Source organism: Cervus elaphus, chromosome 20 (genome assembly GCF_910594005.1).
Source record: "Cervus elaphus chromosome 20, mCerEla1.1, whole genome shotgun sequence".
Lineage (NCBI taxonomy): Eukaryota > Metazoa > Chordata > Mammalia > Artiodactyla > Cervidae > Cervus > Cervus elaphus.
Window position 1 is genome coordinate 136,939,721 of NC_057834.1, and position 277,547 is coordinate 137,217,267.

Genomic DNA, 277,547 nt, shown 5'->3' on the forward strand with positions numbered 1-277,547 from the left:
AAGCCACAGCTCCCTGGTGAGCCACCGCTCAGCCTGATGGATGGAGTCTTGTGGGTTTCTGTATCCCTCAAGGGGCACCCCAAGGACAGGGGACACCCACAAACCTGTCTAATGCCCTTGCCCACCCCCTCACGCCCCAGCAGGAGCTGCTGCTCCATTCATCCCAGATGAATGGGGACAGGAGCTCAAGGACCACTTATTGACTGCCTATGGGTCAAGCCCTGAAATAGCTCGTTTCATGGACTGCCTGCACCCAGACAAGGCAGGTATCACTCACGGGCCAGCTGCTGCTGCTGCTAAGTCGCCTCAGTCGTGTCCGACTCTGCGCGACCCCATAGACGGCAGCCCACCAGGCTCCCCTGTCCCTGGGATTCTCCAGGCAAGAACACTGGAGTGGATTGCCATTTTCTTCTCCAGTGCATGAAAGTGAAAAGTGAAAGTGAAGTTGTTCAGTCGTGTCTGACTTGTAGCGACCCCATGGACTGCAGCCCACCAGGCTCCTCTGTCCATGGGGTTTTCCAGGCAAGAGTACCAGGCCAGAACTGATCCCCAGGGGAGAAGCAGTCAGTTTCAGAGCACATCAGCAAAGAAGGAGGAAGCACACGGATGGTGGTCCAGGAGGTCATGACCTCATGGGACCACGTAAGGACTAGCAACCTTGGTTCCGATGATTCCCAAGAAGCATCCCTTTCCCAGATGGGGGTGGCTGATGGAGGAGAGGTGGGAGACAGGATTCACCGCAGCGTCCTCAGACACTGCGTAAGGACTGAATTATTCAGAAATACCTCCAGCCAGTCCCTGAGGCAGTAAGTCCTGTCTCTGGACAAAGCCCAATTGGGACAGTCAGGAGGGGGGTCGGAACCTGTCCTCAGCCCCCAAGTTCAGCCAGATGCTCTCATTATGATTGAAGCAGTGAAACATCCAGTCCCCAGTGAGGGCAGACAGCTGAGCAAGATAAGGTCAGCGCAGAAGAATTTCAGTGCTGGCATAGAGAGCGGCTTGATGTCCTGATGAAGACGGGTGAGGAAAGCAGGAGCGGCCTTGAGGAGCTGGAAAGACTTCTTCCAGAAGGGAGCTGCTGGGGACTTCCCTGGTGTCCAGGAGTTAAGACCCTCTGCTTTCCCTGCAGAGGGCCCAGGTCTGATCCCTGGTCGGGGAACTAAAATCCCAGTATGCCATGCAGCATGGCAAAAAGAAAAACATTTTTAACTTTTTAAAAATTAAAAGAAAAAGTTTAAAACTTTAATTAAAAAATTAAAATAAAATGAAGGAGATGTTGGAGTGTTGATGTGTCTTTGGATGAGCAGTTCCCGGTATCTTGGGTAAGTCCCAAGAGAACAGCGGCTCTGTCTGAGTCCTTGGTGGGTCTGCCCCAGCCTCTGGCACAGCACCTGCGGGGCAGCAGGTGTGGGTGAGTGAGTGAGGGAAGCCATGGGCACCAGCCTGAGCAAAGACAGAGCCTTCACAAGGCATCAGGTGCTGGGGGAGCAGTGAGCCTCCAGCAGGACTGAAGACAGACCTAGGGATGCTCTTCCATCCAGGACTGCGTCATCTAAGGGCTCTGCGGTCCTAAGCGGTGTAAAATGTGATGTGGGAAACTCAGTCCCTCCACTGTGACAGGCAAACGCAAGCTCCAGGAGTACAACAAGGAACCAGGTCACCGCCCCTCTGCCCTGCTGGCCCACCCCACGGCAGTCCACTAAGATGTCCTAGCAACAGCACCTCCTGGGTCACTCCCCCACCGTCGTCTCCCCGCAGTAAGCCTCCAGCATCTTTCTCGGCCACTGCGGGTCCCCTTTCTGTCCCCTCTCCCAGCCAACTCCCAGGGGACTTCCTAAGAGCACAGACTTACCTGGGCACATCACTTGGTTAGAAACATACCAAACAAACTGTTAACCACACTTACCTCTGAGGGGGCGGGGGGCCGGGTCAGGAGTCACAGGTGACTTCAGGGTGGGCCTGCCCTCCCTTCTTCCCTGGAGCATTAACGTTCTCTCCACACCCCAAATAGAGCACTAACTTCTGGGCCCTGCGTTTCCACCAGCACATTTCTTCTTCCCTAATCCAATACTGACAGGTAGTCAGGTCTTTACCCTAAGTGAGAAGGCAATGGCTTTGTAAATCTTATCTGATCCTCCAGTTTTATTTTGTTTTTAAAGTTGAAGTATAGTTGATACATGATGTATAGAATGGTTGATATGCATGCTCAGTCCATCAGTTGTGCCCGACACTTTGCGACCCCATGGACTACAGCCCACCAGGCTCCTCTGTTCATGGGATTTCCCAGGCAAGAATACCAGAGCAGGTTGATATTTCCTCCTCCAGGGGATTTTCCCAACCCAGAGATTGAACCCAAGTTGCTTGTGTCTCCTGCGTTGGCAGGACAGATTCTTTTTTTTTTTTTTTTTTTTATGGGCAGGACAGATTCTTTACCACTGTGCCACCTGCTAAGTACCAAATAAACTATAGTTGTGTTAGTTGCTCAGTGGTGTGTGACTCTGCAATGCCATGGACTATAGCCTGTCAGGTTCCTCTGTCCACGGAATTCTCCAGGCAAGAATACTGGAGTGGGTTACCATTCCCTTCTCTAGGGGATCTTCCTGACCCAGGAATCGAACCCGGGTCTCCTGCATTGCAGGTAGATTCTTTACCATCTGAGCCACTAGGGACGCCAATAAATAAACATGCCTCTGACTTCATTTTAAACCATCTTTAGAGTGTGGAAGGTAAAGCTCAGGTAGAGTCACTCCTTTTTGAACATCTGCTTCCTGAGAATAACTGATCTGTCAGGCCTTTTCCTAGAAGCTGGGGACACAGGAATGAAGTCACAGGTCCCGGAAAACATGCGCCTGAAGAAGGAAGCACCATCAACACGGGCTTTCTGAATGTGCTCTAAGGCTCGGGGTGGTGGGATGGGGAGTTGGTAGTAGCCAGATCCTGCAGCCTGGTAGACTAAAGTCAGAGCTGAATGCCCTGCTTATTTAACTTCTATGCAGAGCACATCATAAGAAATGCTGAGCTGGAGGAAGCACAGGCTGGGATCAAGAGAGTTGGGAGAAATATCAATAACCTCAGATATGCAGATGACACCACCCTTAGGGCAGAAAGCAAAAAAGAACTAAAGGGCCTCTTAATGAAAGTGAAAAAAAAAAAGTTGGCTTAAAACTCAACATTCAGAAAATGAAGATCAAGGCATCTGGTCCCATCACTTCATGGCAAATAGATGGGAAACAGTGAAAACAGTGACAGACTTTATTTTTTGGGCTCCAAAATGAGTGCAGATGGTGACTGCAGCCATGAAATTAAAAGATGCTTGCTCCTTGGAAGAAAAGTTATGACCAACCTAGACAGTGTATTAAAAAGCAAAGACATTACTTTGCCAACAAAGGTCCGTCTAGTCAAAGCTATGGTTTTTCCAGTAGTCATGTATGGATGTGAGAATTGGACTATAAAGAAAGCTGAGAGCCGAAGAATTGATGCTTTTGAACTGTGGTGTTGGAGAAGACTCTTGAGAGTCCCTTGGACTGCAAGGAGATCCAGCCAGTCCATCCTAAAGGAGATCGGTCCTGGGTGTTCATTGGAAGGACTGATGTTGAAGCTGAAACTCCAATACTTTGGCTACCTGATGAGAAGAGCTGACTCATTGGAAAAGACTCTGATGCTGGGAAAGATTGAGGGCAGGAGGAGAAGGGGACGACAGAGGATGAGATGGTTTGATGGCATCATTGACTCAATGGACATGGGTTTGGGTGGACTCCGGGAGTTGGTGATGGACAGGGAGGCCTGGTGTGCTGCGGTTCATGGGGTCCAAAGAGTCAGATACAACTGAGCGACTGAACTGAACTGATGCTGGGAAAGATTGAAGGCAGGAGGAGAAGGGGATGACAGAGGATGAGATAGTTGGATGGCATCACCAACTCAATGGACATGAATCTGAGTAAACTCTGGGAGTTGGTGATGGACAGGGAAGCCTGGCGTGCTGCAGTCCATGGGGTCGCAGAGTCAGACACGACTGAGTGACTGAACTGAACTGGGGCCTGACCCTATCTGTGAGGTCAGACCCCATTTCACCTGGGGCTCAGGTTTGAACCAGGTCCCTGCACCCACCCGTGAGTACAAACCCCTCTCTGAAACCCAACCACCGAGAGTTCTTCAGCATCCTCTCTGAGGTCAGGGCTTGAGGGGTAGCCCCTGCCCTGGGGAGGTCAGCCCAGGATTGCTAGGGAAGTCCACCCTCCAGGGTTCCCCACCTGCCAGCCAAGGCAAAACCTGGGCGCTCCAGGCATCTCTGGCTCTGCCTCCTTTGTCTGAATCCTCTGCCATGGCTTGCTCCGGTTCCCCACCAACGTCCGGAGCCCCCATCACCCCCTCCCCGGCGCCCACAAGCTCCCGACCCCGAGCCATCCCGGGCCTCCTGCTATTTCCCTGTTCACTGTCCCCCGTCGTCACCGCACCCCCATCCCTGTCCCCCACTGGAACCCCCAGCCCCTGAGGTCTCCGTGAACTGGTTCCCGTGTCCCTGCGCCTCCGCCTAGCTCTCACGCCCCAGCCCCTGTTCTCATCGGCGCCCCCAGTCCCCTTGCCGCACGAATCCTCACGCCCTTCCCCTGACTCCCAGCCGTCCAAAACCTCCTGCATCTCCACGTTCACGGTCCCCAGGCTTCCCTGCGCCCCCAGCCCCCAGCACCGGGACCCTTGGCCCCTGGAGTCCTAGCGCACCCGGCTCCCGGGTCCCCCTCCAGAGCATCCCCGCAGCCCGGGTCCCCGCGTCCCCCTCCCTGGGCGTCCCCAGCTCCTGTCCCCCGCGTCCCTGCAGTCCCCGCAGCCCAGGTCTCCGTGCCCCCCTCCCCCGGGCGTCCCCAGACCCAGGCCCCCAGCGCCCGGGTCCCCATGTGGCGCGCCCCGGCGTCCCTGCAGTCCCCGCAGCCCCGGTCCCCGCATCCCCCTCCCCGGGCGTCCCTAGCCCCTGTCCCCGCGTCCCCGGCCCGCGCCCGCTGACGCCATGACGCCGGCGGAGGGCGGGGCGGAGCGGGGCCGGGCGGCCAGAGGGGCGCGGGCGGCGGAGCCAGGGTCCCGCGGCGCAGCGGGCAACGCGGCCGATGGACATGGGCACGCAGGGGTCGGGGCGCAAGCGGCTCCCCAACCGGGAGCGGCTGACGGCGGAGGACGACGCGCTGAACCAGATTGCGCGCGAGGTGAGCGCGGGGCCCGGCCGGAGCGGGGCGCGGGCGCCAGGGCTTCACCGCAGCTGTCCGGCGTCCGTCCGCCGGCGCGGCGGGCGGGGCGCCTGCCGGGCCGGCACCTCGGTGGGCCGGGCGCGGGTCCTAAGCCGAGAGGACCGGCCGGCGACACCGAGCCTTCCCCCAGGCCCCCCAGTCACGTCTGGCCGCCGCCCCCTCGCCGAGCGGGACTGGGGTGCCGCCCCCACTGCGCACGCAAGGGCTGGCCTGTTGGGGGGCGAGCGCCCGACTGGGTTGTGCGCCTCATCGTGGGGGTGATGTAGGCCCGATCCCCGGAGGCCTGCGGACAGTCTCCGGAGGCCACATTGCCCTGGCGAAATGACCCCGCTCCTGTGTGTGACCCACTGTCGTCTCGATTGTCACACAGGGCGCAACTGGGGCGCGAACCGGGATCTCCCTGGATTTCCTTTCTGGACCCAGGCTGAGAGCGGGCCCAGGCACGCTGAGAGGTTCTCATCAAAGTTTCCAGGGCAGAGTTTATTATACCGGTTGATGATGAACTTGAAGTGTGCAAATTAAAGGAGTCCCGCTAGGGCGACTTGTACAAGCGCCTTTTTCCTCCCACAAGAATTCAACCTTCGGGCTAAACAAACCGCAGGGGAAAGATGCCAGGGAGACCGGTGGCAGCAGGTTCCCTGGGAAGGGGCGAGATTCCTCCGGCCCACAGGGGACAGAGCTTGGCTTGTCATGTCACAGGACACCTTTGTGCGCCTTCTGGATTGCCTAGCCAGCGTGCTCACTCTAGACAGGCCCCCCTCCCCATCCACCCTCTTCCAAGTGTTGGAGTGTGATGGAGAGGCTGTCTACATGTCATTATCATCACATGGAAAAACCTCCAGGCGGTGTAGACTGTGGTGTCTGGTTGCCTCACTCAGCTATTTATGGAGGTCCACTCTAGTACCAGTTCTTAGATGATTGGCTTTTATGGACTCGTGGCTGTTGCTCAGTATTTGTTGAATATTGAATGAATAAAGGCGTTTGTTTTTCTCTATGTGGGAAGAAACTGGGCTTTCCAGGAAAGCTCCTATTTATCCCTTAAAACCCGTGGTGGATTTGTGTCCTGTGTGAGACCTCCCCCATCAGCCCAGGCAGATGTCTCCCTGCCTGCACGCGGGTTCCTCTAGCTTTTGCTTCCTGCACCTGCCGTGGTGGTCACGTGGCCTCAGCCACATCTGCTCACCTGTCCATCCCCCGTAGAAGGCGACCACCAGGCAGGCACTGTCTTACTCATTTTGTATCCCCAGCGCCCAACACAGAGCCGGGCGCATAGTAAGTGCTGCTAAGTCTCTTTTATGTTGCCTAAAAAACAGAAGGGGTATGAGGCACTTACAGTACATGTGGCTAAATATAGGTGCTTGCTAAATGTAGCAGCTTGAACATAATCCCCACCCCTGTGAAGACGGTCATGTAAGTAAGTGTTTAAACATAAAACCAAACAGGTGTTCTCTGGGAGGCCTGAGGTGACATGATCCGTGCGCCTTCTTTCCAGCAGTGGTTGCGGACAGAGGAAGGAGACTGAGGGTCCTGAAGTCCACCTCACATCTGCTGGATTTGATTAAAACAGACTGGAAGGAAAGGCCAAGGGATGCTCCTGGGGGGGAGCCTTGAGGTGCAGAGTAACCAGGAACCCACAGGCCTCCTCCCAGCCTGGGGACGCAGTTGGAGGTGACAAATTCAGACACGGGTGTCAGACCCAGGCCTGGAGCTACACACAGCTCCTCTGTGCTATCTGTGATAGCAGGCTGTGCTATCCTAGTCAGCCTCTTCCCGGCCTCTGTTTTTTCATCTTTAAAATGGGAAAAAAGACCTCCCCTGAGGCTGTCAGGATTAAAGAAAGTGAGCAGCAGATGTAAAGTGAGTCACTGGCCAGATGTAAGGACTACTGGAGTGCACATGGTCCCAATAACCCCAGCCATGTAGCTGTTCCGAGTGCTGAGTGGCAGGTATCTGTCGTGTTGGAAGGAGCCGGTGCAAATACATTTTACTGCAAACTGAATTCTGTCTCCCAACTGTGAAAATTAGAATCACTATTCAAATGGCAAATATCTATTCACCTTGGAGTTCTAGGGAGTTCTTATAAAAATCAACAACATTATCTTAAAGTTTCATATGAATACTTTCTCATTTGCTCATTGACTCAGCAGATACACAGTACTCTTTCCAAAGCCATGTCCTAGGGAGACTGGGATTCAGGGATGGACTTAAAGAGCATCTGCCCTTGAGGAATTGGGGACTGACTTAGAATATGACAGTAATAGAAGACAGGAAGAGATCTGAGATTAAAAGGATATTGGGCCCTGAAGGTTTGGAAATTTATCGATGGGACTAAGAATAGCAATCAGAGGCAGCTCCCTGGAGGAAGCGGCATTTTGAGTTATTCTTGAAATGACAGAATCCCTGATCTGGACTGGCCTCCACGCGGGGAAATGTACTGGCTGGAGGGCAGATTCTCCGGGCAGCGTCCCCAGGGCAGTGGCCCCTGGCCTCCACAGCATCTCTGCAGCCGGCTCTGCTGGGCGACCTCTGCAGTTGGTTCTGTCCTGAGAGCTGGAAGCATATTCCCCAACAAATTTCGCGAGTCTCCCCCACTGTTCCTGAGCCAAGCACTCTGACCAGGACAGTGGACTCCCCAGCACGGGGGCGGGGCAGGGGAGGTTACCCGATGATCAATCAGGCCCATCCTGGAAGTGGGAAATGCGGGGACTTGGCCTCCCCCAAAGCTCTTGGGGACATGCGGGGGGCCCAAAGGAAAAAATCAAGAGGCCTTCCAAGAGTGGCAGGGGGTGGGTTAGGCTTGGGTCAGGCAGGCCCCCAGGAATGTGCACTCAGGATAAGTGGAGAATTCCAGGCAGCAGTGTTGGAGTCGGGCGGGGACTGGGGGCAATGGAGGGGGGAGCCGGGGCAGGGCCATGGTGGAGAGCCAGCTGCACCCCCCCTTGATGGCTTTAGACTCTCTTTGTGCAGGAACGGGAAGCAGGGACCCAGTGGAAGCTCTGCTTTCGTATTTCCGCAGTTCCTTTATGGCCTCACTCCGGGCAAGTTGATAGTAAATGGAGCTGTAACTTGAAAACGCTGCAGATGCGTTTGCAGGAATGGCTTGTTTCTCGCTGTCCAAGGTGGGATTCAGGCAAGCTGTTGTCAGGAAGAAGGTCCAGCAAGCTACCTTGAGATGCTGGAGCAGCGTGTCTCTCATCCCTGGGAGGGGAGTCTGAAAGCAAATGTAGTTTTCTCTCCCACTGCCTTGAGCGTTCTGCTCAGGATTCTGGTAGCATCCAAAGGTAGCAACCTCTCATCCTGAGCTCTGCCGGGAGTGCAAGGGTCTTGTCTCAAAACACCCAGCTGTTTGCATTTCCAGCACAAGGAAGTTGGCTCTACAGGCTGCAGGAGACCGGCCCTTGGGTGAGCTCACCATCCGGTGAACGCTGGTGGGATTCCCTTCCTCTCTCATAGCACAGCGACCCCCACGACTGTGGCCTCCCCTCCAAAGTGGTCTTGCTGGGATGCTGCCCTTGGGCCACCCCCCCCAAGGGTGCCTCCCAGATCCCCCCGCTATTGGCAGAAGTTGACCCCTGACCTGTGAGTGCAGCTGTGCTGGGTTCATGACCCCTCCCCTTCACTAGAGAAGTGCCCATGGCCCCATGAGGGTCACCCTTCAGGGGAGGGAGGTTAAGACCTCGCACCCCAGGGGCAGCGACTGACCCAGGGGAGTGAGGACGCAGGAAGCCCCACCCCACCCGCTTGCCTCCTGAAGGAACCAACGAGGGGGGTGCAGGTCACACTCCAGGGCCCCCAAGGGAGGGCCCGAGGGCAGGCTCCACTGAGCCACTTCCCTCCCCCACGCCCTCACCACCCCCCACCGACTGTGCTCCCTGGATGGAGCTGCTGCTGCTGCTGCTGCTAAGTCACTTCCGTCGTGTCCGACTCTGTGCGGCCCCATAGATGGCAGCCCACCAGGCTCCCCCGTCCCTGGGATTCTCCAGGCAAGAATACTGGAGTGTGTTGCCATTTCCTTCTGCAATCCTGGACGGAGCAGTCACCTCCAAACCTCGTCCCTGGGCTCTGCTTCTGGGCACCCAGCTTAGGACAACCTCCATGCCTCGCTCTGGGTGGTCCCAGAGATACAAGATGTTCTGTCCTAAAGCCCCTGGTCACTTGCTGTCCTCCCACCCCTCATCCTTCCCAAGAGTGCAAGGGTCTTGCTCTCACAACTCCCGATAAATCTCTGGGGCTATTAAGAGAGCACCCTGTCCTGTCCTGACTGCTTTTCCGCTCCAGCCTTGAGGCCATTCGAGGGCCCAGCCTGGGCGTGGGGTGCCCCAGCCTCTGCGCAGCGCGGCCCGGAAGTCTGGTTCCGTCGGACCCCCGCTTCCCCGTCTTCCGGCTCTCGGCAGGCAGGTCTGGCCCCTCTGGAGTCAGAGGTGAGCCCCGACGGCTTGACGCAGGCTGCTGGTGTCCGGCCACTGCTTGTGCCCTTGGGTGAGATCACACGGGGGCAGCATCTACAACACGGGCTTCTTGCAGCTGGTTTCCCTCCGTTTGAACCATCACCTTCACTCGTTTCTTCCCAACGAGTTTGCTTTTCTGAGGCTGGCCGGTGGATGCAGACCTTCTGGACCGGAGGGTGAAATCTATCCAGTGTGGCCAGCGGTTTGGGACTGGGGTGGTGTCAGAGCCCCTCCTTCCAGGGTGGGAAGAGGTGAGGGGCCTTCAGACACCCCCCCACCCCCAGTTCTAACAGAACCACCGTGGGGTGACCCCGGGCCCCTCCCTGGCTCGTCGTCCTGAGACACACGCACACATCTTGGTGCATCAGTAGCAGCCGTTAGAAATATGACAAGACGAGCCTTCCGCGTGGATGTGCGTCATGGTCTGAGCTGTCAGGGGAATGGCCTGCACCCTGCCCGTGACCTGGGGCTGATTCCCGACAAGACGGTTCTGGCTGAGGGGTGGGCAGTCCTGCTGGGCCCCCATGACCCGTGGGCCCCGCCCCACAGCTATTTCTGTCAGAGGGCCGGCTGTCTCACTGCCCCTTTTCCGGGCGGCTCTGTGATGACTCACAGGTTCAGCAGTCGGGGCTGAGAATGTGTGTGGAGGACCTGAAGCGTCTGCTCCATAGAGTGACCGTCAGGGGCCTGGGTTCTAACTGAGCCTGCCACCTGCGGGCCTTGTCAGGGTTCAGGAGGGACAAGGTCTGAGGTGTGTCAGGGACCCCCAGCAGCTTCTCCCCTGTAAGTGTATGCCATCCCATCGGAAGAGTGTAGAGCATCTCTGTTGGACATGGAGAAACCTCTCCGAGATGCTCGGCGACTTGTCTGAGGTCATCTAGTAACTCAGAGGTGCCAGGTCATCATCCAGGCTGTTTCCTGAATCCGTGTCTTGGCTCCACGCAAGGCCCTATTCCAGGCGGTGCCCTGGAGTTAAGCTGACTTGCTTCCCATCTCAGGGACTGTCGTCCTCAACTGACCTCTGAACCATCAGGCTTAACATTTCATGAGAGAACCTCATATTCTTCTCTCCCTGACTGTTTCGCTTCCTTCTCTCTCTCTTTTTTTTTTAAATTCTTTCATCTTTAAAAATTAATTTTATGTCATTAAAGTAATTGTTTTCACCCTGGTCCCATATTCTCAGGCCATTCTCCCCACAACGCTGGGTGGTCCTTTTAAAACATGTCAGATTGTGTCATAATGGCTTTTCATATCCCTCAGTAAAAGTCAAGCTCTTAATAGCCTTTGTTGTTCATTCAACAACCCCATGGACGGTAGCACCCAGGCTCTTCTGTCCTCCACCATCTCCCAGAGTTTGCTCAAATTCATGTCTATTGAGTCACTGATGCCATCTAACCATCTCATCCTCTGCCGCCCCCTTCTCCTCCTGCCCTCAGTCTTTCCCAGCATCAGGGTCTTTTCCAGTGAGTCAGCTCTTCTCGTCTGGTGGCCAAAGCATTGGAGCTTCAGCTTCAGCAACAGTCCTTCCAATGAGTATTCAGTTCCTTTAGGACTGACTGGTTAATGGCCTTATAAGACCCTAAATGACCTGGTAATGGGCTCCCCATCTGTAAATAATATGCATATGCACGATTCACTGGTTTTTCTACGTAGGCACCACGTGCTGGCCTCCTGATGGGAGGAGGAGGACTTGGATCTGTGGGTCTAGCTCAGGTTCACTCCCCCGCTTTCTCTCCCCTCTTCTCCACATCATAGTGACATTGTGCTTATAGATCCATAAATGATCTCTAGCAGAATAGACTGGTTAAGAGTGTGGGGGCCTGAGTCAGCTTTCCTTTCTCCTGGGTTCAGTTCCCGATCCTTCCACTTACTCCATGACCTCAGGCAAGTTCCTTAACCACTGTGTGACTTTGTGTCTCTGTTCCCTCATCTGTAAGATGGGAACATTTTAAGAGTATGCTTCTTCCCGGGTTTTATGGGGGTAAATGAAGTATTTCCTGAAAAGACCTCAGAAGGATGACCAACACATGCTCAGTAAACACTACTGGTGATGATGTAGTGTGATAGTGTTAACTACGGAGCCAACAAGTATGCTGCTGCTACTGCTAAGTCGATTCAGTCGTGTCCGACTCTGTGCGACCCCATAGACAGCGGCCCACTAGGCTCCTCCGTCCCTGGGATTCTCCAGGCAAGAGTACTGGAGTGGGGTGCCATTGCCTTCATTGCCAACAAGTATATGATAATGTTTTTCTTCGCACAACTTTCTGCTTTTTTGGAGTTAATTATTTCCTTTTTTCCCAATCGCTCATCTCTTTATGTATCTCTCATGGCTAATTTATCACAAAGTTTTGAACAGAAACTTTGCAATATTATTTTCTATGAGATTAAATGAATCTATCAATTCCGTTTGGTTCCCTCCTGGAAATCTCCCCCCGAGACCTCTGTCCAGCCTGCTCTGAGCGCTCTCAGGGTTTGTTCCAGCTGGCCCTCCCTTTGCCACCATTCTGAGAATTCCGTCTGCCGCTTCTTTGTTACTGTCGTTGGATCCATGTACACTGCATTCTGTACTGTCTTCTTTCTTGAGTTACTAACTCATTTTGTTGGAACACACCCTTCAGTAGCTTTCTGAGAGAGAACGCCTTTTCTAAGGCTTGCATGTCTGAAAATGTCTGTATTGTACCCTCAACACTTGATAGTTCGGCTGAGTATAGAGTTTTAGGTTAGAATAATTTTTTTCTGAAGAATGACAGAGATCTCTATGTATACGCTGAAATTATTTCCAGCGTGTATTGTTAACTGAGAAAAAGCAATGTGCAGAAGATGAAGACAGCATGCCGTCACTCAGGTGAGGAAGTCTGTGATCTGCCTGCATTTGCATAAAGAAGCGCTGGCAGAAAGTACAGTAAGAGCAATGTGGAGATGTAAGTGGAAATGTAGATTGGTTAAGTGTAACTTTTTATACTCTTGATATTTGAACCCTGTGACTGTAATATTTTTCATATTATTTTCTTTCTTTCTTTTTGGCTGTGCTGGGTCTTCCTTGCTGCACGGCCTTTTCTGTAGTTCTGGCAATCGGGGCTACTTGCTAGTTGCAGCGTGCAGACTTCTGATTGTAGCGGCTTCTCTTGGTGCGGAGCTGGGCCTCTAGGCATGCGGCTTCAGTAGTCGTGGCTCACGGGCTTAGTTGCTCCCCGGCGTGTGGAATCTTCCCGGATCAGGGATCGAACTCATGTCTCCTGTATTAGCAGGCGAACTCTTTACCACTGAGCCACCAGGGAAGCCCTGTATTACCTATTTAATAAAATAAAATAATAAATATCAAAAAAGTATAATTAACTATTTTCTACCACAATTTCAAAGACATCTTTTTCCCATTTTATTCTAGCTTTCAGGATTGCTTTGATCATTTTGATGCCTTATATATTCTCAGTATCTTGTGTAACATCTATTTTTACACTCTACAAGTTTTCAGGATCCTCTCTTGATTCTCAGTATTCTGGATTTTATTTTTACATTCATTCAATCTGGAAATGTGTATCCTAAAATTCTGGGATATTTTCTGAAAAATTTCCCCTTCCCACCGTTTGCTCTGTTCTTTTAAAGAAACTCCTGTTGTTAGAAGTAACTTCCTTTTTCCTCTCATTTTCTGGCTTTTTGTATTTTGGTGATACTTTATGTCTGATTACTCAGCTTTATCTTCCACTCCTCCTGCTAAACTTATTTGTTCTATATTTTATTTCTAAGAGTTTTTTGTTTGTTTTGGTTCTGTGGTCCCTTTTTATAGCATCCTCTTTGAGTCACTAATGCAGGACCTTTTTCTGTCATTCTGAGGAGTATTTGTTTTGGTTTTCTGGTTTTTCCTGAAAATCGCTTTTGTCCCCTGTGTGGTGGTCTGTTCCTTTCTGTCCTTTGTGAGCTTCCGCCTGTGTCTTTAGCCTTGGAGCCCTCCCCGAGGTGTGGTGATCCTGGATCCATTCATGTGTGAGGATGAGGCACTAGAAAGCTGGGAGACAGTTTGAGGGAACGCTCAGAGGGCTTCCCAGGTGGCACCAGCTGCCAAAGCAGAAGCCATGGGAGAAGGAAGTGGCAGCCCGCTCCAGTCTTCTTGCCTGGAGAATCCAGAGGAGGGGAGCTGCAGAGGAGGCTGGGGGGCAACAGTCTGTGAGATCGCAGAGTCCCACACAGCTGAGCACATAGGAGGGTAAACACTGAGATCCGGTCAGGACCCCTCCTGGGGTGCGGCGGGGTGGCGGAGGTGTTGGCACCAGACGGTAAGTAGCTCCTCAGAGCACCGCACACAGTCAAGGCCAGCACCTTGACCACAGGGTCAGTGTTCAGAGCAAATGCTGCTTAACGCGAACAAACCAAGCCTCGCTAATCTGGTACCTAGAGGTGGAGTTTTGTTTTTGATGAAGGGGGTAGAAGAGATTGAGAAGAAAGTTGAAAAATAATCTGAGACTTATACCAAGGAAGGAGTAATGTCCATACAGCCCAAACTAGAGAACTAGTCATGACAATGTGCTTTCCTCAGAGTGGAATGAATGTCAAATTAGGTGAGTAAACAGAGAACGTTTTTTTAACAAAGAAGACTTTCATAGCTGCAGGCATCAAGAAGAATTCATTTGTTGGTTCGGAAAGTTCTCTAAGATCTGAGAGATACTTTCCATAAAACAAATAGAAAATACCTTGAGGGGTTAGGTAGGCAGAATGTGATACGGTCTTGGCAGTGGGTGAACCCCTGGATCAGCAATGGTGCAAGAGCCAGAGCCGTCCAGTGCCTCCACTGGAGGATTAAGTTGCTGTGTTTCCACCCACTCCTTGGCTCGGGGGAGTGAGTGAAGAATCCCACAGTGGTCACAATAGTATTTCAACAAACAGAAACTAGGAGATCTAAAGTTGTTTATTAGGCTTTTAACCTCCCTCACATAAGTTTATCCATTTTTCCACCCTTACCCTTGGTGGCTTTTTACTTCTTATCTTCTTTTGTGATGTCTCTTGTTGTTGTGCTTTTTAATATGCTGTCTAGGCTGGTCATAGATTTTCTTCCAAGGAACAAGTGTCTCTTAATTTCATGGCTGCAGTCACCACCTGCTGTGATTTTGGAATCCCAAAATTAAAGTCTCTAACTGTTTCCATTGTTTCCCCATCTATTTGCCATGAAGTCATGGGACCAGATGCCATGATCTTAGTTTTCTGAAAGTTGAGTTTTAAGCCAGCTTGTTCACTCTCCTCTTTCACTTTTATCAAGAGGCTCTTTAGTTCTTCGCTCTCTGCCCTAAGGGTGGTGTCATCTGCGCATCTGAGTTTATTGGTATTTCTCCTCGCAATGTTGATTCCAGCTTGTGTTTCATCCAGCACTGTGGTGTTGGAGAAGACTCTTGAGAGTCCCTTGGACTGCAAGGAGACCAAACCAGTCAATCCTAAAGAAAATCAGTTCTGAATATTCATTGGAAGGACTGATGCTGAAGCTGAAACTCCAATACTTTGACCACCCTTATACAAAGAGCCAACTCTTTGGAAAAGACCCTGATGCTGGGAAAGATTGAAGGCAGGAGGAGAAGGGGACAACAGAGGATGAGATGACCGGATGGCATCACCGACTCGATGGATATGAGTTTGAGCAAGCTCTGGGAGTTGGTGATGGACAGGGAGGCCTGGCGTGCTGCTGTCCATGGGGTCACAAAGAGTTGGACACGACTGAGCGACTGAACTGACTGAACTTGTTGTGCAGTCACTAAGTCATGTCCGACTCTTTGTGTCCCCATGGGTGGCAGCATGCCAGGTTCCCCTGACCTTCACTATCTCCTGGAGTTTGCTGAAATTCATATCCATTGAGTCAGTGATGCTCTCCAACCATTTCAGGCACATGAGAATATGTGGAGTTTTCCAAGTTGACACTGGGAGAGATGGAATTTCCGTGTTGATTGAACAACTAACATGACCCCACCCTGGATGCCCTAAAATACAGCTTGAAGTCACCCCTGATGTAGTTTTAAAGCCGTCAGAGCAGAGCTGGCCAGCAGGACTTTCTGTGATGATGGAGATGCTCCGTGTCTGTGCTGCGTTGCTGTCGAGCACTTGATATGCAGCTAGTACAGCTGAGGAACTGCATTTTAATTCATACTTCATTTTGATTCCTTTAAATATAAAGAGCCACCCCTGGTTCCTGGCTGCCGTATTGGACAGCACAGCCCTTGAGCAATGATTTGTTCTTTGTTGAGATTTGCTGTCCTGGAGGAGTGCTCTCTATTGCAGAAGCTGTTGATTCTCATCAGGAGAGGAGTGACAGGTGGACAGGCCTGGCGTCCCGCAGGCCGGAAGTGAGTCCAGCCCAGGGAGAACGCGCTGGGCAGTGGAAGAAGCACAGTCAGCCTTTTGAAGTCGTGTGTCCATAGGCAAGTTAGTGTGTCCGAGTCTCCTTCCCGTTGTCTGTGACAGAGGAATAGCGTTTTCCGTGTGGTCGTAGTGATGAGTGGAGCTTCCCTGGTGTCCCAGTGGTGAGGGACCCACTACCAGTGCAGGAGGCAGGAGACTCGGGTTTGATCCCTGGGTCAGGAAGATCCCCTGGAGGAGGACATGGCAACCCACTCCAGTATTCTTGTCTGGAGAATCCCCATGGACAGAAGAGCCTGGCGGGCTACAGTCCATGGGGTCAAAAAGAGTTGGACATGATTGGGTGACTGAGCACGCACGTGGTAATGAGCCATGCCAGGAAATGGAGAGCATCTGCTGGAGACAGGAAATACACGCTGGTTCTGATGGGTACCTGGGGGCCTGGTGGGCGCTAACTGGATAGTGGTCATTTTCTCCCTCCTGCTGGCTGTGTTCCTCTACCGAGGGACAGCAGTATCGCTGGACTGGCCAGGATGTGCCCCAGGCTTCACTGACGCAGAGACAGGGGTGATTGGCAGGTGGATTCTTTACCACTGAGCCATCTCCCTCATAAGATGAGGGCTGGAAAGAGAGACCAGGATCAAGATAAGGAAAGAGAGTGGTCTGTAGGAAAAGTGTGAGAAAAATACAGGAGACATGATCTCCTATGTGTTGGGGGGAAACAGACAGCCCTTGGCTCTGGTTCAGTGAACTCAGAGGAAAAGCCCTCGCCGCTGCCCCTTTAAATACACTAACTGTGTAAACTTTGTTTAGTATCAGAACCCCGTGTGCTTTCTTATAGGTCAGAGCTTGTGTTCAATTCTTTGGCCATAAGATGGAAAGGACCCTCTGCTTTCGATCGTTTTTTGCTTCTTGGCTTTGAACTGAAGAACCAGTAATAAGATGCCGTCAGATTTTTCGAGCCTCTTTACTGTCAGGCAGCCAAGCCCTGGTGTCGGGCCTCTGGTTAACGTCCTGGAGATGACGGCTCACTTCACCCAGGCCATGTCCCGCGCCATTTATCTTTGGGTTTGTCTGACCTCTCAGAAGCTACTAAGTTACCTGCCTATTTTTAACCTGTGTCTGGAGCCAGCTCCAGAATGAAGTGGCCACATGAGCCGCGATGAGGTGGTGACCACATAGCCTTCCAGATCTTCACTCCACTTTCTCAGGCTTTTCCTCTTACTTTTGTGTCAGGGTTTCTCAGCCTCGGGATTACTGACATTGGGCCGGATGCAGGGGTCGGGGGAGGGTTTCTGGATGTGGTGGAACGTTTAGCAGCATCTCTGGCTTCCACCCGGGAGTGACAACCGCAAGGGCCCCAGGGGGCAGAACGGCCCCATGGAGAACCATTGTGCGTTTCCTGTTTCCGCTGGGTCTGTACCTTAGCTCTGGACCACACGCCTCATCTCCAGAAACCTGGTTCCTTGGCTCTTACCTCTGATCGGTGGCTGTGGCCACTCCCCAGGAGGGCAGAAAGCACCGGCTGACCAAACCACGTGGTCCTGGGAGTTTTCCCAGTGGAACCTCCTGAAGTTAGTTGGAGGGGTTCGCATACTCTGGAAAGCTGTGGTGGAGCTGTTCTAGGAGTAGCCGTGCAGACTCAGGAAGTTGGGACATTCGCAGCAAATTCGATGAGCCTTTGCTGAGTGCCAGGGGGGCCCTTGAGTCGATGGTGGGGTGGGAGGGGCGTGGGGAGAGGCTACAGGGGGCTGGAATGGACCCTGAGAGGCAGGTACAGCAGTAACTCTGGCTGCGTCCACGGAAGGTGGGCTGGCACGAAAGTGGGGGCTGGTGAGAGATGGTCTTTTGTGTTACATCCTACTGGACAGAGTGGCTCCTTTCTGCCCACTGGAGACGCCCTTTGCCCCCTGGATATGGAGGGCAGCCAGGCCAACATCAGGCCCAGTTCAGCCGGGACTGCAGACTGCAGGCCACCCAGCCGTGCCTGCCTGTCTTTCTGAGAAAAGCCCCAGGCCCACGGCTCAGGTGCGCTCTGGGGATAGCAGAGCCGAGGGGGCGTCATCCACGCGGTCACCATGATGCGCGCTGCGGAGAGTTGGCTCTGCCCCGGGGCGGGGCACTGCAGGGTTGACCTTCCCAGCCAGCTGGGGTCCCAGCCCCGCAGCCCACGGGCTTTGCCTGGTGCTCGCCGGCTCCATGCTGGGGATTCAGCAAGACATGAAGACGGAGAGGTGCTGCTGGGCGCTGCCTGGACACAGCTAAGCATAGCCACCTGCAACCCCCCCATCCTGTAACCCTGAGGGGGGCATCTCCTTACAGCACCCACCCCCCGGGACAGGGGAAGCAGCCTGGGCCAGGAAGTGGCCGGGCCTGGGATGATGCTTCTGGTTGACTTGATGTTCCCAAAAGGGCGGGGACGGGGCAGCGCATCTGGCCAAGGGAGGGAGCCCAAGCTGCCACCTTGCCCTAGAGCCAGGAGGCCTCCGTGGCTGGGTATGACCCTAGCACAGCTGCCTGCATCACCTGCTCTTTCGAAATCCCAGGTGTGCTGTGGGCAGGGAGGACCCCCCCCCGACTTCAGCCTCATCAGTGGGGGCAGTGCTGGCTGCCCATTAATACTCCAGACCCCAGGGAGGCCCCCCCAAGATCAGAAGGAGGCTGGGTGTCAGACGACATGAAGACAGGTGACCAGCATACTTCCATAGGGCTAAAATTGTCCCCGTGTCTCCTAAGAGGCACAGTTGCTTTTGCCATTTGTAGCTGAACTTCTTAAAACAGATGACCAGTCCTGGGCCCTGTGAGGACCCCTCTGTGTGCCGGGGTCTCTCCTCGTCTTGTTCTTTAGGAAGTTCGGTGCAGCCTCTGTCTCCCCATTCTTCCAGGGTGAGAACCAGGAGAATCAGCCATCCCAAGGGCTCACCTCCCCCGCCCAGGGCTCACCTCCCCCGCCCATCCAGGGCCTCACTTCCCTCTGGATTCCCCGGGGCCCGAAGGCCTGTGAGTCACCCTGGAGGCTGCAGAGACCAGGCAGGAAGTGACCGTTAGCCATGGGGATGCTCTCTATTCTGTCGTATTGCCCTCCGAGGTTTAGAGCTCTGGCTTCTGTTTTAATGTACAGTTTTCAAAGAAAACCACAGACATACAGCATCCCTCTCATGCTTGGAAAATTCAACTTTAAGATTCCTTTCACTTAGATTTTTGCTTGGTGAACAGTGCCACAACATTCATCTATTTTTTTTATCTTTCCTAAACATCTTTTCCAACTTTCCCTAAACAGGATGAGGCAGATAATAAATTACCCTGAATATCGGATACCGTGGGCGGGTTGCCTTGCAGTTTGGTGTTGTGCTCAACACTAGCCAATCGCTTGCTTTTTAAATATGATTAAATATAGAAAAATATAGCAGGTAAGAAGCACAACGTATATAAGATACATCGTATACTGTACGGTCACAGTTCATTCTGTCTGTACTGCTCTGTATCCAGCTTCTCACACGTTGAATTCTGTTGGGTGAGGATGCACCTGGCCTGTTGGTGGGTTTCACGGGCATCCTTTAGAGGGTCGTCGTGCCCCCTGTCTTGGGCCCTGGCCGCGATCCATGGTAGATGATCCATTTCTTCCAGAGAAGTATAAGCTGGTGCAGCCCTGCTGCCCCCTGGATCTGGGATGCGGTCCTTCACTGTTATTGCAGCTCCAGGTCCTGGACAGTAGGGTGAGGATGTGGTGTTGGGAGAACTCAGGAGAAGACGCCTGTCAGTGGCCGGGGACTGGCTTCCCTCTGACCTCACCCTCCCGAGGTCACTTCCTCTGGGAGGCCCCGGGCCCATGCGTCTCCCACCCCCAGGCCCGAGATGAGCATCCTCCCCAGTGTCCGCAGCTCCCCCCGTCCCCGCTGCTGTGGGCCGGCTGCTGCCTCCCTGTCTCCGCCCTCTGCCCCCCGGAAGTCTGTGTGCTGTCTTCTTTGGGGGCTGTACCACGTCCAGTCCCCAGGGGACCCCTGCACCAGGCACACGGGAGGCCCTCACAGACCACCTGGTGATTGAATGCAACTCAAAGCATAAACCAGCGTTCCTCTTCAGTTTGCTGGTGACTAGTATCCTCTGATTAAAAGGAGAGCCTTTGAATGTGGCCTTTTTCTTCCAACTAGTTTCAACTGCCTTTACTACACGCAGTGGGTTTATTGGCCATCCATTCTACGTCCTGACAACCTCCTCAGGCCCCAGAATAGGTCAGGAGCCGGAGCCGCTCTGTCCGCATGCTGGCAGCATTGCCAGCATTCATCAGTGAGGGGCCACACGCCCAGAACCACACTCAGCCTGCTGCCGAGGCCAGGTCCGCGTCAGCTCCTTTAGGGCTCTTCTTGTCCACCGTTAGTGTGGTGGACAGCATTGCAGGAAATGCGCTGTCCTCCTCATTCTGGTGGTTAGACACATAAGATCATCTTTAGGAGCCCTGCGGAGAAGGTGTGCACGGGAGGTCAGGGTCAGGAGACCCGGGTCTGAGTCCCCAGGGCACCATTTCCCAGCTTCGCCACTTTGGACACGCCACCCAGCCTGTCTGAGCCCCGCTGTCCTCACCTGTAAGATGAGTGATAACCGTGGGGTGAGGACCACGTGAGGGGCTCCGGACCGAGCACTCCTGCCCTCCATCGGGGCATCCAGGTCTCCTTGTGTACAGACGCTCTGAAAACAGGTCGGGGGTCATGGGGCCCCAGACCGGGTGTACGCAGGGGTCGCCTGCCTGCCACCCACGTTAGATGAGATGTGGACTGAGACAAGCCTGCTGCTGTCCCCAGCTCCAGGCACTGCTCCTGACTGCCTGCTGGGGAAGTGGTGGGTGGGGGGGCATGCATGATGGGGTGTGCCTGGGACGAGTCCCCCCCCCCCCCCCCCGGCTTTGGCCTCTCTAATTACTATAAGGAGGGATGGCCCCCACCCACCAGCCTCACAGAGTTCACATGAGGCCCAGGTGAGAAGGCACGCAAGATCATGCTCACAAGCCCTAAAGCACTCTGCACACGTCAGATGGTGGTATTACTGTCAGAAAAGTTGGAAATAAATGCTTAACACCGGGGCGTCTCAGGCTGTCTTGGAGCTGCTCCTGGGGCTGGGAACGGAGTGCTCACTGGCAAGAGCCGTGCGTTTTCCTTCATGTGGGGTCCTCTCTCTTTTTTATTTCTTAAATGTTACTGGGGTGTAGTTGATTTACAGTGTTGTGTGACTGTCTCTTGTGGTGGTGACGTTGCTTTCTTCTAAGATTGGAGGAGGAAGCCCTGCGCGCCTGGTGTGTCCATCAGGAAAGAAGCAGGGTGGAGGTATGGCAGGAAGTACAGGAGCCATGGCCCGGAAGTGGTCCACATGCAGCCCTGGTCTGGGCTTGGAGGCCTCTGGTCCTTTCAGGTCCTTGGGGAGGGGAGGAGGAAATGGACCAGAGTCGCCATCACCGTGACAACCACAGATCCCCACCAGCCCTGGCTCAGGGAGGGGTGTCGGAGGGGCCAGCAAGGGCGCCCTCTTAACCTTTGCTAGTCTCTCTTGAAATCTCCTTCTGCCTTAATTCCCTGCAGTCTGGCCCTGCGTGCCGTCTGCATAGAACAGGAGGGAAGTAAGTGACAGAAGATATGATCTCATATAAGGAAGCAGCCCCTGTTCTCTGCACACGTGTGTCCTGTCACTTACACAGTTACTGAATCAAGCCTTTTCTCAAGGACAAAGGAGCGCGCTGGACTCGCAGACTTTTATTTGGACTTTGCAGTAAATGACATCCTTTTGGCTTTGTGGCCTCTTGCAGTTTGCAGAATCACCTGTACAGCAAACCAGCAAAAATCACCAGTCCTCATGAGGTGGAGTCAAGTCAGCCTGTCACCCCGATGGGTTCTGGTCCCTCAGAGAGGGATGTTCACAGAGCTTCTCTGAAACAGTAGCTGTTAAGTTACTCACACCGACTCTGAGTATACAAAGCGCACTGGGCTGGAACTGAAGGTGGTGGGTAGCATCTTAGATCAGTGGTTCTCAAAATGTGGCCTCCAAACACAGTATCCACACCCCTTGAACTCTTTAGCAATGCTGGTTTTCAGCCCACCCACCCAACTGAATCGGAGCCTTGGGGTGGGGCCCAGCCACCTGTCCTGAAAGCCATCCAGGTGGTTCTGATACCCTCTGAAGTTTGAGAAGCTCTGCCTTAGATGAAACGATGCTATTAATGATTCTGATTATAAAGATGTGAGGGAGTGAGTGAAAGTGACTTAGTCATGTGCAACTCTTTGCAACACCATGGTCTATCCTTGGAATTCTCCAAGCAAGAATACTGCTGGGGGTTGCCATTTCCTTCTCCAAGGAATCTTCCTGACCCAGGGATTGAATGCGAGTCTTCTGCACTGCGAGCAGGTTCTTTACCATCTGAGCTACCAGAGAGTCCCATAAAGATGAGGAATAACCTTTATACTAATACTCCTGATTAAAATAGTAGGACCTTTTCCTGCTCAAATGCCTGAGGAGTCAATCAGCCTGGGTAAACCTGCTTGTTGAGGAGCTGACCCTTCTCACAGGTTTTCCCCACCCCATCTCCCCTCTCCATGAGATCCTGGTGTGGCTGCCAGCCCTGAGGGTCAGCCTCCTGGCACATAGCAGGTGCTCAGTTAGTAGGGTTAATGGTGAGTGAATGAACAAGTGAATGGCTGAATGAATGACTGGATGGATGATGGATGGATGGATGCCTCAATGGATGGATGATTGGATGGATGGATAGAATTAGCCCAACCTCAAAGTAACATTCGAAAATACAGATTCTTTTGAAACTAGAACAAGATTTTTAAAGGTTTTTGATGGTTACTTGAGTGTAAATGAAGATTTTCATTTACTGAATGAAGCTGTTGCTCACAGGATCTAATTTGGCAAGCTACTGACTCCTGAAATGTCCGTTCTGTTTGCCCCCCACAGCCCCACCTTGGGCAGTTTGGTCAGTGACTTTGTCCCCCTTTCGCGAAATAGGAGACGGAAGGAGAAATAAAGCAGGAAACTTTCCATTCTTTCCCGGTGATGTGTACAATTGTTCCCTCTCCCAACTCCTCCTTTTCAGACTTTGCCCCCTCGTGTTTCTCCATTGTGTTGTTTTGTGATGTTGGCACTTGGAAAAAATCTTTGAATGATCCTAGTGATGGCCATTTGGACAGGGCACGGGCGATCAGGTTCCACTGCAAGTCGCCAGTGCCCCGAGCTCACAGTCCCTAAAAAGGCATTCATTGTGTCCAGGGAAACCGTTAAGGCTGGTGGCACCCTACCAGGGGCTGAAGTAACTTGGACCAGGTTTGTAGAACATTCTCCGCTGCGGTTTCCCTACTGGGGAGCAGGGTTTGGGCTGGAGGAACTTAGGTGTATTCATGTATCCTGCCAGGTGCAATAAATAGCTGTCTTTGCCTGACCTTACCCCCATGTAAGTTCTAAAAAGCCCTGTGCGCACCAGGAGGAACTGAACACTTTAGCAGGAGCAGACTGATGCTGGGGTAACACGTCAGAAGCATGTTGGGACACAGAAGCAATTGAAATGATTAAATATTGGGGATATGCCTTGTAAAACCAAAAACTTAGCTAGACTGATCATTAGAAGAAGGCCTAACCTGTTCTAAGTGATTTTTGTTTGCTAAACTGCAGACTTCAGACAGATTTCCCAGCTTTTTTGTTTGCTTGTTTGTTGGGGTTTTTTTGTTTGTTTGTTTGTAATAAAGTCCTCTTTCTGTTTCAGGGTCCCACATTGCATTTTGTCATTGTGTTGCCCTTGTCTCTTCAGCCTGTGATGGTTTCCAGGGACTTTTGGAGAGTGTCAGCTATGTATGCAGTAGAGTGTTCCTCAGTTTGGATCTGCCTGATTAGACTGAGCTGTGGACTTAAGGGAGAATTCAGGGGCGCCTCATGTCAGCATGACATCCTTGACAACGTCCCCCCTGACCCCAGGGCTAAGAGGGAGTCTGCCAGGTTCCTCCATGGCAACGTTACTGGTTTTCCATTTCCCTGCTTTGTCCTCAAGAAGTGTGTCCCTAAACCCAGTCCATCTCAGCAGAGGGGGCATCTATTCCACATCTTAAAGGGAGGACTATCAAAGAATATGTAGTCCTAGGTTGAAACCATCAGTGTAATTAGCAAATTTGAGGAGCAATACTTTCAGGATATGCAGATATCCTGTGGTGTCCTAAAGTTTATCAGTGGATAAGGCATTCTTCCTTAAATGTGAGTATCAAAATCGAGTTAGTAATTACTCTACAATAGAAATGAGTTCCACCCTGAAAAACATGTTCGTAAGCCCTGGATGGCATCGCCGACTTGATGGACATGAGTTAGAGTGAACTCCGGGAGATGGTGAAGGACAGGGAAGCCTGGCGTGCTGCAGTCCATGGGGTCTCAAGGAGTTGGACATGACTTAGCGACTTCCCTGATGGCTCAGAGGGTAAAGTGTCTGCCTGCAATGCAGGAGACCTGGGTTTGGAAGGACCTGGGTCAGGAAGATCCCCTGGAGAAGGAAATGTCAACCCACTCCAGTATTCTTGCCTGGAGAATCCCATGGATGGAGGAGCCTGGTGGGCTACAGTCCATGGGGTCGCAAAGAGTCGGACACGACTGAGCAACTTCACTTTCTTTCTTTCACTTTCTAGCGACTAAACAACAGCAAAAGTCCAACACATTTAGCCTACCCAACAAACACAATCAGCTATATAGTACTGTTCTATAATAGGTTTATAGTACTTTTAACACAAATAATACATAACATTAAAAATCAAACACAAGAAAATAAAGAAAACGGTTTTAATCTTATACTGCATTACCTTGAAAAGTACAGCAGTTCCAGCGGCATCATCGCTGCTTTCACACTTGCTCCCTGACATCCTGGGCTTGAAATAAAGATGCTGTACTACTGTGTCCTCCATCCGTACAGTGCTCCACAGTAAAGTACGCAAAAGCGCAGCCACTTGTGGAGGATCCACACACGTGACCATGGACACCAGACACTCGAGTAACTTACATGATTGACATGCGAGTTCAGTCCAGTCCAGGCGCTCAGTTGTATCCGACTCTTTGTGACCCCATGGACTGCAGCATGCTAGGCCTCCCTGTCCATCACCAGCTCCTGGAGTTTACTCAAACTCAGCCCATTGAGTCGGTGATGCCATCCAATTGTCTCATCCTCTGTCATCCTCTTCTCCTCCCGCCTTCAATCTTTCCCAGCATCAGGGTCTTTTCCAATGAGTCAGTTCTTCACATCAAGTGGCCAAAGTATTGGAGTTTCAGCTTCAGGATCAGTCCTTCCAATGAATATTCAGGACTGATTTCCTTTAGAATGGACTGGTTGGATCTCCTTGCAGTCCAAAGGACTCTCAAGAGTCTTCAACACCACAGTTCAAAAGCATCAATTCTTCAGCACTCACCTTTCTTTATAGTCCAACTCTCACATCCATACATGACTACTGGAAAAACCATAGCCTTGACTATATGGACTTTTGTTGGCAAAGTAATGTCTTTGCTTTTTAATATGCTGTCTAGGTTGGTCATAACTTTTCTTCCAAGGAGCAAGGGTCTTTTAATTTCACAGCTGCAGTCACCATCTGCAGTGATTTTGGAGCCCCAAAACATAAAGTCTGTCACTGTTTCCACTATTTCCCCATCTATTTGCCATGAAGTGATGGGACCAGATGCCATGATCTTTGTTTTTTAAGCCAACTTTTTCACTCTCCTCTTTCACTTTCATCAAGAGGCTCTTTAGTTCTTCTTTGCTTTCTGCCATAAGGGTGGTATCATCTGCATATCTGAGGTTATTGATATTTCTCCTGGAAATCTTGATTACAGCTTGTGCTTCTTCCAGCCCAGCATTTCTCATGATGTACTCTGCATATAAGTTAAATAAGCAGGGTGACAACATACAGTCTTGACGTACTCCTTTTCCTATTTGGAACCACTCTGTTGTTCCATGTCCAGTTCTAACTGCTGCTTCCTGATCTGAAAAGGCAGAGGAACCAGAGATCAAATTGCCAACATCCTCTGGATCATCAAAAAAGCAGGAGAGTTCCAGAAAAACCTCTGTGTCTGCTTTATTGACTATACCCAAGCCTTTGACTGTGTGGATCACTATGAACTGTGGAAAATTCTGAAAGACCACCTGACCTGCCTCTTGAGAAATCTGTATGCAGGTCAGGAAGCAACAGTTAGAACTGGACATGGACATGCAAACACACAGAATTTGAAAGGTCACAGTTTGAAGGTTCACATGTAGGGGACTTACTGTATTTGGTGTAACCACTGAATCCAAGAACAGAGCTTGGTCAGGGGTTGTGGCCCCTGACCCTGCCTCTTCCTGGCCCGGCCCTGTGGCCTTTTCTGTTTCTCCTCGCTGTGCAGACACTGGCCGGGGGGTGGGGGGGATTCTCTGGGTCCCACCAACCCCTTTGAGCGTTCCGCTCACCCACTGCTGTGTACTGGATGCTCCAGCACCTCCCTGCCCTGCACCTGGCCCCTTTCTCCCACCTTCCATCAGCAGGTACGTGCTCTGAGCAGCAGCTCCATTCCCCAGTTTTCTCATGGTGCAGCCAAGAGAGGCCACACTCCCTTCCCGGGGGGCCAAGACTTGCTTGGGAAGATAATTCTCTCTTTTTTTTTTTGGAGGGCATTTCAAGGAGACTGAACAGTGGATCATCACTGAATGAAGGTTATATAACGAATCCCTGGAGTAGGGAATGGCAACCCACTCCAGTATTCTTGCCCGGGAAATCCCATGGACAGAGGAGCCTGGTGGGCTACAGTCCAGGAGGTGACAAAGAGTCGGACACGACTGAGCATACACGCATAAGATGGATAGAAGAATGACTTTTTTCATTTTCACTCATTGTCGCTTTTCACAGTCAAGACATTTATTGCCTCAGTTTGAGATGAGATCTCAGTTTTTAAAAGCACGGGTCTGGCGTAGACATACTCTTGAACATGTCACCTTGTAAAGAAATCCGTTGGCAGAAAGCAATCACCTTTAGTCAGCTGAAGCTTGTTTTGCAGTTAAACCTAAATATTAACAGTTGCTGTTCAGTGCACATATTTTTTGCTAATTTTGTTCCCTGCTGTTTTACCAATAAAGTGAGCAAAGACTTAAGGGGAAAAGTCTAGTGGAAAGAAGGGCAAATACAGCACCTGCCTTTTAGAAATTATCCTAAATAACAGTGAGCCATAGAATGTGAGAAAAATCAGGGGGGGGAATGCAGACCAGACTATTAAAAGACGAAATGTCTAAATTGCAGAGAATTATAAACCTTTCCATAGAAATGTCAACCTGAAATCCACACAAAGCAGCACTCATCAGATTCTAGGGAGCTCTCAGAATTGCAGTTCTCCCTAAGCTCTGGCCTAGCTCTTCATCCTGTGATACAGTTCTTTTCATCTTTTCCTGAGATTGATTATCCACTGTGGGCGCCCTTGGTAATAAGATCAGGGTAACAACAACGGAGGGAGTGGTAGCAGCTTTTACTGAGTGGTTAAGACCCTTTGATTATTAACTCACTAAATCTTCCCGGTGACACTATAAGCCAGTGTATGGTCTGAATGACTGTCCTCCCCACCCCACTCATATGCTGAAGCCCTACCCCCCAGTGTGGCTGTGTTTGAAGATGGGAGCTCAAAGGAAGTGGTTAAGGATAAATGAGCTCTTCAAGATGAGACCCTGACCCGATAGGACTGGTGTCCTTACATGAAGAGCTTTCACGCCACGTGAGCACACTGGAGAGGGTGGCGTCCACAAGCAGGAGGAGCACCCTCACCATTACCCACACCTGCTGGCATCTTGATCTTGGACTTCCAGCCTCCATGACTGTTGTTTAAACGACCGTTTAAGTCATTTATGTGGCTTCTGCTCTCAGCAACATTACCCTCGTTACCCTCATTCTGTTCCCCTGTGAAAAGTTACATTTGAACGACCTAATGTGGGTGGAGGAAAGCGCTGAGCCCAGCCTTTTCCTGAATGTCCGTGTAGCACTTGTGTTTTTAAATGGCAGGAGCCTGACCGTGGCCAGGGCTGCCCAGCGCCTCTTCCCAGCACCTGCCGGCACGTCCCTGACGCCATCTTGGACTCTTCATTTCTGAAAGCCTGCAGCAGCACCCCGACGGTGTCCACAGTGCCCCCTGCAGGCTGGTGTAAAATCCGCCTTCAGTTGTGAAGACCTGATGTTTAGTCTCGCCTCTCAGTGTGGTGACTGCAGCCATGAAATTAGAAGACATTTGCTCCTGGGAAGAGAAGCTGTGGCAAACCTAGACAGCATATTAAAAAGCAGAGATATTACTTTGCCAACAAAGGTCCATCTAGTCAAAGCTATGGTTTTTCCATTATTCATGTACAGATGTGAGAGTTGGATCGTAAAGAAGGCTGAGAGTCAAATAATTGATGCTTTTGAACTGTAGCGCTGAAGAAGACTCTTGAGAGTCCCTTGGACAGCCAGGAGATCAAACCAGTCAATCCTGAAGGAAATCACTCCTGAATAATTCATTGGAAGAACTGATGCTGAAGCTGAAGCTCCAGTACTTTGGCGACCTGATGCAAAGAGCCAACTCACTGGAAAAGACCCTGAAGCTGGGGAAGATTGAAGGCAGGAGGAGAAGGGGGTGACAGAGGATGAGATGATTGAATGGCATCACCAACTCAATGGATATGAGTGTGAGCAAACTCCGGGAGATGGTGACGGACAGGGAAGCCTGGTGTGCTATAGTCCATGGGGTCACAAAGAGTCGGACACGACTTAGCAACTGAACAACAACAACAGGATATTTGCTTTGTGAACCTGGACAAGTCACATGACTCAACTTTTCTTGGCCTCTCTTGCCTTCTGGTGACGAACAACCAAAGCCATTATTTCCTGGAAACTACCTGCATCCCCATTGCAGTGTGGACTCAGGGAGGAATTACCTGGAGAGGGTCCCCTCCTAGCAAGAAGGCCTGGCAGGCTTCCTCAGGAAGGAAAGAAAATGCACTGAGATCACATAGTTTGTTACTTTTGCCTCATTTTCTCAGATTCCTAAAAGACACATCTTTCCAGGATTTTTCCCTTTCTCCTTTCTGGGTACCACAGCACCATGAAATGCATCCATTCCACTGTTCTGGCTGCCCCAAAGGGATTCTCAAAGCAGCAAGAACTGAAAACCCAGAGGAGGCTTTCATCTGTCGCCTCGCTTCCACAGTCAGTATCGTGGCTGCCGGGCCCCTGGCTTCTGCAGGAGCCAGAGGGAGAGCGGGGGCCACAGTCTGAGAACATCCATGGTCCCCGCTGTAGACCCCCGCTCGGCCCAGAGCTAACCCGGCCCCGGATCAGGCCCCTCTCTCCCCACCCATGGAGTGAGCACTACTTAATTAGCTGTGCCCAGCTGAAAGCATGGTGATGTAGCTGCAATTACCAGGTCAACCTGAGGGCATTCTCTACATATTTTTAGATTTTATTTTCAAAAAGAAGATGATGCTTTTCAGGCCACTGTTGATAGCAGACTGCAAAGAAGCATGACATTTTTACTTTCCATTTTATTTATTCCTCTGTTCACTGCCTCCTCTCTCCGCATGTGGTTCCGAACAGCCACAGGGGCTGGTGGGAGCCCTGGGTTGTCTTTGTGTTCATTTACCTGTTGGCTTATGTATTCACTCTTTCTCTGACCTGGCCATCAAGTCTTGACTAGCCCCAACAGGTACAGTGTGCTGGGGCCAGAGAAGGAGATGTGGTCCTCATCACAATAACCTCACTCTCAAATATCGCTTGACAACTGGGCAGATTTTACTGATCACAAATACACAGAGGCTAAACAATATGCTACTGAATAGCCAACTGGTCACTAAAGAAATAAAAGAAGAAATAAAAAATTAACCTGGAGACAAATGAAAATGAAAACACAGGAAACTGAAATCTATAGAACACAGTGAAAGCAGTTCTAAGAGGAAAGTTTGCAATACAAGCCTACCTCTGGACACAAGAAAAATCTCGAGTGAAAACCTAACCTAACTATCCCTTTTTACAGTCCACATCTAAGGGATGTCATATGACATTTCTCCTTCTCTGTCTGACTTACTTCACTCAGTATAACACTCTAGGTCCATCTATGTTGCTGCACATGGCACTGTTTCATCCTTTTTAATGGCTGAGTAATATTCCATTGTGTATATGTACCACATCTTTATCCAGTCCTCTGTTGATGGATATTTAGGTTGCTTCCATGTCTTGGCTATTGTAAACAGTGCCATTAGGGAGTTTGGGATGGGCATGTATACACTGCTGTATTTAAAATGGATAACCAACAAAGACCTATTGTATAGCACATGGAACTCTGCTCAGTGTTATGTGGCAGCCTGGATGGGAGGGGAGTTTGGGGAAGAATGGATACATGTATAGGTATGGCTGAGTCCCTTCCCTGTTCACCTGAAACTCTTATAACATTGCTGATCAGCTATACCCCAATACAAAATAAAGTTATAAAAAACAAAACAACTTAACTTTACTCTTGACCCATGCTCCCATATTTCTAACTATACTACAAAGCCACAGTAAAAAAAATATATATATATATATATATATATATATATATAAACAGTATGGTATTGGCACAAAAGCAGACAAGTAGATCAATGGAACAGAATGGAAAGTCTAGAAATTAACCCATACTTAGAGGGCCAATTAATTTACAACAAAGCAGACAAGAATATACAGTGAGTAAGACAGTCTTTTTAATAAGTCATGTCAGGAACACTGGACAGCTATATGCAAAAAAAATCAAATTGGACTACTTTCTCATCATATGCAAAAATAAACTCAAAGTGAGCTAAAGACTTTAATATAAGACCTGAAACCATAAAACTCCTAGAATATGTAGGCAGTACTCTCTTTGACATCAGTCTTAGCAATATTTTTATTGCTGCCTCCTCAGGTAAGAGAAACAAAAAACAAAAGCAAAAATAAACAAATGGGACCATATCAAACTAAAATGCTTTTGCACAGCAAAGGAAACTATCTACAAAACAAAAAGTCATCTACTAAATGGAAGAAGATATTTGCAAATGATATGTCCAGACATCTTGGAGTGTGAAGTCAAGTAGGTATCACTACGAACAAAGCTAGTAGAGGTGATGGAATTCCAGTTGAGCTATTTCAAATCCTAAAAAATGATGCTGTGAAAGTGCTTCACTCAATATTCCAGCAAATATGGAAAACTCAGCAGTGGCCACAGGTCTGGGAAAGGTCAGTTCTCATTCCAGTCCCAAAGAAGGGCAATGCCAAAGAATGCTCAAACTACCACACAATTGTACTCATCTCACATGCTAGCAAAGTAATGCTCAAAATTCTCCAAGCCAGGCTTCAACAGTGCATGAACCGAGAACTTCCAGGTGTTCAAGCTGGATTTAGAAAAGGCAGAGCAACCAGACATCAAATTGCCAACATATGTTGGATCATAGAAAAAGCAAGAGAATTCCAGAAAAACATCTACTTCTGCTTCATTGATGCTAAAGCCTTTGATGGTGTGGATCACAACAAACTGTGATACATTCTTAAAGAGATGGGAATACCAGACCACCTGACCTGCTTCCTGAGAAATCTGTATGCATGCCAAGAAGCAACAGTTAGAACCGGACATGGAACAACAGACTGGTTCCAAATTGGGAAAGGAGTACATCAAGGCTGTATATTGTCACTCTGCTTATTTAACTTTTATGCAGGGTACATCATGAGAAATGCTGGGTTGGATGAAGCACAAACTGGAATCAAGATTGCTGGGAGAAATATCAATAACCTCAGATATGCAGATGACACCACCCTTATGGCAGAAAGCAAAGAGGAACTAAAGAGCCTCTTGATGAAGGTGAAAGAGGAGAGTGAAAAAGCTGGCTTAAAACTCAACATTCAAAAAATGAAGATCATGGCATCTGGTCCCATCACTTCATGGCAAATAAATGGGGAAACAATGGAAACGGTGACAAACTTTATTTTCTTGAGCTCCAAAATCACTGCAGTGGGTGACTGCAGCCACAAAATTAAAAGATGCTTGCCCCTTGGAAAAAAAGCTATGACAAACCTAGACAGTGTATTAAAAAGCAGAGACATCACTTTGCCAACAAAGGTCCATCTAGTCAAAGCTATGGTTTTTCCCGTAGTCATGTATGAATGTGACAGTTGAACCATAAAGAAAGCTGAGTGCCAAAGAATTGATGTTTTTGAACTGTGAGGAGACTCTTGAGAGTCCCTTGGACTGCAAGAAGATCAAACCAGTCAATCCTAAAGGAAATCAATCCTGAATATTCATTGGAGGATTGGTGCTGAAGCTGAAGCTCCAATACTTTGGCTGCATATTGTGAACAGCTTACTCATTGGAAAAGACCCTGATGCTGGGAAAGATTGAAGGCAGGAGGAGAAGGAGATGACAGAGAATGAGATGGTTAGATGGCATCACCGACAAAATGGATACCAGTTTGAGCAAGCTCCAGGAGATGGTAAAGGAAAGGGAAGCCTGGCGTGCTACAGTCCATGGGGATGCAAAGGGTTTTCTACATGACTGAGCAATTGAACAACAGCAAGTGTCCAAGGAAGGGTTAATATCCAAAATATATAAAGGACTCATACAACTCAATATACAAAGGCAAACAACCTAATTCAACAATGGGCAGATGGCCTGAATAGATATTTTTCCCAAAGAATTTATAAGATGGTCCCAGACACGTGAAAAATTGCTCAACATTGCTAATCATCAGGGAAATGCAAATGAAAACCACAACGATATATCACCTCACACCTCTCAGAATGGCTACTACCAAAAAGACCACAAATAACAAGACCTGGTAAAGATGTGGAGAAAAACGAACCATTGTACAAACTAGCGCAACTACTATGGAAAACCATATGGAGTTTCTTTTAAAAAATTAAAAATAGAACTACCATACAATCCAGCAATTCCACTTCTGTGTATTTTTCCAAAGAAAAACACTAATTGAAGAAGACATGTGCACACCAATGCTCTTTGCAGCATTATTTACAATAGCCAAGATACAGAAATATCCTGTGTCTGTGGGTAGATAACATGGATGATGGATGGACATAGAGGGTATTATGCTAAGTCAGTTAGAGGAAAACAAGTCCTGTGTGATTTCATTTGAATGTGGAATCTAAAAAGCAAATGAGCAAACATAGCAAAATAGAAACAGAGTCATAGATACAGAGAACAGACGGGTGCTCTCCAGAGGGGAGGAGCATGGAGGGGCAAGTGAAACATGGAAGGGAGATTAAGAGGTAGAAACTTCCAGTTACACCATAAATGAGTCGTGGGGACGAAATGTACAGTGTGGGGAATATAGTCTTCAGTTCAGTTCAGTCACTCAGTCGTGTCTGACTCTTTGTGACCCCATGGACTGCAGGACGCCAGGCCTCCCTGTCCATCACCAACTCCTGGATTTTACCCAAACTCATGTCCATTGAGTCGGTGATGCCATCCAACCATCTCATCCTCTGTCGTCCCCTTCTCCTCCCACCCTCAACCTTTCCCAGCATCAGGATCTTTTCAAATGATGAATATAGTCTTAAGTTTGAAAAAAAGGAAGAGATTTCTGTCCCAGGCTAGGACACAGATCAACCTTGATGACATGATGCTAAGGAACTAAGCCAATCAAAAAAGGACGAAAACCACGTGATTCCACTTACATGGGGGGAGATTGACAGACAGGAAGCAGGTGGTGGGGGCCCGGGGCTGGAAGAGAGGGGTGGGGAATTTTTAATAGAGTTTGGGAAGATGAAAAAAGTTCTGGAATGAGATGGTGGTGATGGTTGTACAACAATGTGTTGTACTTAATGTCCCTTAAGTATACACTTAAAAATGGTTAAAATAGTAAACTTTATGTTTTGTATATTTTACTATGAAAGAAAAGGGGGTGGGGAGAGGGGGAAGTTGAGGTGTACACTGTAGGGGTAAGGTGTGGAGCAGGAGAGTCAGATGGCAGGTGGAGGTAGAATGGAATTAAGAAAAACTGGGCGGTCTTCCACATAGGAGTTTAGCTGTATAGATGTTCAAGGGCGATACATAGAGAATGTGTCAAAGTTAAGGAGAGGAAGTAGCCACTTTGGGCCACTTCTCTATGGTGACCTTGAAGGCAGCAAAAAAAAAAAAAAAAGCAAAAAACAAAATCCATTAACTCTTGATATAATTTTTCAGGCCAGGCTAAATGCTTCCAGGGAGTGTCCTCAAAAACAGATCATACCAAACAGATTATATAAAACAGATATCTTTGGGGTGATGGAAAAGTTCTAAAATTAGATTGCAGTAATGTTTGCATTGCCCTGTAAGTGTGCTGAAAATCCTTGAGTTGTATGCTTGAAGGAGATGACCAGTGTGGAAACTGTACCCCAGTAAAGCTGTTAAAACACGCACACAGGCAGAAATGATCATGGCTTCCTGTAACCCACCTGATCCCTTAGCCAGAGGCGCTCTGTCCTTTATCCATTTCACTAGGAAAGGAGGGTGGTGGCAGGCAGTGGGCTGTCCCAGCTGTCGGGACCCTTCGTGCTTTTACGCCTGGAAAGCATTCTAATCTGGATGTGTGACCTCATCGCAGGCAGCTCCTTGGTGGCTGGGCCACTCAGCAGTCCGCTCCCGGGCACCCGTGGGGAAGACTTCCTCGTCATGGGGGGGATCACCAAGACGAGGCCAGCTCTCGGGTGCCATCCATGCTTGTCGGTCGTGGGGTGGTGAGCCCTTGGGAGGTGTGAGGGTGCGCCCACTTCTCTGCACACACCCTCCCCCCCCCCACCCCGCTCACTTGGCCTGGCTCTCTGCTGTCCCTGCCGCTGTGCCAAGCACCTCCCCAGGCGGCAGCAGCTTGGTCAGCAGAGCCGGCAGGAGGCCCCAGGCTTTCCTGAGACTGCAGTAGCCCTGAGCACAGCTTTTTGTCTGCAAGCTGTTCACCACCTCATTCCTATCCATGTTGCCACCGGCCCCCGTGCTCCCCCCAGGCTCCACAGAGCCCTTGGTGTTTGCTCTCGAGGAGGCATTTGGGCCGGGTGACTGGAGGGGCAGCTGTTCCCACCGGGGTCTGAGTCTATAAAAGGGGCATAAAGCGTCCCTGAGCTCTCTGCTTAGACTCAGCGGGGACCGTTGCTAAGGGCTCTGGGAGCTTCACGGAACTAAATGCAGCAACCACAGTGACTGAGAGCTGGAAGGGGCCTTAGAGACTCTTCATTTCTCTCCCATTGCCCTTATCTGAGGAACGAGACTCAGAGGGCCCAGTACTCTCCTGGGGATACACGACCACCCAGGGTCAGGACTCAGACTTTCTGCCCTGTTCCTGGCTGGGCTGCCTTCACTCCCTCAGGCCAGATGACCCCCAGCCCCCCTTACTATATTTAAATGCTTCAGTAAGAAGGTGCTTACAGCTCTGTAGCTCCAACAAGGCCCATTTGCTCAGGGACAAGGTGATTTACACATCCGTAATTAGACCTACTTGACAGTCTTAGGAAATGGACAAATGGCTGTGACCCGTGATGGCAGTAAAGCCTTAATCTGGAGTGAAATCACTTCAGATCCAACTGTGTCAGCCCCAGTAGTGGACTAGGTTGTCACCCACATGATTGTAATGTTTTATCAGTTTATTTATGCATTTAGTTGGTGTCAGTTTACAAGTGATTTTTTTCAATGTCAAGGCTGTCTGGCACATAAAAGGCATTTTAAACTGTTTGCTGTTCTTTTATGATGTGAGTCACCAGCTTGGAAACCAGGACATGGAGGCTTTGAGGGGTGGCCTCTCTGGGAGGGCCACTCAGCCAAGGGGACTCAGAGCTGGGGGCGAGCCCTGGTTGGACATCTCGATGACTGAAAAGACTCTTCTTGTGCCCAGACTGACTTAGGAACTACTCTTCTAGGGCACAGCAATCAAAAATAATTTTTTGAAATCACAATTGCATAGCAAGGTTGCAGTGATTTTAGAAGACTCTCCAGGCCAACTCAGCACCACTCACATTCTAAGGGAGAAGGGTTTTGTGTTTAAAAGGAAGACAGATGCCTACTGTTTTTCTTGGAAGCTGAATTCACAGTGGCAACACAGATGTCTCTAAAATCCCCCACTGCTGGGTGCTAAATGGGATTCCTGGTGATCTCTGAGTCCCATACAAATCTGTTGGCAGAGTGAGAAAGCACGCAGGGCAGGTTGTCTAAACCTCCTACATTCACAGAAGCTGATCTGCTTCCTTGCATTGTGATTGGGTGTATACACTACAGCATTTTAAACTCGTAATATGATTTAACTCAAAACAGTCTGTGTACTCACTGTAGAAAACATACCAGCTTGGTGTTGACTGACATCCAATCATGTAGACAAAAGGGAAAGTATCTGAAGATATTTTTATGTCTTTTTATATCCAAAAATATCCATTGAATCTGTAGATTGCTTTGGGTAATATAATCATTTTCACAATATTGATTCTTCCTATCCAAGAACATGGTATATCTCTCCATCTGTTTGTTTCATCTTTGATTTCTTTCATGACTATCTTAGAGTTTTCTGAGTACAGGTCTTTTGCTTCCTTATGCAGGCTTATTTCTTGGTATTTTATTCTTTTTGTTGTGATGGTTAATGGGATTGTTTTCTTAATTTTTCTTTCTACTCTTTCTATAGAATATAGCAATGCAAGGGATTTCTGAGTATTAATTTTGTATCCAGCAACTTTACCAAATTCATTGCATGAGGGCTAAGTCATGTCTGACTCTTTGTGACCCCATGAACTATAGCCCACAATACTCCTTTGTCCATGGAATTTTCTAGGCAAGAATACTGGAGCAGATTGCCATTTCCTCCTCCAGGAGATCTGCACCACCCAGGAGTCAAACCAGCATCTCCTGTGTCTCCTGCATTGGCAGGGAGATTCTTTGCTACTGAGCCACCTGGGAAGCCACCAACTTCATTAATTAGCTTTAATAATTTTCTGGCAGCATCTTTAGGATTTTCTGTTTATAGTATCAGGTAATCTGCAAAAGTGACTTAAAGTTTTACTTCTTGTTTTCCAATTTGGATTCCTTTTATTTATTTTTTCTTCTCATTGCTGTGGCTAGGACTTCCAAAACTATGTTGAATAATAGTGGCAAAAGTGGACATCCTTATCTAGTGCCTGATCTTAGAAGAAATGCTTTGAGGTTTTCACCATTGAATCCAAAAATATCCAAACCCTCAGTTGAAATAATCAAAGAAAAAATAAGAGAAAAACTACTTTTTTCTCCTCCAGTTGTTATTGAAAAAGATGCATAATTCCACCAACAGGACAGGTATCCCTTTCTGGTCTCATCTTGTTTTCTGAAATGTAAGCTTTTGGTTCCCAGTCTCAAATTTATTCATGTAGTAAACTGTCAGTTTTGTTATTGAAGTTGTTTCTCTTTTATTTCATTTGGTTTTGACCTTGACTCCCTGGGCCTGTAATCTGGGTGAAGGGGTTGAGAGGATGGGAAGGACGGGGACCTACCTGGCAGGAATTACCTGAAAGTGAAAGGGTTAGTTACTCAGTCGTGTCTGACCCAACCCTTTGCAACCCCAGGGACTGTAGCCTGTCAGGCTCCTCCATCCACGGGATTCTCCAGACAAGAATACTGGCTGCTGCTGCTGCTAAGTCGATTCAGTCGTGTCCGACTCTGTGTGGCCCCATAGACAGCAGCCCACCAGGCTCTCCCATCCTTGGGATTCTCCAGGCAAGAACACTGGAGGGGGTTGCCATTTCCTTCTCCAATGCATGAAAGTGAAAAGTGAAAGTGAAGTCGCTCAGTCATGTCTGACTCTTAGCGACCCCATGGACTTCTGCCTACCAGGCTCCTCTGTCCATGGGATTTTCCAGACAAGAGTACTGGAGTGGGTTGCCATTGCCTTCTCCAGGGGATCTTCCTGACCCAGGGATCAAACCTGGGTCTCCTTCATTGCAGGCGGATTCTTCACAGCTGAACCCGGGAATTACATATGTAGCCTTTAAAAAAAAAGAAGACAAAATTTTTGGTGGCAATTGTACTTCGCTGGTGGCTCAGGGGTAAAGAATTTGCCTTCAGTGAAGGAGACTCAGGTTTGATCCCTGGGTCGGGAAGATCCCCTGGAGAAGGGAATGGCAACCCACTCGAATATTTTTACCTGGGAAATCCCATAGATAGAAGAGCCTGGCAGGCTACAGTCCATGGGGTCGCAAAACAGTCTGACATGACTTAGTGACTAAATAGCAACAGCACTATTATATATTAAAAAACTAAATAAATTGAAGCAAAAATTGCTTAAGCAAATCAGTGCTACCTATATAGTTCCCTTTTGGTTGTTTGAGATTGAAGGCTTCTTTTTTATGCAATTAAGGGTTAAAGTAAGAGTAGTTAAAGAAAAGGCACTTCCTAGGCAGGAATGAGACATGGATTTTTAAATCTTTGAATAGATTTACTCAAATTACATTTATGCCCCTTTTTTGGCCAAGTTGAGGTACATGGTTTATTATGTTATTTAAATACATTTCAAGGTCAGTAAATCAACTAATATTTATTGAGCAACTATATGTACAAGACTTTGGCTAGATTTTGAAAGCAGTGGTTCTTGGCTGTGGGTCACAGACCCCTCAGAGTCACAGTGCTCAGTACTCTTGTATTCACATGAATCACTGTTGAGGACTGTAGCACATTTCAAATGGAATATTTATCCAACACACGTGTGGTTACTTACTCATAAATTATACGTTCACAACCTCCAATACTCTGGCAACCTGATGCGAAGAGCTGACTCATTTTAAAAGACCCTGATTCTGGGAAAGATTGAGGGCAGGAGGAGAAGGGGACGACAGAGGATGAGATGGTTGGATGGCATCACCAACTCGATGGACGTGAGTAAACTCCAGGAGATTGTGAAGGACAGGGAAGCCTGGTATTCCAAAGAGTCAGATAAACAACTTAGCAACTGAACAACAACAACCACAATAAAAGTGGATTCCTTGTATAGTACAAATAAAAAATAGAAACTAAAAGAAGATGAGAAAAAATATAATTTGAAGAGCATACATTTCACTTTGGTGAAGTAGGCCTACCGGACAAAGATAAATCTGCCTTATACCTGAACACACTTTTACTTTTCAAGCATTTGTAGATGCTGTTGTCTGTAGTAAGGCAGGCAATGGCCATTCAACATATGCAAAATTGGAATCCTCAAAGAAGAAGCCAAAATAAATGGAATGCAATAGATATTTCAAAATACAGGTTAATAAAACACCTTAAAAAGAAGATTTGAATTTTCACTGCTGATCCAGAAAATAGTCATAGTGCAGTCAATACCAAGGCACAGTCTAATAAAGTTACTAGATGCCACAATAAAGATTTCCATGGGAAGCTAAGCAAAAAGATCAAGTCACACATGAAAGGAAAAACATTCATGCTGACCTGACTTCTCCATGGTAACATTCAAAGAAAAAGACAGTTGGAGCAATGGCCACAAAGCCAAGGACAGGAAGGATGACCCAGGATGGTATACCCCAAACTGCCATTCAAATTTAGAAAGGAAAAAAGTTGTATGCATTTATATATGCATAGAGTTTCTCTGAAAAGATGTGTATGGAAACAAAATTCCGTTTTTGAAAATGCAAGAATTCAGGCATATCACTCCCATAACCCCTTCTTGGATAAATTATTGGAGATGGTGTTTTTGATGTAATGTTGCTCGGTGGAACCACCTGGAGATACTTTACAAATCCCCGTTCCCAGGCCACACCCCACCCTCATTAAGTCAGGAGCTCTGCTGTCTGCACCGACTGACCGATAGTTTTTAAAATCCTGAATTTGAGAATCAGTGCAACCAAGAGAATAAAACACCACACAAAAGGCCTGAACGTGAGCGTTGTGCCTATTGAGCTGTAGGACTAAGATTAAACCAGTGTGGAAGTGCTGTAACCCAGAGGACCACCCAAAAAAGGGATTAAAAACAGGGAATGAATCCAGTAGGGCAGCTGGCTGTGAAGAACTGCACTGAAATCAGTAACCTCCATATACACATGCAGTGACCAGTTAGAAGCTATAATGGAAAAAAAAGAGTCCCGTCTAATAACTGAAAAAAAAAGAAAAGAAAAACAAGAAATAAGGTTAACACCAGCGCAATTTATGTCAAGTAACCTTTAAAACACCACTTAGAGATGCCAGAGACTTCAATAGCAGGACAGGCATACTATATTCTCAAATAGGATGACTTAATATTAGAAAAATATCAAGCCTCCCACATCAATCTGCAGAATGCCAGTTCCAATCAAAATAGCAATAGGATTTCTTTTGATATGTGATTGACAGCCTGATTCTAAGATACATATGGAAAAATTAACAAGCAATAATAACCAGGAAATTCCAAAAAAGTAACATTCATAGGCAGATTATCCTTAAAATATTAACTACATTATAAATCTGTAATAAATAAGGCTGTATAGTACTAGCACATCTCAGAATAGGCAGGTCAGGTACAAGGTAGGAAATGCAGAAATAAAGAGCTGTTATTTACAGCCAAGGGAGCATTTCAAACCAGTGGGGAAAAATAAATTATTAAATGATTATTTGGGGACAGATAGCAAATTGTATGGAATAAAGTTAGGTCAGTAAATGCTTTGCAACTTATATCAAAAATAACAAGAATATCAATGACTTAAGTAGAAAAAAATGAAGCCATAGAATTATAAGAAGAAATGGGAGAATCTTGAAATAATATTGGAAAGCCTTTCAAAGTAAGATATGAAACAGAAGTTACGAGAGATGCTTACATTTGTCTTAAAGTAAACATGAATATATTCATTACGGCAAAAGTGAAAGTGAAGTTGCTCAGTCGTGTCTGACTGTTCACCACCCCATGGACTGTAGCCTACCAGGCTCCTCCGTCCATGGGATTTTCCAGGCAAGAGTACTGGAGTGGGTTGCTATTTCCTTCTCCAGGGGATCTTGCCGACCCAGGGATCAGGTCCTGCCTTGTAGGCAGATGCTTTACTGTCTGAGCCACCAAGGAAGTCATTATGGCAAAAGCCGATGTTAAAAATAAGTCAAGAGACAGTCAACCAACAGAAAAAGGCTGTTTCCCGTTCTCAGGCCCCCAGGAGTTTCCCATCGGATGGAGAGTCCACTTTCCCAGCCGCTGCTAATTGTGGGGGAAGCAGTGGACCACGCGTCCAGCCGGCCCGGACGGCACCACGCCTGGAGCCCTCTCCTCCTCTGACTGCAGGTTCCCCCATGCTCGCAGGAGGGTGGGCAGCAGGAGTGTTGGTTCTTCGAAGCCCTCCAGCTGGCGGGCTGCCCTCCCCAGCATCCCTCCCGCCTCTGGATCCCAGTTGAGGCTGGGACTTGGCTGGCTCTCGCTCTCGCTTACCCCACCCCCCACCTTGCTCTGGGCCCTGGTCCACCTGCCATCCCCGCCCAGGGCCCGTGGCCCCTGTTCTCAGCGTGGGGCCAGCTTCATCCTCAGTGCTGATCCTCTTGGGCAGAAGCAAAGGAGCAAAGAAGATACCGATGGCCTCGTTGCTGTCAGTGGGATTTTAAAATGAAGCCGAGGTCTGTGACGGGCATGTGCCAGTCATGCCAAGTTCACCCGCTTGCCCCGCACGGGGACAGCTCCAGAAAGACGATGGCAGCACTTCTCTGTCTCCCGCATCCCCGCCTGCAGTTAGGTGGCCAGACTGCCCAGCAGAGGCTGTGCCAGCTGGGTACCTGTGAACCCCCAGAGGAGGAGCCACCAGGATTCCTGTGGGCAAGATATACAATCTGGCAGCCTACGACAGCGAGCTTGTATTATGTCCCGGGGCTGCTGCACGCTGGGTGGCTGAGAGCAGTGTAAATTCATTCTCTCGCAGTTCTGGAGGCCGGAAGGTGTCCTTTGGGTCAGTTCCTTCTGGAGGGTCTCAGGGAGAGTCTGTTTGTTGCCTCTCTCCAGCTTCTGGGAGTTGCTGAGACTTTCTCGTGTACACACACCCCTCCAAGCCCTGCCTTTGTCTCCACCGCGTTCTCCCTGACTGTCTGTGTCTCTGTGTCCAGGCTTCTCTCTGCTTACAAGGATGAGGGTCCGTCCTCATCTAGGATGACCTCAGCTCAGCTTGACTGCATCTGCAGAGAGCCTGTTTCCAAGGAAGGTCACGGTCACAGGTTCTGGGTGGACGTGATCGTTGGGAGGATAGTACACAACCTGGGACAGTGCTCCTAAGCTCACGAGTATGATCGTGTCCCTCGGGGCTGAAGGGTGTGCTGTGTGTCCTGTGCTCCGAAGCCCTTCAACAAGATCAGGAAAACCATTTTTTTTTTTTTCAGGCCCAACCACTGAATGTATTTTTTCCCTTTATCTTGGGACTTGAAGACGTATAACTGATAAACTGACCTGAAATACCCGTCTGTTCTGCAGTAAAATCCATTAATAATACCTGGTAACTAGGACAGTTTTATGCTCCCTTTCTCAATCTGGCTATTTATAGTGAAACCTATTTTCTCTGAGTTAAAGTGCACTGGTTACCATTAACAGCTGGTTTAACTAAAAGGACTCGATTTTTCGGTTTGATCCTATCACCCCAGACCACTTGACCATCCTGATACAACGGTTTTAAAACATAATGGATAAAGACTGTGACTGCTCTGTAAGACAAGGAGGGGAAGAGGTGAACAGCTAGACTTCCAGGCGTGGGGAAGGAGGGTACGCTGTCATGGTACCGTTTATCCAGACAGGGGAGGCAGGAGGTTGGTGGGCAGGGTGGCGCCAGGGATGAGTTAAAATTCCGTCTGAAAGCGTTGTGTTTGAGGTAGCTGAGGGCTGCCCAGATGGAAAGGTCTAGCAGATGTTCAGATGTGGTGACCTGGAATTGGGAATTGTCTCATTCGGGGATGGTCCATGAAATCTCCTAAGGAGATGGGGAAGAGTAGGGCAGAGGGTGGACAGACAGGGCCAGAGAAGGGTCACCCAGACTCAGGAGGGAGACCGGCAGCATCTCATGCCTCGGGAAGACCCAAGGGGCGTAGTTGGAGGATGTCAGGGGGCCTGGAGGGAGGGAGGTCCTGGTGGCCTAGCCTAGGGGTCCAGGAAGGACCGCCGTAGACTGAACCTTGGGTGGCAGGAGTGCAGATGGAGGTAGGGTTTGTGGCATGGGTGTTGCGGCAGTCCGAACACGGGTTGCAAAAGAATTTCCAGGCAAAGAGTATCTCAGAAAGGAGTGAGTTTATTAAGAACAGAGAGCAGAGAGCTTGTGGGCATTGCGAGCACGGCAGACCGACCTGCTTAACAGGCCCAGGAGAGCGGACAGTTTTCATGCGTTAGTACCCAACTGTTATAGCCTCAAGACAAAACCCCTGCTAGAAGAGTAGCATCAGGGAATTGGTTACGGTGCTATTCCCAGGTGGCACTAGTGGTGAAGAACCTGCTTGCCAGTGCAGGAGATGCAGGAGATGTGAGTTTGATCCCTGGGTCAGGAAGATCTCCTGGAGGATGGCATGGCAACCCAGTCCAGTATCCTTGCCTGGAGAATCCCACAGACAGAGGAGCCTGATGGGCTATGGTCCATGGGCTCGCAAAGAGTCGGACACAACTAAAGCGACTTAGCACTGGGCACTGTAGGATGAGTACCAGGGTGGGTAGTTTTGCCTAGTTTGGGGTCAGGAAGCCTGCTGGTGATGATCGGGGGGCTTTTGGCAAGGCTCCATTCTATACAAAGTGGAAAGTGATACTGCTCAGAAACTGAATGGACTTCCTTGAAGATGTGAGGTCTGGTGTCTGGAAGTGTGTTTTAGCTGCCTTCTTTGACCTTTTTTGTTTGAATACTAGAATTTTGAGCAAGTATCACTTTATGAAATAATCACTGTAAATGTACATTTTTCTACCCACTGGCTGCACCGTGCTCTTCCGATATTTACCACAGTCCATTCTGTAAGCCCTTCATTCCCTCTGCTCTAAATAACACGGAGATGAACAGCCATGTTTAGCCATCTCTGCCTGCATCTGTGGCATGGCTGGAGGTGAAATCGCTCAGTTCAGAGGATGCGAGCTTTCGTGAAGACTTCTTGAGCATACTGCATCTCATGCCCCCTTGAGTTAGTTTTCCACTACGTTGCAGAATTTCATGACAGCCAAGAATTTCCATTCACAAAACTGCATGTAGGGATTTTTCTGGAAGCTAATAAACGACTTCAGGCTTGTCATCAGCCCACTGCACTGTGCTGACTCTGAAGGATTTTTGAGTTTCTCACGTATCTTAAAAAACGTGTACAATTTTAATAATTCATGAAACATTTAAGTAAACTTCTTACTGTTAAATAATGCAGGAAGTCTTATGGTGAAATAAACTATTTACTGATGCTTTTTGAAGTTAACAAAACTAAAGCCTAAGGGTTTCGAATAAAGGTTAATATAAAACACAATGGGAATTTTGTTTAAAAAGAAAGAAATGTTGATTTTGTTATTTACTGGAGTGAATTGTTCTCCTGACGTATTTATATTTTGAAATGATTCTAACTTAATAGCCTGCAATTTTGAATAAAACATATAAATGACCTGAGAACTCTGAAACACAGGAATCCTGGTGTTTCTGACAGATTTGAGAGTCGGCATGGGAATCCAGTCTTCCTGTGAAACTGAGCTGGTTCGCAGAGGTAGCTACAACGCAGAATAGCATAGTCTGATGCTTTATTGATTATCAGCACCATATTTCAGTGAATTTTTACCCTAACTCATTTCCTGCCATAAACTACCAAAGGCACTACAAAGATAAAGCAATAATACGCTCTTTTAAAAAAAAATTTATTTTATATTGAACTATGGTTGATTTACAATGTTGTGTTAGTTTCGGGTATATAGCAATAAATATATGCTCTTTATAAGCTTCATTAGGATGAAAACTGGATGTTCTGTAGAAGCGATCTTGTGTGTTTGTGGAGGGGGGTGTGTGGCAATTTCAGCACAGCTGAGTTGGCTGGTATAGCAGAGAGAACCCCCTCAACCTGGGTGGGTGACACCCCCTGCTTGTGGCAGTCTTTGCCGGGCGGAAGGGCTGGGACTGAGGTCCACACTAGGGGCGTTGGGGCCAGCTATTCCTCACTGGCTGGATTTGCAGGACAGAGGGTTTCCATGGCAACTCCCTGCTGCTTTCCTGGCCCCTGACCCCAAGGGTCATTGACTCAAAACACCCAGGCTCCCTGACCTTCCCCTTGGAGGAAACCCTGGATCCTGGCCACACCACCCACCAGCCACATGACTTGGGGCGATTTATTCAATATTTCACCTTTTTTTTCCCCCTCATATTGTTCCTTGGAAAATGGCTGGGGTGGAAATTAAGTGAGAGACTCAGCACTCAGCAGGCCCTGGAGTCAGACGACTGTCCCCCACGGAGCACATGGCTGTCTGGAGGGACATGGACGCAGCCATGAAGCGCAGCGGGCGCCGCTCAGCCGTATTCCTGCTGTCCCGGTGCCAGGCGGCCCCTGCGGACTGGCGTTTCACTCTTCTTGCCCCTCCTCTCAGAGACTGGCTTTTTTCTCTTCCCTGGAGATGGAGCAGGAGGCAGGGAGGGTGCAGGGGAGGAAGGCTAGCCCTGCCACTGCAGAGGCCAGAAGCTGTCTTCCTGTCTTTGTGGACGGGAGCACGGCTCACTCATCCACCCGTTACACCCGCAGTGTGGTACCCGCGGCGTCCATCCAGGATGGACACAGACCAGAAACCAGCTACCCAGGGCTGGGGGGCCGTGCTCTGACGCAGGCGGCTCCCCGGCCTCCCTCCCTGCCATGTGGCCCTCAGACCGTGTGCTTCCCACCTCCCCCCTTTCTTCTCTGTCACATCCCGGCTCTTCTCTGTGCAGCCGCTCCCATGGCTTTAACCCCCTCAAACCTCTCCACGTCCTGCCTTGAACCCCCTCTCCTTTGAATTCGGTTTGATGATGATCCCCAACACTGAGCATCTTCACCCCTAACCAGCCCCTGCCCCCCTGTATCTCCTGTCCCCACCCCGCCACGGCCGCCTGAGCCAGGATCCCTCACCCTAACCCCGACCTCCTCCACGTCCCTCCATCTGCGGAGCTGTGAACAGGGCTCATGTGGTTGTGTCAGTAGCTTCCTGGCCTGTGGGCTTCCAAGACTGGCTCCCCTCAGACCTGTCTTCACCTTGGTGTCCCAGCAAACACAGACCTCATGCCACAGGTTCCCTCTTTTACCATCCTTGTGAAAGTGAAAGTTGCTCAGTCGTGTCCTACTCTTTGCAACCCCCTGGACTGTAGCCCACCAGGCTCCTCTGTCCGTGGAATTCTCCAGACCAGAATACTGGAGTGGGTAGCTGTTCCCTTCTCCAGGGGTTCTTTCCGACCCAGGGATCGAACCCAGGTCTCCCGCATTACAGGAAGATTCTTTACCGTCTAACCTACCGGGGAAGCACCTTCACCATCCTTAATGACTCCCTATAGCTTCCAGGGTCACAGTCCATGGGGTCTCCCTATAGCTTCCAGCTGCAGTCCATGGGGTTGCAAAGAGTCAGACATGACTGAGCAACTGAACTGACCTGATAGTGTCCAGGACCAATTTAAAGCTCTTGGGATAACACCAGGGGCCTCTTAGCTCCCCTTCCCATCTCCCCTCTCTTCCACAGCATCTTGCACTGCAGACGTACTGAGCTACCCAACAGTCTCTCCCATCACTGTCCATCCTTCTCTACTCAGTTTGCCCTTCCTCCAGGAAGCCCTCCCTGACTTCCACAGGCTGGGGTAAGAGCATTCACACTCACTGCATATTCTCCTGAGAGCGTTTATCCTAAAATTTGGTTTACAACAAGTTTTTGGCTGAATAAATGAAGAAATTACCAACAAAGGTAATAATTGCTGATGAAAGGAAATGTTTATTACATTAACTGTAGTACATATTTATTGTAGAAAATAATTAGGAAAATTCAAACATAGAAGATAAAAACGATGCCCTGTACTGTGACCAAGCGTAAGACCTGTTACCATTTTCCTCTATTCCCCTCTATTTTATCAATGGTATTTTTGAAGATGGCTTCAATTATATGTTTAGGAATACTGCATCTTTTGTTCTCTTCTTTAAGGAAAGAAATCAGCACGACCTCAGTACCGAATGTTCTGTAAAACGTTTAAGTGGCCACAGAAAACGGCACTGAGGTTGTTCCATTGTGTTTTGTTTTCCTCTTGTTGGATGTGAAAAGGTGTTTTACAGGTGTCTCTTTTCTCAATTGTGAATTAACACGGCAGATGAATGTCTTTAAGAATAAATCATGTTTTGTAGGAAAGTGTTAGTGGTTCAGCCGCGTCCGACTCTGAGACCCCATGGGCTGTAGCCCAGCAGGCTCCTCTGTCCATGGGATTCTCCAGGCAAGAATACTGGAGTGGGTTGCCATTTCCTTCTCCAGGGGATCTTCCCAACCCAGGGATCAAACCCAGGTCTCTGGCATTGCAGGCGGATTCTTTACCATCTGCGCCAGCAGGGAAGCTGATTTCCTTAAATGAGATATTGGAAGTACAGATAAAGATTTTCAGCACGTAAACACATGTGAGGGTCCCAGTACTTGTTTTCGAACTGCCTGCCTGAGAGGCTGTGTCAGTTTACGCTGGCGTCTGTGTCGTCTGGAAGGATCTCCCCACAAGAGGAGGTGCCGTGATGTTTCTCAGCCTTTGTAAATCTGGGAGCTAAAAACTGGTGACTCTGATTTGTCAGTTTTGAAAGCTCTTTTTCAAACTGTCAAAGCCTGCCTTGCAGTGTTAGTATTTACTTATTTCTTGGTGACTTGCTGCTGCTGCTAAGTCACATCAGTCGAGTCCGACTCTGTGCAACCCCATAGACGGCAGCCCACCAGGCTTCCGTCCCTTGGATTCTCCAGGCAAGAACACTGGAGTGGGTTGCCATTTCCTTTTCCAGTGCATGAAAGTGAAGAGTGAAAGTGAAGTCGCTCAGTTCTGTCTGACTCTTAGCGACCCCATGGACTGTAGCTTACCAGGCTCCTCCGTCCATGGGAGTTCCCAGGCAAGAGTACTGAAGTGGGGTGCCATTGCCTTCTCCGTCTTGGTGACTTAGAGATTACTTATTAACCCGTTTGCATTGCCTGTTGCAAATCTGTTTTCTTGGTTGAGATTAGGAGAGTGTCTTTGGCCGTGCTGGGTCTTTGTTGCTGCCCACGGGCTTTCTCTGCTTGCGGCCAGCAGGGGCTGCTCCCTAGTTGCAGTGTGTGGGCTTCTCATTGCGGTGGCTTCTCTTGCTGCCAGGCACAGGCTCTAGGGTGCGTGGGCTTCAGTAGTTGTGGTGCACAGGCTTAGCTGCCCTGAGCCTATGAAATCTTCCCGCACCAGGGATCAAACCCAGGTCCCCTGCATCGGGACTTCCAACCACTGGACCACAGGGAAGTCCAAGATCAGGAGTTGAACATCTTCCTCCTTGCCTGCAAGAAACACACCTGCCCAGGTGCTTGATAAGCCTAAAATAGGTTCTCCACCGGGCTTATCTTATAAGACGTTGAAGCCGACACAGTGTGTTAGGCAGGTGAGTGAGGGCAGAAAGTTGGACTTAAGTGGGACCATAAAAAGGACTCCAATTCGGGTAAAGGCGTACATGCACTCCTCTCTTTAAAAAGAACATGATCTCCTTAAACGCCGCCTGGTTGTTCCATCACACTGTTCCCTAGGCAACAGTTGCTGACGAGCAGAAGCCTGCAAGGTCTCCTTAGCTTCCACCCGGCTGAGATGTGTCCATTGGGCACAAAGTCTCCCACATCGCCTAGAGAGTGGGCTTGAGTCAGCTTCTGGCAGGAGATCAGGACAGTCTGGACAACTCTGAATGTTAGACACCAAGCCATTTAACAAAAACCAGCTGGGAGGAGTAGGTTTCCTGTGTTCTTGGACACTCGACAAATGGTGGTAGATGGTTGTAATTCCGAAAGGGAAAAAATAACACATTCTCTAAGGACGATTTGTCAACTGGGTTTTTTTCACAGAGAGGAAAAAACCTGAAATGTCCCCAGTAAAGCTGTTTGCCATCGTTACAACACAGTTGGCGGGGCGGAACGCGGAGGCTGAAGCGGAGGTGGCTCTGTCCTTGGTGTGGTGCTCGGCCATGTGGTCTTGGACAGGTCACTTGTCAAGACTGGAAAAGTGACGTCCGCTGGGAGCAGCGGCCAGGCCAGATCACATCCGGAGGCCCTTCCAGCTGTGGTTTTAAGAGGGAGAGAGAGAACATTTGTCCGGTGGAGGCAGGGGTTGGGTAGGAAAGAGCCGGGGCTAGGGAGAGAGCTGTTGAGCTCCTGGTGTGGCTGCACCATCTCAAACCTGCGTCAGCTGGAATCCATCACTCAACCCCGAGCCACGATTTCCAAAAAGATGCCCGGGAATGATAATACCCACCTTTCAGGGCTGTCAAGGCTTAAATGAGATAAACCCGGAAACTGCCAACGCAGTGTCTGATACAGCTTTCAGTGGCCGTCTTGTGATGGTTTGGGGACCCCTTCACACCGGTCCTGGGCTCACGTGGCCCCACTGCCTGCTGTTTCCAGGACCTCAACGAGACTCTCTCCTGTCTCTACCTCCATCCTAAGTTGGAGAGTGGGATCCTTTCTCTTGATGGGGCTTCTGTGAGAAATAACAAAGCATGTGAGGCACTTCGATAGCCTCTGGTACACAGGGTTAGTGGTTGTTTTTGTCATCAGCCTCATGGGGAAATGTTTCCCTTGAGAGTTGAGCGGAGATGCTGAGCATAGCACACAGGGCCAGGGGTGGGGGTGGGGTTCTCACAGCGGACCCTCCCCTCCCAAGGTTCTCATCCACCCCTTGTTTTATCTGAACAGACACACAACATCTTCAAGGTCCTATATGGAGAACCAGTCTATTCTATTGCATTTAAAAAGGGTCCTGGGATCCTGGATTAAGGGAACCCCTTCCAGTTCACGAGGCAATTACTGCTGTAACATTGCTCTCCCCCTTTGTAAGGGACGAGCGGTGGCCTTGCATCGGCTCATGACATCGGTCATGGATCGTGTGACAACGTGCACCACGCACAGACTCGACAAGCAGTAGCGGGTGGTTCTCAGCTGCTCCAGAGGCTCAGATCCGAGAACCAGAGGCTTTTCACAGCAAGTCAGGTCCCCAAACACTTAATCCCAACCGGTGAAAACAAATGGTCCCACGAAAGCTAATTCATCTGTCACACATCAGACACCCTGGACGGCACAGAATAGATTCCCTCTGCTGTTGGACATCCAAGTCAGACACTTTCCAGTTAAGGGTAAACCATTGCTTTCCCGGTGGCTCAGACAATAAAGAATCCTCCTGCAATGCCGGAGACCCAGATTCCATCCCTGGGTTGGGAAGATCCCCTGGAGAAAAGAAATGGCAGCCCACTCCAGTATTCTTGCCAGGAGAAGTCCATGGACAGAGGAGCCTGGCCGGCTACAGTCCATGGGGTTGCAAAGAGTCAGACATGACTGAGCGACTTACACACACGATAGTGATGACATTTGTGTTGGGTCTTTTATGTTCTTAGGACAACTACAGAGAATAGCTGGGAACCAGGGGGCTCTGCGAAGGCTGAGGGGCTGCGGCGGGCAGCACACCAGCTCCTCACTCCCTCCCCCCGCTTCCCTGGTCCCCCCCGAGAAAGCAGCCCAGGCCCAGGGCCCAGGGCCCACGGCCAGCCCTGGCGTGGTGTGTGTCTGCACGTGTGCGCCTATCTCCCTTGTGAGATGTCTCGGACCACCTCTAAGGAAATTAGGAGACGTGCATAACCAGGCTGGTAACATACCTCTTACGGCTTTTTCGTTGTTCACCAGGTTGAGAGTTTCTTTTCCTCATTGTAATCTCTGCATCTTTTACTAAATGAGATGAACGGTACTGTAGTAGGTCCTCAAGTTTCTAGAAGTCTATGGAAGCACACAACTAGCACGTCAGTCTCAGGACATGGACTCACTGATAGAGCCTTAGAGATGAAGAGTCAGTGCCCCCCATTTCTTGTCCTGTTAATGACTAAACGTGCAGACAACATAGAGCTTCCTAAAGTAGAACCGGAAAACGTGGTTCTTAGGCAAGAGAGTTATACTTTTGTGTTCAGTGAGAGTTTAATATCTGAAAAATTAAAAATTGAATACAAATAAGATATTCAAAAATTCTTAGATAGCCATTATGATCATATTGTTCAAACTGGAAAGCAGAAATTTTTCTATACCCTATGAGACAAATTTTATCTTGCCTTAAAAAAATATTGACCTAAATTTAAGTTTGTTCTATACTTGGTTTATTATTCTGGTTATTCTAAAAGAATATATACTTTATCTTACATTAAAATAAGACCTTACAAATATCTTAGAATGTATGATACATATTTTAAAATATTTCTCTTAGCTTGAAGTACTAAACAAAAGCTTGCAATGTGATTCATCTTGTATTTTTCAAATATTGCTATAAATGCTGACTTTCAGTGTCTTTAATAAATTGTTACAGTTTTTCAGTTCTTCACAGAGCATAATGAAATGTGTTTACAGTCGGTAGCACTGTTCAAACTTTATAGATTAAGAGTAGACTTATCAATGCATGTATATTCCATCTGTGAGACAGAAAAGTGATCTTGTTTCTATGTTAAATAAAACTCTGACATAGATGAGCTTGTTACCAAAGTTCCTCAGCTGAGAGTTGGGTCCTCTTTTATTACAAATACTGTTATTAACACTGTTATAAACTGTCTCGTAGACAGAGGAGCCTGGTGGGCTACAGTCCATGGGGTCACAAAGAGTTGGACACGACTAAGTGACTAAGCCCACACATAAACTGAGTGTGGAAAAAAAGAAACATGGGGATTCAGCCTCCAAGGTTTGAAGTCACCACCAGGAGGCAGTCCTCTGTCGCCAGTCGGCCGTGGCAGGGCGCCAGGAGGCTGCCAGGAAGCTTGGCGACACACGGAGTTTCGCCCTTTGTCCGGCTCTCGGGGGAAGCCCCGCCGGCCTCACGGGAGGGCTCTCCGTCTCCCCCACCCTGAATCACTTCTTGTTTTCTCAGAAACCCAAAGCTGTGTGTTCTGCCCGCATCCCCCACCCCGGGCACGGTGTGGGGGCATTTTCATTGAACGGCATGGCACCTGTCACGGTTATAAGTGGTTACTTATCTGTGCAGTTATTTGACATCAGCCTCCCCCAGAGGCATGACTGCCCTTGCCCCCTGTTACATCCCCGGTCTCTGACCTGTGCCAGCCCCCACCCATGTGGTGACAGGATGAGCGAGTGGATGACGTGACAATAATGGGCAGGGCAGTAATGGGCAGGGGGAGGGGGCGGCATTGGGGACAGTTGTGATAGTCCTGAGGAGACTCTCGCTGAGGCCGGGTTAAGGCGGTGGCCCTGGGGGCACCTTGACGTGACTCAGAAAGGAAGCCCGCTTGCTGGTGGACTGCTTGGGGGGAAGGCACGCCAGCCTCACTCGGGTGGCATTTGCTGATGTCCAGACCTGGGGGGTCATTCAGTCCTTCCTCCAGCCCAGAAGGTTGTCTCTGTCACCGCCTCTCCTTCGTTGATGAGGGAGCTGAGACCCAGAGACCATACACGAAGCCTTCCCGAGAGGCGCTGGTCGGTAGCGCCCCCGCGGAACAGAAAGTGCAGGGGACAGACCATTGGAGGCGACAGGAATTCCATTTTGAATACGTCTCGAGCTTGAGGTGACTGGGCCCTCCAGGCAGAGATGTCCACCTGGCAGGTGGGCTGAACCTGGGACAAATCAAGAGAAAAGAAATACAGATCTGGACTGGGGGACATCTGGGTCACGGTCAATGAGGCGGGGCTGGCCAGGGGCTTTATGAGAAAGAACTCTGAAGGCTTCCCGGGAATCCTAAAATCCGTGCCCCACAGGAGCATGGGGCGAGGATGTAAGTGCAGCTGTGTGTTCACTTTCTTTACTTTCTGTGGCATTCAGAAGTAGGTACAATATGATGGATAAAAATACAACAATTGCTGCTTACTGCTTGCAAGATGGGTTGACCGTATCAGTAAAAAGAGAGACATGCGCCAAAGACATGACCTTGCATCACTTATTTTCTCTTGCAAAGCCTAAAGAGAAACCTGGCATCAGTGATTCACCCTGTGATCATGCGATCAAGCCTGTGACTTTTTAAATCAAAAATTAAGGAAGAAGAAAAAGCACTTTAACACCCAGAAGGATTCTTAACTTTGGGTCCCCTCACCCTCTAAGGGCCTTTGGTTAGATTTCAAAGGATCCCTGAAACTGGGTCAGAAAAAAAAAGAGCAACATCACCTCCTGTTAGGAGTGTCAGCCCCAAACCTGAGCAGAGTTGGAAGTGCGCGTGGCTTCATCACCGAGTACTGACTGTTTTTGTGGAACTTTTCGGTGGTTGCAGACAGCTGCGGAAATTCACATGGTCTTGTGGATATTAAGGTAGACATGGCTCTGGTCACTCAGGGCACCAGGAAATAAGCTGGTATGGGGCCAGTTATTCCCAGCCTTGGGATGCTGGGGCCGGGGCTCTGCACACCTCATCTCCCCGGGGTTCTGCCCAGAGGCGCTAGGGGGAGACAGTGAGGCGGAGGAAGGAGACACGTCTGCTCCGCCCTGTCTGCTTCCTGTTTCTGTGAGCCGTCGCCCCAGCAACCGCCTTCGCCCGGCAGCCCTGACTGGTTCTGTTTCTAGCTTTCTTCATGCTCTCAGAAACCACTGCTGTGGAGCCCATGGAGGTTCTGGAGCACAATGCCTTCTGAGTCTTTGGGGTACACTAACTCACCCCGCTGTTCCTCCAGCCCTAGCTGCTCCCCAAATTATTACCTCTGTGTTACCTGAGTTTCTTCTGCCTTCTAAGTCATTCAACACTTGCTTAGTGGGTCCCATGTATTAAATTACTCCTATTAACATAAATAGTATAATTTCTTTTTTTTTTCTCTGTCTGTATTGTGATTGATTGGTTGTTGTTGTTGTTGTCAGTAAGTCACGTCCAACTCTTTTGCGACCGCATGGACGATAGCCTTCCAGACTCCTCTGTCCATACAGTTCTCCAGGCAAGAATACTGGAGGGAGTATCCATCTCCTTCAGGGGATCTTCCCAACCCAGGGACTGAACCCACATCTCCTGCTTTGGCAGGTGGTTTCTTTATCACTGAGCCAGCAGGGAAGCCCGTGCTTGATACTGTATCACAATTTTAAAATATGTCTTGACAGTATATTTCATAATAATCACTTTCCTTTGTAACTGTGTATACTTTGTTTTACTGATCTTCCCTGTAGCTCAGATGGTAAAGAGTCTGCCTGCAATGAAGGAGACCCAGGTTGATCCCTGGGTGGGAAAGATCCTCTGGAGAAAGGAATGGCAATCCACTCCAGTCCTCTTGCCTGGACAATCCCATGAACAGAGGAGCCTGGCAGGCCACAGTCCATGGGGTCGCAAAGAGTCAGATATGACTGAGTGACTAACAGTATACATTGTTTTAAGCACTTACAAATACCATTCTGAGAATGGCCACAGGCTTCACCAGCCTGCTTCACCAGGGACACCCATGGTGGTATGATAGAAAAGTAGGAAAGAAGTGAACATGGTCAAAGCAGCCTAATTAGTTGCAGTTTCCTTTTAGGTTTAAAAGCCTCTAGGAAATAAAAACATAAAGATTTTTCTTTACATTCTTCTTTTCTTTTCAAATAAAGTTATGGAGGAAAATGAAACTTTGTGTTATTTTTCCCCTTTAAAAGTAGTACATGTGTATTGAAAAAAAAAGTGGAAAATAGAAGGAAACAAAAAGCTATCCATACTCTCATTATAACATAAAAACAACCATGGCACTATTTTAATTTATTTCCTTGGGTCTAGTAGTGAAAGTTGATCAATTGTGTCTGACTCTTTGCAACCCCATGGACTATACAGTCCATGGAATTCTCCAGACCAGAATACTAGGGTGGGTTGCCATTTCCTTCTCCAGGGGATCTTCCCAACCCAGGGATTGAACCCAGGTCTCCTGCATTGTAGGCAGATTCTTTACCATCTGAGCCACAAGGGAAGCCCAAGAATACTGGAATAGATAGCCTATTCCTACTCCAGTGGATCTTCCTGACCCAGGAATCAAACCAGGGTCTCCTGCATTACAGGCAGATTCTTTACCAACTGAGCTATCAGGGAAGCCCAATTTCGTTAGGGTCTTTGTTATTTATTTTTTCATAGATGTTATTGGAGTGTGTATGTTGAGTGTATGTGCACTCAGCATTGTCATAAGCACTTTGCATTCTATTACATGCTCATCAAATATACTATTTTTATAGCCAGACAGAATGCCATAAAGTAGATATCCCAAGATCAATTTGGCCATTTCTCATGGTCTAAAACTTTCAACATAAATTATTTTTTAATGTGGTAGAACACACATAACATAAAATTCCCCATCTTACCCATTTTAAGTATACAACTCAGTAGTATTAAGTACGTTCACACTGTTATGCAACCATCACCACCACCATCTCCAGAGCCCTTCTCATCTTCCCAGACTGAAACTTTGTGTCTATTAAACACTAACCCTCATTCCTGTGGGCTTCCCAGGTGGCGCTAGTGGTAAAGAACCCTCCTGCCAATGCAGGAGACATAAGAGACCCAGGTTTGATCCCTGGGTCAGGAAGATCCCCTGGAGAAGGGCATGGTAACCCACTCCAGTATTCTTGCCTGGAGAATCCCATGGACAGAGGAGCCTGGTAGGTAACAGTCCATGGGGTCAAGGGTTGGACACGACTGAAGAGACTTGGCAGCATGCACTCATTCCTGTGTCCCCTCCATTTGGCAGCCACCTTCTCCTTTCTCCACAAATTTGACATTTCTAGGTATCTCATGTAAGTGAAATCATATAATATTTGTCCTTTGGCAGTGCACTTATTTCACTTTGCACAGTGTTTTCAAGGTTTTATTCACGTGGCAGCATGTATCTGAATTTCCTTTTCTTAAAGGCCCAATGATATTCCATTGTATGGATATACCACATGTATTTATCCATTCACGTGTCAGTGAACACTTGAGGTGTCTGACATTACTAGCCAATAAGAAATCTTTAGTGCAGGCCCCTTGGGAACACTCACCTGTGGCCACCAGGAGGCAGCCACTGGAATTTCACCGCCCCTCCCAACTGTAAATCTGTTTCTCCTTAATTTCTCCTGTTCTTCCCTACTTACGAGCTTCCCAGGCAGTGCTGGTGGTAAAGAACCCACCTGCCAATGCAGGAGATGTAAGAGACGTGGGTTTGATCCCTGGGTTGGGAAGATCCCCTGGAGGAGGGCATGGCAACCCACTACAGTATTGTTGCCTGGAGAATCCCATGGACAGAGGAGCCTAGCGGGCTACAGTCCACAGGGTCACAAAGAGTCGGACACGACTGAAACGACTTAGCATGTGTGCACTCCCTACCTACACATCCTTTTGCCTCCTTCCACAGATAAAGATGCTAGAAGATACAGTTTTATTATAAGTAAGTAAGCCAGTAAGTGAAAGTCATTCAGTCGTGTCTGACTCTTTGTGACCCCATGGACTATAGTCAATGGAATACTCCAGGCCAGAGTACTGGAGTGGGTAGCCTTTCCCTTCTCCAGGGGATCTTCCCAACCCAGGAATCGAACCCAGGTCTCCCACGTTGCAGGTGGATTCTTTACCAGCTAAGCCACAAGGGAAGCCCCAGTTTTATTACATTTTATGCTAAATGTAGGACATATGTTCTGAATAATCATAGAATATCCAAACTGAAAACTTCGAATATCTTTATTCAAAACTCTTAGTTGCTTCACTGTAGGACAAGTTCTTCTTTTTCAAAAATTGTACCAAAGGAGAGACTCTTTACCCAAAAAAAGAGAAGTTTGTGGGCTTCTGTTGCCTAATCCCCTTCTTGGGAGACACAGTCATATCTCCTTATCTGGGCTGTGAAGTTCAAGTCCAGTCAGCTGAGCAGAACTTCCTTCAGAGTGAAGGAAAATAACTTTCCCAAAGTTCAGGCCACTTGTTCTAGAAAAGTAATTACGATTCCTCCTACTCCAGCTCACGACTTAGAGTTCCAGTTCGTCTTCTGGTTGCAGGGGCTTAGCAAGCCTGTGTGTTTCCCCTGCACCAGAGCTCCCCAGCAGGCTGTGGCTTCTGAGCCTCGGAGATACAGGCAGAAATAGAAGACAGAGTTGGGTGAGGCCGGAAGGCAAGAGGGAGGGGCAGCTGGTCTGGGACAAAAGTTAACTCACATCGCTTGGTGAACAGTGACTGGTTCTATTAGATTGAGGTTACATGTGCCTTGAAGTACTTTGTAACATTGTGCACTTTGTAAACCGGACACCCGCACTGCACCTACAGCCAGCATGTTCTTTATTTAAATACTGACTCCGCGTAATCACGGATTGAATCCTTATAAACCGCATGCACTAGGTTACTGCCGCTGTTACTCCTGTCTGACAGATGAGGAAACCGAGGGGTAGACAGAGGTTATGGAGCTGGCCAAGGCTGGCACCAAGCTCCTGGCAGAGCGCAGCTCCCCGCACGGGCAGTGTCGGCCCCGGAATTGAAGGCCATTCCTCCTCGGTGCGTCTCCCTGCAGAAAAGAATCATACGGCGTTGCTGACAATAGTAATTAGCTTTCCCCTGACTTCAGTGCTAATCCTCCTTCAAGTCGCTTTGCCTGTTTATCTTTTATTGTTTAAAATTAGATTCTGGCCTTTAGGCAAGAGTGTCTTTTTCTGAGCCTTATAATTTCTTTCCTTTCAGGGGCTTTATCAGGTGGCTGACAACAGAGTCTCTGTTTACTTCCTAGGCAACGTTAATGCTGTTTAAGGTCTAATAAGCCTGCTGTCCTGTCCTGTGTTATTAGGGTGCAAGCACAAACTCACAAAGCTGCTGAGTCCTTACGCTCCCCTAATTGCAGAGCATCCGATGGAAGAAGAAGCGGCAGGCCGGGGCTAGCTTACCGTTATGATGATGGGAGTGCTGGTGTTCAGACAGGATAAAGAAACCAACAGTGTAACTACTGAAAAGAAATAGAGTTTGTAACTACTTGCATGCTAATCCGAAAATTCAGCCTAAAACCGAGTCCAGTGTCTGTGATTATATAAACAAGCATCCATAGTAGGGGGAAGGGTGAGGGGGAAGGGATAGTTAGGCAGTTGGGGTGGACATGTATATTCTGCTATATTTTAAATGGATAATCAACAAGGACCTACTGTATAGCACAAGGAACTCTGCTCAATATTCTGTAACAACCTAGTAGGAAAAAGAATTTGAAAAAGAATAGATACATGTATGTAAATAACTGAATCACTTTGCTCTACACCTGAAACTAACACAACATTGTTAATCAGCTATACTCCAATATAAAGTTAATTAATTAATTAAATGTGCTCAGAGAACAAGTTTCCCTACTTCTCCCCTCCCCCAAAAAAACCATATCATTCTCATACACCACCGTAGTTTTTTTGGTTTTTTTGAATAATGGCAAGAAGATAAGATTTCATTCAAAATAGCATTTAGGAATAAAGAAATATGCAAGGCCTATACGGAGACACCTATAACAACATACCAAAGGACATAGATTTTAAAAATGGAGAGAGAGGTACCTTGTTTCTGAATTAGAAGACTCTGTATTGAAAAGATGTTAATACATCCATGAAGTAATTCAAATAATATCCCAGTTTAGGGGACAAGGTTGGCTTAAAATTAAAAAGTAGACTCTGAAGCTGATCTGGAGAATAAATAGTGAAATCAGCCAAGAAACTTTTGGAAAAGAATAACAAAGGTGATTTTTAACCTTTTTTTGTTGCCTACAAGTTCTTTGTTCAAACAAAATTCTACTTCCCTATTCAAACACTTTGAGTGGGCCCTTTACTGCCTCCTGAATAAAGTTCAAGTTCCTTAAGCTATTATATAAAAAGAGCGTTCTAACAATTTCGGAGGGTATTCTGAACAGCAGTACAATTCTATCACTTAAATAGGGCAGCTCTTTCGTTTACTGTGCTTCCTTCCCGCCTTTGTCTACGTTTTCACAGAGTCCTATTCATGGTACATCAAGAACGCGGAAAGCTTGGCTTTGGGGACAAGAGTGAAGCCAAAATTCTGGACTTGGAAGGGGGAGGCTCCAGAAAGAGGGCGAAGCACCAGGTGCTCAAAAATGCTGACCAAAGCTTTCAACCTGATGCCAGCCAATTAAGTGACGTGGGACTCCACCTGCAGCTTCTCTCAACCTATGTGTGAACTGTGAATTCCAGAGTCCCTTATCTGCAAAAAAAAATAACCCGAGTACTTCAGAATAACAGCCAGAGTGTGCAGCAGGTGCCAGCCTGGGGTCTCACCACTCACCCGCTGCCTGCGTCTATTCTGTGTCACACGGGGAGCCGCGGAGGTCACAGGAGCGGCCCGAACTTGCAGCCTCGCGAGCAACAGAGCAAGAAATCTGTCCAGCTTTTCTCCCAAACCTCTGCTTTGGAGGTTTTTCCACTTGGTTTTCTTTGTTATTGAACTATTTAGTTGATTTACAATATCTTGTTAGTTTCAGGCATAGAGCACAGTGACTAAGTTATACATAAGTGTGTATATATATATATGTATATATATATATATATATAATATTCTGTTCAGATTCTTTTCCATTATAGGTTATTACAAAATATTGAGTATAGTTTCCTGTGCTGTACGGTAGATCCTTGTTGGTTATCTTCTTTATATATAATAATGTGTATCTCTTAATCCCAATCTCCTCATTTATCCCTCCTCCCCACCTTTCCCCTTTGGTTACCATAAGTTTCTTTTCTGTGTCTGTGAGTCTATTTCTGTTCTGTAAATAAGTTCATTTCTGTAGTTCATTGCTCAGTCATGTTTCACTCTTTGCAACGCCATGGTCTATAGCCCGCCAGGCTCCTCTGTCCATGGGATTCTGCAGCAAGAACACTGGGGTGGGTTACCATTCCCTTCTCCAGGGGATCTTCCTGACCCAGGGATTAAACCCAGGTCTCCTGCCTTGCGGGCAGATTCCTAACCATGTAAGCTGCCAGGGAATCCTGGATGGTTTATTTTAGACCCCATATACACGGTTCATCGTGTGATATTTGTCTTTTTCTGCCTGGCTTGCTTCACTCAGGAGGCTTTGGAGGTGCGAGGGCCCCTGCTCTGTGTGGACTCCGCCGCCCGCCCCAGCTGTGTTCCCCATCACGCCCCCCTTTCGGATCAGCCCTTCCCAGAGGGTCCAGGAAACCAAACTCAGTTCTTTGACCTCCTCAGTTCCTGTGTTCTTCCTTCCAGCCCACCTGCACCGTCACACCCTTGCCCTTGGCCTGACTGCACCACCTCTAAAAGTTCCATCTCTCTCTTCCCACGCTGTGGCCCCTGCTTCCTACCTTTCAGGGCCAGTGATGACTTTCTCACTGCTCCTAACCATAACATCCAGCCCCACTTTCGAGTCTTTACTTGAAAAACAGAGGGCCACGGACATCAGAGGAGATGGTGAAATATTTCTGTCGTGACCTTTACTTCTGTGCACGTTGAGCTGTGGGTCTGTTGGGGTGTGACTTCTCTGTGTAAGTCAGTAAATCCTTCTATAGCATGGGTATCTTGGATGAAGGCACAAGCTCCCTGGATCAAGGGTTCTCAACAAGTTCACTTCGCCTCCCAGGGGATATTTGTCAGTGTCTGGAGACACCTCTGGTTATCACAGGCAGGGAGGGGACCGATCCTGGCGCCTGAGTTATTCTTGTTGCTGCTCGGCCGCTCAGTCACATCCAACTCTGCAACCCCACGGACGGCAGCACTCCAGGCTTCCCTTCCTCTGCCATCTCCCAGAGTTTGCTCAAACTCATGTCCATTGAGTCGGTGATGCCATCCAACCATCTCATCCTCTGTCATCCCCTTCGCCTCCTGCCTTCAATCTTTCCCAGCATCAGGATCTTCTCTATAACGAGTCAGCTTTTCGAATCAGGTGACCAGAATATTGGAGTTTCAGCTTCAACATCAGTCCTACCAAAGAATATTCGGGACTGATTTCCTTTAGGATGGACTGGTTTGATCTCCTTACAGCCAAGAGACTCTCAAGAGTCTTCTCCAACACCACAGTTCAAAAGCATCAATTCTTTGGTGCTCAACCTTCTTTATGGTCCAACTCTCACATCCATACATGACTACTGGAAAAACCACAGCTTTGACTGGACAGACCTTTGTCAGCAAAGTGATCTCTCTGCTTTTTAATATGCTGTCTGCGTTAGTCATAGATTTTCTTCCAAGGAGCAAGTGTCTTTTAACTTCATGGCTGCAGTCACCTTCTGCAGTGATTCTGGAGCCCAAGAAAACAAAGTCTGTCACTGTTTCCATTGTTTCTCCATCTATTTGACATGAAGTGATGGGGCTAGATGCCATGAACTTCCTTTTTTGAATGTTGAGGTTTAAGCCAACTTTTTCACTCTCCTCTTTCACTTTCATCAAGAGGCTCTTCAGTTCCTCTTTGCTTTCTGCCGTAAGGGTTGTGTCACCTACATACCTGAGGTTGTTGAAATTTCTCCCGGCAATCTTCATTCCAGCTTGTGCTTCACCCAGCCTGGCGTTTCGCATGATGCACTCTGCATGGCCGTCACATCAGCAGGGTGACGCACACAGGCTGTGGCGTCGAGTGTGTGCCGGCCAGGAATGCTGCTGGCCATCCTCGGATGCACAGGACGGCGCCCGGCGAACTACTTCACCCCAGAAGTCAGTAGAGCCGTGGTTATGAAACCCTGCCTTGTATTTGTGTTAAAGCTCCCTCTGGGGAGGGAGATGGGAGGGAGGGTCACAAGGGAGGGGACATACGTATACCTATGGCTGATTCATGTTGACGTTTGACAGAAAACAACAAAATTCTGTAAAGCAATTATCCTTCAATTAAAAATAAAGTAAATAGATAAAGAAAAGTTCCCTTGTAGTCTAATCCCATATTTCATACACATGCCTCAGTGGAAGTGGGGATAAGAGGAAGGGACTGCAATGTAATCTGAGTAACTAAAACTCAAACCCACAAGTCAGAAGAGGCATTTGGAAATCCTACAATGGGCTTAGGGAGCCACGCCCTTCCATTACCGAAGGCAGGTCGAAGCTGCCCGGTGAGGTGTCGGGTGTAAAGGTGCCTCTAATTGACCTGTCGGCTGGTACTCAGAGCTGACGTGGTCAGGAGTGCTATTTGATCTCTAGTTATTCCAGAATTTCCACTCTCGTGCCAAACATGTCTCTCCAGACGGCTGTTCTTTGCTCTTCCTTAAACTTCGCTTGACGTTCATCTGAAGTCTTCATTTTTCAGAGGTGAGGTTTTTATGTTCTATGTTAAGTCTTCTGGAAAGATATCTGGTTCATCCAAATTGGTGATAAAGGAGGTACCCATAATCTGGTACCGTTCTGGAGGCTAATAGTTGATGGTTTTCTTTGCACTGTATTTCAGGGGCTAAAACGCAGAAGGGGAAACCCTTATTTTAGGCTGTGGACATGTGTTTTTAGTGTTTCCCAGGTGGTGCAGTGTAAAGAATCCACCTGCTAACGCAGGAGACACAAGAGATGTGGGTTCGATCCCTAGGAGGGAAGACCCCCTGGAGGAGGAAATGACAGCCCGCTTCAGTATTCTTGCCTGGAGAATCCCACGGACAAAGGAGCTTAGAGGGCTACAGTCCATGGGGTCGCAGAAGAGCTGGACACAACGGAGCAACTGAGCACACACACTGTGTGTTACAGTCTCTGTTTTCCTTTAGAAATATGTATTTTCTTAGGGAGATTATTCTGGGGATGCTGTTGTAGAGGTTTCTGTACCTTAGGTTAGAAGGTTGCTTACTTCTGATGTTTCCATTTGTCCTGAAGTCGGGTCGTCTTCAAGTCAAGTTGTTCAGCAGGAATGCCTGATTTTAAACCTTTGAATTCGTCCTAAGTGCCCTCAAATTTTTTGCTGTGGGTACTGTTTAAATTTAGGTTATAACTCCTGTGTTCCCCATACTTCCTTTCTATGCATGACATTTGCCAATAATATTTGTAGCCTGACTGATTTCTGGATTTTTCAGTGAGCAGGGTAAATGTTTGTTTCATGGTTCTGATTGTTAGGCACTTTTTTCTCTCCTAGATGTTAAACTGATAGGCAAGATTACTGAGGCCAGAGCCAAATAAATCAGTGAGCATCTAGAAGAAATATTGCTTTTATTTTTAATCATTTTATATTTCTAGATATATAATGAAATATGTCCTTTATTTCTTACCAGAAAGTGTTCTGTTAGCTAGTAAATACAGTTGTTGAAAGTAAAGCATTTTTTTCTGTCTATTCTGATCAAAAATATTTTAAATGTACTCTTCCAAGTGCATGTAGAGATATTTTTTTCTTTGAATTAGGGTTGACTTAGAGGGACTTTTCAGCCTTTTCCTTTATGATGGAGAAGTATGTAATGGATTTCAGTTGTTTTGTCCTCAATATTTTTAGAAAATAATTGGCTGATATTTGCAGTGTGTTGTGTTCATGAAAAACAGAATTGGTTTTGCTAAGAGATGCTTTACTGAAGGTGTTTGTGGCCATTTCCTTGGCCACAATACATGAGGAGTGTTCCTGTGATCACTCTCATCTTGGTCTTAAGGATCAACCGTTCTGAGGAATGGATTGAAAAAACTGATACATTTCCCCCCAAGACTGCTAAGGACTTATTCCCGGGCACTCTTGGAAATGAACTTAATCCCAGAGTAAAATAAGGTAGAAATTACTTTAAATGTGGGTAGAGTTTACCCTGTGCCAGCATTACTGGGCTGTCTGGAGCCTCGTGGGAGGCTCTGGGTGCGGGTCCTGAGACCAGCATCGCCCAGGCCGGGCCAGGTGCGGCTCCCCCACACGTCCTGCCATTTCCGCTCCACTTGCCCTTCTCCTTCCTCAGCTGTGTCCACGGTCTCTGCACCAGGCCTGTGGTTCTTGCTGTCTGTCCTCTGCTGGACGCTGTGGTTTTCTCCTCCCCATCTTAGCTCGGAATCAGGCCAGATGCTGAAAGTCTGGAGGAACCCCCAGCCCACCCCCACCACCCCTTAGTCAGCGGTCTCGCCCACGCCCCCTCTGTTCATCCACCCTCTCCTTTTCACTCTCCACTTTGCAGTCTCCAAACTGGCGCAAGTCTCTTCCATCCTTAAAAACAGATGGACAGGTGAACACATCTCTCCCCACCCAAAACCCTCTTCTGGTTTCTGTCTTCCTCCGGGGCTGCAATGTGTCAGGTACTATATGAGCAGAAACCACTGAAAATGCTGAAATGCAGAATTTCAGCAAGAGAATACAATAGCCAGTGTTTATCTAGTTGCAAATTAAAGGCTTTCTGGACCCTGTTGTCATCACTACATCTGCCTTGCTTAACACCGGTATTCACACCAGCCTTCTGAATAGTGGCTTCCAGAAGGCACTTCTGTTATCTGTTTCTCTACCTACCCATCGCCTGTGTTGACTTCTTCTGTTATTATTATGATGATGATTTGGCTGCCCTGGGTCTAAATTGCAGCACACGAGATTGTCAGTCTTCGTCGCAGCTTCCAGGATCCGACCAGGGCTCAAACCTGGGCCCCCTACATCGGCAGTGTGGGGTCCTACCCACTGGACCACAAGGGAAGTAGTCCCTGTGTTGGCTTGTTCTTGTCACTCCTCTTATTTATGAAATGTAGGGATCCCCAGATTCCTTCCTTCAGCCTAATTCCTGTTATACGCGTGCTACCCTTTTCCTCATCACCTTAAACCAGTTCATACTTGTGGTGCCAAAGCACCCGTTGGACACTTCTAATAAGGCTTTCTGCCCCCACTTCCTGTTCAGCCCAACCAAAACTCGAACTCATCACCTTGCTTAGAAAATCCAAAGGAATTTTAAACATATATATTAAATGAAAAAGAAGTGTGGTGAATTGCTGGGTACTAGGTAGTTATGCAGAAAAAAAAAATTCCTAAAGTCATGCTACTTTTAGAAGAGAGTTTCCATTCTCAGTTGCTGCAAAAATATAAAATACACAAGATTAGTGAGAGTTGATGAGAAGTTATCGAAGTCCCTCGTTTTCCCGGGAGAATCATCCATCCATCCGTCATTTATGAACTGCCCTCCATTCCCCGAGGTGAGCACGTGCGCCCATCCCTGAAGAGCCCACTCGGTCCTGGGGGACAGTGAGGACCACACAGGCAGGAGTGAGGCTGAAGGATGTGGTCGTAGGACCCCCGGCCCAGGGTGGGTGCTCAGTAAGCAGGAGCTGTCTGTGTGCCAGAAACGAGCTCTCTCTCTGTCCAGTCACCTGCCCCCAATATTTGTGTCCACCGGAGGCTGTCAGGATCTTGGCTCGAGGGTCAAGTCCACTGTGGCCTGAGCTGGGCCAGCTGACTGGGAGGTGAATGGCATGCAGGGCCTGACTCCCTCATCTGACGCTCCTCCCAGTGCTCTGGTCTTACCAGAAGACCTTGATCTGGGTACATGACTTTGTCAGTACCCATGGAGTGGGAGATGGGGCTACTGGTCCAGACTGAGCCCAGGGAGGCAGCCTGTCTGCTGACTGTCTGTTCCAGTGAGCATCCCTGGCTGGCTCGGACACGGAGCTCCTCTGTGTCAGACAGTGTACTGGACACTAAGGGCTTGGACTTGGGTTAAAAACTGGGCTCCACTCTTCCAATGTTCCTCTGTGGACACATGATACCACCTTTGTGGGCCTCAGTGTGTACAGGCAGACCTCTTTTCATTGTGCTTCACTTTATTGCACTTCAAAGATACTGTGGTTTGCTTTTTTTTCTCTTACAAATAGAAGGTTTGTGGCAACCCTGTATTTAAGAAATATGTTTCATTAGGTTATCGCTGCCGTAGATAGTGATTCCTCTGATGGATTTGGGCAAAGTAAATTAAATGCCTTCTAAAAAGGATTCACCATGCTACATGCCATTAAGAACATTTGTGATTCATTGGAAGAGCTCAGAATATCAACATTGACAGAAGTCTGGAAGAAGTTAATTCCAACCGTCATGGATGACTTTGAGCGCTCAAGACTTCAGTGGAGGAAGTAACTTCAGATGTGGTGAAAACAGCAGGAGAACTAGAATTAGAATTAGCCTGAAGGTGTGCCTGAATTCCTGCAACCGCATGACTAAATGACATTCACTGACTCACTGGACATGAGTTTGAGCAAACTTTGGGAGATGGTGAAGGACAGGGAAGCCCGGCATGCTGCCGTCCACGGGGTTGCAAAGAGTCAGACATGACTTAGCAACTGAACAGCAACAACATGACAAAACTTATGACTGAGAGTTTGCTTCTTGTGGACAAGCAATGTTAATGGTTTCTTGAGATGCAATCTACTCCTGTGAAGATTTGTTGAAATGTCAACACAGGATTTGGAATACTCCATAAACTTAGTTGATAAAGAGAGTTTGAGAGGAAGGACTCCAATTTTGAAAGAAGTGCTACTGTGGACAAAAAATACTATCAAACATCATTGCATGCTAGAGAGAAATCGTTTGTGAAAGGAAGGATCAATCACTGTGGCAAACTTCATTGTCATTTTATTTTAAGAAATTGCCCAAAAAAATTTTAAAAAGAAAAAGAAATTGCCACAGCAGTTCTTAGCCTTCAGCAACCTCAACACAGAGGCAAGACCCTCCTCCAGTGAAAAGATTATAACTTGCCAAAGGTTCAGATGATGGTTAGGGCTTCTCTAGTGGCTCAGCGGTAAAGAATCTGCCTGCGATGCAGAAGACTAGGGTTCAACCCCTCTAGGTCAGGAAGATCCCCTGGAGGAGGGCATGGCAGGTCACTATAGTATTATTGCTTGGAGAATCCCATGGACAGAGGGACCTGACAGTCTACAGTCCATGGGGTCGCAAAGAGTCAGACATGCCTGAGGGACTGAGCACACACACAGATGATGATTAGCATTTCTTTAGCAATAAAGTATTTTTAAATTAAGAGCCTCTTGAAGATAAGAGAGGGGAGTGGAAAAGCTGGCTTAAAACTCAACATTCAACAAATTAAGATCATGGCATCCGGTCCCATCACTTCATGGCAAATAGATGGGGAAACAATGGAAACAGTGACAGATTTTATTTTCTTGGGCTCCAAAATCACTGCAGATGGTGACTGCAGCCATGAAATTAAAAGACACTTGCTCCTTGCAAGAAAAGTTATGACAAACCTAGACAGCTTATTAAAAAACAGAGACATCACTTTGCTGACCATATAGTCAAAATTATGGTTTTTCCAGTAGTCATGTATGGATGTGAGAGCTGAACCACAGAGAAAGCTGAGCACTGAATAATTGATGCTTTTGAACTGTGGTGTTGGAGAAGACTCTTGAGAGTCCCTTGGACTGCAAGGAGATCCAACCAGTCCATCCTAAAGGAAATCAGTCCTGAATATTCATTGGAAGGACTGATGCTGAAGCTGAAGCTCCAATACTTTGGCCACCTGATGTGAAGAGCCAACTTACTGGAAAAGTCCCTGATGTGGGGAACGATTGAAGGCAGGAGGAAAAGGGGATGACAGAGGATGAGGTGGTTGGATTGGGTATCACCGATTCAATGGACATGACTTTGAGCAAGCTCCAGGAGATAGTGAAGGACAGGGAAACCTGGCATGCTGCAGTCCATGGGGTCACAAAGAGTTAGACATCACTGAGTGACTGAACAACAATGACAATTTTTAAATTAAGGCATATACATTGTTTATTAGACATAATGCTTTTGCATGCTTAATAGACTACAGTGTAGTGCAAACATCTTTTTTTATTTGCTAGGATGCAAAAACCTCTTGTGACTCTTTATTATGACACTCACTTTATTGCAATGGTCTGGAACCAAACCCACAGTATTTCCAAGGCATGCCTGTGTAAAATGCTTTGTAAACTGAAAGGTGTGGTGCAAGTCTCGGTAATCGCTTTATGAACCAGCTTTACTATATGGAGTGTTTTTTTTTTATTTTAGTCAAAGGGATCCATGGGAAGTTGTGCATGTAAGCTCACTGTTTGTAGAAGTAATATAGAAATGTTTATTCTGCTGAAACCAATATGACTGGCGATTCATGTTCATGAAAAACAGCTGTGATGGCTATGATTTGGAAAAATGGTTTTGTGCAAGTTATCTAAACAGCGAGGTGGCCAAGAACCACCCTGCTCTCCCTGCCGGCCCTTTGCCTTGTCCTGCAAACCTGGAAGGGTTTGTCTTGGTTGCTGTAGCTTTCAGAACCAAACCACAGAAGCAGGCAATGCTGGTGAACCTAGCAACAGCCCAACACCATGGAGACCAGTAAACGAGTTAGGGTGTGGCCCCAAAGTGGTTAAATGTTGTGGCGTTTGCTGGTGAGCTATGAGTCTGATGTTCCCAGAACAAAGTTAGATCATTCTACTTACCTTTTTGTCCTTTATTAGGCGTCCCTTAAGAAGTTAAATTCCTACACGTAATCTTCTTGCGCATTGGAGAACTGCTTTTGAGATCTGGGACATTACACTTTTGGGGGGACGGCTCCAAGCAGCATAAGCATGGTGGCTTTTAGGAATGCCTGGGACAATTGGAGCTTTCACAAAACCTGAGGCCCTACTCAGGACAGAGTCCCTGGGTTTAGACAGTACCTGGGTGCTTGTAGGTGAGTGGCTGCCAGCAGCTTGGAAGGAGTGAAAGTAGGGATCTTGACCAAAAGAAGGGAAAATAGAACCTGTGTCATTGACCTCACAGCTCTTTATATAAAGACCCTGGGCCCACGCTGGAGCAGTCAGGATGGATGGCCACCCTCTTCCTGACCCCTCCCCTGTCCCCCTCCCCCATTTTGTAGCTCAGATCTTTCAAAGGTGCCCTGGGTTTCTTCTGCCAACCTCCCTGAAAATAGAACCTGGGGGCTTCTTGTCTGATTTCTTCTTACCTGACACTCTTAGGTGATTCTGGTTTTGTCTTTCCCAATATAAAGGATTTAGATTACTCTGCCTAGTGGAGGAGGAAATGGTGACCCACTGCAGTATTCTCACCGGGAAAATCCCATGGACAGAAGAGCCTGGTGGGCTGCAGTACACAGGGTCTCGGTGTCGGACACGACTGAGCACACACACACGGCTCGTGACCTAAAGCTGTGAGCACCAGGGTGAAAATGTAGTGCACGTCCATGGTTTCCATTCAACAAAATGTCACTTTCTTTGACTTCTGCGTGGACTTTCCCAGCACCAAGTGTGTAGGCGCCACTCAGTAGTCATCCTCACAAGTGTCCTTGGTGAGTTTAAAAAACAAGAGCGGGGGGGGGGTGGTGGTGGTGGGCACTGTCAGGAGGGGGCCCCAAGAGGGCCCCTTTTCATTGGAGAGCTGCTTATATCAAAATGAAGGCAACTACACCCTCTACACTGTGTTCTGGGGCCCTGGGGTCTAAATAACACAGAGAAGTGTAAATTCTGCAGCATTTGAAATACAGACTGACATTTGCCCTACAGCTGGGACCGGTCTGAGCTGTCCCCCCAGGGTGGCTGGCTGGAACACATGTCAGAATGTCGTGGCCTCTCATCTAGAAGGATGTTGGTACAGCTGCTGCTGCTACTGGGTGGAGTCAGAAATCTCTTGTGCCTTTACTATTATTATCTTACTGTTGGTGTTGTTAGTTTGTTCCTGGGACTAAAATTAATCAGCCAGTTGCTTCTTCTGCGACAGTGTCCTGCCACCTGGGGCTTCTGCAGCTGGACCTTCCCATAGCTTCTGTGGGGGCTGTGGGTTTGTTGTCTTCTCTGGGGCTACTCACGATCTCTCCCAATTTTCAGCCATGTCAACCTGTTGTTGCCCAACTTCCCTCCAGATGCAGAGCAAGGCAGGCAGGCCCGGGTGCCCTGCGGGGGGTTTCTGGAGGCAGGGGGAAGACAGGGGGCCAAGAGGCAGCCAGGTGGCTCCGCCGACTGTGCTCCAGGGGCCCTCCCCTTCACCCTGGCCACTTTCATTATCACTAGCATGTTTCAGATGAAACTTGAGACACAGGGGCTAAGTAACTTGGTCACAGTCCTACAGTCAGTGACAGGGCCAAGAACTGAGCCAGAGGGTTTAATTCCAGGGCCCACTTCCCTATGCAGTTTTCATAAAGCTGGTAACTAGCAACTGGAACGGAGAAGGCAATGGCACCCCACTCCAGTACTCTTGCCTAGAAAAATCCCATGGATGGAGGAGCCTGGTAGGCTGCAGTCCATGGGGTCACTAAGAGTCGGACACAACTAAGCAGCTTCACTTTCACTTTTCACTTTCATGCATTGGAGAAGGAAATGGCAACCCACTCTAGTGTTCTTGCCTTGAGAATCCCAGGGACAGGGGAGCCTGGTGGGCTGATGTCTATGGGGTCACACAGAGTCGGACACGACTGAAGCGACTTAGCAGCAGCAGCAGCAGCAACTGGAAGGCCACCTGGGAGTTGGGGGGGGTGGGGCGGGAGGTGCAGGTATCTACAAGCATTGCCCTGAGACCAGCAGGACAAATGAAGCCTGTTCCCTGTGCCCGGCTCAGGGAGATGTGGTCATAGGGTTCCAGGTGGCAAGTAGCTATAGAATCTGCTGATCTACATCAGAATATTCCAACTGAAAGTTCCCAGAAGGCGATTTTATTAACGGGTTCTCCTTCTCATCCGTGGAACTGTCACTCAAATTATCTTTGCTTTCCACCAGAGATTCCCCAAATCCCATAAGTATTTACACAAAATAACTTACAATTATTTTCTCCAACGTGTTTAATCAAGAATTGTTAACACACTAACAGATTTTAAAAGTGTTATAGCAAGAAGACAAGGTATTAAAGGTATGCATTTCAGTCTTTCTGAAAATTATTCTTGCGAACCTGACACTGCTGTGCATTAAAGCTTGGCGGCTGTGTTCAGGACCTCATCAAAATTGTTGACACCTGCTGTTTCTGCCACAGCGGCCACTCTGGGTCTTCACTGGCCTTGCATTTCTGCTGCCCCTACTCCCTCCAACGTTGGAACCTCCCATCCCCCCAGAACCTCCTCTGTCCACACCTCCCCCCGTCCCCCCCACACGTGTACACCCTTCCTTCCAGAGCCCCCTCCCCTGAAGCCAGAGCGGGAAGGTGAGCGCACACAGGCCGCCGCGCGCTGACTCTTTACTGGGAGCTAGGTTAGGGTGGTGGAGATCGAGACCGGGAAACCGGGCGACGGTAACATTTCAGTGTGCATTGGTGGTCTCTCAAGACGCTTGCTGGAGCCGCCTTTCCAGAGACCTCGGCCCAGCCCTCCTGTTGAAAGTTTTCATTTTGAGGCGGGGAGGTGGTCTTTTCTGAGAAGGGCTTCTGAACACGTGCCCCCTGGGCAAGGTCAGCAGGGGCCGGGGCCGCCTGGACGCGGGGTAGGAGCAGGGGGCGCCGCGGGCGCGGGGCTTGGCCAGGACAGGCTGGCATTCTGATGAAAAGCTGCGTCCTTCCTTCCCGTAGCTCCCGCCCCGGCCTGGCGAGGTCGGGACACGTTTCCATGATTTGCTTGTAGGACTTCTAAAGAACGAGTCACGCGTGTTCTGGGGCTGGAGGAGGCGCGTGCGGAGCCGCGGGGGCCCCGTCCCGCCGCGGACACTCCCCCTCCGCGCGGCCCCGGCCTCGCACGACCTCCCGCAGGACCCTGGACGGTGCGGCCAACCTCCCCCCCCACCCCCGCCCCCACCAACCCCGGCCCTGAGACCCCGGATCCGCGCCGAACCTCATTCTTCCGCCGCGGCTTCCTAAGCGGGAGCCGGGCAGGGGGCGCACCCGGCCCTCAGATGCTTGTTCTCACCCCCGCGGGCCGCGCATTCTGGTCGCCCTAGAAGGCGGCCCTTTCTCCGGGGGACGCGTAACGGGGTACCCCGGCCAGCAGATGCTGCAGAGCTCGGGCGAGGCTGCCGTGTCCGTAGAAGCTCAATTTGGCCTGAATTTGGGGCCGCAGCCCAGCACCGACGGCGCAGGGGCGGGGTGGGGGGGGGTTGGGCGAAGGGAGAGGGAGGCGGAGGCGGGCGGGGGCGCGGCCGGGGCCTGGGGAGACTGTCCGCTCCGCCCCCGGAGTACCCCGCCCCCAGAGGATCCCGCCCCCAGGACTCCGCCCCCCAGGACCCCGCCCCCGCGCAGAATCCTCCCCCGCACCGACCCCTCCCCAAGGGGAGCCGGGCCCCGCGCGCACCTCCCCACTCCCGCATTTTCCAAAGGCCCTCAGTTCGCCCTCCCTCCGCGGGTGGTGGGCGACCGGGGCCGGCAGGGGGTCTCCTCCTCTGGTGGGGGCCGGAGACGGCTGCGTGGTGATTAATGACCGCGCCGGGGGGCGCGGCGTGAGGGCGGAGCGCGCCGGATGGACCCGGAGGGCGGCGAGGGCGGAGCGCAGGGGCGGAGCTCGCGGGAGGGGGCGGCCCTGTCTCCTCGGCTCCCCGCGCCGCCCCCCGCCCCGGCCCGCCGGCCCCGGCCACCTGCGCCCCGCCCCTGCGGCCGCGCCCGAGCCCGGGAACCGCGGAGGCGCGCTCCGCCCGGGCGAGGGCAAGGTTGCTGTCCCGACACGCGGGTCGTCTCCGGCACCGCGATCCCACCGTTCTCGGCATGCGGCTGCGCTGAGAGCACGCCCGCGGATCCCGGGAGCCCGGCGTCCACTGAAGATCTTTGCTGGCTGTGTGAGAGGGTGGCCTTTAGCCGGCAGGATGACCAACCCTGCGGCCGCGCAGAACCAGGAGATAGACTGCCTGAGCCCAGAAGCTCAGAGACTGGTAAGAGGAAAACACGTCTTCGAAACGTTTGGTTCTGACTGCGAATGTTTGGACCTTGTGGATGTACTGGGGCCGGCCGAGGGCGGGCACCACCTTCCACCGCAACCATCTGTGCCTGGTGAGGTGTGGGTGGGCCCCGCCTGGCCGGGGACCCCCTCAAGCGAAAGTCCGTCCCCTCGCGAGGATGTGCGGCAGGGCGGGGGTGGGATGTGCTCGGTTCAGTTAGCGGTTTCGTTTGTGCCGCCCGCCTTGCGCCCCGGAAAGCACGTTTTCTCAGACGGCGTTCCTCGCCAAGGTGAAAAGGAGCTCCGTCTAGTCCGCTCTGGCCGCATTGACGGGCTCGGCCCAGTTGAGTGTTTCGACCGCGGATCCAGCCGAGATCTGAGACCTGCGCGTGGTTTAGAGTTTCACTCGGAACTGCTAGTTTGGTGTTTCACAAAACACAGCACCCGGGCCCTGGTGGCCAGGGGCGGTGCCTTCGCCCTGAGGCTGGCACCCCCAGTGGCTGGGTGGTTTGGAGTGCTTATCCTTCTCTGGGCCTTAGAGCCTTCTCTAGTTCCCCAAGACTTCAGTTCCCAAATGCTCTTTGGCTGGTCTCCTGGGGCCTCTGCGTCTGGAGGGGACCTTTCATCTGTGGGCTTTTGCAGTTATCCAGTTCAACACCCAGTATTGGGACCTTGGATGTGAGGCATTAGATAGAGTCCGGCAGGGGATGAAGTGGGGAGGGTTTGTAATTACCCATTTTCCTGTGGCTTGTGGCTGATCATGAATGGGAATATTTAAAAGTGAAAGGGTGCAATTTGGAAAAGACATACATTATTAAGTTAATACTGTAGAGAGAGAGACCCTAGATTTCCACTTTATTGGGCCTTTGTGGAACCTTAATCGAAGTGTGAGCCCCGAATAATCACTCCTTCACCAGGCGGGAATTAACTACCTGCTGAGTATTTCTGGAAGGTTCAAGATGAATGAGACTGCCCTGCTCTGAGCTTCCTGGTCAACCCCAGAAAGGTGTAGCAATAGATTCTGGTGAACACACACTTGAAAATTGCATTCCTTACTGAGGACTGTCAGGTGGGTATTATTTTTAATGTCCACATTCTGTGTGCTCCCCTGGCCTCACTTAAGGTTCCAGCCTCGAACCAGACCCTTGGAGCTGGTTCCTACCCCTTCTCCTAATTGGGAACCTGCAGAGAGAGCCTTGCGTCAGCATCAGGGACGGGCCCTTGGAAGAAAGAAGGACGGGAATGCTCTGAGAAAGGCCGGTGCTCCCAGGAGCCGCCTAGGCAAGCCATAGATGGCAAGAACAGACTGATGTTAGTCCTGGGCAAGATTTGAGCTCAGAGGAATGAACTGCTGGGCACGGAGAGGAACAGAGTGGCCGTGGGGAGCGGGGTCTGAGTAGAAACAGCACCTCTTGCTCGACGGCAGGCCATGCAGCGTCTCCTTAAGCCTTAACTTACCCCGGGATCGGGCCTGGTGGAGATGTGTGCCTCACAGAGATGCTGCCGGGAGCCGGTGCCGGGAGAGACTGGAGCAGCTGCTCACTGAGAAGGCGCCCACCTCCTCCTGCCCGCGATTCCAGGATCCAGTACAGTCAGAAAACTAAGGCTGTTTCTCTATTTTGTAAGTTGTGAGCAGAATTCGTTTGGCAGTGATGGGAGGCTATTTGTGTCCCCTCCCAAGTCTCATCATATTGTGGGGTCCTGTGCCAAGGTCCCCAGGTCCCATTTATTTGGCTGATGGGAGGCTATTTTCAGTCTTTATTCTTCTTAGGGTGAACGCACGTACATTTCTCTGCAGCCCTGTTAAGGTACTTGATTAAGGATTACTCTGAGTTGTTACAGAACATATGATGTATGCCTCTTATTACCCTTCTAAAACCCAAAAATGATGAATTGTGAAACATCCTTGGTCTCAGGGATTTTCAGTAATCAGTTGTGAACTTGTAAGAGTTTTTGTTTGTTTGGGAAAGGGGTTGTTGGGGAGGGGTTTGTTGTTAATTAAAAAACAGCCAAAAAAAATTTTTTTTAAAGTAGAACGTGGGGAACAGAAGTAAAACACAGTCCTTGTCTTATGACGTTAGTGGTTGAAAGGAAACAAGTGGGGTGGGGTGGGGTGCGGTGGGGTGGTGTGGGGGTAGGGTGTTGGGTGGGCCATGTCCGAAGGACTTACCCAGCAGCCACCCTGGGCATTAGTATTCCAGCCAGAGAAGGGTGGGCATTTCAGACTGGTTTGTGCCAGCTTGTGTTCAGTGCTAAGTGACCCTGTGTCCCGGGATCAGGGGTCCCCACTGAAGGAGGAGGAGGGCCGGGCCCCATGGGGGTGAGGCCAGAGCTGGGATTGGCAGGAGGAAGTGGATTTGTCGAGCTCCTCCTCAAAGCAAAAAGCAGGATCTGAGCAGGAAGTCCAGGCTCCTTGCAGGAGTGGACGGTGTGGAAACCATGTTTCTTTAACTTGGGTAACTTCCCCGTGTCCACGCCAGGTTGTGTCAGCTGGCTGCTTTCCACATACTGAGCAGCACTGAGTCCTCACAAACAACCAGCCCCATCCTGAGAGAGGCTGTCAGGGGGAACGTGGACCCCCCAAGTCTCATCTCACTGTAGGTACCTGTGCCCAGGTCCCCTGGCCATGGCGAGTGGAAACACACAGTGCTAGGGTGCCTGGCCCGGCTTAGCCCAAGACTCTGGTTGTTGGAATCCAGGTTTGTTTTAGATGGATCATTTCCCCAAGCACTTAAGATATAAAAGCAGTAAGTTAGGTCTTTTCTCTTAGTAGTAAGAGTGTCCCACTGGGGCAAAGATGGAGACTCAATTTCCCCTTTTCTTTAAGAATTAGTTTCTGTTCAGCCTGAACTAATGTTAGCGGAGCGGAAGCCTTATTTGCACACTTTTTTTTTTTTTTTTTTAGATCCTGCAGTCTAAACTGCTACTTACACTGAGCACAGGAAATCGCGTTATTTATAGCGGCTCAAGTGTTTTCAGACAAAGTTGATTGGAGTATTACCTGATTAAGAGTGAGGTTCTTATCTAGTCTCCACAGAATTACGAGGTCGCATGTTGGTGTGATGTGTTTGCTCCTCAAAAGGCAATGTTCAAGAGGAAATTCTTATCCTTGAAAAATCAGGCTGTGTGACTCAGCAAAGGAAATGTTTATGACCGATTGGTTACTCATATGCCAGTGTTTCCAGAATATCTGATCATACTTAAAAGTTTTAACCTCGGTGCACCATTGGCCATAGGGTTTGGGTTACTAACCTGTTACAGCAGGAAGGCTGTTATATCTCACTGTATGTTAGACATGGGTCAGAGAGAGAGGAATTTTTGTTACTTCACTGCTTTTACTCTGGGACACCCCAATTTTAGCGTGTGTGTATGTTTTAAAGCAGGTTATTTCCATATTTTCATGGAGTGGATTTACCAGAATTTTACTGTTCAGACTATCTAGAAAAAATAAAGTAAATAGACTTCTAATTTAAACAAAGCACTGTTTTGACTACATCCAAGATTCAGTGATTCAGAATTCCTATGCGTTTGCTAGTGGACTACTACTTAAATCCCCTTTCTGAGACTGATGTTTTTGTTTAGGGGAGGGCCAGAGTTTCAAGTGGTTTTCTCCTTCTTGCTCTAAGTTGAGAACTTTAAAACCTCTGTGAATACTTTGGTCTGGACTCTGAAGGAGAGCTACTTTGTAGTTTAAATTACTGTAGAGACTTACTTTTCGTTTTAACAAAATGTTTCATTTATGTGTTTGTGTCGCAGAGCTTGGGACTTCCCTCCTGGCTCTTATCAGAGCAGCATCGCTTCTGATCCTCAGGTCTGTGTTCTTATCTCTGGCCAGCGGGTGTGGAATTCTCGCTGGGGGTGAGAAACAGGAGTGGGCTTTGGGTGTGGGTGGGGTGTCTCCCCAGCAGACTCACTCCTGGTGGGTGCTTCGGCATGCCCGTCTCCTCCCTCGTCTCCTAAGCCTCCTCTGAGCTGAGTTCCCTCTGCTGTGACAGACACTGTACAGGTGGACACAGCGGGCAGCGTTTTCCAAACCCCCAATGTGTCAGCACTCTTCAGCATTTCCTGTAGCAGTCTTCTGTGCCCTGGCGGATCTCAGAGGCGGTTGGGTTATCTCCACTTACACATAAAGAGAAGATGGGCTCAGAAAGTTCAGGGGACTTTCCCAAGACTGCACAGCCACAGGCCGCGGGGCCCGTTGGGCCCAGGCAGGCTGGTTCAGAGCTGGTGCTGGTCACTGCCACCCCCATCCTGCCTGCTCGCGGGTGAGGTCTGGCGAGGCGGCAGGAGAGCACCCTTGCTGTTGTCAACCTGCCTCATGAGCCCTGGGCCTGCACAGCCCCAGGGTCAGGCCGAAGGACTTCTTTCTGCTAAGGCAGCCTCTTCGGACACATGTCCTTGCAACCGAAGTCTTGATTTGATTAACATTTCCTTTCTATTTCTGGTAGTTTTTCAGACAAAAGAACACTCAATGGGTTATTTTTTCTAAATAAGGACATGAATAGAAACCACATAGCTGCCAGCATTTTTATTTTTCTATAGTTCATACCGTACCCACGTTTTAGCCATCACTTGGGTCAACCCACAGTGGGAACTGCTGGGTACCAGCCTCATTCCCACATGTTGTAAAGCTCCTCCCCACCATTCAAGCAGATGAGCCTGTTGAGGATGGAGATGAGAGCTTCTGGCTCTTTCCTAGCTGGTTCCAGGAGTATCACTTGGGCAGAGGAAAGGGCGTTAGTAATTGTGTGCCACCAGCGTGGGAAAGCATGGGGCTGCTGGAGTGTCCAGTCTTTTTTTGAGAAGGAACAATGTCAGTGTTTTGTGTCACCTTAAAGGTGTGTGTGTCTGTGTGTGGTTGGGGCTGGGGAGGGGCTTCCCAGATGGCTCATTGGTAAAGAATCTACCTGCAATGCAGGGGAGACAGGTTCAATCCCTGGGTCGGGAAGACCCCCTGGAGAAGGACATGGCAACCCACTCCAGTATTCTTGCCTAGAGAATCCCATGGACAGAGGAGCCTGGTGGGCTACAGTCCTTGGGGTTGCAAAGAGTCGAATACAATTTAGTGACTGAACAGCAAGAGAAGTATGCGGTTTACAAGGAAGAACCTAAACGGGGCAGGTGAAGCGAAGGGCGTGGAGCCCAGATGCATGGCCCGGGGGGAGCCTGTCACGTGGAGCGCTGCTTAGGTGAGGCCAGGCTGCTGTTACCCGTCACTTGTCAGTCACACACGAGGTTATTTGCAGCCATTGTGTCCTTGCTTGTAGCTCCAATATGTTGAGACCATTGAAGGAAGTATGAGCATCCCTCATCTCAGAAAAACATTTAAAATGTATTAACAGCATCTGGTCCCATCACTTCATGGGAAATAGGTGGGGAAACAGTGGAAATAGTGTCAGACTTTATTTTTGGGGGGCTCCAAAATCACTGCAGATGGTGACTGCAGCCATGAAATTAAAAGACGGTTATTCCTTGGAAGGAAAGTGATGACCAACCTGGATAGCATATTAAAAAGCAGAGACATTACTTTGCCAACAAAGGTCTGTCTAGTCAAGACTGTGGTTTTTCCAGTGGTCAGGTATGGATGTGAAAGTTGGACTGTGAAGAAAGCTGAGCGCCGAAGAATTGATACTTTTGAAGTGTGGTGTTGGAGAAGACTCTTGAGAGTCCCTTGGACTGCAAGAAGATCCAACCAGTCCATCCTGAAGGAGATCAGTCCTGGGTGTTCATTGGAAGGACTGATGCTGAAGCTGAAACTCCAATACTTTGGCCACCTCATGTGAAGAGTTGACTCATTGGAAAAGACCCTGATGCTGGGAGGGATTGGGGGCAGGAGGAGAAGGGGATGACAGAGGATGAGATGGCTGGATGGCATCACCGACTCGATGGACGTGAGTTTGAGTAAACTCCAGGAGTTGGTGATGGACAGGGAGGCCTGGCGTGCTGCGATTCATGGGGTCGCAAAGAGTCGGACACGACTGAGCGACTGAACTGAACTGAACTGAACAGCAAGAGAACTTCTTGCACGGAAGATACTGTACGCTGTTTTTTTTTAGTTTTTATTTATTTAGTTTTACTTTTGGCTGTGCTGGGTCTTGCTGCACAAGGCTTTCTCTAGTTGCAGCGCGGGGGCTGCTCTTTGTTGGGGCGCACAGGCTCCTCGTGGCGGTGGCTCTCTCGCTGCAGAGCGCGGGCTGTGGGTGCACGTGCCCCCGCCGTGTGGCCTGTGGGCTCGGTGGGTGCGGTTTTCAGACTCCGGGGCACAGGCCCCGTGGCTGTGGCACTGGGCTTAGTTGCTCCGCGGCATTTGGGACCTTCCTAGACCAGGGATTGAACCCGTGTCTCCTGCATTGGCAGGCGGATTCTCTACCGCTGAGCCACCAGGGAAGCCCTAAGTGTGCACTGTTTTTATTCATCAGCTTGAGTGCAGGTCGTGCTAACCTGAAGATTGTTTTGTGAAGTTTGAATAGGTAATTGCTATTAGCCTGCTGTCTGTTAAGTAACATGAATACTTTTGTTCCTGATTAAAATGTTTGTTCTTTGGTGTGTTTCTCTGAGAAGCAAAGTCAGGAGATTTCCAGTAGCAAAATGGGGAAAGAGAACTCTGTGGACTGTCTCAGTGTAACAGATAATTCACCTCTATGTAGAGCAAACATTTCAGAGGCAAAGCAAGCTCCCAGAGATCATGTCACCCGGTTTCCAAAGTGATGTAATTTGTCCAAGTTCACATAATGGGCCAGCGGCAGAGCCAGAACTCCCAGCTTGGTCTTGAGACCCCTCTCAGGACAGTCTCAGTCTTTGGAAACCCCGGACCCTGCTGAGAACACCACCACCTGGAGAGGTGGTTTCTATGCCTGGTCCCCTGAGACCAGAGGATGCGATGCTAGGACTCCATCTCTGGGCCCAGACACGGGTGGCCTTGTGAGGTCAAAGCTTCTTTGAAGGTTGCTGTTCTATCGTAAAATTCCATGATCGTTTTATGGTCCATAACTCATCTGATTTGATTTTGATGGCAACATGGTGTTTTAAATAACTGATTAAACTTTAACCTGATTAATCCTTAGCTGTATGTCCTCCACATCATCAAGTAAAATTGGTAACTTGTTTATTTTGTGGCTTCAGCACTGGCCCCCAGGCCTGTGCCCTGAACCTGTGGTCAGGCTGTTTCCACAAGTGTGGACATGCAACAGACAGGTCCAGCATCCCTGTCGCACCCCAGAGTTTTAAAAAAGGGGTTCCCAGTCATGTCAGGCCCAATGTCCCTTTTTATAAAAAGTTTTTAATATCCTTGTTACTAAACCTGAAATGAAATTCCTAGGTGGTAGAAACTACCTTCACACATAATTTCAAGTCAATATAATGTTTGAACTGTAACATTAAAAAGAAATCAAATGAAATTAAAATGCAGGAACAGAATGTGAACATTGTGACTAACTCTTGGGAAGGTTCGGAACAAAGTCATGTATAATCTTTCCTGATTTCCATGCAGATTGCATTCCTGGAATATTCAAAATATGTTGAAACTACTCATGACGTATTTTGAATTTACGTGTGAGTCGAAATCAGTTTGTAGGTCTGAGAGTTATAAATGTGGTTTTTGGCTCTGCTTGAGTAGCCCGTGGGAAAGTTCCTCGTTGTGCAGGCCTGCCCGAGGACAGGATGGTTGGCATGCCATGCCCTGCCCCCAAATGCCTTCAGTCTCTGCTCCAATCACTGTGACTTCCCAACACCTGCCCCCTCCCCCCGGCATTTCCTAAATGCCCTCTGAGAGCTGGCACATGCTCCCTGACAGCATCATCCCAAAGTGCCTTCTCCTCCCTGGCGATCATAATTACAGTCGTGGCTGGAAAAAGCAGGCCCCCTCGTGGAGAGACTTACCACGATTGCCTGAGCGAGGTGGTTGGAAAGATGAAATTCGAGACTGGAGTGCAATGCCCGTGGAAACCGAGAGGCACGGGGAGGGCCGTGGACACACATACAGAGACCCGGATCGCCACTGAGTCTGAACTGCCAGCCGGAATGTTCCTCTCCTGCTCCTGCCTGTGCGGGAGAACACATGGCCCCATCTACTTGGTCGCTTTGAATAGCATGCTATTTTTAGAATCTACTGCATATGAGGAGTTGGGGGTTTATGCAGAAAACAAAAGTTGGTCCTGTTGTCAGTTCCTGTAGCCAAGTCAACTCAGCAAAATAATAAAGATCAGAGCATGCATAAGTAAAATAGAGATTAAAAAATTAGAAAAGTTCAATGAAACCAAGAACTGGTGTTTTGAAAGGATGAACAAAGTCAGCAAACCTCTAGGCAGGCTCACCAAGGAAGAAAAGAGAAAGGACCCAAATCAAAGAAGAAATGAAAGAGGAGAAATAAGAACGGAGACCCCAGAAATACAAAGAATCATAGAGAATACTATGGACAGCTGTATGCCAATAAATTGGACAACCTAGGAGAAATGGGCAAGTTTCTAGAAACACAGCCTGACAAAACTTGGGAAGAAACAATTAATTTGAACAGACTGACCACTAGAAGTTAAATAGAATCTGAAATTTAGGGGGGAAAACCTCCCTGCAAACAGAAGTCTGGGACTAGACAACTTCACTTGGGAATTCTACCAAACACTCAAGGAATAACTTATATGTATCCTTCTTAAACTATTCCAAAAACTGAAGAAGAGGGTACACTCCCAGATTCATTCTGTGAAGCCAACACCCTGATGCCAAAACCAGACAAAGACAGTACAAAAAAGTGAAAGCTACAGGCCAATATCGCTCATGAATGTAGATGCAAAAATCATCAACAGAATATTAGCAAACCAAATACAACTATACATAGAAAGGATCATACACACAATCAAGTTGGATTCATTTCAGGGTCACAAGGATGGTTCAACATCAGCAAATTGATCAGTGTGATATATCACATCAACAAAAGGATAGAAACCACATGATCACTTCAGTAGATGTAGAAAAAGCATTGGACAAAATTCAACCTCTCACCGGAATGGTTATAGAGGGAACATATCTCAATGTGATAAAAAGCCATTTATGATAAACCCACATTCAACGTAATAGAAAGAAAAGAAAAGTGAAGTCGCTCAGTCGTGTCCTGCTCTTTGCAACCCCGTGGACTGTAGCCTACCAGGCTCCTCCGTCCATGGGATTCTCCAGGCAGGAATACTGGAGTGGGTTACCATTTCCTTCTCCAGGGGATCTTCCCAACCCAGGGATCGAACCCGGGTCTCCCGCATTGGAAGCAGACGCTTTAACCTCTGAGCCACCAGGGAAGCCCATCAACGTAATACTCAATGGTAAAAAGCTGAAAGCCTTCCTGCCAAATTCAGGAATAAGACACAGTTGCCTGCTCCCATTACTTCTATTCAACATAATATTGGAAGTCCTAGCCATAGCAATCAGACAAGAAAAAGAAATATAGAACTTACCTGATGGTCCAGTGGTTAAGAATCTACCTTCCAATGCACAGGACATAGATTTGATCCCTGATCTGGGAACGAAGATCCCACATATCAACAGCTAAGCCCATGAACCATAACTAGAGAGCAGGTGCACTCTGGAGCCTGTGTGCCAAAACTAGAAAGCAACAAGGAATACACAGGCCCCAGTGAAGACCCAGCACAGCCAGAATAAAAATAGGTAAATAAGAAATACAAGGTATCTAAACTGGAAGAGAAGAGGAAAAACTGCTACTATCTGTACATAGGATGATACCCCATATAGAGAGCCCTGAAGTCTCCACATAAAATCTATTAGAGCTAATAAATGAATTCAGCAAGATAGCAGGATACAAGATTAATATTTAGAAACCTGAACCTGTTGCATTTCTTTAATAAGAAAATATCAGGAAAATAACGTTTAAAAAAAATCCTGTTTAAAATCACATAAAAAAAAAAAAAAAAAGCCCAAAAAACGTAGGACTAAACTTAACCATGGTGGTAAAAGAGCTGTATGCTGAAAATTATTAAGTGTTGATTAAGGAAATTGAGGAAATCCATGGGGTCACAAAGTGTCAAGACACAGCTGAGCAGCTGAACTGACTGAACTGAACTGAAGGAAATTGAAGATAATTCAAAGAAATGGAAAGATATCCCATGCTCTTGCCGACAAAGGCCCATATGGTCAAAGCTATGGTTTTTCCAGTAGTCGTGTACGGATGTGAGAGTTGGACCATAAAGAAGGCTGAGTGCCGAAAAATTGATGCTTTCCCATTGTGGTGTTGGAGAAGACTCTTGAGAGTCCCTTGGACTGGAAGGAGATCAATGCAGTCCATCCTAAAGGAGATCAGTCCTGGGTGTTCATTGGAAGGACTGGTGCTGAAGCTGAAGCTCCAATACTTCGGCCACTTGATGCGAAGAGCTGACCCACTGGAAAAGACCCTGATGCTGGGAAAGATTGAAAGCAAAAGGAGAAGGGGCAGCAGAAGATGAGATGGTTAGATAGCATCACCGACTCGATGGACATGAGTTTGAGCAGGCTCTGGGAGACAGTGAAGACAGGGAGGCCTGGGGTGCTGTAGTCCATGGAGTTGCACAGAGTCGGGCATGTCTTAGCAACTGAACAACAACATAGATCAACAGAACAGAGAGCCCAGAAATAAATCCACATACCTATGGTCAAACTTCAGCAAAGGAGGCGAGAATGGAAAATGGCAAAACAGTCTCTTCAACAAGTGGTGTTGTGAATACTGGACAGCTGCATGTAAATCAATGAAACTAGAACACTCCCTCACACCATATAAAAAATAAACTCAAAATAGTTTAAAGACCTAAATATAAGACATGACACCATAAAACTCCTAGAAGAGGACATAGGCAAAACATTCTCTGACATAAATTATAGCTATATTTTCTTAGCTCAGTCTCCCAAAGCAAAAGAAATAAAAGCAAAAATAAAATGGGACCTAATTAAATTCAAAAACTTTTCTATAGCAAACAAAACCATAAACGAAAAGACTGGAAGAAAATATTTGCAAAGGGTATGACCAACAAATAGTTAATATCCAAAATGTACAAACCATTCCTACGTACAGCTCAATCTCAATAAAACAAACAACCCAATCAAAACATAGGCACAAGACTTAAATAGACGTTCTCCAAAGGAGACATACAGATGGCAACAGGCAGATGGAAAGATGCTCAACATGACTAATTATTAGAGAAATGCAAATTAAAAGCCCAGTGGGGTATCACCTCCTGCCGGTCAGAATGGCCATCATTAAAAAGTCTGCAAATAATAAATGCTGAATAGGGTGTGAAGAAAAGGAAACCCTCCTACACTGTGGGTAGGAATGTAAATTGGTGCAGCCACTATGGAAAGCAATGTGGAGGTGCCTTTAAAAACTAAAAATAGAGTTACCATGTGATCCAGCAATCCCACTCCTAGACATATCCACTTATGTGTGGAATCTAAAAAAATACAAGAGAATTTGTACACAAAACAGAAACAGACTCTCAGACCTCAAGACAAACTTCTGGTTACCAAGAGGGAAAGGCAGGGAGGCAGGGCAGATTAGGAGTCGGGGATTAACAGATCCAAAGTACTGTATATAAGACAGACACACGACAAGGCTATACTGTACCGCACAGGGAATTGTATTCAATATCTTGTAGTAACCTATTAATATAATAGCATAAAGTATGAAAAACAGCTGAATCACTTCGCTGTACCCCGGAAACTAACACAACACTGTAAATCAATTCTACTTCGAGAAAAAAAAGGATTTTTTTTTTAAAGGCAAGTCAGGGAAGGGCTTCTGTGTCAGAGCCTCACGGTGGTTCTGCAGAGCTCAGCGTTGTAAGTCCCTTCAGCCCGGGGCCCTGTGTGTGCTCCCGTGAGTCTGAGAACCTGCCAGACAGGAGCTCCATTCCTTTCTCACGTAGATGGAGAGAGGGCCCCTGCTTGTTCCTAAACAAAACCGGTTCTTTGTCCCGCTTCAGGCTTCAACCGCTTGGTATCCCTCTTACATTGACGTGCGTGCACTTTAGTCCTTTAACTTTTCCCAAGAGGTGATAAATACAGTGGTAACATGTCCCATGGCTGGAGGAAAACTCTCCCATCATAGAGCTTTGGGGTCACTGATCCGCACATCAGCCCGGAGCAGTAAGTCTCCTGGGCTCTGCGGGGCGGGGTAGGAGCTGCTTCCAGCAGCGGCACCCCTTTCCAGGCCCCCGGGCTTCTCCGCGGAGGGGGAGGAGATGACCAAAGCCGCCAAGCTCATTTCCCAAGAGTCACCCCAGAGTTACAGCTCATAAATCCCTGCCCCTTTCCATGTAGAATTCTGGAGCCCCAGGAGAGTCTAAGAACAGAGGAAGAGCTTTTCTGTGATATGGGATAAGGGATGTGGGGATATAGAATTCCACACTTTGCTTGAATCCCAACAAAGCTTTGGAGCTCAGAAGAAAGTGTGCAGAATCAGGACTCTAGACTTCTTGTGAGGCTTTTCCGAAAACTATTGAGTCTGCCTCCAACACCTCTGTCCTCTCCAAGCAGGCAGGACTTGGGTTCCACCGGCATTTATCACACTTCTGGTTTTTGAAGGTTAAATTGGTAGGAGCCACAAAAGGCTACAAAGAGTATTAGAGCTCTTAGAGCCCCCCAGACGCCCGTGGAATTCGGGTGCAGGGTACTGGGGTGGTGTGTGGTCGCTCCACCCTCGAGCAGGGTCTCCCCTTCCTGCTTACGAAACCCCCACCGCAGACTGGAGGGCGGGGAGGAAGGAAGCTGTGCCGGGGCGGGCTACGAGGGCAGGGCACACCTCGCCCAGGGCTCTCTCCTCCTGCCCTGGTGAATCACTTCTGCTTTAGTTCTGCTCAGTCCCCGGGCCGGGCTGGGCTGTCCCTGAGCTCCCTGAAGAGAGGAGCAGCTGATGTCCCTGGAGCACTTTGATTGCAGCTGGGATTCCTGGTGCTCCAAGCAGGAGGCCTGTCGGGGTCCCTGATAGAAGAGGGGTACATCTGACTGTTGATCACTGACTTCTATGTCTCATCTTGGTAGAACCCACTTCTGCTCTGTGGTCCAATCTAGAACCAGAGCCCATCGCGCCTTTGGCACAGAGACCCATCACCAATGTAACTCCTGCTTTTGCTGGTGACATCTTCACATAGCCCGCCAGCCTGTCTCCAGCCCGATCTGGGTCTGCGCCTCCCTCGAGACAGAGAAGCATTGAAACCACTGGGTGTCATTTCAGGGGCTCCGAAGAGCTCGGGTACTGTAGCCCTTTCTGTTTCAGTGCAGAAAGAATTCAGTGAGAGAAAAAGTTATAGATAAGAAATGAATTATTATTTGGTAGAAACCAATGCAATACTGTAAAGTTATTAACCTTCAATTAAAGAAAAAAGAAATGATTTATTAGAATAGGATGCTTGTGAGGCTTAGAAGTGGGCAGGCAAGGCCATACCGCACAACTTAATGAAAATCGACTGGGCTACAGTTTTATAATCAAATGAAAACTGGGAAGAGGGAGACCATCTTTGTCTTTTTTGAGTGGATGTCATGCCTCATCAGCTCCTCCTCCAGGTTGAGCAGCAGAGTTTTCTTGTCCCTACATGGTCAAACTAGGTTCACAAATTATTGTTTTTTTATGTGTGCAGAGAGCATGTCCTGCGTGCCTATATGCTAAGTCACTTCAGTCGTGTCTGACTGTGGGACCCTATGGACTGTAGCCCTCCAGGCTCCTCAGTCCATGGGATTCTCCAGGCAAAAATACTGGAGTGGGTTGCCATGCCCTCCTTCAGGGGAATCTTCCCAACCAGGGATCAAAACCAGGTCTCCCGCCTTGCAGGCGGAGTCTTTACCATCTGAGCCACCGGGGAAGCCCAAGAATGCTGGAGTGGGTAGCCTGTCCCTTCTCCAGGGGATCTTCCCGACCCAGGGGTTGAACCCACATCTCTTACATCTCCTGCATTGGCAGGCGTGCTCTTTACCACCTGTGAAGCCTGAGCATATCCTAGGGATCATCAGCTTACTGAGCTCACCGGGCAGGATGTGGGTCTCCTGCCACCATTGTTTTATTGTTTGGGCACATGTCTCAGGCTTCTGCTGTGTGATTTTGTTGCTAAGCAAGCCTGCTTGGTTTTGTGGTTAAGCAAACCTGCCTTCCTGAGTTATCATTAACTTACAAGGGTCTCCCATAGTTTTTCTGCTTGCAGTCCCTTAGTGAAATTAACGGTTTAATCACCTGCTTTGTCCCTTTACTCTGTCCTCATCAGCAACACTTTGGCTGTCTGTCTCTCCAGCCAGCCCATGTGCCCTTGTGGCCGGGGCGGCTGGTCGGAGGTCTCCGTGCCTCCATTCCGGACCGTGGGTGGCACTGTAGGGCTGGCATCCCAGACTCTGGCTGGTTGGGCCCGGCTGTTTTTAATTAACCCTTTGTTCAGAAGTCCCCCCGAACTCAAGACTTGTGCCGCTTTGTGTGTTTTTAGCATCTCTCAGACCATACTGGTTGCCTCAGTGGCAGAGTGTTATCTTGTTTGTCTCCAATAAAATAAAATGTTGCAAATGGAACTTTGGAATCAGGGGTTCAGCTTTTGAGGATTATTATAAGGCCACTTGGGTGATAAAAGAAACTTTCTCTTCCCAACCATCTCCATTGTCAAAGGCTGGCTTGCTTTAAAGCCCAGCATCCATAAGGCTCCGTTTGTGGGGTTCCAGGTCAGGTGGGACCCGGGAATGGGGGAGCCGTGTCTCCTGGGAGGGGCTGGGCCTCTGGCTCTCGTTCCCCACCAGCCCTGGACTGTCCTGAGAAAGCCAGGGAGCCTGGATCTCATCAGAGGAAGCCTGGCTGGGTCAGCTCCTCCTTCCCCTCCTCCCTGGTCCTGGAGGCGCAGCGGGACAGGGAGGGGGGCCCAGGTCGGGGGTGGGGGGCAACACTGCGGGGGTGTTTAGTGGCAGAACCGAGGCCGCCTTCTCGCTGCAGGGAGCTTGGTTTTGGTTTCAAGGCTCCTTCACTTCCTTCCTTCCTTCCTTCCTTCCCTCTCTCCCTCTCAGCCTCTGCTCCCTTCCCCCACCCTTTCCTTCCTTCCTTCAAAAATGTTTGCTCTTTGTTATGAAAAACGTCAAACATACCCAAGCAGAGATGGCATAACAGAAAGCAGAGGTCATCACCCTGGAGGAGCAGCCAGCACCCCCGGGGCATGTTGCAGCCCAGACGGCCACGCCCGAGGCTCTGACTCAGCTGTCTTGGGTGGGGCTGGGCATTCTGCATCTTTAACAAGCCCCAGGGGGTGGGGGGCCGCCCCTGCTGCTGCTGGGGAGCGAGACCCTACCCTCCATCCCACCACCAGCCCCCGCAGCTGTCAGCCTGCCTGAGGCCCTGAATGTACCTGGACAGAGATGCTGTTGGTCAAAGAAGGAGGGTCTGGGGTCCGGAGCCCCTTCCAGGGCCAGTGGACTGAGGGACAAGCCGCAGGACTGGTGGGGCCCGATGGCCAAACTCTGGGTGGGGGCGGGGGGCACCGCAGCCCTGCGTGTGCCCCAGGATCACAGCCAGCAGGCCTGGGGCTCAGTGACCAGTGGGAGACTTTAACCTCCAGTGGGAACGAAAGGACGACCACTGACAGCCGGGGACGGTGGTGGGAGAGGAAGCCTGTGCAGACTCGTTTTTTAGGGTTTTTGTTTGATTGCTTTTCTATGTGTGTTTAAATTTTTATTTTGTATTGGAATATAGCCGATGGCTTCCCTAGTGGCTCAGACGGTAAAGCGTTTGCCCGAAATGTGGGAGACCTGCCTTCGATCCCTGAGTCAGGAAGATCCCCTGGAGAAGGAAACGGCAACCCATGCCGGTAACTCTTGCCTGGAAAATCCCGTGGATGGAGGAGCCTGGTAGGCTACGGTCCATGGGGTCTCAAAGAGTTGGACACGACTGAGCGACTTCACTTCACATAGCTGATGAACAGTGTTGTGATAGTCCCAGGGGGATAGTACACGTATCCATCCCCCCCCAAACTCCCCTCCCATCCAGGCTGCCTCATGACTGAGCAGCGCTCCTTGTACGGCAGGCACAGTGGGTCCTCGTTGCTGTCCATTTGCATCATCGCGGTGTGTACGAGTGCTTTGTTCCAGAGCCCTGCGAAGGTCGTAGCCTGTACTCTGAATTCCGTGGGTCTCTCAGCCCCTCTCCATCCTTCCCCTTCGGCCTTGGTCATCATCTCCTGTGAGGTTGGGAGCTGGGTGGGCAGGGGGTCAAGGTGGAGAAATAAGCCGTCTTCAAGGCCAGGGGCATCCGCAGACCGTGTGAGTTTGGGTGGGCGTGCTGCGTGGGTCTGGGGTCTGGGCTCTCGTCCCCAGCTCTCTGGTTCCCGGGGCCTCCTTGGGGCCTCAGGCTCCTGACCTCCTTCCGGAATCCTCTCCCCTCTCTGCTCAGCGTCATCCTTGGCACGTGGCTCATGCTCGCAGGCTCCCTGACCGGAAGCGTCCCCTCCTCGCCTCCAGGGTCTCAAGCCCCTCCTCCCACCCCCCCCCCACCCCTGCTCCCCACCCTCGTCCAGAGCGCTGTTTCTAAAGCAGAAGTCGGACCCCACTGTGTTCCTCCTCCTTCAAACCTGTCAGTGCTTCTGCATTCCTTCCTGGAGATAAGGTTCCAGACATCAGGGCTGCAGCTGCGGGGGACGCCCGATCCCTGGGGACCCCCCCCCCGCCGGCCCCATCCTGGCGCCTCGCCACCCGCCCCCGCGCCCCAGCTTTCTCCTCTTTGCTCCCCAGGCTGGGCTCAGGGCTGCTGATCCCCGGGTGGGTTGTGTTCTCCTCCAGAGCAGCCCAACACGTTTTTTTTCTCACGCACTGTAGCGCTCGTCACTTGTCCACAGCCCCCCGATTGCTTTGTGTCCACCCCTGAGACGGCCCCCAGCCTGCACTGTGAAAGCCGTCCCCTGGCTGGCTCAGCAGTGCTGTGTGGCCTGGGCTGGTGGTGGCGACCATCCTGCAGTCAGTCCCCTACAGGCGCGGGGCAGAAAGTAAAAGTGCATTAGGAAACTTGAACAGCCCGCGGTGGCTGGGACCCCAGGTGTGTGAACTAATATTTTACAAAGTGTCAGTCTGCAGTGGATTTGTCCTGCACCGTGGAGGCTCTGGCTGGGGGCACACCGACCTCTGGAACTGCTACCCGATGGTTGCCAGCTAGAGGGCAGGGCTGGGCCCCCCTGGAAACGCTGGGTGAGTGACCTCATGCCTGCAGGTCACCAGGGTGGACCATCGCTAGTTGGTACTTTTTGGTCCACTGGACAACTTGATCTTAGCGAGGATTTCCTCTGCTGCTGTCCCGAATGGTGGGTGTTTGGGATGCTCTGTCTGTTTTGTGTTCTTGGCAACATCAGTGTTTTAGGATGCACTGGGTTATCAGGGATCTGTGTGGTTTTCTTTCAGGCAACTCGGGCTGTGTTCGGGTTGTTCTGCTGGTACTAGTTTTGTGCTGGTGAAGTTGGCTGTGCGTAGGTTCTGCGCCACTTGAAACGTTGGCTTGTGTATCCGTCAGCTTCTAGCCAGAGTCCGAAAGGCAGGCATGGTTGTTACCACTTCCTGTGCCATGAGAGCCTGTTCTCCACATGAGTCATGTCAGAATCCATGAGATGAAGGGACTTCGTACGGTGGTAACCGCAAGCATTTGAAACTGTGCTGAATCCTCTCCCTCCTTCCCGCCTTCTGATCTAAGGTGAAGCGTGGCCGTGTTGATCTGTCTGCAAGGTTGACTAGCTCGTGTCCTCGCGGAGAGTTTGTCCTGGGACTTGGTTCATCCACGTGGTCCCTTTAGCAACACAGGCCCAGGTCCCTCAGATCATGGACGGGACAGACAGGCTGGATGGAAGTAAGGACCAGAGAGGGGGCGGGCCCTTTCCTGGGGGAAGGGTGACCCACCAGAGTACCTGGGGTCTGATGATGGGCCTTGATTTGGGAGACCTGCCAGTCTGGTGGGGAGGTCACCCCAGGAGGCAGGCTACCTGCTCAGACAGGTCCCTTTGAGGATCAATTGCTTCTGTCCCGAGCGGGGCAGGACAGACAGGCTGGGGAGGAGGTGGGTGACCAAGCTCGGCTCCCTCGGATCACAGAGGCTCCCATGCTGTGTGAGCAGGCAGTCATCCAGGCCTCACCCCCTCGGGTCAGTTCTCCGCTGCTGCGTAACAAATGCCCACAGACATGGCAGCCTGGAACAGCACATGGTTATCAGCTCACAGATCCCGAGGGTCAGGAGTCTGGCTGCAGCCTCCCGGGTCCTCTGCTTGGGGTCTCAAACAGGCTGCAGTCAGGGTGATGGCCGATCTGTGTCCTTTCTGGAGCGCAGGGTCCTGAGCCCCAGCTCCCATGGGCGTTGGTGGTATTCTCGTCCTGCTGGTCTGGGACCGGGGTGCAGTGTTTCCGTCCGCTGGGGCTGCTCTCAGCTCTCAGAGGCCCCCACACTCCTTGCCGTGTGGCCCCTCACGGGCAGGAGACTGACCTCTAGACCCACTTTTCCAGGCCTCCCCTGGTGAGGGTGAGGTCAGGCCCACCCAGAACTCAAGTCAGCAGATGAGGGGACCTTGCTCACCAGGGCATTTGTCTCTGCAGTGTGATGGAACCCAGTCCCAGAGTGACACCCGTCGGACGTGCTCTGCCTACACTCGGGGGTGAGAAGTGTGTGGAGCGTGTACACCAGTGACGGGCATCTTGGGGACCACCTGGGGTCCTGCCCGCCACTCACCTCTCTCGCTGCCCCCCGCCGGCAGCCCGTCCTTCTCCAGCCCCTGGCCTCTTTCTTACATCCTCACTCCTCATCCCCCTTCTCTTCCTCCTTGCCCTCCCTTCTCTTTTCCCAACCGCCCTCCTCCCAAGCTGATGGGCTCTGACTGCCTGGTTCTCCACTGGCATAGATCTTGAGCCAACAGATCTGGAGCCCACGGCTCCCCAGGCAGGGCTGCGGAGGCTGCTGCACTCAGCGTGGGTGCAGATCTCTTGCTGGCGCATCTGTGGGGTGTCAGGACTCTGTGTGGCCAGGTGTCAGTCTGTTGGACCTCCCCCCATCCTTCCCCCCACCACAGGACACCCCGGCCCTCCAAGTTTTCTCATCATGCAGTGTAACATGGTTTAGAAAACTGAAAATGGCAATGAGGTATCAAAGTTCTGATGCAGCTGTGATTTTTGACACCATTGATTTGAAGGACTCAGGCTTGGGTTGGTTGATCAAGAAACCACATGAACAAAGCAGGTTATAGAATAAATTCCTTGTAGACATTAGCCAGCCAATCTGTGGCAGGGCAACGAAAGTCAGTTTTCAACTTAGATTAGAATTTAGAAAGAAGATGAATTTGTAGTGCTATGCAATATAATGTGGAGAAGGAAATGGCAGTCCACTCCAGTATTCTTGCCTGGAGAATCCCATGGACAGAGGAGCCTGGCGGGCTGCAGTCCATGGGGTCGCAGAGAGTCGGACATGACTGAGCGCCTAACACACACACACATGCAGTATAATTACAGGGCGGAAGTGAGGGGCATCCTTGACGTCAGGATCCACCATCCTGATGGGAGCCTGGGGTGCAGGGTGCCCCGCCCTCAGGGAGAAATTGGACAATAGGACTCAGGCCACCTCACAGCTAGCCAGCCGCAGTGACCACACCAGAAGCATGCCGGCCGTCTCAGTGGCCTCATTTTAGGATGAGCTAAGGAGCAGTGAAAGCTGGGTCAGAACTGTTGGAAGTATTACAAGTGAATTCCCATAAAAATTTAAGTGGAAAGGAAAATGGATTTGTTTTAACAGCAGGAAACCTGGATCCTGGCACCTTTGCACCATTTCGCTCACTGGGCGGGTTTTATCACCTGCAGCAATGAATAAGCTCAAGATTTGTAGAACAGGAAACGGGGTTCAAGTGCCAGGTCCCACGGCACTGGTTAGTCTTGGTCAAGCATTTTGGAAAGCTTTTAAATAGAATATGGCAAATCAGCTGCAAGTTGACAAGTAGTTAAATGGAGGTGCGTTTTGTTTTATTGTAACCTTTCTAAACAGCTGGAACCACTCAGCTCTGGCCTGAGATGCTTTGAGAGAAGGTGAGGCTTGCCCAGGCTCTGGTGCTGAGCCTGGGGGTACTGAGCCTGGGGGCAGCAGGGAACAGTGAGGGGTGACCGGACTGGAGTTCTGGGAAACCGGGGCAGAGTCCTGGCGCCGTGACCTTGGATGGGTCTGGCAGCCTCTCCAGATATCTGCTCCCTGCTCTGTGAAGGGAGCGCTTGAACCAGTGACCCCGGGGTCTTGTCCAGCTCTGATGCTTCTGTTCCTGCATTAATCTGTCGTCCCTCCAGAGGAATGCAGACCGCCCAGTCCTTCCACTTAATGGGCTGTGTGACCTTGGGTGCGTTGATCTCTTTGTGCCCTGGGTCTCTTGCTTGTTAACTGGGTGTGGTAACGTGACCACCGCAATAAGCCTGCTGTGATGAGCCCGCGTGAAGCCCACTTGGCCTTTAGCAGAGGGAGCAATCCTGACTGCTCAAAATACTGTGATTCCTGGGCCCTTTCTAACACGTACGAGTCTGTGTTACTATGTGTTTGGTAACCTCCAAACCAGAGCATCATGGTTGACCATAGCCTGGAAAGGAGCCACTGGTCCATGTCCTAACACAATCTCCGGGTCTGTTGCAGGCGGAGGCCAGGTTGGCGGCGAAGCGCGCAGCTCGCGCGGAGGCCCGAGAGATCAGGATGAAGGAGCTAGAGCGGCAGCAGAAGGAGGTAAGGCCGGGCTGCCCGGCAGGCCCCCAGGAGGGTCCCTTCCAGGCACCTATCCCTCCTGTGACTCTGGTTAGGGTCAGGCCAGGCACGGCATCCTGGACACTCGACCTGTCGGATCCGCACAGTGCACTTGCCCGTGTGGATCGCCCCAGACCAGCCTCCCGGCCGAAAGGAGCCAAGAGATGCTGCTTCCAACTGTGGAGCCACAGTTCCCATCCTCTGAATTAAAACGTGAAAGAACGGATTATTATTTTTTGAGGCTATCCCAACAGTCCCGTTTAAACATACTTCCCTTGTGGTTTTTACACTCTGTAATAGGTTTCATGAGACCTGAAGCCCCGTTAAGTATACAGTGAATAGAATAAACACCGGATGAAAAAGCCAGGGGGATAAATGGCCCTTCTGGGAAGTGGATAGCATTGTGTTTACACACCCATTAATGCTGTTTGCCTCTCTTTAACCACCTTGAGCCAGAGCCAGAAGCCACGTGGGCGGCATGGGGACTCGCTCATTCCCAGTTTGAGGGGTGGGCTTTCCCCTGACCTTGAGGCTCGCGCGGTGGGTGAAGGAGTCCCTCTCCAAGGGCTCCACTGTCTCCTGTGGGCCTTGGCCTCTGGGGGTCTGGGGAGCAGCCACGCCAGGGCCCCTGGAGGGCTCTCTCTGTTGGGAAGATTTGAACTTTGTGTTGGAGAGGGGGCCAGATGCCTTCTCACGGCTGATTTTCATACAGAGTCTGGTCTCTGGTTCACATAGCCAAATTTTCTAAGTTGAACCAGTGTTTTAAAACTCGTCAGGCTTCAGATAAAACCCTGCACTTCCAGCTTCTTGTGAAACCACAGTTTCTGCCAGGCTCCCAAGGTCACATTCCCCGTGGGGGTGAGTCGCTCACTCTTCAGCCCCTTCCGTGTGAACTCAGGGGAGGGGCGTGGCCAGGTCTGAACTTGAGGAGGAAACCTCTTCCAAGTGGCTGAGAACGGGTTGGAGGCTCCTAGAAACTCCAGCCCCGGGGGTTAGTTAGGAGAGTCAAACCTGGGTCCCAGTGGTGGAAAGCTGAAAGCCATCAAGGAAGGCGTGATGTCCCTGAGAGAAAGGTCACCCCCCAGGCCAGCAGGGGTGTTGGGAAGTGACCTCACAGTAGGGCAGCAGCCACCTTTCTTGGGCATAACTTGTCCTGCGTTTACATGCAAACAAAGACTAAACAAATATTTGAACGTAGATCACCATGTCCTCCCTCCTTGCTGGAAATACAAATGCGACTGTAAGTAAGTTCTAGCTTTTATGATACTTTGCCTCTAGAAATTAATTTAGTATTTTAATTTGGGGGGCTTTTTTAAAAATTTACTCAGAGAAGCTTGGGTTTAATGTTTTCTCAGTGCCTCTCCCACCTAGAATCACATTTACCATTTTAAATTTGGAAATAGAGCCTCCCGAATTCTCAAGTTAGTTATTTGAACTCTGCACTTTAGCTGAAACTGCCTAAGACTGGGTCACCTGCAGCCCCTCCCCTGCCCTGAGGTCGGTTAAGGGTGAGGGTGGGAGCCTGACTCATACTCCTCTGTAAACAAACTCTGGGGACTGGACCTGACCCAGAGTAACTGTTAAAGGACATTCAAAGAGGCATTTTCTGGAGAGGCTTCAGGGAGAAGTGTTTGGACTGGGAGGTGGAGAAAAGGCAGAGACCTCACGGTTTCGTGGGCCTTTGTCACCTTCTGTCTGAGACATGTCACCTGGGCTTTAGGAATCACCCTGACACCAAGAGCCGGCACTAGACTCTGACGTAAAGCATACTCGTTGGAGGCCACCCCGGTTTCTAGGTTAGGCATTTTATTTATTTATTTTAGATTTAATTTTGTTTATTATTACTTATCGGCCGCCCCGCACAGTTTATGGGGCCTCAGTTCCCCCACCAGGGGTGAACCCAGGCTCCACCAGTGAGAGTGCTGAGTCCAACCGCTGGACCCCCAGGCAGTTCCGAGTCAGAGCTTTTAAGTGACAGACTGATTGTTCAGACTGCCTGGTGATGTCTGTGTAGAATATTGCTGTTCACACAGTAACTACTTGCAAACCCCGAGTGTGGGACACCAGCAGCCCCTCCCCTGTGCTTCGGAAGCCCACGGGCAGGGACGTTCAGGGGTTAGTGCGGCGGCCTCATCAGTTTCTGGGGTGGGGGCTGCGTTCCCCAGCCTCCAGCGGGAGCGGCAGCTTGTTCGTTTGTCTGCTTGCCCTGCTTCTCCTCCAGCCCCAGTCTTTTTATATCAAGGCCTTAGAAGGGCTGTAAGAAGAGTTTTCCACAGTGTGTTGTTTTCTCCACCTTTGACTGAGTGTCCACACCGCACCCTCCTCCGCTGGTGGTCAGTATTTTCGGTGGCCTGTGGCTGTCCCCTCCACCCTGAGCCACTGGGCTTGGGACAGATGACCTTGAACCTGTCAGGGGGACTCACTTTGGTTTCCATGGTGGTGTTAGTAATCATTTTACCATTTGTCTCACAAAATAAGAGAAAGTTACTCTCACCAAGAGCACAAAGGGAAAATTTATACAAAATCAAGGTGAAAGTGAATTACATAGTATGTGTGTATGTATCTATCCTCCAAATTACAATATATTCTATCCTTAATTATGGGCAGAATTGAATTAAATATAGATTAGGCTGGCCAGAAAGTTCATCCCAGTTTTCCCAGGCGCTCCCAAATGAACTTTTGGGCCAGCCCCTACTGGATCATATGAGCAGCGTGTTATTCACAAAGTTCTTGTTTTAGAAAATAAAGGTTAAGAGGAATTAAGCTAAGTAAGAAGCTATTTGAAGTGCCTCCTTTAAAAGCGAAGCACCGCTTTCTCTTTTGAGTCAAGGGAAGTCCCCCTCTGTTCCACGTTAATTCTGCAGAGTGATCTCTTGCTGAACTCCTGCCCTGCAGTTCCAGTACCTCAAGCTGCATAACTGCAGCTGCTACCCAAAGATGGGAAACCAAGTCTGAGCCGTTTGATCTCGGTGTCGTCAAATGGGCTTTGCATGTCAGCAGGGGAGTGACCTTGTGGCGTCTCCCCCCACCGCACCCCCGCCAGGCACAGCCCTGCCCCCAGCCCACCGCGCTCCCGGGACCCAGGAGCCCCGAGGACCTGAACAACCTGGCCCAGCCCCTGTGCAGCGTGGCCTGCCCTAGGGCCTCTGGTGACTGCTACGGACCTCAGGCTTTGCAGAGAGAATTTGATTAAAACCTGGGAAATCTGATTAAAAAACGCCACAGTTTGCCTCCCTTGGTCAGACACACAAGTGCCGTTGGTTAATAGATGCCGTTAGAATTTCAAAAAAGTTTTTTTTTAATTTTATTGAGGTATAGTTGATTTATAACATTGTATTAATTTCTGCTGTATGGCAAAGTGATTCGGTTTTACCTTTATATTCTTTTTTGTCTTTTTTTCCCATAGTGATTTATCACAGGATCTGATTATAGTTCCCTATGGTATATAGTAGGACCTAGTTTATCCATTCTTTATGTAGCAGTTTGTACTGAAACTCTGTATTCTTACAGTAGAGACATGTACGTGGTCACAGGGTGAAACTGTTTTGTTGTGATTCAGGTTCCAGAGAACATCTTTCACGAAAGCAGTGTGCTGGCTGGGGAATTCTTAGCATTCAGCCCCTCAGGGACACTTTCAGATGTGGGAACAGGTTTCCAGGGCGTGTGGGTCTGAGTGTGAGGACCCGGAGGAAAGCGTCCTTCACTGCCTGGAAGGTACCTTTGGTAAAGGTCACCTTTTTCAACGAGCCCTGTGTGGGGCTCCTCTGGGGACCCTTCTCCCTGCCCTGAGCTCGGGGACAGGCAGGGGGACTGCGAGGGTGCCTTCTCTACTGAACGCGGGGTCAGACCACGTGCCTGGCGACCCCGCCCCACACTGCGAATTATCTGGGTGCAGAAAGACACCCTGAGTGGGGGGCCCTGTATGTGTCAGGGAGGAAGCAGAGAAACTAACTCCGGTCAGCACAGCGAATGTAGACACCGAGCAGAGAAGCTGCCGGTGGAGAAAGACAGGACGGGCAAGAAGGCTTTGTGGGCAGAGAGACGGATGGCGGAGGCTGGAGGGTGGACAGGGGGCCTTGGCTCGGCCCGAGCTTTGTATCGACCTATGAGCCCACGAGCACTCACTCACACCAAGGACAGCTTCGCTCACATAAATCCAGCGTCCTTGGGGCAGCAGAGCATTGCCATGGACCGTTTCTGTCTGCTTCCTCAACTAAGGGATTTGGAAGGTTTAAGATAAAACACATGGATGTGTATTAATAGTCAAAGCGGACTGGAGTGGCGCAGGGGGTCGGCAGGGACCTCCCGGAGCTCCCCGGCATGTGGTAGTGCTGGGCCTGGGTGCCCTCACCATCTGGAACAGGGTCTCTCCGGGTTTTATTGACAGGTGAGGAAAGCAGGCCTTAATTAGACAGTTAATTAGACAGAAGCTGAGAAGGTGGCCGAGCCAAGATTCAAAGCTAGAACCGAAAAAGCTGCAGAGCCTGTAATCTTCACCCTCTGCCTCCAAAGCAGGCGTGTCATCACCGGTGAAAACAAAGGGCCTCGCCAGTGTGTTGACCTCGGGATTAACACTGGCAGGGCGCACGCTGGCGCTCACGTGGCGTGGGAGTGCAAACACCCACATAATCCTCAGCAGTTCACAAGCGGAAGCGCACCTTGAGAAACCAGTTTTTTTTCCTTGGTGCTGATTTGGGGCAAGTCTTAGGAACACAGAACAGGCCGTGGTGTCCGCCCGAGTGTTAGAGAGACACGGACAGCAGCTGTTGGTCTGGCTGATTCTTAACGTGACCCAAGTCCAGGGCTGGGGGGTTGTGCACAGGTGTGCCCATGCATGTGCCCACAAGTGTGCGCATCTGGAGAGAGGAGGCAGACGGCTTTCAGGTTTGGGGCCGTGCTTTCAGGAGGGAGGATGGCATGCAGGCATACTCCTGGGTCTCCCCTTCGCATATCACGTCTCTGGACCTGGCTATAATTAGATCCAGCCCCACAATCTGTGTTACACAATCTGATAGCCCGGTGCACTGGCATTTTAAGTTGTTGATGAAGTGGAAATGAATATGCTTTGGAAGACCCATGTTTAACCTGCCGCATTGGTATTGCGGTATAAAAGTTGAGAAACATGACCCCTCTTTCCTTCTGGTGGACAGCCACCCTACCGCTGCTTCTGAGCAGGGCCAAGGCCTTCCGTGACACGGGGGTGGGCTTGGCAGCAGGCAGACAGAGCCTGTGAACGCCTGGAGAGCAGTGAGGTCCCTGGAGGCTCCTGAGAGCAGGAAGCTGACGACACCACTGGAGGGTGTCGGAGGTGGGTGGTAGCTGAAGCCACACTGGTGCCTGGGCGCCTCCAAGGCTGGCATGGAGAATGCACACAGGGGAGAGCTGAGCCGTGGCCCCGCCCCGCCGCCGGTGCCGGAGGAGTGCGGATCTGTCTTCAAGACCCAGCAGACCCGGAGGACACGGGGGCTGGGAGCAGGCTGCCGATCCATCCAGGTGGTGCAGGCAGCCCCAGCCTTGCAACTGAATGGTTCGGAGGGTCTCTTCACCCCTGCGGATGCTGAGAACCGACTGCATGACTGTGCTTTGGGGCTGTCTCAGAGGACTATGAGCTCCTTCTTAATGGATTTATTAGGGAGAATATGCAGATGTTGTTTAGGAAATTTTTAACTCTGTCTGAGAGCCTTTAACGAATGGGGAAAAAAATCGTGGTATGATGACCAGGGTGTGTCTCTTGTTACTGACCTGATCAACATTTCTGTTGGAGACATCACGTTTAATGTAGTAGGGGTGTTGGATATGTTGATCTCTGCTCACCTGTGTAGGACTAGAAGCATGGAGTCTGAAGTCTTATAGGTGTAGCAGTGCCTTGGACCATGCCTCAGCAGAAGTTTTGTTGGATGAATGAATAAATGAATGAATGAGTGATGGAATAGGCATCTCAGTCTTACCTAGGGATTACTGCAAAATTAGGAGAAGCCTCTAGAGCAAACTAGTATGTCCCGGTATGATAATAAGCGTTTCAAAATTTGTTTAAAAAAAAAATTATGTTTCAGTTATATCCTTGTGATCCAATCTGTTTGGCTGAAGTTTTCCTGATTTGTATCTGCATGAATCAGAACATGAAAGAAATTTTCTTAACTCTTTGTGAATTTGACCAGCTGACTTTCCAGTTAAATTTCTGTACTTTTTTTTGCTAAATTTTGATCATGGGAAAAGAAATTTTATATTGGGGATGAAGTTCTTTTTCCCATTGATGGTATTAGTTAACACAAAATTTTGCATTAGACTAATAACAGGATTATCATAGACTTGTGTGGACGTGCCTATATTTCATCAACATATCTAAAATAGAATGTAAGATCTGTTATGAAACTACTGATTATTTCAGTGAGACTACAAGAGCATTTTTTCATTCCCATATTACCAGTTTTTGCTTTGTTTCAATATGGCTTTGATTCATATTTCTAGGTCCTTATAGAACCTTTCTTTCTGATTTTTCTACTTCTGTAATTGGATTTTGTATTTCTTTCCCGATTTCTTTTGCCCTTCTCTGAAGATCTATCAGGTTCAAAAGGTAGGCTCTTCCTTATTTATTTTCTGATTTGCATGTACTCTTTTTCCCTTGCCAAGGACCTGGTCACCTTTCAGAAATAATGCCTTTGATTGAGAACTCCTTAAAGTGCTTACTGCTTCTTTTACTGTCATATTAGTGAATTGGTTTGAGCACGAATGCTTAGGTGTTCATGTTAGCCCCCACAAAAAGCAGCCATCAGCACACATTTCTGTGTACTGAATGCTTTTTCTATCTCCATTTTTCTCAAGAAATTGGAAAATTGTTTCTTTAAGAAAAAAATTAACTCTAAGACAAAATAAAATCACACTTCAGAGTTTGGAAAACCGTTTAGAATCAGACGTTTGAAAACAAAGAGTATCCTTGCATGTAATTTTATTATTAATAGTAAGTGTTGAAAATTTCAGTACATATTATCATACATTGAGATTATTACATACTGATTTAAAACTGAGTAAAAAAAGAAAATGATGATATAACAATAAAACCCAGTAGTTTAAAACAACCTGCCTTCCATCCCTAATATTCAGAGTGCTAACATGCTTCTCTGTTTCCTAAGGGTATTTTGTAAAGGCAGCTGAGGTTTAGAAATAAATGCACTGAGCTGTCCCGATACAGAAAATAAAAACAACTAAGTCACTGACTCCTGATCCAACAATAATGAAGGAAGGCGTGAACGGTTCCCTGAGGATTTATAGAAAAGTGTTGACAGGAAGTCTTTCCCATAAATGAATTGGAATAGTTTCTTGTTTACAAACATATTTAGCTTATAGATAAAGAAGAGTTATATTTGTCCTTGAGAGCAACTAAGAAAATCAAAACAAGGTGACCTAATCTCATGGGTTAGAAAACGCAAGCCCTTTAAACACCGTACTTCAGTGCATTTAAAGTTCCAGAGGCTCCGGCCCTGGGTGCTGCTCTCTGGTTAGACGCCAACCCGGAGCCACTTCTGACTTCTTTAGAATCATGACCTTCTCTGGAGAGTCTGAATTGCCTCAAATAGCAATTCCCCAAATTTCCATTTGGTATTCTTCAATGAAAATGCCCATTCACCAAGATTTAGAGTTCAAAGAAGTGTACACCAGACAAACAAAATGAGTAACATCTCCCATTTCCTTCTGCACATGTCTCCTCAGCCTTCACTAGCCCTCTGGGAGCCACCCAGCACTTTATAAGAACATTGAGTTCAGTGTTAATTTTGAAAACAATAAAATAAAATTGTTTCTGGATTCCTTTACCAGCTGTAGTTCCAAATTGCCTCCCCCCCCCACCCCCGGATCCCCTCAGTCTGCATAAATATTATCCCCCAAAGTGTCAAGAGACCAGTTAAGAAGGTGCCAGGATCTATTTGAACTTTGTTAGTTTTTGCAGAGTCCACTTGGAAGTGTATACTGAGGTTAGAGTTCCAAACCACACATAGAGAATCCAGGTCAGAATTTCACAGGTGAAAGGCAAGGCTGGGAACTGTCACCGTAACCGACGGAATAGGACAGAGTCAGCTAAGACCTAGACAGGGACTCCTCTCTGGTCGTGTCCCCTTGACTCATTCCTATCTGATGCTGGATCAAGAATATCTCCTCCTCACTTCCAGGGATACGCCGTTAGAATCTTGTCAGAGTGGTCATGTGTACACACAGTACAGTCTTCCCAGGTGGCCCTTAGTGGTAAAGAACCCACCCGCCAATGCAGGAGATGTAAGAGACCTGGGTTGGATCCCTGGGTCGGGAAGATCCCCTGGAGGAGGGCACGGCAACCCACTCCAGTATTCTTGCCTGGAGAATCCCATGGGCGGAGGAGCCTGGTGGGCTACAGTCCATGGGGTCACACAGCGTGGGATACCACTGAGCGACTTAGCGCAGCGCGCACGCCCAGTACAACTAAAGGGATCTCAGGGAGCCCTCCACGGGAAAGCAGATGTCCATTGTTGTAAGAAAGATGTGTCCGCGGGAAGGGAAGTCTCCTCGGCGCTGAGACCCGGGACGCAGGAGAAGGAGGCAGGAAGGTTCGGTGCCCGCCCGGCGGCTGTCTGTATCACAGTTTCTCTTGTGTTGAATCAAAGCTGTTTCTGAAAGTCAAGCTCTTGTGCACCCGTCTGGCTTTCGCTCCCCTCTGCATGGCTCACCATCTCCGCACACAGCCTGCGTGTGCAGTGTTGTGCACTTTCTAGAGTTTGCTGTCCTGCCCCTGCTACTAACACCAGGATGACTCCTTAACCGCGCTTTTCCAGGGCTGTCCTCTCCCCACGGATGGCTTGGAAACGTAGCTAGAGTTACCGCAGCTATTTATAAGGCCACCTGTGAACTCACTGAAAGGTTTCAAATACTGGTTCTTATTTTTGTCCTAAAAAGAGCAACAGGTAGAATGCAGTATTTGATATAGGTATAGAATTGGCCAAAAAGGAAAAGACAGAAAAACAGATAACACAGACTTCTTTTGGAATTTACTTTTTGTCTGTTTCTATAGGCCATTCCTTTTTTTTTTTTTTTTTTTAGGCCATTCCTTTTTAAAAGCCACATTTTCTATCTTTGTAATCAAGGCATGAGATAAAGGAAGGTTGATGGCGTCGAACTTTTTATACCTGGAGTTTGACAGTGAAAGTGGGGCTAGCGTGAATTGAATGCAAAATAGCTTTAAGCTGTTGTGTTTAACTTACACTGATGTTCAGACATGACTGTGGGAAATATTTACTTTTATTTCCTTTCTCAATTTATAGTCTAAGGTAAGGAACTTACAGAAAAGTGTTTGGCTCATGTGCTTTAGCTGCTCAGGTTCTATATTGGTTGAATTTTTAAAGCACTGGTAAGTTCTCTCCTAATTTTCTTCTTCAGATTTTCTACTTACCACCATTTCTAAGAGAAAGGGGCGAGACCGTTGAAAAGCCGTATGTTTTAAATCTGGCCGACTTTCAAAATAAACAGAAACTAAACCAAATATAACAGCGGCAGCCTGTTTGGGTCATTGTAAAACAATTTCAAGTGTTGTCGTGCACTTCTCACATGCAGTTTTCTCCCTCTGATTTTAAGTTTTTCGTATGCAAAAGGAAAATCATATCTGTGTTATATGATACGGAGGTTTAGATGGTGGTTTCTTGGTTTTCTTATTGGAAATGGAGGGAAAAGTGAGGAGAGGAGCAAAGCCCCTTTATTTAAGACTCCACCGGGGTTCCCACCTAAATTAGGAATTGCTGTATTTTGGTGATGACAGTAGCCATCCTGCGTCTGCTTTTGTAATTCTGACTTGGCAGTTGCAGTTTAGACAGGCAAGGTGAAAGCATGGAGATGTTGGCTAAAGAAAAAGCCAGACTTTTTTCTTTCTCCCCCTGTACCAAGACCTCTTCTTCAGCAGGCTGCATGGCCATCTTGCCATCAGTGGCACATTATAAAGACGTCCACAGCCCAGAAATTCTCAAGGGCCTAAATTTAGCATAGATATCAGATGGCTGGAGCAAGTGTATCAGAAATCTAGGGGTCAGGACATCGTTTCTGCCCCTTTCCTTTGGTTTTCTCATCCCTGTTGTAGCAACACAGAAATGGCTCTCCAGTTTGGCTTCTCTCTCTTTTTTTTTTTTTTTGGCTTCTCTTAAACAGGGGTTGAAAGGAGTCAGACACGACTGAGCCACTGAGCGCACGTGCGCACACGCACACGCACATGAATGCGCACATGCACACACGCACATGCACACACGTGCACGCACACGCATATGCACACACACACACACACACACGCACACGCACACACACAGTGTTTTATTGCTGCAGTACATTTTCTCTGAAGGCACAACCAGCTTGACAGCGGGGCTTGACATACTGCCGGGCTGTTTAAATTCCTGGTCTCTGCAGAGGCCTCCCCCTCGCCCCAGCAATGCTTTGTCCTGGCCTGTCTTGCCTGGGTGGGGAGGGTCATCTTCCCGGGCTCACAGGTGGCATGGGGGGGTCTGCAGCCTCCCGCAGAGCCCCCCCTGTTCTTCCCCGCTTTGCCTCAGCATGTTCCCTTGACCCTGGGGCTTGGGCAGCAGCTTGGGAAATGCATGTTGGAACAGTGTCCTACGCAGACCGTGTGTCACTTCTTGCCTCATCTTCTTTCCCTTCTGTCTACAGAAATACTATGGGCTGGATACAAAATGGGGCGACATCGAGCAGTGGATGGTAGGCCTCAAATATGATTTTTCAAAGCTTGGAACGGTTTGTGATTTCATTCTCCCACAGTGTAATTGCATAGCTAGATCCCGGCTGCCCCCTAATTTAATACTGAGAGGCTGCCTTCCGGGGATGTTTGCATCTGGTCTGCTTGTTTACAGCCCCCGTGCAGGCTGCTTAGAAATGGTCCCGGCGAGGCGGCTGGCTCCTGGGGCCTCCAGGCTAGCGTGGGGGGATCTCCAGCCCCGCCACCTCCCCCATTTCCTCTCAGCAGGATCCCCACTGGGGACACTCAGGCTGGGCCAGAGCACCCCCCCCCCCCGCCCCAGCGTGAGAACCTTCCCGTGACCGTCCCGTCTAGCCAGCTTTAGCCGGAACCCAGAGGACGCGCTGTGTGGCCTCCACTCCCGATTGCAGTCAGCTGCCCCGCCACTCTCCTTCCGACCTTTATCCTTCACTGCTGGGCCCTGCTCACCTTGTGCACTGTCCCTGAGAAACCACGGTTCATGGGGGAGAAAATGCCTTTACCTTCTCACCCTGTTTCCTGGCACAACTTGTCCTTCCTTGGTCAATTAAGAGCTGGCCCGCCCCTCACGATATGTCGTTACAAGCCTCTCAGGCAGAGATGTTGCTCCACAGTGGGAGACTCTGGAAGCGGGGTGGGTTCTGAGAGCCGTCCGCTGGTCATCAGTTCACCCCCGAGTGCCCCCACCTCTCCTGTCCTTGTCACCATGCTTGCTGGCCTCACAGACATCATCACATCCTTCCACCATTTGAGAACCAGGCCAGTATGCAGCTGTCCTATTAAATGTCCCTTATACAGAAGATGATCTAAGGAAACAGAAAATTACCTACATCTTAGAGATCTGTGTATAGTATAAAACAGTTGTTGAAATATAAAGAGCACACAATTCCTCTATTTAAACAATTAACTTCAATCTCTGTTATGTGTAAACCATCATTTTAAGCTTATATGGCTTAGGTATAAATTTACCAAATCTTAAGACACAGTTAAAAGATGTGTCATGTTTTATATACCGCTGAGAAGGAAAATGCTAATTATAATTGTGAGCAGCTTTGATTATAAGATATGCCCCGACTTCAGAGAAGTCCAAATGCAAAATGAAGCATCTTAGGATACACAAAATGTAGTAGATAGGGTGGCATCCATGTTGGATCTCTTACAGAAATGGTTTCTTCTCTGATTCCTGAACAGAAGTGAGTAGGTTTTGAATGTCAGAAGTAGGTTGATTTAAATGCACCAGATTCGATTAGAAAAAAAAAGAAAGTAAGAGCCTGCTTTTCACCGAACACATGCTTGTTTTTAAAGCCAGAATGAAACATCCCAATGATTTGTGTGCTTAAGTTCCTCCCTCCACCCCCACCCGCTTTAGAAGAAAACATCTTCCCCCAGTGGTTTAATTGAAGCCTTTAAGCAAAGTAAATATTTGTGTGACATTTATATCAGAAACACTGTATTGAGACGCAGTTGGACTGTCTTAAGGCTTCTCCTGTCCGCCTCTAACCTTTTTGTGCTGTCTCCTCATTGCTTTGGTAGGAAGACAGTGAGCGCTACTCGCACAGATCCAGAAGAAACGCGTCGGTTAGTACTGTCTTCCTTCGTTCCCTCGGCGTTTCGACTGAAGTCTGCTTGGCCGTCCTAGTGGCTGGAATAACATTCATTATCTCTCTATCCGCCCACCTGTCTATAAGTATATATATCTGTCTACAGATCTGTGTCTATATCTGTATCTAAGAAATTAACACTGATACGATTACCTATACAAAGACTGTAAACTCAGCTTTTAGCATTTTGACTTGACTTTGGTGAGAGGAGACTTTGAAAATTTCCTCAGTATTTATGAGTGTTTTAATGAGTATTAATATGTTCATTACAGTTTTAGTGCTTTCTTTCCCGTTGAATACCCGTAAATAATTTGCAGTCATGTGCATTAAGCTATATAATTGTACATAACCAGCAAAGTGAACACCACCACTTTAATGAAGTTAATGTAAAGCCGTGTTATCCAGAAACAGTCCTGTGATAATGTGTACAAACAGAGCCCTTTTGGTGAACACCCAGGTTCTCGGAGGGGTCTGATCTGCCCCCGGCCGTGTGTCAGGTCGGCCGCTTTCCTCTGAGAGCTGGGCATGTCATGTTTGTTACTGTATCTCCTCATGGTTGTTTTCACTTTTCTTTCACTAGGCGTCTGATGAAGATGAGCGCATGTCAGTGGGTAGCCGCGGAAGTCTGAGGGTCAGTAACCGGGATGGCTGGGTTTGCATGGTACAGTCTGCGTCCGTGGTCCTTGCCCTCCCACCCGTGTGTTCAAAGTCCTCCTTCATTGTCAAGATGCTTATTTAAAATCTATCCAACAACGGGATGTTTCTTTGTGATGCAGAGAGTTGATTGACGTGCATAAGCATTTTCGTTGTGTCTTTCTCCCAAAAGTGGAAGTCATCGTTTTTTCATGCTGGGTCCGCATTGCCAAACTGCCCCATTTAGATTAGGTCGTCTCATTGCTAGTATGATGAGAGGAGCAGAAGACACATTCTGTCCTTATGAAAGTGCAGGCTCCCATCCAGTTGGAATCTCAGTGAAGTAACTACAAGTTAAAGTAACTGTTATGCAGTGAGGCTTTGCATGGCTCCTTGAAAGCTGCTGTGTGCTGCCTGGTGGAAAGTCGGAGCACATTGAATTTATCCAGCATGGGGCCTTCAGCAGCCTTGCCTTTCATCAACTGTAATGAAATCTCATCATGGACAGCCTGATGGTTGATAAACACAAACACACATCCTTCCTTAAACATTCCAAAAATCTTAATTATACTTGAAAACATGGTGTGCTTTGGGAAGTTAAGTAGAGAAAATGTGTTTGACTTATTGGTTCTTTAACTCAACCAGTTAAACTCAGCATGTCAGTATCATTTGCTGTTCAGTCACTCATTCGTGCCTGACTCTGCAAACCCATGGTCTGCAGCACACCAGGCTTCCCTGTCCTTCACCATCTCCTGGAATTTGCTCCAACAAGGAGTCAGTGCCATTTGCCACCGGGTTAAAGCTGCATCTCCCTGGTAATAATTCAGTCTCAACACAGCCTCTCATTTTACTGAAGGACTGTAAGGAGCAGAAGGCTGCCTTTTAATCACTGTGATGACTAAGTTGTGATATCACGCCTAACCTTCTTATATTTGCACTAAATGTGTGTTTAATTTGGCTGTTTGTAACAGAAAACTACAAAGGTGATAACAGTTAGCTTTTCTTATCCCCAAGTTCTGCATGACCCAGCCAACCACAGATTAAAAATAGCCACGGAGAAAAATTTCCAGAAAGTTACAAAAACGCAAAGCTTGAATTTGCTGCACTGGTAACTATTTACATAGCATTTGACATTGTAATTACAACTATTCACATAGCAGAGTCAGACATGACTTTGTGACTTTGTGTCTGAACGACAACATAGCATTTACATTGTATTCGGTGTTGTAGGGACTCTAGAGATGACTGAATGTATACAGGAGGGTGTCCATGGGTTATATGCAAAAACTAGGCAATTTTGAATTAGGAACTGGAGCATGTGCAGATTCTGGCGTCTGGGGGGGCGGGTCCTGGAACCGACCCCCCAACAGATACTGAAGGACGGCTGTACATTGTTGCTCTGGTATAAGCAGTGGTCATTGTCCTTAAAGTGCCAAAAGCAGATACATGGTGATCTTGCCAGAAAGTTACAGTTTAAAGGTGAAGTCAAAGAGCTTCCTTTCTATTTGAAACCTTCTCCTTAGCCACCTACTTATAAATTCCTCCTCTGTGCTGTGACATGATTCATGCAAGAGGAAGTACGATTCATGTAACCCAAACAGTATCAGCGCAAAACTCAGTTTATAGAATCTGTAGACAAGGGACAGAAATTAGAGCTGTTGAGCAGACCCAGGAGAAGATCAGGTCCTTAAAACCAAGTGAAGAGGATACTTTTTCAAGGAGGAGGGGGGTGATCATGTGAGCGCAGGACTCACATGACCGTTAGCCTCCACACCATGAGGAGGTCCACAAGGGAGCTTTTGATGGAAATAGAGCAAAACCTGATTATTTGGGGGCCCAAATCTATCAAAACAGCATTTTCCATCTGTGATACTCCTTGAACTTGTATTCAAGATTTTTTATGTACTTGCATTTTTCTGGGAAAATAATCAGTCCACTAAGATTCTCAGAGGGTTTCCTGACCCCCTTAAAACTGTTGTATTATTAGTTACTGTTTGACTGTTTACAGCATTTATTTCATTTTTAAGGATTTTAACCAGAAATGAGCTAAGTTTTTATGCTGGACACCTTTCTCTGCCAAGATATCAAGTGTGTTTGTTTTAGGATATAAAATTTTAGAGGACCTCCACAGTGAGGACGCTGAGTAAGAGAGGGGAGAAAGTGGAAAGTTGGTGGTGGGTGGTGTTTGTCGTTAGCCGGGGGGTGTGTTCCTTGACGCTTTCCCATGATGCTCTTGATCTAAAGGAATAGCTTAAAGATTTTAAAGATAAAAACCGCAGACCTTGAGAACCTGGATCCTGGGAATAAGAGTCAAACCTTCTAATTTTTATCAGTATAGAAAAAGCCCAGAGCAATTGAGGAGGCCACTCAGGGCCAAGGCTTGTGACAACATCACCTCTCAAGCCCCTCAGGGGCCCAGAAGCTCTGGTCTCTCCAGGTTGGTGGGTGAGCAAGGCTCCCCACTGCCCCCTGAGGGCAGTTCATCTCAGTCCATCTCTGGGTAGGACCAATTTCTGCTATTTTACATATTTTAATATTTGAAAATCTTTATAGTTTGCAAAGTTCAAAAACCATATCTTTTATCTCCTGATTTTCTCAAAACACAGGCCATCTTCATTCCATTCCCAGTGATGATAAGCCCTTAAAAATGGAAGAAATTTTTTTCTAGTGTTTGTATGGACAGCCTCAGAAAATCTAGATTTAGATATCATAAATCTAAGTTTTCTTTATTTAAAAATTGATAGTGATGCATCTATGGACCTTCTGTCTAATGTAAATGGAATGCACTAGGTAGGGGAGGAAAGAGGATTGTTCAGCATGCTTCAGATTTCACGAATTATAGCAACATCTGCCATGGAAGTTTTATTTAACGTTAATGGCTTTTATGGTAGCTGCCATGCTATCATAATTGCGTTTGTAACTCAGATGAGCTCCTACAAGTCATGAAGAAAATTAATTTTAAGATTTTCAAGATTGCTTGCTTTGTTTTATGTTTCTGTTATATTGTACGTAGCTTTTTACCTGATTTTGGGCAACTCTCTTCTGTTGTTTTTCTCTTCCATCCTTCCTCCGACAGTCGCAGCCTGACTTGGAGTACGGGGGTCCCTACGCCTGGGTGAGATGTGCTCTGATCCTAATAGTGTTGCCTGGCAGACAATAACCTGTGGTGTGTCCACTAATATTGCGGGTGTTTGTCTAAAAAGCCGAGTTCATCTTTGTGCGAAGAGACACACATGCCCCCCTCCAGCCCTTTCCTGGAGACTGAGGCCAGTGGGCAGACACCGCCACAGGTGTGCCCACAGCTGTCCTTCCCGGAGCCTCCCTGCAGCTCTGACCCTCTGCCTGTCCGCAGTCCCGGTGTGGGTATTTGACCGTCTCCCTCACCGGGCAGCCTGCAAGCACCACTGTTTGCCAGGCTCTGGGGTAGCAGCCTTGGGCACCAGATGGAAGAGACGGGGTCTCCTAGGAAACTCAAATAAGATCAAGAATTCCCAAGCCTCTACATTTCCTGTAACAGATTAAATTTAAAGTCATTTTATCTAATGAAAAAATCTATTATTTCCTAATCTGTATCCTTTCAAATTAAATGTCCCAGATGGCTCTTTGGCCAGAAAGTGCTCTTTGAGAAAGACCCCAAATTCAGTAACAAAAACGAAGCCTTTAAATTCAGCATTTCCCTTCTGACATCTGTCTAGAAGAGTTTCTGCAGCTTATGCGTTCTTTAAACTTATAAATTTAAATTACACTCCAAGGTAGAAAAATGTAATCTCACCAGCATTAATCACACTCAGCATTAAAATGACTCAGCACTGAAATTATATCGGATCATACACTTCTCTGCTTGAAGGATTTTTTCCAGGAAGATTTTGTGCTTCATTCATTCCATTGTGCTGAAAAATTATTCAGCAAACTCCCGTTTTTAAAATACATGTTTACCCTTAAGATGATAATTAACAGGGCACAGCACAGCTCATCTGCACAGATGTTTGTCCCCAGAGCCGCCCCGTGGGGCTGCTGTTCTACGCTTCAAAACTCAGTTGAGTGCGTTGAGTGCCCTTCAGAGCTTTTATTTTGCCTTTCTTTTTTTTTTTTTTTTTATTTTGCCTTTCTTTTTTTGTTTCCCATCTCTGGTGCCCTTGAAGGTGCCCTGTCTTCTGAGTTAGTAGAAACAGATGGTCAAGAACCCGCCTGGAATGCAGGCGACCCTGGTTCAATCCTTGGGTTGGAAAGATCCCCAGGAGAAGGGACTGGCTACCCACTCCAATATTCTTTGCCTGGGAAATCCCATGGACACAGGAGCCTGGCGGGCTACAGTCCATGTGATCACAAAGAGTCAAGCATGAATGAGCACATAAACACACATACGTTAATTTTTTTAAAAAAACCTATCTAATAACTGTTGCCTTTTGCATGGTCATGTGTGGAATAGCACTGCATGTTATTAGATGACTAATTAGGAGTTACCACTAGATTCATTGGTTTTGATGGGGCATCTCTTTTTGTGTCTTGCTCATCCTTTTCCAGAAAATGCTGGTTGGTAAATGTCTCTTTCCTCTGTTGTCTCTTAAGAGCAGTGCTTCTCAGTGTTACTGTATGAAAGATTCACCTGGAGAGCTTGTTAAGATGCATATTCCCAGGCCTCTGGGGATTCCGATGTCTTAGGGGTGACCAGGATGCAGGGGGTCTGTGCAGTGAAGAGTGCTGAAAAAAAATTCTATAAAGCAAAGCTAGGTGAACATCAGAGACCTGATGAAGGTGATATGCCTCCTTTGGGCTTTTTGTTCTAATGTCGTGATAGTTAATTTTCAACTCTCCTTATTATCCTCTTATGCCACTAAAAATGGTTCCACTGACCTGAATTCAACACAGAAAAACTACCCAAGAAGAGAAAGTTGGTGTGTTCGCTAAGAACGTCAGAGAGATTCTCACCCTAGAGATGCTGTCAGTGAGATCTCTGGGTTAAGGATATGTTGTAGGAATACATTCTCTGTGACAGAATTTCATTACAACAGAGAAGTGTGGATATTCCACAAAGCCTTCAAAAGAAGGGTTTTTCCCGCATTTTCATGGAAGGCCAGAATAGACAGGGGCAACTGAAGGAGTGCCTTTGCCCTCCCAGGCCCCACCCGCCCTCTGCTTCATGCTGCAGGCTAAATTGGAGAGAGAGAAGAGGAAAGGAAAAATTCATCTAAAGCAGTATGTATGTTGTAAGCAATAATGGACAGCCAGAGGATTTATGTATGCAATACTTTTTCTTCCTTATTTATTACTAAAGTAAAAGTCACCTAAAATTTATTGATGTTAGCCTTCAATATTATATTAATTTTTTCCCAGAATCTAGTTTCTAAACAGATATCAAAGGAATAAGATTGAGATCTGCAATGTAAAGTCCTTGACATTTAAGATTATTTCAAATAATCTCATCAGTCAAGAGAAAAAAAGGAAGGTAGACTGAATAAAATGTCTGCCAACCTCTAAAGATTTTTTATTATCAGATTTATTTCAGAAATGTTTTAATGTACTCATGGTTTTAAATTTTACTTTTGAAGGATTTCTACATACTCCTTTTCATTTGGAAACCTCGTATTGACTTGCTTTTGAGTTGTAACACAAGTAAATACATAGTTTTATAGTTAAGGTTTCCTGAACCTGGATTTATAATATCTGGAAATCCATGTATTGATGTTCATCAACAGCACAGCTGCGTAGAATGTCTGCCTACCCGCACCCTTCCAACAGGGAGGCATGCCCTGGTCCTCCCATCACAGCTGCGTAGAATGTCTGCCTACCTGCACCCTTCCAACAGGGAGACATGCCCTGGTCCTCCCTGTGTGCTGGGACTCACCCATCAGCCATGATCTAGGCACTCACTTTAATCAGACTTAATCCTCACAAGGGCCTTGTAGAGTATTTATTACACCACACATTTTCACAGCCAAAGCGGTGGAAGTTCCAGTGGATGAAGTAACTTGCTTAAGGTCACGTGACAGAGCTGCTTCTTGGAGTCTGGACTCACGTGTGCCCCCCGGCATCTCCTTCCGGTTTTCGCCGTTGCGCCTCCTTTTTCCGACTCGAGAGCTGGCTGTGCCCCTGACACCTGACGGCTCTCATCTTGAAGAAGCAGGCATCCTTATAGGTGGATGAGAGCAGCTATAGAATCCCGAGCAAACCTTGACTAGGCCTTGGGAGGACAGGGAGACAGACACACTCTTAATCATTCTCTCTTTTTTTTCTGGAGAACAAATTATGAAACACGTCCTCAGATTTCACTTTGAAAAAGTAGGAAGACTGGATGAATGAAAGCCTAATATAGATTAGTTTTTCCATGATGAACGTTTGCATTTAATTACGAATTGAGTAGACCACTCTCTTGGAGGTTTCTGAGCACAGCTTCATAATGAGCCACAGTTTTAAGGGTGTCATGCCAAAGCGAGAGCTGAAAACTAGTTGACTCAGACGGAGGCGTCAGCCGGCTTGGCTGGCATTCCGGCTTCTCGAAGGCTGGGATCCCCGCAGTAGCCCCACAAAACTGGAACGCGAGTGCGTCCCTCCGGTGCGCCTCGGTCCACAAAGATGTGGCATTGCTTCCCATCCCTGAGTGAGTGCCTTGTCATCTCCACTGACCCTAAGAGGACAGCTCTGACTCCCGAACAGGGCTGGCTTCTCCTGAGTTGCAGAGGAGCTGCTCAGAAGCGTGGAGCTGGTGGGGAGCCTGCTGGGACACGGGCTCTGCTGGGCGTGCCCATCCGCTCCACTCCAAAAACTCAGTCTGCACCTGGCTAATTCTTCCTTGCCAATCTGTCCCTGTCTCTTCCTTTGTGTACTGATGTCAGCGTCTCTCCTTTTCTTCCTTGACACAGACAAATGGGTATGATGGAGACTTATATGGATCACAGTCCCTGAGTAGAAGATCGGGCAGGGTTCGTATAGTAAACGTGCATGACACAAGACTCAAACAGGTTGCTGCAAAGCTTTTTTTAAAAGACTGCTAATAGCTTCTTTGGTTCTTTGCTGTGTTATACTAGTTCCCTTTTTGTGTGTGTGCGCATGACAGAATGAAAGCTAATGTTTTGCAACTGATTACCGGTCTTAGACTGTTTGTCTTCTAACATCTCTTAAATGTTAGTTTAAGAGATCAATGTTGAAAGGAATCTCTTAGGTTCTAAAAGGTCGATTAAATGTTAGCTCTCTCTTTATTTTATTGCCCTGGGTATATGTGTATAATGTGCATATGAATATATTCAGCTCTCGAATACACTTAAATTCGACATTTTCACAATTCTCCACATTGATCCTTTGTAACTTCAAAGACACATGTACTAGAGCCTGTGTTTTGCTAAACACTGAAGCTTGCAGTGCTCACAGCTCTGGGGTGGGAAGCAGGAGAGAAGCAGAGAAAGGCTGTACGTGGAGAGAGAGAAGAAGGGAACCAAGAGCAGAGCAGGTAGAAAGAAGTGGGGGAGGTCTTAGGATTTGTCAAGGAGGTCATTGGGGATTTCAGGTGGTTAAACTGGGCACATTTGAATTTAGTTTTCCTCACCTGCTGCACATCTCTTATACATTAGATTATTTAAAATCTTCCTGTTTTTATTGACTTCATTTATTTTCTTGTTCAGTTCAGTTCAGTCACTCAGTCGTGTCCGACTCTTTGAGACCCCATGGACTGCAGCACGCCAGGCCTCCCTGTCCATCACCAACTCCCGGAGTTTACTCAAACCCATGTCCATTGAGTCGTTGATGCCATCCAACCATCTCATCCTCTGTCATCCCCTTCGCCTCCTGCCTTCAATCTTTCCCAGCATCAGGGTCTTTTCAAATGAGTCAGCTCTTCACATCAGGTGACCAAAGTATTGGAGTTTTAGCTTCAACATCAGTCCTTCTGATGAACACTCAGGATTGGTCTCCTTTAGGATGGACTGGTTGGATCTCCTTGCAGTCCAAGGGACTTTTTGGGCTTCCCAGGTGACACTAGTGGTAAAGAACCCACCTGCCAATACAGGAGACCCAAGAAACTCTGGTTCAATCCCTGGGTCAGGAAGACCCCCTGGAGGAGGGCATGGCAACCCACGTCAGTATTCTTGCCTGGAGAATCCTATGTACAGAGGAGCCTGGTGGGCTGTGGTCTGTAGGGTCACAAAGAGTCAGACACGACTAAAGTGAATTAACAACAATAAATTTTACTAGTTGTGTAAAATAGTATTTCTTTTCATTTATCTTAGTTATATTTTATTAAGAAATATTATATGTACTTTTTAAAATCATATTTTCAGGTTCCAAAGGGTAACTCAGCACTCTCTTAGCTTTCTGAAACTAGCTGATCAGGTTTTACTGCCTCGTCCCTATTAAGGATTGCATACACTTCTGTCTGATCTGAGTCTTTCTCATTCCAAGCTAAAGGATCCTCCCACTTTAAAGGCTCTGTCTTCCTGTTTATGTTGCTTTGTGCACTGACAGCCTTGGACTGTCTTGAGCTCTGTTTTCCTTTTAGGTGATACAGCACTCAAGGGACAGAAGCAGGTTGCAGCCATTCTGTTTTCGTGGGATGTTGACAGTTTTGCTTCCTGTGCTCAGCGTCCCTGCAGGCTGTCTGGTGCGGACATCACAGGACAGGAACTCTGAAGGCCCTGACTGCTTGTTGGGGTTAAAATGACTAGTTAGCAACTTACCACCCTAGAGGCGTTATTCCACTATGTTGATCACAAAGCTTCATAGTTTAGAGCTGGAAGTTACTTTAGAAGTTTCTTAGTCCAACTTCTGCCCAGTATCACAGTCTTCTCTGGAGCGTCCTAAATGTGTAGTTGGCAGCATGTTTGTGACGCACAGGTGGCATCAAGCTCTATACTATATATATATCCACACATTTTAATCTTTGATTTTTATATTGAAACAATAAAGGTGCGCCTTGTGCTTTCATGATTAAGTAATGCCTCTAGAAATTAAATAGAAAAGAACTTGACCATCAAACTGTTCACTGCAGAGCAAAATTGGATATAAAATCGATTTAATAAATAATCAGGAAATAGAATGACCCAAGTACCAAATAGCCTACATCTAAAGCAGCATCTTGGGCTTCCCAGGTGGCACTAGTGGTAAAGAACCCACCTGCCACGCAGGAGATGTAAGAGACCTGCGTTCGATCCCTGGGTCGGGAAGGTCCCCTGGAGGAAGGCACGGCACCCCACTCCAGCATTCTTGCCTGGAGAATCCCATGGACAGAGGAGCTGCAGTCTGTGGGGTCGCCAAGAGTCTGACATGACTGAAGTAGTCAAGCCTGCGTGCGTGCATTGTAACCTTCACACACACCACCTCCCCAGCCACAGTCTTGGTGGGATCTTCTCTTTATAAAGTGTGTGTTGAGACCCCACAGGGGAACGGCAGGGCCCAGCCTTCTGTGGCTGGTTCTCAGCTGCAAGAGGGTGCCGCTTCCCTCAGGCTCCACTCGCCTCCCTGGAATTTTAGAGCTGAGCTGTAGCCCTCAGATGTGCTGAGCTGAGCAGAGAGTGAAAACTGCAATAAGTGGAGTGTCAGTTACTGACGAAGAAGTGCATTGGGTTGGCCAAAAAGTTCGTAGCATCTGACAGAAAAACCCAAATGAACTTTTTGGCCAACCCAATAGTATGGGAAGTTTAGACTAAGAGGTTATAGACGGTCCACCATGAGATTTAGTTAGTAGTTACAAATAATAATAAACAGGTACATTTAAATATAAATAGTGAAACCATAATGGTAATAGTTAAATCATCACACGACATCACTGAGACATAAACACTGGAATGTAGAACAAAGCTTAGGCCCCTAATGGTTAAGGGTTTCTGCTGTCGTGGAGCACGTCCGTTCTCTAGCTGCCTGCCAGTCCTGGAGTACTAACACCAGTCTAGCTGTGTGATCGCATAGTCGCCTTTTAACCGGGACCGGTGGTGCTTTGCGGGGAGTGAGAAAGTGCTCATCACTTACACTGTCTTCTTTGCTGCTCAGAATTCCAGCTACAGCGGTGATAGCCGATTCTCCACTTTGTCATCATCCAGAGAGGACACCTTGGTTGGTTTCCCCTTAAATCTTTCCCATCCTCACTTCAGAAGTTGCAGGTTTTGTAGCGTGTGCTCTTGTATGTGTAAACTCAGCTCTCTTTCTCTTTTAATGTCTGTTCTATGAAGTTTCATTTGCATAACTGTTAAGGTCCATTTAGGAGCAGTAACTAACATGATATCTTTAATTCAGATTTACCCCACCACGTTGCGTTTGATTTCAGATTTGAATGTTGGAATACACATTGTTGTGTCAGGCGAGGTACAGCGAAAGGAAATAGGTGCACATTTAGTAGTTAGAATTAATCAAAGGGGAAAAAAAGAAGAAAGCCTTGAAATTCTTTCCTTGAGAGTTCCTGAAAGCAGACTGACCTTGCAGGGTAAATGCACACATGGGGTAATTTTACAGGAGCAGACTAGACTTGAAATGAAAATCCAATCCAAATGTCTACACAGGAGCATTCCTTCCCATACTTTAAGAACACAATCAACCTTGATAAGCACATATTTCTCAATTATTGAAGAGCCCTAATGAATAAGGCTCGTTTAGCCTGGGTAAGGCTTGTATTCACTCAGCAAACATTAGGGGACTAGTTTAAGTGGGACAATCACAGAGACAGGCAGGCGCGTTAGGTCCTCTGGAAACATTTACTTCTAGAACAGAGGACAGATCCCTGTATGGGATACACTGGAGCAGAAACTAATTTTGCCAGGAAGTGTCATAACACAAGGATATCAACTGACTCTTGAAGAATACATGGGGAGGGGAAAAATAAATAGAAACTAACCTGGCAGAGCCACAGTATTCTAACTGTGGTCCTCACCCCTGTCCTCAGCCCCTTCCCACTTTCTGCTCCTGCTGTGAGGGAGGCAGGGGTTCCAGCTCCTCCATCACCCCGTCAGCTTGCCCACTTCCCAGTCCCCCACTGCTGCCCCCCAGCCCCCTGTAATGATGAATATCCATCCCCTCCTTCCCCGAGGAGGTGAATTCCGACTGAGTACAGGATCAACTGTCAATACCCAAGGACTGGTGGGGTTTGACACCATTAATTTTTTGTGTATAGGGGGCATTTTCTTAATTCAGGGGAAGATTTTGCTGCGGAAAAGAGCACTTTGTCATTCAGAAAACTTAACTTCCTCCACATTTTCCAAGCTTAAATACTTTCTCTAACATAGAAGACAATGAAAGAAATCTAATACTCGGATGTGATTTAGTCACCAAAGTTCAGCATATATCTGACTCCTTTAAATTCAGCTGAAATAGCCCACATCCAAAGTATCAAGGTTGAAAGTAGAGCTGTCCAAAAATAAATAAAAGGTTTACTCATATAAGGGGCTTCCCTGGTGGCTCAAATGGTAAAGAATGTGCCTGCAATGAGGGAGACCTGGGTTCAGACCCTGGGTCAGGAAGATCTTCTAGAGGAGGAAATGGCAACCCACTCAGTATACTTGCCTAGAGAATTTCATGGACAAAGGAGCCTGGTGGGCTAAAGTGCATAGGATCACAAAGAGTCAGACACGACTGACCAACACTTACTCATATAAAAAGTAGAGCTGGCCCGTTCAAAACCCAAAACATCAGAACTCCCCGAAGGCCCTGTGTCGCCACCGTGAAGCTGCCTGAGACCACATGTTACTCAGCACCCTCGGAGGCTTCCTGGTAATTGCTGGGCTCTGCAGCCCCATAGCTATTCCTGCACACACGCTGGCCGCTCTGATTGATTCTGCTCTAATGATGGGCAGGAATCGTGCCGCGTGCAGTACTGTCTTCCCTTCTGAAGACCCTGTCTCGTCTTAGACTTGCCAGAAGCAAGCCCTGGACGTGACCGTGCAGTGTCAGGTGGAGGCCTTGGGCTCTTTCTGTGACCCTGAGGGGTTGACAGGGTGGCTTCTACGCAGGGCATTCTCTCAACCTCTGAAACAGTTTTCGGATTCATGTTAAATGTTAGAAACTTTCTACCTGCCCACCCCAGAATCCCACTCACCTGTCCTTCAGGTCATTTTAGGTAGTTTCTTCAAGGCACATGGATGACAGGCTCCAGTTATGGGATCCCCAAGGCCCAGTGGAATATCTTAGGGACCATCAGGCTGTTTCAGCAGCATCACTTCATCCCCTTCAAGCACTGCCCAGGGTTTGTACCATCAGGAGATGCTGCTGAGGTGGGGATCAGAAACAGCTGGCACCCTTGTCAAGGATCCTTCCATTTGGATAGAACACTTTGGATAGAAACTATTCATCTATCTAGTAATATTCCCCAGAAATGTTGTGTAGACTGCTGGTCTCAGAATTGTACCACTGAGTCAGTCATATCTTCTGTGAGCCCTGAGCACATGAAGCATGTACATACCTAACCAAGGACTCCCAAGCTGCAGATCGTCTCCAACTGGCTGCATAGAAGGGAGATTACCATCTCTGTAAACTCCTGATTTTGAGTTTTTCCCACCAAATGTTAAATATTAGAATTTGCATTAAAAAGACCTTCAGAGCCCCTACGGCCTTGCTGTCAGTTCAAAGTGATGAGCTCTGCCTCTGCCTGTGTGTAGACTCCGAAGCCCTGATTTGGTCCCTGGTCACAGTTTTGTCACTTCGCTGAACTGTCTCAGTGTCCTTCCCGCCTCTCTCTCTTGCCCCCCAAGTGCATGTCCCTTCCCGATGTTGTTGCGGAAGCCGATTTGATGTGCCTTGATGATGCCTTTGAGATTAAATGAAGCTGTAAGCTTTCTCCCCACCTCCAGCCCGTTTTCTCTGATTCCAGGGACTTTCCTGCTCAGACCTCGGGCTTCGCAGTCGTGGCCTGGCTCCCAAACCCCTGTCTGCCCAGAATGGAAACCGGGTCTGTTTTGCTTTTTACCTCACTCTTCCTCTTCTCCCTCTGTTGTGACTTTAATTCTGAGTGAATGGACACGGACGCTTCAACCTCTTGCATGTGACGTCCAAGGAGCCAAGCTTAGTAGTGTGTTTCCACTGGCCTAACTGCTGAAGACTTTTCTCAAACCATTTAAAGCATTATCAAAAATAATTTAAGACCTTACATTTCTTTTTTTTAAAGAAGCTTAGGAAAAAGGAGGATCTACTGAATGTATATTTTCAAGAGCTCTAGTCCAAAATATTGGTCTCTTGGGTCTCTCCTCCTTTTCCAGCAATTGTGCCCCATTTGGGGTTTCCTTTGTTTTTTTAAAAAAAAACATTTTGCTCTTGTAAATGTGTGCAGGAAGCAATTTGGAAGGTTTCTGTGCATAACCGGACTCCTCCGTCCCGGACAGTGGGGAGAGCGGCCGAATTTCTCTGGCTGGCTCCCCTCCCTGTTTCCTGTTTGTACAAGGCCTGCGAGGTGCTTGGCATTTTCAGCCCCAGGTACCGGAGGCCGGTGCTCTGGGAGGAAGTCGGAGTCAGGGCCCCAGGAACGGATCACGTCATGGAGGTTGAGCTGCCCTGTCCTCGCATCCCCATGTCCCCTGAGTGATTCCTCCCCAGTCTTGCACCTCCCCTGACCCACCGGTGGCCCCGAGCCTGGGGCTCTCCCGGGCAGCGTCTGCCTGCGAGCGGGTCAGCGTGCCCTTCTGGGCCGAGGCCCAGGCCACACCAGCATGCCGCCTGTGTGTCCCAGCGAGCCCGTGGACTTTGCTGCGGGTGTGGGCTCCCCTGTGACGAGGACGTGCCCCCCCCAACCCCTGAGCAGCTGAGAGCCTCACAGCTCCTCCTCTATCTTGGAGACGGTCACAGGGATCCTCGGACACAAAGAAGCAGGTTCTTTCCGCCACACCGCTCCTCCTCCGCGGACGTCTGTGCATCAAACGCTCCCACGCGCTTTGAGTTGTGGGGTTGGGGCTCTTGTGGGTGCTGTTGACCTTGTCACCATCTGTCTCCTTCCCTGACCCTTTCTTCCAGGAATGCCTGAAAAGAAATGACGAGAAAATAGCCATAGTTTCCAAGGTTCTGGGGGAAGTTTACTATTTTTAAAGCCAGAAATCCTCTCTCCTATTTCTTTTCCTTGTAAATGTGGATTTCCCTCTGTCAGATTTACTGAAAGCAGGGTACCTCCCTGGACCCTCTTCCTTCTGACGGTTGTACAGTTGCTTGGCTGTGATGGTCACTGGAAACATCGTGACGACCTTGTCACTGTTACCTGTTGCTGTTTTTTCACGGGTTTAAAAACCTGCCATTTGCTTTCATCCTGCAGCCCTCCTACCTGTACAGCGCTGCCCGGCCGGCGGGGAGTAACCGGGTGCGTGTTCCCCCCACCCCGTCCCTTCTGCACCCCCTCCCTGTCCGGCCTCACCGCAAAGCCCCCACCCCGTCCCGCCTAACCCGCCCCAACTCCGCGCCCTCACCGCGCATGCGCGCCCCTCACCCACCGAGCACCTGCTCTGAGTGCCTCGGACTGACCTCTTTGCCTCCCTTCTGAGCGTGAATCACCCCTTTACTCGGAGCTTACACGTGCAGCCCTCGCTGTCCAGATCTGGGGTTTACATCTCTGACAGATGGCAATAGCTGGGGACGACACGTGTCTGCATAAGATGGTTAGGCAGGAAAAAATTACTGGCAACGTTTAATCTGTGGGCAAAACCAAAGCTCTTTATTGCTTTGCTATCCTTAACAGATATGAATCCATTATTCTACATTACTTTGGGGAATTTGCAGTTTTAAATACAAGGTATTAATACCCTGCAGGAAATTTAAGTATTTAAAGTAGCTGTATTCTTCTTGTTAATAACTTTCTGAATTGCCATCCAATTGCACATTTATGAATTAGATGTCTGACTGGCCCAGCAAACCCACTGTGTCCTCCAGGGAAAATGGGGGAAATTAAGTTCCATTTATCGTATTGTGAACTCCTGTTTGCCCTCAGTGATCAATTACGTAGGATTTTCAAGTTGATGAAATGTTCTGTTCTTTAGTTAGCACTTCTCAAAGAATGATAAAATATTGAGCGCTAATCACCATGCTGTTTTTATTCCAAAGTCACTTCATATTGGAGTAACTTTCTAAGAGTCAAGTATGAGGATGCCATGATAAAATTCAGAATATTTGAACTATCTGCTCATTTTAAGTCTGTATTAACAACTTTTTACTTAACATGGAATATTTTTCAGAATCTGATTTAAAGGATCTATTGGAAATTCTATTACATGCCCATTGACAGCAACTAAAACTTCTCTCTCCCAGATTTTTGCACGACGCTGTTTTTTGCTGCACCGTCTTTGCCTGTGGAGGTGGTTTTAAGCCTTTGATGCATGTCTGCCATCATGATATTTGAGGCCTTGTTCCCAGCACATGTCACTCTTATCTAGCTTATGTTTCAGTGTTTCCCGGGCGCCGATGGAGAGGAAGGCACCCTGTCCTGACAGTGTGTTTCTCTCACAGGCGTCTGTGTCCGACGAGAGCAGTCTCGGTGGGGCTCGTCGGGGCAGTGCGTGCGGTTCTCAGGCTGTAAGGCACTTTCTGTGTTTCCCGAGCTTTCTGCTGCATGACCCAGGGGTGACTCACTCTGCACAGCTCCATCCCTGGGAGATAACTAACCAGAATTATAGGGAGGAAGCACTATCTCGTCCCAGTTTTCCATGCTAGTAAGGGTCATGGATAACATGAGTCACATAGCCTTTAGTGGCCAGTTTTATGTCCTCAGTCAGTCAGTTCAGTTGCTCATTCATGTCCTACTCTTGGTGACCCCACCCCATGGACTGCAGCACGCCAGGCTTCCCTGTCCATCACCAAGTCCCGGAGTCCTCACTCATCAGTGTATGTTGACGTCAAGGGGAAACAGACTGACCTTCAGTGAGTTGCATCCGTTCTTTCCCTGCAGCAAAGCTGGAGTGATCTTACAATAATAAAAGACGACAAAAGGGAATTCAACAGGCCACAAAATAGTCTCACCTCTTGATAGTCGAGGAAGATGAACACATTTAAGGACTCGGAATATTACACATACGGAATCTCCTTATTTTATTGTCTTTTCACCTCTTCGAAGGATTTGAAGTGATGGGCTTTCTTGATAAAGGTGTATTAGTTGTATAAGAAATACTTGTTGCATGGAAAAGGTGAGGGAATGAGTGAAGGCTAAAGGTAGACAAAATGGAAAAGTGAGATCAGCCCATGGAAGTGAGGAAGCTGGTGGCCTGTCCTGAGGATTAGCTGAAACAGCATGAGCCCCAGCTCAGCCCTCCCCAGGGCAGAAGCTTCTGCCTCCCGGGGCTCCTCCTCAAATCCTGGAAAGATGCATTCAAGCCTCACATGGGATATGATGGTGTAGGAAATACTTGCTTTGGGAAATAATTGCCTACTTAATTAGGGGCTTCCCTGGTGGCTCAGATGGTAAAGAATCTGCCTGCAAAGTAGGAGACTCGGGTTCGATCCCTGGATTGGAACGATCCCCAGGAGAAGGAAATAGCAACCCACTCCAGTTTTCTTGCCTGGAGAATTCCATGGACAGAGGAGCCTGACAGGCTACAGTCCATGGGATCGCAAAGAGTTTGACACAACTGAGCAACTAACACTTTTACTAGTTAATTGATGGGCTAAACCATCCAACTTTATGATTTACTATATTTCTCCAGTCATCATGAATATTTAGGAATTCCTGTGAAGAAAGCCAGCATAACTTACAGTTTTCTTCAGAATGTAATTTTTATAGATATTAAATCTAATAGAGATAGCATGGGTTTTTAAAATTTTTTTATCAGGGTGTAGAAATCCCACGGACAGAGGAGCCTGGTGCGCTACAGTCCGTGGGGGGGGGGGGGGTCACAAAAGAGTCGGACATGACTTAGCAACTAAACACCACCCACATAGTTGATTTACAATGTTGTGATAGTTTCAGGGGTATAGCAAAAGAATCTAATACACACACACACACACACACACACGCACACACACACACTCTTCTTTAGATTCTTTTCCCATATAGGTTGTTACAGAGTGTTGAGTAGAGTCCCCTGCTATGCAGTAAATCCTTATCAGCCGTCTGTTTTGTATGTAGTACTGTGTATCTGTTAGTCCCATGTAGCATGAGTTTCTGCTGACATCTAACTAAACACTTGCATTGAACACTTTTATACTGTATAAAATTTTGATGCAGTGGAGCACACTATACTAAGTCTTTTTCCCAGTTCTTAAATATTTTTGTAGGCCCTTAAAAAGCTCACAAACCATACATGCTGGATAAAGTAGCTCTGGCCTATCTGATAGATACAATGCAACTAAATGCTTTTCTTTCATCAGTAAGAGCATCCTAACTCTTTAAGAGAAGGAAATTTCTGAAACACCAAAGCAGAACTCCTGCTGTCTGGCGGGATGTTCGTCTCATAGATTCTCTTTGATGTTACTTCTGTAGCTGGACTTTCCCTGTAGCTGATTCCTGGCCTTCAGAGTGCAGCGATCAGCATTGTGGATTGCTCTTGTGTGTGGCAGTTCTTTCATGCTTTCAGCCTCCTGGAGGAACCACCGGGGGGGATGGCTTTAGGGACTTAAGGAGGTGAAAGATCTTCTTGTCCTTGCAGCAGAAAGCCTCAAATAGGGCTCCTGTGGCTGGTGTCACTCCAGGCAGGAGAAATAAAAGAGAATAGAAGGACGTCTTTCTGCACCTAACACTGTGTTCCTCCACAGAAGGGGCACAGCACGTGTTTGCTAGATTAAATGGGACACATTGAGCCCTGGGACACCATTCTGCAAGAGCGAGCTCTGTGCCGGTCGCAGGCTGAGCGGGAGGGAAGTTTCACTGACCTCTCGTTCTCCCCCAGCTCCGCTCACACCCTCACAGTAGCCCTCCCGGGGGGACAGAGTTCCCCACGGCCAGGAATGCAGCTTCCCCGGTTCTCCCTCCAGATAGGAGCTGTGGCCGCTGATAAATACCCGTACAAAGATGTGAGGACACTGCGCCTCCGGGGCCTCTTCTATCCTGACTGGTGGTGCTCTGACCTCAGAGTCCAGGCTGGCCCCAAGCCCACATAAACCAGCCCTGAGCTCCCTTTGAAAGACGAGTCCCCATCTTCTCCCAGAAAGTTTGCCTCAGACACAGGGTGTGTTTACAGCCAAACAACTTACTACGTGCATAAGTCACTTCAGTCATGTCCGACTCTTTGCAACCCTGTTCACCGTAGTCTGCCCAGCTCCTCTGTCCATGGGATTCTCCAGGCAAGAATTCTGGAATGGGTTGCCATCCCCTGCCTCCTCCAGGGGATCTTCCCGAACCAGGGATCGAACTCACGTCTCTTATGTCTCCTGCATTGGCCAGAGGGTTCTTTACCACTGGCGCCAATTGGGAAACCCCACTTATTTATAAATGACTTATCATGGTTGCAGTTAAATGATTCTTTTTTTAATGACTAGTTCTTAAAAGTAGAACAGTTTTTTTTAAATTTATTTATTTTAATTGGAGGCTAATTACTTCATAATATTGTAGTGGCTTTTGCCATATATTGACATGAATCAGCCATGGGTGTACATCTGTTCCCCATGCTGAACCACCCCCCATCTCCCTCCCCATCCCATCCCTTGAAACCTTTCTATTTTGTACCTTCCTTACCATTGGTAAGCTGTTTGTAGGTTGTAGGGAGGACTCCTGGCCCTGTGTGACATGACCTTCTAAGTTGTTCTGACCCTCGGTCATCACCACCAATGCCACCAGGTCCGGGAGCCGTGCACATTGTTTTATCTGGAAGAGACAGCAGGGGGAAAGCCCAGCTTGCATTCTCTTGCATAATCCTCCCCACCTGTGTGGTCAGTAGCCCTGCTTGATGCCACCGGTGACAGGCTACGTAACTTTCCCAGGGTCTCCCGGCTGATTAGAAATGGACCCTGAACTCAGACCTTTCTACCTTACGTCAGCACACAGTTAGCCACACTGACTCCAAAGCACAGGCGGCCCCAAAGGTGCTGCATGGACCACGTGACGCAGACTTTACACTTGACTTTTCCACACCGAGTCATTTTGGATGATTTGAGAGCAGGTTTTGACTCAGGAGTTGGGGAAACTTGGGTCAGAAAGAAGCCTTATTAACGATAATCCATCACATCTCTGCACCATAAACCAGGATGTGAATGGTATAGAATATAATAGGATTTGTCTGCATGAGGAAGTTTTCCTCACTTTTACATGAGGAAAACCCCAAAGGCAAAATACTGCTTTACAGCGCTGATGTCAAGTGTTTTTCTTTATTTTGAACAGGAAAGCTGAAAGGTGAGGCTAGTGATACTGGTGAATTTCTTGTATGTGCTGTATGTGGCAGTGATTCTTACACGTGTTGTACGTGCAGCCGTGTCTGTGCATCTGAGAAAGCATCTTTCACCTACATGTAAATATACATGAAGTGTTTATGCAGCAGAGGGGTGAGTCCAGGCAGAACCAGCCTGGGGAACTCACTCGTCTTGATCAAGGCTATTTACAGTCTAAAGTTGAAGGGGTTCGTTCAGCAAGTATTTCTCAAGTGCCTCCTGTGTGCCAGGCGCCTCTGGTGGCCAGAGATTCAACAGGGAACAAAATACACACAGACTCTGCCCTCAAGAATTCCACGCTGATGGAAAACAGGCAGACAGAGCAATGGTATTTACGATAAGGATCAGGAGAACCTCCGAAGCTATGGCTCCTTGTAACCTGCAGTTGGGATAATGCCTGTGGGTCTCAGGGTGGGGGTGGGGTGGGGGGCAAGGAGGGGACAGTCAGCGGAGGCCTCTTGGGCCCGCTGTTCAGTCTGCTGACGCCCGTGGTCCTAAATGGTGTTCAAATCCTGCCTCACTGACCCCAGCCCCCTACCCTGCCTTGTTTAAGAGGCAGGTAAGATCTTGTTGTAGGGCTGGAACAAATGTGAATACAGATCAAAGTTAAGAGAGCAGAGCCTCCGGATAAACGAGTTGCTGGTGTTTGCCTGTACCAGAAGAGAGAAAGTTTAGGGAAGATGGATGCGCGTTAATCCATACAGGCTTCCCTGATGTCTCAGTGGTCAAGAATTCGCCTGCAGTGCGGGAGACTCGAGTTCGACCCCTGGGCCAGGAAGATCCGCTGGAGAAGGAAATAGCAACCCGCTCCAGTCTTCTTGCCTGGAAAATCCCATGGACAGAGGAGCTTGGCGGGCTACAGTCCACGAGGTCACAAAGAATCGGACACGACTGAGCGACTAAACAGCAGCAACAGATACACACACAGGCAACCAGAGAGAAGGTCCTGTAGCACTTGAACAAGCAGTGGCTGATTTTGTATTGGCCCTGGATCTTATTTTGTATCCACTTGCAGAGATAGTAGAGAAGCAGACTTCTCAGTTGCCCCAAAGCCAGGCCTGTGCCCCCCTCCTTTTCTGGTCCCATGCCAGGAGGTAGCTCACTGTCCTGGTCCCCCACCAGCCTCTTCCACGTCATCCAAGCTTCTCTGTGCAGAAACTGGGTGTCCCCCCACCCCCGGCCGAGCAGGTGCTGTGTGTGACCCGCACCCTACCGAGCGGGAACCCCACATTCTTTGACAGGATGATTAAGTTGTGTGTTCTGAGTGGCCATGGGTCGGGAACTGGGACAACACTGCCTTCTTTTGGGGGGGCCGCCGCTGGCCGCACTAACCTCTCCTTCCTCCCTGAGCTGCACCCAGCTGACCTCGCCGCTAACCGGGCATCCATCCTCCTCGCTGACCTGTTCCTCTGTTTCTGTCTCTGCATCCTCGCTGACCTCGCCGACCTGTTCCTCTGTTTCTGCCTCTGTGTCCTGTGGCCAGCTGGGTGGGCAGGCTTCGGAGCTCAGCGGCCACTTCAAGTCCAGCTCCCGCGCCTCCTCCAGAGCCAGTTCTGCGCGGGCCAGCCCAGTGGTGAGTGGGTCTCTCTCTCTCTCTGGCCCTTGTCCCCTCCCTTCCTTCCCTGCCTCCTGCCCTCAGACCCTCATCCTCTGACCCCCAAGAAGACACCCCCCCCAACCTCCAGATGCCTGAACCCGCGAGCAAGCCGGAAGGCATTCCATGCTTTAGTCCAGTCTCAGTTTAAAACATGGGATTGGGGAAGATGCTTCCAAATTTAGAAAAGGACGGTTCAGTGAGATCAGAATTGCGCTTCTCAAGTTCTGAAGGACCATCTTGGAAGTCTCTGACGGGCCTTCCTGGAAGGAGGGAACTTTGCATGGTGGCGAAGAAAGGCAGCCGTGTGCGTAGATGTGTTTTTTTTTACGATTTAAAAATGGGAAGGATTCACTTTTTTATTTTTTTGTATTTGTCCCAGTTAACTTTATTTTTCTTTAACTTTTATTAGGGTATAGTTGATTTACAATGTGCTGTCAGTTTCTGCTCTACAACAAAGTGAATCAGTTATACACACACATACATCTATTCTTTGTTAGATTCCCCCCCCCCCCAACAGGTCATTACAGAGTGCTGAGTGGAGTTCCCTGTGCTATACAGGAGGTCCTTATTAGTCATCTGTTTTACAGACGGTAGTGTGTGTATGTCCATCCCAAACTCGCAGTTTATCTCTCTGCCCAGCTTTCCCCGCCAGTCACCAAAGGTTTGTATTCCGCTTCTGTGCGTCTGTTTCTGCTTTGTACATAAGTTCGTTTGTACCACTCTTTTACATTGGAGGATTCACCTTTAACCTCTGTTTGGAACGTTGTCTGTTCTTGGACCTGACGGTTTTTAGGGTAGAGTGGGTGCCACACACCCCAGCCCTGCTCCATCCCCGCGACGCCCTGGATCCTCTGTTCAGAGCCTGGAAACTGACCTCAGAGCTGCTCTGCTGTCTGTCACTCCACGCAAGCTGGCCCCAGGGCCCCATCAGAGAACAGGGGCCCTGCCGTCTAGTCCCCCATCACTTAAGTCTGGCTGTCGTGCAGGTTTCCCCTCGTCTTGGGAATTTTAGACGGTGTCTCCGCATCTGATGGTTTGTAGGAGGCAACTGTGTTGTTCTTTTGACCACAAGCGGTTGGCAGGCCAGTTCTGTCCGAGGGACATGTGGGGTGGGGGCTTACCCAGTGGCCAGGGCAGGGGCGTTCAGTGGGCAGGGGCTGGGGCTGCGTGCTGAGCCTCACCTCGGGTGCCCCTCCCGATAGACCCTGGGCGGAGGAGGCGCAGGTGGGCAGAGCTGACCTCTGTCCTCACTCCTGCATCCTAGAAGAGCTTGACTGAGGCTCTACACACTCACACAAGCCTGCTGTTAGCTGGCTAAAGTTTAGGGAGACTTCCTGGTCATCAAGAAGAGACATGGAGTGACTCACCTCCTTGGCCAGGCGCACCTGTGGGTGTTGCTGCTTTGTTTTTAAACGAGATGCCGCCTCTGAAAGCCAGGAGGTTCTTCACCCCGTGTAGGTTATCTGCGGCTCCTGGGGGAGGAGGCCAAAGGATCACTTTTGCAGACCGAGCCCGTGTTGCTGAGTCGAGGACCTCCGTACCCCCACGCCTGCCCGGCTCCGCCTGTTGCCAAGGCCAAGGCCAGAGGCGTCCCTCACTGGGCTGTACGGGTGCTTTCCTGATAGGAATGTTCACTCTACCGTTTGCATATCAAGGGTGCAGAAGCAGAAGGCAGATAAGGAAGCGGAGTGTTAGAACAGGAGAGCCTGTTTCTCTGTGGAAATGAAGGCTGCCCCATCTATGAGCCCCCCATCCCCCCAGCAGTGAGGCTGCCCCCTCTGTGAGATGCCCCCACCGTCTTCACAGTCCTGTGAACCCCCCCGTCCCCCCAGCCATGAGGGGAATAGAAGCCATGTCCCGACTGTGCTGAGGTGGGGCAGAGGGAACATGGGGTGACGGACACCACACAAAGCCCCCTGCTTATTGCTGCACCCAGGACACATCAGGCCGGGACAGGCAGACTTTGAGCTGCTCAGTGACACGTGAGTGCAGTGGTCAGACCTGGAGGGTCACTTCCCCTGATGCGACAGACATGAGCGAAGCGCGGCGTTTGTGAGCTCGGGACTCCACGGTCAGCAGCCCATGCCTGGGAGGGCCGGCCCACCTCCACCTTCGGGCCCACCGTAGCATGTTTCAGACACACACAGTCTGGAAACCTTCAACCTGGCGGGAGTCACATTTTGCACGATGACTAATGTGGAGTCACTCATCGTCAGCTGTAATACTCTCTTGTGCTCACCTTTCGGGAAAAATGAAACTTCACGGTTGTCAGAAGAGGCTGAGGCCTGGCTCCGTACCAGTGCCCTGCCCGGCACGTCTCGGTGGGGCAGGCGGCTGTGAACAGCACTGGTCTGACCACTTCGGGTTTATTCGGGCTTCAGGAGGAAGCCACAGAAGAGAAGCTCAGTCAGGCTCCCCAGACCCGAGACCGAAAGTGAAAGTTGCTCAGTCGTGTCCGACTCTTTGTGACCCCGTGGACTACACAGTCCACGGAATTCTCCAGGCCAGAACTGGAGTGGGTAGCCTTTCCCTTCTCTGGAGGATCTTCCCAACCCAGAGATCGAACCCAGGTCTCCCGCGCTGCAGGCAGATTCTTTTTCAGCTGAGCCACCAGGAAATCCCAAGAATACTGGAGCGGGTAACCTATCCCTTCCCCAGGGGATCTTCCTGACCCAGGGATCAAACCGGGGTCTCCCACATTGCAGGCGGATTCTTTACCAGCTGAGCACCAGGGAATCCCCAAGAGATGGAAACCAGATACAGGTTCCTCTGTCATCTGCGGCCTAAACCTGAGAACAGTTTGCTCAGAATTTGGGTTTAGTGGATGCAAGAGAGGTGAGCGTTCATCGGGCCGGTGCCCCTGGGGCCTGATAATGAGAGGTGGGCATCTCTTTGTAACTGTGGGGCCCGACCACACCTGCCCTTCCGCCTCTTGGTCCCTTGAGAGCCCTGGGTTTGCAAGACTCCCAGGGACTTGACTGAGCTGAACCAACCTTCAGTTCACTGCACACAGGTCATTGTTCTGGTCTCCGCTCTCCCCTGAGTCATCTGCTAGTTTATAAAGGTCACTGACTCAGGTTGGCACAGTGAGCGAGCAAAGGCCAGCATCTGGGCCCCTCACGATGTGGGGGTTGGGGGGACCTCAGAGCTGAGGACGCCTCTGTGTGAAGCCCTCAGGCGGCAGAGACACTCTGGCTGAGCAGGGTGGTTCCCCAGGGCATGTGGTTATAGTCGCTCTTGGCCACTGGAAGGCCAGAACATGGGCAGCACCCTTGGCCTCTGCAGAGAATCCGGAGGATGCAGCTGAGCTAGCCCTTGGCTCTGTGCTTCCAGAGCTCAGTCTTTTCCTTGGAATCGGCTGTTTCTATTTTCTGAGTTCTGGGCGGTCCCAGCACTGGAAAGGGGTGGGTGTTTGTATTTTGGGCTTGCAAGACTGGCAGAGTGTAAGTGGGTGTACTTGGCCATGTTGATTGGAAAGAGGCCAGGAAACTTGTGCTCAGACTCCCCTGGCCCTCCTGCCTGGCAGGGAGGAGCCTCGGGGTCAGGCGGGGCCCCAGGGAGAGGACCCTGGGGGTGACCGATCGTCCCCACCTGGCCTCTCAGAGGGACGCGCAGAGCAGGAAGGGAGGAGGGATTCCAAGAACCCAGGCTAAAGTTCACAGCTCTCATTCCTGGCTGGGGACACCTGGCCAGGCATGTAGACTTCCTGAGCTCCACCTGGTAATTGATATGCTTGAAACATAAAAACAAGAAGAGATTCGAGTTGATAACGTGCTTCTCCTGGGGCAAGTTTTCCAGGGGTGGGAGTGCTGTCCACCATGGCTCGTGGAGAGTGTCCCCAGCTGCGATCCAGCAGGAATATGGTCCCAGGAGGGTGGCGTGAGCCAGGGCAGGGGACAGGAAGGAAGCATGGGGCATGCAGGGGCAGCTCTGGGTGGCTCTGAGTGTGGACGGCAGGCTGGTGCCCTGAGGGGTGGGCGAAGGGAGTGCTATCCAAGAGCAAGAGAAACCAGGATGAGGGGAGGTGACAGCTTGTCCCACTTTGAGAAAACAGAGGTGCCTCCGCCTCCCAAGGGTGCCCCACCCGCCGGTCCTCCAGCCTCGGGGGGTGGGGGGGCAGAGAGGACCCCACCCCATCTCAGGAGGGCACACGCTTCTGGACCTCATGCTCACTGTCACATTCTGTAGGCGAGCTGTGTTTCCTTCTCCGACGAGCCCAGAGTCTTCCTCTTGAGCAGGTTGGGGCCTATTCATTCAGCCAGAGTTTATCGAATGTTCCAGGCACAGGACTGCAGGGGAAATACATACACCTGTCCCCGGCAGGGATGCACAGGCCGGGAAAGCAGACCTCAGCGGGTGGGCGAGATGCAGTATGGAGCTCAGAGCACAGGCTCTGGGGTGGGCAGAGACGGGTGGGGAGGGTGCTTCTGGAGAGCTGGACTCAGGAGGCCGGGTGACCCAGGCCTGGAGGGGCCAGTGCAGCCCTGTCCCCCTCGCCTCAGGGTCCCACACGGACCCAGTGGAGCTGCCAGGGCTCTGAAGCATCCTCGGGGTGTCCTGCGTGGAGCCCAGCTTCACCTGCCATTGTGCTCACAAAGAACCGAGAGTGTTGAGCAGGAACCTCAGCCCCCTGTGAGCCAGGAAAACAAAAGGCTGTAGTGACTCATGTTCAAGTCTTGTAAAGAGGTGAGGGCAGGAACCGGGTGGAAAAAACAGGTCTTGAATTATGAATACAATAGTTGAAGGACGAGTCATCCAGATGAGGTCAATATTATTGGATTGAAAACCAGAAGTTTCCAGTCTAATGATAGGCCCCACTGCTGTTTACGTTTGCGGGGTGTCTTCTGAGCACTGTTCACTGCTGTCCATTGGTTTCTCGAGAGGGAAGCTGTGGGGACCTGCTTCTGTCTGTGGTCCCGTTTCCTGCCTAGGGGCTGGACACCACAAGGAGAAGTTCCTTTGTCCCCAAACCCTTGGCTCGGGTCGCCCTGCACCCACGTACTGGGCTCTGTGTCCAGGAAGGTGGGCAAGTCAGGTGGTGATATGCCAAACCTGGAATTTAAAACCTTACCACACGTGGCACTTAAGTGAGCCTAAATAGTAAGCTCGCTTAGACACCGTTGTAGAAGGTTGGAATTAATAAAATATTTAATGTGTTACTTTAAGCTTTTGTTTTTGGAAGGAAAAAGAGAGCGTTAGTGGCTCAGTCATGTCCAGCTCTTTGGGACCCTGTGGACTATGGCTTACTGGGCTCCTCTGTCCGTGGGACTCTCCAGGCAAGAATGCTGGAGTGGGTAGACATTCCCTTCTCCAGGGGATCTTCCCAACCCAGGGATGGAAGCCAGGTCTCCTGCATTACAGGCAGATTCTTTACTGCCTGAGCCGCCAGGGAAGGAAGAGTTGACATAAATTAAAGTTTAAAAGAAATTTTTCGGAAATGATTTTCTGCCAAAGATTTTTTTAATTGTTATTGAAATGCAGTTGCTTTACAGTGTTGCATTAGCCTCTGCTGTATAGCAGAGTGAATCAGCTACGTACATCTCCTTTTCTATTTCCTTCCTGTTTAGTCACAGCGAGCGCCGAGTAGAGCTCTCTGCTCTCGGCAGTAGGTTCTCACTAGTTATGTTTTATACACAGCAGTGTTCAGTTCAGTTCAGTCGCTCAGTTGTGTCTGACTCTTTGTGACCCCGTGGACTGCAGCATGCCAGGCCTCCCTGTCCATCACCAACTCCTGGAGTCTACCCAAACTCGTATCCATCGAGTCGGTGATGCCACCCATCCATCTCATCCTCTGTTGTCCCCTTCTCCTCCTGCCTTCAATCTTTCCCAGCATCAGGATCTTTTCAAATGAGTCAGTTCTTCGCATCAGGTGGCCAAAGTATTGGAGTTTCAGCTTCAACATCAGTCCTTCCAGTGAACACCCAAGACTGATCTCCTTTAGGATGGACTGGTTGGATCTCCTTGCAGGCCAAGGGACTCTCAAGAGCCTTCTCCAACACCACAGTTCAAAAGCATCAATTCTTCAGTGCTCAGCTTTCTTTATAGCCCAACTCTCACATCCATACATGACCACTGGAAAAACCATAGTCTTGACTAGATGGACCTTTGTTGACAAAGTAATGTCTCTGCTTTTTAATATGCTGTCTAGGTTGGTCATAACTTTCTTCTCAAGGAGTAAGCGTCTTTTCATTTCATGGCTGCAGTCACCATCGGCAGTGATTTTGGAGCCAAGAAAAATAGTGTCTCACTGTTTCCACTGTCTCCCCATCCATTTCCCATGAGGTGATGGGGAGCAGTGTACATGAGTGTATATATGGTGAATACCTGTCAGCCTCAGTCTCCCAATTCTTCCCACCCCCCTTTCCTTCCTCGTTGTCCATGTTTGTGCTCTCCCATAGATTTTAAAAGATGCCCTTGTATACACTCTATTGTGATTTGCATATTTCAAAAGCCGGTTCCTGTGACATTTCCACGTCCCCCTAAGGTGTTCAGTAATGCTCCGTAAGTGAGAATAAGAGGGTTAATAGGCTTTGAGACCTGTGGTGCCGCTGCCCTGTCTGGGAGGAGCAGGTGAAGTCCGCGGAGTCCCGTGGCTTGTCCCGGGCCCCGTGCTGCCACAGCTGCGGCGTGTTGGGGTGTGTATTGCCCACAACATCCTCTGGGTGACTTTGTGCAGCAGCCACGACGGTGTTTGAAAGCCCTCCATCTATTCTGTTTCTTTGTGTATTACTTTCAAAGATAAAGTGCTGTGCTTTACATCAACTTAAACTCACTGCTGGGGTTCCTTGCTTGTCTGTTCTTTTTTAGGGGCCGTCAGAGGTGCCCTGCCCCACCAAGGCTCCCTGGGCACGTCCTCCTCCGCGCGACACAGCCTGCCACCTGGTGGCAACTCGAGGGGCTGCAATGGCAGCACACTAGTTCAGTCGCTCCGTGACCCCCTGGACTGCAGCCCCCCAGGCTTCCCTGCCCTTCACCATCTCCCGGAGCTTGCTCAAACTCATGTCCATTGAGCCGGTGATGCCATCCAACCATCTCATCCTCTGTCGTCCCTTCTCCTCCTGCCTTCAGTCTTTCCCAGCATCAGGGTCTTTTCTAATGAGTCTTTGTGGCCAAAGTTTTGGAGCTTCCGCTTCAGCATCAGTCCTTCCAGTGAACACCCAGGACTGATCTCCTTTAGGATGGACTGGTTGGATCTCCTTGCAGTCCAAGGGGCTCTCAAGAGTCTTCTCCAACACCACAGTTCAAAAGCATCAATTCTTCAGTGCTCAGCCTTCCTGTGGTCTGACTCTCACATCCATATGTGACTACAGGAAAAATCGTAGCACCACTTTTCTTTCTTTACTTGATGTACAGTTGATTTACATTGTTGTGTTAATTTCTGCTGTACAACAAAGTGATTCAGTTATATTTGCATGTATATCTTTTTTCAGATTCTTTTCCCTTATAGGTTATTATACGGTACTGAGTATAGTTCCCTGCGCTATACAGAAAATAATTGTCATCCATTTTCTATATAGTAGTATGTGTGTGTGTTAATCCCAACCTCCTAATTTATTCCTACCCACCACATTTCCCATTTGCTAACTATAAGCTTGTTTTCTTATTTTTTAAAAAATTTTATTGAAGTATAGTTCATTTACACTGTTGTGATAATTTCTGCTATAGAGAAAAGTGATGATTATACATATATATATATATTCTTTTTCATGTTCTTTTCCAAGGATATTGAATATAGTTTAATTCCCTGTGCTCTATAGTAGGGGCTTCCCAGGTGCCTCACTGGTAAAGAACCTGCCTGCCAATGCAGGAGACACAGGAGATGTGGGTTCAATCCCTAGGTTGAGAAGGTCCCCTAGAGGAGGAAACGGGAAGGCACTCCAGTATTCTTGCCTGGAAAATTCCAAGGACAGAGGAGCCTGGTGGACTATAGTCCATAGAGTTGCAAAGAGTGGGACACGGCTCATTTACTCATGAGCAGCGGAAAAATTGCAGCCATTGTCTCCACTGCTTTCTCTTGCTCAGAGACCAAAGTTAGTGATAGCCAAAAGTAAAACCCTGTGTGGTTGCGTCTTCCAGCCCCTGGAGCCCTGGTTATATCCTCACATTCCGATCACAGTTACTGTGGTGGGTGAATGAGGCTGGTGCCATCTGGTCTATACTTGGTTCTGCATGCAGTGTAGAAACCTGTCAAATCAACCTGTTCAGATTCAGATCATTCACAAATCACCTTCCTGTGGAAACTGTGAAAGTTGAAAAACCACACAACGGACTTCAGCCAAGCACAGTGAGGTGCCCACAGGCCACCCATGTGGCACCAAGAGTGTCCGAGAGCCTCATGGCACCAAGTGTTTGAATCACGAAAGAAGCCAATGTTTCATTTTATTATTCTCTTTCCCCCTAAATCTAGATTGTCTGTTTAATGTGTTTCTGTATTTAAAATGTGTCCATTTTCCCCTCCAGGTTGAAGAGAGACCAGAAAAAGACTTCACTGAAAAGGTAGAGAATTTCTATAGAGCTTTATATGATGTCATGTAGAAGCCAAAGGGCCCCAAAATTTATGTGTGAAACTGACCAGAAAATGTATTTCTTGATCTTGAGTAAAGAATTTCACCACGGAGTGAAGCGGACTAGTGAGTGACTCCCCAGCCAGCATCACCTTTGGGGGGTCCCCTCCCAGTGTGTGATTAAATCTTGCAGAACAGTGAAGGAATGCAATGATGGGCCCAGGAATGGAGCTCACAGTTAATCCAGACAAACCTCCAGCATTCTGGAGCTCACAGTTAATCCAGACAAACCTCCAGCATTCACGAGGCCCCTTGAGATGAGGCCCCTCTCTTTGTGGCTCGCCATAAACCCACCAGAGATTTTCCAATTTGGAGACTGACTCCAAGTAAAGGAACCATCTGGTAGACTGAGAAGCAGTTGTGGTTTTGGCTGAACTCCCATTTGCTCTTTGCCACATCGCAGGGGTCTCGCAGCCTGCCCGGCCTGTCTGCAGCCACGCTGGCCTCCCTGGGTGGGACTTCCTCTCGGAGGGGCAGTGGGGACACCTCCATCTCCATTGACACCGAGGCTTCCATCCGGGAGATCAAGGTAAGGCTCTCTGCTTAACGCGTGAGCCAGAGAAACCGTGTGTGGAAAGCAGTCTTCCAGTGAAACAAGATCGAGTTTATAAAATCCCAGCTCTTTCTTCTTGGTTAGGTCTTCCCTGGCTCCCCGAAGCTCTGTGTTCCAGTAGCAGCAGGGTCCAGCCCAGTTCTGGTGTCCTGCAGGGAGCCGCCCCTGACCTCCCCGCCCCGGCGGGGCTCACCTGTGCGGGGATTCCTCAGCTCCCCGGGCACACCTGGGCGGGAGCACTCACCATGCGCTCAGCCCCCTCTGCACACAGGGCAGGCGCAGACATCCCGTCCTCAGCGCTGGAAGGTGCTGGACACAGTCTTCACCGCCCCCGAGGGTCCCACCCTGCCCTTGGAGCACCCCCGCCCTCTGCCTGCAGCACGCCCTCCCGCCCCCACTGTAGTGGGCTCCCAGTCGACCCCGTGATGCCGCCTTAGCGATTTCCCTCCTCCCGCTGGAATGTGTGCCCTGTTCTGTGAGCGCTCAGCACCGAGCGTGTGACAGAGAAGGGGCCTCTGCTGGTCAAAGCAACTGGGGACGCCCCGCCTGGATAGGAGGCCCGGCCGAGGGAGGGCTGAGTCACCAGACCTCGTGTCCACCGGAGAGAGAGCCAGGGCCAGCGAGGTGCTTCCAGGTCAGGCTTGGCCTCATCTATGGACACGCCTTCTAGTCCTGAAAGCTGGCTGCGAGAGAACCCGCCGCCCCTCCGGCTGTCTGAAGGGCGGGCTGTCATTTGCCAGGGAGCCCAGAGCATCAGGGCCGGCGGGGGACCCCCTGCCCTGCAGACCCCTTCCAGCTCCCCTGCTTTCTAGGACAGTTTCCGATTGCTCTTCCTGAAATGCCCCCACCCCCGAGCCACCCCTCCTCGGCCTCCTGCAGCCTGGGGCGTCCTTCCCTGCCTTGAGGTGGCATTGGCTGCAGACATACTCTGCCTCTGCTCTTGGCTCGTGAGCCTCATCCCCTTGATCAACAAGGATTTACTGAGCTTCCAGCTCACAGGACACCGGCCCCCAGGAACATGGGGGTGGACCAGGCCGGAAGGCAGAGTCCTGGCGCTCCATCACAGCGGGGCAAGGCTTTGCTGGTTTCCATCCTCAGTATCTTGCTCTGTAGCACAGAGTAGAACTCAAAAGAGCGTGAATGAACTGTTAAATATGAGCAAGCAAATTAACTTGTTCCATTCTCAGAAGCTCGTTTGCCTGTTTTATAAAGTTGTGTCAAAATATACGAAGACATCTATGTCTGATAAAACTGTGTGAAAACATTATATGAGGCACACCAAAATTTTCATCTTTGTAGTATTGAAATTCACCTTATTTTTCTTTTAACACTTAAACAGATGAAGAGAAGAATGCTGCTACGACTACTCAAATAAGGGAGCCATCTCTCCCTCTCTGTGGTCTCTGTCCATTTTTTTTTTCCCCTTTGACATCATTTGCCTTTTTTGCCATTTCCCCCAGGAACTCAATGAGTTAAAGGACCAGATTCAGGATGTAGAAGGCAAATACATGCAGGGATTGAAAGAGATGAAGGTACCAGCTTACAGACGTGTGGGCTCATGGAATTAACCCAACTTAACTCTAAAACCCCTCCAGAAAGCCTGCAGATTGCATGCTTGCTCTGAAGAGGCTTCAAACTGTAGACCTCAGGGTGGCAGCAATGCTAGAAGCCTGGGTGTGTGTGTCCATGGTTTACCCAAAAGCAGCTTTTAAGCCAAGATCTGAAAATTGTAACTTGCTAGAAAAACTTACTCGTTTTCTTGGTGCATGTGTTTTACTCACTGTCCTCCCACCACCACACCCGAGTTAAAACCACCTTCTCATTTCCCACTGAAGTGTACCCTCCGTGGTATACTTCCAACCCACCTGGAGAAGGATTTGGAGTTTTCCCCACTTACAGACCTTACATAACAAACACTGCTTCGTCTTAATTTGCTTCTCAAAACACCTGATGTCTCCCAGTAAGGAAGTTCGGTTGCTGTGCTTTTGAAACACACAAATTATTTGCATCCTGAGCCATTTTACTAATGGAAGCAATGTCTGAATATGTATCATCTTGAATTTATTTGAGTAAATACCGGGTACTTTTAGAAGGTGGAGTTACTGCGTTGTGCCAACAGGAAGTTGAGTTGCCAGGCTCCCTGAAGGTGAGGTGGGGAGTCAGGGGCTGTTCTCCGACTTCACTGGGCCGCGAGAGAGGGTAAATCTGTGCCTTCATTTTCAGCTCCCAGGAAAGTACCCCCAAAACAGTCTGAGTTCAGTGTCCCAGGGGTGCCAAACCACATGACTGGTCACTTGCTTCTTTGTGACCTCTCTTCGTGTGTGTGTGCTAAGTCGCTTCAGTTATGTCCAACTCTTTGTGACCCCATGGACTGTAGCCCGCCAGGCTCTTCTGTCCCCAGGATTCTCCAGGCAAGAATACTGGAGTGGGTTGCCAGGCCCTCCTGCAGGGAATCTTCCCGACCCAGGGATTGAACCTGCATCTCAGTATGTCTCCTGCACTGCAGGAGGGTTCTTTACCACTAGCACCCCCTGGGAAGCCCTGTGACCTCTCTTTAGGGTGGGGATTAAGATTCTGGCTTTCAGCTCCTGGTGGGGCTGAGAAGGGAGCCAGGGAAGCAGCCCAGGAACCACAGGTCCCACCTGAAATCTTCGCCCTGGTTTGCAAGTGTCTCCACGGAGCCCCGCGTAGCGCCCAACAGGCCCCACCCAGCGGTGCCCGCCCTTCTGCGGCTCAGGGCCCTTTGCTGCTCTCTGTTCTCCCAGGGTCGCCTTCCCCTGGTCTGTGTTCCGGAACCCACACGCTGCTTCACCCTGTGGCCTGCCCCGCCAGGGTGTGAGCGTGTTTATTTTGGAGGCTCTTTCCTTCATTGTCTTTTCAAAGGAACAGCGTTTGCCTTTCCAGGACCTGCCCAGGGAGGCCTGAGGAGCTTGTTGAGTTTCCCTCTGAGTTGCAGATGTGAAATTGCACTTAAACCTCTCCTGGTTCCCCAGTCGCCATGGGAACAGTGGGCAGCTGGTGGCAGGGGTTCTCTCGCCCCTCCCCCCTCGCACTGGCGCTGTCCTGGGTCCTGATCAGGTGTCTGGAGCAGTCACATCAGGCGCCTGTTGAACAGCCCAGCCCAGTTCAGAACCCACAGCTGGGCTCTGCCGCCTCTGTGACCAGCGCCCTTTCCACCCGGGGTCCCCCTTGTCCTAAGAAATGTAAATTACTTTCATCTCTAGACACAGTTAATAATTAATTTTCCAAGCCACGAGAATTTGAGCAAATTAAAAGGAGGACTGTCTGGGCAATCAAAACTTGCTGTGTTGCTTCTTCTGATTCATTTGCTCTAAGAAATAATACGTAAATTTAGAGTTGAGTTTTTGGGGTGTTGCTAAAAAATGCTGAACTGATCCGTGTTTTTGTTTTCTTTCTACAATTTCAAAAACCTGACCTGGTTTCTGCAGGACTCACTAGCAGAAGTTGAGGAGAAATACAAGAAGGCTATGGTTTCCAACGCGCAGCTAGACAATGAGAAGACGAACTTCATGTACCAGGTCGACACGCTAAAGGACATGCTGCTGGAGCTGGAAGAGCAGCTGGCCGAGTCCAGGCGGCAGTACGAGGAGAAGAGCAAGGTGCGTGCCCCGTGTGGGGAGAGCGACTGTGTGTGTCAATGGCGTGTGAAGGTGGGAGAGCATACACATGAGTGATCCAGGCAAGGGTGGAAGAATGTATATGCGTCTGCATACATATGTATAGTGAAAGTCACTCAGTCGTGTCCGACTCTTTGCAACCCCACAGGCTATATAGAGTCCATGGAATTCTCCAGGCCAGAATACTGGAGTGGGTAGCCTTTCCCTTCTCCAATATACATGTATACACACACACATAAATATAGGGCTTTCCTAGTGGCTCAATGATAAAGAATCTGCCTGCAATGCAGGAGATGGGAGTTTGATCTCTGGATCAGGACGATGCCCTGGAGAAGGGAATGGCAACCCACTCCAGTATTCTTGCCTGGGAAATCCCATGGACAGAGGAGCCTGGTGGGCTACAGTCCATGGGGCTGCAAAGAGTTGGACATGACTTAGCGACGAAACAACAATAAGAACTTATATACATATATTTGGTATATATAAGGATGGTAGAATATATATAAATGATATATGTAAGGATAGAGTATATTTGTAAATGGTCTATGTAAGAATGGGAGACTATATATATATGGTATATGTAATTATGGTAGAATATATGCATATATATGATATTAATATGTATAAGGATGGGAGAATATATATAATATATGTAAGGATTGGAGACTATATATGGTATATTTAAGAATCAGAATATGTGTGTGTACATATATATATTTGATATATGGTGTGTATATACATATATATGTTATGTATGTATGTATACATGTTTATGTATATATTTGTATGTATATAGTTTTTTAAAAAACAGTCATTCTCTACTTGCCCTGGAAGCTCAAACATCTAAGAATAAGAATACCATTCTCTTTGCTGAGGTACTTGATATACTGATATGCAAAATTTCAATATGTAAACTAGAGACAATTTTACAAGGAGGACACTTGTGTGTTTTGCATGTAAAGTAAAATCATAACCGTGGAAAAACCAGCCTCCAAAAGACCCAGAATGCTTGGATAAGGCATAACTAGATGCTTCAAGATTTTCCTGTTAATATTTATTTCTGGATTTTTATTTTGTTACCTAAACACCAGAGAGAAATAGTTGCAAGTGTCAAGGATTTTAAGGAAATTATATTCACTTGTTTTCTGCTGATTGGAAAAAAACACAGTTACTCCATTTAGGAATTAAACACCTTCATCAATCTCAAAAAAAAGGAGAATCTTATTTGGGCTTTCATTAAGAGGCACTGCAGTTAATGTGTTAATTTATGACACCAACAAAAGGCATAAGCGTGTTTGGAAATTAATGGCAACAGGTTGACTTGGTCAAGGCCAAACTTAACTGTTCTTTGTGAGACAGAACACGAATACTTGTTTTTCATATTTTAAGGAATTAGTTGGTTTCTCAAATCCTAGAGTACTGACCAGTTTCTAAGAATTGCTGAGATAAATAGAAAATTTAATTTGTGAGTGTCATTATCTTTTTTTCTAACTGGTTATATCCTCTAAAGGACTTCCCCAGTGGCTCAGCTGTAAAGAATCTGCCTGCCAATGCAGGAGACATGGGTTTGATCCCTGGGTCGGGAAGATCCCCTGCAGAAGGAAATGGCAACCCACTCCAGTACTCTTGCCTGGAAAATGCCATGGACAGAGGAGACTGGTGGGCTACAGTCCATAGGGTTGCAAAAGTCACTAAGTCAGACCTGACTTAGCGACAAAATAACAACAAAAATATCCTCTAAATCCCAGGAGTTAAACCCAAGGTGCTGTTAACAACTCCAGGCCTCTTTATTTCACTGCTGTGGTTGAGTTAGAAGCTAAAGAAGAATTTTGTCTATGAAGGCCCTGATAGCTGAATGCTGAAATGAAGGAGAAACTTTTCATGAGACCTGATGTCATGCAAGCTTCCTTTGAAACTGATTCACAATTTAGAAACAGAGAGCATATTCTCAATCCCACTCAGGTGGACGAATACGTAACACATTCTAAATACTCCTAGTATGCCCTCACTTAGGCATCAGGAAGTAGACCAAGAGACCCCAAATCTAATTCCAGAGAAGTGGAGTGACCCTGGAATGTTGCCCCAAAGTGGGGATCACAAACCAAGCAAAACCCAACAGATAGCCCTTGTCATGGTTTGGAGGGCCCAGTCACCCCCGAACTCCAGAAAACGAGTGTTCTCAGGATGCCACAGTGAGCTAAGGTCCAGTCCCTTCTAGAATAGCCAGGTAACACATCTAGGGAAGATGTCCCCTGCTGTCCCTGAAATCCTGGGAAATCCCATGGACAGAGGAGCCTGACGGGTCCATGGTGCTGCCAAAGAGTTGGACATGCAGCTGGTTGGGTACCAGACCGTCATTAGGGACTGTGCTACCGTAGTGAGCTGAGCAGAAGGCAAAAGAGCCGCAGTGCCTAGTTGTGAGGGTGAGTTCCATACAGGGGAGAGTCGGATGGGGGAGTGGCTTTATGTTGACAAGTGCTTTATGTCCCCTTGCCCCTATTTTGTCTCTAGGGTACAGAACTGGCTATCTACTGTTAGTGAGATAAACTTGCCAAAGTAGACCACATTTACCCCCTTTTTATCCCAAAGAGTATTCACTGGCATATTTCAATATCAGGGATAATTTCATTATCTGCTGTCGTTTAGTCAAAGGATAAGTTGTATCCGACTCTTTAGTGACCCCGTGCACTGCAGCACTCCAGGCTTCCCTGTCCTTTGAAATCTCCCAGAGTTTGCTCAGACTCCCTTCCATTGAGTCTGTGATGCTGTCCAACCATCTCATTTTCTGTCACCCTCTTCTCCTCCTGCCTTCAATCTTTCCCAGCATCAGGGTCTTTTCCATCAGAGTCTTTTTGGCTCTTTACATCAGGGGGCCAAAGTATTGGAGCTTCAGCTTTAGCATCAGTCTTTCCAATGAATACTCAGGGTTTATTCCCTTTAGGATCGACTATGGAACTCCTTAGTCAAGAGGTTTGATCTCCTTTCAGCCAAGGGACTCTCAAGAGTCTTCTCCAGCACCATAATTCAAAAGCATCAATTCTTCGACACTCAGCTTTCCTCATGGTCCACCTCTCACTTTCGTATGTGGCCACTGGAGAAACAAGAGCTTTGACTTACAGACCTTTGTTGGCAAAGTGATGTCTCTACTTTTTAGTATGATGTCTAGGTTTATCATAGCTTTTCTTCCAAGGAGGAAGCATCTTTTAATTTGTTGGCTGCAGTCACCATCCACAATGATTTTTATTTTTATCATCAGCCTTTTACAAATTTTATTATCAGTCTTTTGCAATGCTGCCTCCTCCAGGTCTTCAGCCCAGACAACCCTGTGGACTTCGGCAAACACCCTGTAGAGGGACCCCTTCCAGGGCACTGCTTACCTTAAAGAAATCAGGAGATACTGTCAGTTGCATCAGCTCCTTGGGTTAATTTTATAGTAAATCATAGGGGGGTCTCCTAGAAAATCCAGAGAAATGGGCTTCTATCATTAAAAAAAGCCTTGAAAACTGTGTTGACATAGTAGCAGGTGAAGGTCAATCATAAGAATGTGAACTAGAGGGACAGAAAAATGTGATTCCACTGCAGCTTGAATGTTCCTCTCCTCTTTTACAGGAATTTGAAAGGGAAAAGCATGCCCACAGTATACTCCAGTTTCAGTTTGCTGAAGTGAAAGAGGCCCTGAAGCAAAGAGAAGAAATGCTTGAGGTGAGTAGCTTTTCATGTGTGTGTGTGTGTGTGTGTGTATGTGTGACTTGGGAGCATTTTGTCAGTTTACTACCAAAGTTAATCAGTTTTCTTGGACACTGACTTCAGACGAATTCTCTATGCCTGCGTTAAGGAGGCAGCACCTTTTATTTGAGCAGATTCTCTTTCTTTGGTGGTTTTGGGTTTGTTCAAGGACGTGTGGAAGAGAGAATATTGGCCCCCTAAGATGTCCACGTCCCAATCCCTGGAACTGTAAGTCATGTTTCACAGCAAAGAGGACTTTGTAGATGGGATTGAGGACCTTGAGATGGGAGTCGATCCTGTATCATCCAGGTGGGCCCAGTGTGATGCTAAGAGTCCTCGTAAGAGGGAAGCAGAGTCAAAGGCAGATTAGGAGACGTGACCACGGGGTTGAAGGTCAGAGCCATGTGAGGGAGGGGCCCCAAGCCAGACTGTGGGCTCCCCTAGGAGCTTAAAGGAAGCGGGGAATAGATTCTGTCCCCACTCTGCCCCATCCCTGGTCTCCAGAAAAGACCCCAGGCTTGCCCACACCTTGGGGCCACTGCAAGACTTTTGAACTTCCGAGCCCTAGAACTGTAAGAAAATAAACCTGTGTTATTCTAAGCCACTGAATGTGTGGTTATTTGTTGCAGTGACAATAGGAAATTAATACAGGCTAGATTTTTTTTTTAACCTTTTTAACTTGATTGGAACTTTAGCACCTGTCAGTGAGAATTTCACTCCAGGTTTTCTTCCTACACTGGGAGCTGGGAGCATCCTGAGAACAAACTCAGGATCAGTGAGCAAACCTGGTGCTGGGATCTCTGGGGCACTTGCTGGCTCCGGGGCCGTCCACACTGCAGAGTGCCTTCCTGTCTAACGCTGTGTCTGCTTTCTTTCTATCTGTCCCTATTCTTCAGGAAATCCGACAGCTACAGCAGAAACAGGCGAGTTGTATCAGGGAGATTTCTGATCTTCAGGAAACAATAGAGTGGAAAGACAAAAAAATAGGGGTAGGACTCCCAAGCCTTTGACATCTGTGCAAGTGGGCAATCTGCCTAGCAAATTGAGCGCTTTCAGATTCTTTGGTTTGCCAAAGAGGCTTGTGTGAGTTTGCATGCGCCACTCCCCCCCTCTCGCCGCCACGTGACACAAAATGAATAAGAGAGAGATTGCACGAACTCACCCAAATGGACATTAACTCCAGATTGGAAATTGACTTTCAGCCAGGGAGGTTCCCACTTTGTCGGCACTGCTGGGCCCCGGCCTGCCTGTAAGCAGCCAGGCGCACAGAGATCAGAGGGGTGAGGACGTGCACCCGGCAGGTCCACGGGGGCTCAGACCTCTTGGAACGCCCTGCCGCCCGGGCTCCTTCTCAGAGGGCTTTGAGGAAGCTGCAAGGTTGCAGGCGCAGTGCCCCTCGAAGCCCCGCCTCGGGTCTCCCCAGGGAGGTGTCAGCGTCTCTCTCCCCAAGGAGAGAGGCAGTCCACCTGCATTCAGGAGTGCTGGGTGGGCAGAGAGGAGCCCACTTAGCTAAGGAACGGTTCTGCCCTGTGATGCCAGACAGCTTCCAGACCACAGCGACTCACGGCCATCTCTAGACGTTGGAGCAAGGCTCGGCGCCTTTACATTGTGAGGCTGCGCCTTGCTTTCACTCTGACGCACTCACAGACACTTCCCGAGGATTTTGTGTGCATGTCTGTGTGCGCGCTGTGCTTGCTTCAGGACCACTCTATGCTTATCTGTGACAACAGACACCAAGAAGCAACGTACAAAAATAGTCAGATTGCTATTAAATAAAACAGTTGTCACTGGGGGTTCATAAGCATATCTCCATTTACCCCTCATTGAAATGGGTGCAGTGCTTCTGTTACTTCTCTGACGATGCTGTGAAACCACAGACTGAGCCAGGACAGGATGTGAAAAAGAGAGCATCCTTCAAAATACTGATGTCGTTCAGGGAGCATGCACAGCGACATTTCTTGGCTGGCGTAAACTACATGAAAAGCTTCACACTTGCGCTGCGTTTGTGTCTTTAAGTGTAGTCTGTTGAATGCCTTGCCGATGTCAGCGTTTTCCTTAGTATTCATAGAAGCCTCCTTCCTAGTCCTGCTTCTGAGGTCATCTGCTCACCTGTGCCTATCTTCTCTCTCTCTGCTCTGCTACACACTCAGGCGTTAGAGAGACAGAAAGAGTTCTTTGATTCCGTGAGGAGTGAACGAGACGATCTTAGAGAAGAAGTAGTCATGCTGAAAGAGGAATTAAAGGTACGAAGCCGAAGTATGGTTTAAAAAAAAAAACAGGCAACAGCAGCAGCTCCAAGATCCTCAAGGATGAGTGTGTGTGGATAGTGGTGTTCATTAATTTTATGACGTTGATTTTTGTTCTGTTAGTAATATCAAATCGTGGGTTCGCTGACCCCAGAAAGACAAGTAAAGTCTGTACATCCTGTGGGGGCATGCCCATTGCCTGTCGGTGTTTACAAGCATATCTGATCTTGAAGGCAATTCTGATTTCCAAGAATTTGTTTTGACAAGCTGTCTAAATGTTTTCTCAAACTCGTTAGTAAATTCTCCAGGACATTACTCCAAGTTAGAGTAGATCTTTGCTTCATATAAATATATATATATCAAGGCTAGACTGTAAGGACCTTTCTAGCTGGACAGTGTATAGGTGTCACTGGTCAGACTGGGAGATCTCATGGACTGTAGGTAGTTCTGTGTCCTGTCTGGGCCACGTCTAGGGGTCTTCTGCTGCCAGCTGGACGCTGAGTGAAATAAACAAGCGGGCAGCAGCGGGGGTCAGAGCTCTGGGTGGACTCTCGGCACCATAGGAGGAGGTGCTGAGTCTAGGGGTTGTGGCCACGGACTGGCTCCTGCATCGCCAACAGAAACATCAATGTCAGCTACTTACAATGAAAGGTCAAGGTCAGAACAGTAAGCCAGCAGGGTCAGAGCTCAGAGTCACAGAAATCCTCCTCACCAGGGTGTGAGTACACATGGAGGGTTGGGGAATTCCTCCAAAGCAGAAGAGAAAGTGCTGTAGACGGCAGGCGGGCGGGAGGGAGGGGGTTGTTCGGGGTGAAGCGGGTATCCTGGCACTGTGAAGTGCAGCTGAGTTTAAAGTGCTTTGCTATGTGAAAGAAAGTGTGAAAGTCACTCGGTCGTGTCCTACTCTTTGCGACCCCATGAACAGTCCATGGAATTCTCCAGGCCAGAATACTGGAGTGGGTAGCCTTTCCCTTCTCCAGGGGATCTTCCCAACCCAGGGATCGAACCCAGGCCTCCCACACAGCAGGCGGATTCTTTACCAGCTGAGCCACAAGGGAGGCGATCAAGTGAGCACAAACTGTATTTCTTTGGAATACAACAGACATTCCAGCCGACTTTCACCCTTCCTTTCAGTCAGAACACGTACATTTTCTTTCTTTACCTCTGTGTCTCCTTTTAAAGAACACAACCGGGGTTTTAGAGGTAAAGACCCTTTTATGGTGATGTGCTTCATGTTCCACTTTCTGGCCGCCTGAAGTTAAAAAGGGATGCCAGATGAAAGCATTTTGTCACCAGTGCATTAAGATGTGGATGGGAACATGTAAGAAAAAAGGGCCCTTGGAGGAAGACTTCCCAGATCTGTGTGTGTTGATAGAATATTTGCAGGGGTGGAGCCTAACAATTCTCTATCTCTGTAGAGTTTTCCTCTGCTTAGGGAAAAGTGAGGTTTCTTACAATTACTATTTATAAAATGAAGTTTAACTCTGTATCACGTAGTAAGTATTACGATGAGCCTGTTTTTATTCCCAGAAACATGGAATAATACTAAATTCAGAAATAGCTACCAATGGAGAGATGCCAGACACTCTGAACAGCATTGCCTTGCAAACTTCTACAAAAATGACGAAGGAAGAGCTGAATGCCCTCCAGGCGACAGGGGACGGGACCCTCGGTAAGTTCGTGCTTTCCTTTGACCCTCCCATCTTCCGGTCAGCACTGGTCCACCTCCATGCATTGGTAGAGCTGACTTGGTCATCACTGATCGATTAACCATCACCCGGCATGCCCTGCATTCTGTCACTTCATGGGAACTTCCTCACCACACGGTGCCACCACCCATGTGTGTTGTCTGGTGTGTACTTCGGTTCATTGCTCACCACCAAAGGCTTAAGAATATGTTTCTTTTGCTTCTCAAAGCTACCAGTGAGACTGTGAATACACGGAAAATAATCTCAAAATTCAGTGACAGTGTTGACATTTCTATTAGGGTTTTCCTCAGTTATGTGCCAAATATGGCGTTGTGACTTACTTTGTTACAGAATTGTCAAAAGAGCAGAATAGCAGTGGCTGTACAGTGAGTGAGTTGACTGTGTCTGCAAGCCGATGCTGCGAGTCCCGTGCACCGTTAAGTGTTCTGAGAGCCTGAGGTGCCGGTGGACAGTAGACGGACAGGGAGCCCTGGGTGGTGGGGAGATGGACAGGGAGCCCTGGGGTGTGAGTGTGGTCGGTGTGGACAGCTTTCCTTACAAACAAGAGTCTGAATGTGTCTGCCCATTTGGCAGAGGTGATGTTCCCTTGTATGTCATGTTTTTGCTTCTGAAAGAGTATAAATTGAGGAACCCAATAGATAGTAGGAATATGTTATACAATTTGCAGATACCTGAGCAGATCCACCAGTTAATATTTGTCATAATACTGGGCTTTGGTCAGCATCTGATGGACAGCCTAAAATTGTAGCTGGCAAATAAAGCCTCCCTTGCAACCGGTGATCAGTTGCATTTCAGCTTTTCACAGCGAGGCTGGGACAAGGTCAGGGACCATGGCTTTCATTTCCATTTGGAAGGTTCTCCATGGAAGTGGAGAAAGCTGTAGGCCCAGCTTCCCAGGTCTGCCTTTCCAGAACGTGCTTCATTATCTGATGGCTATTCAAGAACCACAGCTCTTTTCATCATGTTGAAGTTACTGAAAGAAAGTAAATGATGAATGTCCATCCTCTCTTTATGTTCCTACCTGAGCAGCTAGGATTCACCCTGCTGCTCTTATACATTTTATAAATCCTTGATAACTGCTGTGTAACACATACTTAAAGAACTAGAAACATGCATTTTGTGTATGCACATATTTTTGGATCGTATATAGTAAAGAATTGTGGGAGCTTCCCAATACGTATGTTTATTTTTCATTTCTATGTGTAATATTTAATTAATATAAAACAGACACAATACCAGAGATTCTTAAGGGATGAAGCAAAGGTGGCTGTGAATGGAATCCTGCTTGTCTGTCCATTTTCCCTGGAGACTGCTGGTCCTAAGTCACCAAGCTGTGATTTTCAGTGACATGGCAGCTCCCACACTGGAGTGTTGTTTGTGTTGAGAACCCAAAATGCAATTCTTCATTTCAAAGCAGTAACAGATTCTTTCATTCATAAGTCTTTAATCAGTGAATGGTTTATGTTTGATTAAGTGGTCTCTTGATCAGAGGCATTGGCCTCCTGCTGTAGCCGCCCCGCTGTCCCTCTGGGACAGAACAGGGGTATAAAGGGCACAGGCTGCTTCCCCAGGAAGACAGGGATTAGGGACGGAGGGTGGAGTTCTTTTTACCTCCATGAGCAGTTTCCAAAGTGGCTTCCTTGAGATGGACCTCGAGGCTGAGTTTCTCCAGATGAACTGAGTGTTTCTTTTAAAAGCCATCTGAAGGCTGCTCTTAGAGCCGGGTGACGTGCATGCAATTTGACAGCTGGAAGAGTAGGCGTGGCTCCCTTGTGCATCCAGAAATGAGAACGGGGACCACGAACCTTGAGTCATTCTGAAACCCCTCGTCTTGGACGGCTGGGCTGTCTGATCTGGAGCTCTTCCTTGTTTGTTAGAAGTTCCCCTCTGAGAGCCCGTGCACCCCACATGGCAGCAGCGTGGCGGCAGTGGCCTCCGCCGACCCAGCGTTTGCTCACGCGATGGCCGCTTGCCACACGGAACTGGCAGAGGCTTCTGTCCGCGTGCTTCTCTGATGGCGCTCTCTCTCTCTAGGAGCGGGGTTGGCTGGGGAAGAGAACATGTGTTTACACTGTAATTTGTGTTGTATGGTCAACCACATCATGGGGTCCCTTCAATTTTCTCAATGGTCTTTTAGGAAGAGCCAATGAAGTGGAGGTGAAAAATGAAATGGTGGAGCATGAGGGGAAAAGAGAAATCTTGCAGAACTCTGAGCAAAGACAGCACAAAGAGGACCCGGGAGAGGACTGTGTGGACACAGAGGTGTTACATCCTGGTGACAATGCCGAGGACCAGAAAACCTCTGAAGACAGTGCCCCCTCCCCAGGAACATTAGTCAGTTCTGAGAATGAGGAACAGGGTCAAAGCCAAATTCTAGAAAATTCTGCTTCCTTCCCTGCAGACACCCAGCAGGTTGAGTCAAGTGAGGTCATAAACAGTGAACTAGTTGGTGAAATCCCAGATCCTGGGATTGGGCGGGGCAGTGGTAATGCTTTGGATATCGAAAATCAAAGGGAAGAATCTGCTCAAGAACAGGAAAAAGGAAAACAGGAAGATTTGAAGACCACCTTGGGAGAGATGAGCACAAAACCATGTCAGGAGTCTGCTCCTCCGCAGATCTCTGAGGCTGAACAGGAGAGCAGTGCAGACCCTAGCAAGCAGAGTGGGAGCCCCACAAAGGCTGAGCCAGAGGCAGGGCTCACGGGGCTGGGGGAGCAGGGGGGCGGTGCAGCCTCAGGTCCTCTAAGTGGTAGTGATGACCCAGGGAGTCACCATGAAAAATGCCTGGTAGATGCCCCGGAGGGGTCAGACCCCAGCGCAGGGCAGGATGTAGAGAAGGAACTTGCCAACCAGGAGGTAGCTGAGCCCAGGGAGGCCCCAGTTCAGAGCACAGAGGCAGGTGGGGAGAACAAGGAGGAGGAGGAGGATGAAGGAAGGAACTTAAGGGAGGTGAAACCAATTGAGCTAGAGGTCCAAACCAGCCCTTGTTCTCCCAAAGCCGAAAGCAGTCCTCAGGAGGTGACGGACCCAAGGGTGGAAGATGCTGAAAGTGAACCCCTGGATGTGAAAGACCCCAATGAGGAGAATGATCAACAGGGAGAGGCATTGGATTTGTCGCAAAAGAAGACGAAGAGCAAGAAAAAGAAAAACAAGAAGAAAAAATCACCGGCACCTGCAGAGATCAAAGATGTTCAGAAAGAGTTAACATTTCAGAACCCAGATTTAAGTGAAGTGAAAGAAGAGCAGGGAAAAATCACTAATGAAGAACCGGTTGTAAATGCCCAAAACGAGGTTAGTAAAACCCCAAAACAGAACAGTGTAGCAGAGGGCAGTGAAAATAGTGATGGTCCAGAAAATCCTGAAGTTGAATTGGATGGAAAGCTTAACCAAGACGATGCTGCTGTAAACACTAAGGCTGATGGAGACACATTGGATTTTGAAGATAATATGATTCAGTCGTCAGGCACTAATAAAGAATTAGACGAATGTGCTGTAAAAGATGAGGCTGAGGAAGATGGCAGGGCTCCCAGTGGTCCTCCAGGTCCAGAAAATATAGAGGTGCCCAGCAGTGCCCTGCTCGAAGATGGAAGTCCTGCAAAGGACACTAACGATGCCTCCCAAACAGAAGGCACAGAAGGGCATGTGATGCCAGAAAGTCTAGATCAGACAGTCAGAGAGTTTTCAGACAGTGTTCATTTAGAAAACGATGGCCTGGCAGCAGCAGATGAGGTGGGGGACTTTAATTCAGAAAGCAAGGAAGAGAAGACAGGTGGGACCGGGAAGGGCAGAAACAAAGAGGACTGCACCATGTCGTAGGTCAGGGCAGGTCCTGGGGAGGGGCCAAGACTGCACAGCAAGTCCCCTGGGAGAGACTCAGAGAATGTTCTAGATCAATATAGATGCACCGAAGGACAGTCAGCCACCAGGTTATCTACTCCTTCAAGCTATATAGACTGTTACCTGTAGATTTCTATTTCATCATTAAAGTTATCACACTGATGAGAAGGACTCTTCTGTTATCAGAGTAAGTTCTTACGGGGAGCATTCCAGAAGTATCAGGCAGTGATGTGTACTGTTTTGTTTCTGCTTAAAATCAAAATCCAAACATTTAGCTTTTGCTTTAAGCTGATATGAATGTGCGTATTCTTGACCAAATGTATCAGCATCTAACTGAAAGGACCAAATAGTATCCTGAGATTTCCACATTATAATTTAAGTGGTCTCGTTTAAACATATGTGCATTCATATTTGATTTTCATATGTATAATATAACCTGTATGGTATTTTATTTAAAAAGACATAAACAGCAAAGCAGTGTATAGGTCACTGAGTCATGAGATTTGCACCTTAGGACAATAATTTATCACATGAGGGATAGCAAATAGCTTGCTTGCCTTTACCTCATACAAGTATCTTATCTCAGACCAATACTTTTCCATCTCATTCTTGAGGATACCTGAATTTATTTTGTAGGAGATTTTGACTTTGTGCCAATTATGTACCAAAGTTATTTTATGCAAAGACTTTTTTTGTTCTGAAAGAGATATATGTTGTAATTGCATTTCCTACTGCAGGATTTGGGCAGGGAGAATCATTTCTGAAATTTATTTTTTTAACCTTAAAATTAGTTATCTTTGTATTTGTCTAATCATTATTCAGTAGAGCAACACAAAAGGACCCTTGTGCAAACTGCTGAGTAGAGTCTAACAGGATATTTTTAATAGTTGAATCACTTTTGGTTATTTTGGTATAAATATTTTCATTTGTTGTTTTTCAGTATATTCTTAGTGAAAATTTGTTGTTTTGATCCTCCTAAACAAAATATATATTTTCTATATGAAGAAACATTTTAAAATAATTGTAAAGTTAAATAAAAATCATTGTAAAATATTACAAGGGGATGTACAGTATGAATGCTATTGACACTTTATGAGATCACATGACTTCATATTATTGTTACAAGGTATAATTGAATACAAAAAAGACCAAAAACCTCAACAAAACTTGAGGCAAACGGAAGTGTTACTATGTCATTGAAATAAAGACGTTTTATAATTTTATAAGCCTGTGATTTCACTCTTGTGCTACTTGAATTCTGGTTGTGGCTACATAATGCTATCTTTAATCTACTTTTGTCTGCTTCTGGGTTGCTGATTCCCAGTCAGGGTTCCATAGAGAACTCCTGCTTCATGGCCTTTGCCGATAGCGAATAGCTCCACTCCTGGCATCCACCCTGGGGCCAGTGTTGGACCGTCCTTGAGCAAGATCTTTTCCTCAGAGAATCTCCTGTGATCTGTGGTTCTGATGAAGAGCTCAGTTGAGAAAAGTCTCCATCCCGTGCTTTCGGGTGCTTACAGGTGCTGACATTTAGACTGTTTCAAAGAGGATGATGGGAACTTCAAATAAACACTATTTCTGCATCCTGTCCTAAAGCAGGGGACAATGGAACTGACCAGTTCTGTCCACTTACGCCACGTGCATAGGAAACTAGGAGGCCTGCTAGACCATCAGGCCCAAGGGCCTCCACAGACTTGCAAGTCGGTGTCTCTAACTTTAGCAAAGCTCTGCTCGGACTGGAATACACTCTGTGAAGCAGCCCTCCTTCCTAACTTTCAAGGCCTCTGGGGAAGTGATTCAAGAGCCGAACTCACTCCATGGTGAGCTCATAAAAACCTTTTAAAGTCTTTCCTCTGTTTCTCATGTTATTCAACAGCACATTTAAGGGCCTTGCAGTACACTTCCCATCCCTCAGCAGTCTCAGCTGTTCACTCCTGCATTTAATCAATGAACATGTAGATCACCTCCTATATAGAAGGTGCTGGGAGCAAGCACATAGGACCAGCCTCTAGGGGGAGCAGGAGCTGAGAATTGCAAAGGGGAGCAAAAGAGAAGACAAGGATTCTAAAGGGTCAAACGATTCTTGATCATCTAAGAGCCTTCATTATGAACATCAGTGACTCTGCTCCGAGGACGAAATGATATTACTTCACCCAGTAATTAATGTGCAGGTGAAGGCCCCTGAATTACCAAGAAATGGTTGCCTCTGGTGTATTTGGTGTTGGAAGGCATGGGAGTCGTGAATTGGCCAAAAAGTTCATTTGAGTTTTTCTATACCATCTTATGGAAAAACCCGAATGAACTTTTTGCCCAACCTAATATATAAGGCAGTTTGGAAAGATCGCAATGTCAAACGAATCAGACTCAGAAAAGAATAGAAAGGTTACCCGCCAAACACATCCCCAGAGTAACCTGGACCGCTGAGGTTTCACTATAATAAGGACAGAGAAAAACATGGATCACTGATTCTTTAAATCAAAAAGCTGGGATATTTTTCAGCCTCAAACCAGAACATAGTGGCTATGTGTAAAATGTTAATCTTCCTTTCAAAGTATAAATAAGTATAATTATGAGTTTATTTTAAAAGATAGAGGTACTGAGAATTTTGAATTATAGGCTATTTTATCACATACACAGGTTGGGAAGCAGTAAGATTTTTGAAAAGAATGTTTAAGAACTACTTTCTGTAACGTTGAGTATTTCTAGTTAAAGGAAAACCTAATGACCTGAGCATTTAAATTTCCACTGTCACTGTGAGCCTGGAATGCTGCTTCTGGGAGTTTAGACAGTTTAGGGTTCCTGTTTTCTGTTGATAGATCCCTTTCCTAGGCGACCCCTTTGTGCAACATGCCAGCATGACCATTGAAATGAGAACACAACAGTAAGACTCATTCCAAGTGTTGGCTCCAAAAGGAAAGGAAGGGGTGTTTGTGAGTGTGCTACATTTGGAATATGTACTTATTCGGTGTGATGGTCATACATAGGGAAAACTATCAGGAGAAAAACCCCTTTCACCCTTTCTGCCCCTCTTACTTCAAAGACGTGCGTATTTTTCAAGACATGAAAGGCTTCAGCTGTTCAACTGAACTGAAACAGCGGCTGGTGCGAGGAATCTGTACAGACCTCTTTGGCCCATAAGCAGGAGAAAAAAACAATCACCTTCAGCAGCCTGCCCTGTCCCAGTTCTCCCTGTTACAGGAAGGAGGGGGTGATCCTAGCGTGGGAGGCTAGGCCTGGGCAAGATGGAAACTGACCACATGGATTAAGATCAAACTAAGTCAGTGCAAGAAGGAAGCAGAGAGGACCACACTCAGTGGATTTCTCGAGACCTGTCTTACAATCATTATCTTCGCAAATATGGGGGGAGATGACTTTTCTCTGCAGGGGGGCGAGGAGGCCTAAGGATGGGAGAAATTAACCTAAGGATGAAAATTATTCTTCTGAGTGTATATCATTATAAGTAAGCTATTTACCTTCTATGTGCCTCACTGTACTGTCTGAAATCGGGGTTAGAACCTGCCTTTTAAAGTGGCGATAAGGATTAGATCCAAGTAAAGCAGTAAAGAGAGGCGTGGTTGTTGCTGGTGGTCGACCTTGCTGCAGCTGGGACAGACGCAGTCGCGGCACTCGGGGCCCCCAGGGCAGGGCTGGGGGCCTGGTGCTTGCTTGCTGCCCCCCTGACTGTCTGCGTGGTCTGCCACTTTGTTCCCTGTTTCACAGGCCTCTAAAGTTCACACCAGAAAGTGTGTTGGGATTTAATATATCGGGTGAGTGGGCCAAAAATCTCGTTTGCATTTTTCCATTCAATCTTACGGAAAACCCCAAGCGAACTTTTTGGCCAACCCAATATAAAAACCAGATTTTTTTTAAAAGGTAAACTGTTGACACTGTTACTAAAATAACTTTAATTTCCAATTGCTTTTAACTTCCTAATATAAAAGAAAACTCTGAGTCTGAGACTTTGTGACTTAATTTTCTTAAATGCTCATCCTTTGGGTGTTACAGACCAGTGATGAGTAGGATTGTTTAGTGAGCATAGGTTTGCGACACTTGCTGAGTATCACAGTGATTACCAGTCAGGCCTCACTATTCACCTGACAAGTTAGACTTTTTGATTTTTAAAGCTGTAAAAAAGCGGTACTCATTATCTTTTTTTATTGAAGTATAGTTGAGTTACAATACTATGTTAGTTCCAGATGTATAACATATATAAAAACATAGTTCAGTATTTTTATAGGTTACACTTTGTTTCCTGACCTATACAATATATCCTTTAGCCTTTTTATACTTGGTATTTCATACCTGTTCATCTTCTTCTCCATCTTGCTCCTTTCCCTTCCCTTTCCCCAGTGATAACCACCTGTGAGTCTGTTTCCATCTTGCTAAATTCATTTGTTTGTTTTATTCCTCAGATCCCATATATGTGATAACACACAGTTTGTCTTTCTCTGACTACAGTGCTCATTTTCTTTATATCAGGCAATTTTGCTTCTTTCTCTTCTCCAGTTTCCTAAAACTATCTAGTTTTAATCTTCTCCAATTCTGCTTTAAAATTTCTCACATTTCTCTCTTTATTTTTCATGTTTCCACTGTAAGACTAAAGGTCACATTACCCTTGTTTTTTTATTGCTAGCACTATTATTACATTTTAACATTTTTTACTTGCTAAGATATTTGAAAACTTCTAATAGAAAAAATAATAATAAAATTGTAAATGGACCCATGAACCTCAAATCCCTTTCTGTTATATTCAGTGTTTCTTACGCCTGTGGTTATTGTACATAGGAGTATTAAATATACAGGATAAAGTGAAAAGTGATATTGCATACGAGAGCCAGGTTTTTAATTTTTTTTAATTTTTGTTTCAGTGTTGGGTGCATTTATGGAAAGGACAAAAGAAAAGATCTGTCAGAAGCAATTTGTATGTCAATTAAAACAGAAGGATGATAAATGTATCTTACACGTAACATTTTCTGCTTCCATTTATTTCCTTGTTATGCCTTTCAAAATAGCAATTTAGGATGTTGGGGAAAGCAATTGAGAAAGCATATAATTTGGATTAGAATGAGGATAGATGACTTTTCAAAAATGAAAACAAAGGTGTGTTTTTATGAATTATTTCCGTTTCACACATCTAATCCAAATCTGGGCAGTGTGAGAGCACTGCCCCTCGGGAAGAGGAGCCTCAGGCCAGGAGTCGGTCTGACTCAGACAGCCGGGTTTAGGCAAACAGTGAGCGCAGTGGTCGGGGGTGCGGCCCGGGGCCTCAGGAAAGCTGTTGGGCCGGGGTCCTCATCTGTAGAGGGGCAGTGAGGCAGCAGTGCCTCCCCGTGGGGCTTCGTGGGCGGCGGTGCGAGTCGCCGGGGCGCACCACGTCACACACTGGCATCCATCATCACCTCATCCTGATTTTGCCTGGAAAAACTGGTGTAGGGTGTTGCCCCTGAAACCCGCCCCAGTCTTTGTTTCCCCCTCTGTACTCTGGAGACTGTATTCCTCGATGCCCCTTCACAGAGACGTTGGGGGATTTCTGGGTGCTTCAGTTCAGCTCAGTCGCTCAGTCGTGTCCGACTTCACGACCCCACGCCAGGCTTCCCTGTCCTCCTCCGTCTCCTGGAGCTTGCTCCAACTCTGGGTGCTTACATACATGCAGACTTCTGTGTCTGGGGGGAGGAATGGCGGAAACCTGAGCTATGACTTTGTCCGCCCGCAAAAGATGAGCAGTGCCTCACAAGTGGGTTAGCTGGTGTGTCATCAGCACACTTAGGGGCCGTAAACAACTCTGATGTGGGTGCGTCTCTGAGAGAAATGAATAAGATACACACGTCTGGGGTAGAAACTCGGAAAGTCCAGGCTAATGAAAATACTGGTTATATCTGGTCATGATTCTCAGTGTGTTTGTAATACCTTGCTAATGATGTTAAACCGTGAAGCCTGTGAGATCTTGTGTTGCAGTGTGGTTTGGCCTTAGAGCTCTTGCATGCTAACCCAAAGTAGAAGATTAGCCTGCTTGCATGCAGCCGGATACTGCCCTACGAGACAAGCATGTGTGGGAGGTTGACGCGGCTCAGCCCTCCCTTGGCTGAATTCCTCCCCATCCTGTCTGTGGCCTCATTCACTGTGGTACGTGCGTAATACCCTCATCATCAGTTTCACTAACCCCAGTGCTCATTCTGTGGTTTAGCCACTTGCTGAAAGGGGCATTCACCGAGTCACCTAAACCTGTTATCTTTCTGATTTCTTTAGATATTAGGTTGAAAAAGCTTGTTGATGAACGGGAATGCTTACTGGAACAGGTAACAATCTTTTTTTTATTATTACTTTTTGAGTTCTGGAATGGGGCACCTAAAACCGGGATCCTTCCCACTCTAGCTTCTTGCTTCATCAGGAAACCCCTGATACATCATGCCTGAAAATAATTATCAAGCCAACCAGTGTTCTTAATGTTTTTATCCAAGTAAGACATCAGAAGTCATACTGGACTTATGGGACATGTGTCCCAGAGATTCAAGGCCATGTTCTGAATTTGGCACACTTTACATGAATTGCTGCTTAAATAAAATATTTGGGTAGAAGACCTTGAATAAACATTGAGAGGCAAGGGTGTTCCTGAAACATTCCAACACCCTTCCTTTTCTACCTGCTCATAAAGGTCAGTTTTGAGGCTTCCCTGGTGGTCCAGTGGTTAAGAATCCATCTTCCAACGCAGGGGGTGCACTGTCAATCCCAGGTCGGGGAATTAAGGTCCCATATGCAAAAGTCTTTTTAAGTCAGTTTTGTAATCTCTCAGTGATCAGCACCCCTCTCTGGCAGGTATTTCTTGCTTATAGCTGATCCAAGTTATTTTCACTGCTGTTTACCTACCTTGATCTCTTCTGCCTCAAGAAATCCTACACAGTGGCATGCCTTGGTCTTTTTCATAGTGGGATAGTGAAAGTCACTCAGTCATGTCCGACTCTTTGTGGCCCCATGGACTATACAGTCCATTAGATTCTCCAGGCCAGAATACTGGAGTGGGTAGCCTTTCCCTTCTCCAGGGGAATCTTTCCAACCCAGGGATCGAAACCAGGTCTCCCACATTCCAGGAAGATTCTTTGCCAGCTGAGCTACTAGGGAAGCCCTTTTTTATTATTAAGAAATTATTCCACAATCACTTTCTAAGGAAAATCGACTCTTCTCATTTTTCCCTCGTAAGCCTAATCAGCGGTATCTGCCTCACTTTTTTCAAGTTTTGAAGATTTCTTTCAAAATTGGGTAAACCACTAAATGTGGTGAGAGGATTCTCTTGAAGGGTCTGTGATCTTCTGTAAACCTGTGTCCGTGGTAATTCTGTACTTGCTTTCCAAAGCAGTATGCACCGATGGTCTATATCAATGTTCTGTTCTGCCCCTGTCAGTGGCGGTGGGGAGGACTTCCAAAAAGTCTGCAGAGATTGGAGGGTAACAGGACCAGGGCTGGGAGACTCCCCATTGCACAACAGAAAATTCCACACACAACACACACATACACACGTGGCTGTTAATTGCAATCCCAACTACCCTAGGTGTCTCTCAGAGGGAAGAAGGCCATGTAGAGGTCAACCCCTTGAAGGTGGCAAACCTGCAACCTGATGGTGTTCTGTTGGGGACAGTGCTTCTATGCCTGGAAGGCTCCTGGTGGCATATCTGTCTTTTTAGTGAATAAAGCAAACATAATTGTATACAGATTTACGAACTTGTAGATAAATACTTGGGCTTCCCTGGTGGCTCAGCTGGTAAAGAATCTGCCTGCCAAAGCAGGAGATGCAGGTTTGATCCCTGGATTGGGAAGATCTCCTGGAGTAGGAAATGGCAATCTGCTCCAGTATTCTTGCCTGGGAAGTCCCATGGATAGAGGAGCCTGGTGGGCTATAGTCCAAAGTGTCGAAAAGAGTCAGACATGACTGAGTGCACATGCATACATAGATAAACACAAACCATCTTATGGAAAAATCTCCTGAACTCAAGAGGAATTTCAACCTGAGATAATTTTTCACCCAGTGTTACAAAATAATGCATGCCTGATACTGTAAATATAGTCTCATTTTCATCCATTATACTATTACTTTCAAAGAAGAGTGCTCACTGGTGGAAGGTTTTTCATTTATGTATTATTTGGGTTTGTTTCTTGACAAACAAATCAAAAGAGAGAGACTCCCCATCTTCCCGGTGTGTTGTAACATTTTACTGTATTTCTCTCCTGCTTCTTTACGTAACCCTTCAGCTTAGAGAAATGCGAAATGATGGCAGGACAACATCAGATTGTACTTGTGGGACATGGGGTTTGATTTGACATGCTCCTTCCTTTCTGATAGGCTCTAGTCTCATTTAAAATAGAGAAATTAATGTACTTTATTGGTGGATGTTTTCAGATTAAGAAACTCAAGGGGCAGCTGGAAGAGAGACAGAAGAATATCAGATTAGACACTCTGCACCCGGAAGATGGTGTCTTACAAAATGGGACGGACGTGCACGTGATGGATCTACAGAGTAAATGTCAATCCTCATATAGAAGGAATCCCTTAGCCATGTGCGGTTTTTATTGTACTGGTGCAGGCGGAGAAAACTATCATGGCAAGGAGTGGCCAGTGTTCCCCCACGTCCTCCCAGAAGCCCTTGAGTAGAGAAGCAGAAAGCTGTTTCTTTGTGGGCTAGGACAAGGAAGGGCAGTGGGCAGGACAAGCATGCTTCTGTCTGAGCCTAGGAAACAGAACAGGTGCCCAGAATGAGCACCAGGGTACCACCAGATGACTTGCTGCTAGAAACCACATTTGCTCTGCTGGATACAGTCTTCGGATCTGCTGACTGTATGGGGGAAGTCAGAAGGTATTTTTCCATGCCAGTAAACTGACTAGGAAATGGCAATCTGCTCCAGTATTCTTGCCTGGGAAACCCCATGGACAGAGGAGCCTGGCGGGCTAAAGTCCAAAGTGTTGCAAAGAGTCGGACGTGACTAAGCATGCTCCCACAGATAAACACTAAAACTATGTATGGAAAAATCTCCTGAACTCAAGAGGAATTTCAACCTTAAAGATAATTTTTCACCCAGAGTTACAAAATAATGCATGCCCGATACTGTGAATGTATCAGTGAAGAGCTGACTCTTTGGAAAAGACCGAAGTGCTGGGAAAGATTGAGGCCAAGAGGAAAAGGGGATGACAGAGGGTGAGGTGGTTAGATAGCATCACTGACTCAATAGACATGAGCCTGAGCAAACTCCAGGAGATACTGAAGGACAGGGAAGATGGAGGGCTGCAGTCCATGAGGGTGCCAAGTCGGACATGACTTAGCGGCTGACCAACAGCAACAACAAAACTAGAAAGAGGCTTAAAGGGATAAAAGCATGCCCAGTCTCTCTGCCTCCTCCCCCTTCCCCCCACCGTTTGTCTTCTTTGCTCTAAGGTGCTCTCCGTGCGAGGTAAGAGCGCCTCCTCAGTTGTGGGGCCACAACAGGCAAGAAGATTACAAGGTTAAGGGCTTGGTTCCCAGTAACTATTGTTTTAACATTTTAAAAGCCCCGAGAGCTTAACAAATTTTCCTTCTCTTTCAACCTTTAGGGGATGCCAACAGACAGATCAGCGACCTCAAATTTAAACTTGCAAAATCTGAGCAAGAGATAACTGCATTAGAACAAAATGTACGTGCACACTTTTAAGCAATCACGGGCAGCCCAGCCGATGATTAACTGAAATTTTATATGCTAGAAAGAACTCACCCTTCAAAGGCTGAGAACAGAAAGAGGCAGAGAATTTTAGAGCCAAAAAAACGTCCAAAGGAGGATAAACAAGGCAGCAAGACTCTCCAAGCATTTCCCACAAGGAGAGAACATAGAGAGGGAAAGGTCATTGCTAGGATCTGGGCTGTTATAGGGCCGTCCCTATGGCTCCAACTGTAAAAAGTCAGCCTGCAGTGTGGAGACCCCGGTTTGATCTCTGGGTTGGGAAGAACCCCTGGAGAAGGAAATGGCAACCCACTCCAGTATTCTTGCCTGGAAAATCCCATGGATGGAGGAGCCTGGTGGGCTACAGCCCATGGGGTCACAGAGTCGGACACTTATAATCAATGCCAATCCTTTATCGGGCTTCCCTGGTAACTCAGAGGTAAAGAATCCACCTGCCAATGCAGGAGATGTGGGTTTGATCCCAGGGTCACGACGATCCCCTGGAGAAGGAACTGGCAACCCACTCCTGTATTCTTGCCTGAGAAATTCCATGGTCAGAGAAGCCTGGTGGGCTACAGTCCACGGGGTTGCAAAAGAGTCAGGCATGACTTAGAGACCAAACAACAACAATCCTTTATAAACAAAGTTAGTTGAAGAAAGTACCTAATGTGGCTGGGAAGTTTTCTTGAAAGTTCTTTAAAAAAAACAAAAAAAAATATGGTTAATTACCAAGCACTTGATGCAGGCGTGTCCCTCTTGCCTGGGTTTTCCCTCTTTCCCTCCCAGCCCGGGGCTCGCTCTGATCTCCTGATTTGGGGCACTCATACCTCTGGCATGCTGGGCCCTGGGACAGACTGTGTCCTAACTGAAGGGAAAAATAAAAACAGGTCCTCTTGCCCCCTCCATCGTGGGTATATGTGGCTGGAACTTCTGAGAATTTTTGTAGAAACGAAAATGAGAAGCCCACCTCCAAAGCAATGCATGTTTGGAAGCATGCCTTTGAGGGCAGCAGAATCCGTCTCCAGCCCCAGATGCCACCCCAAAGCTGCCTCCTGTCACCCCTCTCTGAGTCCCTTGTCTCTCTTCTCCCTTCCTGCTTCCTCACCCCCACCACCGCTGGGAGAGATCGGACGGGAGCTGAGGTCCTGAGGGAGCCGTTGTCTGCCAACCTGTTCTGCAGGATCGACCCTCATCAGAGAGGGTGGTGTCTCAGGGTCAGAACGGTGGGAACTGCACTTGGGACAAGGGTCAGAGAGGAAATGAGTCCCTGATATGTGCCAGTACTGGGTTGCTCGTAAGTGTGAACAAACAGCTTGTGTGGCTAGAACCTATGGGACAGCTCCATGTGCTAGATCATGATTCATGCTGCAGTGTCTTCTCTCCTTTTACTACTTTACACCCTTGGATCGCAAATATAAGCAAGCAGTTGGGGAGAGAAAACGGGCCTATCAATTTATACACATGATTTTTTCCTTTCCTTCCAGGTCATAAGGTTAGAAAGTCAAGTATCACGTTATAAACAGGCTGCTGAAAATGCTGAAAAAATAGAAGATGAACTTAAGGCTGAAAAACGGAAACTCCAAAGAGAGGTAAATTTTCTAGGTTATTTCTAGGAAAAGAATGGGTAATGATACTCTGGTTGGGAGAGCAGGGTGAGGATCTGCTGCCTGGAAATCTGCTGCTAAACCATTCATTGTTACGTCTTCCAGGTCACTCTGAAGGGCCTTGCTCACATCATAAAGGAAACTGTAGTTCAGTCGGTTAGGAGCTTAAATCAACCATCAGTCATTTTTCTGTCTACAGTGATTGCAGCTATCATGCTGCCACCCTCTGGGTTCCCCTAAAAAAATCCATCAATCTGTTTTTTGCTCGAGTGTGTGCTCAGTCGTTCCCAATCTCTTGCGACCCTGTGGACTGTAGCCCACCAGGCTCCTCCGCCCATGGGATTTCCCAGGCAAGAATAGTGGAGTGGGTTGCCATTTCCTTCTCTAGGGAGTCTTCCCAACCCAGGATCAAACCCATGTCTCCTGCCTCTCCTGCATTGCAGGTGGATTCTTTACCACTGAGCCACTGAGGAAACCCAGTATTTTTTGGCTTTTAGGTGATTTTTTTTTTCCACTCTCTAGCTGCTCTGCTGTTCTCTTTCCTATGATTTTCTACATCTCACACTAATATATGTGGGTTTACTGCTATTTTTTCTGCTTGAGATGTGTTGTGTTTCTTTGATCCGTGAGGTTTCTTTTCTAAATAAATGTTGGAAAATTTTCAACCACAATCTCCTTAAGTAACTCCTCTTCCCGGAGTCCGCCTTCCCCCTGGGACTCTGATCAGAAGATACCAGATCTGCTCATGGACCCCTCTGTATTTCTCTGCCATTTGTCTTTTCCATTTTCTGTCTCCTTACTTCCCAGTGTTGCAAAATGTACAGTTTTTAGAGATCTTCCAGCTCGCCTCCTTTTGTTTTCTGAAATATACTCATTCCTGATAGTTCCTTTGTTGATCATAGCCTCATTTCTTTAAAGATTTCATATGCAGCTGTTCTGTTTTCCACACTGACGACCAAAGCATGTTCAGTCTTTGAGGTCTGTTTCTGTTGTTTATTGCTTCTGTGACTCAAATGCTTTGTCCCATCCTGTCTTTGGTGTCTCGTAAGGTTGTGCTTGATTTGAATGTATAGGAATACTGCAGGCTCGCCTTGGGGAAATTTCCACGGAGGGACTTGCTTCTGTGTCTGCTGGTGAAAGCTAGGGCAGGGGAGTTTCACCTGTCTCAGAACCCCACCCAGCCGCCTGGAGGGTTTTGGATCAGAACCAGAACCGCAGACTCTGTTCCAACGATGCATGTCTCTACAGTCACAGGGCCGTGAACCCCCACCTTGGGGCGCCCCCACTCTGCACGCCGCCTGCTGGTCCAGGCAGCTCCCTACTGACGTGGCTTCTGCTGTGTCTCCCAGGCTCTATGGCCCTGGCTCCCGGGTATGACCATCCTGGCCTCAGGCATTCTCGCTTTGGTTTCTGGCTGCAGAATGCAGAAACCCAGCTGCACAGGGCTGTGGGGAGCACCTTCTCCAGCTGATCTGGCTCAGCACTTGATTGTGTGTGTGTTTGCCTCACCTTTTGTGAGACCACCAGGATCCCCAAGACTGTGCCATGTCTGGGTCTAGTTCCTGAGGGAGGGTCCCTAGTTTAGTTACTCATGAGGCCAGAACCTCGTGCCTTGTGTTACTTTTTAAATTAAGAAATATACACATACACACCTGTAGGTATGTGTGTCTTTTCAGGATCTTGGTGGGTTTGGGTCATCAGTGTGATTTTCAGTGGGGCTAGAATCAAAGCTTGCTGACTTTCACCTTTGTTTTCAGCTTCGCTCTGCACTGGACAAAACAGAAGAGCTCGAGGTGAGCAACGGCCACTTAGTGAAACGTCTGGAGAAGATGAAAGCCAACAGGAGCGTCCTCTTGTCCCAGCAGTGAAGGCCGGTTCTGAACAGGACACGGATGGGTGGGTGGAGAGCACGGGTTCTTAGGCTGGTCTCTTGCTGCCCAGGAGCACTGCTTCTTCACCTGCTTCTCAGAGAACACGTCGGGGAGCACCCTGCTTTTGCCTGGAGCCCCGGCAGCCATGAGATGCCTGTGTCTGCAGACTGAGACCCGGTTTGGGGCAGCCACTCTGCACCTGCAGGCTGTTTAATAAGCACAGTGGGCCATGGAGCTCTGTTTCCGACGGCGCGGCAACCTCTTCACGCCGTCTAAAGTGGTGATCGGAGTAAAGACAAAAGTGGGACTTGAGTTCTCTTTCCATGTGTCTTGCTGAACATTAAGGGGAAATGTTTCAGTGTTGGGACTTTCTTTCGTGGCTGAATCTACAATTTGAGCGACTTCAGTAGTATCTCTTAGTCTACGCTTTTCATACACAAAACACTGTGGAACCACAAGCCATTACCAAGCAAAACTCTTTCACTAGAAACAAGTGGATGGTCTAGAAGTAAAAGTGACCTTAAGAAGACTCTTTCCAGGCAACAATGAAGCTTTTCTAAGGGATTTTTGCATCAGTTCAATCAAAAGAATACTTTTTTCCAGGGTAATTAGGCAACAGCTTAACTGAAAAATGACAGCTTTTCATTCGCATTATTGAATCCTTATATTTGGAAAATTGAAGTTGTTAACTTCTTTTAAAGAATGTACTATTAGAAAAATTAAAAATTGAAATGTTGAAAGACTTCAGCAATGTGGTTTTTATTTTTCCCACTGAGAAAGAAGATCTTTATTTTGTACTAATTTTTCTGTATATTTTGGGCCAACTTTTCATTTTCTCAGCATTATCAAATCAACCCATATTTCTTTCCCTCTTTAAAAAAGAAGGTGTATTCACAGTGAATAGGAATAGAACACAATAAGAATCAACACTCTTAGGATAAAAAGTAAACTGAAAAAGTTACAGACCAGAGTAGAGACAACTCTAATATCTTCAAGGACAAAAGTAGAAGTCATTTTGGTACTGGCTGATTTCAGGTTATTCTTTGTATATGTTGGGTTTCATATAATGCTGGTTTAGTAGGCCAGCTTTCAGGGTATTAGCAAGTGCAAACCAAGATAATATCATCTGTAAGCATCCCTAGTGTTGACAGTTGGAGAGTGCTGAGGTAGGAGACATGAGTTGTGTGTATATAATTAAGAAAACATTCCCAACAAAGGTCCATCCCCAGAATTATCTGGATCTGGGGTACACAAGGCTGCATTTCATTGGGTAAGAGAAATTTGGTCTCCTTGTGCCAAGAATATTTAAAGTGCTATCTGCATGAAATATTCAAATAAAGACATTGAGGTATTATAGGAGTACATAGAAAAAAATCATCTGAGCAGAATCAATCTGTTGACACCAAGCAGATGTGTTAATGTGTGCTAACAGAAATGACCCCCACGCCTGAGATGCACAATACAATACAACAGTAAGATCTTGCCTGATGAAACAGGGAAAGCGAAATGTAGTCAACACAGTAAGTCAAAGAGGAAGGCTGAGTTCCATTTAGGCCTCATCAAGTTTGAGAAGCTAAAGAAACAAAAAAAACAACTGTGTGATGGAGGAGTGATTACTTCCTGACCACTCTGTTTAAAACTGCCAGCCTTCAACAATCCCCATTCCCTTTCCTAACTCATTTTTCTCAACTTATTGTCTAAGAAACAAGAGATCTCATTTTATTGACCAGCTCTCATTGGACTTCCCTTGTGGCTCAGCTAGTAAAGAATCCGCCTGCAATACAGGAGACCTGGGTTTGATCCCTGGGTTGGGAAGATCCCCTGGAGAAGGGATAGGCTACCCACTCCAGTATTCTGGCCTGGAGAATTCCATGGACTGTAATAGTCCGTGGAGTTGCAAAGAGCTGGACACGACTGAGCGACTTTCACTCCCACTGGAATGTAAGCTCCGGGATGGCAGGGAACTGAGTATGGAACTCAGGAAAGAGACCTGGGTGAAGGTGTAGATTTAGGAGTCATCAGCGGAGAGGGGATTTTTCAAATCTTGGGACTAGACTTGCCTAGTTGTTGTTCAGTCACTAAGTCATATCCAACTCCTCGCAACCCCATGGACTCCAGCACTCCAGGATTCCCTATCCTTCACTATCTCCCGGAGTTCACTCAAACTTGTAGACTGAATCGATGATACTATCCAACCATCTCATCCTCTCTTACCCCTTTCTCCTCTTGCCCTCAATCTGTCCCAGCATCAGGATCTTTTCCAATGAGTTGACTCTTCAAATCAGGTGACCAAAGTATTGGAGCTTTAACTTCAGTATCTTCATTCATTCAACTTCCAATGAATATTCAGGGTTGATTTCCTTTAGGATTGACTGGTTTGATCTCCTTGCAGTCCAAGGGACTCTCAAGAGCCTTCTCCAATACCACAGTTCAAAAGCATCAGTTCTTCAGCACTCAGCCTTCCTTATGGACATGCCTAGGGAAACAGTATAAATAGAGGGCACAAGAAGAGCCAAGAACAATCTGATGGGGGTTGAGTGGAGAAGGGGCCAGCAGAGGGCACTGAGGAGGATCAGCAAAGGGTTACTTACTGAAGAGATTACAAAAGGCAATAAACAGTTTAGAAATATAAAATCTAGTTCACCCTGCAAAGCCAAGTCTGATATAAACTGAATTCCTTGTTCCCCTCCACTCCCAGTCCCAGTTGCATGCTCCTCTTCCCCAGATTCTAATCACTATAATGGCACCATTATCCAGGCTACCACTCTAGTCAGAGACCCAAGTATCATTTTTGATCCCTTCTTCTTCCTCACCTATCTCCATGCTCATCTCAGGCACCCAGCTTTATCAATTCTGCTTACAAAGGTTGTCACAAATCCATCCTTTTCCCGTCTGGACCAAGCTATTCCTCTGGGCCAAGCCATTGTCACTGGCAGCCTATCCTTCCCTGGGCCCCTGTTCCAGTCTTCCTCACACTTCCAATCTATTAGGCTAAAATTTTTTAAAAATCTGATGATGTCACCACCTCCATCACATCTAGAATCATATTTAGTCTTTGCAACCATCCACTGAGGTGGGTTCTCCAGCTACCTCCATTTTGTAAATAAGGGCACCAAGGCACTGTGAAATCAGGTACCTTCCTTAAAGGGACACAGTGACAAAATGGAGGGCCCTGGATTAGAACTAGACTCCAGCCCCTCCCCATAAGCATTCTGCTCCACCGTGAGATCAAGGGCTAGTTCAGCATCAGGGGTCCAATGCTCAGATGTGTTTGCTGCACAGCATTCAACAAATGGTAGCACATGTTGCTTCTTCACTATTCCGACTACAACTATTCCTATAGGCCCAGTGTTTCCCAAGCCATAACCACTAATTCCCGGGAATGTTAGTAAGGGCTCCAGATGAAAAGAATTCTATAAATAAATATTCCTCAGTAACAGTGATAACAGTCAAAGAGTTTGCTTATCGAGGAGCATTTACTTGTGAATGTCATTGGGCGTTCTTAAAAGAGAAATGGACAAGGTACAATTTCCCAAACTGTTTGATCATGGAAACTGCTTTTTTCAGAACCTTCTGGGACAAAGACTCTGCAGAGCACAATTTAGAAAGTACTGCTGTAGCTACAAGACCAGGCACAAGCATGTGAATTCCTTGCCTGAGTCTGCTCCCAAGCCTGCCTCCAGAGGCAGCCCAGCATCCCTTTCCATGATGTTCTTCAAATCTTGACCCTGCACTGTCCAGAGAGCAAGATTCCATTCTTTAATCTTTACAAAAGGCCTTGCAAGCTGCAAACTGAGGCTCATTTTTGCTTGAGGGGACCAACCTAGACCATCTCCAGGTGTTCTTCAAGTGTGGTCACCACATTACGAGCCCATCAGCAAAACCATAACAATTCATCAAACTACTCACTCCTCACCATCTTATTCATCAGAATTTTCTTGTTCCGTTATTTTTCTTTCTTTCTTTCTTTCGGAGTCCTATGCTCAGTCACTTAGTTGTGTCTGACTCTTTGTGACACCATGAACTGTATCCTGCCAGCCTCCTCTGAACATGGAATTTTCCAGGCAAGATTATTGGAGTGGGTTTCCATTCCCTACTCCAGGGGATCTTCCCAATCCTGGGATCAACTCTCATCTCATTGGCAGGCAGATTCTTTACCACTAGCACCATCTAGGAAGTGTAAAGGCCAGTTATCCAAATTTATGGAGATAATTTTCCCCACTTTTAAAACATTAACAAGACTGTTTCTAATCATAAATGAAAATAATATTCTTATTATGTTACTAACTTTGATCACAACCTTCATAATGCTTTTAACTACTCATTACAGTGCTTATGAGAACAGGGGGCAGAACAGAGAATACAATTTCATGGCCTACTACCTGCTACAGTTCAATCTTATTTATCAGTATAGATGGAAAACCATAAGTAAAATTTTAAAGTCAGATTCTACAACATAGTAAAAGACTTTTCAACAAACATGGTTTGTAGATGGCTGAATATTACAAAAGCTAATACTTTTCTAGCATTACACAGGTTTCCCTGGAGACTCAGTTGGTAAAGAATCTGCCTGAAATGTGGGAAACCTAGGTTCGATCCCTGGGTTGGGAAGATTCACTTCCCTATCCTTCACCATCTCCTGGAGCTTGCTCAAATTCATGTCCATTGAGTCAGTGATGCCATCCAACCATCTCATCTCATCCTCTGTCGTCCCCTTCTCCTCCTGCCTTCAATCTTTCCCAGCATCAGGGTCTTTTCAAATGAGTCAGTTCTTTGCATCAGGTGGCCAAAGTATTGGAGCTTCAGCTTCAGCATCAGTCCCTCCAATGAATATTCAGGATGATTTCCTTTAGGATTGTTTGGTTTGATCTCCTTGCAGTCCAAGGGACTCTCAAGAGTCTTCTCCAACACCACAGTTCAAAAGCATCAGTTCTTTGGTGCTCAGCCTTCTTTATGGTCCAACTCTCACATCCATACGTGACTACCAGAAAAACCATAGCTTTGATTAGTTGGACCTTTGTCAGCAAAGTAATATCTCTGCTTTTTAATATGCTGTCTAGGTTTGTCGTAGTTTTTTGTTCAAGGAGCAAGCATCTTTTAATTTCATGGCTGCAGTCACCATTTGCAGTGATTTTGGAGCCCAAGAAAATAAAGTTCCTTAAAATAGTAAGATAAGTTATGCATGCACAGAAATCAATAGCTTTCCTACATATCAACACTGACTGGTTAGATTTAGATAATTTCATTGGGGATCTCATTCATAATGGTGAAAAGTAACTCTCCCCACAACAAAACAGTAATAGCCTTAAAAATATAAGGACCTATATTAAGGATATCTGTGTATGTGTGCTCAGTCATGTCTGACTCTTTTCAACCCCACAGACTGTAGCCTGCTAGGTTCCTCGGTCCACGAAATTTTCCAGGCAAGAATACTGGAGTGGGTTGCCATTTCCTACTCCAGGAGATCTTCCCACCCAGAGACTGAATTCATGTCTCCTGCATCTCCTGCATTGGCAGGCGGATTCTTTGCCACAGCACCACCTGGGAAGCCCAAGGAAATCTATACATTCTGCTCAGAAATGTTAGACATGAAAAACTACAGAGATGTATTGTAAGAATAAATATCATAAAGATGTAACTTTCTCCTAAATTTATAGATTTAACATGTTTCTTATAAAAATCACTTTGAGTTTTTGGGAGGTACTCTCACAAAATTATTTTAATTGTTGTCTGTCATACTGCAAACCTAGATAATTTTGATAAAAGACAGTTTGGGGCAGTGAGTAGCCTCTACCAGGTGTCATGGATACAAAGGTGAAATGACAGACAGGTCCCTGGACAGCCAGCCTAACTCACAAGGGCACACATGGTTTTTCTCTGCCATATTTTCCCACTGCATTTCCTGAGAATTCCCAGAGTGTGGCTTCCATGCCATTAAAGGAGCTCTACAAATTGGCCCCACTCTTGTGGTATCTCAGTCTATTCCACACATTTCAGCTCCCAGTGACTTCTCTCTGGTATCAGCTAGACTGTATGCTCCTTCAGAGGAACTGCCTTAAGTTTTGTACTCCTTGGTCTGCCAGATACACAGTAAGACCTTCGCAAGTGTTTGGGGAATAAGAAAAAAAAATGTTAGCAGCTCCTGAATAGAGATAAATATGCAAAAGGACACGAAAGTCCACATGGGAGAAGATTCCAATTATAACTTCCTATGTAGCACTCCCAAAAAACAAGCAAAGGGAGGCTCCATGAGAAGCAGGATTACAAGGACTTCCTATTCTCTTCTTCACATTTTTCTACATTAAATTCATGTGACTTTAGTAAGTTAAAGTGTTTCAGTTATAAGAAATAAAGGAAATGTTAATCAAATCATAAAAGCCAAGTAAAAACTATTGTGCAAATACCATTATTCTGTACTTGAAATGGGGTAAAATCACTACATTAAATCACAAATGGATTGACAAATTTCATCAAAATATAACACTTCACATCAAAATTATGGAAGCCCCAAATCGATTATATAAGAGTTGCCTGACAGGAAAGGCAGTGCTGCAGGCTACACACAGAGACACCAGAAACTACTAGGAGCAAAAATCCCGCTGCCCCAAGGCTAAGGGGTAATAACTGGAGGTGGCATCCAAAAACTGATTTTTAATGCAATCTACGTGTGTGGGGGCGGGGGGGAGTGCGTACAGTCCTGTCCGACTCTTTGCGACCTCACGGACTGTAGCCTGCCAGGCTCCTCTGTCCATGGAATTTTCCAGGCAAGAATTCTGGAGTGGGTTGCCATTTCCTCCTTCAGGAGATCTTCCTGACCCAGGGACCCAACCGACCTCTTTTTGGCGTCTCCTGCATCAGCAGGCAGATTCTTTACCACTAGCGCCACCCAGGAAGGCATTGCAACATTAAACGATTTTTTTTTTTTTTTTTTTTTACATTAAACGATTTTAAATGAAATGATTTAAGCAAAAGTCAAAATCAACACACACAAAATGATGGGAAAATGCTCATTTTAAAGACAGGATAATGGTCCCTTGAGGAGCCATATTAGAGCTGGAGGCAAAAGGAAAAATTAGGAGTACTGATATGGCAATTTTGTCCAATTTGGATTTTTCATTACGTTTGATTTCCTTAAACGACTCGTTACAATATCATTTATCTTGATTACCCATGGTTTTGACGCCCGCCCCTCCCCCCCCCCCCCCCCCCCCGCAAATTTCGAGCCCGAGGCCAAGTTCTCTCACCCCAACCCTGTTCCTGATAATGATAAACATTGCCCGTGGGAGGACAGGTTGAGTTAGACACGAAAGGACACAGGTCTGTGGGGACAGCTGCCCGAGGAGGGCGGTCAGGCGTGGTTGTCCCGACTCTGTGACAGCGGGACTCGGAGAGTACCGAGCCCAAACCAGGAGGCAGTGGGGCCTCTGCGCGAGGGTGTGGCGCCGCCCAGCTCTTTCTCCCCGTGGCTTTGCACAGCCGCGCTGTCCACACGAGAGTCAAGGGTCACGGGCTACAGAGCAGTTAAGGTTCCGCTGGGCGTCGCTGCGAGCTGAGCCCGCGGGCGGCACCTCTGCTCCCGCCGCTAGCCAGCGCACAATCACAGCGGGCGACCTCGTTCCCGCCTTCCAGTCTGCACGCCCGGCCAATCACGGCGCCGATCCTATGCACGCTGACCAATGGGAGCGCTCCACCAGGCGGCGGGCTGGAGCCGCCGGCCGTTACCCGACGGGCCCCGCGGCTGCACGCGGAGCAGCACTTTCTCTGAAGCGGCGCTCGCGACAGGAGGCTTCACGCGTGGCGGCGGCAACAGCGCGGTTCTGAGGTGCGGCGGGCGGCTGCGGCTGGCCAGAGCGGAAGCCGGGGTGAGCAGACGGGGTAGCGAAGCCAAGTTGCGGCAGGTCCCCGCCGAGGGTCTGTCCCCGCCCAGGGTTGCGCGGTGTGAGGAGGCAGTCGAGGGCTCCTCCCGCGGGCCCCAAGGGGAAGCTGCTGCGGTCCGGGGGTGCCATCTTGGTTCGCGGGGTTTGCGCGTCCGTCGGATGGCCTTGGAGTTCTAGAATCCCCCAATTTGGTACCTTTGCATTCGGTTCCAAGTGAGTCCCCCAGCCTCGCTTAGCAGGCCCGGAGACGAGGTCTTGCGCTCCCAAATCTCTTTTAGAGCCGAGTGGCAGGGCCGGACGCTGAATTCTCCGGAGAAAGGTGGAAATTCACTCGTGTGTTTATCGTTGTGACAAACACGAGCGGAGTCTCTAGAGCAGGCGGGCAGAGTACAGCAGCAAGTGAGACACTGTCCAGAGCCAGAAGTGGACGCTGGACGTTAGTGTCCAAAATGCGGGGGATGGATGGCAAAAGCGTGGGGTGTTGTCCAAACTGACAAAGTTCCTGCTGCTGTGTGAAGGGCCAGGAAAATTTCCCTAAGAAACGGTTACTGGGAGTGAGATTGGAAGGTTGAGCAGGAATTGTAGGTGGTTGAAGGCCAGGAGAAGAACGCGCTTGACGCAGCCTGTGTGAGGAAGTGTGTGTGTGTGTGTGTGTGTGTATCCCACAAGTGCCAAGGTGAATGCGGGGCCCAGGCCCGTGGAGGGGCAAAGACGGTAGTAAGATTTTAATCACTCTCCAAGGAATGATGCCAGTCTGTTGCTTGGCTTTAAGTAGGAGGGTGAACTGATCAGCTCTGCATTTAGGAAAGATTATTCTGGCCGGGTAGAGGTTGTTGCCCAGATCCACGTTAAAAGAGTCAGCAGTCCCTGGACTAAAAGGTGTCAGGTTCTGGTGGGTCACTGACAGGGCCTGGTATGGATGAGGGAGGTATCAAAGGAGAGCAGTTTCTGGTTTGGTTCTAGGATTGAAAACACAGGAAGGAGGGAATGGTTTGGTAAATGAGAGCTGGGAGAGCAGAATGAAAAGGAGTATATGCCTAGGAATGGAATTGCTGGATCATGTAGTTATTCTTTTTTTTTTTTTTTAAAGAACTGCCAGATTGTTTTCCAAAATGGCTGTACCATTTTACATTCTCACCAGCAATGTAAGAGGGTTCCAGTTTCTCCATTTCCTTGCCTGTGCGTGTGTGCACACAGGCTCAGTTGCTCAGCTGTGTCCACTCTTGTATCCCATGGACTGTAGCCCGCCAGGCTCCTCTGTCCATGGGATTTCCCAGGCAAGAATACTGGAGTGGGTTGCCATTTCCTTCTCCAGGGGATCTTCCTGACCCAAGAATCAAACTTGCCTTGGATTGGCAGGTGGATTCTTTACCACTGAGCCATTTGAGAAGCCCCATTCCTTACCAATACTTAAACTCTCTCTCTCTCTATTTTTTTTAACAGCCATCCTAGTAGGTGTAAAGTGTTATCTCATTGTGGTTTTGATTTGCCTTTCCCTAATGCATGGCATCACCAGCTCGATGGACATGAGTTTGAATAAACTCCGGGAGTTGGTGATGGACAGGGAGGCCTGGTGTGCTGCGATTCATGGGGTCGCAAAGAGTTGGACACGACTAGGCGACTAAACTGAACTGAATGCATGGTGGTGGCTCAGCCTATAAAGAATCTGCCTGCAGTGCAGGAAACACAGGTTTGATCCCTGGGTTAGGAAGATGCCCTGGAGAAGGACACGGCAACCCACTCCAGTATTCTTGCCTGGAGAATCCCATGGACAGAGGAGCCTGGCGGGCCACAGTCCATAGGGTCACATAGGGTCAGATACCACTGAAGCAACTGAGCATACACTGTGTTAAGTAGTGGGTTGTTTATGAATAAATTTTAAGTATTTGAAATTTTGAAAGGTTTTGTTTTACTTTATAATATGATAATTGTTAATAGATATTACCCACATAAACAAATATTCCTTGGGATTCTCAATACTTTTTAAGAATGTGAACAATTACTGAGAATGCAAACTAAGCAAAGAAATCACTTTTCTTTTTAATGTTAATTATTTTGATAAACTGGCTTTCTTTACATCTACTCTTTATTTTAAATATTTACCTCGCATTCCTAGAGTAGAATCTTTATTGACTTAATTAAAATCCCTTAAGCCAGGAGTTATAAACTTTCTGCTTTTAAATGTAGTATAGCAGTCCATAAATCCTTTAATTATATGTGTATGTATGTGCATTTTCTCAGACTTTTATAAAATCTGCAGAAAGTCTATAACCCCAAAGGTTAACAACTGTTTCCCCAGTGTACTGTTACCCCAGAAGAAGGCTATAGGGGCTGTTTAGGGAAGAGTATTTTTAGTAGTGTATTTGGGGTTCTTCCTCAAGAAGACCCAGCCTCCCCTTCATTTAAGGAGTTCTAGGTCTCTACACAGGTCTGGGAATTGATTGAGGAGTCATGACTCTTTTTATGATTCAGGTTAGAGTTTTGTTCACTTGGCCTAGAACTTTTCTGCTTTTGGTAGCCTAATACATTTTCCAAATGTTCCTTGAAAATTCTAAAAGAGTATGTCTTATCTGTTTAAATAATGGGCTTCCAAGTTGGCTTAGTGGTAGAGAATCCACCTGCCAATGTAGGAGCTGCAGGAGACATGGATTCTATCTGGAAGATCTCCTGGGGGAGGAAATGGCAACCCACTCCAATATTCTTGCCTGGGAAATCCAATGGACAGAGGAGCCTGGCGGGCTACAGTCCATGGGGGTCACAGAGTCAGAAACGACTGAGTGACTGATCATGCATGCACGCACGATATTTAAATGATATAATCTTTTATTGTAGTCCTCTGTTCATGTCTTTAAAAAAGTTATTCAAATGTCTTGCTGTTTTGTTAGCCCTCTGATATTAGAATATTTGACTATAATTACTGTGTCAAATTCTCGTTTTTCTAATAGTTTTTAAAATATATGCTGAGTATCATAGTTCAGTATTTATACCTCTTCTAGGATATACATCCTTGAGTGATGCAATCTACTGCAGTGGTTGAGACAGCTTCTAATAAAGGCTACTACAATAATGGAAGAAACATTCAGAAAGGTAAGAGACGAGTCTGGTTGGCTTTATTCTGAATGGAGAGAAATAATTAAATGTAATTAGACTTGATATTAATAGTTCCCTCTCCAGTGTTGCTATATGTTAAGCCTTCCTACCAGTAAGGTGAGATTCAGCATGTTTTTAACTTGACAGATCACTCAGGTGATTGCTGGTAAATGTGAGCAACCTAAACAGCATCTCTCAGGTAGATGGAAAATTTAAGAAAGAGAAGTGAGCTAGAAGAGAGGGTTTATGTCCAGCCAGGCTTTCAGGAACTACTGATAGGTATAGTTGCCTTCAGGGTAATAAGTGGAAAGTGGACAGGTTGACCTCTGCTACCCAAGGGAAGATTTTTTTCTTTACGTGGATCTAAAATTTCTCTTTCTGTCATGAAGGTAGAAGAGAAAATAACAAGGGCATAAAAAGCAAGATGATTAAGCTTTAAGTGTTTATGAATACATGTAGTTTTAACTGTTAAGAGGACTTTATGATAAAAATTCTTTTTCAAGTCAGAAGGGAAATAGTGGATTTTTCAGCAAATAGTAACCTTAGTCATTCTACTTAGTCAGCTGGGGCTCTTATAGCACAATACCATTGAGGTGCCTTTAACAACAGGTACTTATTTTTTCACACTTCTGGAAGCTGGAAGTCCAAATCAGTGTCAGGATGGTCAGATCTGATAAGGGCTCTCTCCTGCCTTGTATCAATGGATGACCACCTTCCTGCAATGTCCTCACATGGTAGAGAGAAAAAGAAAGCTGTCTGCTGTCTCTTCTCTTCTCTTATATGTGCACTTATCCCATTTTGAGGGTCATGACCTCACCTAGCCTAGTTACCTCCCAATGTCCCATCTCCACATGGGGAGTTAGGGCTTCAACACATATGAAATTGAGGGAAACATAATTCAGTCCATAGTAGCAATTACTTAGGGATATTTGTCATGAATAATATAAACAGTATTCCTCCATTGGGAAGTGCTTGGGCCAGACTAAGGTCTTATGTTTAAATTCTGTGATGTTGCTAACATTTTATCGTTTTTTATTTTTTTTAAGCAGATGAGCCTTCTAATCCCAAGAAAGAAAATTTGTTATCTCCTAATGGTTGTAAAGCAGCCAAATTGACTTTTCTTAATGATTACTGTGATTCCTTGGCATTAGAAAAAAGAGCTAATGACAAAGAAATCAGCAATATTGACAAAACAGATTTATTGGAGCCATCTTTTACCACAAGTCCAGATACTAACATAGAGAGTGCTTACTCTCAGTCAGGTGAATTTGAAGATAGTACTGACTATGCTTTCCTGAATGAAACCTACACTATACATGATTCAGAGTCAAAACTAAAGAGTGAAAGTCTTATTCATTTAAATTCAGAATTAGATTCTGAAATGCAGAAAAGAGAAGAGGTGTTTTTTGATATTTTGGAATATCAAGGTAATAAGACTACTGACTTGGAAAGAATCTACAAGATTTCATATGATGACTATGAAAAAACTGCTGAAGATGTGCAAAAGCCTGATATAGATGAAGACTCACAGCAGGAATATCACAGTGCAGAAGAACAAGAGAATATAAATAACCATTTATCATTTGACCAGGCAAAAACATTAGACATACCTAATCTGGAAGTTTTGGGATTAAGAAATTCAGGCTGTGAAGTTAAATGTGCTAGCAATCTAGAAGACAGTCATGTTAAATTGGAAAGTAATTTCATCTCTTCAGATTCAGTTGATGTTTATGGACGAGAAGATTCATCTCGTGTCTCCAAGTTTCAGAATTCTGTTACGTTGAGAGCATTTCCTGCACCTAAGCATGGAAAGGGTAAGGAGCAAGAGGCTAGTTTACTGCTTCACACAGTGTTGGATGAAGTTGTGCTCAGGAGCAGTCATCCTGAGCACAAGGAGTCTCAGTCTGCGGGTTTTCTAAACCCTCAGAAAGCATCAAAAACTAAAATTTATACTTGCAAAATGAGCCCTCAATTAACTGAAAGTAAAGATTCTACTGGAAATTTAATTGTTGAGGACAAAATGTTACAGCACCTTGACAATCCAGGCACATTGCCTCAGGACAAAGATTTAGAGAGTTTACTCCAGCCTTGTAAAGATTGTCAGACTTCCTCTGTTTTTGATGATTCAGTAATTTCTGCCTGTGGGTATTCACATTATGAAAGCCTGCAAAGCACCCCTAACATAGCCTTAGATGTTTCTATTACTCTACCAAGGTCTGCAATCAGAGATAATCAGGCAGTAGAAGAAAGTGGCTCCCTAAAAGTTGCTAATGGCAATACCATCAGTAAAGCACACTTTTGCAATACGGAAGGACCATGTCCCAAATCAGTGACAGATGCAGCAGGTTGTACAGTCACAGTTAATCAGACGGTGGATGTTAGTGCTGATTTTAGGGCTTGTTTCACAACAAGCAGGGCAACAAGTGCAAGATCTTCTGTAGTATCCACATCAAGCAACACAGAGATAACAATGATGAATAAAAAACGGCCTAGTGAATGGCAAAGTGAGAAACAAAGAAGTGTGGCTTGTAACACAGATTGGTCATACATTCAAGATACTAAAGATCCACAGATGGCTATGACAAAAGGACCTTCAGGGAAATCTCTCTCCGTTGACAGTTTAAAACCTAACAGAAATGTCCCAAATAAGGTAAAACCAATATGATTAATAATAAAAATTTATATATTGACTTTATAAAGGTACTATATGCTAATGTAGACTTTTTGGTTCATTGAATTATGTCAGGGATTTATGAGGCTTTGGTGAGAAAATGCTGGATGAAGGGAAAAGGTGACTAGATTGTTACCAACTGTGTTCTTCTCTGGGGGCAGTTATTGCCACAAAATCAGTTAGAAGTTGGATTTTACATATTAACAGATACAACATGTATTGTTTGTCATATATGTCTAATTTGATTTTAAATAATGTTTTCAGGATTCCCTGGAGTTAAAAACATTCGAGTTCACAGACTTAAAGAAACATTCTGAAAGGTAAGTCAGATGTATATACTTCCAGATTGTTGTTGTTCAGTCACTGAGTTATGTCTGACTCTTTGCAACCCCATGAACTACAGCATGGCAGGCTTCCCTCCTTCACTTATCTCCCAGAATTTGCTCAAACTCAGGTGCATTGCCTTGGTGATGCCATCCAACCATCTCATCCTCTGTCACCCCCTTTTCCTCTTGCCCTCATTCTTTGTCAGCATCAAGGTCTTTTCCAGCGAGTCACCTCTTTGCATCAGGTGGCCAAAGTATTGGAGCTTCAGGATCAGTCCTTCCAATGAATATATGCTTGCAGATACATCAGCTTAGGTCAGTCACTCAGTCATGTCCGACTCTTTGCGACCCCATGGACTGCAGCATGCCAGGCTTCCCTGTCCATCACCTACTCATGGAGCTTGCTTAAACTCATACCCATCGAGTTGGTGATGCCATCCAACCACCTCTTCCTCTGTTGTCCCCTTCTCCTGACTTCAATCTTTCCCAGCATCAGGGTCTTTTCCAGTGAGTCAGTTCTTCGCATCAGGTAGCCCAAAATACAGGAGGAAATAAAGTAGCAATTTGCTTTTTGTGTAGGGTACTTTCATGCTCAGTCTCTGAGTTGTATTTGACTCTGTGACCCTATGGACTGTAGCCTGCCAAGATCCTCTGTCCATGGAATTTTCCAGGCAAGAAGACTGGAGCAGGTTGCCATTTCCTACTCCAGGGGATCTTCCCGACCCAAGGATTGAACCTGCAACTCTTTTATTGGCAGGCAGATTCTTTACCACTGTGCCACCTGGAAAGCCCATAGGGTACTTAACCATATAGAATCATAGCTGAGAAGGATCTGAAGAGATATCCGCTTCAGCCTTTTGTCTTGAAACACATAAATATTAGAATAATATAGAACATTAAAGCTTTTCACTTACTGAAATTTAAGTCTGAATAATTCCTTCAGAAAGCTGATGTCATCTTTGTTTATCCAACCCAGACTCACACTGATTTAATTACTTTGTTTTCTTTCATTCAATCCCCTGTAGACCAAGATAGCACATTTGGACAAAAATCATATATTGGATAAATAAATACTTGTACTGGAGTGTTTTAGTCCTGATTTTAATTCGTTGTATAATTTACTTTGCATTCATGGAGAACCAGGTGGTGGGGAAGAGGAGAGAAAGGGGAAGATCTCTGAGAAGTCAAATTAGTTTTCATGCTCTGAGGTCATTGACTTTTTCCTTCATTTATCCTTTTCCTTCTAATGAGTTTAATCCTGTGTCCAGTCGTATAAAATTAAATAGTTGGTTTCAAGAGACAGAAGTATTTGAGAACAGTTAGAAGTGGCAGCTAGTAGGAAGGGAAGAACTGTTAACATTCAAAAGAAGTAGTGATTTTGGAGCTTTTTGATATGATAACGACAAAGTACTTATAATAACACAAGCATTATTATTTTTAAAATGTAAATTATATTTTCTGTTTAAATGGTAATGTGTAAAAACCATTTCCTCCAGAATATTTATAACTTAAAAACCAGTGCTTGATTTAAGTTGAAAATCTATTGATTCTAGATAAATAAGTTAGTACTTTATTTTAGAATTATTTTCTTGGTTAAAAAAAAGATGTATGAATTTGAGAATTATTTACTCTCTTCTAAAAAGAATATATGTAGCTTTGATTCTTGACATCCTTGTTTTCTACAGCCTTTCCATCTTTAGTGGAAATTGATTTAAACTTAATAGAGAAACAACAGAAATTTAAAATCTGTTTCTGGAGGCTTTCTTTGTCATTAACACAGAAAAATATTTGCAATCTTACCTAATCCAATTTTTCATTTCAAAGGGAACCTCAGCTTCCTAAAGAGGTAGAGAAGAATTTGCCATCTAAGTGCTGTCAGCAGATAATGCAGAGAGCCATCCAAGCCGAGTCGCATCTTTTAAATGTTCACTATCAGTTGTGCCGTCGCCATTGCAGTGATATTTACAGACTTGTGATGGAAGATAAGGAAGGACTAAATAGGTGACTGTTAGGGCCTTTTTGTTTATTACCTGTTCTTTAATTTATAATATATGTTTCAGGTATATATCATAGTGATTCACAGGTTTTAAAGATTATACTTGATTTATAGTTATAGGTGATTGTTAATTTTAAATCTGTATTTTCCTAGAAACCTATCGTTATAAATTTATTCTAGAAAATTTCTTTAGTTTTCATTTTTGAAGGGCAAAAAGAGGGTAGATTGTAACTGGGTTTTTAACTAGCCTAAGGGTAATTCAGTTCAGTTGAGTTGCTCAGTCGTGTCCGACTCTTTGTGACCCCGTGAACTGCAGCACCCAGGCCTCCCTGTCCATCACCAACTCCCAGAGTCCACCCAGACCCATGTCCATCGAGTCGGTGAGGCCATCCAGCCATCTCATCCCCTGTCATCCTTTTTCCTCTTGCCCTCGATCTTTCCCAGCACCAGGGTCTTTTCAAAGACCTTTTCAGAGCATCAGGGTAATTAGAATGTAGTATATTTTAATTTCATGGATAAGCAACAGTGCATGTTGGGATAATGAATCCAGTAAAAAGACAGATTCAGTGTTTATAAAGTCCAAATATGGATGAAGTCAGTTGGAGTGTTTTTCATGACATTCTACCACATTCTTTCTGGCTTATTTGTATACTGAAGTTTGCTTTTACTGCCCCAAGAAAAGCATATCTTCTGTGATTCATTTTCTGTTATTAAACATTTGTAAACATTTTTTAGAGATCTGTTAGAGTTAGAAGTAAATATATATAGATGTATAATTTGATATTAGTTTTAAATGGATGGCTTGGGCCTAAATAATTTAGTTCTGTGAACTTAACTTTTGAACAGGAATTTATCAAGTAATTCTACTAAGAAGGAATTAGGACCAGCACTACTGTCAGTTTTAGGAGACTTAAAAGTTAGATACATGAATTTGAAAGAAAAGATAAACAAGGGTATACCACTAGAAGAGCTGCCTCCCTTGTCAATAGAATCAAGATTATTATCTGCCTTCTCTACTTTTGCTTCCAGGGTATGTATTTATGTTTTACAAATAAAATTTTTACTTCGTTTGGACAGGAAACACTTTAAACTAAAAGCTTTTTCTTCCCTTCTCTCTCTTTGCAGCTAATGAAAGAAGAGTCACCTATGTAAGTTATATATTCATTTAATTTGAAATTTATTAAATCTTAAAAATTGGTTAATTCAGTTAACTTTGTTTTCTGTTTTATTCTGTATTCAGAATATTGATAAATGCTTTAATGAAATGTTAATCTGTTTAGCTTTTCAGGAGCAGATTCTGAACTAGATAATCAAAGGACACATGATGTTGGTTCTTCCAGCCTAAAGAAGACACTCTCTCAAGTGAGATTTTTTTTTTTTAAGTAGTTCATCAATATGTCTTTAATTTTATGGCTTGCACAAAGTAAACTAATTTTTAGGAGCTTTCACATCCTTCTTTTCACTCAGCTGGCTTACTTTGGGGCTTCCCTGGTGGTTCATACTACTAAAGAATCATACTACCATTTGCGGACTGTGGCTGATTAGAAGGAACATAATATCCTGATCAAATGGATGTCAGTAGCATATGTTGAGTAATATGACCACACAGTTTGTCATCAAATCAGGAGACTTTAAGGATGAAAGGTAGTGATGTTAATAATTCACCATGACAATTAATATAAAACTTGACTGTCTCTGGCAGATCATAGTTTATGGTCCCCATCATGTTAATCCAGGGTAGTGAAAACTAATATGCTATGCCTTCATCTCATGAGGTAGTATAATATAATATCCAGTTCATTTTAGATGGAGCTAAGTTTTCATTACTTCTTTGCTAAAATGTTTAAAATAGTTTTTAAATGCTTTTCATAGGTTTTCTTAATTGATGTTTGTCAGATGACAGTCTGTGTAAGAGTACTTTGAAAACTGAAGTAATAGAGAAACATGAATTATATTCATTATCAATGGAGTAAGAAAACTGAAGTTTGTTTCTGCTTTCTGACTTTGGTCTTAACCCTGTGGTTATATTATTATTTGGGTAGTTATAAACAGTAAGATGCATCCCAAAGCCAAAAGGGAAATAAATACTTGATTGGTTTATATTCCTTTCTGTTAAGATAAATGATTAAAAATAAATTAGCAAATTAGTTATTCCATCATTCTATTCTTTAAAAAAAGAAAGTCTCAATTATCCACAAAGAATTAACAGGTCTAAAATCAGATTTTTATAACTTAAATAGTTTGCTTAAACAACTTGTCCATTTAATGATATATGATGTTCTGGAGGGGTTTTGTTTTTCATCGTTATAAAGGTAGCAATGGTGTAACCTGCTTATTTGGGCAGAACAATCTTTAAAAGTACAAGAAGCAGGGATAACATTTATAATCTTAATTTTGATTCTGAAACTATCTTAAGTTAGGAATACTTTTTAATACCTGTCTCATTAAGTTATACATGAAAGTATGCAGTGTTTCTAAATTTCAACTACTTATGTACCTCTTCATAATTTTTCTTAGTCTTGTATTATCTATAATGTTGTTTGCTCTGTATTTTTTAAATGATTCTCCTTTTTTAAAAAAATTATATGTGAAGAGTAACTTATGTGTGGGAAAGAAATATTAGCCTCCCCATAAAAAAAAGGTATAAATAAGCATGCATTAAACATATAACTTAAATATCAATTTGAAAAATACTTACATGCATACCTCCAAAAATCATCTCAGGTACTTCTAGTGTGTGGTTGTAACACTTTGCTAAATAATGATGGTGTTCACATACAGGGGCTTCCCTGGTGGCTCAGTCAGTAAAGGATCCGCTTGCAATGCAAGAGACCACCTGCAATGCAGGAGACCTGGGTTTGATCCCTGGGTCAGGGAGATCCCCTGGAGAAGGAAATGGCAACCCATTCCAGTATTCTTGGAATTCTGGAAAATCCCATGGACAGAGGAGCCTGGCAGGCTTCAGTTCATGGGGTCGCAAGAGTCAAGCACAACTTAGTGACTAAACCACTACCACCTCGCATGCAGTCACTGTATCAGTTCAGTCGTGTCTGACTTTGTGACCACTTGAACTGCAGCACGCCAGGCCTCCCTGTCCATCACCAACTCCTGGAGTCCACCCAAACCCATGTCCATTGAGTTGGTGATGCCATTCAACCATCTTATCCTCTGTCGTCCCCTTCTCCTCCTGCCCTCAATCTTTCCCAGCATCAGAGTCTTTTCCAGTGAGTCAGCTCTTCACATCAAGTGGCCAAAGTACTGGAGTTTCAGCTTCAGCATCAGTCCTTCCAATGAACACCCAGGACTGATCTCCCCTAGGATGGACTGGTTGGATCTCCTTGCAGTCCAACAGACTCTCAAGAGTCTTCTCCAACACCACAGTTCAAAAGCATCAATTCTTCGGCGCTCAGCTTTCTTTATAGTCCAACTCTCACATCTATACATGATCACTGGAAAAACCATAACCTTGACTAGACGGACCTTTGTTGGCAAAGTAATGTCTCTGCTTTTTAATATGCTCTCTAGGTTGGTCATAACTTCCCTTCCAAGGAGTAAGCGTCTTTTAATTTCATGGCTGCAATCACCATCTGCAGTGATGTTGGAGCCTAGAAAAATAAAGTCAGCTACTGTTTCCGCTGTTTCCCCATCTATTTGCCATGAAGTGTTGGGACTGGATGCCATGATCCTGGTTTTCTGAATGTTGAGTTTTAAGCCAACTTTTTCACTCTCCTCTTTCACTTTCATCAAGAGGCTCTTTAGTTCTTCTTCACTTTCTGCCATAAGGGTGGTGTCATATGCATATCTGAGGTTATTGATATTTCTCCTGGCAATCTTGATTCCAGCTTGTGCTTCTTCCAGCCCAGCATTTCTCATAATGTACTCTGCATATAAGTTAAATAAGCAGGGTGACAATATACAGCCTTGACATATTCCTTTTCCTATTTGGAACCAGTCTGTTGTTCCATGTCCAGTTCTAACTGTTGCTTCCACTGTATAGCTAGTTTCAAATCATAATTCTCGTGTGTGACAGACATAAGACTAAATAAACAGGTTACTTAGGTCCAGTTTGTTCATCTGTGAATTGGGTTGGTAATTATTTTGTCTCTCAGTCTTTCTTATTGTGAGGGATAAATAATGCCAATAAAGCTACCTGTCACATAGTAAGAGTGCATAATAACTGTTAGTCCTTATTTATTATTTTTGTTATTAATCCTCAGACACCTCTGTTACTTGACAATGGTCATCCTAAACAAGATAAATCACCTGAAAAGGGTGGTTCAAAAAATGGTGATATAGATGTAGACTTGAGTCAGCTAAAGCTTGATGATAAAGGTTAGTATAAAAATGTTTGTCTTGTGTTATTGCCAGAAAGTAAATAATAAAATTTAAAATATCTCTTCTGCCAATCTATTAGGTTAAACTTTTTAATTAACTGAATGACAAAATTCTGATTATGAATGTTAAGTATGTTCTTATTACATCTACTTGATACCTTTAAGGTTACTTAATATATCTGACAATGCCAAATAATAATACAGACTTATTCTTCTGATTCATGTTTTTCAATTCAAAAATTCTTTCTTCTGTCCAGTTTATATCTCTGTAAACTGTGTGGTTTTTGGTTTGTTTTTTTAGTTTTCTCTATGAAAAGATTATGATCATTCCAGAAAGATCATTAATTCACTTTTTAATGAAATAAAGACCTGTAGCACTGCTTAACCCCTTTTTACAGATGTTTACTATTATTCTGTTTATAAAGATGTTTCTTCTTCAGTAAAGGATAATTAAAAATCATAAAAATATGGGAATTTTCTGGTTATGCGGTGGTTAAAAATCCACCTGCCAATGCAGGGGACAGAGGTTTGCTCTGTGGCCTGGGAGGATCCCACATGGCTGCAGAGCAGCTGAACCTATGTACCTCAACTACTGAAACCCAAGCTCTAGAGCCCGTGTACCACATCGGGAGAAGCCGCCACAGTGAGGAGCTCGCTCAGCACAGTGAAGAGGAGCCCCTGCCCGCTGCAGCTGGGAAAGCCCACAGGCAGCCCCAGACCCAGCGCAGCCAGACATAAATAAATAACTTTTTGTAATCAGGAAAATAAGACTTTGAATAAGCTAGGAATCCGTGTTAATTAAAACTGGGAGGCAGATCACTCAGGTAACATCCCAATGTTAAACGTTATATATAACTCATTGCTAATTCTGTTCAATTTCTCAGACTGCAGAAATTACCGAGAAGTAAATGAAGACTGGTTTGATGCTAAAGAGAACCTGACTGGAGCAGACTTCTCAGGCATACAAGAAAATCAGATAGAACAAGACAAAGGGGACCCGAAGTTTACACTTGGTTGGTTCTTAAAAGTTTACTAAGAAACCCTAACCTAGCTCATTCATAAGATAGTGCTTACTTTCTTCTGTATTATTGGGGGGGGGGAGGCGCACTGTTTTAACATTTTATTCCCGTTTGCTTGCCACATGCTAATAACTTAGTCCGCTTCAAGAATGTTTTCATCTTTAGATGGCATTTAATTGCTTATGAAGGTTGGAATTTCCTCTAGTAGCTGAGATTACTGCCCCTCTGTCATTTCTAATGATATGCTATTTTCTCCTATTTCTTTTATATATTTCTATGGATTTTTGTTCTTTTGACATAATAGGATACTTTTATTTTTTCCCTGTTTTATAAATAATGTTTAAGATTTTTAAGCAAAATATAAAAGTTAAAATTATCTGAACTGTCTCTAACCTGCAATAACTACTAATATTCATTACCATTCTTCAATGTGTTTCTTTATCCTTATGTTTAATATACATATATAGTTTAAAATAAATGGCATCATATTGCCTAGTTTTATTGTAAGTACTTTTTTCTTTCTTTGCATTATTTTTCTCTGTATCACTTATCAAATGCTGTGTAGTTTGCTTACTTGATATTTTAACTGCCTTCCCACACTCAAAATATCAACTCTGAGGTTTTGTTCACTGCCTATGCCCAGTGCCAGGTACAGCATTCTACCCGTGGGGTATTTAGTAGATAGGCTAAACTGGTGAAGGTGAGGTGATGGGTACAGTGTATGTCTCCTGATTCTTATTTATTGCCTTTTCTACTATATTGTAGCTCCTTGCTCCCTCCACACCCCAATGTAAAATTATAAAGATAAGTAATTCATTCTCTCTATACAGTACATTATAAACGAAAGAGATTATAACAAGTTAAAGTAACTTAATGAAGAAGGTTAGGTATTAATTGCCTAAGGATGAAGGATTCTGCCTAAATTTCAGCACCACCGCTTATTGGATTTGTCCAATACATCAGTATCCTTATCTGGAAAGTGGACACGGTAATGGTTGCAACTTAACAGGGTATCTGTGAGCATTACAAGAGATGGTGCATATAAAGTGTTAGCATATTGCATGAACATGGAAAGCACTCAAGAAGTGTTATGCTACTATTATTATTTAATGAAAAAATAAAACTTACCAATACCCTATATCATAAATAGTTATAAATCACAAATAGAACTACTCTAAGAATCTGTTCCTCAGATATTTATTGTTCACCCTCTATGCGCCAGGTTTAGATTTTGGTGGTAACTTGAAAGAATCTCAGTTCACTAAATTCTTTTTGATTTCAGACCAGGTTTCCTTCAAAATAGAAATCATGAAAATGTCATCAAATGAATCTATAATTCCGATATCTATGTTTTTTAAAATAATACCTGCTGTTGATATTTTTGTCTGATTTAGATGTTTCCCTGGTATGATGTTTTGCTAGCAAAGGAATGTATGTAAAGAGAGCCCTCACCAGCGTCCACACAGAGCATCCTGGGTGCATCCAACATCCTAGATAGCACTCTCTGAATCAGAGATAAATGGAGGATACTTTTTTTAGTGGTTGATGTAATTAATTAGATGTTATTGATCCATTTTTGAGCCACAAGGGACTAAATATCAACCAATCCAACCTCTTTATTTTTATCATGGTATGATTAAATCCCAGAAATTTTGAAACTATACTTCAGGCTATTACTCTTCAGCCTAGTACTGATATTTGCTAATAGCTTTATAATAATCTTTGTGATAATAAAAAATGAAATCTAACAATTGTTACATTCTGTCAAAAATATTGATACAATAATGATTATCTTCTGCTATATATCATGTTTATCTACAAGCAGAAATAAAGAAAGTGGAACCCTTACGAAGAGAGAAAGGTTACTTGATACATGTTGGTGGTCTCTGCCCTTCAGTGTCTGAGGTATGCCAGGATTTATTTTGTGAGCTTCACTTTCAGATCTATCAGTGTTCATATCTTGATTGTTCTGCCTTTCACAAACTTTTATTTATCTTCTTTTAGGCTGATTTAAGGTCTTATTTCCAGAAATATGAAATTTCTGACATTTCAATTTATGACTCTTCTCCTAATTACAGGTATGTTTCCCAAATTCAATAGATGTACCTTTACTGGGTGTCTGGTGTGTGTAGGTCTAATCAGGGGTCTTCTCTGACTAAATGTCAACCACTTTGGTGATTAAACCAGGAGTTTTGCAGCCCAGAGTAGGAAATGGCAACCCACTCTGGTATTCTTGCCTGGAGATTTCCATGAACAGAGGATCCTGGTGGGCTATAATCCATGGGGTCACAAAGAGTCGGACACAACCGAGTGATTAATGCTAACACTTTCACAGCCCAGAAGAGGAATACACATTGACAGATAGCTGCAGTCATTCATTGGTGCTCTTCTTAATCAAGTCTTTCTTTCATTATACTTTTTAACGTGTTACTAATGAGATACAGGAGAATTTCTGAGTTTTCTGAAGTTACCTTGTTTCATACCATTTCATGGGGGGCAGTAGAGTACATTAGTTAAGAGAACAAGCTCTACAGTTAGATGGCTTGGATTCACTTCCCAGCTCCATCAGCAACTTGATGAATAAGTTTGGTCAAGTTATTTAACCTTTCTGTATCTCAGACTCTGCATCTATAAAGTTGGAGGATAATGATGCTACCTACATAGCATTGCTGTGAAACTGTTATGAAGTAAATAAGTAAGCCTTTAGAAATAAAGCCTGGCATGTAATGGGCACTCAGAAAATTATATTCAATTTTATTATTTTAATTACTTTTCAGTTGATACTTTATTTTTTAGGTAGACGACTATATTATCTACAGATAGTCATTTCTAATACATATGTTGCTACTTCCTTTTTTGTGACATTATCAGAGCATTCAAAAGTATCAAATAAGAATGGTGATAGCTTAATGGAAATGGCTTTAGTGTTTTATCACAAAAAAGTATAGCTTTTTATTTCAGATATGAAAAATTAAAATACATTTTAAAAGGATTCCATTTGTAGTTAGGTTGAAATTTATTAAAAGTAAGTGTTTCATTTTGTCTTAAATGTATAGACTTAAGATCATATGCTTTTTTTGACCTATTAATATGTTAATATATTTCAGTATATTAAAAGTAGTGTTGTGCTCCTAAGAGTATTATTACTATTATACTTGGTGTGAAAGATTCTTTTAGTGTCTTATTGAATCCTTTGAAAAAGAGAAACTATGTATTTTTATTCCTTGACGTATTATACATTCTGTATGAAAATTTAGGAAATATAATTAAATACAAAAATATAAGGAGGTTACAAAGATTAATCATGGTCCCATCTTTTGAAGACATCTGCCCTTCAGAGTTGATATATATTCTGGCATTTACACTGTCTAGAGCTGGCACTTTCAGAAGGAGGGCTCTTGCCCAGCCTTCTCACTTAGAAAGTTAAAATTCTGGTTAGATTTTCCAACTCTTTTTGGACTACGTATTTTTTCAGTACAAGACCATAGGACATTCTCTTCTATTTAAATTTTTCCTTTCACATTCAAGCCTTCAATGTATTCAATGTATCTTTCAGACACATTTATGTATATAGGGATTAATTTTAATTTTTTAATGTGGATAACTAATTGTCCTGAGAACACTAATCTGTGTAGTAACTCTGTCATGTATGAACTTTGCAAATGCTTTACATTAAATTTTTATATAAAATTAATCGATAATTCAGAAGAAATGGCTGTTTTATTTTCCATCTTTGAGTTGTTTTTTATTTAGTTGTCTTTTAAGTATTCTTCCTGATCCCAAGGTAAGTGTGGTGACTTTTTTATTTTTAAGAGCAGTAGTTATTGTGAAAGATACACGCTAGCCAATTATTACACAATGATGTTTAAGGCCATTTAAAGTCCTTAACAAGAACCTTTTGGTTTTCTGCTTTTATGTTTTAGATATGCATCTCTTGCTTTTAAAAAAAACAGTGATGCAAAGATGGCTGTGAAAGAAATGAATGGTATAGAAATAAATGGGAAATCAGTAAATGTGCGGCTTGTCAAAACTCCTGGAGAATATACATCACCACTTTCCTCCAAAAATGGAAATAAAGTTAGTTTCAGTAATTTGGAAAAAAGCACCAGCAAAGAAATCAGCTCACCCTCCTCTATTTCTAGACTGCCCAGAACTCGGCCGAGACAGCTGGGGTCTGAGCAAGACAGTGAGTTCTTCCCTTTTGACCAAAAGGTTAGTTTTCTTGACCAAACCCTTAAGTGGTTGTCTCGTATGCTGTATTTCAATAAGTAACTCTGTATACAAATAACTCTAGGAAAGCATCATGAAATGGGAATAAGGACGTTAATCTGAATAGTTTCTAACATTGACTCCAGACTAGGCTGCTTCTGTACAACTCCAGTTGCTCCTGGAGGAAACAGATCTTTGCAGACCTTGTTGCAGAGAAACTCATTTCTCCTTAACTAGGCTCTTTGTCAATTCTGTGCAGTCTTTTTATCTCTTTATCTTGGACAGTATTACTCTGTAAGTGGCTACTTACACTTTCGTCATTCTCTTTTTTTCATAGCTAACCTTATCTCATAATTATTAAAACCATAAAATATAGTCATTTATATTATGTGTGCTCTCCTCTTTACCTCGTTGAGGTTTTAAATAGTACAAGGAAGGTGATAAAGTTGAGGCTTACTCATTCTTATCTCTGTACTGCTCAAGAAAATACCTGGCATCCTATAGGCATGCCATAGATTTCTTCTTTAATTTACATGCAGTAAAATTCACTCTCTTTGCTGTCTTGAGTTTAGACATATGTACATAGGCATGTAACCACTGCCAAATTAAGATACAGATCAGTTCCATCACTTCAACACAGCCCTGTGCTCTGCTCTGTTTCCTGTTCCTTTTAGTATAATTGTACCTTTTATAGACCATCCTGTGAACAGAATGTTATAGCCTTATTAGTCTGGCTTCTTTCAGCTAGCTTAATGCATTGTATTACTGAGTTCTAAGAGGTTTTCATATTTTGAAGATAAATCATTTATCATATCAAAGTATGAAATTTTCAAATACTTTTCCCAGCCTGTACTTTGCATTATTTTAAGTGTATTCTCAGAGCAGGAGTTTTAAATGTTGACAAATTGCAATTATCAGGTTTTTTAAAGTGTGTTTTTAGTGTTGTTTCTACATTTCTACATAAACCTCTGCATAACCCATGGTCACAAAGATTTGGAGTTCATTTTTATATTATATGTGAGATATAAATTGAGGAGGCTTTTGGTTTGTGTTTTTGTTTTGTGTATGGAATTGTTCTAGCATCGTTGTTGAAAAGATTAGCTGATCTCCACTGAATTATCTTTGTGCCTTCGTCAAAAAATCAATTGACCATATTTGGGTGGGTCTATTTCTAGAGTGGTCTTTTCTACCTCTTTCTCAAATTTTCCACCAGTACTACATATCTTGATTATTATAGCATTCAGTGAGTCTTGAAATCAAGTAGAATTAGTCCTTCAACTTTATTCTTTTCCAGAATTGTTTGGGCTATTCCACTGTCTTTGCCCATAAATCTCATAATTCTGCTTGTCACTGTCCATTAAAAAATCCTACTTGGATTTTTACTGTAGTTAGCTGGACTCTACAGATCAGAGAAAATCCCTTTTTAATAAATGGATGAAAGGAAAACATATTTGTTGAGTAAATGAATTTAGTTTTTTTTTCCCTTGAAAGTAAGATAAAGGGATCTCTTCTCCCTGTGTCTGTATCCCATCCTTTCCACTAATTCCTGGAGTTATACCATTGTTTTTCTGTACCATTAGTGACTCTGTTTCTACTCACAGGCCTTTCTCCACTTAGAGTTATGCACAGCTCTTCCTAATCCTGCCAACATTTCCACTTGACTTTTCATTCTTTTGACATGACCGTCCTTATTTGTTCTGTGTTTTTCCTGTCAAACCTCCCAAACAAGTAGTTATATCCAATGTCTGGGTTTCTTTGATTATTCCTTTTCTTCATTGTAATAATCTGACTTCAGTCTCTTAAAATTTTATTTATAGTGCTCTTTCTATAGTCACTAGTGACATTATCATTGGTCTTTCCCCCTGTCTTCCCTCATTTTGACCATTTAGCCCATTTGATGTTGGTCATTCCTTTCTTTAACCTCTTTTCCTTTCATTTAGTGACACTTGGTATTTAGGATGGGTTTTTTGGTGCGTAACTTCAATCCATAGTAGGAAGGAAGGAAAGAAACTACAGTTGGGATACAGGGGGACTTGAGCTAGAGCTTTGGGAGCTGTGGCTCCTCCCTGCCCCTCACCTGGTCTCTTGCCTCTACATCCCTGTAAGTGCCTTTCTTCTGCTTCTCTCTGCACACTGGCTTTCTCTGTCTGTTCACGACTTCTCTCACCCTCCAGGAGGCTTTATTTTGCTTAATTCTGACTACAGTATTTTTCAGTTCAAGCTTCTGTAATCATTTAACTAACTCATTTGCTCTGTGTTCCAGTTCCACATTCTTTAGACAGGGAATCTGATCCAGCCTGATTTTGGTGTTCATGGGTTCAGGTAATAACAGCACTCTTGGTCCTGTCAGCAGAGGCAGCAGGCCATGGAGCTGGTAGAGGGAAGGTCATGTGTTGTAAATAGGGCACCATGGGCTAGGCCAGAAGTCTGCTGTCCTCGAGTCTGTGGACAGGGCAGCTCTTATTGCGTCTTTGTTAAATTGTACTCTTACTTTTCTAGCAGCTTCCTGTCACCTTTCTTCTCAGATTAACATTTTTTCATTATATTCATTCATTTATAAAATATTTATTGTCTATAACAAGAGGTAGAGCTTGATGATTAAGAAGAACCGATTCTTAACCTGGCTTTACTACCTACTCATCATGGGCTAGGCAAGTTACCACCCTCTGTGTCTGAGCGTCCTTGTTTTAAAATGGGGATAAGTTTTCCTGCCTCACAAATGTTGTGAGCTTTAAGTGAGTTTAATACAGAAAATTCCTCAGAACAATACCTGTCATGGACAGTGTACTCAGTCCGTAAGGAAACGGCAGCCCACTCCAGTATTCTTGCCTGGAGAATCCCATGGACAGAGGCTACAGTCCATGGGTTCGCAAAGAGTTGGACACGACATTGAATAACACACAACACCACCACAAACTGTTATTTACTAGTAACTTGGCTTTCTTGGAAAACCCATCCTCTCTGTGGTTTCAACTGCTATCTAAACTATTACATCAGAATTATTTATTTAGCGAATAGTATACCAACTGTGTACACTATTGCAGGCAGCGGGAAAATAGCAATGAACGAAACAGACAAAAATCTGTGCTGTTAAAGAGCTTAAGGTGATTCCCTCCTGCCTCACAGTCAAGTGTCTGCCTGCAATGCGGGAGACTCAGGTTCGATCCCTGGGTCAGGAAGATCCCCGGGAGAAGGAAATGGCAACCCGCTACAGTATTCTTGCCTGGAAAATCCCATGGACAGAGGAGCCTGGTAGGCTGCAGTCCATGGGGTCACAGAGAGTTGGGACACGACTGATCAACTCAAAGAGCTTAAATCTAATGAAGGAGATAAGGCAATAGGCAAATATTTAAAATATATAACATTGTGATTTGGGAGATCTAATATTTTATATATCTTACCATGAATTTCATCTAGATTGAAAGTGTCAGCTCTTTCCTTGTTGAACTTTTATGGGATGTACAGTGGTTTCATACAATTTATAGCCTACTTGCATTGTTGTTGTTCAGTCACTAAGGCGTGTCTGACTCTGCAGCCCATGAACTGCAGCTTGCCAGGCTTCCCTGTCCTTCACTATCTCCCTGAGTTTTGTCAAACTCATGTCCATTGAGTCAGTGATGCCATCCAAGCATCTCATCCTCTGTTGCCCCCTTTTCATGCTCTCAATTTTTCCTGTATCAGGGTCTTTTCCAGTGAATTGGCTCTACGCGTCAAGTGGCCAAAGTGTTGGAGCTTCAGCTTCATCATAGTCTTTCCAGTGAATATTCAGGATTGATTTCCTTTAGGATGGACTGGTTGGATCTCCTTGCAGTCCAGGGGACTCTCAACAGTCTTTTCTAGCACCACACTTTGAAAGCGTCAGTTCTTCAGTGCTTAGCCTTCTTTATGATCCAACTCTCACATCTATACATGACTACTGGAAAAACCATAGCTTTGACTATATGGACCTTTGTCGGCAAAGTGATGTCTCTGCTTTTTAAAACAATGTCTAGGATTGACAAAGCTATTCTTCCAAGAAGTAAACGTCTTTTAATTTTGTGGCTGCAGTCACCATCCACATTGATTTTGGACCCAAGAAAATGAAACCTGACACTGTTTCCACATTTTCCCCATCTATTTGCCATGATGTAATAGGACCAGATGCCATGATCTTAGTTTTTTGAATGTCGAGCTGTAAGCCAGCCTTTTCACTTTTCTTCTTTCACCCTCATCAAGAGGCTCTTTAGTTTCTCTTCACTTTCTGCCATTAGGGTGGTATCATCTGCATATCTCAGGTTGTTAATATTTCTCCCTGCAATCCTGATTCTAGCTTGTGATTCATCCAGCCCAACATTTCGCATGATGTACTCTGCGTATAAGTTAAGTAAGTAGGGTGACAATATACGGCCTTGATGTACTCCTTTCCCACATTTGAACCAATCGGTTGTTCCATGCCTGGTTCTCACTGTTGCTTCTTGTCCTGCATACAGGTTTCTCAGGAGGCAGGTAAGGTGGTCTGGTATTCCCATCTCTTTAAGGATATTACACAGTTTGTTTTGATCCACACAGTCAAAGGCTTTAGCATAGTCAGTGAAGCAGAAGTAGTTGATATTTTGGATGGTTAATAGTAATTAATTGATCATTTTAATTTTGTCTCTTCAGTTTAATTATAAGATATATAACTGATGGTTCTATTTTATAGCACTAGTTTCCCCCCTCCCCAGCATGTTCTGGGCATATAGATTGTTCATTAAATGTTTAGTAAATAAGACACAGATTATAAGATATAAATATGTATATATAATTACCATGTAGACTATCCTTTCTCTGTCAGGTTGGGTAAAAGAATGAAGCCTTCATGCCCTAAGCCTAAGATATCCATTGTATGTAATGAATGAACCTCTCTCCTATGCATCTAAAACTGGTTATGTCCTATCTTAGGGAAAATTGAGAAAATAGTTAACATTTTCTGAGTCCTGTGGATCAGATGAGTAATCCTTTTTGAAAAAGGCTAATTTCAACATAGCCCATATACTTGCCATGTGTTTGGCATTTTTTAAAATAAGTGGCCCTGAATACATTTCAAGTAAATATACTTGGTAGAAAAAAAATAATCTCAAAATAGATGTTTTAGAAATTTTGATTTTACTATTTGTAACTTTTAAAATCAGAATAGGCTGAATTGCCTCTGTAATCATCACTGATTTAAATAAAACTTTAAAATGTTTATTTAGGGTATAAAGAAGAATTGTAAACAGATTGAGTCTACTAAATTATTACCTGATACACCTATTCAATTCATACCTCCAAATACATTGAACCTGCGTAGTTTTACCAAGATCATGAAGAGACTGGCTGAACTACATCCAGAAGTTAGCAGGTAATGACTACAGTTATATTTTAACTGGCTTTAAAAGTTTGTGTAAAACTACAGTTCCTTTCAATAACAGCCATGTTTAGAATGTGCTACTTTGGAAAAGACAAATGCTCATGTATGTTTTCCTTTGGCATAGAGATCACATTATAGATGCTCTTCAGGAAGTAAGAGTAAATCATAAAGGTTTTCTGAATGGCTTATCTATTAATACGATTGTGGAAATGACTTCCTCTGTTTTGGAAAACTCTGCTTCCAGTTAGGAATAAAAGAAGCAATAAGAGGTAAGTCAGTCATATCTTTCATATTTAAATAGTAAACATTTTAAGCTGTGGATTCCATTTCCTTTTCAAATAAAAGTTATATTGAAAATAATAAGATAATATTACAAAAGCTAAAACAAGCATACTGTATTAGTTCACTGTTAATGCAAAACTAGCTATCCCAAAATTAATTGACTTAAGCAATCTTTATCATCACCTAGTTTGCAGGTCAGAATTCAGGAATGACATAGCTGGGTGGTTTTAGCTTTGTGACTCGTGATGTTGCATCAAAGTGCTGGCATGGGCTGTAGTCATCAGGAGGCTTGACTGAGACTGGAGGACGTGCTCCTGAGACAGCTTCTTCCCGTGACTGTTGGCAGGGGCCTCTATTTCTCACCACGTGGGCCCTGCTGTAGGGCTGCTTGAGTGTCTTTACAGCACGGCCTCTGGCTTCTTCAGAGCAAGAGCCATCAGAGAGAGTGCAAGATGGGAGCTGCAGTGGCTTTTGTGACCCCACCCTCAGGAGTCATACTCCACCATTTCTACCACAGTCTGTCAGGTGCAAGTCACTGTGTGAATCCACACTCTTGAAGAAAGGTGTTTCAAAGAATTTGTGCGTGTACTTTAAATTACCACATACAAACATAGAATCCCTGTTTATAAAATAATGGATGAGGCCTTGTTCCTATTTATAACTGTCTGGGTGAGTAAAGCCAACTTTACACAGCAAATAGTTAGAAAAGCTGAATAAATATAAAGACTGTGCCTGCTTGAAGACACAAGAGAGCTATCAAGATACTATGAATTATTGGGCCAGGGTAAGAGAAGATTGGGGCTTCCCTGATGGTTCAGTGGTAAAGAATTCGCCTGCCAATGCAGGAGGCATAGGGTCGATTCCTGGGTCAGGAAGATCCTTAGACCAAGAAATGGCAACCCACTCTGGTATTCTTGCCTGGGAAATCCCATGCACAAGGAGGCTTGGCCTGCTGCAGTCCATGGGGTCGAAAAGAGTCAGACACGACTGAGTGACTGAACAATAACAGCATGTGGTAGATGGTTTGCAAAAACGGCCACAGTTATTCCTTCCCTGTAACCATGCCCCCTCTGCCGTGTGACTTGGACCCTCCTCTGACCAAGAAGTGGAGTCTCTTCTCCCACCACTTGAATCTAGACTGACCTTTTCACTTGCTTGTGCCATTTCCAAGCCTAGCCTTCAAGAGACTTTGATCACTCTGCTCTCTCGGAAATTTACTGCAGCCACATAGGGATACCCAGGATACCTGCTAGAGGACAAGAGACTATAGTCACCCCTCACCCCTCAGCATCCATGGGAGACTGGTTTCAGGAACCCCTGCAGATACCAAATTAGAGGTCACCCAAACCTCTTATATAAAATAGCATTCTTCAGTCACCAAGTCATGTCCAACTCCTTGTGATCCCATGGACTGCAGCATGCTAGGCCTCCCTGTCCCTCACCATCTCCCAGAGTTTGCCCAAGTTCATGTCCATTGAATCAGTGATGCTATCCAACTGTTTTGTCCCCTGTTGCCCTCTTCTCCTTCTGCCTTCAGTCTTTCCAAGCATCCCAGTCTTTTCCAGTGAGTCGGTTGTTCACATCAGTGGCCAAGGTATTGGAGCTTCAACTTCAGCATCAGTCCTTCCATTGAGTATTCAGGGTTGATTTCCTTTAGGATGGACTGGTTTGCTCTCCTTGCTTTCCAAGGGACTTGCATATAACCTACACACATCCTCCTGTATACTTTAGATCATCTCTAGATTATTTCTAATATGTAATAATACTATTCTAAATAACTATGAATAGTTGTAAATACAATATAAATGCTATAAATATTTGCCAGAGCACAGTAGATTTCAAGTTTTGCTTTTTGGAGCCTCCTGGAATTTTTTTTCAAATATTTTCAGTCCATTGTTGGTTGAATCTGCAAGTGCAGAACTTGAAGACATGGAGGGCCAGCTGTACATGGAGGCTAGCCGAGGCATTGCACCCTGCATCCAGCTGCCCCTGAACACGTGACAGAACCTAGCACAGATCAGCAGATAACCTACCAACCAGGCAGCTGTCCGTGGAGGCATGAGTGAGCCCAACCAAGGGGAGCCAAATCACCCAGAGGAGTCTAGCCCATTGCTACCTGCAGAATCAGAGGCTAAACAGATGCTCATTGTTTTAAGCTACTAAGCTGTGAAAGTTAATTGTTGCACAGCAAAAGCTAATTAATACTATGTTCAAGGAGACAGAAAACAGGGTTAAGAATTTTAGGGTAGAACTGGAAATATTTTAAAGGAAATTCCATTAATGAAAAACAGAATAACTTAGATGAATAATTCAGTTAACAAGTTCTATAGCATATTAGACAATTGGAAAGGTCAGAAAAATTGTGGAATGAAGCACAGAGATAAAGGGGTGAAAAACACAAAAAAGAAGAAACAAAGATATACCAAGAAAACCTCTAATAATTTGTGCAACTGGAATTTTAACCAAAAAATAAAAAGAGGGAGAAAATAGAACAGATACAATATTTGAAAAAAATGTAAATGATAAAATATTAGAAATTTAGTAAAACTTTCAAATGCCAATCAGGAAAAATAAAAAGACCTCAGTACATCAGAAAAACTGCTTGAATGTGATCCTGGTGACCACCATGCAAAGCTGCTGAAAGTCAATCAAAACCATTTAATGAGCCCCAAAGCTTTATGAATAAGGGAATAAGCAAGAGAAAAAAAGCGGTGCTCACCTGCACATCCAGACACAGACACATAGGAAAACTGAAAAACAAAAAGAAACGCTAGCCATAAAGCAACTAGAGAAAAAAAAGGACAGCAATTAAACTGACATCTGATTTTCAACAGAAGCTGTCAAATAATTCTACCAACCTAGGATTCTGTACTCACAAAAAGAGCCTTCAGGAGTAAATGTGAAATAAATTTATTTTTACTCAACTAAAAGCTAAGATAATTTGTTACTTAGAAGACCCACTGTAGTAAAGAAAATACTAAAGAGTGTTTTCTAGAAAGAAGAAAACTTATTTCAGATGAAAGATCAGAGACGCAGACAAATTGAAGAATAAAGTGTATAGATCAACTAATACTATATAAAACAAGAATAATGGTATTTTATAGGGCCTAATGTAATTAATATAAGACAATAGTAGCTTGTAAGTTGAGAGAGAATTAAGTACTGCAACTGTTCTAAGCACCTCGTAACTTGGGAAGAGAGTAAAATGTACTGTGTTGGGGGTCCCCAGCACCACCCCAAGAGCTAGAACTAAAATCTAAGAATAGAGGAAAAGCCTCACACTGTTGGATTTGTCATTGATTTCTTGGATATGACACCAAAAACACAGACAAGAAAAGATAGATAACCTGCGTCAAATTTAAAACTGTTGTGTATCGGCACTATCAATAGTGAAAAGGCAACCTACAGAATAGGAGGGAGTATTTGTACATCATTTATCTGACAAGGATTGATATCCAAAATATAATAAAGAATAGCTGAAGCTCAGCAACAACCCAGTTTAAAAATGGACAAAGGATTTGAATAGACATTTCTCTGTAGAAGATATGCAAATGGTCAATAAGCATATGAAAATAGGCTCATTATCACTAATCACTAGGGAAATACAACCAAAACCACAATGGGATATTCACTCCACACCCATTAGAATGACTGTTATCCTCCTGATAAAACCAGAAGATAACAAGTGTTGGTGAGGATGTGGAGAAATTGGAAACTTCCCCATGCATTGCTGATAGGAAGGTAAAATAGTGCAGCCATTGTGGAAAATGGTATGACTGTTCCTCCAAATATTAAAATAGAATTATATGATCCAGTATTTCCACGTCTCAGTATTTACTGAGTTTAGTGATATGCCTAGTAGGGGGTAGAAATTAATGGCAAATAAGTATGAAAAGTGAAAGTGTTAGTTGCTCAGTCGTGTCCCACTCTTTGTGACCCCATGGACTGTAGCCTGATAGGCTCCTCCAGGCAGGAAGACTGGAGTGGATTGCCATTCCGTTCTCTGGGGGTTCTTCCTGACCCAGGGATTGAACCCTGGTCTCCTGCATTGCCGGTGGATTCTTTACCGCCTGAGCCACCAGGCAAGCATATATAAGTGTATAAGTAAATATGGTATTAATTGATATGATAAATGAGTTAACTGACAATGATTGGTTTAGTAATAAAGTGTACTGATAACTATGTACTTTTACGGAATTTTGGATTTAGTGTAACATTTTATTGTTGGTTTCTTCCTTCTTCTCTTGACCTCTAGAATTTCCTTGGAAAGCATGAGTTCCTTCCTACAGAGAATGTTCTCCAGCACTTAGGAAAAAATTGTGGTAATAGCAAAATGATATAATTAAATAGGCTCGATAAATGGGGTTAGCTGTTATAATATTCTACTTTATATAGCCATCTCTTAAAATCTAGCAACTGTTGTTTTGACAATATAAAGATCTCTATATATAAATTAAAAGATAACTTTTTAATGTTTATAGACTTTGTATTTCAAACTTCTCACTTAGAGACTTGAAGCTGCATGTTTTGGAGCAGAGACAAAAATGGTGTCAATTTAAAAAAAAAAATCTGTGTTAAGTCAGTTTTTAAAATATTGACCAATAGAAAGTATTATTTTATATGTGAAGAATATAATCTATCTGAAGTTCTTATTTTCAGTTTTCAGTTGTCTTAAGACTCTTATATTGGACCATAGGATAACAGATAAACTGGATCTACAGATACACATTTTGTAACGTGTATGTTGTTTTTAAGTTTCCAAAATAATTACTGTTGTGATGCATTAATAGGTTTAGATGTATTTTCCCTGTTTTCACTAGGAAGAGTGAACCCGTTTGTGCTCTGGTAAACTGTTTACTTAAATATAAAGTGGTCACTGTATTGATTATGTTCATTTTGTAAGAAGTTCTGTTAGGTTAGAGTATACATTGGAACACTTTTCAAGACCTATTCTTTTGCTTTATCTGATAACATAAATTTTAATTGTTTACTTTTAAAGATAATATTGTTTAAAGTTAGGGTCTTACTAATAGTAAGATGAACACTTAAATATGTATTTTCTTCAAATGTTTAAAATGTTTATAGCATTCAATATGTAGCTGGTATTGCTTGATTAAAAGTTACCTATTTAACATTTACAATTGGTGTATTATATTTAATAAAGGTAGAATCTATAGTAAACTTTAATACTTTCTGCACATTTGATGGCATTCCAAGTGTAAATTAACCTACCAGTGTTTATATGAAATATACATGGACAGTAAGGCTATAGATCAAACTATTGGGTTTCAAATTTTTTCTCTTCCATGGAATTTTTGGGCTTATTTCATATATTGATTTGTCTCAAGTTATTACCAGATCCACTCCAAATGTTTACCAGAAATTGAGTTCCAGGATGCAGAAAGTAATAATAATGATTTAAAAGGACACTATTAAATGAAATTTGATAACCATCAGGTTAGTAAGTGATTCTCTCCTTTGGGCTGTACATCAAGTTAGTAGAATCCTAGAATTACGCAAATTGCTTCCTATAATGACTGTTTATATTAAAAGGCTACATTCAGAGTAACCTTTTTAAAGGAGGTTGAAACATGGATCAGACATTATTTTTAACACACTAGTGGCAGTGAGGAGTATATGTATGTGCTCGTGTGCTCAATCATGTCTGACTCTTTGCAACCCCATAGCTGTAGCCTACCAGGCTCCTCTCTGTCCATGGAATTTTTGCCTCTAGTCATTTGTTTCTAAAAGGATTTAATGAAGTGGAATTCGCTTTTAAAAAACATAGAGACCAAATTAATGAATTCATTTTGGGGAACTATAGAAAGGATCACTTGAAATTATAACTTTGAGATTTTTTGGAATAAAGATGTCCTCTTCAAAACATAAAGGAAAGATCAGGCAGCTTTTAGATCAAAAGGTTTTTAACAATGACCATGTAAATTGATCCCTGTTATTAAACTTCCCAAGTAAAATGTAGAAACTAGAATAATTCATGAATCTTTAGAACTACAAGTGAAAAAGCAATATTTTCTAAGTTCTCTAACTTGATATTGGTTAATTATATAAAATTGTTAGAGAATTTTAAAGACTGGTCAGATTATCCAAGTTTCTAAATATCTTCAGCAAAGTTTCAGATAATTTCAATATGATTAATTGTTGCTCAGAATCATTTTTTATTTCATACTGTATTACTGGGACACCAAAGAGCACTTTAACTATATCAGCTAGGATATACAGGTAGTTATGTTTAGAGATAACCAGAGATCTAGAATGTTGTAAAATACCCTGAGACTATCCCCAAAAAATTCTAAATTGGGACTGAAAATTCTAAATTGGCTCTGCCTAATGCCAGTGTTAATTCTGGTCAAAAGAGATAATATGTGTAACTGAGCAGCTCAATATTTCAGGTGGTTTCTTTTTAAAAAAAAAAAAAAAAGTTTTTCAGCCGAAATTCTTTATATGTTGACTTAACTTCTTTTTCATTATTGATCAGTTACTTATTACAAAGTATCTATCCGGCATAATAGTAAAATGTTTAATACTGTTAGCTCTTGTGGTCAGCAAAGTAATGGCCCTCCAAACTGACCAGTCTTCATGCCGAAACCTGTGAATGTGTCACATGGCAAAAGGGAGTTAAGGTTATAGAAGCAAGTAAGATTGCTAATCAGCTGACCTTTAGATGGGAAGATGATTCTGGATTATCTTTGGGCAGAAGAGAGAAGCAGAGAAATGACATCTTGAGAAGGGCTCCACCACTGTTAACTGGCTTTGAAGATGGAGGAAGGTGGCTGGGAGCCAAGGGATTGCAAGTGGCTTCTGGAAGCTGGAAAGGGCTGGTCCACTAGAGCTACCAGCAGGAATGCAGCCCCGCAGACATTTAATTTTAGCCTGGTGAAACCCATCTCCAACTTTGGACTTCTAGAAGTATAAGATAGTAGGTCTGTGTTGTTTAAGCCACCAAACTTGTGGTAGTGTGTGACCTCAGCAATAGAAAACTAATACAGCTATAAGGGTTATCTCTCAAGAGCTTCTGGGGACAAGATAAGATTCCTGCCTGAATTTTGATTCTTGGGGATAAAGCGGTTATGAGCTGTGAGTATTAAATAACCCCCTAGCTTTGTTGTTCACTCGCTGAGTCATGTCTGCCTATTTGCAACCCATGGACTGCAGCACCTCAGATTTCCCTGTGCTTCACTATCTCCTGGAGTTTGCTCAAACTCCTGCATCACTTGTAACAGTGTACTGTTTAAGAAGGCAGGCTCTGAAGCCAGATTTCCTTGATTCAGATTCCTGGCTGAGTTTGTCAGCTGTGTTTGACCTTGGACAGTTAGGTAACAGCCCTGTGCCTCAGTTGTCTGGTGTGTCAGATGAAGATGGAAGCAGCTGCCCTCGGGGATGGAGTAGAGCGTTTGCCTCAGTACTTGTCGCAGTAGACGAGGCTTTCAAGCTTTGCCGCTGCTGGAAGGGCCTCTGCAAGCAGTGTGCAGGGATGCGTCTTTCTGTGCAGTGACTACCCCGACTTGTGCTGTCCTGCCGCTTTGCTTTCATTCCACTTTCTTATCTTTTTTTCTCCCTCTTCTATAAATGCCTATACACGGCCTCAAAGTTTCGTAGAATGAAGCAGGCCATAAGTTAGTATGTTACTCGCGGGCAGCTGATTACAGATGACAGAAATACAACTCAAACTAGCCAAAGCACACAAAAAAGTAAAATTTAACTCACGTAATTGACACCTCCAGAAAATAATTCAGATTTAACTGGATCAAAAGCCTTTGCTTTCTTCCCATTTTCTCTTTCTCTCCTCTTTTCTCTCCTCTTCTCCCTCCTTTCCTCCCCCACCCTACCACCCCTCCACCTCCACATACACACACTCCTGAGTTCGCAGGAATGGTTACAGTGCTCACTGAGAACTGGGAAATAGGCACACAGCAGTGTTGAGGTTTGAATGCCCAAACTTGATGACGCTGAGTGCTCCCACGATGCAGCTGGTTATGTTTCATGTGTGTCCAACAGTTGTGCTGTGTGAGCAAGCCACAGGGTGGCGCTGTCGCTGCTTACAAGCACGCCTTTGGGACGCTCAGCCCTCACTGAGGACGACTAGAGCGCCACCTCAACTGCCACCCTGGGCGTGGGGGCTCCAGCAAAACCTTGCCCTGTATCAGCAGACGACGGAAAAGCTGTCTGTAGAGCACGGGATGTGCTTTCTCTCTGCTCGCTAGTGTTGCTCCATCCTGTCTGGGTCGCATCGTTTCCCACGAGAACCCTGCTGTTGCCGTTATCTCTGCTCCTCTGTACATAACATAGTTTTCCTCCAGTCGCTTTAATAAAGCTTTTCTCTTTATTACTGGTTGTAAGCAATTTGATTGTGATGTGCTTTGATGTATATTTCTTCATTCTTGTTCTTGGGGTTTGTTGATATTCTTGAATTTATAGATTTATCAAGATTTTTACACAGTATGTCACATATTTGTCTGAACTCCAGCTGCACATATATTAAGCCACTTGAAGTTGTCTCATGGTTCTTTGCTGTTTTGTTCTCTTAAGTCTTTGTTCTGAGATGTAGTAGTTACTTAGAGTTTATTAGATCTAGTCAGTTCTTGCTTTGAAGCCTTGTCAGGTGGCCCCAGGGCAGCCTTTATAGTTTTTTTTTTTTTTTTTCCGACTCTAAAGGCAGTAATTCTCACTACTCTGGTACTTATCTCTGGGTTTTTCACTATGGTTGGTGGAGCTGGAGCTTTTCCAGGCCCTGCCTGAGCTCTGAGAGATTGTTCTAACCTGCTCCTGGCCAGGGGTTTGTTTTCCTGCCTCAGATACTGTCCTTACATGCATACTCTGATCAGTATTCAGCTGCAGCTTTCTCTGTGCAGCTCTCTCCTCTCTGGTACTCTGGCAGCCTGCTAGCTCCAGCTGCCTTGCCCCCCCCGCCCAACCCTGGGAGCCCCTAGACTGTGGCTGGAAACTGCGGACAGTGAGCGGTCATACGGCTTGCCTCACTTGTTTCCCTGCTCTCGGGGCCTCTGTCTGGCAGTCCCGGGTGACAACTGTTCCTTGATCTGTTTTGTCCAACGTTTTAGTTTAAGCGGGGAAGGTGAATCCAGTCCCTGTTACTTCATCATGGATGGAAGCTGAAGTCTTCTTTTAACTTTGAATTTTTAGTCATGTTGACCAGGTCTTGTTGATCTGTCTAGATTGTGTCTTTAACCCTGCTGTGCATACAGTAAAGCATTTGGCCATCTTCTCAACTCTTCCATTGCTTAACCTAACACTCATGCAGATGGAGGTGCCCAGGGAGAGGACTGTCCATGCTACCAGCAAGAAATGTGACTGGGGCAAAATTGGCAACTCTTAGGATATCATAGGTATAAAGACATGAGAGTTTGTCCCACTTCCCTACCTCTGCCAAAGGGAAAACCCACAGTAATTACTGGGGCATCTCTTACCCAGACCCAAGTGCAGATAAAACCATTAGGGGAGAAAGTGCCATAGTGGGTACACCCCCAACTATGGCATTCCCAAGAGAATTGTGAGCTTCCTAAGTCCACAGACTTGAGAAATACACTCTGTCTTGTCAGGTACATGTATCTGTCAGCGTGGGGAGCATGAGAAAATGGAGAGGAGAAATGGCAGAGGGCTTCCCACCCAGACCCTGCCTCCTGCCGACCCCAACAGTGAAAGGAGAGGGGTCCCAGGTGCCTTGGGTAATGAAGAAAGAGCCCAACCATAAGCAGATGCAGAGAGGTCCACAAGCCACGGGGGAAAGGGTGAGTGGAGGGGGAGTCTGAGAGAGCAGAGATCCCGCGCTTCACAGGGAGGGGTTGGGACCTCACTTATTACCCCCACTCCCACCCACCCCTCAGTTGTGCCTTTCCCAGCAGGCTCTTCACTCTGGCCTGCAGCCTTCTCATACACTCGCCCGCCCAGCCTTCAAGGCTTCTCACACTGCCGCTGAGCCAGCCACATCAGGCCCAGGCCTGTGGTTCCTGTGTTACTGAGATTTTTGCAGGCGCCTCACTGGACTCACCAACTGAAGGGCAGAACCACCTGCCTTGTTTACCCAGCAAAGTCTTAACATGTAGTTGGGACTCATCTGTCTCTTAAATGAATAAAGAGAGGGAGGCCAGGCCATGTGCTGGGGTGTATCTTCCTAAGTTTGGGGAAGAGGGGCTTGGCTTGAGCGAGCGCATGCTCTCCCCCCATGGGACACAGGCCCCTCGGGCTCCAGGCCGTAGGCACACAGGTCCTCGGTGCCTCCCGCCCGGCCGGCTGTCAGCTGCTGCCTGTTCACAGAGCTGTCAGCAGAGGGGTATGTTGAGTTGGTACACACGGACTGACCACAGAACTCTGCACTAGGCACTCTGCTAGGCGTCAGAAGCTTTGGTCACAAAGGTGTGATTCCTGCTCCTCCCAAGGGCAGTGGTTGATTCCTTAGCATGAGCATAAATGTATTCAATTGCTGAGAGTTCTCAGAATAGGCTGTTAGAAGCAGGAACCTCTGCAAAGTGAAGCACAGCCAACAGCAGAGCTCAGAGAGCCCAGGTCAGCTCAGCTAGGCCCGGCTGATGCCTCCTGGGTCAGGGGGAAGCATGCGGGTAACCTGCACTTCCCCGGATTCCCAGAGCTCTCATGTGTCCCCCCCAGGGAGCCCTTCTCTTCCTACCAGTTCAGAGTCAGAAAGGCCCTCCCAGCCTCCTTTCACACCCCTATGTCAGGCAAGAAGTCCACAAGGGCCACCTTTCTGTACCCCCAGGAGCCCTCCTCCCGCTAGCCCAGGACCTACACATGCCTGCCAGGCACCTCCTCCCCTGCACCCACACCTCCCCATTCCCGTCATTCCAGCTCCATTCCAGCTCCTCGCTGGACCTGTGGGTGCTTTTTTTTGGTTACTCTGAATGTCTCCAAGCGTCAGGGCTGGTTTTGTCCTCTCAGAAAACCCAGTGCCTGCACCTCGGGCGAGGCGGATGGGCCAGGGTGGCCTTGGTATTCTGCAAAGTAGACCCCCGAGGTAGAGCGGTTGTAACCCACAGAGCGAAGGAGAGAGGGCGCCCGGGTTGGCATCGAGAGGCCCTGTCGAGACGAGCCGCCCCAGTTAAACAAGTTGTCTGTTTGTTTGGCCAACACTTCAGGAGCATCCCTGCCTCGACCGAGGTCGCCGCCGGAGCGTGGGGTCCCCTGGGTAGGGTCCTGGAGACATTGCGCACGGCTTCTTCTCGGGCAAAGCCCCCGCGCCCCGCGGACCGGGCCGTATCGCTGGTGCAGCGTCTGCCCCCGCGCCCTGGCCGGCAGGTGCTGGCCAGCCCGGCTCGCCTGCTGCGGCCCCCATCCCCGCGAGGGCCCCCCTCCACCCGCCGCAGGCCGCAGTGGGCCGGGCCCCGCGGCCGCCGCCTCCCGCCGCTCCGCTGCCGCCCCCGCCCCCGGTGCGCCGGCCGGCGTGCTCAGTGCTCAGCGGGGCGCGCGGCGGGCGGCTGGACTCGGCTCGGCTGCGGCCATGGCCCCGGGCCTGCGCGGCCTCCCGTGCCGCGGCCTCTGGCTGCTCCTGGGTGAGTAGGCTGGGGTCCCGGCTCCGGCTCGGGACGCGGCCGCGGGCGGAGGGCGCCTCCCTCCGGGGAAGGGGCGGCTTCTGCGGCGTCGCGGGGGCGCGGGGCGCGGGCGCTTCCCCGGCCGCCGCCGGGCGCTCAGGTTCCGGAGGAAGCCGTGACCGCCCTCGTGCACCTTGGCCCCCCGCTGCGGGCCGTTTCAGGTCCCAGAATCAGAACCACGCACCATTTACCTAGAAAACTGTCTAAAACTGAAAATCGACTCATTCACAGCCAACAGTTGCTGATTTGTAGATAAGCCTCCTTTGCAGAAAGGAGGCCGGCAGTTCTCTTCGGGGCATTTCCACAGGGGTGTGGGTGGGTGTGTGGGTGTGGGTGTGTGTGTGGGTGTGTGTTGACTTGCCACTGTGTGTGTGGGTGGGTGTGCGTTGTCTTGCGTGTGTGTGTGTGTGTGTGTGTGCATGCGCGTTGACTTGCCACTCTGTGTGTGGGTGGATGTGTGTTGACTTGCCACTCTGTGGGTGGGTGGGTGTGCGTTGACTTGCGTGTGTGTGTGTGTGTGTGTGTGTGTGTGTGTGTGTCTGTCTGTGTCTGTGTGTATGTGTGGCTAGTAGCAGTCCAGAGAGGGACTCTTGGGGAGGTGGCGGAACGCGCCTGGCTTTATGCTCTGAGATACAAGGGTGGCAGGAACCTGCACCTGACTTAGCAAAATTTAGCAATAATTGTCCTCTTCAGTTCCCTCTTCCCAATGTTTTCATAAAATGCTAAGCAACCTTCCTGAACTGCCTCAACTATTGTATTAATTTCGTGTATTTAGTTACCTTTTAATAACCAAATCAGTCATGTAAAGTGGAAGAATCCAGTGGCCCAGGGAGGCCCCCACGGTTCTTCTTGGTAACTGTGTCTTGGCCGCTGAGCAGTGATGCCGCCCTTGGGGAAGGGGGACCCCACACTGCGTAGCTGCTCAAGAGGCAGCCAAGGGCTGCGGGGCTTGTCTGGGAGGCGGGAGGCTGCCACTCCAGGCCTCCAGTTCCCACACCTCACCAAGGAGTGCTGTATCTGCCGAAAACCCTTAGCATCTACTTCAACAGAATGTACTCTGAAAGCTGATCCTGCCACTTAAGCATTTTTGCTGAAGTTATATGAAAAGCAGAATCTTATAATATTATTCTCTTCTTTTGCATTAGGATCTGTGGGTTTGACCTGGAACGTACTGTTTTAGTTTCTTAAGAAATGAGCATTTCTCTTTCAGCAAGGTAGAGAGCTGGGCTGAGTCAGTTTCCTAAGCATAAATAAACAAATTCTCATTCCTGCTGTCCAAAAGCTGCACCCTCTAAAGCTTGTATAAATAAAACACTTTATCATGATCACATATTAAAGACCTTCCTTGTTTACCAAGAAAATAATACATGTTCTGGTGGAAGGTCAAAGTCCTGGAACCCTAACATTCTGAGAGGTCTGGCTAATGTTATATCATGGAAGAAGAAACACAGCTTTATGAGGTTATCAGCTAATTAGTGTCATTGGAGCCCAGCAGTAATCAGAAGAATTAGGAGAGCACATGTTTTTCTTTCCAAGGGGTAGTGTGAGCTAGAGCCCCTTGGTGATGAAGATTTTGCTACCCAGAATAGCAAGGTGGAATTTCTTATTTTTCATCAGTCAGAAAAGAAGGACATTTCCAGAGGAGCCAGAGTCTGTGTATGATGACTTCGTTGTAAGCTCCTGTTTCTACACGCCCACCTTCACTCGACAGTGCTGGCCGACGTTGGCCTGTATGAACTCCTCCGTCATCTGTCCTGGGAAACACGCATCTCCCCCGGCGTCTGGGGGAGGGGGTGCTTCTTGCAAGACTGCCCTGTCCCTGGGTCGGGAAGATCCCCTGGAGGAGGGAATGGCCACCTACTCCACTGTCCTTGCCTGGAGAATCCCGTGGACAGAGGAGCCTGGCGGGCTACAGTCCGTGGGGTCGCACAGAGTCAGACGCTGGGTGACTAACACTGTTTATTGAAATATGTGACTTCATATAAATACAAGGGTAGCTGCTTGGGACCGACCAGGACACCACAGGAAATGCAGTCCGCGTGACTGCTTCGGATCACCATGCTGCTTTCAGTCCGGAGGCGGCTCTAATCCTGGAGTCCGCAGTGTCTGTTCACCCTTTCTGTGTGTGTAGTGGCAGGGAGACGTTTCTGGGCATCCGTCTTCCGTCCACAGGTGCATGCCCATTGGTGTGCACATGGTCAGTGCCAGGCCAGGGCTGTTGAGAGACGTTTATGCCCACGTCGGAAGCAGCGGTAACCACACGTCAAGGGAGAGTTTTAGGAGAAATCCTTACTCAGGGCAAATAGCTAGCTGGGGGAGGTCGGTTCCTCCTGCTTTTCCCCCAGGATGAAGCAATCGCGCAGCTTCTCCTCAGAAACGGCGCCTGGCAGAGTGTGCGATGGCGGCGCCCCGAGTGACCTGAATTCCAGTGAAGACGCTGAGCCGTCGGCAGGGCAGCCCCTCCGGCTTGGCCGCCTTCAGGCCCGGAGCTCATCTTTCCCGAGGGCCGCCTGCCTCCGGGACGGTCTCGGGGAGGGACCCGGGATGCAGGCCCAACGCTTTGTTTTGTCCTCTCAGCTGGACGTGGGGGCCGTGCATCCAGGTTCCATCCTGGGAGCCGCAGGGGCCCCAGGGGGGCCGGGCAGAGCACCTCTCCAAGACAGACACACAGACAGACCTCTCCCGAGTGAGCCCGAGAGGTGAACGTTTCCAGCCCGTGACCCCGTCACATCTGAGTCAGATGCGTGCCTTGCAGGGTGGTGGGCCTGGGTGGTGGATGCATGGTGGGCACACGCTGGGGCGGGGTTGAGGGGCTTCGAGATCCCTGCCCGAGAACCTCTCTTTCTGCTGGGGACTCAGGGGAGACCTGAGGAGGAGATGGGGAGCCTGGGGCGGGGCCGGGGGAGGGGCGGAACCCCCGCTGACCCTGTGTGCCCCCCCACCCACCTGCCCCTGCTCTGCAGCTTCCCCCTGGCACGTGGAGACCACAGGAAGCTGCTGGGGCTCTGCCCTGTCCCCCCAGCCCCCTCCCCCCTCCCATGGAGCGCCCACAGGGATGTCCCGGGCACCAGCCCTTCCCCGCTCCAGGATGAATGACCTTGGGGCTGGGTAACGTTTCTAGAGAATGCATCTGTTCTTGGCCAGGAGGGTTATGTCAACACAGCAGTGAGAGGAGGCTCCCAAGCTAAACAAGAGCTTATTCTTGGTGACATAATGACGGTATTGTTGTCCATGGAGAAAAAACAAAAAAATTTCCCTAAGATTGTTTTATGTTAGTATTTTCTTTGACATCGAAAGACATCACTTCAGTGATCATTCGAAACACGGATTCTGAGCAGCTTCACTGAAGCAGGGTCCGTGGCCAAGTCTCGGCAGGGGAGCAGGGGACCCAGGCGTCTCATCACAGCCAGCCCGCCCTTATTTCCTCCTCATTAGGCCTCCCAGTGTCTCTTTCACGTTCCTCTGCGATCCCACCCCCCTCCCACCGGGCGGAGTTCTCCGTTGATTTCTGTGGGACCAGGGACCATAGGCCGCCCCCTGCATCCACCTAGGCAGCCCCCACCTGTGTGTGCTTCCAGGACTCTGCACCCCCACAGCCGAGAGGATCACTAGCAAGGATTCTCCTAAGCCAGACCTCACCTGGGAGGATCAAAGACAGCAGTTTACCCGGCAAATGACCCGGTGATAACGCCTGCCTCACAGTCACACACTCCAGCCCACTGTCAACTGGAACGAAAGCAGTTCATGAATCAGATAGCAGACTTGAGAGCTGGACCATAAAGCCCGAGCGGTGAAGAATTGATGGTTTTGAGCTGTGGTGTTGGAGAAGACTCTTGAGAGTCCCTTGGACTGCAAGGAGATCCAACCAGTCCATCCTAAGGGAGATCAGTCCTGAATATTCAGTGGAAGGACTGATGCTGAAGTTGAAACTCAGCATACTTTGGCCACCTGATGTGAAGAACTGACTCATTGGAAAAGACCCTGATGCTGAGAAAGATTGAAGGCGGGAGGAGAAGGGGACGACAGAGGATAAGATGGTTGGATGGCATCACCGACTCATCGACATGAGTCTGAGTAAGCTCCAGGAGTTGGTGATGGACAGGGAGCCCTGGCGTGCTACAGTCCATGGGGTTGTAAAGAGTCAGAAACGACTGAGGGACTGAACAGCAACAGTAGCAAACCTCATGTTTTGGGGGAAGAGGCCTGAAAGGCAAAGGCGTGGTGAGGTAACAGAGGTTGGCCCCTCTGCAGGTGGCATTACTGCCTCGAGCAGATTCCAGGGTCTGTGCGGAAGGATGCTGTGGGCTGGGTAGAAGAGCAGATGAGGGAAGCACTCCCTCCTCCTGGTGACTTCCCCCTGGTACCTAACAGTAGGGTCACATGGTGCCAGGCCTGCAAGGGGCTTTCGAGAAGCCAGAACAGACCTGGAACGTTGAGAGAGCCGTCCCTGGCCGGGAGTGAGGAGTCTCCCAGCTGATCTGCTGAGGCAGGCCGCTAAGTAAGCAGGAGGCACAGGCTCTGAATTCCCCTCCCCTTTCGTGGTTGGCTGTTGAAGGGTTCCTGGTAGCAGTTAGAAGATGGCGCAATGCACAGTCGGATAGGGCCCTGTGCTGGGCAGGGCGGAGGAGGTGATGGTTCACCGGGCCTTGAAGGTTGAGTAGGAGTTTTCACTTGTCACACAGAGTGTATATTTTTTTTTTTCATTTTGTCTTTTGGGTTCTTGTTTTCTTTTTCCAGAGTAGACGGAGAAAGGCTAAAGGTAACATATTCAAACCAAGTGCTGTTTACGTCATCCTCTGGGGCATTTAGTGACTGGCCAGGCAGGTAGCTTCCTGGGCATTTGGCTCCCAAGTGTCTGTAACCAGAGGAGTCCTGGGAGTGGGTGGTTCCCACTGTGCTGGACCCAGCTTGGAGAGAAGGTGATTCAGCTGGAGCACTCAGAGCAAGGCTTTTCCCGCAGCTATTAGGAGAAGGTCCAGGCAGTATAGAGGCGGCGCTTTAGCAACCCCATTCCTTAACCCATAGAAAATACGGAAGAGCAGAAGGCAGCATGATCAGCTGTAACCACAGCACTCAGATCACCAGCTCTCGATTTACCTCAGATTTACTGATTTTAATTGAGGAGTGACTTCCCTCGTGGCTCAGACGGTTAAGGAGTCTGCCTGCAATGCAGGAGACCCAGGTTCAATCCCTGGGTTGGGAAGACCCCCTGGAGAAGGGAATGGCTACCCACCCCAGTACTCTTGCCTGGAGAATTCCATGGACAGAGGAGCCTGGTAGGCTACAGTTCATGGGGTTGCAAAGAGTCAGACATGACTGAGCGACTTCACTTCTTCAATTCAATGGAGTAATTGGCATAGAATAAACAATGCACTTCAAGTGTGTGACTTAGAAGGTCCTGGGATGTGTATGCACCCACGTGGACTCAAGACTGTGAGCATGTGTACCCACCACCTCCAAAGCTGCCGCTGTCGCCTCCCCTTCCTGCCCCCTCCCACCACCCCTTCGGGGCTCCACGCCCTGTGAGTCGCTAAGGGCCGCCCACACCACACACCCTCAGGGAGGGCCACGTGGGGCTGACCCTGTGGACACGAGTTCTGGAAACGAGCCCTGTGGGCCCGCTTGGTGCAGGAGGGTCTCATTTCACAGAGAAAGAAACTGGCCCAGAGGTGACGGGGCCCGGCGGCCCAGCCCGGGTGGTGGGGGCGGTGGGCCGGGGCCCGGAGGCCCACAGGCTCTGCAGGGGAGGCTCTGAGCTCAGCTCCCCGGCTGGCTACTCCAACAAGGGAGGGGCCCTTCCCACAGCTAGCCCCCACCCATGACCCCGGCCCTGGGAGGCCTGTGCGGGTCTGCCGCTCTGTCTCCGCTAACGCGGCGTGGGATGAGCGGCAGCAAGACGGGCCGGTCCTGCAGGCGTGCAGCCTCAGGCCAAGGGCACAGGCTAGAAGAGAGACCTGGCGGGCCCTCCCCTGGGCCCTTGTCGCTAGTTAGAAAGCCCCCAAGCCCCAAGGGCCCCCGTGGGGCGCCGGCCACCCTGTCTTTCTGGCCCCAGGCCCGTTGCCATGGCGATCTCCCTGCTGGGGCCAGGGGCATTCTCCGTGCTTTCTCTGAGCCCCTCCAGCCCCAGCCAGCCCCCCTGAGCTGATGGATGCAGATGCGAGGGCAAATCCTGCCTCGACTTGCTGCTGTCTGCCCGGCAGCCTCACCCTTGGCCTCTTAAGACATGCGCTGTGAAGGATTAACCTCGCAGTCACCCAGGAATGGAACCCATCTGGTCTCAAACAGCTGGTTTTAAAACTTTGGGCAGCGTATTCCATTTTAAAGCTGTGATGTGGCCTCTCTTTGAAATGAAAAAAAACTATATCAGGCTCATTTTTTATTAAAAAAAAAAAAACAAAAAAACAAAAAAAACCACAAACCCAGCGTCCTTCTCCCGTGCTTAAAAATGAACCTGGTTTCCAGATTTACCCAAGCAGCTTGCCCAACCTCATTCCAGTTGTCAGAAGGCCGGGAGAACCAGCTCTGGGCTCCTGCAGGGCAGGGAAGAAAGGGTAGTGGTGAGGGGCAGACTTTGTCCCCACGGAGCAGAGGGCCCACCCTTGGGACACAGACAGCGGCTCCCAGAGAGGCTGACCGTGGGCCAGCTCAGAGCCGGGCCACGACGAGGCCCAGCGGGCCTCGCACCCACAGTGGGGGCTAGAACGTGACCTCTGAGGCCCCTGAGGCCCGGGACGATGGTGGGGGACCGTTGTGGGACCCCTCCAGCACCCACATTTGCGCCTGGCTTTCGGTTGCCCCCGGCTCCCTGACGAAGATGCACGTTTGTCTTCCTTCTCCCTAACCCGGCCCTCCCAGCGCAGAAGGGGAGCCCAGCGCCCTTCCAGACTTCCTGGGGACGCTCCGAGGCGCCTCGCTGCAACCCACGCAGAGTGCGCTCTGCTAAAGGCGGGGGGCGCGGGCTTGTTCATTGGACAAATAATAACGCGCAGAGCCGCTGGCTACCTGGGAGGGTGACGGGCGATCAGAAGGCGGCCAAAGGAAAGGAAAATCCCCCTGCCCGCCCTAAATGAGGCCTGGAGGGAGAGACGGGCGCAGGGACCTTGGGGAGGAGGCCGCGGAGGAGGACGGGCCCCATCTGGGTCTGGGCTTTGCGGGGTGAAAGGCAGTCCAGGGGCCTAGCCCCGGTGGTTGTGCAGAGTGCTGAGGGGGCGGGGCACCGGGCTGGGGCCTTCAGAAGGCGGCTGGAGCGCCTCCGTGAGTGTCTAAGCCCTCCCAAGCGACCTGTGCACGCATGTGGGCTTTCCCTGGGGCGGGGGGCCATCTGGATGGAGCCGGGGTTGGGCGCAGCCCTTTCCCCCAGCTGGTCCTCAGGTGCGCAGTGCTTCGCGGGGGTGGACCCAGCAGGGGGCCCATCCCAGGGCACCCAGGGTGGGCTGGCCTGCTGCCCAGCCTGCAGGTCCTCTCCTGGGGCTCCTCCAAGGTGGGAGAGGGTTCCTCTTCCCAGCATCTCGTCTCCCCCACCCACCTCCCATTACTCCTGGTTTCTCTGGCTGAAAACCCCCCGGGTCCTCCCTGCTTGACTGGCTTCCAGGTGCCCAGCCTGCGTGTCCAGATCTGGGGGACAGAGGGGCACCCTTCACTCGGCGGGTGCAGGACTGGGCACCTCGGCGCTCAGGCAGGTGAAGTGAAGTGAAGAAGTCGCTCAGTCGTGTCTGACTCTTCGCGACCCCAGGGACTACACAGTCCGTGGGAATCTCCAGGCCAGAATACTGGAGTAGGTAGCCTTTCCCTTCTCCAGGGGATCATCCCAACCCAGGAATTGAACCCAGGTCTCCCGCATTGCAGGCAGATTCTTTACCCCTGAGCCATGAGGTGAAGCCCGAGGCTTTTTACAGCTCCTGCCTCCGGCTTCACCTCTAGCTCCATGTGCCGTGGACTGCCTGTTGTTTGGCTTTTTATTTGTGATTAATCACAGAGTTAATCACAGACCCTGGCAGTCTGTGGGGTCGCAGAGTCAGACACGATTAAGCGACTGAACAAACAAATCTCAGCGTTGTCCTTGTATTGCTGTGAACTGTCACTTTGTTAGCTCGGGCCCCTGACAAGATGTGTCCGGCCTGGCCTCTATCACTTAGATAGGTGGAGTCATTAGTCTCCTGCCCCTGATGGGTGACACGGAATTGGGGGCTCACGTGGACCCTGGAGAGGAGGGTGGGGCCCCCTGCCACCACATGCCCCCCGGCTCTGGGGGGACAGAGACAGGGTCTGCTCCCCTGCTTGCCAGGGGCCCTGTGCCCGGCTGCCCTCCCGGCCCCCAGGGCAGTCTGCCCTTGGCCTTTGTTTGGGACAGCCCATCAGCTCTGTTACCTGGAGCCATCACCACTGTCCACCTGTTCCTCTCCCTAGTCCTCACGAGTGGAAGGGTAGGAAGAGCTCAGGCGACAGCTTGTCAGCTTGGTTTCTAGCCGATGAACATCCAGACCCAGAGGACACGAGCTGTCCTCTGGGCCGGCACACGCTGGTGGGAGAGGGGGCCGGGGTCTCCAAGACGCTGTGCTGCTCGCCAGCCTCCCTGGGGCAGGCTGATTCCTCCCCTCCCTCCCGGGCAGACGTGCAGGGGCCTCGTGCGTGATCAGCCTGCATCCAGTCCCGGCAGGCTGTTCTCACTGCCACAGTTTCCGCATCTGCGAAGTGCAGGCTTAGGAACCAGATTGGGGGTGCGTGAGGCCGAAACGATGTGTGCATGTCAGACCGTGTCCCCCGGACCAGAGGACGTGCAGTCCCTGCTCTGGAGCAGGGAGACGGTGGTCTCGGACACACCATCAGCAGGTGGGCCTTTGCTGGGCCCTGAAGTGACTGATAAAGCAATGATCCGCTGGAGCCTGGACGCCCCCTCCAGGGATCGCGGCGCCCCCCCCAGGGCACTGGGGGGACCTCGGAGTCGGACGGGCCACTCGATGCTGACGGGTGTGGGCCGCAGAGGATGGAGCCAGCCCCTGACCCCGCAGGGATGGGCAGGCTGGACTGGCGAGCCGAGCGGATGACCCGTCCGGGGGCTCTCGTTGCAGTGACCCAGCTCTGCCTGGCCACCGCCTGCCAGCATGCCGACTACGGTGCTCTCCTCCGGGAGTCCTGCCTGCCCCAGTTCCAGGCGCACATGGAGGCCGTCGGGAGGACGCTGTGGTGCGACTGGGGCAAGACCATCAGGTGAGTCCGGCGTGTCCCGGGGGGCAGCGGGGGTGCTGTGAGAGGGGTCCCTCGATGGTGTCGGGGTCTCCCCCCACCCAGGCCTGGCTCCTGCATCTTCTAGGGCAGCCATATCAGCAATCAGCTTGTCTGTGGTCGATATTCAAGGCTGAGTTTTCCTAGGCTGTGTTTCTGCTTCCTTGGGGGCTCCAGTGGGCAAATACAGGCAAAGAGAAACACCCTCCAAACACCGAGATCACAGCGGGGTGGACGACCCAGCCAGGCACGCGGGGTCCCCAGTGTGTGTGCGGGTTTCTGGGCCGGGCTCCGATGTCTTCAGTACAAGGTCTGCCGCTCGGTTTACAGCCCGGCCCAGAGACACAGGAGCTGAGCACGGGGTCCTCAACCTCCTGCAGTTAACGTGAAGCCTGCACGTCCCTCCAGGGTTTGAGCAGAGGCTCAGCGACAGCCACCCCGGTAGGGCCTTCTCCCTGTCCTCCTCCTCCACGGCCTTCAGGGTCTCCTTTTCTGAGCTGAGAAATCACTCATGAGTTAGAAATCAAAGGGGGATGCAGGTTATTAAAAATCAGCTTTTCAGGCTAATGGGCCTCCTGCCTCTCTAAGGGATTTGTGTTTAAATGAAAGGTCACACATTATTAAGATGCAGAGAAGACGCTGAGGGGTCCCTGGGGATCTGCGCTCCCCCCACCACCACCCAGCTCTGTGCAAGTGGTTTGTGTAGACAGATTGCAAACCAGTGGCCTAGCAGAAGAGGTAGCGCAAGTGTGACATTCTGAACGAAGCAGTGGTGACAGGTTCCTAGAAATGAAGCCGCCGCGGGAGGCTCCCGACTGTAGTCAGAGTGCAAACAGAAGTCATTATCACCGGGCCCAGAGTCTGCCATCCTCCCAGCTGAGCCAGGCATGATTCAGCTGGAACTCGGCATGGGGGGTGGGAGTGAGGTTGCTAGGAAATTTATTTATTTAAAAAGGAAATCAAGACCATTGAAGGAGGAAGAGGCAGAAGTCCCCATTGTGAGAGCTTCTCAGCAAGTCAGCTGGGGCTAGCGAGCTGGTTGGCAGAATAAAGGCCCCTAGAGATGTGTGCGCCCTAACGTGAGACCTGGGAATATGTCACATTGCATGGTGTTCAGTTCAGTCACTCGGTCGTGTCTTATTCTTTGTGACCCCATGGACTGCAGCACACCAGGCCTCCTTGTCCATCACCAGCTCCCAGAGTTTGCTCAAAATCATGTCCATCGAGTAGGTGATGCCATCCAACCATCTCATCCTCTGTCAACCCTTCTCCTCCTGCCTTCAATCTTTCCCAGCATCAGGGTCTTTTCCAATGAGTCAGTTCTTCGCATCAGGTGGCCAAAGTATTGGAGCTTCAGCACCAGCCCTTCCAATGAATATTCAGGAATGATTTCTTTTAGGATGGGTTGGTTGAATCGCCTTGCAGTCCAAGGGAATCTCAAGAGTCTTCTCCAACACCACAGTTCAAAAGCATCTGTTCTTCTGTGCTCAGCCTTCTTTATGGTCCAACTCTCACATCCATATGTGACTACTGGAAAAACCATAGCTTTGACTAAACAGATCTTTGTCAGCAAAGTAATGTCTCTGCTTTTTAATATGCTATCCAGGTTGGTCATAACTTTTCTTCCAAGGAGTAAGCATCTTTTAATTTCACGGCTTCAGTCATCATCTGCAGTGCCCGAAAAACTAAAGTCTGTCACTGTTTCCATTGTTTCCCCATCTATTTGCCATGAAGTGATGGGACCAGATGTCATGAACTTAGTTTTTTGAATGTTGAGTTTTAAGCCAACTTTTTCACTCTCTTCTTTCACTTTCATCAAGAGGCTTTTTAGTTCTTCTTCACTTTCTGCCATAAGGGTAGCATCATCTCCATATCTGAGGTTATTGATATTTCTCCTGGCAATCTTGATTCCAGCTTGTGCTTCATCCAGCCCAGCATTTCTCATGATGTACTCTGCATATAAGTTAAATAAGCAGGGTGACAACATAACAGCCTTGACGTACTCCTTTCCCAATTTGGAACCAGACGGTTTTTCCATGTCTGGTTCTAACTGTTGCTTCTTGACCTGCATACAGGTTTCTCAAGAGGCAGGTCAGGTGTTCTGGTATTCCCATCTCTTTAAGAATGTTCCACAGTTTGTTGTGATCCACACAGTCTAAGGCTTTGGTATAGTCAATAAAGCAGAAGTAGATGTTTTTCTCAAACTCTCTTGCTTTTTTGATGATCCAATGGATGCTGGCAATTTATTCTCTGGTTCCTCTGCCTTTTCTAAATCCAGCTTGAATATCTGGAATTCCATGGTTCATGTACTGTTGAAGCCGGGCTTGGAGAATTTTGAGCATTACTTTGCTAGCGTGTGAGATGAGTGCAATTGTGCAGTAGTTTGAGCATTCTTTGGCATTGCCTTTCTTTGGAATTGGAATGAAAACTGACCTTTTCCAGTCCTGTGGCCGCTGCTGAGTTTTCCAAATTTGCTGTCATATTGAGTGCAGCACTTTCACAGCATCATCTTTCAGGATTTGAAATAGCTCAACTGAAATTCCATCACCTCCACTAGCTTTGTTTGTGGTGGTGCTTCCTATGGCCCACTTGACTTCACATTCCAGGATGTATGGCTCTAGGTGAGTGATTACACCATTGCGGTTATCTGGGTCATGAAGATCTTTTTTGTGTAGTCCTTCTGTGTATTCTTGCCACCTCTTCATAATATTTTCTGCTTCTGTTAGGTCCATACCATTTCTATCCTTTATTGTGTCCATCTTTGCATGAAATGTTCCGTTGGTATCTCTAATTTTCTTGAAGAGATCTCTAGCCTTTCCCATTCTATTGTTTTCCTCTACATTACATGGCAGGGGGGAGGTAAATCACAGATGGACTAAGGTTGCTAACCAGGTGACCTTGGAATGGGGGATTATATGGTTATCTGGGCGGGTCCAACACCCTCACAAAGCTCCTTAAATTGTCCAGCTTTGGCGGTTTGTGCTTCCCCCATGGCTCAGACAGTGAAGAGCCTGCATGCAACTCAGGAGACCAGAGTTCGATCCGTGGGTTGGGAAGATTCCCTGGAGAAGGGCACGGCAACCCACTCCAGTATTCTTGCCTGGAGAATCCCATGGCCAGAGGCGCCTGGCGGGCTATAGTGCTTGAGTCACAGAGTCGGACACGACTGAGCGACTCACACTTTCACTTGATGATTACAGTACCTTTAAAGTCACTTTGATGTCCTTTGGGCCTGCCCCCCTCATCCTCTGACTTTCTGGCATCATGAGATTCTCCAGGCTCATTCTGTGGGTTTTCTGCCCCAGCCCTGGAATCAGCCATTTTTCCAGGGAGCCCTGGTTCCTTTTATTAAAGAGTGGTGTTCAGAGGCCAACATAAACATACACATATATTCCTATCAGGGATTGAGACGTAACCAATGAAACCACGTAAGTCCAAGAAGAGAAAGAACATGGGTGAATCCGCCTTTAACCTTGGTGTAGGGCAAGACTATATATAACCCTATTTATTTCAAGGAAGTGGCTTATGATTGTGGGGTGTACAAAGTCCAAAACCTGTGGGGCAGGCCGAGGCTGGAGGTCTTGGACAGAGCTGATGCTTGCAGCCTCAAGGTGGAATTTATTTTTATTTTATTTTATTTATAGCTGTGCTGGGTCTTTGTTGCCGGGCTCGGGCTTCTCATTGTGGTGGCTTCTCCTGCTGCAACGTGTGGGCTCTAGGCCACTTGGATTTCAGCGGCTGTGGCTTGTGGGCCCTAGAGCACAGGCTCGGTAGTTGTGGTGCCCGGGCTTAACTGCCCCATGGCATGTGGGAGCAGGGATCAAACCCACGTCCCCCGCAATGGCAGGCAGATTCTTAACCACTGACCGCCGGGGAACCCTGAGGCAGAGCTCCTTAACTTGCTTTCAAGGCCTTTCTGCTGAGAGTGAGGCAGGGGACCCCCCTGCCGCCCCGCCCTGCATCATCAAGAACGATCTCCTGTATTTAAGTCCACTTGGCCTCTGTCTCCTCTGTCCTGAGAATGGCTTGGGGGTCATCTCTCAGTCCTTCCATGTGTGAGGATGCCTGGGGGGCCTCAGATTCCTCAGGGGTCTGACCCATCGCTGCACCAGGTCCTTGCGGGGCCTCTGGGCCCAGGAGAGCAGGCTCCTGTCCGTGCGCCAGGCCAAGTCCACCGTGTCCCGGAGGTCAGCTCATTAAACTGCAGCCCTGGTTCACTAATGGGAACTTAACATGATTTGAAACATTAACTGGGGGTGTAATCTAATTGGGGAAGCTTCAGAGGACATGGGAAAATGTGTTGTCAGATGCTCTTGTCAGAGACCTTCCTGCCTGTTGGTCAGGGAGGGGAGGAATCTGTGCAGGACTCAGCTAGGAAACGGCTGGTTTTATTTATTTATTTTTTAATATTTGTTTACTTGGCTGCGCTGTGTCTTCTTTGCAGCCTGCAGGATCTTATGTTGCAGCACGCGGGACCCTGACCACAGATTGAACCCGGGCCCCCGGCACTGGCAGGCGGATTCTTAACCCCTGGACCACCAGGGAGGTCCCGAGGGCTGGTTGACAGTGATCATTTTTTTCCCCGAGCCGAGAAATGTCGAGTGGGTTTAGGAGGCCAGGAGACAGCCCTGCTCATCCACTTTGCACACAGCTTCAGGCTCTGAGCTGGGGAAGGTGCCAGGGCGGGAGCGTCACAGGTGGGCCAGGGGAGCGGGCACTGCCTTCTGAAACTGGTCATCACGGGACAGAACTTCTGCTACATCCCGGTGTCTCTGCCCCGAAGCCTCTGGGTTTGTGTCTGGCTCCCAGGAGGGGCTTTCCAGGGGGCTCAGAGGTTAAAAAAAAAAAAAAAAAAAGCACCAGCCAATGCAGGAGACACAGGAGACGTGGGTTCATACCTTGATTAGAAAGATCCCCTGGAGGAGGAAATGGCAACCCCCTCCAGTATTCTTGCCTGGAAAATTCCATGGACAGAGGAGCCTGGCGGGCTACAGTCCATGGGGCTGCAAAGAGTTGGACACAACTGAGCGCACACACTCCCACGCATTTGTCTGCCTCAACACACAGAATCTTCAGTGTCCGAGGGGCCTGGGTCCCTGTGGCCTGCTCCTGGGGACCCCTCCCTGCCACGCGGGCCTCATGAAAGCCCTCCAGCCTGGCCTGAGCCTCGGTTCAGTTACGAGGGTTCCCGGGGAGGACAGAGAACCAGGGCCCTCTACCAGGGAGACCTGGTTTCGGCGGGTCGCTGGCCCGCCGCGGGGTCTGCCCAGGCCGCTGCAGTGCCCCTTCCACTGTCAGAACCGCGGGCCTGCCCGTGTGTCCCTTGGAAGGAGCCAGTTCAGGAGATTCTTCCCGGCTCAGCAGCAGCAGGTGGAACACCTGCTTTGCTTCTGACGGGACCCGAGAGCAGCATCTTCCTTCAACACCGAGGTCTCTCTGGGGCAGCGGCTGCCACCGCCCCCGCCCGGGGCTCCTGCTGTGCTGGGCCACCCCTCCCAGGCCTTGGGGGGCCCACACCCAGGGTGCCGGGCAGGCCCCTCACCAGCGCCCCGCAGGACGCCTGGAGGGGAGGCCGGCCCACCTGAGCGCCCCCCACAGCCGGGCGCTCTCGGAGCAGGGCCGGGCACGCGTGAGTGTTTGTCGGGGGTCTGCCCACGAGTGCTGGGCCACATCCTTGTCGGGAGGACCTGACGCAGAGGTCCGCTTCCCCACCCTCTGCCCACCTGGGTGGGGGCACACCCTCCAGCTGTCCCAGAGCACCCACAGCCTCCAGCCCAGGGGTGCAGAAAGCTGGCAGACCCCCTGGGGCCTCTGGGGGCCTTCGGGGCGGCCTCCCCCGCTCCCCGGCCCGGCCTCAGCTGGGGCTCCTGCCCACGGGCGGCAGGCGTCGACACGGCCTTCTGGTGGCTGGACCAGGGTGCGAGGTGGGTGAGCACGTGGCCACGGGCCTTCCCAGCCAGTCCCTACCTCCCCAGCTTCACGTCACCTCCCTGTCGCCTTTCTGAGTGTGACGCAGGCAGGCAGGAGACTCTGCTGCCTGGGGGGCAGCAGGGAGGGAACCCCGGGCTCTCAGAGCCCCCCCAGGCTGCGTCGGGCTCTGCTGCCACAGGGGCCAGCATGTGCCCAGGTGGGCTGGGTGGGCAGAAGAAAGGGGGCACCCTTCCCCCCACAAAGGCAGCTTCTTGAAGCCCCATCCAGGTGGCATCCGGGTAGAGCCCTAGGGACGCCAGCTCTCGGCATAGATGTGTCCCAGGCACCCCATGACCCTGGGCACCCCGAAACCCTGGGCACAAGATCCCACAGCACCAGGCCAGGCCTGTCGGGCATGGGGGCGGGGTCTCAGGAGGCCTGCCAGCCCCCTGCTCTGTCTCTGGAGCTCAGCCAGGGCTGACCTGGGGGGCGGGTCCGGGGCTGGGGCCAGTGGTGGGTGCAGGGCGTGCTGGAGAGGGCAGGAGGGGGCTTTCTGGCTCCGAGGGGTGAGGATCAGAGGCAGAAAGCTCCCAGGAAGAGACCAACAACCACTGGCGTGAATTGGGGAGGAGGATTCGTCCTCGGCTTCCCTCCACCTCCACGGCTCCCCTGGGGCGGGGGGACAAACACATGCTCCCCAGACGCAGGGAAACGGGCCGCCAGGCCCTGGCACCCCGCCTGCTCTGACGTCTTTTTCCATCAAGTGATGAAGGCCCAGTTTCACAATCTCCCCACTTGGGGGATGGAGTCAGGCCGTGTCAGAACGCAGAAGGTCAGAAGCAGACAGCGCTCAGTGGACCCCGGCCGGGGCGGAAGGGCAGGCAGATGGAACTCATCGGGGCGGAAGGGCAGGCAGATGGAACTCATCTGGGGCTGGGGGCTCCCTGCTCCGCGCCTCCCTCCTTGCCTCCCCTGGACACCTCTCCCCACAGCCCGGGAAACCGCAGGACCGTCTAGGCCGTCGAGCAGATGGGACTTCTCTGTCTGGGGCGGTGGGCCAGGCGTGTCGCGCCGGACAGCCTCTGGGGTCTTTGCACGCCGGGAAGAGGGGCAGGGCAGGGCTGGTGATGGGAGATGAGGACGGGGTGATAGGGTGCATTGGGGGGCAGGGGCGGCTGGGCGGGGGTCGTGGCAGATGTCCCTTCTTAATGCTGACCTCACCCCAGCACTCACCCTGCCCCATGCAGCGCCCCCGCCAAGTCCAGGGACAGGGTCTCCAGGGACCCGCCCACCCCTCAGTCATTCACGCGCTGGGTCTACTGGCGGAGGGGCCAGGCACACTTTGAGATCACCTTTCTCTCCAAGTATCTTCCAGGACTTAAGCCCTGGACACTTATGTACAAGGTGCCCAGCGAGACACACTCGGGACAGCCCTTAGGTCTGAGATCCTTCTTCTCCAGCTCCTTGTCTTAGAAACAGAGACCTGGCCCTTCCCTGGTGTTCCCGTGGCTAAGACTCTGGGCTGTCAGTGCAGGGGCCCCAGGTTTGATCCCTGGTCACGGAACTAGATCCCACGTGCTGCAACTAAAGATCCCGTATATCTCAATGAAGCCTCGGTGCAGCCAAATAAATAAGATTTAAAAAGAAAAGAAATGGAGACCCCACTTTCTTTTTTTTGACTTTTTAAAAGTATTTCATTTATTTGTTTGGCTGTGCTGGGTCTTAGTTGTCGCATGTGGGATATTTAATCGCTGTGTGAGAACTCACTTCTGGTGTGTGGGGTCTAGTTCCCTAACCAGGGATCGAACCCAGGACCCCTGCACTGAGAGCAAGGAGCCTTAGCCACCAGGGAAGTCCGAGACCTCACTTTCTTAAAAACACACTCCTTTCGGGTAGGTGGGAAGCTGAGTTTACCCCACCGCTAGGGCGGGGCAGGCAGCCTATATCAATGGCAAGAAGGCCAAGTTAACACATCCTGATGTTTCCAATCCTATTTATGTTGAGCCATTTCTGGGGTTTGATATGCAAATGATGTCGCTATAAGAACTTTGTACGTAGAGACTTACTTCTTTTCGACTCATTTCTTTAAGAATTCTTGCACATGGGCTTGCTATGACATGTGCCATGAACATTCTATGGTTCTTGATAGGTTTGGCCCCATCGCCCTGTTAAAGGATTTCACTAATTTGCATTACCAGCAACATTCAAAAATATGTATTTCCTCATAGGTTCCTGTGTATGAGTTTGGGAAGATTTTATTTTTGCAGATTTAAATGAGATTTCCTCTTCAGTTTCAATTTGCCCATCTTTGACTGTTAGAAGACTGAGCTGTTCTCCCATAGCTGTTTGCAATTTTTTTTTCCCCTCAAATGCAAATTATCTGACCTTAACCTTCCCTGTTTATCTCTTGAGTCATTGGGGGTATTTTTAATCTTCTTGTACAAACTCTTGACTACGGTAAAGACTAGCTGTTTGTCATCTTGTTCTAAATACTTACTCTTCATGTTTCCCTTGGTGATGTTTATTTTCCATGTTTTATTTAATTAATTATTCAGTTAATACAAGTGCCCAGATTCATTCCTCAGAGCTCTGATTTCGGCGAGGTCCTGTCTGTTTCACAGGTTCAGTTGAGTCTTGTGGCCACAATAGTAAGTTGTTTCTATTTAGTTGTTCTGTTTTGAAATAACATTTATCTTCTCAATGCAGTGGATCGTTACATTAAGACGTGAATGAAAATTTATGTCCTTCCTACCTCAGTGATCCTAACGTTATTTTTTGAATGATATTTCCTCCCTCAATTGTTTGGTTATGCTTAGTTTAATACATTTAATACATTCTTGTACACATTTGAGTCTGTTTCAGGTAATTTTTACTTATGTTTTGGGGTCATATTCCAGCACTTCGATTATCATGGCTTTATGATATTTTCTACAAGTTAGAAGTGCTCATCTGATCCCACTGTGTTCACTTTCATTATATTTCACATTAGACTGTGCTCCGTCTGATATTTTTCCACCTGTTTTTCTGAAAGAACTGGAGAACCATTTTGCCAAATTCCATAAAAATTCGATATTGAGACTCTGAGATGACTGGTATCAATCCGTCAACTTAGGAGGCATCACCTGTTTGCAGGAGCCCTTCCCAGGGAGGCACTGTGGGCCCTGGTGTCCTGAGCATCAGCAGCAGGTGGAGCTGGGTTGACCAGCTGTTACCTTTGGGTGCTGCGTCTTAGTGATTAGTACAAAAAACAAGCATGGGGCGGAGGTAGGGGGAGCATGGAGCCAAGATGGGACCCATCGGGCATGAAACCTGCTGAATCTTTCGCTACTTAAACTCTCTGGGCCTCGTTTCCTCCGCAGTGAAGTGAGTCTAGTAGCATTTTCTTGACTGACAGTTCCTGATTTGCCTCTATGTGAGTTTCCTTAATAGGATTTTAGGATTAGACTGTGTGTGTGTGTACTGTCATTCAGTCATATCCCACGTTTTTGCAACCCCGTAGACTGTGTAACCCACCAGGCTGCTCTGTCCATGGGATTTTCCAGGCATGAATACTGGAGTGGGTTACCATTTCCTCCTCCAGGGGATCTTCCGAACCCAGGAATCAAACCCACATCTCCTAGCAGCTCCTGCATGGGCAGGCGGATTCTTTACCACTGAGCCATCTGGGAAGCCCAAAGACTTAGGCTCCTATTTGCCAAATGGAGTATATGTGTTCAGCTGACTACTGGAGTCAAGAGTAGGAAATAATTGATGCACCTGGAGCATTATTTGTTCCTGCAAGGAGATCCTAAATATTCATTGGAAGGACTGATGCTGAAGCTGAAGTTTCAACACTTTGGCCACCTGATGTGAAGAGCAGACTCACTGGAAAAGATCCTGATGCTGGGAAAGATTGAAGGCAGGAGGAGAAGGGGACGACAGAAGATGTTTGCAAGAATCCTTCCCATGGGAGGACTCAGCTCTGAATGGGTTGGGAGAGTTCTCTCTCCAGTTTCTTCCTCCACTGTGGGTTAGTTTCCTGTTCCTTGTTTCCTGTTTGTATTTCAGCAGTGTTTATGTGGTCCACATCCTCCAGACTTCTCACTAAACCACAGTGGTGTGTAGTATTCCCTTAAATGTTGCTGTCCTCTGCACCCGAATTCTGTGTTGTTGTTTGGCAGCACTAGGTCTTCTCTGCTTTGCAGAGGCTTTCTCTGCTTGCAGCGAACAGGGGCCACTCTGTGTTGCAGTATGTGGGCTTCTCCTGGCAGTGGCTTCTCTTGTTGTGGAGCACAGACCCTAGGCTCCTGGGCTTCAGTAGTTGCAGCATCTGGGCTTGGTAGTTGTGGCTTTCAGGCTGTAGAGCGTGGGCTTAGAATTGTGACACGTGGGCCTAGTCACTACTCAGCATGTGGAATCTTCCCAGGCCAGGGATCGAACCCATGTCTCCTGCATTGGCAGGTGGATTCTTAACCACTGGACACCAGGGAAGTCCCAAGTTTTGTTTTATCTTTGTGTTTTTCTCCCCCTTTTTTCCTTCATTTAGATGCCACCTTATTCATCAAAGGGAAACCAAAAGGCCCAGTTTTTCATTCAGTTCAGTTCAGTCCTGTCCGACTCTTTGCAACCCCATGGACTGCAGCACATCGGGCTTCCCTGTACTTCACCAGCTCCCGGAGCTTGCTCAAACTCATGTCCCTCAGGTTGTTGATTCCATCCAGCCATCTCATCCTCCTGCCATCAATCTTTCCCAACATCAGGGTCTTTTCCAGTGAGTCAGTTCTTTGCATCAGGTGGCCAAAGTACTGGAGCCTCAGCTTCGGCATCAGTCCTTCCAATGAATATTCAGGACTGATTTCCTTTAGGATGGACTGGTTGGATCTCCTTGCAGTCCAAGGGACTCTGAAGAGTCTTCTCCAACACCACAGTTCAAAAGCATCAATTCTTCAGTACTCAGCATTCTTTTTAGTCCAACTCTCATATCCATACATGACCCCTGGAAAAACCATAGCTTTGACTAGACAGACATTTGTTGGCAAAGTAATGTCTCTGCTTTTTAATATGCTGTCTAGGTTGGTGATAACTTTTCTTCCAAGGAGCAAACGTCTTTTAATTTCATGGCTGCAGTCACCGTCTGCAGTGATTTTGGAGCCCCAAAAAATAAAGTCTGTCACTGTTTCCATTGTTTCCCCATCTATTTGCCATGAAGTGATGGGACCAGATGTCATGAACTTGGTTTTTTTAATGTTGCATTTTAAGCCAACTTTCTCACTCTCCTCTTTCACTTTCATCAAGAGGCTCTTTAGTTCTTCTTCACTTTCTGCCATAAGGGTGGTGTCATCTGCATATCTGAGGTTATTGATATTTCTCCCAGCAATCTTGATTCCAGCTTGTGCTTCTTCCAGCCCAGCATTTCTCGTGATGTACTCTGCATATAAGTTAAATAAGCAGGGTGACAATATACAGCCTTGACATACTCGTTTCCCTATTTGGAACCAGTCTGTTGTTCCATGTCCAGTTCTAACTATTGCTTCCTGACCTGCATACAGATTTCTCAGGAGGCAGTCAGGTGTTCTGGGATTCCCATCTCTTTAAGAATGTTCCACAGTTTGTGGTGATCCACACAGTCAAAGGCTTTGGCATAGTCAATAAAGCAGAAGTAGATGTTTCTCTGAAACTCTCTTGCTTTTTCGATGATGCAATGGATGTTGACAATTTATTCTCTGGTTCCTCTGCCTTTTCTAAATCCAGCTTGAACATCTGGAAGTTCGTGGCTCACATACTGTTGAAGCCAGGCTTGGAGAATTTTGAGCATTACTTTGCTAGCGTGTGAGATGAGTGCAATTGTGCAGTAGTTTGAGCATTCTTTGGCATTGCCTTTCTTTGGAATTGGAATGAAAACTGACCTTTTCCAGTCCTGTGGCCGCTGCTGAGTTTTCCAAATTTGCTGAGTGTAGCACTTTCACAGCATCATCATTTAGGGTTTGAAATAGCTCAACTGCTATTAAGGAGGAATTCCATCACCTCCACCAGCTTTGTTCGTGGTGATGCTTCCTAAGGCCCACTTGACTTCGCATTCCTGGATGTCTGGCTCTGTATGATTATCTGGGTTGTGAAGATCTTTTTTGCATAGTTCTGTGTATTTTTGCCACCTTTTCTTAATACCTTCTGCTTCTGTTATGTCCATACCATTTCTGTCCTTTATTGTACCCATCTTTGCATGAAATGCTCCCTTGGTAGCTCTCATTCTCTTGAAGAGATCTCTAGTCTTTCCCATTCTATTGTCTTCCTCTATTTCTTTGCACTGATCACTGAGAAAGACTTTCTTATCTCTCCCTGCTATTCTTTGGGACTCTACATTCAAAACTCTGGTGTTTTGGTTCCCTCCATGTCTATCTATCTGTCTATCTATCTCTTTCTATCCATTCATCCATCCATCTATTTACTTATCTATCATTGCATCTACCTGTCTACATCTGTGTGCCTATCTTTATCTATCTGTCTAATTCTACCTATCTACCAATCTAGGTATCCTTCTATCCATCTATATATATTTTATCTACCTACCTCTTCCTCTCTGCCTCTCTTCGTTGATTTCAGCTAATGTTCTAAAGGGCTTCTGTGGTGGCTCAGACGGTAAAGAATGTTCTAAAACCTATTTCTTTCTTTCTGCTTTCTATTTTGGTTTTATTTTGTACTCTCTGTTCTTTTATCGGGCTTCCCTGGTGGCTCAGACAGTAAGGCGTCTGCCTGGAGTGCAGGAGACCCGGGTTCGATCCCTGGGTTGGGAAGATCCCCTGGAGAAGGAAATGGCAACCCACTCCAGTACTCTTGCCTAGAAAATTCCATGGGCTGAGGAGCCTGGTAGGCTACAGTCCATGGGGTCGCAAAGAGTCAGACATGACTGAGCGACGTCACAGGTCACAGGTTCTTTTATCAGCAATAGCTATTAATCTGATAGGGCTCTTGGTTACTTAATCTTTGCAGACAGGCTGTTAATTCAAACATGTCTTACTATTTTTAACATCATCATTCCTTTTTACGTGTTTTAACTTCAGGCAACTCTTTGAAGTAGATCCTAGAAATAAGCCATGTGATTAGTACATTCTCAGAATTTAAAAATTTCCAAGGAGCTTTTTGCTGCCTTTGTACTTGAGTGACAGCCTGACAGGATAATAAGTCTATGATGATCAGCCTTGTTCATATAGTTCATGAACATGAAGTTCATGAAGCTGCTTTTGTCCCATTGTCTCTGGCTTTTCATTGTGTTTTCAGAGAAAGCAGAAGAGATTTTGCTTTGTCTTTAAATATGAGCTCCTTTTCTCTGGCTCAGAGGTTCATGGCTTGCTAGAACCAGGGGACCAGAAAGAGACAGCAGAGGTGCAGGGCAGGCAGGACATGGGCCTGGAGCCCTAGTGGCTGCATCAGGGCTGCCTGGAGGCAGCTCTCAAGACACACATCCTCAGACCCTGACAGCCAAGACCACTGGGGACATGAGCTGACAGGGAGCACCAGTGCGTGACACCCCTCCCCACCTGGTCCCAGAGCAGGTGGGGGAGGTTTGAGACCCCGCTTCTGGAAGCCAGGTGGGTCTGCAGGTTCCCGGTGACACCTATATCCCTGTGTATCCATCCTCCGGGTGCTCATGGACCAGGCTTGTGTCCCAGGGTGATTTGGGGCCAGGGAGAAGCCCCTGCAGGTGACTGGGAGCTTGCCCTCCTGCATGGGCACATGTTTCTGGGGTGGTAGATAGAGTATCACCAGGCCAGGGTGTCAGGGGCGGCCAGGTGCCTTGGTGGGGTGGGGTGGGCGTCTCAGTGGGGGCCTCTTAGGCTCCTGACTGCCTCCTACTAGGCAGGGTGGGGGACTCACACCCCCTTACTGGGAGCCTGGGGCCACTGTACCCATTTTAAAGGTGAAAGCACGGAGCCTCAGTCCTCAAAGCCCACTGCTGGTCACTGTCCCCTGGTGCAGAATGTTCTGCGGCCCTGCCCCCACCCTCGGTGTTGCCCTGAGCTCCGGACAAGATGGGCCAGCCAGGAGGGGCCGCATGGACACAGGCAGCTGGCGGGACATGTGGTTGGGGCTGAGCTCATGCCAGGTGGCCCCTGCCGAGGAGAGGAGGGTAGTCCGTCAAGGCTTTGGGAAACTCTCGGTCCCAGGAGAATCCAGTGGCATCAGGGAGACAAAGGGCCACTAGAGCAAGGGGGAAGGGGACCAGGGCCCTGCCCAGGCTCGGAGGCGGGGCCGCAGGGCCTGGAGGGGAAATCCCGTCCCTCCGGCCACCAGCACGGCTTCCCGAGGGCTGTTAGAGTCCAAATATAGCGCCCTGGCAGTCCTGCTTAATCCCAGCTCAGACAGGCGTGTTCACCCGTGTCCTGGCGAGGGCAGGGCCCTGGACCCCGGCAGGCTGGGTGCGGCCAGCTGGGGACTTCACCCCGCTGGACCTGGCTGTCCACACACTGGTCCCGGGAGATCCCAGGGTGGCAGTGGGTAAGAGGGGTCCCACTGGCCTGGCCACCAGTGGGCACCGCTACCGGTGTCCCAAGACTCTGGGTCACTCACGCCCCACCTGCCCGGCCCTCGGAAGACACCACCTGCATTTGGAAACTGGAGATTCCCTCCTCGCACCGCAGACCCCCAAAGCCGAGTCCTGCCATAGCCCGATCTTAAGGAGGCGGCATGCCCTTCTGCCCACGGGGAGCCCGGCCTGGCAGCGCCCAGCCGGTGTCTGGTGCCAGAGTGGCTGCTCTCGGAGCCAGAGATGGACTCCTCCCAGCCTGGGCAGAGGGGCCCAGACTCCTTCCTGCCCGTAGCGGAGCCCATGCACAGGGCCAGTGGGGGAGGCCCCTCCCCAAGGGGGTTAGCGGTCTACTCGGAGGAGGCAAGCAGACCCCAAGTCAGACCCCTGGGCCAGCCACCTCACTGCCCCCTGGGGCCACTCGCTCGGTTACCTGCCCAGCTCCCTGGTCTGCAAGGCAGGGCGGAGTCTGGGCACCGTGTGAATGGCCTCAGTGTGAAACAGCAGAGGGTTTCGCTGTCACAGGGGTGGGGCGTGTCCCCTCGGAGGTCACAGCCAGCTTCAGGGTGCACGCGCCATGCACCCCGGCCTAGGCAAGTCCTCGTTCTCCCTCTCAGTTACAGGGTGTCCATCACCTAGGGGGCCAAGACTGGGCCTGTCCTGCCCTAGGGGCCGGTGCTCACATGCTCCCAGCAGGAGCCCAGCCCCCCTTGTGGGTGTCGGACCAGCCCTGCCTGCAGCAGGGCGTCCAGAGAGGCGGCTGCCTGCCCGCCTCGGTCTCTGCAGCCCCAGGTCCCTGGAGCGCGGTCTCCCCGCACGGCACCCAGCAGCCCCTGTCCCCTCTGCACCTTCCTGCTCCTCCGTGTGGGTGCTTCTCACAGGCTGGGCTCTGTTGAGGAAGCCTGGGGGCCGCTAACGAGGGGGTGCTCTGTCTGCAGAGCCTGGAGAGGGAGCAGACGCCGTGTGGTCTGACCGGCGCCAAGTTCAGGACACCAGGGCTGGGTCGAGAGCTGCCCGGAGTGGTGGCAAAGCTCCAGGCTGTCCACCAAACTCTTTGGACATCTTCCAGAAACACAGGAAAATGGTGACGTCCTCAGTTGATAGCAGTCACCTTCAGTTCAGTTCAGCTCAGTCATGTCTGACTCTTCACGACCCCCAGGACCACAGCATGCCAGGCCTCCCTGTCCATCACCAACTCCCGGAGCTTACTCAAACTCATGTCCATTGAGTCGGTGATGCCATCTAACCATTTCATCCTCTGTCATCCCCTTCTCCTCCTGCCTTCAATCTTTCCCAATATCAGGGTCTTTTCCAATGAGTTAGCTCTTCGCATCAGGTGACCAAAATATTGGAGTTTCAGCTTCAACATCAGTCCTTCCAATGAACACCCAGGACTGATTTCCTTTAGGATGGACTAGTTGAATCTCCTTGTAGTCCAAGGGACTCTCAAGAGTCTTCCCCAACACCACAGTTCAAAAGCATCAATTCTTCGGCGCTCAGCTTTCTTTATAGTCCAACTCTCACATCCATACATGACCACCGGAAAAACCATAGCCTTGACTAGATAGACCTTTGTTGACAAAGTAATGTGTCTGCTTTTTAATATGCTGTCTAGGTTGGTCATAACTTTCCTTCCAAGGAGTAAGTGTCTTTTAATTTCATGGCTGCAGTCACCATCTGCAGTGATTTTGGAGCCCCCCAAAAATAAAGTCAGCCACTGTTTCCACTGTTTCTCCATCTATCTGCCATGATGTGATGGGACCGTATACCATGATCTTAGTTTTCTGAATGTTGAGCTTTAAGCCAACTTTTTCTCTCTCCTCTTTCACTTTCATCAAGAGGCTCTTTAGTTCTTCTTCACTTTCTGCCATAAGGGTGGTGTCATCTGCATATCTGAGGTTATTGATATTTCTCCCGGCAATCTTGATTCCAGCTTGTGCTTCTTCCAGCCCAGCATTTCTCGTGATGTACTCTGCATATAAGTTAAATAAGCAAGGTGACAATATACAGCCTTGACATACTCTTTTCCCTATTTGGAACCAGTCTGTTGTTCCATGTCCAGTTCTAACTGTTGTTTCCTGACCTGCATACAGATTTCTCAAGAGACAGGTCAGATGGTCTGGTATTCCCATCTCTTTTGAAATTTTCCACAGTTTGTGGTGATCCACACAGTCAAAGGCTTTGACGTAGTCAATAAAGCAGAAATAGATGCTTTTCTGGAACTCTCTTGCTTTTTCGATGATCCAGCGGATGTTGGCATTTGATTTCTGGCTCCTCTGCCTTTTCTAAAACCAGCTTGAACATCTGGAAGTTCATGGTTCACGTACTGCTGAAGCCTGGCTTGGAGAATTTTGAACATTACTAGCGTCACCTTGGTTGGGCGCTTTCCCCACCGGGGTTCGGGGAGTGGGGACTGTCCCACATGTTCTGACTTCCTGGTGACATCTCAGCCCTGGGCCTTCTGCCCAGCTGGATCCCACAGCTCAGAGACCCTCAGCCTCTCGCCTGAGGACACACAACAGCTTCACAGGGCAGCTGGCTGAGGCAGAAGTGGAAATCCGGCTTCCCAAGCCCCATGCCCTGCCTGGAGGAGGGGCACCCTTCCAATCTCACCCAGCACTGCCCCCCCACAGCCCGGCCCCCACGTGGCTGCACAGCTTGCTTCCAGGCAGCCCCGACCGGTCTGGGTGCCGAGTGAAGTTCAGCTCAGGGTGTCCCCCTGTCCTTCCCCAAGGCGTGCCTCCAGCTTGCGGGGTCTGGGTGGGGGCTGGTACACTGACAGCTCTGAGGGCAGAGACTGCAGCCTGTGCTTCTGAGAGGTGCGTGCACCGGGGGCCTGGGACTCTCTGCTGCAGACCCCCTATCCAGGCGGGAACCCCAGCTGTCCTCAGGACTCATGTGTCCACACTGGGGTCCTGGACAGCCCAGGCAGGAAGGGACGGTGACCCCCCAGTAGCCCCCCCCTCCCAGCCCGGGCTCAGGGAACAAGGGCTCTGAGTGGCTCCTGGAGTCACAGACACGTTAGCTTCGTCCACAGGGGCAAGGTGTGCCCCGTGCTGGGCCCGGGGTAGAGCAGGGAACCCGAGGTCACACCCCGGGCCGACAGACAGCACATGGGTGGCTGCAGCACCTGCAGGGATGGGGGAGACACAGCGGGCCCAGGGCCCGGAGGCTGCGCTTAGGGGTGTACCCCCGAAGCACTGAGCTGGAGACAGGAATGTCTGCAGGCAGCTGGGGATGGGGCTGGGGGCATCGGACGAAGGGGGTCCCCATCCCTGCTATGGACCGGGGCTGGGAGAACCACTTCCTCCAGAACAGGAGATGCAAAATCTGGCCTGAGGGTCACAGAGCAGGTCATTTCTAAGTGGGTCCTGAGAGGCGGCCGGAAACAAGACCGCATGAGAGGAAACAGGCTCAGAAATTCCCAAAAGTCCCCCTTCCCCATGTCTGCAAGACAAGAGGCTCTAGGAGGGCAGGCCGGAGGGAATCCTAGCAACTCAGCGCCTGTCTGTACTGAGTGGGGTGCCCCTCTGTGCAGCGTCCCCCAAGCTCCATGGACCCCAGAACACTGCTGGCATTTGCCTTGGTGGAATGTCTCGGGGGTGGGACAGTCAGGCTGGCTCCCGGCCCGGAGAAGAGAGACTGAAAGTGCAAAAGACAGGGGAGCTGAAGCCAGAGGCCCCAGGGTGGGAGGGGACGGTGAGAATGGGGCCGGAGAGGGCTTGTCCAAGAGGGTGGGGGTCCCGCAGTCCCCCCAACCACCTGGCTCCTCTGCTTTCTAGCTGATGGAAGCTCCAGATGGGCTGGGGGTGTCTCCTGAGGGACAGAGAAAACACTGGCCTGTTTCCCCTTTTCTTCCTCTTACCTTAAACAGCCCCCCTTCCAAGGTGCTTTTTTCTCTGCTTTATTTGTATCATTCATTTTCCGAGAAGAATGGCATTTGTCTGCCTCGCTCAGCGAGTGCCGGTGGTCTGGGAGGTACCGTTTAGCCAGGGAGCTGGTCTCGTGAAGACAGGAGATGGCATTGACCTGCTATTCAGGCTTGGCATGAAGCCTGTCTCATTGTTTTGTTTATTTATTGACCCAGGAGTATTAGGGGGCACCTCCTAGCGTGCGTCATTCCTGGACAGACGTGGAGCTCCCGGTTCCCAGTGCTCCCAGGGAAGACGGGTTTGCCCAGACGTCAGGAGTCCCTGTTCTACAGCAGACAGAGACCCACTGTAGTGGGAACCTAGGAGACACCTGCAGGAGTGCATCTGCACACCGTGGTCATGCTGACTGCAAAGCGTTCCTGGCGAGGTGTCCTGTGGGTCAGCCCGAGGCCAGCAGAAATGCATGAAGACTCCTATCACTTGGTCACGGTGGATTTTTCCAGCTGGGTGGAATCTCTCTAATCTCCCTAGTTTAGGGAGGGCTTCGCAGTATGGTATCCACCTGCCCCCCACCCCCATAGCAAGTCCTTGGGGTCCAGGTGAGCCCAGGTACACTGCTGGCTCATGTCCCACCGGCCCAGCACATGTTTGCAGGTGACTCCAGGGTTTGAAGTGAAATGTTTTCAATCCAGCCATCAACAGGACTTCCTTATATGCTCCCTGCAGCATCAAGAAAAGCAAAAGATGCCCCGTCCTATGCAGCCTCCAGGCACCGTGGGCCCGGGGAACAGTCCCCGAGGTGGGCTTGGCTATCCCCCCGAGGGCCACTCGGCCCCTCCTGTCTGTGGTCGCAGGCCCTTTGCAGAGATGAGCTGGCCTGGCACACTGGCTCCGAGCCTGGAGCCTGATGTAGGAAGGGCCAGCCCATGGCTTTCTGCCACCAGAGGAAGTGGCCTGCTGAGCTGTCAGCCCCTCCCAATTTTGGAAAGATCCTGCAGTGACTAGGAAACCTTGGGTGGGAGCAAAGGTGGAAACCACCAGGGGGAAGACAGACCTGGCCACCTAAAACACAAACGGGTTCCTAACCGTGATGAAAGTGCCTCAAGAGCAAATGTGATGTTTGCTATTCGTTTGAGAGATTTTTTTTAAATCACGTTAGAAAGAACTTCTTTGTGCTTTACAAAGTTGGGCTTTTTTAATTTTTTTAATTTTTTTTCAAATCAGAAATGAATGTTCAGTTTTATCAAATGCCTTTGCAACATGTATCAAAACGATTGCTGCTTTCCTTTGACAAATTGAAGTATGACTTTATAGTAATAGCACTGAAGCCTTCCTGAAATAAACCGACTTTATTCTATACAGCTAGCTTAAAATTGCTAGTGTTTGAAAAAGGACATCTGTGTCTATTTATAAGTGAAAGTGAACATCTGTTGCATGAGCCTGCCTGTTCCGAGGCACGTGGGCGGGCCATTGTAAGAGGTTTGGGATCAGGGTTTTGTTAACTTTTTCAAAGAACTGAGAAGCTTGACATCTTTTTCTGTGACCTTAAGAATCTGAAAGAACTGCCTGAGTCTAGTACCTTTTGTGAAAGTAATTCTTTAGCAATTTTTTTCCTCTCAGATTTTCTACATTATAAGTCAAGATCTCATCATTTGTAATTTGCCCCAAAGCATTCCCATTCATCAAAGACTTTCCAACTTTTAACATACATGTTTTGCATGTTAGTCTCTTATACTTTTTCTAATCTTTTATCTGTAGTTTTGTATGTTGGTGTTTTCTCTGCTTTTTTTCTGGATTATCCAGAAATGTGATCATTTCATTATAGCTATTTTTCTAAAGAATCAACTGCTGAATTTACTTATTCATTTTTATGTTTTTTAAAAATATCAATAAATATTAGTTTTCAATAATTAGTAATGCATTTAAATTATTTGCCCTTTGGAGAGATCTATTTTGTGGTTCTTTATTTAAATGTCTTGATTTGGATTCTTCATTTATTTTCATTTATTTTTAGTAATAATAAGATAAACTGCAACTGCAGATTTTTCTCAAAATTAAGTTTTGCCTTGATTTCATTAATTTTTACATGCAATGTTGCCATTATTTTTTCTTAACAACCTATAATTGAATTTTTAAACCCCATTTGACCCTGAAATTATATAAGAGTGATCTTTCATTTCCTGGGGTTCATTTTTTTTAAATTTTATCCTTTTCTTACTAATTTCTAGTTTCTGATATTGTGAAGTGAAGTGATGTTGCTCAGTAGTGTCCAACTCTTTGCGACTCCACAGACTGTAGCCTATCAGGCTCCTCAGTCCATGGGATTTTCCAGGCAAGAATATTGGAGTGAGTTGCCATTTCCTTCTCCAGGGGATCTTCCCAACCCAGGTATCGAACCCGGGTCTCTCGCATTGTAGGCAGAAGCTTTACCATCTGAGCTAATATTGTAGTCAAAGACTTAAAATCTGCACTTCAAGAATGTATCAAGTTTTCCTTTGTGGCCTAAATAGGATCCTGGGACTTTTAAAAAGGTTGTTGAGTCTTTGCAGGATAGAAACTTCCTCATATAGTCACTGAAATCAGGTTTATTAAATTTATTTTTCATTTTTATACTAGTTACTATTCCCTGAACCTGAAGAGGTGTGTTACAGCCCCCCACAAGAAGAGTTTGTCATGATTACTCACAGCAGTAGGCTGTGTGGACCCTGTGGACCCTGTGGACCTGTGACAACGCCCTTCTTGGTGTGAACGCCCCTCTCTTCCCGGTTACCAGGTTACCGCGTTACCAGGTTACGGGGTTACCAGGTTACCGTCTTCTGCGCTGGATTGTGCTCCATCGCCCCTGCCGCCCTCCCACGTCTCCAGCCAGCGCTGTCTCTTTCTCTTCCTTCTGCTTTTGTTTCTCTTGCCTTTGAGATGACTGCTGTGAACAGGGTGAGTGGGGCCTTGTTTTTGCCTACACTCGCCCTGCCATCGTGGTGTTTGCCGTCTAGTCACCGGGACCAACAGTGAGTGAACAATCCCCAGTTAAAAGTTCAGATACAAAGAAGGATACAGCTGTGAAGGAAAACCCTACTTTGCTGGGGATCCTAACGAGTTGAAGCATCAGAAAAAAGGCCTGTTTGAGGAAGTGACATCTGAGGGACATGCAGATGCTAGCCTTGTGACGACCAGGTGAACGGTCTTCCACGTAGAAAGTGCAGCATGTGCAAAGGTCCTGAGGCAGGAACACCAGCCAGGCAGGGTGGCCAGGGAGAGGGAGGGGGACAGTGGAGAGTGGAGAGGTGTGGGCTGCATGAGCCCTTTTGAATGCAGTGCAGGTACGGGGTGGGGCGGCGGAGGAGCGGGGGGCGCGAGCATTGAACATATGAAGCAAGGGCAACCCGGTGTGGGCAGTGGGCTGAAACTGGAGAGCACAGAGGCCAGGGCTGTGGCCCCAAGAGCCCATGGTGGACAGAGCCCAGGCTACAGAAGAGAGGAAAGTGGAGGAGGGAGTTGATGGCTGCCCTTGGACTGCAAGGAGATCCAACTAGTCCATCCTAATGGAAATGAGTCCTGAATATTCACTGGAAGGGCTGATGCTGAAGCGGAAACTACAACACTTTGGCCACCTGATGCGAAGAACTGACTCATTGGAAAAGACCCTGATGCTGGGAAAGATCGAAGGCAGGAGAAGGGGATGACAGAGGATGAGATGGTTGGATGGCATCACTGACTCGATGGACATGAGTTTGAGTGAGCGCTGGGAGTTGGTGATGGACAAGGGAGCCTGGCGTGCTGCAGTCCGTGGGGTCGCAAACAGTCAGACATGACTGAGCGACTGAACTGACTGAACTGCTAAGCTGAGTAGGGGGAGGAGAAGAGGCACAGAGATGCCCATGCCCCGGCCCACGATCAGTGCAGAGAAATGAAAGCTGGTCACAGTGACAGGGCTGCAGGAGGGGAGGGGACCCCTGGAAATGGGGGGGAGTCCAAGGCAACTCAGAGAAGGCAAGGCTTCCCAGCCAGCCAGGCATGAGCGATGGGGCTAGGCTGGGGGCACGCCGAGAGTCAGGTACGTGGACAGCCCACTGTGCCCAGGACCAAGGCTTCAGATGGGGGTGAGGATGTCAGGGGTGTCGGAGGTTGCAGCCCACAGGGCCCGACAGAGGAGTGATAGAGCGCGACCGAGCGCAGAGGACACTCACCCGGCGGGCGGCGAGGGCCGGCGGCCGCGCGGGCCGATGAACCAGGCCGCTGATGGAGCGAGAAGACAGAGAGCCCCGAGGAGAGACGGGGCGGGGTGGGGGTGCTGACTGCGAGGGAGGGGGTCTCTGGGGAAGAGGTCAGGGGAGGAGGGTCCCAGGAGAGGCGGTCCCCAGGAGGGGGCGCCATCTGGTGGCCTCGTCCTTCTGGCAAGGAGGGTCCAGGAAGCAGGGGGTCCTTGGGCGCCGCGCGGAGCCGGAGGGGGAGATGGATGCCAAAGGGGGTCCTGCCCTCGGGGCCCTCCCAGCCCTCAGGTCCGGACGCCCCTCGGAGACTGGGCAGCTCATCCCCGCAGCATCCGCGTGGAACCCGAGAGGAGGCGAGGGCCCGGTGGCCGGCCGCACCCCAGAACTGCCTCCGCCTTGTGTCTCTCCGAGGGGTCCGCCCCCCACCCCAACTACAGCCTGGAGCAGAGCTGCCCACCCCCCGGAGGGAGGAGGGGTGTCCCGGAGCTCCTGCCCACCCCCGGAGCGGCCCGGGAGGGGGCAGGGAGGGGAGAACCCCCGTGCTGGAAGCAGAGGCTGGGAGAGGGGGTGTCCCCAAGGTGGTCCCCGGGCCGGGATTGACCCCAACCAAGTGGGGCAGAGGTTAGGCGGGTGGACGGAAGGAAGGCCGCAGGCTGCAGGCTTGCTGGACAGGGCGGGGTCTGCAGGATTCGGGAGGAGCCCGGGGCCACCGCAGCCCCTCTGAGCCCTGATCGGTGACAGACGTGGAGCGGCCACGCCCCCAGCAAGGTGCCCCGCGCCGGGCAGGGGGGCTGAGGGTGCCCGCACCCCCGACTCCCCGCCAGCCTGCTCCCGGCTCGCACCCAGTCCTCCCAGCTGCTTGGGATTCAGAGTGTTCCCTTGGCCAAAGGCTAAGGAGACGTGCTCCCCGCGGCTGCAAATGCAGGGGGCTTGAGTGTCCAGCTTTCTACAGGCCTTGTAAAAAATACAATTATAAAAATAATATGTGCTTGTAGAGAAAACGTGGAAAAATCCTTCTAAAAGCGGAGATAGGAGAATAAAAGTCCACCACCTCTAGTGGTGACAACTCTTAACGTTCTGGGGTCTTCCCCTCCTGCATGGACCACTTTCTGCTGAAACCACACTGTCTGTATCACTTGGTCTCAACGGCTTCTTCTGTTCAACATTTATAAATATTTTCTTCCTGAATATCATTTTATAGCTACATAGCAGAGGCTCTTGTAAGCGACTTTAGTCACTGCCCTATTGTTTGCTCTTTTTCATAATTATAAATCTGCTGGGGACATCTTCTTACATGACTTTGGTCTACATTTCATGTTATTAATTTAGGAAAATTCCCAGAAATAGAATTCCTGACTCAAAAGGTATCCATGATTTTGAAATTCTCCAGACATAATTGCCAAATAGCTTTGCAGGAAACTGTTACTATTTTATCTTCTACTAGTAAAGATACAAGCACCTGCTTCATTTCACTGTACCTTCACCAGCATTGCATATTCTCATTCTGAAAATGGATTCTGTTTGGATGTTTGCTTCTTTCTTCCTTAAAAGTGAGGTTAAACTTTTTTTTTTTCAGATGCTTGTTAGCCATTTGTATTTCTAGAACTATTTGTATCTTGGACCCACCCACACACCTCCCTATCTATCTAACCACCCCCCACATCAGTCTGGGGGAAAAAAAAAATCCCTGATGCTGGGAAAGACTGAGCAAGAGGAGAAGGGGACAACAGAGGATAAGACAGTGGGATGGCATTACCAACTCGATAGATACGAATTTGAGCAAACTCCGGGAGAGAGTGATGGACAGGGAAGGCTGGCGTGCTGCAGTCTATGGGGTGGCAAAGAGTCGGACAGGACCTGGTAACCGAACAACAACAGCATGTTAGTTTAGCATTTAGACAGGCTCCCCAGGCCAGCCTCAGATGGGCCCCAGCCTCCTTCATGTGCCCCAGCTTCCCGAGCGCCTGGTGGTGCCACCTCCCTGACAGCCAGCAGGTATTTAAAGCTGCTGGAAGCCACCAGGCTGTGAACTGTCCTGGGGAGATGGAATCCAATACTGGTCCAGAGAAAGTGAACCACATTAGTGGTTCCTCCTCAGATACTCTGAAGTCTTGGACACACACCGCCTGGTCAATATTTACTCGAGTTTATAGAACAAGAAATGTCCCCTTCAGGGACCACACACCAGTTGTCCGGAAGTCCTCCACTTACTGGGCACTGCTGTCCATCAGGTCCTTGACCTCATTTAACTTGATCTGCCCAGTAACCCTGTCAGGTCAGGACCTGTCTCTTCACTGATTATAAGGAGATCAAGGCTTGGATGACCACGGCTGGAGAAGGCTCTTAAGAGTCCCTTGGACTACAAGGAGATGAAACCACTCAATCCTAAAGGAAATCAGTCCTGAATATTCATTGGAAGGACTGATGCTGAAGCTGAAGCTCCAATACTTTGACCACCTGATGTGAAGATCTGACTCATTGGAAAAGGCCCTGATGCTGGGAAAGATTGAGGGCAGGAGGAGAGGGGGACCATAGAGGATGAAATGGTTGGATGGCACCACCAACTCAATGCACATGAGTTTGAGCAAACTCCGGGAGATGGTGAAGGACAGGGAGGCCTGGCGTGCTGCAGTCCACGGGTTTGTAAAGAGTCGGATATGACTTAGCAACTGAACAACAGCAATAAGGCTTGGATGGGAGAGATGAGGCCCCTGGATCACTCAGCATAAGAGGTGGAGCTGGATTTGAACCCAGTTCTGCGGGGCACCAGGGCCCGTACTGATACTCCACAATTGGGACCAGTCAGTCCTGATGCTGGTTGGTGTCCCCAGAGCAGACAAGTTCCCTGTGGGCAGTGGCGGGCACCTTCTTGTCAACAAGTAAATAATCATGAAGTGCAGTGCCAGGAGCCTTGACTTGGTGGGACCCAGACATACTGGAAACTCCCACCATGGTGTTCAGGAACATTCCAAGCAAAGTTCACATGGGGGCCCAGAATAGAAAGTCCTGGCCAAAAAAGGAAAATGATTCCATTACATGAGAACTGAAAGTAGAGGGTTAAAGCAAGAGTATTTCTTCATGATTATTTTGGCCCCTTCAGTCGGTACAGTGTTCTTTTGAACAGAAGAATGTCTGTACTCTGGAGGGAATTCTTGTATCACATCCTTGCTGACAGAGCTCACAATATTTATTGAGAGTTTCAGCTGTCACTTCTGTATAAATAAACAGGATGGAGTGGGCAGCAGACTCCGCATGAGGGATATTTTTAGACGGGGGTGGGGGCGTTGGCTTTGCAGACTGGAAGGATATTTCAAGGAGAAAGTGCTTGGCCCCAGAAGGGCCCACCACTGGCTCAGCCTCAACATGTGCCCAGTCTGTGGTCCCTGGTGTCACAGTTTCCTGGGTCAGGGGCTCTTCCCATTCTGGCAATGCCTCCTCCAAGGGACATCCCAGCTCTATTCCCCAGGCAGAGCGTAGGGGACAACATTTAGGACTGACTGTGTCACTGTCTGTACCACACCTAAAACTACCCGTCAATCTGATGGGTCTGAGGTGGGGAAGAAGACAACCATTCAAACCAGGGTTTGTAACATGCAGCCCTGTAGTTGGCCAACCACAAGCTCAAAGTCTTTGGTTTTTCATGATCCCTGACGCACTTTCACTTACCTTGTACCAGGCTTCTGATGTGTACTAATTCATTTTTTCACAGTTAGACCCAGTCTGTCCTAACTTCCTGTAGCTTTTTCCACTTCCATTTTCTACTTGGAACATGAGTCCTTGTTCTCTTAGAAAAACCACACACCCCTGTGGGCATGGCTCCTGCACACCCTCCACTTCTTCTGCCCACTCTCTCCATCCATTTAGATGGGCATGTGGACTGAGGGAGGCCTTGTGTGCACGTGGGGTCATGGCCCAAAGGGCAAGCAGTGGAGAAAAAACAGTGACCTAGTGATTGAGAGACCATATGATAGGAGCTGTGGTAGAGGGGTGCTTGGGTGCTGGAGGGACCCCAACCTTTTCCCTTCGGTTTTTCAATACATGCCTGAGTGTCTCCTCAATGTTGAGTTATGGCTTCTGCTCTGTGTACTCATTTCCTGGCCTAAAATAAGGAAAAGCACGTTTTGTAAATCTTCATTTTAGTGGGAGGAACTCTTCATTTCTTTGTGTGGGTCCAGAGTTCCTTCTGTTATATTCTTTTGACTGAAGAACTTTAACATTTCTTGTAGCACAGGTCTGCTGACCGTGAACTCTATAAGCTTTTTTCTGAAAAGGTGTTTATTGCAAGCTCATATCTCAAAGATATTTTTGCTGAGTAAAGGATTCTGGGCAGACAGGGCTTTGTGGCCCTTCCCTCTACCCCTCTCCCCATCCCCACCTAGTACTTGAAAAGATGCCACCCATTGTCTTCTGGCTTGCATAGTCCCAGTAAGAGGTCTGCTGTAGTTCACACCACACATTCCTCTGTACATGTCTCTTTTTTTCCTGAATGACTCCAAGATTTTTTCTTGGATTTTTCCCTTCACCGTTGGTTTTCAGCAGTTTGACTTTAATATCTAGGCGGTTGCTGTTGCTTTGCTTTTTTGTTCTGTTTGGGGGGGGGGGGGTCTGACCTTCTTGGATTTATGGTTTTTCATCTCATTAGTTTTGGAAAATCCTCAGCCATTATCTCTTAAATATTTCTTCTGCCCCATTCCTTCTCCTTTTGGAACTCCAATTACAAGTTGGAGATGACATCATTGACAGTGCTCTTAATTTATCACAACTATTAGATGCTCTATGTTTTTCTGTTTGTTTCAGCTTGGGTAATTTCTATTGACCCATCTTCAAGTTCACTAGTTCCTTCCTCAGATGCCAAGTCTGATGATGACCTCATCGAAGATGGACTCTCTGATACTGTGGGGTTCCCTCCCCCAGCATTTCTCTTTGACTTTCTTACATTTCTGTCTCTGCTGAAATTCTCTGTTGGTGCATATTGTCTACCTTCTCAACTAGACCCTTTACCATATTAATATTTTTAAATCCCTGTATGATAATTACTGAATCTGGGTCATCTCTGAGTCAGATTCTATTGATTGTTTTATGTTTTGACAGTGAGTCCTAATGTTTTACTGGATGCTGAACTTGCATGTGTAGAAGGGAAGAGATTGAGACAAATAGTATTTACATCTGGAAATTGTTAAGCCTCTTGTGTCAGGCTGTTATTATGGGATTCAAGTTGATCTTGTGAGGAGCTGAGCTGGGTTTGGGATTTGTTGTTGCTATGGTTTCCTTCAGAGCTTGATAGACTTTGAAGAACTCTGGCAACGGGTTCCCATTGCCTTGTGCTCAGGGTGGGGCTAGAGAATTTTTCTCTGTGTACTGTGTCCCACCCTGCACACCTGTGCCACAGGGTAGGTCTCTCTCCCCCTCCCTGTGGCAGAGTACTGTTGCTTGTTATTCTATGCCAGATTTGTTTTGGGAGAGAGGTAGAGGGGTTCCCTTGTCCTGGTCCAGTCTCAGCTCAGAAAAGCTGTATGCCGTTGGCCTCCTCCCAGTGGCGGCCAGACTCTGCCCTGTATCTGTTGGGGCTTGGGTGGGAGATTCCTGTCCCTCTCCCAGTGGTGTGGTATCCTGCAGATTCTTAGGTCCAGGATGGTTTCCTATTGTTCTCCCAAGGGAAAAGAGTTTCTCCCATCCTTCTCCCAGCCATGGTGTGTTGTCTTGTGCCCTGGGGCTGACAGTTGGCAGCTCAAGGCTTTGCTTCCTGGAGATAAGGGTCTGGGAGGGCTTCAGTCCTGTTTAGCTGCAGTCACAGAGACGAATAGGTAAATGCACTCCCATGTTCAAAGCAGCAGAATCTGTTCATTGGGATCAGCGTTTCTCATCCTCCAGGGGCCCAAGGCAGTGTTGTTGCTTATGTGAGAAGGGTTTGGGAAATGGTGTTTGTGCCTGCCCCTAACCTTTCTCACGAGCTCCCCCTAGAGCCTCATGGGAAAGAACAAAGAGTCCCGGAACCACCCGTGCACCTGGGGCCCCAGGAGTTCCAGACTGAGCCCCCTCCCCCCAGCCCACACTGAACCCTGGGCAGCTTATTATTATGCATCCTCCTCACACCGCCCTGCTCTTCCCTGAAACCCAAGTCACATTGTTGACTTGCAGTCTCAGCTCTCTGATAAACTCCAGAACATCCATGACTTTGTAGTTTCTTCAGCTTTGTTGGTTGTTATTCAAGAGGAATCAGCACTCTGTTTTGCTTTTTCCATCCTAAGCAGAAGCAGAAGTGATACCTTCTGGAAACTACATTTTCATTTCCCCAACACTGAATCTTCATTTATTTAAAAAAAAAATTGACTCAAAAAATTAAACACAAACTTATAATATGATCCAGCAATTTCTGGCTTCTGATTATGCAGCTGAAAGAGCTGAATATTTCAGCTCTTCTGAAAGCAGAGACTTGAATAGGTAATTGAACTACATGAACTCCCATATTCAAAGTAGCAGCACTTGTCACAACAGTTAAAACATAGAAGCAACCCAAATACCCATCAATGAGAAGATAAACAAAATAAAGTATGCACAAGCAGTATATTATTCAGCCTTAAAAAGGAACGGAACCCTGTCATGTGCAATAACATGGGTGAATCTCAAGGACATTCTGTTCAGTGAAATAAGCCAATCACAAAAGGACAAAGAGTGTATGAGCCCACTTATGTGAGCTAACTGGAGTCATCAGATTTCACAGAGATAGAAGGCAGGAGTTGTCACAGACTAGAGGGAAGACAGGCATGAGTGTTTAATGGGGACAGATTTTCTGTTTGGGAATGAAATAGTTCTGGAGATGGATGGTGCTGAGGGTTGCACAACAATGCCACTATACTTAATGCCACTGGACTATACAGTTAAAAAGGGTTGAAATGGTAAATTTTATGTTATTAATATTTTAGCATTATTTAGAACAAAATGTATCGGTTCTTGGCGTGTGCCAGGGACTTTTTTAGGCACTGGGATTACAGAGGTGACCAGACAGACAACATCCCTGTCCTCATGGTGTTTACACTCAATAAGCAGAAAGAATGCATAACTTACTAGAGGGAAGGGTGACCGTGCTGTGGCACAATTCCAGAGAGAGTGGGAAGATGAGGGGTTGGGGTGAAGGTAGGGCGGGAGGCCTCACGACAAGTCCTGTGGACCGCTGGGGGAGCTTCCAGGCTGGGGTGGTCTGCACGGGGTGGTGGAGACAGCAAGGTGCTCAAAGGGCTGAAGCTCTTTTTTCCAGACTTCTTTCTAAAGATCTTAGCTGGTCCACCTTCTAGTCTGCCCTTGGTGTGACATCGTAGCTCCTAGAATCCCTTAGCTCCAGCTTGCCTCCTGGGGTCTGGCCACACGCTTCCCTCCCCTCCCCACCCCCCAGGAGCCTTCCAGGACCTTTGTCTCTAGAACCAGAGTCACCGCCTCGGGGCCTGGGCTTCGGTGGAGGTCACCACGTTGGGAGTGGGTTGGAGAGCCCCGGCTCGAGTCCCCGCCTGGGTCCTCTGCCCTTCAGGACCTGACGACCTGCTTTTCCACCTGCAGGAGCTACAAGGAGCTCTCCAACTGCACCAGGCATGTGGCGCAAAACCTGGACTGCTTCTGGCCAAACGCGGAGGTGGACAAGTTCTTCCTCGCCGTCCACCAGCACTACTTCAGAAACTGCCCCGTCTCAGGCAGGGCCTTGCAGGACCCACCCAGCAGCGTCCTCTGCCCCTTCATCGTGGTCCCCATCCTGGTGACCCTGCTCGTGACGGTGCTGGTGGTCTGGAGGAGCAAGCGCCCGGAGGGCATCGTGTAGGCCGCGGTCTGTGTGTGGGGGTGGGGGGAGGGCTGCCCGATCACAGAAGCTGCAGAGCAGGTGGGGGGGCAGGCACGGAGGCCCAGCCTGACCAAGGCTTCTGGAGCCCCAACGGCAGAGCAGACCCCCCAATCCCCTCTTCTACCAAGAAGAGCTCACCCCGGGATGCCAGCCAGAGTGGTGAGCATAGGCGTTGGCCTGGGGGGGGCAGCCCAGGGGCCAGGAGGGAACCGGCGCAGCTGTTGGTCTTGCTGGGGGCCGTCTGAGCTGTCTCCCAATAACCCCCACCGCACTCACTTCCTGCCTGTGGCCAGACTGTGGAGACATATTTGTGATTAAAGGACGTCCTTGAATCCGGGCAGCGTCCTTCTTTCTGGATGTGGACCAGCGGAGAGGAGCGGGTAGACACTCCAGCCCCTCTGGACTTTCTCTGACAGGAGGGGCCCTCACAGGGACCTAGCGGGGGAGGGTGACCCCTGCCCGCCCCCACACACCGCACCTCAGTGAGCTGGGATCCACCCCAGAGGGGCCGGGTCTGCTGGGTGTTCACAGAGGCCCCTCCCCAAAGATGGCTCGCCAGCCCCCAGGTCCCTTCTGTCCCCTAGGCTTTCAGCGGCCATTTCCTCTGCTCCCCTCAGGCTGCAGCAGCACGTGCTTCCCAGGCTCCTGCTTACTGCCGCTCTTCTAGAAGTTTCTGGAAACCCAAAGGGAGCGCCCTGCGCCATCCCTCCCAGATGTCCCCAGAGCTCAGCCTGCTCCTCCGGGGTCCCCACAGCCCCCAGCCGGCTGCAGTGCCTCCAGCCCAGGAACTGCACCCTCTCAGGCCCACCATCCTCTGCCCAGCGGGACAGCCACCCAGGCACGGGGCCAAGGCCACGGCCTCTGGGCTCTCAAGTCCACATTCCCGGCCCTGGGGCTCTCCTCGGCTCCCCACGGGGAGGACTGGGTGACGGAGGTGTGACACTGGCGTCCAGCAAAGGCACCAGAGACGGGGTGGGGGGAAGGACGGATCGGAGCAGGAGGGCGGGGCTCGGGAGCGCGCGCCCCTCCCCGAGGGAGCCCCTCTGGCCCAGGGAGCCTTCCTGAGGCAGTTTTGGGGCTGTGGTGACTTCAAGGACAGGCCCCACCTGTCCCAAAACGTGCTTTGCTGGCCTGAGGGGTGTGGGGTGTGAGGTGTGGGGTGGGGTGGAGTGGGTGATGGGGTGTTGCTGGGGTGGCGGGTGATGGGTAGGGGTGTGGAGAGGGTCCCACTTGGTGGACAGGCCTCATCCTTAACTGGCTGCTCACTTCTGCACCACTGACTGACAGCCAGCCGATTAATAAGACTTTCCAGCTTTGACCAAGGGAAGAAACCTTTACAGGACAGCAGGCCACTTGTCCCTCACATTGCCCTATGCAGCCCCTGAGGACCATTTTCCCTTAGGAGAAAATGACTGCGGGGAACTGGTCACTACAGGTCAGAGGATGGCTCAATTAGAAGAATGGGTTTTCCAAGCACTCGCCTCTGAAAGGTCTAATCTGAAAGCTGTCACCTAATTTCGTTGTCAGCATGTCACATGTTCTGGAAAAACGACTGTGAATCTATTTTTAAACCTTTGAAAGTGTATTTCCTGTCATCATGGCCTGTGAAAAATAATCACATTAACCCTGACAGAGAAGGCCAAGTTCAGCCTCAGGACAGCCGCCTCGCTGTCCCCACCAACCGGGGCTCTGTGCCCCCAACTCCTCCTCCATAAAGTGGGGAGGGTGGTGGGGTCCTCCTGGAAGGGTGAGGTGGTGATTAAGTAGAATGTCTTAGCCCCGGTTTTCTGAGACACCCAGACTGGATTCCTCGTGAGGCAGCTGTCTGTCAGGGCGGCACTTAGGAGCTGGGGAAGGTCCCAGATGCCACATGACCCAAGAAGGGTCGGCAAAGCCACAGGGGTCTCTGCACCGAAGTCTGTGCCCTGGAGTCCCGGGGAGCAGGCCTGCCTTGACCCACCCGCCTCCTGTCTCGGGAGCGACCCTGTGAAGTGTGGCCTCGAGGTAAAGCCCCGGTGGGTCCCAGAGCCGGCAGTGGGCCCAGGGCAGCTCCACTTCTGGTGATAGAGGGTTCGGGAGAAAACATCCTCAGGAGCCATCCCCGCAAAGCACAGATGGTATGAACACTAAACACGGTCATTACTTTAAAATTATCCGGGCTAATGGGAGAGGGCGGCAGAGGATGGGATGGTTAGATGGCATCACCACCAACTCAATGGACATGAATCTGAGCAAACTCCGGGAGACAGTAAAGGACAGGGAAGCCTAGTGTGCTGCAGTCCATGGGATCGTGAAGAGTTGGACACAACTTGGTGACTGAACAACAACAATGGAAGAGTGATAACTTTTAAGTATTTTTCAGGTTTATTAAAAGTGATTTTGTTGTTTTTGTTTAGTTTTTTATCTTTTGGTGGTGCTATGTGGCATGTAGGGTCTTAGTTCTCTGACCAGGGATTGAACTGTGTTCCCTGCATTGACAGCATCCCCTGCATTGAACCACTGGCCTGCCAGGGAAGTCCCTAATATGTCTTAAAGTACACAAAAATTGGGTTTTGACTTTAGAGACAAATTTGTTTTAATTGAAGCATAGTTGATTTACAATGTGGTGTTAGTTTCTGGTGTACAACAAAGTGATTCAGTTATAAATATGTATATACATTATTTTCAGATTCTTTTCCGTTATAGGTTATTATAAGATATTGAATATAGTTCCCTTTGCTATGTAGCAGGATCTTGTTGTTAACTTACTTTATATATAGTAGTTTGTACCCACTAACCCCAAACTCCTAATTTATCTCTCCCCTCTCTTTGTCCTTTGGTAACCAAAACATTGTTTTCTATGTCTGTGAGTCTGTTTTGTAAATAAGTTCATTTATATCATTTGTTTTAGATTCCACACGTAAGTGATATTACATGGTGTTTGTCTTTCTCTGTCTGACTTACTTAGTGTGATCATCTCTAGGTCCATTCATGTTGCTGCAGATGCTATGATTTCATTCTTATAACTGAGTGACATAGTAAATAGCGTCCTGCAGTATTTGCCTTTCTGTGGCTGGCTTATCTCATTTAGCATAATGCCCTCAAGGTTCATCCATCCTGTCACAGATAGCAGGACTGCTTCCCTTTTAAGGCTGAGTAAAACTCCACTGTGTGGATAAACCACACTTTATCCCTTCATCTCTCGATGGACATGTAGGTTGTTTGTGCACTTTGGCTACTGTGGATAATTTCTGAACGTTTAGGTTTGACTTTGGAATGGGTATTTGTAAGGCCTTTGAGTCCATGTGTGCCTGACTAGAACTTTCCTGCTCTGCCGTGAAGGTTTAGGGGGAACCAGAGTGCATTCAGGGTTCTCTTCCTCATCAGCTCACTGGTCTTGACTGGAATAGAGGCCAGACTTTGCCCTCACCAGGGGGCTTTTCATCTAGTCCAGGTTCATGGTCAAGTGTTTGCAGATCACAGGGCCGAGGGCAAGGAACCCAACACTGGCAAATAAGGTGCTTAGTGAGAACTGAAAAACCAAAATGGAATTTCTGCATTACTAGTTTGAGGTTGTCTTATAAATAATCATGTAAGCAAAAACAAATGACTTTCTTATTACGGCTGGCCCTTCTGCATCCTCGGATACGGAGGACCAAGTCTGAGCCTCTGCAGATCTGGGTGTGTGCGGGGGTCCTAAACCCCATCCCTCGTGGGCACCCAGGGACAACCGTCATTTCCTAGGCCTGCCTTTAGCAAATTTCCCTGAGCCAGGTGGCTTAACACAACAGAATGTGTTCCCTCACAGTTTTCTGGAGGCTAGAGGTCCGAGGACCGAGGTCTTGTCAGGACCACAGTCTCACTGAGGGCTCCAGGGGAGACTCCTTCTGGCCACTGGTCATCGTGGGCATCCCTCAGTGTCCCCCGGCTCGGCCCGCCAGTTTCACGACCTTCTCTGTGTGTCTTTGTGTCTTCTCTTCTTATAAGAAGAGCCCCAGGCTGCAGGCACCGGGATGGAAGTCTGTTCAGAGCTGTGGTTCGGGGGTCTCAGGGCCAGACTCCTGCTTGTTGGGGTCTGCTTGGACCTCTGTCCAAGCTGTGTGGCTCTGAGCAGCTTCTTCACTCTCTGACCAGTTTCTGTGCTTGGAAAAGGTGATCAAAGGACTGTGTTTAAGCACCAGAGAATAGGCTCCTGGCCAGAGGACCCACATGTTTGTGGAGGGAGGTGGAGGTGGGCTGTGGCTGGGGGCCTTTGAGAGAGGAAAAAGGTTTTAAGCCACTTTTGTCTCTTTTATGAGCATAACTGCTCTTTGGTTCCTTGCAGAATAACTTTAGGAAAGATTTGTGGTACTTTTCAAGGCTATTTTTGGAGGTGAACTTGGATCTGACTTTGGTTTCTTCTTCATGGGACCATGCTGAGAGGGGCTGGGAGGTTGCCTGTCTTTTGTGTCAGTCGCGTCCGACTCTTTTCGACCCCGTGCACTGTAGACCACCAGGCTCCTCTGTCCATGGGATTCTCCAGGCAAGAGGACTGGAGCGGGCTGCCATTTCCTTCTCCAGGAGATCTCGCCCACCCAGTCGAGCCCACCTCTCCTGCATCTCCTGCACTGGTAGGTGGATTCTTTACCACTGAGCCACCTGGGAAGCCCATTATATGTAGATCATATGATGATGTCCAAAAAACCTCTAAGCGACAGGTGTGTTGGATACTGGAGTGGGTAACCACTCCCTTCTCCAGGGGATCTTCCTGGTCCAGGGATCGACCTGGGTCTCCAGCATCGCAGGCAGATTCTTTACCGCCTGAGCCGAGTTCCCTGGGGACTTCCCTGCCTATCTTTACTCGGGTCTCTAAAGGTGGGACAGGGAGAAAGGACAGCAGGTTGATGGCAACCTGAGGAACAGTTTGCCGTACAACCTTAAAAGCATCCCCCACTCACCCACCCTAGCCACAACCCCTGGGCTGTGGATGGCCGCCCCTCAGATGAATCCCTTTCCCAGCAGACACACTCACTCGCAGGAGGCCGGACGGTCTGCTCCCTGACTGTCCTCTGAGTGGGGGCAGGAGGCAGGTGGGGGGGGACGTCTCTGCAGGTCAGTGAGGACCATCATCACGAAGGCAGCTGCGTCCCAGTGTCCATCCAGGCTGCCCAGGGTCACACCAGGAGGCTACTCAGACTCTCATCCTGGCACCCTCTACTTGTCACAAACAGTCCATGTTGGAAAAGAAAACGGCTTCCCAGGTGGCGCTAGTGGTAAAGAACCCGCCTGCCAGTGCAGGAGATGAAAGAGACATGGGTTGGATTACTAGGTTGGGAAGGTCCCCTGGAGGAGGAAATGGCAATCCACACCAGTCCTCGCCTGGAGAATCCCACGGAGAGAGGAGCCTAGCGGGCTGCGGTCCATATCGTCGCAAAGAGTTGGACGCGCCGGAAGCGACTTAGCACGCACAGCATAGAGGCGATGGCACCCAACTGCCTGCGAACAGATTGAATCCCAGCTCTGTGCAGTAAAACCAGTGCGGCAGGATGCTCGGCCCCTCTGGGCCTCAGTTTCCCCACCTGTAAATGGACGGCTCTAGGTGCTTAGGGGAGTCGTGTAGACAGTCTTGCGCCTCCCACGTGCTCTTTAACTTGGCCGTGGTGCTGCACCTTCATGGAGGATCTGGGCGCCGAGGGCTGCGGGTGTGCCTGAACCCCCGTCCTGGGCTCCATTTCTGTCTCTCGGGTGGTCCCGGCCCCAGCGCATGGAGGGCGGGAGGTGTGTGGGAGGGACAAGCATCATGATGACAATGACAGTTCAAGGGGTGACGTTAGGGACCCCCCCCCACTGCTGGGGTCCACCGCATTCGATGCAGAGCAGAGCTGTATTAGTCTGCTGGGGCTCCCGTAAGACTGCCCATGGCCTGGGCAGCTTAAACAGCACAAGGGTATTTTCTCCCAATCCTGGAAGCTGGAAATCCAAGGTCAAGGCGTCATGGGGTTGGTTTCTTGTGAGGCCACCCTCCTTGGCTTTGTAGATGGTCATCTTCACGTGGCCGTCCCTCTGTGCATAACCGTGTCCTAATCTCCTCTCCTTATGACACCAGTTGTACCCACCCCAGTGGCCTCATGTCACTTTATTACCTCTTTCAAGACCCCGTCTCCAAATTTAGCCACATTCTGAAGAACTGGGGACCAGGACTTCAACACATAAACTGCAGCAAGCAGCATATGGCTCAGCCCTCACAAGAGCCCACCTTCCCCAACCACTGAACTGCCACTAGATGGTGGTCAGCTTTCCCAGCGGGCCACAGCAACCAGTTTAAGCTGTGATGGAATGAAAGGGCAGTAATTCACCATGAAAATTCTGAGGAAAGAGCGTTGTAGCAAGGCAATTGCTACAGAAGCATCACAAGAGCTGATAAAAACCTGCTTTAAGATACATCGCACATCTTGGGGTGGGGGAGAGCAAGGCTGCAGGGGCAGGGGAGGGTCGTGGTGGGATTCCTAAGAGGTGCCCGGAGCTGCTGCATTCAAGGGCATTGGCAGCTTGGCAACGTAGACTTTTCATCTTGTCTCATTTCTTGAAAAATAGACACTTCCCTTCTTGCCTTCTGCTGGTGTTCCTGCACAATCATGTTTCTTCTCTCTTTTTTTTTTCCTTTCTTGGGGCCTAAAAACAGAACAAAGAAATGAAGGGCTAAGGAGAGAGGAGGGAAAAGTACAGATATTTTTCTTGAGCTAACTGGGTCACCCATCAGGAGAGCAGGGAAAAGAGGAAGACTGTTAGAGAATATTAAAGAGATGCCGGCAGAATCAGCCTGCTGTGAGGGGAGGGAAGGAGGGCGGGCAAGGGCAGCCTGGGCCTGCTTCCTGAGGGTGAGGGCGAGAGATGCTGGCCAGCCACCCACAGCAGGCCAGGCCCGGGGGAAGCACCGAATGTGTGTCCAGCCGCTGTTCGGGATGCTCACTCAACTCACCTCTGCTCTCCTAGCCACATCAGCCCCGGACGTGGGGTCCGGTTTGCAGATAAGGGGTCTGAGGCACAAAGAGACCACAGCACGTGGCCAGCTGCACTGAGTGTGGGTGCTGGACCCAGGGTCTGAAGCCGGGGGCCTTCTGGTTCCCAGACGCCCAGTTCTATCACCTGTGCCACCTCCCTTGGTTCAGGAGGAGGGAGACCAGTCAGGAACTGGGGGCTCCAGGAGGGTGAGGGCAAGGAGGCATGGGTCACTACTGGGTGTGTGCATCTCCAGGTGGGCCCCCTTCTGCAGGACTCATACCCCTGTGTCCCCAAGCCCTCCCGGGCCACCTCTGCCCCTGGGGGTGCCCCCACACACACAGCAGCCTCATGATTGATCCTTTTGGGAAGCCATGGGGTGGAGACCAACGTGGGGAGCCCCATCCAGGCCTCTGCAGCCCATGAGGTGCCCTGGCTCTCCATGGCCCAGCAGCTTGGAGGAAGGTGCTACGTCTTGCCTGGAGGAAGAGACTGGGAGGCCTCTTGGTTCTCCCACGCCACCTCTTTGTAAGTCTCCCTGCCTCTCAGACACCTGTGCCCCCAGAAAGGATGACTGCTTGGCCCCTCAACCAGAACAAACTGTCCTTAAATTTTGGGAACATAAGGCAGAATGTCCGAGGGAGGAATGTTTGTGTAGCCCCAGGAGGCAGGGGCCAGGCAGACAGCCCCCCTTCCATGGGCCCTCCCACAGCCCCTACCCCTTGCTGCCTTACTCAACCCCCACATCCTGTTAGGCCTCCCAGCCCCCATCCAAACCCAAGTCCTTTCTATCACCCTTCTTTCTTCTCAATCCTCAATTTTCAATTAAAGCAATTTTTTCCCCAAAAAACTGGTACCAATAAAACAGTGAATTTCTGTTGGGTTTGGATGGAGGACTTCCATAATTCATTGTTTCCTTCCTTGTGATTTTAAGAAGATAACTGCTTTCTAGTTTTCAAGTCCTGGCCCTGCAGAAGGTCATACACAGCCTGAAAATGATTTAACAGATCAGGAGAGACAGGCTGGATCAGCACCACCTAACTGCAGCCTGTGCCTGGGCGCCTTTCCTAACCCATTCATCGGCCTGGAGGACACCTAGCTGCCACTGGCTGGGTCCTGACGTGGCTAGCTGGAGGGCCAGGGACTGGAAAGAAAATGGTTGCAGTTGAGACCATGCCTGGCTGGCGGTTGCCCGGTTTAACAGACAAGGTAAGAAACGCTGCCGCGAGTGTTCAGCCTACCACTAGAGGCGCTAGCGAGTCGGAAGCCGCGCGGCAGGGGAGAGTGAGGGCAAGACAGGAAGTGACCCGTCCTCTGAGTCAGAGCGCCTTGCATCTGCCCAGGACGCCTCCTTACTTTTTCTCACTTATTGCAATCCCTTTCTTTTTTAACTAAAGGCTCAGTCACATGTACAGTAAAGAACAGCTAAAGAGCTTCCTAGTCTTTAAAACAGTACCCAGCAAATGGTCAGCACTCAAAAAATCCATATACAATTGACTCACTATAATTAGTAACAGACACCACCCTTATGGCAGAAAGAGAAGAACTAAAGAGCCTCCTGATGAGAGTGAAAGAGAGTGAAAAAGTTGGCTTAAAACTCAACATTCAGAAAACTAAGATCATAGCATCTGGTCCCATCACTTCATGGCAAATAGATGGGGAAACAATGGAAACAGAGACTTTATTTTTTTAGGCTCCAAAATCACTGCAGATGGTGATTGCAGCCATGAAACTAAAAGACGCTTGCTCCTTGGAAGTAAAGCTATGACCAACATAAACAGCATATTAAAAAGCAGAGACATTACTTTGCCAACAAAGGTCCATCTAGTCAAGGCTATAGTTTTTCCAGTAGCTGTGTATGGATGTGAGAGTTGGACTATAAAGAAAGCCGAGCACCGAAGAATCAAATTTTGAATTGTGGTGTTGGAGAAGACTCTTGAGAGTGGGAGGAGAAGGGGACGACAGAGGATGAGATGACTGGATGGCATCTCCGACTCAATGGACATGAGTTTGAGCAAGGTCTGGGAGTTGGTGATGGACAGGGAGGCCTGGCGTGCTGCAGTCCATGGGGTTGCAAAGAGTCGGACACAGCTGAGTGACTGAACTGAACCGAACTGAACTGAATTAGTATCAGTGAATCGCAACCAGCCAGTCCTGTACTGTTAGGCGTTTAACAGTTTAGTAGTATCCCTCTATTTCACATTGTCATGCCAGTAATAAATCACTTTTGTTAGGGAAGTAATCTGCACATTTTCTACAATGTGTAAAAAAAAAAAAGAAAAATAGAAAGTCTTTATTCTTACCACTCAGGTAATTTTAACACAGGTTTTGCATATAATCTTCCAAAATTCAATTTGTACTTAGATACATGGATGGTAGGCTTCCCAGGTGGCACTAGTGGTAAAGAACCCACCTGCCAATGCAGGAGACGCAGTTTCAATCCCTGAGGTCCAAAGATCCCCAGGAGAAGGAAATGGCAACCCACTCCAGTATTATTGCCTGGAGAATTCCATGGACAAAGGAGTCTGGAGGGCTATATTTCATGGGGCCACAAAGAGTCAGATGTGACTGAGCACATGGATGATAGATAAACCAAAGGGAAAAAAAAAAATGGGCCCGTACTGTTTTGTAAATGAAGGCTTCAGTGTTTAAGGTGTTATTTAACAAAAGGACCATACAGTTATAAGCTTCTCCAGGCAGGGGTGTTGTCTGTTTTGTTTATAGATATTTATAAACAGTGTTCTGATGTGCATGTCCTTATTCTAGTCCTTAAAACAAATGTTTAGAAATAGAATTTGCGGGGCAAGAGGAGGCAAGCTTTCTGTGAATATTGCTAGATCCATTTCGAACACTTGCATCACCCACTCCCCAGCATCTAGTGGAGTCTCCATTCACATGTACTGTTGTTGGTGTTGTCCGTGTCTGGTTCCCTCGTGGCCAGCCTCTTGTGCAGATACTGCCCACGGGAGACTTCTGGGGCAAATCACTGCCCAGGCGCTTTACCCATTTATGGATTACATGCCACAATAGCACTCTGCTTGCCCAATTTGAGTGTGTACACACTTTCCAAAGGGCTTCCCTCGTGGCTCAGCTGGTAAAGCATCTGCCTGCGATGCGGGAGACCTGGGTTCACTTCCTGGGTTGGGAAGATCCCCTGGAGAAGGGAAAGGCTACCCACTCCAGTATTCTGACCTGGAGAATTCCATGAACTGTATCGTCCATGGGGTTGCAAAGAGTCGGACACGCCTGAGAGACTAACACACACACATCTTTTATATACGGAATCTAAAAAAATTACACAAATGAACTTAGAGGAAAACCAAGGAAATCCGAATAAAGAGTAAACTTTAGTTAATAGTGGTGTGTATCCATACTGGCTCATTGATTCTAACAAAGGTACCATACTGATGTAATATGTTAAAACTAGTGCTGATGGTGTGGGCTGTGTGGGAACTCTGCATTCTCTTTGCATCTGTTCTGTAAATTTAAATCTATCTTGAAGTAAAAACATTTATTTAGAAAAAGACAGAAACAGTGGCTGGCCCTCTCCCACCATTCTCTGTGAGTCAGCGTCCCTGTAGATTATCAAATGGAAATATCTGACACAGCAATTTACAAACCATGCAAAAATGAGTGTGGAGGCGGTTCAAGAGGATGACTTAAATATCAAAGGTCTGAGAGAGGCGCTGAGAAAACTGATGGAGAGGTTTTGCAAACATGCCCTTCTTTGCTGGGAAAGTCAAGCCCACTGGGTGGGACGTCACATCACACTAGCTCACCTCATGGTTGCTGAGACCCAGTCCATGCGTGATGGAATCTTTGTTCTAAGAGTTCCCTTGGAACTGCACTTGGAGCTCAGCCCATAATGGCCCGGAAGCCTGGGTCTCAGAAGCCACCCTGGGCTCCTTAGGAGGGATGAAGAGGCACACCAGGGCCCCAGGCCTCCACAGCTCCAGGACAGCTCCAGAACAGCTCCAGGACAGCTCCAGAACAGCTCCAGGCTCCAAATATACGGCTGCAACCTGAAGAACACAGACCTTGCGGCCAGTATGGATACAAATCATTATTAACTAAAGTTTATACTTTATTCGCATCTCCTTGGTTTCCCTCTAAGTCCTCTTTATAGTCAAGATCCCACCTAGGACGCTAAGTGACATTTTGTTGTTGTGTCTCTTAAGGCTCTCCTGGGGTGCATGGCAGGGGGGCCTCTGTGGTTGCAGGTGCACCCCACGCCTGAAGCAGGGAAGGGGCTGGACAAGTGTGTGTGTGTGTGTGTGTGCGCGCGCACGCGCGCTTGGGGGCGGGAAGAGATGCGTGGGAAGGATGGGGCAGTCCACTGTGTGCAAGTAGCAAGATTCTCCCACCCCCCACCTCCCACCACCTACCCCTGGTCTCACACAGAACTAGCTCTGGTGCTGAGACATGGACCACAAAGAAGGCTGAGCATTGAAGAACTGATGCTTTCGAATGGTGGTGCTGGAGAAGACTCTTGTGAGTCCCTTGGACTGCAAGGAGATCCAACCAGTCTATCCTAAAGGAAATCAGTCCTGAATATTCTTTGGAAGGAATGATGCTGAAGCTGAATCCAATCTCCAACTTTGGCCACCTGATGCGAAGAACTGACTCATTGGAAAAAAACCCTGATGCTGGGAAAGATTGAGGGCAAAAGGAGAAGGAGGCAGCAGAGGATGAGATGGTTGGATGGTGTCACTGACTCTGTGGACATGAATTTGAGCAAGCTCAGGGAGCTAATGACGAACAGGGAAGCCTGGCGTGCTGCAGTCCATGGGGTCACAGAGAGTCGGACACAACTTGGCAACCAAACAGCAACAACAACCAAACCAAACCAAACTGGGTCCAAAAGGTAAAAATGATACCAACGACCCTTTTCACACCAGTTAATGGTACAAGAATGCTCCAATCACATACCCTCATCCACAAGCCAGGTTCCAGCTCCGCCTCCCCCTCCTCCAGGTTCCTGGGCCCAGTTCTGCGTCCCAGGGTGGCCCATAGGGACCTTACCTACCACAATTCCATCCTCACTGCAACACCACTCCAAATAAACAGACGATTGAACAAAACAACATGTTTACCACCTGAAGAAAGTTTCTTCCTTGTGTCTTTCACCTATTTTCTTTATTTTTTAAATTAATTTTTATTGGCGTATAGTTGCTTTAGAATGTGGTGTTAATTTCTACTGTACAGCAAAGTGAATCAGCTAAACATATACACATATCCCCTCTGGTTTGGATGTCCTCCGCACTTAGGCCAGCACACAGCTCTGAGTAGAGTTCTCCGTGCTCTGCCGTCAGTCTTGTTAGTTATCTATCTTATACATACTGGTGTGTGCACGTCAATCCCAGTCTCCCAATCCATCCCACCCCCTCCCCTCTTTCACCTATTTTCCGATTCCAGTTGAGCTGTGTTGCACAGGCCCCCTGCATCAGCTATCTATTGCTGTGTAACAAAGCACCAGCAACTCAGCAATGAAAACAACAGACGTTTCTTACCTGCTTGTAGTCCAGGCATGACCCCCCTGGGCCCTCTGAGGCTGCAGCATCTCACCAGCCTGGAATCCAGTGTCAGCCAGGCTGCCTTCTCGTCCGGAGGCCTAACTGGGGAAGGACCCGCTTCCAAGCTCATCCAGACTGTGGGCAGAATTCATCTCCTTTCAGCTGAGTGACTGAAGATGGTGCATTTTGCTGGCTCTCAACTGGAGGCCCCCCTCGGTCCTTGCTAGGTTCCTTGCTAGGTGAACTTCCAGAATACAGCTCCTTATTTATCAAGCCAGCAAGGAGATGCTCTAGTGTGTGCTAGTAAGACAGTCTTAGACACATATCCTACTGTAGTCATGGGGGTAACACTCCACCCCTTCCCTATATTCTGTGGGTTCTAAGCAAGTTACAAACTCCACCCATTCTCAAGTTCAAACAATGCATGAACTTGAGGCACACTAGGGTCTGCCTGCCACATTCCCCACAAGGAGATTTTGAAGCTGTTGCAGGGAGGGCCCTTGAGGAAGCGTTCTGGGGTGCCACACTGTCAAGATCAGGGGATACTTGCAGAGTTTGTGCCCTGGTAGGTTCACAGATTCACAGTCACTTTGCTCAGAAAGGCAAAAGACATTTGGCATGGTAAGACCAAAAAGCTTCACCGTGGCCGCTTTTGCCATGTACGATTATGTGCGATATTCATGGTGGCCCTGAGTTGTGCAGTGCACACCTGCACAACTGTCCTTGGCAGCCCTGAATCACATCTGTAGATGAGAGGCTTCTTCAGAGCGGTACCTCACTGAGGACTAATATCTGGTCTGACTCCAGTTCCACCAACGGACCATATGTCTGTGCAGCTGAGTTTACTTAACACTACACCCTCTTTCCCAGCTAGTCCTTGACTTTTCTATTCCTCCAACACATCCAGAAAGCTTGAAATATTTTCTCTGGAACTTTTGACTGTTTTCGCCCAAGGCAATCCAAAACTCACAGCTTCTGGGAGTTTGTTTATTTTCTCACACTCCTGGGTCGGTCTCTAGAAATGGAGCATCCGTGAGTTGGAGTCTCCGTTGAAAACTTTGATCTCTCCAGAGACTGATCATCACAGCCGTCACATGGTGGGGACGGCCCACCCTCATAAAACGCTTCAGCTACAGTGCCACAGTTGCATATTGTGACCCTGATACTACGACATAAAGCCTCAAACTGTTAAATTATTTCCCAGACGTCTTTACTGTTGTTCCTTGGGGTCTCATTCGTGTCTGACTCTGCGACCCCACGGACCATAGCCCACCAGGCTCTTCTGTCCATGGGATTTCCCAGGCTAGAATACTGGAGTGGGTTGCCATTTCCTTCTTCAGGGGACCTTCCCGACCCAGGGATCAAATTTGCCTGTCCTGCATTGGCAGGCGGATTCTTTACCGCTGAGCCACCTGGGAAGCCCCCAAACATCTTGGGCACAACCCAAGACTGCTTTTCAATTAACAAATGAACTGAATTTCAAGACAGCGATTCATTTTCTTGTGTCATCCTTAATTCTTATAATTCATGACAATGCTACCCACTTATGGAGCACTTACCATGTTTTCCGTGTTCTCCCCCCCCCCCCCATGGTCCTTTAAGGCAGCCACTATTATAAATACCAATTCACAGATGCAAAAACAACCTTTGGCCTGGAGAGACTCAGACCCTTGTGAAGGGAAGGCTGAGTTGGGACAGCGAGGTCTGCCTGGCACAGAGCCTGCTCCACCTGCGGGACACCCATACCTGTATGCTATGAGTGCAGTCCCTCACCTGGGCCCACATGGGCAGCACCCCGGGGTTCCCTCCATCCTCTGGTGCCTGGTTAACACTCACACTCCTCTCTCCAACCTGCATGAACGTGGGCCACTGGGACTTGCACATGGCTCATCACCAATGGGCGGAAAACCAGGCGGGACCCCTTTGGTTTCCATGGTCGATCTATAGCACCTGCTTTGCACTCCCTGGCACATGATTTCTGCCAGCTTTAACTTTTTCTTTGACATACGTGATGCCGAATGGAAACAGACGGAGCAAAAAAGTGGCTCTCTATTTCCCAAGCAAAATTTCCATTGTGACTTGGCTCACATGGAGTCTTGCTCTTCCGTAGCTTTCATGCGGCCACCTTTGACCCAGGACAGGGGCACTGATGGCTGAGGGCACTGCCCCCACCATGTCCCCTCTCCCACGGTTTCCTCCTCCTGGCTGGGGCACCGTGCTCTCTCCTGGGTCTGCAAACCTACCCAACCCTTGGCCTCCATCCACTCTTGCCTGTCCTGCTTCTGAGGAAGAAAGAGGGGACACTCGCAGGGACCCTACAAGTAGCAAACATCAAGAAACTACCTGCTTTCAGCACCCCTGGCAGAGGCAGAGGCGGGTGCGGGAGTGTGGCTATTGAGAAGCCTGGCCCCCAGTGCTGGGGTTCATTTCAGGAAGGTGAGGAGCCAAAAGACTCAATTCCTTGAGCCCTGGCCTAAGAGAAGAAATGCACTCTCTTGCTCAAAACTTCTTACCACATGTCCAGTCCTCCAAACCTGTGTTCCCACGAAGGGCCACGTGTCCAGTCCTCCAAACCCGTGATCCCACGAAGGGCCATGTGTCCAGTCCTACAAACCCGTGATCCCACAAAGGGCCATGTGTCCAGTCCTACAAACCCGTGATCCCACGAAGCTCCACGTGTCCATCCTACAAACCCGTGATCCCACGAAGCTCCACGTGTCCATCCTACAAACCCATGATCCCACAAAGCTCCATGTGTCCAGTCCTACAAACCTGTGATCCCACAAATGGCCACGTGTCTGTCCTACAAACCCATGATCCCACAAAGCTCCACGTGTCCATCATACAAACCCGTGATCCCACGAAGCTCCATGTGTCCAGTCCTACAAACCCGTGATCCCACGAAGGGCCGCATGTCCAGTCCTACAAACCCGTGATCCCACGAAGCTCCACGTGTCCAGTCCTACAAACCCGTGATCCCACGAAGCGCCACATGTCCAGTCCTACAAACCCGTGATCCCACGAAGCGCCACGTGTCCGTCCTACAAACCTGTGATCCCACGAAGGGCCATGTATCCAGTCCTACAAACCCGTGATCCTGCGAAGCTCCATGTGTCCAGTCCTACAAACCCATGATCCCATGAAGCTCCATGTGTCCGTCCTACAAACCCATGATCCCACGAAACTCCATGTGTCCGTCCTACAAACCCGTGATCCCACAAAGGGTCACGTGTCCAGTCCTACAAACCTGTGATCCCACAAAGCTCCACGCGTCCAGTCCTACAAACCCGTGATCCCACAAAGGGTCACATGTCCAGTCCTACAAACCCGTGATCCCACAAAGGGTCATGTGTCCAGTCCTACAAACCCATGATCCCATGAAGGGCCACGTGTCCAGTCCTATAAACCCGCGACCCCACGAAGGGCCACGTGTCCAGTCCTACAAACCTGTGATGCCACGAAGGGCCACGTGTCCAGTCCTACAAACCTGTGATCCCATGAAGGGCCCTTTGTGCCTTCCAGGGCCATGGTCGGGGGACCAGCCCTGTCTCGGGTGCCCTTGAATTCTTCAGCCCTGCTCCTCCCTGCACTCCCCAAACCCCCTCCTCACACTCAGCTGATGACTGGCTTCCTGGTCACTGACACACACAGGGAACATTCACATGCCCACACAGGTCCACCTGCGTGCCACGTGCCCTGCCTTCCCCACCACTGCAGTGGGCTGGCCACGCTTCTGTGTAAAGCCTCACCTTCTCCTATTAAGGACATCCCACAAGCAACAACCCTCTGCTTCTCTCTGGCACCCCCAGTGTTACCCTCTCTAATGGGACAATTCCTACTGATAGCCTACAAATAAACTGCAAAAACTCCCACTCTTAACGAACCCTCCTTGGAAAACCCCTATGTCTCCCTTTGGTTACCCTAGACCTCCTCTATCCTTTATAGAAAATTCCTCTGAAGCTTTTTCTAACCTGACTGTCTCCAACTCCTTACCCCTGTTTTCTCTTGAAGCCACATAAGGCAGGCTTGCATCTCCACCACTCCTCTGAAATAGTTCCTGCAGGGACACCAATGATTTCATTGTGGTCAATTATCACATCACCTAACTTGAACAATCAGACACTTCCAATGCAGTTTTCTCATCTCTGTGAAGCTTTCAAGGCATCGTAGCCTCTTGTTTCTCCTCCTGTTTCACTGGTCACTCCATCTCAGTCTCCTTTCCTGGAACTTCCTCATCTTACCACCTTCTAAACTTCGAAGTGACCCAAGGCTTGGTCCTTGATCCTCTTGTGGATCCGCACTCAGTCCGTAGTGATCTCTGTTGTTCTCACAGATCTGCATGCATGGATGCTAAGTCACTTTAGTCGTGCCCAAGTCTTTGCGACCCCCTGGACTGTAGCCCGCCAGGCTCCTCTGTCCATGGGATTCTCCAGGCAAGAATACCGGAGTGGATTGCCATTCCCTCCTCCAGGGGATCTTCCTGATCCAGGGATTAAACTCGCATCCCCTTCATTGGCAGGGTTGTTCTTTACCACTAGAGTCACCTGGGAAGCCCTCTCAGGGATCTAAAAGCCATCTATTTCTAAAAGACCCCCAAATCTATTCTTCCATCTTGAACATCTTCCTTCAACTCCAAATACACATGTCTAACTGTGGCCTCAGTATCTCCACTTGGGTGTTTGCTAGGCGTCTCAGGAGACTCCGACCAACTACAATGCAGTCACAGGGACCAGATTTACACAGCCATCTGGAATACCGACAGATAAAACCAGACAAAATATGTGCAATACGAAAGATAGTTTTCAAGACACTGCATGTCAGACAACGGGGACAGTAGCCTCTGAGAGGTGGGTGAGAGAGGGGACCCCACCATGGCCCCGGCTCTCTGCCTGGAGGGTTTCCACTTGCAGCACAGAAGTCTGAAGCAGAGCCTGAGGGACCCGGAGCTGAGGAGATGGAGCTGAGAGTCCAGGGAGACTGAAGGTCTCAGCACAGAGCCCTGGGGAGGGGAGAGCGCAGAGGAAGGCTCGGAGACCTACAGAGCATAGTGCAGAGCACTGACCAGCACATGGGTGTGGGGAAACCCCCAAAGTGGAAACAGCCAAAGGGGGATTGGTGCCTGGAGCTCACATCAACCTGGGGATCGCCAGTTCCCGCCAGCCAAACCTGGAAGACGCTGTGACTCCTGGGATGCTGGGTAGAGTATCCTGAGGGGTTAGCACAGTAATGAAATAATAACCCTGATCTGAGCGTGGCTGTGGTCCAGTCTGCATGCTAAGTCGCTTCAGTCATGTCTGACTCTTTGTGACCCTATGGACAGTAGCCCAACAGGGTCCTCTGTCCATGGGGTTCTCCAGGTGAGAATACTGGAGATTTCCTTCTCCAGGGTATCTTACCAACCTAGGGATCGAACCTGCATCTCTTGTATCTCCTGCATTGGCGGGTGGATTCTTTACCACTAGCACCACCTGGGAAGCCCCCTGATCCAGTCTAACAAGTCTTAAAAGCAAGACCCAGGAGAATCTTTCTGTTTCCAACATGGGGTGTCAGTGCATCCTAGAACAAAGCTAAGGATATTTCTAGGACTACAGAGTATCTACCACTTGACAGCTTGAAAGTCACTGTATCAGGCTCCAAGCAAAAATTACCAGGGATGCAGAGAAACAGGAAAATATGACCCTGATGTGAACAAAACCAACGAATTGAAACTGATGGAGAGTTGATGCACGTGTTAGAATTAATAGGCAGGAATATTTAGAGAGTTGTCCTGATTGATGCCAGTGATCAATTTATCCCCTCCCAGCTCCAAACTCACCCTTCAGTACCGGCTCTGCGGTGGTGGAAGAATTCTTGGAGCCTTTCCCCTCTAACAGTGAACACAGTGTTAAGTCCCCCAGTAGAGGGTGCTATAGGGACACATGACGGGGAGCTTGCCTGCCTGCCACAGCTGTTTGATGGGTCGGTGGGTGGTGCTCTGTCCCCAGCGTGTCCTGAGAACACACGGACGCTCAACAGCCTTGCAGCCTGACGTGGTGACAGTTTCCCTGTGGTCCCCATGAGCTCCAGGCCCCCTGCCCCACCAGCACCCTGATTCTTTCTACTCACTTTCTGGCCCCTCACCATGTTTTCCCTGTGTCCACTTGCACCCTGGAGGATTCCCGCTAGCCCCACTCGCTCTGTGTGCCTGTGTGCCTGGCCATTCGTAGCTGATGGCTACCTATTCTCAGCCGGACCTCTGAAGGATAGCTTCCTGCTAGCCCTGTGACCACAGACCAGTTCTGCCAAGGAGAAACCAGCAAACCTCTCCGGTATCCAGTGGGCTGCACCTACAGCTTCTCCAGCCAGGTCCAAGCGCCAGTAGCGACAGGTATGCCCCGCACCGAGATGTGGATTTCTAATACCATTCTCTAAGAAAAGGAAGAAAGCTTTTTGGTTGGTGGCGCTGGTGGTAAAGAACATGCCTGCCAACGCAGCAGATGTAGGAGACACGGGTTAGATCCCTGGGTCGGGAAGATTCCCTGGAGGAGGGCATGGAAATCCACTCCAGTATTCTTGCCTGGAGAAACCCATGGACAGAGGAGCCTGACAGGCTAAGTGCATAGGGTCCCACAGAGTCGGACATGACTGAAATGATTTAGTACACACATCCTTTGCCCCAGGTGTTAACTATTGCCTTAGGCAGGAACAATTTGCCTGTGAATATTTTTGACAAATGCCCCCTACATGGTGCCTTAAACCCCAGGGCCAAGGTGCAAGTCAGGAAATAAGGATAAATCATTTAAACTTGTCTTTCAGGGAGTTAGTTACCAGACAGGTCAAAAGATGACAATTCTTTATGAAGATCTGTTCATCCCCTACTGGGAACATGGGCTGTTATTTTTATGGAAATCAAGAAAGACCAACCAATGAGAAGAGCAAAGCCTATCCACTCATATCCATTAAAGTATAAAATAAGTAGATAGTACAGACAGATAATAACAGACACACATACACATGTGTCCATTCCATAGTATTAATTATATTCTGCTATATTTAGAAATAGGTAGTGTAATTATTAATAAGTGTAAGGTGTTTTGTTTTTTTTTTTTGCCCATGTTGAGAGGCTTGTGGGCTCTTAGTCCCCAACCAGGAATCAAACCCGTACCCCATGCACTGGAAACGTTGAGTCCTAACCACTGGATCTCAAGGGAAGTCCTTAAGTGCAAGTTGTTATATTTTAAACATCTCTAGAAAAAGAACAAAAACCTATCTACTCAGAGCTGGCTGTAGCAAGCGGGCCAGCCGCCATTACTTGTGTGTGCAGAGACTCAAAGGCAGGCAGGGCTTCCCAGGTGGCTCAGCTGGCAAAGAACCTGCCTGCCAATGCAGGAGACACAGGTTCGATCCCTGGGTCAGGAAGATCCCCTGGAGATGGTAATGGCAACTTGCTCCAGTATTCTTGCCTGGAAAATTCCATGGACAGAGGAGCCTGGTGGGCTGCAGCCCACGGGGTCACAAACAGTCGGACATGGCTGAGTGTGCACACACAAGCATGCACACACACACACACACACAGGCAGGCAGAGGAGAGAGGGCTTTCTGGTGGGAGACAGGAAGCCTCCAGAGTGCCTGCTGGGGCCGTGGGCCTGGGGTGGCCCACGTGATGAGTGGATTTGGCTTTCTCTGATTGGTCCTGAACTGGACGTGGGGACAAAATTTAGGGAAGCTGTCATTTATTCATCCGGTCCTGGCCATTTGAGGCAGATTGTTACGGAAGTAATTGTTTAGATTCCTAGATGAAAACAATCCCATTCCTTGCAAGTCTGACTTACAGCAGGCTGTTTCCTGGGCCGTGTATTGTGGGGAGGGGGTCAGGGTCCTGGGCCGCTGCTGCAGGTTGTGGCCAGAGTTCTATTTTTGTACACAGGCTGCCCATTGTCTGTTTATGTTTCAGTCGCTCTAGTTTTCCGGCTGTTGCGGAGCTGGGGAGCAGGGGATAGGACCAGCACACGTTGACCCCACAAGTTCCAACTCTTCTCATTGAGATTCACCTGCTCCTTGGGATCAGCGCTTCCTGACCTCGCTTTGTTGTTGAGTCTTGTTCAGACTTGTTGCCAGTCTTTGGTTAATTTCCAGAGTCCAAAAAAGTGTACTGTGACTTTTGGGGCCAATTTTTTGCTGCTCTTAGAAGCAGCAGAATTTCAGAGTTCCTCCGTCACTTTTCAGCCCAGTGACCTACACTATTCATTTTTAAAAGGCACGGAGAATGCTCATTTTATTAGTGGACTGTTCTTTAGAGGTTAAGCACAGAAAAGAAGTCAATTCTGACTCCATGCTGGAACTGTTCCTTTGATTCGTTTTTCATTGTTTTTGTTTTGTTATTCTAATCATTGGAGAAGGAAATGGCAACCCACTCCAGTATTTTGCCTGGAGAATCCCAGGGACAGAGGAGCCTGGTGGGCTGCTGTCTGTGGGGTCGCACAGAGTCGGACACGACTGAAGTGACTTAGCAGCAGCAGCAGCAGCCTTCTAATCATGCATGATGGCCTGCTTCAGAAGACTCTGCTGCTCTCCTGTTCAGTCACTCAGTCATGTCTTTGTGACCCCGTGGACTGCAGCACACCAGGCTTCCCTGTCCTTCACTCTCTCTTGGAGTTTGCTCAAACTTGTGTCCACTGAGTCAGTGATGCCATCCAGCCATCTCATCCTCTGTCATCCCCTTGGTAGTCTTTGGACAATCATTCTGACTCAGAGTCCTTCCTGGTGGCGCACGCATTGCTCAGCCAAGATGGAAGCCAGCGATAAGGATTCTGGGAAGTGGTCAGACATGTGGTGTCTCCTTTTGACCTTTCCTGAACTCTTCCAGTTAGTGGTGGCTTATTAGTTCCGTGTTCCTTACCAGGAGCCCCTGTCATAAAATTACTCACGCAGATGGTTACTATGGTGCCCGGCCAGGGTGGGGCGGTTTCAGTCAGTGTGTTTCCCCCAACACCGTAGCCCAGAGCAACTGCTGCTGTGAGTGTCATGAGTGGAATTGTGTCCCCTCCAAATTCATGTTGAGTCCTAACCCCCCTGGAGCCTCACCATGTGACCTTAGAGATAGGGCTTTTACAGAGCTAGTTGAAATAAAATGAGGTCACTGGGGTGGGGCCCAGTCCAGCGTGCGTGGTGTCCCTGTAAGGAGGGGACATCTGGGCACAGAGAGATGATGGGAGGACACGGGGAGGAGACACAAGCTGGGACAGAGGGAACCGACTCTGCCAACACCCCGAGTCTCAGGCTTCCAGGCTCCCAGCTGACAGACAGTGAATTTCTTCTGTTTAAGCCACTCCTTTCACAGTACCTTGTTTCATCAGCTCTAGAAAAACTAATACAATATGCTTCTGAATACTTTCTAGTGAATGAAGTCACTCAGTCGTGTCCGACTCTTTGTGACTCCATGGACTGTAGCCCACCAGGCTTCTCCATCCATGGGGTTTTCCAGGCAAGAATACTGGAGTGGGTTGCCGTTTCCTTCTCTGAACTTATCTCTATCTAAACAGACCATTTTGACACAACGTCATTATACTATTCAGGCAATCGCGCCACTGAGTTTCCCATTCTGTGATAGACAATGGACACTTTTCCGTGCCAGGGGGTGCCTGTCTGCTGGTTCTGTGAGCAGCTGCCCAGGCTGGCTTGCTGACGCCCCCTATTTCCTCGAGGACCTGTGGGTGGAGACGTGCGTGGCTTCCGGGCTGATGGTGCTGAGAACAGACCAGCAGTGATGGGGTGATGTTAACCTGTTCTCCATCTGACATCCTGTGCGGCCTCTGACCAGCCTTGGGTACCCCCTCCCTGGTAGCTAGTTCTCGTTGGCTCCTTCTAGCAATGTGAGCTTTTCCGTGCAGACCATCTCTTTGAACCCTTCCCTGATCCAGACATCTACATTCTGAGAGACAGAAAGTTGGTAATTTCGCTTACCGAAGTCATGCCTCTTGGCCATTAAGCTTATTTAAATATTTCACATGTCTTTCTCCCTGCCCCTTCCCCATGACATTGTGAAAAGGACTTCTTGATAACTTCGCAGCTGGTGTTGGTACATAAAACATACTTATTGATTTTTTTTCACACAAATCAGTGTGTTCAGTGTCGGGAGCCGCCGGGACACGCCCAGGCCGTGACAAGGTCACAAGACGAGAGAGGAACCTGCAAGGCAGCTCTTCCCCTCGGGGTCACCCCGGGGACCCAGTTTGTCCCCTTTCTCTTTCTGTCTTACTGTTATTTTGCTTTCTACTAAATCTTGGAAATGCAACATGTAGTAATCAGGCCTCCCCGGAATAGCCCAAGCCTATCAGGAATTATCCCTCAAAGCCTAGACCCACTGTGCCTCCAGGTTACTGAGAGCCTTATGAGCAACCAGGAATGAAAGGTTTATTTAGATATCTCACAGATCCTCCTCGTTCGACAAATAGATATGAAACGATGGTATGTAGCCATGGATTTGGTCAGTGTAGTTTTCCACGGTATAAAAATGCTCACAGTTGCTTCGGCCCAGAACATGACCATAAGCACCGTACCAAGCCAAAAAGGAAAAGGCCACAGGCATAGATTGGCTGCTTGCTTAGAAGATGATAATGTTCTAGATTAGAAAAAAGTAGAGGCATTTAGATTCAGAAGTGGATGTACGATAGGTTAATGTTCTTTGGTCAGGAGGGTTTTCACTATTGCTATTTCAGTGCTGCTATTTGTCCATTGTTTCCCTTCCTTTAAACAACATGGAATATTATGGGTATTTTTGTAGAAATGGAAAATATGTAGCATAGGATTTCAATAGTATAGAAGATTTATATTAACCAGCCTCACTGCCATTACCTCACTGTTAATAGAGGTGTTTTGCTGCTTCAGAGATGTTTTGCTGCTTCATAGTTAAAGATTGTAGACTGAGGTTTTGTGGTCTTAGACAAAGAAAAATATCAAGGTTTTCTCATGGTACTATTCTCAGAAATGTCGAACATGTTTTTCATAACCCTTCCCATGTATTGTTTTATTGTCCAAAGAATTTATATTATATTTAGATTCTATGGAACGTTGTTTTTGGCAGAGTGAAAATGTTAGGCCATTGAGGCAAGAGGACTAATGTACGGAACATTCAAGGAAAAAACCCTGTAATCGGGGTTGTTCCAGGTGAAATCATTGGGAAAGACATGAGGGAAAAATATTTACGGAAGTATGAAACCAACATCTGATGTAACATGGGGGATGGTAAGGGGGAGGCAAGAAAAACAATTCTATATAATCTGAGCTGTTAAATTAAGGTAGACGAGCTCTTGTACTGCAACCAGAGTCCGTGCACTTCTTCTCGCCGACGCCACTCATCCCTTAGGTATTCCTGGACCCGCCGGGGCTGGACTTGGGCAGTTCAGTTTTACTTTTTTACGGTTTTCAGCTGCCTCGGGATCTGTTCTGGGGAGCTGATCACGTGGTCTGATCATGTTGCTGGTCCTTTCTATCACCCGTCTTCTGTTTCTGGCACTGAGTCAGCCAGGACTTCCAGAATAATGTTAGGTAATACTGATGGTGAGCATAGGTGTCTTTGCATCTTCCTTCATCCTGTTGTCTGTGTCCTCTCCCTCCTCCCTCTTGATTGTAACCAGCCCCAGTGCTCCCCGAGTCTCTCTCCCGGCCTCTCAGATGAAGGTGGCATCCACTTTTGCTGCAATGTGTGTTTGGGTACTGCAGACTGTCTTTTCTTCTAGAAAACGTTATGTTCAGGATTCTGTTGGACTTGACTGTACCGTATGCATGGCAGATGGAGGCGGAGCACTCATACGATCATGTAGACTTGGCATAAAACTAATATATGATCTCTACTGGTCACCATCTACTTCAAAACAATTTTCTCTGTCTTTTTTATTTATTTCTGGGTGCAGCATGTGGGATCTTAGTTCCCCAACCAGGGATTGACCCTGTGCCCCCTGTGTTGGGAGTGCAGTCTTAACCATGGACCACCAGAAAAGTCCCTGTATTGCCTGTTTTTTTAAAACCATCTGTTCAAGGAAGCCTTATGCTGCTTCATATTTATTTCTCTAGTGAGTAGCAGCATTAAAATAATTTATTTGACGCACGACCTGTGCTCAAGGTAAGGGTCAATCATGTTTAGAAGAGACTTTTGTATTGTCCTCAAGACAAAATAAAGTTTGGAAGGAAAAAGTGAGGAAAATTCACTCAACATCCTACCAGTCTGACACAAAAATTATATTCACTTTTGTTCATTTAGTTCCAGTCTCTGCCCATTTGTTGGTTTTTCAGAACGATGGTCATTGAATTTATACAATCTGAATGTTGATTGCTTATTTAATTTAATAAGTATGTTCAGGGTCTACATAATCTGCTTAACAATCAAACGTAATCACAGTGTCATATTCTTGTAAGCAAATGAGCGGTCATTTAGTTACCCTTCCCCCAATACTGAGCTTGAAGTTGCTTCCAAGTTCTGTAACAATGGATATTTTTGTGCCAGGGCTTTTTCTGCTTTTGGATAACTCACCACATCAGTCCCTAGAGTGGAATTACTGGGACAAAAGATCTGAAGGCTTTTAGGATCTTTTTTTTGCCCTACTGAAGGGCCGTGCTGGGTAAGGCTGTGCTGGGTCACCTAACGCCGGCAGAGCAGGCAGTGGTCCGGGTCCGCTCTGAACGGAGGCTCCTCCTCTTCAGAAGCAAGCACCGCAGCGTGGCCATCGCTGGAGTTCTGCCGTCAGACGTCAGTCATCGAGGGTGTGGACAGGAGTTCCTGGAATGTTGGTTCTTCACCCCAGTCTCTAGTGAGAGCGCCATGGCTGCAGGGGAGTGGCTGTCCCTGGAGGTGGGACTGCCCTGATGAGCCAGGTGACTGCCTCAGGTGACCCCAGTGTGGTCCCGAGGTGGGGGGGTGGGGTGCAGTCCAAGACACAGACCAATGGACATCACCTTGGACTGTTACAGAGGCTCAGAACACAGCGTGGCCACTCCAGACTACATCCCTGCCTTCTTCCCTCAAGTGTTTACATAAACTCATGGATATACATGTTCAGCCATGGTTTTGTTGTTTGGTTTTTTTAAGGGAAAACAGTGTTTTGTGGCTCTTCCCCGCCCCGCCCCCCCATAGCACTCACTGAAGTGCACATGGTCAGATACTTAGAACAATGAAAACTATAGGCACTACACAACATGCATAGCATAGGCAGCCGTACCTCCCGCAATCACAGTCCAAGCATCCTGCATCCCTGTGAACATGCCCTGGGCTGATGGCACCTGCTAAGTCCTCCAGGAAGTTTTCCTGAATGCCCAGATCCCAGGCTGCCTTTGAAGCCCTCAGCCACCATTCCTGGCATGTTTCCTGGAGGTACTGTGCATCAGCTTCCTATGGGTGCCATAACCAACAGGGGTTTAAAACGTATTTATTCTGCCGCAGTTTTGAAAGTCAGAAATCCAAGATCAGGAGGTCGACAGGGCCCCGTTGCCCCCAGAAGATTCAGGGGACTCGTGTTCCTGCCGTTTCCAGCTTCTCGAGGCCACGTGTACTCCTTGGCTCGGGCCCCTTCCTCAGTCACCCCGCCTCCGCTTCCACTGCCACGTCCACCACCACTGACTCTGAGGTCCTGAGTCTCCTGGAAGGACCCTGTGACTGTGACGCCCCCCCTGCATAATCCAGGACCCTCTCCCCATCTTAGTCCATTTAGGCTGCAGTAACCACAGCCTGGGTGGGTATACACAGCAGAAATGTAATTCTCATCACTCCGGAGGCTGGAAGTCCAAGGTCAAGGTTTCAGCAGATTTGGTCATGGGTTCCGCTCTCTGATTCAGAGACGGCCGCCTTCTCCCTGTGTTCTCCCACAGCGGGATGGACAGGGGAGTTGTCTGAGTCTCTTCTAGGAGGGCAGTGATCCCATTCTTGAGGGCTCCACCCCCACGATCTCATCACTTCCCACCATCCCCACATCCTAAACTAACATCATCACTTTGAGGGCTAGGATCTCAATATATGAGGAGACATAAACATTCCATCTGTAGCATCCCCCACCTTAAAAATTCTTAACTTAGGCATATCTGCAAAGTCCATTTTGCCATGTAAAGTAACATATTCACGGGTTCCAATAATTAGTTCAAGGACATCTTCAAGGGGCTATTTATTCAGCCTATCACGTGTAGTCACACAAACATCCATAGTGTTTATGTCCCCAACCAGAACTAAACTATAAAAAATTTTTCATCAGTAGCATTAAAAACACCTGAAAAGATGAACGGGCCTTAGTCAGTGAGTCATACTAAAGAATATGCAATGCAAAACAGGGGTGTGACAAAGGCAGATGATTTTAGTATATTTCCCTACGAAAGCAAGAGCAAAAGGCTCAGAGGAAGGCGGCTTCTCTTCTGTGTAACGTTCACCCAGGGCTTTGTCACATGGGGGCCTGATCTGATGGGAAGGAGCACAGAAGTGCAGCCTGCAGGCAGGGGGGCGGGGACCACAGGGCGCTGACTGTGTGGACATCTGCACTCCATTTACAAAGCGCAGCCCTTGTTAAAATGTGCCCCGTGTGGCTTTGGAGTGAGTGAGAAAAATCTCAATCCTGTAATACTTAAAACATCACTTTGATTCAGTCCCTTTTCAGGAAAGCTGTCATAGCTCATTTCATTATTTTTTAAAGGAATAAAAGGAAACATGATGCTTTCCCTGGGGGCTAGTCAAAAGTTAATTATACTCAATAAGTAATTAAAGTCACACTAGTTAGAGTCCAACTGTCTGCTTCCTGGATAGCTACTTCCATTAGCAGCAGCACCACAGCCATCACCAGCCACACCCTGAGCTGGCCCAGTTATTACACGAGGGGCCTGCGCCTTCCTTGTGTTGCACAGGATCCCAGAAGGGGTTGACTGAGCGTGCTGACGGGTCTTGGTTAAGACAACCTCCCTGCCAGGACACCAGAAGCACTGCCGGCCACTCTGTGGTTTAATCTTTGCCTCCTCCTCCCCTCTCCAAAGTAGCACACTGCCCTTTCCTCTAAAAGGCCCAGTCAATCTTTTCCTAACAATGACAATGTGCCACCTCCACTTTTAACAACAGAGAGCACCAGGAGGACCTTGGCTCTTGCACGTTTGTTTCCAGCCTCCCCGGTTGGACTCTAAGGCCAGGGCTGTGGTCAGTATAGCTGTCCTTCCTTCATCCTTCCTCCAGCAGTCTCTCAAGTGAGACTGCAGAGACTCGGACCTCCTGTGTGTGGGGCAAGCTTGAGTCACAGTTGTATCTCCCCATCCTACAGTGAGTTACCAGGACTAGTTCTCCACGGAGTTCAGGGTTTCAGAGGGCAGGGTCTGCGCTTTAAACATTCTGTCTCCTTCCGGCAGTCAGCACTTGACAGATGCTCACTGTACAGTTCTTTTCCTTTTTAACTTAATTAATTTCTATATTTAGCCGGTGTGCTAGGTCTTTGTTGCTGTGCGTGGGTTTTTTCTGTGCGCGGCCAGTGAGCAGAGACTACGGTGAGGGCACCGGCTTCTGGTTACGATGGCTTCTCTTCTCGTGGAGCAGGGGTCCAGGGCATGCAGGCTTCAGTGGTTGTACCACGTGGCTCAGTAGCCGTGGCACATGGACTTAATTGCTCCGCAGCATGTAGGATCTTCCTGGACCAGGGGTTAAACTTGGGTCCCCTGCATTGGCAGGCTGATTCTCACCCCCTGAGGCACTAGGGAAGCCCATCACACAGTTCTTGACTTACTGAGATAGATTTCAGGGGCCCCTGTAGGGACACAGACCTGTGTGTGTCCAGGCCTGCTCATTAGTGCCCTGGATCTTGTTTCCTAGGAGAACAGGCCTTCTTAGAGGAAAGGATGCATGCCTTGGAATAACCACAGAACAGGTTGGAGTAGGTACCTGCTGAGGGCCGGGGTGCACCCTTCCACCCATGTCTCCTCAGCATTCAGTGTTGCCAGGGCTGTGTCCCAATCCACACAAGGGGCTGGGTTGGGAACATCGCTGAGGTCCTGCCCTGGCAAAGGCTTGGAGTTCACAGAACAGGGTGGGCAGAACAATCCTCCAATGAAGCCAGGAGCCAGGAATGCCTACCCTGATGGGGTGCTGCTGGCATGAGAGAGCTCTGCTCTATCCACAGAGGGTGAGGGAGGGAAGAGTGAGTGAACGGCTAAGGAAAGCACCCCCCTTAGGGCTCCCCTAGGCTTTTCCTGCCCAGGAGGCCTGGCCTTAACCCAACAGGCACCCGGGCCCTATCCCAGGTGACATTAACCAGTTTGCAGGATGCCCCAGGCTGAAGAGTGCCCAGAGCCCTGGTGAGCCCAGACCTTGGTGGTACCATATCACCAGGAAAGTGAGTCCCAGACCGGCCAGGACAGCTTCCGGGGCAGCCTGTACAGTTGTGTCCAGAGGCCGGGATGGCTGAAAAGATAGGGGATATCTCCCCCTCCGTGCTTCAGCCAGAAGCTCTGGGCTGAGCTTCTCAGGGTAGGGATGAAGGAGGTGGGAAGGACACCAGAAGAACTGTGTCCACCTGCTCATCCCTGGGCACTGTGCTATTCTCAGAGGCTTGTTACTGAGTCCAAGCTCATGCTGCCTGCTGCATGACAGGCCAATAAATCACGAGAGGAGTTGCTCGGGCAAGAAATAGCGACTTTATTCAGAAAGCCAGCAGACCGAGAAGATGGTGGACCAGTGTCCCCAAGAACCATCCCACCCAAGTTAGAATTCAGACTTCTTTTATACTAAAAGTAAAGGTGGGTAAAGTCAAACACTTCCTGGTCCCCATCAGCCTCTGGAGGGGATGTGTTAATTTCTTCCTTCCTGCAGTCATTCACTTGTGAGCCTGGTCAGGATGGTTCCTGTGAGCTAAACAAATGAGTTTTAGGTTAATGCTCATTACCTGGCAGCAGAGGGTTCCCAAGGATGAGTCATTATGTATCATTTAAATTTATAGGCAATATTCCTTTGATGATTAACTTGTAATAGAATACAAAGGTTCTTCCCTACTAGAGGCTCACAACTGGTCCTTTACCCCTTCCGCCCTTACATATAGGTGCATGGGCATGTGCACACACAGGCAGTTGCACACAGATGCATGTACACACAGGCATGTACACATGCGTGCACACATACACACAGGCATGCCCACATGCACACACATACATGGGCATGAGCACACACCGGCATGCCCACATGCATGCACACACGGGAGGCTGGGAGGGAAGCAACTGCCCCTCTATGGCTTGGATTGTACAGACGTATCTCGGGTCAGGCCCCAGATACACAGAAGCATCTGGTAGGACAAGGCCAGTCCCCAGAGGCCAAGACTCAGCTGGAGCCACTGAGGGCTAGAAGCCAGGCTCCCAGTTTCCTCCTCAGATTGATGCCACATGTATATCTTGTCCTCTAAGTCTTTTGTGCTTAAGTTAGTGAAAGCTTGGTTCTGAAGGGATTATGGATGAAAACCAATTGCTTCCCTGGGAAGCAGGAGGGCCAGCGTTGCCCTTCTCTTGGCTGATGGCAGCACCAGCCACCATGGTGCACGGGTTGAGGGCAGACCCCCAGCTCCTCCTTGGCAGGCAGATGACATCTGTGCCTCGGTTTCCTCATCTACAAAGCAGAGATAATAAAACACCTGTTTCATTAGCTTGTTGTGAAGATTATAGGAATCAACCAAGTCCCTAAATAAGGCTCAGATGAAGGCATGAGGCAGCCTCATGAAATGGAGCTAGGAATGGCTTCATTTACCTGCATTGGTGAGGTGTGGCCACCACGGGCCTGTGTGTACTCAGGCTGTCCTATAGAGAGTTCCTCAGCAAGACAAGCACCCAGGCCAACCCACTGCACCTTCACTTGCTGCCTTGCTTCAAGGCCTTATCTTCTCTCTCCAGGACTCCTGCAACAAGCTCGGGTAGTATTTATCTGGTACCTGTTATATGTTAGGACGGGGGAGGAGGGTCAGACGATATGAAACACAGAAGAGGAGCTGACGGAAACAGGCACTGGCCCTGACCACCAGGAACAAGGAAGCTCAGAGCTTCAGCAAAATCACAGAGGGGCACTTGCACCCGTTTCACAGCTTTCACCCCTTTCACCCCTTGCACAGCTTTCAGCCCTCTCTGAGAAAGTGATGTCGAAGCTTAGAAAAATTTAGGGTAAAGAAGGAGGAAACTGTCCCCAAACAGAAGTAACACCATGAATTTTG

General features: G+C 48.0%; 3 protein-coding genes and 1 long non-coding RNA gene across 55 annotated transcripts; 3 read left to right on the top strand and 1 right to left on the bottom strand.

Annotated features, from left to right (window-relative positions):
* The first annotated feature begins 5,012 nt into the window (after nt 1-5,012).
* LRRFIP1 (LRR binding FLII interacting protein 1) lies at nt 5,013-165,354 on the top strand. Of its 50 annotated transcripts, XM_043877594.1 has the most exons (26): nt 72,255-72,664; nt 93,278-93,364; nt 99,939-99,956; nt 104,051-104,098; nt 105,648-105,692; nt 106,296-106,346; nt 109,425-109,463; nt 113,209-113,268; nt 116,324-116,386; nt 119,130-119,207; nt 120,555-120,599; nt 121,739-121,804; nt 127,068-127,157; nt 135,642-135,677; nt 136,149-136,274; nt 137,759-137,830; nt 139,748-139,918; nt 143,546-143,638; nt 144,559-144,651; nt 145,813-145,905; nt 147,439-147,580; nt 157,701-157,750; nt 159,844-159,961; nt 161,029-161,108; nt 162,617-162,721; nt 164,494-165,354. In XM_043877594.1, the coding sequence occupies exons 1-26, from the start codon at nt 72,599-72,601 to the stop codon at nt 164,602-164,604; spliced, it is 2,046 nt and encodes a 681-aa protein (XP_043733529.1). In that variant the 5' UTR covers nt 72,255-72,598; the 3' UTR covers nt 164,605-165,354. The 50 variants fall into 50 exon arrangements, with proteins under 50 accessions (XP_043733532.1, XP_043733534.1, XP_043733500.1 ...); XM_043877600.1 differs by lacking the exon at nt 120,555-120,599 and having other exon boundaries at nt 72,259-72,664; XM_043877599.1 differs by lacking the exons at nt 72,255-72,664; nt 116,324-116,386; nt 119,130-119,207 and adding an exon at nt 5,023-5,195.
* On the bottom strand, nt 70,645-71,978 carry LOC122677500. Its single transcript, XR_006335812.1, has 2 exons — nt 71,638-71,978; nt 70,645-71,435 (listed from the first exon to the last, which is right to left on the bottom strand). It is a non-coding gene; the product is annotated as an uncharacterized LOC122677500 (long non-coding RNA).
* Nucleotides 165,355-172,352: 6,998 nt separating the features above from the next.
* RBM44 (RNA binding motif protein 44) lies at nt 172,353-200,837 on the top strand. 3 transcript variants are annotated; one of them, XM_043877476.1, is made up of 16 exons: nt 172,353-172,469; nt 175,481-175,571; nt 176,621-178,224; nt 178,510-178,565; nt 180,396-180,572; nt 181,414-181,597; nt 181,693-181,715; nt 181,848-181,929; nt 184,785-184,899; nt 185,786-185,914; nt 187,746-187,825; nt 187,925-187,998; nt 189,844-190,132; nt 195,343-195,488; nt 195,622-195,766; nt 200,035-200,837. In XM_043877476.1, exons 2-15 carry the CDS (start codon nt 175,499-175,501, stop codon nt 195,743-195,745), a joined length of 3,156 nt encoding a protein of 1,051 aa, XP_043733411.1. In that variant the 5' UTR covers nt 172,353-172,469; nt 175,481-175,498; the 3' UTR covers nt 195,746-195,766; nt 200,035-200,837. The 3 variants fall into 3 exon arrangements, with proteins under 3 accessions (XP_043733411.1, XP_043733413.1, XP_043733412.1); XM_043877478.1 differs by having other exon boundaries at nt 189,844-189,997; XM_043877477.1 differs by having other exon boundaries at nt 176,624-178,224.
* A 6,347-nt stretch (nt 200,838-207,184) lies between these two features.
* Nucleotides 207,185-247,233, top strand: RAMP1 (receptor activity modifying protein 1). The gene is made up of 3 exons (XM_043878300.1): nt 207,185-207,319; nt 216,427-216,565; nt 246,625-247,233. The coding sequence occupies exons 1-3, from the start codon at nt 207,268-207,270 to the stop codon at nt 246,878-246,880; spliced, it is 447 nt and encodes a 148-aa protein (XP_043734235.1). The 5' UTR covers nt 207,185-207,267; the 3' UTR covers nt 246,881-247,233.
* Nucleotides 247,234-277,547: the final 30,314 nt, after the last annotated feature.

Coding starts and splice junctions, on each gene's coding strand:
- LRRFIP1 (XM_043877565.1), top strand. CDS start 5,100: ATGGACATGGGCACGCAGGGGTCGGGGCGCAAGCGGCTCCCCAACCGG. Junction 116,387..119,129: donor CATCCAGAGAGGACACCTTG/GTTGGTTTCCCC, acceptor CTCTGATTCCAG/GGACTTTCCTGCTCAGACCT. Junction 136,275..137,758: donor CTTCCATCCGGGAGATCAAG/GTAAGGCTCTCT, acceptor CATTTCCCCCAG/GAACTCAATGAGTTAAAGGA.
- RBM44 (XM_043877476.1), top strand. CDS start 175,499: ATGCAATCTACTGCAGTGGTTGAGACAGCTTCTAATAAAGGCTACTAC. Junction 178,225..178,509: donor ACAGAAATGTCCCAAATAAG/GTAAAACCAATA, acceptor TAATGTTTTCAG/GATTCCCTGGAGTTAAAAAC. Junction 184,900..185,785: donor GCTAAAGCTTGATGATAAAG/GTTAGTATAAAA, acceptor TCAATTTCTCAG/ACTGCAGAAATTACCGAGAA.
- RAMP1 (XM_043878300.1), top strand. CDS start 207,268: ATGGCCCCGGGCCTGCGCGGCCTCCCGTGCCGCGGCCTCTGGCTGCTC. Junction 207,320..216,426: donor CGGCCTCTGGCTGCTCCTGG/GTGAGTAGGCTG, acceptor CTCTCGTTGCAG/TGACCCAGCTCTGCCTGGCC. Junction 216,566..246,624: donor GACTGGGGCAAGACCATCAG/GTGAGTCCGGCG, acceptor TTCCACCTGCAG/GAGCTACAAGGAGCTCTCCA.